At 40.4% G+C, this 288,358-nt stretch overlaps 1 protein-coding gene, 1 long non-coding RNA gene and 1 pseudogene across 4 annotated transcripts; 2 read left to right on the top strand and 1 right to left on the bottom strand.

The window, feature by feature from the left end:
* Positions 1-7,677: 7,677 nt before the first annotated feature.
* Positions 7,678-190,701, bottom strand: Kcnk2 (potassium two pore domain channel subfamily K member 2). 3 transcript variants are annotated; one of them, XM_087194234.1, is made up of 7 exons: positions 190,128-190,701; positions 130,858-131,168; positions 96,944-97,061; positions 57,070-57,230; positions 54,582-54,768; positions 43,050-43,189; positions 7,678-11,217 (listed from the first exon to the last, which is right to left on the bottom strand). In XM_087194234.1, the coding sequence occupies exons 1-7, from the start codon at positions 190,159-190,161 to the stop codon at positions 10,900-10,902; spliced, it is 1,269 nt and encodes a 422-aa protein (XP_087050360.1). In that variant the 5' UTR covers positions 190,162-190,701; the 3' UTR covers positions 7,678-10,899. The 3 variants fall into 3 exon arrangements, with proteins under 3 accessions (XP_087050360.1, XP_087050361.1, XP_004853624.2); XM_087194235.1 differs by lacking the exon at positions 190,128-190,701 and adding an exon at positions 134,079-134,256; XM_004853567.4 differs by lacking the exon at positions 190,128-190,701 and adding an exon at positions 133,927-134,114.
* On the top strand, positions 28,906-30,053 carry LOC106010066 (dnaJ homolog subfamily C member 28-like; annotated as a pseudogene).
* On the top strand, positions 134,068-170,347 carry LOC101721864 (uncharacterized). Its single transcript, XR_002397903.2, has 5 exons — positions 134,068-134,146; positions 145,969-146,134; positions 149,816-149,906; positions 167,079-167,268; positions 168,739-170,347. It is a non-coding gene; the product is annotated as an uncharacterized LOC101721864 (long non-coding RNA).
* Positions 190,702-288,358: the final 97,657 nt, after the last annotated feature.

Genomic DNA, 288,358 nt, shown 5'->3' on the forward strand with positions numbered 1-288,358 from the left:
CATTGTCTTTTCCTAGGATATTATCTAAAGTTTTTTGGAGTGCTGGTTTGGTATTCATGAAGTTCCTAAGGTGCTCTTTGTCATGAAAGTATCTTATTTCTCCATCAATTTTGAAAGACAGTTTTGCAGGGTACATCAATCTGGGTTGGAGGCTGTTTTACTTTAGGGCTTGGAATACATCACTCCAAGCTCTTCTTGCCTTGAGGGTTTGCATTGAGAAGTCTGCTGTGATTCTGATGGGCTTTCCTTTGTATGTGATTTGTTTCTTTTCTCTAACTGCTTGTAGAACTTTGTTCTTCTGTTGGGTTTCTGGACTTTTAACAATTATATGCCTGTGAGTAGTGGGGTTTTTTTGTTGTTCACAGCTAGTTGGAGTCTTATATGCCTCACTTATCTGTATGTCAAGTTCTTTTCCCCTGCTTGGGAAGTTTTCTGCCTTCACTTCTGTGAACAGTTTTTTTATGTCATGTGCACTCTGTCTTGCTTCTTTATTGACTCCAATCAGTCTTATGTTATTCTTCTTTGCATTGTCTAGCAGCTGCTGAATTGATTTCTCATGGTCCCCTACAATTTTTCTTTTCTTGGTCATTAATTGCAATCTTATCTTCTATATCTGAAATTCTGTCCTTACATTGGCTCATTCTGTTGTGTAGACTTTCAATGGAGTTTTTAATCTCCTGAACATCTGCTTGCATCTGTTTTATGGATTCCATTTGTTTCCTATGTTGGCATTCCATCATGTTCCTCAGCTCCTCTCTAGATTTATTAATCAAGTCTTGCACTGTGGGCACAATCTCTGCTCTTATCTGAGAAATTATTTCTGATTTCATTTTTTCCAGATCCTCTTTTTTTGCCAGTTCAGGGAGTCCAGGTTTTTAAGTATTAGAGTGTTCCATCTCATTTCCCTTTGGGGTTTCTTTAGGTGATCTGGAAGTCTGGTTTTGAGACTTGTTTACATGTCTTCTCATTTTGATGGGGGGGGTTGCTGTTGGTACCCATGTGGCTCACCTCCTCTGTGCTTAGGGAAGTGGTGGTATGGTGGCTTGGAAGTCTCCTTCTGGGTGCTGGGAGTGGCTCATGAGGTAAGTTTATTTCTAAGCCACTTACATCTCAAATTCAGCTTTAAGAATGTGAGCCTATGGCAAAAAAGCAAATGGAATTGCTTACTCCCTGACCACTTCCCTTTGTTATTATGGCTGCCCACAGATGGGGCAATATAAGAGTTTTGAACCATGGTGGCTCAAAAGTGGCTTTCATGCCAATACATCTAAACCCAATCAGGGGAGCTCTCTGTTCAGCACTTGGATTGATTCAGGTCATCTCAGCACAAACCACAGGCTGTTCTAATAGCTTCCCTGACTTTCATTTTTATTTTTCAGGTTTGGACACATTTTGGGTCTTAACCAAATCTCTACTGTATTCTGTAGTTTGTGAGTATATTAGTTTCTCCTTGCAGGGACAAATATCCAACACCCACAAGTGAAAGGAGGGCAGGTCTGTTTTGGCTCACAGTTTAGAGGTTTCAGTCCATAGTCAGCTGGCTCCAAGGCAGGGTGGCATGGTAGAAGAGAAGCAGCTCATGGCATGGTGGACAGGAATCAGAGAGAGATCAAGGGAGGAGGAGGGAGGTTTACCTTCTAGGCCATTCCCCAGTGACAACCTACTCTGATCAGGCTTCACCTCCCAACATCACATTTAGCTATGAACTCATCGGTGGGCTAATCCACTGGTGAGTATCACTCCACCATGATCCAATCACTTCCCCAAACCCCCATCTATGAGTGTATGAGGCTTTGGGAGGGCATCTAGCTATAAACCATAACATTCCACTCTTGACCCCCAAAAGACTCATGTGCATCCCTTTATAGAAAAATGAGAAAATGTATTTATTCCATCTGTAAGAGTTGCCAACATCCTAATAGTTTCATCATTGCTGAAGAGTACAAGTCCAAAGTCTCTCTGAGATTTAAGGCAAACACTTAGCTGCAAGCCCCTGTAAAAATGAAAAGAAAATTAAACACTGCAAACATGCAAGAGCACAGGATGAACATGCCCATTCCAAAAGGGAGAAATTGGGAGATAGAAAGGATTGGGAGCTAAGCAAGAAAGAAACCCAGCAGGGAAAACTTTAAATTCTATGTCCAGCACCTGGCCAAACTGAGGTGAAACAGCAGCTCCAAAAGTTCGGGTGGCTCTGCCCCATGGCACTGCTGGTGTCGTAGCCCTCATGGCCTCTCTCTTGGGCCAGCTTTGCTTACTCCTTGCAGCTTTCCTTATATGATCCATGTTCCTGGCTTTCCCAACATCCTGGGGTCTCCAATGCACTATCAGTTTCACTCTCATAGCTTTGCACACTGCCCTCTCAGAGACACACTGCACGGCCTCCCAGGGCTTCTTCTGAAATATGGGTGAAAGCTTCTCGGACCCCCAAACTCTTGCATTTTGCATGCACATAGACCCAGCACCCATGGATGACACCAAGTCCTTTTGCATCTTGCTGGTGGTTGCAGAGGCCTCTGAGTGACTGGATGGCTGAGTACAGAGAACTGAACCCTGGGGAATGAATTCCCATGCCCTAAGCTGGAGCCATTTTGGGGCACAGTGCCCTGGGGCTTTCTGCTCAGAGCAAAATATTTCACTTTTTTCTCCCTTGGGTTTGTGCAGGGTAGGAACAGATTCTACCATGGAAAGGCTTTGTTTCTGGGGGACATAGATATGGTGTCATCTTAACCAAGGAGAACAATGTCACACTCTGTGTGTCAAGAAACTAAGAGTCACATAACTGGCTCAGAGTCATCCCTTCTATATTTAAAAGGAAAAGAGTTGTATTCCTCTCACCATGGACATGATCTTCTGTTCCAAGAGATAATTTCTACAGGTGTCTTCAAAATAGAACCCAAGAGCCTGGAATGCAGACAAATGTGATATTTAGGGTGTGCACTAAGGAGAAAACAGGGAGAGGAAGTCACCAGGTGAGGGTGTGGTCTCAGCTTGGCCCTGTAGGATGATCGGGAGTGTTCACTTCACCACAAAGATGGTGCCACTTGAAGGCAAAATTGACTGTCTTTGGTCATTCTAGGCTGTCAATTATGGTCAATTATGGGCTGTGTGTTGCCCACAGTGCAGTGGGGGTGGGTCTGTGTAATCTCCCAGTGGGGTGGCTTCTGATCTGGTGGGTACTTTCTAGGAAAGGAGCAGCTCTGAACTGTTGGCATCAGAGAAGTTAGTGATGGGGCCACCAATCTACCAAGGGCAACCTGGCTTGAGCAGGAAGGGTTCACTAGTGTCACATATGTCTTCACTTGTCTTTTTCTAGTTCAATGAGTTAATTATAATTGTATTTATCAGGAAGAGAAGATGTCCTGGGACTGCGCGTGTTACGGTTTAGATCTAGATTGTTCCCCAAAGTCCCAGTGCTCAGTGATGGGGATTTTGGAAGGTGAATGGATTACGAGGGCACAGTACTCATCAGTGGATTCCAGAAGAGCATCCTGTGTGCTCGTGCAGGCCCATCAATGGGCAGCTTTGGGGCTGTGCCTGGCAAGACAAATGGGAGACGCTGCCTTGCCCATATCCAATCAGGTGTGCGGCCAGCTATAGTCAAAAGCCCATGCCCAGGAGCTTGTGTTTGAAGGCCTCCTTCTTAGGCATTTTTCTCCCCTTTGATTTAGTCATTTTCCACTCCTCACCCTCCCGGCTCCATGAAAAGTCAGAAGCCTTGAGTTCAAGCCTTGGGTTGGTCAACTTTCTGTGTCAGTGACAAAATATCTGAGATAAATAACTTTAAAGGAAGAAAGATTTATTTTGGCTCATGGTTTCAGATGTTTCAGTTCATGGTCACTCGGCCCTGATTCCTTTGGGGTTGTGGTAAAGTAGAACATCAGGACAGGGAGCAAGAGATAGAGTATAGCTGTTTCCCTCAGGGCAGCCAGGAGGTAAAGAGAGAGGAAGTCAGAGATCCCAGTATCTCCTTCAAAGCCACTCCCTCGGTGACCTCATTTCCTTCCAGTAGGTCCACCTCCCAGAGGCACCACAGGCTGGTGACTGAGCATTCAACACTTGAGATTTTGGGATGTATTCTAGACCCAAACCATAAAAGGCTGCTCAGCACTGAGACTGTTCCTCTCCCCCTGTGAGACAAATCCTCTGATTCTCATCCAGCACAATTCCATGAAGAAAATAGAAGCACGTGCCTTTCCTTTGTTTTTCCAGGAAGTGAAATAGGTTTAGTTCTTTAAAGTTTGGTTCTTTGTCCTAATTGATCACCTCAATGTATGGCAGCTGGGACCCTTCACCACCCAGCTCAGTAGATCTTTTTAGCCTCCTTTGCTTGTATTTATCTAATGTATCCTTATTAATTGAATCCTAGTTAGCAAACACTTATAGAGTTCTTGGAATGTTCCAGGGATTGCATTTAACATTTTACATGTATTTGTTCATTTGGATCTCAGAATAACACTAAGAATTGGAACTGTTGCTGTCTTTATTTTATATATAAGGAAAGCCAGGCAAACAGATATTGAAAAACAAAAGAAAAATTTCCTGGAGTGTAGCAGGGTAGAAGACTGACCTCAGGCCAGCCGACTGCACATCTTGTGTTCTCTGCCATTTTTGCGGTACCACCCCCCACTCACCTTGCTCTACTTAGCTCACACAAATAACACATTAGTGTTTAACCAAGCCATGACTTTGTTTGTTCAGATAGCTTAAATGCAATGAATTCTACATATATTTCAAGATTCAACTCAGACCAGAGTTCATCTGTAAAGGCTTTTCCAACCCTGATTGATAGCTTCTCCTTCAGGTCCCTCAGAGCATCCCTGCTACTTCTTTGTCTTCTTTGTAATACTTATCACCTTGTATTTTACTTATTTGTCTTCATTTATGTCTCATCCATGGCTTGTTACCTCCGCTCACTTGCCTTAGTACTTCTAGTGACTGACACACTAAAGGCTCTTGATAAATGTTAACTTAGTGAACCAGGAGCAAGGTAACTTGTGTTTGCATACACAGTGAAATCACTGCAGACACCCACATACTTGCCTAATTTGCTTGTATATTTCTAGACCATGGAATATTAGAGTAAACTTTCTCAGTGTATGTGTAAGCTCTGACGTGCTGCTCCCAGCTGACCAAAAAGCAAGATACATAAGTTAGATGTCTGGACAGTATCTTAATCCTGTCTTCCCAACTCTGAAATACTTGGTCAATGGCAAAATTTGAGTCTGGAAAATACATTATCACTTAGTGATGCTTTAAAAAAAAATTTTTAAATAAAACTCCAGAAACATACAGTCTAATGTTAATAATATTTGAAAGTGTCTAAAGTGTTCTTTAAACAGCATAGACAGTATGATGAAGTCTTCTATATTTTACTCTCTATTAACTGTATGGTACAAAAAGGGATATCACCTTCAAAATTCAGACATCAACTGCTGAAAAATAATATTTATTCTATGAGTTAATTTTTAAAATTATACCATGAAACTAATGTTCCCTCTTAAATACAGTTCAAATATGCAAAATAGTGATTTTTTTTCCCAGACTGCCTGTAGTTATTTAGGCATGAAAAAGGTGAATTATATTTGACAAGGATAATAAATGTGCATTTAGCTTTGTATTAATAGCAGGCACCCATTCATTAATATTGACAAATATGTTTTTAAATTAACTCCAAACAAATTGTCACGGTCAAGTTATAATTGAAAAGCTTTGAGAGTATCTACTGTAATTTGAAATTTGGAAATGAAGATAATAAAACCCTTGGTGATAAGGGTAACAGTGTATAAAAAACTGCAAGTCTCTCTAGCTAAAGAATTGGCTTTATATGTGCACAATCAGGAGTTTGTGAGTTCACAGGAGGAAAAAATGCTATTCGTGTCACATTGACTGGTACGTCACTAGAAGAGGGAAAACCAGTATTTGTGGAGTTGAGAAAATCTGGGATACTTTAAACAGTTACAATGGTTAAACCCCTGCTTTTAATCTTAATGTCTTTCTTACACATTTTTAAGCACCTACTATGTGTATTTTCTAGTATCTGGGAATAAAATAGTAAGCTAAAACAAATTACATTTTAGTGACACAAATAAAATCAAATAAAACAGTGATGAATACCTAATCATAAACTGAATGAAAGGAACAGAATTTTATAGAGAATATTACAAAGGTATATGTGGTGTCAGGAAAGGCTTATCAGAGAAAATAATACTTGGTCCAGGTTCTGAAAGATGGCTTAGAGTTTGTTAGATGAAAAAAGTTATGGATTAGAGGGCGACCATTCCAGGCAAGGAGAACAACAGCTACATAACTTCCACACAGAAAACAGTGATCCAGTGGAAATGACAGGGAGAGAACGATCCAAGATGACTTTGAAGAGGTTGGCATACATGATATCAAAAACAGAAAACAGGCTCTGTATGACTTGAATATTTTCCAGTTTTTTGACCCTTGCTTTATTGCCCAGAATATGGACTATGTTGGTCAGATATTCTCTATATACTAGAAAGAAATGTTTATTCTCCCACCACTGGATGGTGTGTTTCATAAATGTCAGTCAACCTCAAAAAGAAGAGAAAAAATGTAAACCGAAAAATGACCTCATGGGCCATTTGAAGGACTCAGGCCTTCCTTTTAAAATAATGAAAGACAAGTTACAGTTTTAAACTGGAGAATGGCACGATCAGATTTGTATATTAAACATAGCACCTTTAATGACAGGAAAGGATGATACAAAGGTTGTTAGTAGCAAGGGAAGGAAAGATGGTGGTGGTGTAGATCAAGGTAATGGCTGTGTACAAATTCAAGATTTATTTAGGATACAACTCAGTACAGCTTAGTGACAGGAAGGGGTGGAGATGAGGAAGAGAGAAACCCAAAAAGGATAATTTCTCAGAGCTGGTGGTGTATTCTCTGAGATACACAGCACCACATGGAGGCCCTGACCAGGGAAAGTCCAGGGGAGTCTCAGCTAAGTCAAGGTACCTAGTAGAAGTGGAGGGATCCCAGGAGAATTAGCTAGATGGATCTGGAACCCAGAAGGAAGTTCACGTAGAAGAGTTAAAAGTAAGCAGAATAAAGACTAGCTAGTGAGAGTTGGGTGAATGTACAGAACTACTTCAGAGAGAAATACCAAAGCAAAACAAAAAAATAGCTACAAATTGAACCATTCCCAGCAAAGTGGAAATAGTTTGTGAAGCTCATACTAGGGAAATAATAAATGGTTTTATGAATATTAAAATAGTAAAAACTGGGGCTTAGTGAATCAACAGCGTTGAGTCAAAACAAAAGACCAACATCAAAACTCCTGGTCTTAGGAAGAAATCCTCATCTTTGAGGAAGGAGTGGTTGAGTTAGTGGTGGGGAAAATAATGGAACAACAGAAATGTAAATCTCTGAGGTGGGGTGTGAATGAAGGAAGCAGATGGATCTTAGGGCACTTTCCCCTTACAAATTATCCTGGAGAGCTCCTATCGAAAGTAACTGGTCACTGTATGCTCCCTGGAACTGACATATGAGCATGTTCAAAGCCGGTAAGTTCCATTAATAAGAACATTTTAGGGGCCGGGGATGTAGCTCAGTGATTCCACTGCCTGCCTAACAAGCACAAGGTCCCAAGTTCGATCCCTGGTACCAAAAAAAAAGAACATTTTAGTAAAGTCACGCTAAAGCAAAACAAATCATATATTAATTTTAATAGTTAAGAGATTCAAATAGACAACTTTATACAACAACAAATTTATACTCACACTTTGATATGAAATGCAAATCACAAATAAGTTATGATTTTATGAGAACAGCAAAACTGTGAAGAAATAAGACACAAACAAAAGTTGATCTAGACCTTCAGCACTTGGGCATAAATAGAATCTCAAGTCTCCAGAATGTCTAAATTTGGTTTTTGTTTTCCACCTGAAGTTTCTTTTAATCTTTTAGAACTTTCTGACTCAAGAATCAAAGAATTATACTGATGTTTGACATATATAGGATTTGAGATCTCTTATATGTCACATATTACATGGAATTTGAGAAAGAAACAAAGCCCTACACAGTGCTTCTTTTTTTTTTCTTTATTCTTTTTTTTGGAAAGCCAAGATGCACACTATTCAATTCCCTTTGGCTTCAGAAATTTCTTTTTCCTTCATTGCAAAGGTGAAATATTACTGGGAAAAAAGTGTGTGGCATAAACTATGGAAGAAAGAATACAGATCTCTGCAAAAAAGAGAAGGAAATCTAAAAGAATCACTTTTACCTTTAGTAGTTTGAGGCTGGATAGAGAGCATTACCTAGAATCCATGTCTGAGAACAACAATCAGGGTATTACCGATTCTGTCTGGTTCTAATATTTAATTTTTCTTCAAGGCAAAACTACTTACTCTTACAATGGCTTACGAGAAAAGTAAACTGACTAGAAAATTCCAGGCTATGTCAAGATCACTACCAATATTCTTCCCATAAGAGTTAATAATTAAATCTTGACAATATAAAAGTGTTGTCAATTGATGCAATATATGGGTAAGGACAATGTCAGGGCCAGTTTTCAGATCTTTATTGAGCATCAAGAATGTGGTTTAAGAATGAATCAGCACATTTATGTGGGATGCTGATAACATAAATAGTTCATGTATTTGAGGTATAAGGTCTAGAAGACTAGCTGGCAACTGCCTACTTTAAGCTACAGTACTACCAGGATGCTTTATTATCTTTTTCTAACAACAACAAAACAATCAGTTGGTTATGTTCAGCATTCAGGCTACTTCAGTGACAACGATAAAATATGATATAAAAATATAATGTAATGGAAACGTTCTTGAGCTTATATGCTATTTCAAATATTGCATTTTACAAATGAATTTCGGCATCTTTACTTTTTATTAATAGCCTCCAAAAAAAGAATACTTTGTGAGTACTTGCTAAGGGTATTACTACTACATCAAAAATACTTCTTGAATATTTTGAATGAAAGAGCCACAAAAATTCAGTGTGAAAAGTGGCATCCTCTAGCTCTCCTTAGCTAGAATCAGATCTACGTTCTCAGCCGCAAGCAGGACACTCAGAAAATGCTGACTTTAATTACAAACTTTATTCATCAATACAATTCACAGTTTATACATGGTGCATTCCACCATATGAACCTTCAAAACAGTGACTGAGGAGATGAATGTAGCTTTCTTTCTAAAAGAGCCTGACTTTGTAAAATTTTGGTTAGAATTTTTTAGATTTATAAAAGTACCTTCAACAAGTGAACTGAGTATTTACATTTCTACCTTAAATTTAAATTTGGGAAAATAAGCATCTCTTGGTTTGTCTGTAAAGATTCTGGTTTATTTTCTTAAGACCCTCATCTGAGTGCCACTTGTTCAGATATTCCTACCCCAACTCTCAAGAAAAAGTAAAGGAACTCTGCTTTGCAATTATATTCAGGGAAATCATTTTCCTTCCTCAATTTAAAAATTATCAATGAACAGCAGATCTAAGTATGAAAATAAAGAGAAAGGGTAGCTTTATACTGGGTGCATTTACTGAATTTTTTCTGAATCTAGGGGACATTTAAAGAATTACAAGGTATAACATTAAACTAAAAAGGATTATCAGCCTTTCTATCTTAAAAAAGACTCTCAATATTTAAATTGTGCTATAACAGCATTTTCTCTAATGCCAGAGATGAATTAAGCCTGTAATCTGTATTTTTTCCATGTGCAAAATCACAGTGATCCCAGCTTCAGCTTGTGCCATCACAATGCAGTGACAAAGTGACCCCGGAAGGCTGGGCCTGTCCCTCCAACTCACTGAGCAGGGCCTCCTTTCATTTGGCAAAAGTCACTCAGGAACGAGAATCATAGCCTTTCAGACATCACAAAGCAAAAGAAGCTGGCAGTATAATGTTTATTAGCAAATACTTGTAACACATAGTTTTGCTATTTTCTTCTCATGAGGATGAATTTATACCAACTGTTTTAGATCCCTCTAGTAATACCTATTTTTAACAATTTTCTTCCATCAGATCATTTATATATATATATATATGAACTTTCTTCTGCTTTTAAAAAATGTATAGTTATTAATAAATGATAGATTCCAAATACTGCCAGGAAAAAAGGGACAGTTTGTGAGCAGCCAAGGCTAACAGCTTGGTAATAATTACACCATTACACCGAACACGTGTACCACTGGTACCTGAGTCAAATAAATACTCAGAGGGGCCCCCTCCGCACCTTTCTTGGCAGTGCCTGTATCGCTAATTTCTGAGTGCTGCTTCACTGTCCTAGTCTGGCATCTGTCCCTTCTTAAGGGATGAACGACTCAGTCCTCCGACACTGTGTCCAGCAAGGGGTGCGATTCCGCCTCAACCTCAGAGGTGAGCCTGGGGGGCGGGAAGGAGAAACCACACGCGTGTGAGCTAGAGAGGCTCTGTTTCTTCGTAAGATAAGGCACTGACAGAAAATTTCTTAGGTAAAAGGCTGCATAAGAATTTCTTGCCATTTACAAAAAGAAATGTTGTCATCCAGAAATGGTCCGTATCTAGGCTCAGTTAGGTGGACCCTGAAAAGGTAGAGACTGATCCTTCCAAGCTACATCATTACCAAAAACGGTTCCCATTCACTCCGAGGCCTTACGGCACATCAGGGGAAAGGGGAGGAAAACAGTCTGGGCACAGAAAGGCATCGGACAGCACTCGTCCTTCTGCTGGTCAAAGGGAGCAGAGCGTCCCACAAGCATCCTCAGAAAGAGAGCGCTGGCTCTGGGTTCCATTCTCGGTGGCAGGTGGCCATGATGGGTGTATCTACTGGCTTCCCTTGGGAGCTCATGCACAAGGTTTAAACTGCTACCAGCAACAGTCACAAAGCGCACACAGAAGTCCTCACCTAGGCTAGGGCTAAGGCTCTTCCAGACAGAGGGCTACTTAATGTTCTCGATCACAGCGATCTCTTCACCCGCACAGTGTGGCGTCAAGCCATTCAGATAGATGCTCTCAGTCTTCAGTAAGGGAGGCAGGACTTCCCTCTCGCTGGTCAGGTGGTTCACCGACAGGGTCCTCCTGCACGGGGTCAGCTCCTGGTTGTGGTTCCCCGCCAGCTCTGCAGACAGCTTCCTCTTAATGGAGGTGGCTCGCTGGAACTTGTCGTAGATCTCCACGCTCAGCCGCCTCCGTGTTTCTTTGAACTCGGCCGTGACATTGGCTGTCCACTCTGCAGCGTGGGCCCTGAACTCTCCCACCTGGAGCACAGAAGCCGAGAAGAGAGAAGGAAAGGTCAGCATGAAGGTCAGTGTTGTGTGTGCTTTCTCTTCTGGTCATTTTATTTTAGGGTTTAGAAAGAAGATTGGAAACCGCAAAGAGTGTTGCACACTGGCAATCTGAGCACTGTGAAAGGCTGAGGCAGGAGAATCCCACCCAGTCTGGGGCAACTTAATGACTTATAGAGACCCTGGGGACATAGCTCAGAATAGCTCAGTGCAAAGGCCCTGGGTTCAATCCACAGTACCACAAAAGAAGATAGAGAAGAGGAAGAAATGAAGTAACAGCCTTTCCTAATAGTGAAGATCTGACAGTTAATGTAATTAGGCAAGCTGAACAGAGCATGATTCTATGATTCTATTTTATACAGACATGACTCTAAACATTAATTATGGTCATAAGTGCTATAAATCAAATCATTTGTCAGAGGCACTTGTATTTTATACATGAATCCTGTCTTAGAAAATTGAGAAGATGTAAAGAGGAAATCTCCCCATTTTCTGGAAAACGCTTGCAGTATTTTACGCTTTTCATCTGTACGTAATGTCGAGAAGATTTGGATGTAGAAAAGGCAGCAAGACAGAGTCGAAGCCGGAGAGCAGGGGAAGAGTTGGAATATGCACCCCGCTGACCCAGGTGAGCTTTGTCTGCTCAGGACGGAAACCATGAGTGCAGGGACCTGTGCTGAACCTCAGACTGGGTCATTTAAAAATTCTCTGTTTCTGAAACATGCAATAAAATATTTTGCTTCTGCTCTCGGGGAAAGCAAAGAAATGAAGACAGGCAAGTCTGTTTTGAGGCCTGGAGAATAATGAAGGCCACGGCAAAGTTCCTCAAAGAAGGCTGTGGAGTCAGGGAAGTGACTCCCCGTCTGAGACCCCAGGTCCTCTCAGCAGGGCTGGGCTGGCGTCCTCCACACCCTGCAGGGCCCTGTGCATTTATTCTTATGTGGTTCTCCTTTAAGTGTTAAAGAAAAAAATTGGCCAAATCCCAGCCACATGCAGGTCAACAATCTGCTGCACAATCCTGAGCCACTCAGAGGTTTTGGAAGATGTGTCTAAACCTTTATGTCCTAAAAGAGAAAATGGACCAATCCTCTAAGAAAGCTTACAGTTCCCTCTTGCTAACCAGAATGTAACCATAGCAAATGCCCCTGCATTTCCGCCTCTGCCTGAGGACCCAGTGACCTCAGTGCTTCTGAGACACTGGCTGACTCTTCCCCGGCAAGAAAACAAATGCAGCTCTGTTGATTTTATTTTTTTTAGGTCTTTTGATCTTTGTTTTAAACTTTAATATGGAAAATATAACTGACGGCTTCTAATTTTTTATACTTACCTAAATGATAACAGGAGATAAATATGTATATGTATTACAGTATGATCCACACAAACACACACACACTGGTATAGCCATAGGTATAAGTGTGAACACACACACAAGGGGTGATCAAAATATAGGGCACGTTTAAATCTAAAAAATTATTACAGTAAAAGATATATCTCCGATAATCCCCCTCAAGGTGCTCCCCCCCACTTCCAACACACTTATCCCACCATTCCTGCCACTTTCTGAAGCAGTTCTAGAAGTCCTCTTTCCTGAGTGTCTTTGTGAGGTGTGATCAAAAACACAGTGACTGCTGCTGTCAAGGGCCAGCCAATGGACAAGCGACCTTGTGAAAACATCAGTGTGTGTCCTCACCCATCTTACTCACCAGATCGGGCACCATGTCACTTCTGGCTCCTCCTGAAAGTCAAAGTGACCATGAAAGATCAACATTTCGAATCTACTCAAGCATGGTGGCAGCCAGGACAGCTCAAGGACACTCATGAAAGAGGACTTCCAGAAGTGCTTCAGAAAATGATGAGAATGATCGGGTAAGTGTGTTTGGAGTGAGGGAGAGGATTTTGACAAGGATTAATGGTAATGTGTCTTTTACTGTAATAGATTTTTACATATTTTTAATATTGACTGTATTTTTCATCATACTTTGTAGACACAGAAGCAGAATAAGAACAAACATGCCTGGAGGAAGGGACGTGATATATCCACACTTTAGCCTCCATCCATGATCACATATACACACATTTTTGGTGACCTACTTTTAATTTCAACAGGTCTTTTAATTTCTGCATGCATTGTCCCAACAAGAGGTAATTGCTTGTTATCTGGTCTGGCTCTGAAAAAAGCAAAGCTTGGGAAATGAGAACTCTGCTGCCACATAATCAGTGCCATCAACATGTCCTGTGTCCTAACCACTCAGGTAGTTGAGAGGAAGCTCGCAGGGATAGAGTTGCTAATTCACAGCAATTTAGCCTGGACACACTGTTCCTGTAAGGTACCCTATCCACTATGCTTAGACACCAAATGGATCATGAAATCTTTACCTGCTTTGGGGGACTCTCAGGTTAGGAAGAATATTATCTATCAGTGGTATCCCCACAAAAACTAAGTACTTAGAAATCACCTCCCTCTCGTTTGTATTATTCTTCTATTTTTTAACAGCTCTCTTTCTGCTTAGTCTAAGAATTCTTGAGATCAGAGTCCACACCACATTCGGTGGCAGCCCGGGGAGGGTACTCAGGAGAAGTTGGTTGAACTGTATTTAATGCATGGACACTCTCAAGGTGTTCAGATAACTTTTATTACAAAAAGTGAAGTGATTCAGTTGTTTCTCTACCAGTTTTAACTTAATTTTGAAGACTTAGAAATTGCCACATGCTTGAAGATTGTACTTAAATAAAACAAGAAACCATTTATAGCATGATATTGAATAAAACAGGGACCCTGTTCTAACATGCTACTGAATTCTGCTATTTTACATTATAAGTCAATAATTCTGAGTAGTGTAGTTTGTGATTTATAATAAAACAATGATTATTAATAAAAAACTAAATAACACATTGGACCCCAACTTCTATTTTACCAATGATTTTATACAAAAAGAATGAATCTATTCTATTTCAGAAGTCATAATTTTTGAAATGTGAAAAGAACAAGTACTAATATACTGCTTTGTATGATGAGATTTCCCTAGGAAAGTTAATGTAATAAAGGAGACAAAATAATCTACATTTTTGTTTAAATAGCTGTCTGCAAAAAGCACGAGAATCAGAGAATCAATTTCTTTGTATATGGAGTGGTTGAGCACAAATAGTCACTTGCTTGGAGAATGTTCCTCTGAGTTACTAAGTCATGCTTCACACTTGGAGGTGAACTGATGGACGGAGAGAATGAGATCTGCTCCGTCAACTTTAATTTGGTTAGCAGCTTCTTCCCTCCCAACCCATCCTCTATGAGCAGAAAGGCTGCTGACCCTCCCAGAATCTGTCTCCCTTTTCTTTGATGATGGGCTCTTCTTTTTGCTTATCTTAAAAAACCTTTATTAATTATAAAAGTCACAGGCTTTGCTTATCAAAATTCAAATGTTAATCTGTTTCCTTGGTAGTTTTCTGTCTTCTGTAACTAGAATATAAGTTCCATACACAGCCTCAGTACTTCATACCTGGTACCTGGTATGTAGAAGACTTCCAGAAAACACGTGATAAATTAGTAAATATTTCACTGAAAATACATATCCTCTGTAATCATGCACCTCAAGGATGACAATTAGCCGTTGTATGGCTCACATACTGCCAACTGGTTTTTTTCCTCCATATACACTATTCTTACTATTATTAACATTTTTGGAAAAAATGGTCTTATATTAAACATGTTGCTTAGCAAAAGACTTTTATCCAATTTAGTCCTCATCATTGTTCCAGCTCATGGTTCAGACCCGCTGCCTGGTATTCCCAGGATGATGGCTATCCTTAATTTAATCATTTGTAACGTACAGACATTTGGGTGAATTGTTTTGTTTTGTTTTGTTTTTTTGGTACTGGGGTTCAAACTCGGGTCCTTGCGCTTGTGCAGCAGGCAGCGAAACCACTGAGCTAAATCCCTGGCCCATTTGGGTGAATTTTTTATACGTGTGCTATTAGAAATAACACTTCCGTGGAAATTCTTGTACCTCCATCTTGGCTAATGTACACCAATTACTACTATCACTGAGAACACTGGGTCAAAAGATAGGAAGATTTTCCAACTTTTCAGACCCTGAGATTTCTGTCTGATTTTCCCGGAGAGGCAGAAGAATGTGCTGGATCTTTGTATCTGAATCCTAGGTCTCCCACATCTTCACTGTGTGCCTGTATTGTTTAACCTTTCTAGCCTCAGTACTTCTGCAAAATGGGGGAAACAACAGAATCATCCTCATAGAGCTGTTATTACAAAGAAGTTAATATTTATAAAAGAGCAATGTCTAGCACATAGTAGGTACTACACAGACATAAAACTTTATGCAATCCCATGACATAAACCAATGCTAATGGTTAGTCTTCCTTATTACGAGTGCTTAATTGAGCAAAATTTTTGAATTGGGGGTTCCCAACAGCCTCAATATTTCTCTTCTGCATATGCAGATGTAAACTCTGCCTTTTCATGGCAAAAGCACCTGTTTATTGGTACCTACACAGAAAGTCAAATATTTTGGTCCACTTAAAACTGAAGTGGTCATGATAGATTGGACAAAGAAGGAAAGCATTCCTTAGCCATCATCTGAACTTTTTCAAGAGACAAAATTTCATGAACTCACCATGATCGGCCAGACTGCATTAATTATGCACAAAAACTCTCCCTAGAGTCTTGCATTAGCAAGGCCCGCTAATTAGGAAGAGGTGAATGCAAGAATAATTCAGATTTGTTGAAGCCTATAAACTTCTTTCTTGCAGAGGCAGGTATTTTGTCCCTGTTGAAGAGCACACTTTTCCTGATTTCTACAGCCTTCCCAAGGGTGCAGAAGTAGCTCTGGAAGTGAGGGGAGGTTCTAGTTCTATAATCATGTTCTACTTGGCCACCAGCAACCCATTTCACCTCTCTCCAGTTTCAGATTCATTAGCATAAAGGAAGGAGAATAAACTACTTCACAACAGAAATAAGTGAGATATGTGTACTTAAAATATAAAGGACTCCACAATTACTAATTATGACAAGGCTAGAGTTGATGGCATGGTTTCCCAAGGTATCTTCATTATTTATTAATTCTAAGGACTAACTCTTTTGGAAGACTGCAAAGCAAATTCACACCATACAGAAATCCATCATACAGTACGTCGCATTCAAGAAAGTATACACAGTTTTAATTTCCTACAGATGCTGAAAACAATGAATTGACTCCTGAAAGCATGCCCTTTGGCCACTCATATAAACCAATACTGATGTGGATTTCCTCTTTGTCCTGCTCTGTCTTTTTACTATTCTCCACAACACCAGGCTTAAGGAACTCAAAGTTTGAAAATAAGAATGAAAAAAAAATCCTCCAAAACCAAATCAGGTGAAGCACAAAAATGAAAAATCATGTATTACCATTATTTTGAAGAAAAACCAAGCTTTATACAAATGTCCATCATCACGTATTCATGAGTAGTCAAATAACATACAGTGCCCTACAGTACATTTAAGGACCCAAGATGCTTTGTTTTTAGAGAAATTCAAAACTAAGTTCCTGAGAATGTCATATTTACATAAGTGAAATTATTCTGGGTTGAATGTTAATGCTTGTGGCATTCTGGCAATGATGGAATGAATCCTTTGCATTAAAATATTTTTGTTTCATTACACTTTTATAAACATTTTCTTTTAAAACTTAAATCTTATGTCATCTCCCTACTACTAAGCAGTTTACCTCACTTGGGAACAAAACTGAGAACAAAAAAAGTGAACAAAACCAGCTCCCACTGGATCTCCACGGACGCTCCTGCAGCCGGGTCTTCTCCTTGGACCTCATGAATTCTTCACTTTCACTGAACTCTCCCACATGATCAGATTCACAAAATAAAAGCCGGGAAATGGAGGGCTACAGGCTACAGGCAGGCATTCACCCGATAAATTATCAGTACTGCTGGTCATGACGTTCACTAAATTTAGTGGACCATTCCCTGTCCTTAAACTGCCTGATCTGCCCAGCTCCAAAGGGCACTACGACTCTGCTCTGTCCTCCCAGTCAGCCTTTGTTCCAGTCTCCAAATCAGTGTGCGCACATTGGTTATTATCTTATTATTCAGGTCAGTTCTGCCCAAGTAACTTTGCATACTCATCTTCTTTTTTTTTCTTTTTGGTACCGGGGATCGAACTCGGGTCCTTGCACTTGCACAGCAGGCGGCGAAACCACTGAGCTAAATCTCTGGCCCACTCATCTTCTTTTACCCTCCCCTTAACTATGTGTTTATCCTCAGGGTTCTATTCTCATTTTCCCTGATGATCACATCCTTCCAAAGGCATCAGTTTCCATCTCTCTGCTGATAACTCCCCACTCCCTCCATCCAAGTCGAGTCTCCACTGAACTCTGTACCCATCTGTTTATTGAACCATTTGAGATGAATTCCCAGGCACCCCAAATTCAACATCTCCCCAAATGAAACCCTCAAACTTCTCAAACCTGTTTTCTGTTTACTCAGTATCTACCACAGCGCTGTTAAACACAGCGGGCACCGGTACCCATTCCACATGGCACACAGGGACCTCCCTGGCAGTCTCTCTTCACAACTTGTTGCAATTACTCATGTAATTCCTCATCTGGAGTTGTGACAGTAGAGGGGCTATGACTGCCACCTCCTAGTCAGTATTTGCCAGATCCCAGAAGAGAGCTGTTCATAGTAAAGGTACAAAGTACATTCCCCTGAAACTAACAGACTGGGTCATTTTAGAGACGTCTGACTACTGTAAGAAGCTTATGATGCTACTGATGCTACTACATCTCGTGCTCGGAGGGAACTGTCTCATTCCTGCTTCACAGATTCTGCAAAGCAGACTTCCCTTTTCTTCCTTCTTGTTAATGCTTCATCACGTTCATCTCTCCTACCACGCTACATGACAGTAATTAGGCTACCCCAGAACCTGAGCTTTACCACCTTTATGAAACACATTCTCTAAAGTTGAAGAAAGGTTAACGATTTTACTTTATAACTGCTAACATCTTCCTCACCAACTATGACCATTTCTTGTGCATCTGAATGCTTTTCAAAGTCACAAGTGTCATGATCCCCGAGGCCCAGTATCTGCCTCTCCAACACTGGTCTAAAGCCTACAGTCCTCAGGTTCTTGGTATTATCCTAAATAGCACCAAGAAGGCTCTTGTAATAGTAGCAACATAATTTAATAACAAGCACTTGCCATATTCCGACATTTTTGGTGGGGCAATTTTCCTACATCACATAAGCTTGATAGGATGAGGTAAGAAAGATGACACTTTACCCTTCTAGATGCTTGCAATTTCTCAATTTTACAGTAGGGTCATTCGTAGCTGTGAGGGTATTTATCATTCCATTGGCTCCCAGCCATTACTCTGCACATTCACGGGGGGTGCAGGTCACAGCTCCATTTCTTGGGGTGCTTTGTGGAGTTTCAGAGGGAGGGGGTTGTGGTTGGGGGGGCTGTTTGTTTTGCAGTACTGGACACTGAACCCAGGGCCTTCACACTACGCTGCACCTCAGCCCTTTTAAAGTATATATTTTTTTATTTTGAGAAAGGGCCTAGGTCAACTGGGCTGGGCTCAAACTTGTGAGCCTTCTGCTTCAGCCTCCCGGAGTGCTGAGATTACAGGTATGCACCACCATGCGTGGCGACACCAGGATCCATTCCTCCCCAGCACTGCACGCTGCAGCACCTTGGACAGGGCTCGAGGCTCATAACTGAAACATAGGCGTGCATCCCAACTAGACTGTCAGCTTTGCGACAGGACTATGCACTCTGCTTCTTTTCCTCATGAAAGTGTCCAACACGGCAATCTACACAAACTGGACCTCGGTGTATGTCCAGAACAGTGCCAGGGAGAAGTCTGCGAGCACTGACTGACACAGCCTCTCCCTGGGAACACTCAGGAGCCCCAAGTGCCACTGACACTCACACACATTCTGGGTCAGCGCCTGCCTGGACAGCCAGAAGAGGCAGCCGCCGCTCAGAAACCAATTTCAATAGCACTAAAGAGTTCATGTCCTTACACAAAATTGATAATGTATAGAAATTTATTCTGGTCAAGAACTTACATCAAAGGGAAAAAAGTAAGTATGCAAGAAGATAGCCTCTGAACCACATTTTAAATAAAATAACATGGAGATGACTAATAAATGTCATGTACAAAGTCAACATTAATGAGAAGTCCCATTAGTAGAAAATATTTCCTAATACAGTTGTGTTAAACAATACAGAAAATAAGCATATATCACATACATCTTATATGACTGATTACAACCAAATACAATACAGAATATATATATAAGCAAGATACTAAGTCTGTAAAATGAAAATTGTAGATTTCAAGAACTGATTATCCACTACATAAGATGGACAGTGTGTACTACATAAGATAATGGGCTTAGCACTGGGCTTGTCTTGCAGTGAGTGCTACTGATTGATTTATTATTGATCACTGTTCTGGGGATGGAATCCAGGGACTCACACGTGCTCAGCAAGTGCTGCCACACTAAGCCATATCCCCAGCATGAAAAGCTGCTTGAGCAGTTTTCTCTTCCCCTTTAGGGTCTCCTCTTACTAGGGTTGTGATACCTTCTGAGCAAATCAGTGCGCAGCCTTCACGGCTCCAAACGAACCCTGGAAGGCAGAGTTCTGTGGGAGCAGCCCGTTGGTCTAACACAAGCTAAATATCTGAACTGGACTAGCATTCCCCCAGAAGTCTTTCTTATTTAGATGTCAAGGTTAAAACATGCTTTAAAAGAATATTTAATTTTTAATATTATAAACAAAATAAAAAATGATACAGACTGTTGGAGTTTATATTTCTGAATGGTAACTCCACATTGTTTACTAAAATAGAATCATTATACTTGATTCTTCAGCCGAGTGTGATGAAGGGTAATTACTTGTCCAGATTTTCATGTCTGTTCAATGGTTTCACTTCTGAAAGCCTACTTGTCTCTCCACCAGAACAGTCATTTCTTTGCAACAAAAAGTCTAACATGATTTAAAGAGATTTTTTCAGTCTTTTCAGTGTGAAACTTTTAACCTGACATTGGTAAATGCTTGGTCTTTGGAAACTACATTTCTGAGATTATTTTTCTCCAAATAAATCTGCAAAGTGCCAGCTACACATTTTCCCAAGAAAGTAAAGCCAATTTTTGAGAAGCGCTAACTCTTTCTACCTCTTATCCTTCTGATCTGTTTCTCAGCCCTGCTCTGCCTCAGGAAGCATTATAATCCTACCCTGGCTTTTGATAAGAGAAGTCTCCTGGATGAATTTCATCAGAAAGTGCCTTCCCCACAGGATAGAAATCTGTCTCCCCACAAGCGGGACTCCCTGGAATTCCACTGTCGGGTATTAGCTAAAATGCTGAAGGCTCCCAAATTTTGAATAATGTTGTCATAAGCAAGTCCTGTTTTCTATAAAACTCAGCAAATAATCACCAAAAGCTTCATCCTTAGTTCATTTGTTAGATGATGTAGAGTTATTTTAAACAAACATTTATTTATCTCAATGTCTTTCACTCCAACCTTCAGTCCAAAACTTCGTCCTTCCGAACAGGTCTTTGGCCCTCTGAGCTTGTGAACTATGCTGGAAGCCTGGTCCTGTATGCTTCTGTTTATCACTCAGCAAGATCCTCCCCCTGTTAGCTTTGAAATTCCAAAATGCTTAATGGAAGTTTGGTTTCTGGTCATGAAGAGTAAAAAATTCTAAATTTGCTAATATTCTAAATGATCCATCTCCGAAAGATGCGTATCCCGAAGACATTATTGCAATTGTTTGCAGCCAGCCACTGTAGAATGGAAATCTGTGATGTCATTTGGAAACCAGAGAAAGCTACACTGCCCGGGCTGCTGCTCACAGAGCGACTCCCTCGCTGCTTCCCTCACATCACAGCCCCTTCCATGCCAATGCCAACCACCCACTGCCTTCCAGCCCCGCCTTTTGTACAAAGCCTTTTATTTCTTGTCTTCTGTTTTGTTTTGCAATCCTACAACCTTGTCCCACTCAATTCCTCCCTGCTGGGCTTTACTGCCTTACCAACATTTCCATCCTGATTGGCTTCACTGTCTCAAGTAATCCTCAAACATGAATACCACCATGTGGGAAAGCTGAGCTGGTGGTCCCTGTCTGGGATCATCAGGAGTAGGAGAATTTCCATCTGAAGCCTGGAGAGGCTTTCCCAGTTATTGACAGGGCACTCTAGAGTTGGTAATACCTGTAAGCTTTGATTTTCCTTTCTTTTTTTAAAAATTAAAGATCCTATATATGTTCAGCTATAATCCTGCGGTCAATGTGGACAGAGTAACATACAAAGAGCTTTCCTTACAGATGTCTTCAAAGGAATCTGAAGAAAGATGAGCATTTCAGATTTGGTGCTGACAATTTGGTAATCTTCTCCATCAGGAGTCAGGTTAAAGAGGTCTTCCTCGTCTCTGACCATACTTTTTCCTGTCCCTCCTGACAGCGGGATTTTAATTTACTTTTCCCAGTGCTCAGATGCTAATCTTCCTTAATGCTTTGAGGAAAGTTAAATATTAAAAGCAGCTGGCTGAATTGAAAGCATCCTTCTGGTTAAATCTGTAAAAATAATTTGAGACCTACTTTACATTCCATTTTCGGAAGCTGCCTAGACTGTAATTCCTAACAATTATCATTTGTTCATTTTCTGCAGTATTGACATTTCACTGTACCGCTGAACTGTACTGTTAAAAAGAACAAGTTTAATTATTCTCTTTACCAGCCAGGTTAAAAGCAAACCTAAAATAATTACTTGAGTGTCACATTGTCTTGAATTCGATAGTGTGTTATTTTTCTCTGGTTTTCAGAAAAGTGTATGTGATATTCATAGTCTCCTTGACCTAAACTGCTTTTTTAACTAGCAATTTCTTAGCTTCTTAATATCACACAATTGACATAATTATGTCAAGATTATGTACCAGACCATTTAATCTTTTTTAATAAAAACAATGCCAACAAAAACAATAATCCTAAAATCAATATTTTATAAAATATCTTTCTTCTAAAAATGTCAAGGTATGACATATGTTAACTGTTATAAAGAGATAGGAGAGTAAAACCAAACATCTACTTATTGTGGAGTACAGGCAACTTATTTTTGTCATTGTGTCATTGAATACCCTTAAATAAGATTCTCCCCAATGGCCTGGAATTGGGTTTCTTTAACAATTACTTTTATAAAGCCCACCCAACATATACAATATTTACTGTATTATAAACATGGCAGATTGAAGTTCATAAAATTTAAAAAAATAATTGGTGTACTTTTAATAAAATGCCATACAGTATTAAATGATTGAGTTTAGTAAGTGGGTATCTGTGTGACTGTCAGGACAATGTGGAAAGTCCACAAATAGTGGGCAGGTTGCAAAGGGGAGTGGTGACTATCCATTTATTGTTTAAGTTCTCGAAGTGTGTGAACAACATTGAATCCAAAGTGATAACTGAATGAAGGGACAGGTTAGGACCTTACTGGCATCGGTCAAAAATAATTCAGATATTTAACAAAATCAAAACATTTTATGATGCTTCAAAATTTGTTCAAGAAACAACGAATAACTATTCATTTCAAAAGGGAGTCTGACGTTCCTGACAGGGGTAGGAGACCAGTTCCCTAAAGCATGGTGCTACTTCCTTTCTGGTCCAGCTCAGACTCAACACAGTGGGTGGGCAGAACTGGGTGGAGATCAGTTCTCCCCAGGGGACACCAGGGCCCATCAGCCCCGGGGGAGAATCCACATGAGGGGGAGGGAGGACAGCCCAGCGCCAGTGTGGGGCTCGGTGTGCAGAGGGGGCCAGGGCACCCATGAGAGGGGCGCAATCAGATGGTTCGGGGACCACTCAGGGCAGGGAGGGCTTCCCTGTGGGTGGCAGACAGTGGCAGCAGAAGCAATTCAAGATGGGATACAACAAACAGACTGATCAAGTAACACAGAGAATCACAGGAATCCAGTTTTACTGCAGGTGAGAATCTAACAATCAGCAGAGAACCCAGATCCCTGTCTCTGATGCCGTTATCCCTCATCCACTCAGAACCACTATAGCTGCTTGGAGAAAGGGATGATTCCAGGGCTGGGGCAGCAGAAACAGACATTTAAAACATAGAACTGTGCCAAAGTGTCAAGAACACTTCAGAGAACACACCAAGGAGTCCGAGAAGATGGAGGGCTCAGAACAAATGACGACTGTAACAGATTATAACCCAAGAATAAGAGTAGACCTCTGTGAGTCTGTACTTTCATAAAGAAAGGATGGAGAACTTCACGATGGAAATTACTAGATACATATTATTTACATAGGGGAAAGAGCACTTCATGTAATCTAGTTAGTGTCCTAATTCATGACATAAATTGAAATCACATGCATCTGACAAGAGACAATGAGAAGAGCTTTTTCTTGTGTTAGGTAGACCTATACCGGGTTTTAATTTGTTGTGATATTTATATTTTATTGGTACATTAAGGAGAGGTTATCAGAGTTAAATGTCAATGCTTAAATTTCACTGATATTTATTATATCCTTTGCAACTACTTATGCAAAAAGGAGAATTTTGGCTTTCATATTAAAAATGCAAACAAACAGGCCTGTATTTTCAAAATACTATCAGGGAGTTCACAAGCAATGGATGTGAAGGTCATTGTTCTAGACCTTTATTGGGTGTCTGCAGACCTGGGAAGCAACGAGAAGTTTTTCTGCTGATCCACTCTGGCCTCCTTATTCAATGAAACAAACTGTGGGCTCATTTCTTTATTCTCTATTTCAAATTTCTTCTTCTTCTTCTCTGCCAGAGTTTCAGAAAGAAAGAAAATATAAATCTTCTGGCACCTTGGAATGTGCCTGACTTAGACGGACTACACAACCGTGAGCTTTGGAAGTGTACATGGACATCTCCCAACTGGATGTAGCTATTAGGATTTGTGGACTCTTTCTCCTGGGAGAGAGAGGATCAATTCTTGCAGTTTTTGAACCCCTGCCACACAAAGTAAATTTAACACTGACGTCCATTAGCGTAGTCTTCATTTCTAATGGGAAAACATGCCAAGCAACATATTTTACAAGTTTCATTCTGTTTCATCTGAACTGCCAAGCACATGACAGGCACTTTGTAGGTGCTTAATAAAATTTTGTCAAGTAAATGTCTAAGTTGCCAAGTGAACTTAGGGTTTCATAAGAGGACTGGCCGACTCACAAGTGCCCACCTAAAGAGGATGCTATTTATCAAATCACACTAGGAGAAGCTGGACATGCACTGACCTCCAAAACTGCAGCTTGACATCAGTGGAGATAAATATTTTCCAGCTCAACAAAACCATGTGAACATTTAGGGAATGATATTGAAGACTAAATATGACACGTAGCAGGCAAAAATCAAAGATGCACCTCTATCATTTGGATTTCAGCATCTACCTGTGCTATCTTTTTCAGACACAACAGACATCAAGAATTATAATTTTCTACAACAGAAGGTTAAATCTAAATTTTAAAAAATGAAGCGTACCTATCACATTGCTATTATTGTTTAGTGAGAACAAAATAGTTTTGTATTATAAATAAGTAGAATTAAAATATTTAAAGACGATTTCCCGATCATCTCTTAACATTTGTATTTTTGCACACATTTTAAATATATACTAACATTCTAGCATTGGAACAGAGGAGCTCATGTATGTGAATTATAAGTATATCTACATATATGCATATAATGGAGGCACGTGCTAAAATTTCTTACTAATGAGGATTTACAATAAAAACTTGAGACCACTGAAGAAAAGAAAAGGATTGATGAGAGGGGAGAGGGCAGCAGCATGACTGGTCCGGATGTTGCTGGAGTGGATCAGGAAGATGAAGTTGGCAGTCACGGGCACATACCAAGGTGACAGTATGGAGAGAGAGCCCAGGGGAAGCATCTGTGTGTGCTTTGGTCCTGGTGCCACCAGAACTCAGGATGCACAGGCCATGCAGGAGAGGAAGGAGAAAGTATCGAGGACAACTGAAAGGATTTGGGCCTGAGCTGCTGGAAGCACACTGGTGATATTTACCACAGGCTGCAGCTTCAGAGTAGGATATTACAGGTGCAGGATCAGGGTCCCGTGTGGGAGATGTTCGTGTGAGATGGGAGCTGGATGGTTGCTTTATGAGGTAGCCTGCTTCACAGTAGCTCCACTGTCATCTTGGTGACGACTCCATCTCCACAGGAGTCACTCATTAGCACTGCAGCCCCACCAAGCTCTCCCTCCAGTGTTCTCAGCAACATAACCCGGGCTGTAGGTCAACATCCACTTGCACACTAACACTGCAGACCTGACCTCTGATCAGTGCCTCTCGTCTCTTGAGCTGTCATCAGCCTACACTGACTGTAGGGAGTCCTAGCCATCCTTGGTTCACCAGTACCTTAGTCACATGGCCTTTCGGCGCCTCCTTCTGTACCCTAAGGTTCCCCATGAAGCGCCATCTCTGATCCCCCAATGCCCTCTGGAGTCCTCTCGACTCCAGTGTGTGGGGCACACAGACCTCTAACGAACAGTGTGCCATGGCTACTGGTTTATGTCCACTATGTCTCCTGTAGATTCCGGTCCGTGAAGGTGGAGACTGGGTCTTATCTACCTTTTTCTCTCCAGCACCCATCTCAAAGCCTGAAATATAAACTCGAGAGCTGCAAAAACTGAATTATGCAGATAAAATTAATGGCCTTTATGCAAATTAAAACTATCCCACATCTATAATAATATATAACTCAAACATGTTCAAAAATCCAGGTCAACAGATGAACTAAAGAGGATGATCTTAAAATCTGAAGCCACTAAATAGCTTGTACCCATTATACGTAAGTGTATTGGTAATTCTATTCCAAGCAGTGCTGGATGTTCTTTTTTTCTGTGAAAGTCAAGGGAAAATATTTATTTCTGCTTTCCTGACCACATCGGTCTCTGACCAAGTGCATTCCCAGAACAAGGTAAGTGTCAATTATAGATGAGCAGCTGGAGAGTTTAAGAGTGTGAAAAAGAAACAAGAAATGAATAATAAGTAAGAGACCAAGTCTTCATTTTGTTCTTTGTCATTGTTTTCAGAAGTTAATGCATTTATCTCTGAAAATAGGTTCCATTGGTGTAAAAATAGCTTTGTCATATATAAATCTTGCATGATGGAATGCCAGAAAAAAATATTCATATGGCCTAAACAGCTAAAGTAAAGTTATTTTTCTGACTTCGTTTTCAAAGGAGATATTGCTCACAGAAATTTCTCTTAAAAGTGAACTTTCCTGTGTATAACTGCATGGCTGCAGGTGAGTGACATGGGCGGAAATCCTCAATAGTCCAAGTGTGGCTGCTCACTTTGACCGCTGGATGAAACGTGGAGGTGGCAACAGAAATAGGAAGCCGAGAGATAGTCTTCAAAAGTTGCTTCTGATTAGGAAAAGTCAGTACTCTGAGGGTACATGCAATTCACTCTTTTAATTCTTCTCTTTCTAACTCCTTGACATGATGTTAATTAAGCACAATAAAATTTATAGGAGGGAAAACTGCAGCGGGTATCATTCACCCAGAAGGAGGAGCTTTGTTGCAAGGCAGCGATTCTGACCTGGAGCTGGCGATGCTGTCCACCCAGCCCCTTCCAACGCAGCCACCCGCAGGTCGGCTCTATGCTCAACACATGCTAGGCTCTGAGAATGCCCTATGAAAATGTGACACAGCCTACTCATTGTTTTTATATCATTCAATATTCGCACATAAAAATAACAGTTTAGGTACACTGTATTAAATAAAATACAATATTAAACTTAATTTCACCTGTTGTCCTTTTTAGCAAAAGCTACTAGAAAATTTAAAATACACATGTGGTTTGCAATTGTGCTTTGCACTGCATTTCTACTGCAAGTAAGATATTTAATATACTCTACTATGCGTAGTAATGCAAAATATTTGTAATATAGCTCTATGTTAAGTGTTATACACAGTGACATTAGGTATAATATGCTGTATATTATTACATCCTTATGTTATATAAAGTATTACATACAATTTATATTATAACATTTTATATGTGTTATTATATATATAATATAAATATATATTGTATACTTTTGATTATTTTATGAAACATCTGTCCACAGAGCACCTTTTCATTGCCATTTTTAATTTAATTACAACGAACCCCCAAAAACTTTCAGGAATAATCAGGAATACAAATAAAAAGTAAAAATGTTCATGTATCTTTGGAGAAGCAGAAACGTCCCGCCTCCTTTCCACAGCAAACGGAGCGGAGCGGAGAGGGTCCAACAACGCAGGGTGGGGTGCAGCTGAGTGAGGCTCACAGCTGCGCCTCCCAACCAAATACAGCAGCCGTGTCAGATCAGCTCTGCAGAAACTCGGCTCGCTCGGGTGGGGGTGCTGACGCGCACCGCTGTGTTGTAATTAACTCAGCTGAGCTGCAATGGGGCTGCCCAAGAAACCAAAAGGAAAAAACACAGAAAATAGAGCCAAAGGCCATGGACATAGAGTGGATGGGACAGACTCTCGCCCTGAAAGAGGGGGACCACCCACCCGAGCCTGGGGTGCGCAGGGACCTGTCTCTGAAGCCACACTGGGGGGTCTTGTGAGGTTCAAATTCAGGGGAAGCTTGAAGGGAACTTTCTATTATGAGCGAAAGGCAAACAGCTGCAGTATTATTGTTTCCACCCTTCATCCTTTAGAGGAAATGTTTCTAAACAGTTCTGAAGGCAGAGAGATGGGCACACACTGGCCTGCAGCCACCGGAGCTGTCAAAGCATCTACTCTCGGTGCATCACAAGAAAGGGACCCTGCTGAGATAGAAAATACACTGCCAGTCCCAGGGCAGGCTGACTTCTGCAGAGAGCACTTAGGCGACCACTCCATGCTTTAGAGAGCAGGGTTTGACCTATTTTTGCTTGTACCCAGGAAACCGAGAGAGAGCTGTGTCAATTACAACAGGCTCCTGTTCGAACTTGCTCTGGTTGTTTCATGAAGTCTATGTTACATCCAGCACTAAAGGAGCAAGGAATATTCAGGAAGGTGAGAGAACACAGGGAGAAAGAACAATAAATCCAGTACCTCTCCAGGACTTTGCTAGTGCTACCTGATATCACCTATCTGACACTGATGGAAACAGACCCGGCTTCATGATCTCTCTCATTAAGTCAATGCGTCGAGTGGGTGGAAGGAGATGCGCCTCGTGCTTGTGTCTGATTTTAACATCTTGGGGGATTAACAATGAAGCTCTCAAAGGCTCTGCCGACTTCTGAGTCACCCTCTCTCATCAGCCCTTCTTTCTCATCGTCCTTTCTTTCAAATGTGACGGCCGGTTGCTCATACAGTTTGCATAATACATGATGAAAAGTTCCAGGAAAAGGGAGAAGAAGAGAGGATTAACCAATTCATTTTTTCTCTAGTTTAAAAATCTCTTCAGAGAGCGAAGCATGGGGGCGGAAGCCGCTGAGCCCCTTTCCGGCATCAGTGAAGGTGAGCAGGGGCGGGAGGGGAGCGTTTCCCCCGTTGGCCGATGCTCACCTGTAACCACCGCCATGGATTTAACCACATCCATCCCAGCCAACTCTACAATCCATGGATTCCAACTGTTCATGCAAGATCATTACAAACACTGGGTTCAATAACGGACAATGTGTCCAGTGATAGCTCAGCTCTTAAGAACTCATCTGATAAATTCTTCACTGATTCTGGATCGAGTGAAAATGCTTTCCTGTCTTGGTGCCATTAGAAATAGAATGATACCGACCCATAAATCCAAAAAGAAGATCAGAGGATATTATAGGCTGGTGAATCTAGAAGAAGGATGCTCTGTAGAAGATGTCCAGGAATCTTTTCATAAGCTTGCCAAGCAATATCATCCAGACAGCAGCCCTAGTGCCACAGACTGCAACATTTATAAGGATGGAAGAAGCCTATAGGAATGTGCTTTCCCATGTGACAGAGCAAACAAATGCCAGACAGAATAAAGTGGAAGAAACAGAAGAAAAAGAAGAAAAAGAAGAAAAATTCAAATATAACGCACCCCAACACCGGCATTATTTAAGTTTTGAAGGTGGTGGTTTTGGGACTCCGAGTCAGAGAGAGAAGCAATACAGGCAACTCAGGGCAGACCGTGCAACAGAGCAAGTGATGGAATATCAAAAGCAGAAGCTGCAAAGGCAGCATTTTGCAAATAGTGTAACTGTTAAAGATGTAAGACAGAGCAGAGAACAAAAGATAACTCAAGCAATAGAACATGTAGTGGAGGACCTCATTCAGGAATCAATGGCAAAAGGACACTTTGACAATCTCACTGAGAAGGGAAAACCTCTAAAAAAGTTTTCTGGCTGTTCATATATTGATCCCCTGACCCACAACCTGAATAGAACATTGATAGATAATGGATACCAACCAGAATGGATCCTAATGCAAAAGGAAATAAATGATACTACTGAGTAACTCAGAGAGGCAATTTTAGAGTCTAGAAAAAAACTTGGGAATCCAATGATGCCAATAGAACAGAGGCAGTGGAACCAAGTTTGTGAACAGTTTGAAGAAAACATCAGAAAACTGAACAAGCGAATTAATTTCATTGTTCCCATCCTGACCAGGCAAAAAGTCCATTTTGATGCACAGAAAGAAATTATCAAGAGTCCAGAAAATATACGAGACTCTTATTAAAACAAAAGAAATCACAGATAAAAACTCAAATGACATTAATCAGGGCGAAGAGAAAACCCCTGGAGTCAAGATAGGTTTTTTAAAATGGATAAATCTCTGGAAATTCATTAAAATATGACTGCTGGAATATTTTCTATCACAGCACTGCCCAGATTCATTTTCAGATGACATCAGACATAAAGGCTGGGTTACTCACGTGCCTTTGTATTCATCACAAAACTACTCACACTCCAATGATGGGTGAGAAAGCTAAGAAACTGAGTCGGAGAAATTTTGATCAGCTCTGCTCATACGGATATAGCAAAAGAAAAGATCTCACGTCTAAAGGAAACAGTCCATTTCAGAGTGCAGGTGTCAGTAGTCAGGTGAAATGAGCTAGAACCGAGATCAGACTTGGGGATCATACAAGGTATTCAAAAAGCCTTAGTGTAGTTTTAGGCTCTAATAACTTAGAAGCAGTTACGATTTGCCATTGTCAAACACAGGTACTTCAACAACAAAAATCCTGAATATGTATTAGCAAAACACAAAACTGAAGTATGGTAAAATGTAACCAACTAAACCTCCAAATGACCTGTTCGTTTTACAAGTTTGCTGCAGTTCTACTTATTAAAACTCAAAACTGTTTTAAGACTTTTAGAAAATCTTCTATATGGGTGAAAAGGTTAAGATCAGGAAATTAGTTTGATTGCTGCACTCCTTATATTATAAGGCCTTCTCTCTGGGTACTGAATGAAAAAAAATACCAAACGTCTAGGTTGTACTTTTTCTTGCCTACTTTCATTATGCACTGGCTGCAGAAATAATCAGGCAAGTTAGTTGATTTAGAAATTCCTTAAGTGGGCTGGGGATTTAGCTCAGTGGTCCTGCCGTCTGCCTCGGAAGTGAAAGGTACCGAGTTCAATCCCCAGTACCATAAAAGAAAAGAAAAATGAAATTCCTTAAGTCTCTCCAGTTAAATCAGACTCCTCAGAGGCTTTTGAGTGATATGAAAATCCAATTTACTGTCTTGGACCTAACGTGCCTTAGGGACCCTTTCATAAATAAAGACAAGATACAGTATCTGAATTTTCTGCATTTGTATCTTCGACTAATGACAAGAGATTGAAATTCAAGAGATTATTTTGTCCTGTCCATTCCAGAAAATCTCATGTTTAGGCAGGTGTGGTAGTGCACATCTGTAGTCCCAGTACTTAGGAGGTCGAGGAAGGAGGAACACCATGAGTTTGAGGCCACCCTGAGCTCCATAATGAGTTCAAGGCCAGCTTGAACTACATAGTGAGACCCTGTCTTGGAAGGAAGAAAGAGAGGGAAAAGTCTAACTTTTAAAGTCTTGGATGATTGGTCTGCCACCAAATTGGGCACCTAGGAGGAAGTAGAAGGTGATGAAGAGCAATTGGTCTGTTTCTAGAATGCTTTGGCATAGATGTGACTCAGAAGCATGGCACCCAACACTCTGATTTTAAAAGACAAGTTATTTTATAAAGTGTGTGATAGTTAAATCAAAAAATAAACCTACATTGTCAAAAGGAAAAAAAAAATCTCTTCAAACTGCCATTTCCCCAACGGGGGACAATCCATACATATATGACTTCTTTGTGGAGACAAAATACCTGTGAATGTTAGCAAATGTAAGAAATAGGGCAGGGGATTTAGCTCAGTGGTGCCGCCACCTGCCTTGCAAGTGCAAGGTCCCGAATTCGATCTCTGGTATCAAAAAAAATGTAAGAAATAAAGCCATTTGTGGATGCCAAATCTGGACAAATGGAACATATTCGTGATATGAACATTTGTAATAATGTTCAAAGAAGCAATGGTATAGACATATAAAGTGAAAATTTACAAACCTAAAGTTTAAATTTGGCTCAATTAATAGTATACAAATAGGACACCATTGTCACAAACAGACAACAGGAGAAATGGACTACAAACAGTATATTTATCAAATATAAATTCTACAACATTAACATTCTCCAATAACTTTTGAAACAACACTTTTGAATAATGTGCTTTTGACATGTAACAGCTACACCTGTCATCATAAAACCTAGTGTGTATTTGGCAAAGTAAGGGACCTAGAAGCAACTTCACATTTATATTTCTTAAGTAGGTACTGTATCATGAGACCCAGCTTTAGCCAATTATACTTTAATAGCAGCCATCGTTTCTACCAATTTCATGGCTGAAATTAGTTGTAAACTTTTTGTAAGGCTTAATCCACTTATTTAAAATGAGGAGTGCTCTAATTTGGTAATTTTTAATTAGGTCCCCTTCAAAAAATCATTAGCGATGGCATCACACTCCCCACGACCCATGAAAAGCTGCGTGGAGCATGCGGGCAGACCCCCTAGCCAGGTGTCTACTGTCAAATAGCAATTACACAGCGTGTTTCCATTTTTTATGCCCTTTAAGCTGCATGATGTCTCCAAGCCATGAACACGTTTATTCCTACTGAGCAGAAGCATCCCAGTATGTTCCCTTCTCAAACTACAAAAGCCACACACTGTGTTCTACCAGTGGTGCTCGTTAATACCTAGATTGACATTTAAGTGTGAGAGATAGTCCCAGGGCTGCACGGGCCTTTCAGGGTGTGACACAGTGGGAAGAGGGGCTACTGTCCCAGGACAGCCTCTCCAAACTCCTCAACAGATCAATGCCACCGTGCCTCAGGGGCTCCATCCCCAAAGCAGACCACAGTATCAAAAATGCCAAGAGTCTTCCTGTCACGAAACTGTCACCTCAGGAATAAAAACTAACTATTCATCTAGCATCCAACTTGCTGTCTCCAACTCTGTTCTGGATTTTACGGTACTGACTCAGGTTTTTTAAATTGAAATGTGAATTGTTTTACCCTGTTTAAAATTTTAAATACCTCATGTGCCAAACTACTTAATGATGAAAATAAATCATGCCTTAAATATTAATCACAGCTTATTTGGATCTGTAAGTCATAGTGGAATAACTAAAATCACCCCAATAAACTTTGGTTTTATTGTAAAACAAAGTATAACAAAATTAAAACTTTATTTCTGATTTGACAGAGAAGGAAATTCATCCCTTTCTCCTTTATCACTGAGGTATAAGATATGCCAGCAATGAAAACAAGCACGAAAGCCCTCCCTGCATTATTTTCCATCAGTGATGTCAAACATTTTAGAACTTTCAAAAGTAACAAAGAACCCGGTGTACCACACGCACCACAGGTTCGGCACCACTGTTTCAGGTTGACTCAGATTTTCTGAATTGCAATTCTACCACTTCTGCTGAATCGAATCATTTCATGTCTGTACTTGTTTGTGCATTCGCCTCAACAAACATTTGAGCACCCATAACAGTCGACCTTTGAGTTACGACTGGCCTAACATATGGAAAACTTGGGTTACAATCAGAAGTTTAGTTTTAACTCATGACCAGAGTCTTGAGTTAAGACCCAAATGCCAGCCATTTGTGCTTCCAGATGGTCTCAGATACAGATTTAACCCTTGGAGAGTTCTGGAAGGAACATGACAGCATCTTTCCTGTGTGGGGTTGAGAAATCCTGGGCCAGTGTCTCTCTAAGGACACCGAGATCTGCCTGTGTACAGGAGAGAGACTTTGAAGGCTGTGTAGAGATGTAGCTCAGTAAAAGGAAAGTCTACATATAAAGCAAATTCTTTGTCCTTCGATGCAATCCTGAACAGATGTACAGAAATAGAGCCCTAGATACAGAAAAGCTGTGAGCAGAAACTGCCTTTTTATAGTAATAGGAACGTCTGGTCACACTATTTAAAGCCCATCCTTAGTGTCCTTAAAAAGCAGGTTGCTCTATTTTATTTCAAGTATTACTTTGATGCTTCTGTTGTAATAAAACCACTAGTAAATTTTAAATATATTAAATCCAGATAATACACTGAAGCCTATCAGAGATCTGGGAACTGGTAAAGACTTACCGACTATGAATGTGGCACCTACAGTTTAAATATCCCAAATTAGGATTATTATTTTAACTCTTTTGTTGGATTATACTATTAATAGAGTAGGACATATGAAATTTAAATCTCCTAAATTATTATTGTTTTCCTTGAATCAGGAAATCTGTGCTTATGGTCTCCCACTGAATTTGTGAGGACAGCGGATATTATAATGCAGGAGAAACACTCCTCCGTCTCAGTGGCTGGAGGTAGCAGAGGGTGATAGCTCCTGGGTGGCCACATGCCAGCAGGAGCTCTGCTCACTGATTACTCGGGGACCAGGGCTGACACAGAGCACAACGCCTCCCCCAGTGACCATGCCAGAGGCAAGTCAGACCTTGCAAGACCAGAAGCAACTGAACCTTCCTCCCATTTGCTCCCATCTATCCCACCCGTAGCTTGGTGCCCTGGTCTATTATGTGGCTCCCCAGCTGCCACGGGAAGCAGAAATGCCTTTGGAAGGGGAGGCAAATGACAACATTTCATGAGCGGTACTGATGCCTAATGCTTTTCCTGGAGGAAGGACAGGCACACTTCCCTGTTCTGAAATGAGAGAGCTTGATGTCGTGTGTGTGTGTGTGTGTGTGTGTGTGTGTGTGTGTGCATGTGTAAATGGACACACACACTAGCATGCACATAACCAAAAGGCATTCTTTTGGTTCAATCCAACCCTAAAACAGGAAGCATTAAGCTCCCTTATTACAACTACAATGCCACCCATGAGCACTAGGCAAATCATCACACTTCGGTGGAAAAGATGGCCCAATAATTCCGATTAAACTTCAAAGAGCCCTCCCTACTCTCAGTCCCAACCAGTCATAAACAACCCAGTATTTATTCAGGAACAGTCATGTACAAAGAGCAACTAAAAAATTCACTCGTCGGTCCATCTTTGAAAACACGTGCCTATGTTCTCAGAAAATGTAATTTGATTTTTTTCATAGAGTTGACTGGTTTTAGCTGGGGATTTAGATCAGTGGTTCTGCCACCTGCCTCAAAAGCGCAAGGACCCGAGGTCAATCCCCAGTACCAAAAAAAAAAGTTAACTAGTTTTAGCTCCGAATATAAGTAAGCACAATACTTTGACTTGACAAAGAAAATCCAAAAGCAATTTCAAAGGCAAAGTTCATGGTGGCCATTTTTCCTAATACAAAATCTCGGAACAGGCAATAGTTTCAAAACAACCAAAGGAGACAGAGAACATTAAATCTTGGTGCACTAAATCCCCATAATGTGATCTCTAACTACAAAAGTGCTTTGAGGCAAATGCTATTAGCTTATTTTCCTATTATGTACAAACGAATAGGAAAAACTACTCTGCATTTCTATTACCAGATGATATACTTTGAAATACTTGAAGCAAAAAGAATGCACAATTTATAAATAATGAGTTCAATCTAAAAAAGAAAAATAAGGAATCTCCTAAAGTTTTTTTAAGATAACAATTAAGTTACTTGGTTTAATAATGGGAGGAATTTGTATGCATTCTATGACAGTTGAGACCACAGGACAACAGAAAATCTGCATGTGTAATTCAAGAAAGGAATTAAGACAACAATATTCCATGTAGATTTAGGAAATATTTAATGTAGAAATTTGTTTTCAGGCTCATAGAAGATCTAGCAGATTTGAAATTCTATATTCATTTTTTCCAGAGGCTATTCTGCACTATGATTTTGTGACTGAATCATAGCAATAGGCATGCTCTCAATGTTTTCTTTTCTTTTTTATAGTTATTATTTCAGCCAGATAAAATGTTTAGACATATGAGCAGTCAGTGTTTTTATGCTTGATCTAGAACGATAGATGATATACAACAATTTTTATTGCAGGTAATCATTTGACACTAATCTCTTCAGAATCAAAGAGGAAAAGACCCAGGATTTAGTAAGCACTTAGCCATCACACACAACTTTCCCATGCACCCTTAGGCACTCATAGAGGAGATGCCACTACCCTCTTTTATAGCCGAAGGGGGACTCCAGAGAGAGGAGGTATCAGGGTGACGTATGCAGAGCTAGTAAATCATTGAGTTAGAACTAAATCTCAGCTCTATGGTCCCCAAAGCCTGTGCACTCTTCAGGATTCTCACAAATCATTTCCATTCACTTGAAAGAATGTTAAAGCTTTAGATTTCAAGATTCACTGATTTATTTTCTGATATTCTCTCCAATCTCTTTTTTCAGAGTGCTGAGGTCTTTGATTTCTCTTGTTAGATTGATTCCTAGGCATTTCGTTTTTTTGGATGCTATTGTGAAAGGAGTTGTTTCTCCAGTTCCTCTCTCAGTGAGTCTGTCCTTCATGTAGCGGAAAGCTATTGAGTTTTGTGTGTTGACCTTGTATCCAGCTACTTTACTGAATTTGGTTACTAAGTCTAGAAGACTTTTGGTGGAGTTCTTGGGGTCTTCTATATAGAGTATCATGTCATCTGCAAATAATGACAATTTGACTTCTTCATTTCCTATCTTTATTCCTTTTATTTCTTTCTCGTGTCTAACTGCCATGGCTAATGTTTCCAGAACTATATTGAGCAGAAGTGGTGATAGTGGACATTCTTGTCTTGTTCCTGATTTCAGTGTGCAGGCTTTCAGTTTCTGACCATTTGGTATGATGTTGTACCGTAGCATAATGAGTGAACAAAGTAAACTTTCTATGCCATTCTCTGCAGTTACACAGCAAGAAACAGGTCAGGTTAGGGCCTTTGTTTCTAAAGGAGGAGGGAGGGAGGGAGAGAAGGAGGGGTACTTGGAGACAGCACAGCACAGGGGGACAAGGCCGGGCCATCTGGGCTGGCCCCTGAGTCCACGCTAACCGGGGTTCAACCTTCAGCAACTCACCTCTCTATGCATCAGTCTGCCTTTTACTGTTGTTTGTCCTCTTCTTTTTATTCTCCTTTCCAGATGTTCATTTACCAGCTAAAGGGTAACCTACTGAGATGAGCACCGGACTGGCAAGAGAAGAGACTGTCTCTGACATGAGAACAACAGGCCAGCAGAGCCCCGGCGGGGTCTGACTGCTCTGACGTCCCCAAAGCACAGAGAGGGGCACCGATGCCCGCGGGTCACAGAGAAAGAGCCCTACTGAGTTCCTTAGTGTTAAGAGCCCACTGGGATACATTCTGCCTCTATTTTATTTTATTCTTACCCTATGGCCGAAATAGTTGTATGCATTAAAATATAAACCTGAGAAGTTTTATGATCACAGTATGCTATGTTTATAGTTCCACTTCAATTAGTCATTTTTAGCTACTTTAGTATCTCAATAAGTGAAAATGACAACAAAAAACAACATTAAAAAATCATTACTAAGCAGTGTTCCCCTTTCCTTTCAATGTTAGAAATAAAAGTCTTAGGCGATATATGTATATATTTGGTCTGAACATAAAAAGAAGGAAGAGAGGGAGGGAGGGACCAGGGCAGTATGAAAAGAAAGAAGAAAGGAAAAAAGTAATGTCAGTCTATGATAAAACTAATCTCTAATCAAACAGTAAATGCCTTCTTATTCCAAACTCTTTTTCCATTCCTCGAAGAAGAAAAGTCTCACAAACATTAAAATATCAGGAAGGAAAGTCGCTAGCGCCATAGAGTTGGCCTCGAACCGAAGACAGTATTCATCATATCGCAAGTGCCTGGTACACACTTTCTGAATGGATGCAATAAAGGATTCAGGAATGAATTAGACATCACAGAACTCTAATTCCCACCTGACCTCTTTGCCTCCGGTTTCTCCCTTCCCTGCCACTGACCTAGTGTTGTCCACAGCCTGCCACCCACCACGCACCATCCCCACTGACTGAGACACCACGTGTGTCTACCAGCACCTAGGGTTCAGGTGGCTGCTGCTCCACCCACGAGCATAGGTTGCTATTAGCTAGGCTCCATGGGCTCCCATTTCCATAAAACACTGCGAAGGTTACAGTGCTTTAGACTCATGCTTGATATGCCCAAAGACCCTCCTCAAAACATCATCTCCTTGCCCTTCCCACAAATCAATTTATTTAACTACATTCTTGCTAAGTGGTGCTTTATACAATAAGGCCAATCCATCGCCTTACACCAAGGTGCTACTTCACCTCTCCCTTCCAGCTCTTCCATAGACTGACTCTACAAGTCTTCATTAGGTGACTCATACACACTCCCAGCTTCCATTATCATCTGTGAAGCTATGACCTTCAACCGTCTCCGAGCTGCCATGTTTCCTACACTCTGGGCACCCCATGCACGGGGGTTTGCATTAGCTGCTTCCCATGTACTCAAATCCTCTCCTCTTCCTGCGTTCTTTCCTGTGTTGGGTGACCCTACCCAAGATTAGAATCACAGGTGGCATTCCTTCTCTTTTATGCCCTCAGATTAAGAATTACCAAATTCTGTTTTTTCTGTCCTGAAAATATTTTTACAATCCACGCTTTTACCTCCATCTCTCCCGACTGATTTCTCTGCATCCAGCTCTGTTTGCTTCTCATCTGTCTTTCCCAGGGTTTCCAAAAGCATTCCTTCTACTTGCTTTAAATCCTTCAATGGCTCCCTGAGGCTTTCAGAATAAAGTCTAAATTTTTTTTAAAAATATGATATAAACTTCTCATATCAAAAGCACTTCTATAAGAAATGATAAAGCACTCTACTGTAAAATTTTCAGGGCCCAGCCTGCACCTGTCCTTTAATTGCTTATTTCTGGCCAAAATAAGGAGTCTTCAAGTCCTGAAAAGGTGATTGCTGCCCTGAGTGAATCTCAGAAGAAACCAACACTGCCACCAGGAAATCCGATGAAGAAAATAATGTCCCTCTACATTCTTGGTCCCTTCAGAATAATAGAACTTGCCGGGGATTTAGCTCAGTGGTTTCGCTGCCTGCTGCGCAAACGCAAGGACCCGAGTTCGATCCCCGGTACCAAAAAAATAAAAAAAATAATAAAAATAATAAGACTTGTTCAGTGACAGGCCTTTCAAGGCTGTTTAGCACTAGATGAAAGGTCTTTTCTTCACATAAAGCCAACTTATTAAAGTGAGTGTCTCTAATTGCAAAAATATCTCTAGACTAAAGAAATACTATTGATGAGGAAGGGTGGCCTGGTCATCCATTCACTGTGGCCGGCCACCCTGCGGTGATGGGAGCCACTATGCTGGTGTTTATCTCCCAGAGACAGGGGGGATTTGGAATCTGTGGTGCATCGATATTAATCCCAGCAGCACAGACAGCACAGCTGCCATGCACAAGAAATGCGAACAGAAAGTAACAGCCCACATCTGCAGAAAGAGAATGCTCGCTTCCCTGTCAGGCCCCTCAGCCAGCACAGATCTCACCTTCTGAGTGCTGTGGTCACATCTTACTTCTATTACACCTGCCTCAGGACCAGCAATACTGTACTATGCATAGTACCTAAGTAAGCTTTTTTTATACAGGGAAACATCATTTCCTCAAGCAAGGAGAGGCTCATAGACAATTAGTCATGCAAGTCATGCAATCTTTACTATAGAACATATGCCTAGTATCCGCTACAGCTTAACAATGAAACACTTTTCAGACACAGGTATGTCTCCAGCGAAAAATAAGAGTTCATTATTGCCTTCCTGGAGGAATACTGATCAACTATAATTTTATCTGGCACTCCTGAAACAATGTAGGGTTGCTCCAACTAATTGTTTCCTCTTCAAAGATTTCAGAGTGATTAGCCACACCAATATGTTTTATTTCAGTGTGTGAATGGAAAACAGCATTTTTTCTTACTTCCAAACATCATAATTTCATTAAATTTTTCTTTGTTGGAAACAGCATATGTTTTATCATTAAAAAATGAAATAGGGCCATATATAATAAGCTCTATATGTTTATAACTTACCAATATGGTTGAAACAGATTTGTTTTTGAAAAAAAAAAGAATATGAGGCTGGGATTTATAATTAGGCAAAATCTATTCCTTCAGGTAATATATATGCTTAGTATAGGAATCTGATTCTGTATTTTATTCTGTATTTTTATAACCTATACTAGTTATGTTTTATGGAGAGGATTCTATCATTAAAGCTATTAAGCAATTTCATTCATGAAAACTAAAAGTTAGAAAGCAAACTTTGTAGCCTTGGGGTGCAAACCAGTGTTGGAGCATGTTCTTCGTATGAGCAAGGCCCTGGGTTCCATCCCTAGCCCCACAACAGAAGAGGGGGAGACAGGGAGGAAGGTCTTGTTGCTTCTGAAGATTCTGGAAGCTTTTAAAAGTTGGAGACTCTGGGATGCTGAGATGCAGAAGGTGAAGAATTCATATTGACTGGTCACCTCACCACTGCAGGCTCATCTGCTTGAAGATGACAACTAGAATATATTTAGTAGGTTTTAACTGAATTATAGATTCTACCGGCTTATTTAAAACACTACTATTCTCTTTCCATTGCTACAGAAATTTGAGTACTGTTTTATTTCTAAAAGCTTCATTCCTGAAATCTTCAGATAAATTATAAATTGCTTTTCTCTCTCTTTCTTCAAATTCTTTGTTGGATTTGTGACCTTACTCTGCATTTCCTTCAATTGCATTATAAATCAGAAAATATACATCTGCTTAAAGAGAGAATTCTTCTTTCACTGGCTCAGCTCTCCAGAGCAGTTGCAGCTTCAGAGGCTGCACATAAACTTGTGGTCGTGGCCTCTCCTCACATGTGCTTTCCACAGATCCAAGTGCCAGGAAGGACACATTCCTCAGCACACAAGGTGGAAGCAAAATGATTTGCTTTGCGGTGACGAAGAAAAAGGTTTCTCCTCTGTGTTTAATTAGCGTGAAATCACTCACACTTTTAATTGAAAGTCATGAAGATCCCTCGTAGATAGGCACACACCCTAATTTCTCATATACAATATACCAGTTATGCAGACAAATAAATTCACTTGAAAGAGTAATACCATGTTCTGAACTGAGTCCTCCTAATATATGTATTGTTGAAGCCGTAACCTCTGAAGTGCCATAGTTGAAGATAGGGCCTTTAAGAAGATGCCTGAATGAGGTCCTCCTGCAGTACCACTGGGGCTGTTAGAAGAATGCTAGGAGACACCACAGCCTTCGCTGGGCCACAGAGGGAAGGCTACATGGGCCAAGGTGACCAGGCGCCAGCTGCGAGCCAAGGAGGGAGGCCCCACCAGAACCCAACCCTGCTGGCACCGTCTTGGGCTTCACTGCTTCCAGAACTGTGGGAAGACAAACGTGTGGCTTAGACCTCAGACCTTGAGTGTGTGGCATTTGCTAACAGCCGAGCAGACTGTTCGCTGAGAGGGCTACCCCACCAGCACCCTAGAAAGAGCGCTAATGCTTTGTGCCAGTTTCTCTCACTATGAAAAGTAGTAGTTTTTCATAATACAAAAATTTTAAACGTCAATCAAATATTCTGTATCAATATCATAAAGATATCAAATCTCTCCTTGTAACATAGTGGTTTTCAAACTTTATGAGTGTGATCCACAGTAGTATTCATTTGCACATATGTATGTAAGGAGTATATTGAACATTCATAATTATGTATGTGCATACTCTTCCTAATGATCAGACTAATACTACTTTTCCTAATTAAGGAACTATATGAGATGTGTTCTGTCAAATCTGTGTGTGTGTGTGTGTGTGTGTGTGTTAAATCCATTTGAAAGCCAGTTTATGGCTAGACGTTTGAGCAGTTCTTTTTCTTACCTATGGTATCCAAAACATTTCTTAGCTGCAATTTCCTTTTTTCTCTTAGCATATCAAGATCCTTAAAAGTGCACATAAAGTTGAAAAAAAGCCTCTCTCTCTGTCTCTTTCTCACACACACACACACACACACACAGAAACACACACACACTCAGAGTCTAAGACTGAGGTGAATCTAATCCATTCAGATCCTGTTCAAAAGACTTTTCACACAATTTAAGATGGTGTATTACACATTAGGCATAGTGTTTTGTTGACGTGCATATAATACGAAGATGTGGTTTACATGGTGCAACTCAAATACAGATTCACACAAGTACAGTGACTGAGTATGTGAATTCCCAGTTGTGAATACCACATGCCCGGAAGGAAGGCGGGACCCCTGGCATTCCTGTGGGTCACTTTAGGCATCTTGGGCATCAATAAAAATTGTATCACTTGAGAAGATTCAAAGAAAATATTTGTAGAGAAAAGTGCATAGCTTATTCCATTTCTTTTCAGTATATGCTAAAGGATCTGCACTGGTAGCAATCAAAGGTTTAATAAAGATCTCTCTTGGCCTATGAACAGCAGGTAATGAAATGGAGAGGACAATTAAAACAAGACAGCGTGCATGCGTGTGGTGCAGAGTTTATAGATTTGTTGTTTTCTTAAATAATCAGCAAAACTAAGACCCAGAAGCAAAAAGTACAGAATTCATTAAAAAAAAAAAAAAAACAGCACTGTCACACTTGAGCTAATAGTACTTCTGCACATGCAACAGGAAATCAAAATTTAATTTTCCAAAGAGTGAAAATTCAAAATCAGTATTAAGCTTTTCAATTTTCTAAAATTTCATTTATCAAAATTCCATCATTTATTCTCTCTGTAGACTTGTACAAAAATAAGTAAAAGGACATCTTTCTGAGCAGCTATAATACGTGCACAGGAGCAAATGGTCATGATGTACATGGCCTTGGAGACTGTATGTCTGTGTATGTGTGCGTGTGTGTGTGTGTGTGTGTGTGTGCGCATGTGCGCAACCACACATTTACATGGACATAAAGAAGGGAACACTCAAACACACATAAAAATCCACATTAGATAAGACATTCACTATGTCAGACTACAATACTCTGATATAAATACTATTATTTTTACATGATAAAATTCACTTTGTTTTTTGAAGAAAAAAGAAAGAAAACAAAAAAAGAAATGATAATCATGAAAAAAACATTTTAAGTTATATCCTCTTTTTTAGTAAAGATTAACCTCAGTACCTGGCACCCAACTGAGCATCAGGCACCTACAAAAGTATTTAGTAAATATTTCCAAGTGAAAAAATTAGAACTCACGTAATATATTTTCCCATTGTGTCTGACAGTAAATTCATGCCAAATGCAAATATTAGACATTTCAAAACAATGTTTAATATTTGAAAATGTGAACATTTTTAAAAACATTTAAAAAATTTTACTGGATGAGCTAACCACAAATGTTTTTGTGCATCTCTTAGCTCTCACCTCTTCCTTTGTCTTCTTAGATATGACACGGAGCCAGTCCCCAATCATGCTCAGGACAGCGGCAAAGTAGGCCAGCCCCACAAGGATCCAAAACCACACGACAGGCTTGTAGAAGTCCAAATACTCAATATCTGATCCGCCTATGGGAGAAGACCAAAATAGAACTAAATAACTTCAAATTCCGAGAAGTAAACAATCTAGGTAACTGGCTAAAATTATCAACTGAATTTTGGCTTACATGATGTAGAAATCTTATATTCTTATCAATTGACCTATGCTTGTTCTTCATATTGAATTTTTCATTTTTTCTCATGGAACTCTTACCAATAATGATTTGCTTTGTTTTGTTTTTTTCTGGAACTGGAGCTGGAACCCAGGGCCTCATGCATGCTAAGGAAGTTCCTTCACCCCCAGCCTCTTACCAATCTTTTAAAAGCAAATGAAGCAAATGCTTCATAATGAGACCTTTCATTGCTTCTCCAGGTCCTAATGATTTTTTTCTTACTCCATGTCTGTTATTCATTTATAATCTGTCTCAACTAGTCTACTGCCTAATTTAACTATCTAATGTTTCTTGTTCCTCTTTCTACTTCTGTTGTGATAAGTGCAGGTACAGGTTACATTTTTTAGGGCATATATATAACTTGGCATCCTTACGTCAATGCTACCCAGTTGACTCAATGCCAAACTGAATAGAAAGTGGGCACCTCTGGTATCAGTTCTTATTGTAAAGTCATCAATACGTTGATAACAAATGCCAGAGACAATGCCGTGGGTCTAGTGAGAATAAACAGCAATTCCCAGGTAATAGTGACATTCCTTATTCTCCGGGTTTTCAGAGGAATCCCAAATTTCTCCCAAATTTTAATCCTTAGCTCTCATGAAAACATTGGCAGCAAGGCTCTTTTCCTTGGCTTTCATCCTTGAGGTACTCCATCCTCCTGGCACAGTAACTACACCTACAAGAACCTGCACACATTTCAACAAACTTTCTTCAGTGCACAGGAATGGGGGTCCTTACTAAGTTCAAGCCCCTCTCTTCAGAAATTAACAATTTAGCCCAAGAGAGGGTCATATAGACAATTCATCACAATGGATTAGGAGTGATAGCAAAAGAGAATATAAAAGTGCTGTGGGAGGACACAGAAGAAATCATTTTCACTTCTGGAAGGGAGAAGGTAAAAAGGGAGAAGTTGAGCCTTCAGGAATGAGCATGGAAATGTGAACTAGTTCAGTGTGTAAATGCATAGTATATTTAAAAGATTTGTTAGGAGATAAAGCTCCCTATGAAAGGAGGCCAGGTAGCAGACAGGTGTAAGACAGGAATCTGGAAAGGCAGGTTGTGCCAGATCAAAAGGACCTGATCCTAACTCACCCACTGGGAACAGGTACTCTAACTTCACATGCAGAAACGTGCAGTGGCAGAGAGGGAAGAAGTGACAGGGGAGCCCCAAGAGAAACTGCTCTAAACTAGCTGGGAAGTGACTGCATCTCAGGTGAGGCAGGCCCAGAAAGAGGCATTTAGAGGCAGAAGCATCAGGAGGTGGTAGCCAGTTAGCTGATGTGATAAGGGAAAAGAAGAACTCTCTGAGGGCTGCAGACCCTCATGGACACAGTCACTGAACAGGGCAGGGGACAGGGACAGGTCTGAAATGCTCAAGGGAGACACAGGTGAAGGTACCGGGAGGGACCCTTCCAAGCATGTGAACACTCGCAGGGCCGAGCAGGACACAAGGATTTCAGAATCAACAGCTCAGAGACAGGGATCCTGAAACAGGAGTCCTGCCTGGGTCTACCCAGTTCACTAGCCCAACCCACGCGTTCAGAAGAACAGCGAATAAATAGCAAGTATGCCTTAAACCCAAATATAAAATATTGAGGATGACATCACTCGAGATGAAGTAGACATTAGTTACCTACAGTGATGCTTTCAAATATTAAAGGGCAAAGGTTAAAAAGAAGACCCAATACTTCTCTGTCAGGTGAATCACATGAATAGACCCAGGCTTCACATTCTTTGGGGACGAATACTAATTTTAGGAATACACTATAATAATATTACCGTCACAGTATTGTTAAGATTTTTGCTTTGTATAGGATTTTATTTTAAAGATAAGATTTAGGAAGGACCATGGAGGCTAAATGCATTCTAAGGGTTCAAATCCAGCCTATGTGGGATGTAGCTCCACAATGCACTGAACTACAGAAACGTGGGCGGAAATCTGTTACCAGCAAATTCCATTTTTCAAATGTTTCCATTCCAAAGTAACCAAAATGACATTTTCTCCTAAGAACTTTCTTTCAAATCCAGAAAATCTTCATCCAAATAGTTGTGACTCACTTAACACATAAGTTCACCAAGACGTTGATTTTAGGACAGCTAGTTCATGCTCAAGATCACTTTTTATAAGTCTTTCTTATAAACAAAATGTTACAGTTTGAAAAGAACAAATTAGCTTAATCACCAAAAGGCTTATATTTGGGTAAAATGTTCAACACACAAGTTTCAGTGCAGTCTAAACTCTGGAAAAAATATTTTTCCTTTCTTTATTTCCAGCCTTAAAATAAAACACCGGCAATTAGATGATTTCGGAAAAACTAATATATAAAGGAGTATGGTCAAATGACTCAAATCCTATTCACTTTTCATTATCTCCAACTTATGAATTAACTTCCACATGAATGAATTTAATTGATCCAAAAATCTTATCCAAATTTCAAACATTAAGATAACCTGCTAAGAAGAGTTGCTAGTTTTATTTTTAAATTAGAAATTTAAAAAAATAATTCTTGACTGATACAAGCATTAATTCATCACACACATGTCTCTTACTTATGAAGAATGTAGAGTAGCTTCTGTGGCCTGGACTGAATTCCCACCCCCTCCCCTCCACCATCTCCATCACTCTACTTTGCTCTCTTTCTCTCCTTGTTTTCTGAAACACAGCCTGCAGGATGCTCTAACTTGCTTGCCGCTCCTGGGTCCCCAACCAACCGGGCACTAATAGTCACGCCACTGATTTTTTTTCTTTGTTGCCACAGCAAATAGGCACACAAGTTCTTTCTATTTTAAGAGCGTTCTGGCTCATCTTTATAAGAGATTATACAGATGGTAATAAATATAGCCAAGTTTACAAACTTGTCCAAGTAGGTAAAAAGAGTCTCTTACGTGACATGTGACAGACTCTTACGGGGCATTATCTCTCTCGATCTCTTCTCCTTGATGCTTACAAAAGGAACTCAGCCAGTGAAGGTTAAACTCTAAAAATATAGCTCAGAAAAGGTTTACCCTGGCATTATTTCCATAAGGGGCATTTCCTAAGCATTTGCTGTATCCACATAGCATCTGCTATACCCAGCTTTAAGAAAGTCTTCTCCTACCTGACATCCCAGAATACTTGGCTGGGGGACAGAAGAGCCCATGAGGCTTGGCAGGCACCTGCTGGGAAAGTTGTTTTTTCATTCTGGCCCTGACTGCCTTGTATCACACAATCAATATGCTCATTTCAGCTGATTTATAGAATATTCAAACTCCAGGAGACTTGCTGATTACCGGCATAAATGAACCATGCCATTCTAGAGGCCTGGAGGAGGTGCTGAGAGGTGAATTCCCACTACGCACATTCTTCTAACTCGGAGCAGGATATCAATGAGACCATTTGCCACAGATTAAAGCCCTATCCCCAGGTGCCCTGGACAGTAATAAAGCTGCGGATTTGATCACATCATGACCAGGCTGTGTGGAACTCAGGAGTGACAGAGGGGTCTGCCTGGTTCTCGAAACCCTAACAGTAAGTATCCCCACTTTACAATGAAGATGCCACAGCCTCGGTAGGAAAACAACATGGCAGCCTGTGAGGGACTTGGAGCAGCAGAGCCAGGCTGGGCTCCGAAACACAGCCCGTCTTCACGGGACCCAGGGGTCCCTATGCCTTGCAATCCCAGCTGCTGCCCTGCTTATGCTCCACACACGGTGTTAGTCTGCAGTTGCTGCTGTGACAAAATACTACAGGCTGGGTGATCTGTGTCCCACGATTCTGGAGGCTGGGAAGTCCAATATCAAAGTCAGCCATCTGCTGAGGGCCATGGCAGAAGGTGGAAGCATAAGAGACAGAAAGCGGGGTCCTAATGGCCCCTTTCATCTCACGGTGAGGGTGCAGCCCTCGTGACCCAACAACCTCTGGAAGGTCCTGGCTAGTCATACCATTAAAATAGCTACTGAATTTCAATGTCAGTTGTGGTGAGATAAATGTTCAAACCACAGCACCCAGAAACCCATTCTGTCCATACCACATCCTCAGCTAAGGCCAGAAACACTTAGTCAAGGCACTCTCTTCCCCTTAACAGTTCTCACCTGCAGACCAGTGGGTCTGAGAACAAGCACTGTTCATCAGGAGCCTCCTGAACCTGCCCTTTCTCCACTCTAATGGTACCCAGAAGCTGGCCCTATTCTGTTCTAAAGAAACATTCCCCTTCTTCCTTAAATTTAATTTTCTTTATCCGTGATTGTTTTCTAAATCACAAAATATTTATGAAGCAAAGATGAAAAGATATGTTCTAGTTTTAAGAGATAATCTAGTCACCCTGGACTTCCATCCCCCTCCTGTTTTTCTAAAATGACATGTGTACTGGAGGATACAGATAATAGGTAAAACTTCATTCTAAAGAAAACTGGTATATCAGTCAGACTCACACTGGTATAACAAGATACCTGAGACAATTAACATAAATAAAAAAGGTTTGTTGAGTTCACGATTCCAGAGGACCCAATCCAAGATGGAATTGTCCATTGCTGTGTGTTTCTGGTCAGAGTATCAGATGTAAATGGTGGGGGGAGTATGTCACAATACACCACTCGCAACATGAGCCAGAAAGCTGAGACAGAAGAGACCCAAGTCCCGAAAGAGCTACTGAGGGTGCATCACCAGTGACTTCAAGGACATCCACAAGGTCACACCTCTTAAAAGTCCACAGCACCCCCCAGTTATACACCATCCTAGGGGAAAGTTTCATATGGACCTTTGGGGTACATTAATCCAAACCACAACAATGGGGGGTGTTTCTTTCCACTTTATCTGGATTTTAGTTCAGATATTAAATACTGATTCAATTTTACTGGCTTTACTTTTATTAATTAAAGCTATCCTGCTCTATGATGGAAGAACGCTGTTTCTTTTTTTGTTACTTTATGGTAAGATGATTTAACTAAATAAGACATTCTTCATTACTTCAGGAACTGAATCTTTCAATGATATTGTACAAAATGTGATCAAAAATATGGAGAGTGTTTAATTTTTTAATTGACTATAGTAGGAGATATATTGCCATTAACCCCTCTTCAGATGAACACACTCATCCCATTGTTCTTGCCACTTTCTGAAGCAGTTCTGGAAGTCCTCTTTCATGAGTTTCTTTAGTTGCACCATCATGGCTACTTCAAGGTCCTGAATCAATTCAAAACATTTACCTTTCATGGTCACTTTGACTTAGGAAAAGAATCAGAAGTTACAGAGTGTCAGATCTGTGAATAGGATGGATGAGGACACACCATAATGCTTTTATGCACCTGCCTTTCCATTGGCTGGCATTCAGCAGCAGCATTCACTGTAATTGTATCACACCTCATGAAGACCCTCATGAAATAGGACTTCCAGAACTGCTGCAGAACATGGCAAGAATGATGGGATGAGTGTTTTTGAAGTGAGGGGGAGCATTTTGAGGGGGATCAACAGCAATATGTCTTTTATGTAATAATTTTTAAAATTTAAAAATTCTCCATTTATTTTTATCACACCTCATAAATCTGATGTTTTTTTCTATAAATGGAATGATTATATCTTCAGTATTAAGCAATACGTCACCTACTAAATCAAATTCTCATATACCACTGAGTCAGAAAAACATAAGGCCAAAAAGATAATTATACCTCTTTACCATGTGAACCTATACAGTACTTGGGGATTTTAAATTTCAGAACGCAAGCAGCTGTCCATTTTTCACTAGGCCTTGATATGAAATTTAAAAATAGCAATCTCCTGATCGTAAAGACAGATCAATGACACATTGCCTGAACCACTCATTCTTTGTAAAGATGGAAATCTACAGGATATAGGATTTCTACAATTGTTATCCCTACATATTACCTTGAAATCTCAATATAGCAATTCAGAGTTTTTAGCACTAAACTTACTATGATTTATGGGCTATTTCACAAAACCGTAACTATCAACCACTGAATGTTTTCCTTCTCACTTTTTTTCTACTGTTTCTACAATGCTGCTGTAGATCAATCCTGAATTTTATAAATTAAGTAATTTCTTGGTTGCCCATACTCTCTAGGACTTCTGGAATGTCTGGATCCAATTCCATTCATTAATTTTACAGATGGCTATCAATTCTTTTGTCTTTGGCTGAAATGATGGGTGATCAGATGCCTCACAGAGTTTTCCTGTATTATGAAACAGGAAGGGAAATAAGAAGACTCCCTATTTAGTTGTTGCTCCTGGATTTCCTATATTCACACATACACAGACACAAGAAACAGAGTGATTATTATCTATACGGGCTGAGCACAGTATATGACACAAGGTATGTGTTCTCATTAAACATCTGAATCAATGAATGAATATAGCCCGTCTCCTTCCTTTTCTGACCAAAGTATTTTTCTGAGCCACCCTTGTGGTGATTATTCCTCAGTAGATTTCACACGTTATCAAGTCTTTTCCTTAATATCTGTTGAATTCTTGGCAATGTTTAACTCGATGATCAGCTTAATAATATTGATTTTAATAACTGGCATTTAATGTATTTTCAAAACTCTAAAGAAACATCAGGAACTCTTTCCTAGAGGATCTACTAAGACCAAGCTGCTTTGAATTTCTTAAATTGCCATGGTTTTAAAACAGAGATTCAGACGTTTCATGGAAAACTTCCCTTCAATGAAACAAGCTGTCACTGAATCAATCATGGTTTTGGTTATACAGGAAAAGAATAGTTTGCTTATCAAATCTGTATTTCCATTAATGACTTTTAAAACATAGTTTCAAGGAAACTTAATTCTTAATATGAGACATACAAATTTGTTTTTCCAAATAAAAAGGTAATGACAAATGATTACAGAATTGTAAAAATATCACAAAATATTTGTAAAGGTCAGTGTGACAGAAGGAGAAAAAATCTAGCTGGACAATCCTAAATTACATTTTTTATAAAGTGCAAACTCAAAGCACTAAACATGAAGTCTGATTAACCCCATAAACCTTCCATAACTGTGCCTGTGACAAAAAAAATTCATTATTTAACCAAACGTGAAATTCCATTGATCAACATTACAGGACTATTTGAATGACTGAGTATGCACTGGTGGAATATATGTTTTCACAGTATTGACCATGAGGATTTCTTAGAATATATGAATTTTTTGCTAAAATTTTTGGGTTTTATTAGAAAGCCAAGTGATTTGAGGACACTGCCTTGTGAAACTATAAATCTCCAGCCAGCTTCCCCTTACTCATCTGACTTCTACCCAGCCTAGTAATATATACCAAAGTAGCCACCAGCTTTGGAAAGGGGCTGTGAATTATGCTAAGTTAGGCAATATTTTGACTTTTCTTCAATTTTGAAGAATTATATATTTTTGTTATTGTTCTTATAGTCATGGCCCAAGAAAACAAGTTTTAAAAGCAATGCTGAATAAATAGAAGACAATCTTTCACACTTTTCCATATAATTAACATTGCTTCTCAGATTTTAGTGAAGAAAATCTGATTTAGGTCTGTCTCTAAGGCAAGCAGGATTTAACAACATGTCAACCCAGATTTCTGGTCAACTGAAAAATATAATGCCAAAAGTAAAGAAATAACATAGAATCCCATGTTAATCCTCAATATAATGCTGCCATTAATTTTTAAAAACATCCTCAAATTTTATTATAAATTCATAAGTGCTTTTCAAATCAAGCAAGTGACACTGAAGCATTTTCTTTCTCCTCACTTTCAGGAAGAACCACTCCAGCAATGAGGCTCTGCTTATTCAGAAGTGAAATCAAACCCTGTGGCCTCCCAGGTCCTTTTTAGCCCCAGCACACAGAGCACTGTGAGAACACAAAAGAGCCATCAGGGAAGATCAGGTACCAAGGACTAAGGGGACCAACCAGCCCCTAAAACACATCGCTTACTGGGGCAGAACTACAAAACTGGAAACTGCTAGGCGAGCACTTCCTGCAGATGAAAGCCAGATTCCTGTACTCAATCACACGTGCAAGAGACCACGAAACCTGGCCTGTGTCCGTCCCAGCAGGCTGCAAATGCTTTTGGCTCAACATCGCCAGCACCGGGAAAGCACAAACATAAACGTACACTTATTGGTGAATTAGAAATACATTATGCTTCAGAATACTCTGACATGAGCATGTTTCACTCCATGAAACACATGGAGTGGAAGAATTGCTGCATTTTCCTTCCATGAAGGATGTCTCCCTGCGTGGGAATCAGTGAGTACCCGTCTGAACCACATCATCACCTGTGGTTATTGAGATGCCCCTAATAATTACACCAACATTAGAAATATGGGTATAGTATAATGGGTCTCTAAGACATTTATAAAGGACTTTGATAACAGCACAGTTTAAAAAGAGATACGTTCTTAAGTTGTCTTCAGGGAAACTGAAACCTGTGAGATTGAATCCTAATCCTACTTAGAGCAGATTTTGCAGGCTTTGAGAAGGACAAGGAGTGAGCACAGGATGAAAGGGCTTGGCTTTGATTTCTTTTGAGATTTACAGCCCAAAAGAAAAAAACAGAGAGGTTCAGTTACAGTGGTTCCTTCACTGTTGGTTAGCAGACGTAACCAAAGTTAAATGAGAACACCACCTCCACCTATTGTGATATCTACTATCAAGAGGGAAGTTTCTAAAAAAAAACACACCAATATTTCCCTGAATGGGAACTTGCCTTAGTTCAGTTGCTAATTTTATAGTCAGAAGGGTCTGCAGCTTCACAAAGATCAACGCGACCTCCTCATTGATCTCACCCAGCTTCTGCCACTTAAGTCATGTCACCTTCCACGTCAATTATTAGCAAGGTTTATTTCTACCATTTTCAATTATTTCCACTGAATAATAAAAATAAAATAAAAGCCATGATTGAATGAGGGGTATAATGTCATAAAATATCAGATTTGCCTTCAGGCCTAAGCCGCCTATTCTTCCATGAGGCTGTGCTGTAACTCTGCGTCCAGGGTCGCCATGGAGACACACAAGGTACTTCTGGTGAACTCCTCCTACTCTTGGGCAGTGGGAGTGGCCACCAAAGACCCACACAACCTCCCCAAATCCAGAGTGTTGACCTCCTAAAGTCAAATTTCAAAACATTTTTTCTTCATCTAAAAAACCGTAAAATAAAAATATGGGTTTTTTTCCTCCTCAGTCAGTTGATACAGTGGTCACAAATACAATATTATTTTAGGATTCCACCCACATTTTTTTATTTATACTTGTGTTTACAGAATCCCAGACAGCCAGGGCCACATACGGGACTGACACAGCCTCGCTGGCTGTTTCAAATGGACCATGCCGTATGAGGCTGTCAGCATGAAAATATGACTCATCCCACATACCTATATATCCTACAAATGCTGCAGGGCCTTGCTGATTATATTTATAGAGTTGTAACACAGTCTAAGATTAATGAATCACAAGTATACTTCGTATTGTCATCACTGTGTCTCACTCTCTCTGTATTAACATACTCTCTACTTCTTACACCAATTACTCACCTTTAAAAAGAGGTAGGAAAAATGGGTGTTTTAGGATGGAAGCTTGTCTTCCTACATGAAGCTGGAAGTGCCTGGACTCTCTCGGTCTTGCTAGTTATATCACTAAAGGTTCTCCACAGAGTGCCACACCCTCCTTCCCCAGCCTCGCTCAGGCACTCAGACGTGTGTCTCCCACTTCTGATCAAAAGCCAGCTTTGCTTATGAAACTTGTCTCCTGCCCCCGGGGTAAACCCTCAGTCACGAATCAACAGGACAGGGGATGCCCAGGCTCTCTGAGTCCACAGAGCTGCAGAACATGATCTTTTCTGAAGATATTTAAGTAGGATGTTTAGGTGAAGGAAGAACAGTACTCAGCCAGAAAGTCAAAAGCTCTCTTAAAACTAAATGAGGCAATGAGTTTATTCTGGAACATTAAATAATGCACTTCTACTATAATGTTGATCGTATTTTAACACTTTGAACTGGATTTTTTTTAAAAAAAAGAATGGTTTAGATTTGGGGAAGCTGGTCAAAATGACCCTTGATGGACCATTAGCACACTTACTTCCACTGCCAATAGTATAATTTATTTAAAATTGGAATTGTAACAATACTACTGGATAATTTACGAAAGGAAAAGAAATATGAAAGGAAGATCTAAGAGACAGAACAATAAAGTAAACGACAACTAAAATGATATATATGTATATAAGACAAATCAAAAACTGTCAGGAGAAATGTGGACAGTAAAGTAAAAATTACTGTGCTAAACTTGGCATGGTGGCATGGGCCTGTAATCTCAGCACTATGGGAGGATGAAGCAGGGAAGTCTCAAGTTCAAGCCCAATCATGACTATTTACCAACTTAGTGAAACCATACCACAAAAGAAGAACAAAGATAAAAATAGAGGGCTGGGTATGTTTCTTCATGCAAAGGTCCTGAGTTCAATCCCCAGTACAAAGGAAAGAACTGAAAATTAAATGAGTAAATACTATATAGAGAAAAGGTTTTACGTAGCCAAGAACATCTTACAAAGTTTGCAACTGCTTTTAAGATTAAGGCCAGAGAAGGTCTGACGAGAAGGGGTAAAGATAAGTGGAACATGAGTTCCTGTACCCCTGGAGAACAAAATGTAAGTATCTGGTTTCTGAAATTAGGATAGAAATGCAAAATTCTGAACAATCAGCAGTTTACTTTTTTTTTTCATAGAACAAAAAGAGTTCAACCCCACCCTTCTCACCTCCAATGTAGCAGAATGACTGCCACTGCCACTGTTCTGAGCTGAACTGCATGATCCTAAAGCTATGCTGAAGTCCCGGGTGCGGACCTCAGGCTGGGGCTGGATGGAAATGAGGCACTCACAGGTGTCCCGGTTAAGACGCGCTCTGTGTGGGTGGGCAGAGCCTTCACCCGGCGGGACTGCTGTCCTCATCCTCATCCTCGTAAGCAGAGGGGCTCTGGACACAGAGCCAGACACCAGGAGGACGCCAGGTGCCCCTGAGGGCAGAGATAGAGGGATGCACCCTTGGGATGCACCACGGGGGGCTAAGGGCAGAGCCTCTGGGACACATGGAAGAATCCTACCAGAGTCTCAGAGGAAGCCGGCCCACTGGACAGCTCCATCTCAGCTTCGGGGACAGGAATTCCTTTGTCTACAGCCGCCCAGTTGTGGTTCCTGGGTATGGCAGCCCTGGACCTCACAGAGCCCCATGTTCACGTAAGAAATCTGAGCAGCAGACGGGGCCAGGCAAGCAAAGGCAGTGCCAGGGTGATCTCACCTGCTACGTAGTCGCCAAACCCAATGGTCGTCAGGGTGATGACCACAAAATAAATGGCGTCCAGGGCGCTCCAGCCTTCTATGTGCTTGAATATGATCGCGGGTAGGGCCACGAAGAGGACACAGCCAAACAGGATGAAGATGATGGTGGAGATGATGCGGATCTTGGTCTGACTAACATTCCACTTCTGGAGAGGCAGAGACGGAAGCCTGTTATTGTCATGCCTGCAGGGCCACCTAACTCCACGCTATCAGAGCGTGAGAAGGTGATTTCCTTCCACCCTTTCTTAATCATCTTTATGAAAACTGGATGTAACATAAATAGCTCAAAACAACTGACATTAATAATGACATAGCTTCGCAGCAGGTAAAATATTTTTTGAAAGCACACTGCATTTTCTCTGGGAATATGACTTCAGATAGCATCCTTAATGTGTTAGGCGTATAGTTGTTGTGTACCAAATACAACTTAGAAATACTTCAGGTTAGAAAGAACTGAAACAGGAATTACATATTTAGAATTGAGAGTTGGTAAACATTAATTATGAAATGAATTAAATTACAGAATTAATTCTGTTTATTGGCATATAATACTCATAAAGTCTGCGGTCTGACTCTCACATGAACTGTGAGTGGCGAGTTGTTCCACTAAGGTGGGGAAAGTGTGTTATTTTACTACAGAAGCTTGTCTTTTTTTGCTCTTTGAGACGGGGTTTCACCAAGTCACCAAGTTGCTCGGGCTGGGCTTGATCCTGCCACCCTGCTGCCTCAGCCTTCCAGAGTGCTGAGATTACCGGTATGTGCCACCACGCATGGCTGAGGCTTGTGTTCTTACGTGGGGTTATAAATGTCTGAAACTGCCCCTCTGCTTTATGGTCCAAACTGTACAACCAGCAGAGCTACAGAATCTGTAGGCAAAGATAAACCTTCAACAATCCCAGCCATAGCTGCTGTAGACTGGCAGCGTTTTTAGTTCCTCTGACAACAGGCAATGTCCACAGCGTGAGGCATTACATGAAGCAGGCATACGTGCTCTCTACTCTTGGCCAGTTACCGTGTACCTTAAACCTCTGGCTGGACCTGTCTTGTGTACTCAAAAAAGTTCAGGTCACATCCTACACCACAGGAAAGTCACTAACTCCTACAGCTCGGAGAGGATTTGGACACAAATATCTGAATCCACAGAAAAGAAGGAGGCCGCGGGAGTCTTTAGTCTGCCATCCCCATGGTATATGTGAGAGTTAAATGAGCTTGTGATCAGCAAGTGTTTAGAATAGTGCTTGGTATCAAACACCGAATCGAGCTCACTGTCGTGGTACTACCACGAGGGCATTCTTTCAACGCAGCAGCATACAGGTCACATGAGAAATGTTATCAGCACAGTGTGGGGAGCCAAAACTGTGTTGCATGAATGAACAAACAAGTCAGCAAGACCAAGCCTGTGCCACTGATCTGCCCTGTGGACTACTACAAATACAAGACACTTTAATATCTATACAAGTAAGGTATCACACCTCCAAAAAGGAACAAAAGTCCTATTTTGGACTATGTCTTATTCTACTCAAACACTAAAAGTATTTGAGAGCTAATTTTGATGTTAAATATGATGTTAAACAGCTAATGATAAAACTGGAGCAGTAGTGAAAATTGAGAAACAATACTCAGTAGTTTTAATTCAGCAGAGGAATTAAATGTAAACATTTTGTAAATGTGAAAAGATAAAACACTGAATAATAAATAAAATTTATTAGCAATAGTGGTGTTAGTAGTAACAAATGATTTATAATCCTATGTTGTAATGCAGTTCCTTTTTCTATAATTTTCTTATAATCGCAGGCATATTGTTTTCCTTAAAACTACAGTAAAAACATTTTTATTTTATTAATTTTTTTCTATTGAGTACAATACTTGCTTTGCTTGTGCTGAATTATAGTCCTTAGACAAACTTCTATCAATGGCACTTCTGAGCTCAGTTACATGGTCACCATTTTTGTTGCTGCTATTTATTATTACATTCTCCTCATAGGGGCTATGTAAGTTTACAATGCCACAACCAATGAACAAAAGTGTCAGAGGAATTTTTTTAAATAACAAAAATATTGTCAGTCATTTGGTACCTATGTTCAGGTATAATTAAGGCTGCTGCCCACCCTGGAGTAGGTTCATGGTACTGTCATGCCAATTATGCAAGTAAGACTGATGTTGGAGGGAAAATAACTAGTTTAAGAGAACACAGGTAGATGACAGCTATGAAACTTGAACCTAAGACTGTTGATTACTTTTTTCTGTACATACTTTTGAGTTTTTCTCAAACCAGCAATAATTTACTCATTCAGATAAGCAGAAAATAATCAAAATGCCATGACTTACACAGAGAGGCATATAAACTGTTATATAAATCCCAATAACTGAATTTCTTAGCTCTATCAGAGGTATAATATTTTAAAATTAAAGAATAAATATATGTGTTAAAAGTCTATGGTACTCACAATAAATGTATCTTCCACTTTGGCAATTCCTTTTCCAAAAATGGTCCCTAATTGATCTCCAACTCCAGCCAACAGAAAACCAAAGAGAGGAATTCCCAGTAAGGCATAGATAATACAGAATATTTTTCCGCCTTCGGTACGTGGTGAGATGTTTCCAAATCCTAAAAAAAGAAAAAAATTCAGTCCTTTGTAAATGAGTAATCTAAATATCTAACTTCCGGATTGATCCAGAAATTCCCACATTATCGCAATTATTGATTTCAACTAGTTAAGAATCCCTTTATATTACCTAATCTTTTGATACATTTGATATGAAACACTCTTCCAAGCAAATGTTTCAATAATATACGAAGTATGGGTACTGTTCCAATTAAACTGCGATAAAACTGTGACATCTGAGGTGCCAACATATGCAATAAAGTCAATATTTTCATCCAATTAGCTTCTGTCTCTCTGGCACTGGCAATCTCATTGGTTAGTCCAGCTTTCATCAACATTTAGAACACACTGAAAAGAATGGATTTTCTTCATTTAAGAGTATTTAAACACATTTAAATTATTTAAATATTAAAGCTGTGTAGCAAGTTTTTAACTTTTCATTCAAGTAGACTCCAAAAGGCACTAACTTTAAACTTAAACTTCTTTTTAAAGTTCGGAAGCTTCAGATGCCTTTCCTGTTTTGTGCAAGGACATCTGTTTGTCAGCATCCTGGCAGTGGAACTTTGTTTGCTTTATAGTCACAGGAACACTCTGCGCACATGAGAGTAAAGACTGATCCCCTTCTAGAAACCCACAGAACGCCTCCTTGGTGGATAATTCTCTCACTGTCCTTCAGTTTAAATTCAGTGTAGAGGTCTTTTGCTTCCTTTGTTAGATTGATTCCTAGATATTTCATGTTTTTGGATGCTACTGTAAAAGGAATTGTTTTCCTAATTTCTCTCTCAGTGAGTCTGCTATTTGTGTATAAAAAGGCTATTGTTTTTTCAGTGTTGACCTTATATCCAGCTACTCTACTGAATCTTGCAATTAAGTCTAGAAGTCTTTGGCAGAGTTTTTTGGGTCTTCTATGTAAAGTATCACATCATCAGCAAATAATGACAATTTAACTTCTTCCTTTCCTATCTTTATTCCTTTTATTTCTTTCATTTTTCTAATTGCTGTGGCTAATATTTCCAGAACTATATTGAACAGGAGTGGTGATAGTGGGCATCCTTGTCTTGTTCCTGATTTTAGCGTGAAAGTTTTCAGTTTTTGACCATTTAGTATGATGTTGCCTGTTGGTTCTTCATAGATAGCCTTAATCAGGTTGAGATAAAGACCTTCCATTCCAATTTTCTGTAGGGTTATTATGAATGGGTGTTGGATTTTGTTGAATGCCTTTTCTGCATCTATTGAGATGATCACATGGTTTTTGTCCTTGACTCTGTTAATAAAGCATATTACATTTATTGATTTACGAATGTTGGTCCATCCTTGCATCCCTGGGATAAATCCGATTTGGTCAGGGTGTATGATCTTCTTGATGACCCTCTGTATTCTGTTTGCCAGAATCTTGTTGAGGGTTTTTGCATCTATGTTCATTTAGGGAGACTGGCCTGTAGTTCTCTTTTTGGGTTTTGTCTTTCCCTCGTTTCGGAATCAAAGTAACATTTGCTTCCAGGAATGAATTTGGAAGTATTGCTTCCCTTTCAATTTCATTGATGAGTTTGAAGAGTAATGGTGATAGTTCTTCTTTAAATGTCTTGTAGAATTCAGCAGTGAAGCCATCAGGACCTGGGCTTTTCTTTGTTGGTAAATTTTTTATTATATTTTCAATTTCACTCATTGTAATTGGGGTGTTTAGAATTTCTATATCTTCTTCACTTAACTTTGGCAATTCATATTTATCTAGGAATCTGTCCATTTCTTCTGTGTTTTCCATTATATTAGAGTACAGGTTCTCAAAGTAGGTACTGATGATCCTCTGGATTTCTGCTGGGTTTGTTGTGACTTTACCTTTTTCTTTATTAATTGCATGGATCTGAGCTTTTTCTTTCCTTTTTTTGATAAGCTTGGCTAAAGGTTTACCAATTTTATTTATTCTTTCAAAAAACCAACTTTTTGATTCATCGATTTTTTTGTATCATTCTCTTAGTCTCCATTGCATTGATTTCTGCTCTGATCTTTATAATTTCCTCTCTTATACGAGCTTTGGGTTTGTCATGCTCTTCTTTTTCTAGAAGCTTGAGGTTCTCCATTAGGTTATTTATTTGAGTTCTCTCTGTTTTCCTAATATGGGCATTGACTGCTATGAATTTCCCACATAGAACTGCTTTCATTATGTCACATAGATTCCTGTATGTTGTACTGGCATTATCATTTACTTGCAGAAACTGTCTAATTTCTTCTTTAATTTCCTCTGTCACCCATTGGTTGTTCAGGAGGGTGCTGTTCAATTTCCAGGTGTTTGTGGGAGTTTTGCGGTTTCTTATGTTATTGATCTCCAATTGTATTGCACTATGGTCTGATAATATACAGGGACTAACTTCAATTCTTTTACATTTACTTAGATATGTCCTATGAGCTAGCATGTGATCTATTTTGGAGAATGATCCATGTGCAGCTGAAAAGAATGTGTTTTCTGATTTTGTGGGGTGGAACACTCTGTAACCATCTATTAAGGCCATTTGTTCAATAGCTTGGTTCAGTTCTAGAATTGCGTTGTTAATTTTTTGTCTAGGTAATCTGTCTATTTGTGATAATGGGGTATTGAGGTCCTCCGCTACAACTGTATTAGTGCTTATTTGATTTTTCATGTCCATTAATATTTGTTTTGTATAGTTGGGGGCATTTGTATTTGGTGTATATATATTTAGGATTGTCATCTCTTTCTCTTAGATTGTTCCCTTCACAAGGATGTAGTGACCATCTTTGTCTCTCTTAGTTAGTTTTGGTTTGAAATCTACTTTGTCTGCAAATAAGGTTGCTACCCCTGCTTTTTTCTGGGTTCCTGTCGCATGGAGAACTGTTTTCCATCCTTTTATTTTCAGTCTATGAATTTCTTTTTGACTTAGGTGTGTTTCTTGTGTACAGCATATTGGTGGATTTTGCTTCTTAATCCATCCTGTCAGTTTATTTCTTTTGATAGGTGAATTGAGGCCATTAACATTGATGGTTATAATTGATAGATACTGACTCATCCTTGTCGTGATGTTTACTGTTGTTGGCTCTTTTATTTATTATTTTTTCCCTCTTTGCCTTTAGTGTCTTGCTTGCCTGGTGGCTTCCCTCTGTTGGGCCTCATGGAGTTGTGGCCTTCATTGTCTTCTTCTAGGATATTGTTTAGAATTGTTTGGAGTGCTGGTTTGGTGTTCATGAAATTTCTCAGGTGTTCTTTGTTGTGGAAGTATCTAATTTCCCCATCGATTTTGAAAGATAATTTTGCAGGACACAACAGTCTAGGTTGGAAGTTATTTTCTTTTAGGGCGTGAAATACTTCATTCCAGGCTCTCCTTGACTTGAGGGTTTGTGTGGAGAAATCTGTGGTGATTCTGATGGGCTTTCCTTTGGAGGTGATTTGTTTCTTTTCTCTAACTGCCTGTAAGATTTTGTTCTTCTTTTGGGTTTCTGGGATCTTGATTATTATCTGTCTAGGTGTAGATTTTTTTTTTAATCATGGCTAGTTGGAGTTCTATATATAATCAAAGTACACCCCAGGCTTTCTTAACTGGTTAACTCTGTCTTGTCCTAACAAAATCCAGCTCAGATATTTCTGCCTCACACAGGCAGTGCTAGCTGTTCACCAGATTCATGTTCTTCTCTTCTCAATGTCAGTTACTTATATTTCCCAGCCTCCTGGAATGGTAGGTGTAGTCCTAAGCATTAGTTCTAAGCATGTAATATAAGCAGAAGGGATATGACATTTGTTGAGTTGGCCCATCCACACTTGCTCCTCTTCTGTCAAGGAGAAACACCTGTTGGTGCTAAAAGCTCCATGATGAAGGTGGGACAGCCTCTGCCAGTCCAGGTCCTTGAAACACAAGGTGGAGAATCAGTCTTCTGGCCCATTCTCACCTACCCAGGTCTGCTCCCCCTTTCCGCTGTCACCATCACCACACTTCTGCTGTATGCCAGGTTGCTGGGTTTTGCAGGCCTCAGTCTCACTGTGGCCGTGGTTCTTACAATATCCTCCAAGCCGAGCTGAGCTGAGGCACTGCTGAGTCAGTGCTGCATCTTGGGGCCTGATGGAAGCTCCCCGAGCTGAGCCTGAACCTCAGAGAAGGTGTCACAGTCCATCTTTCACTAGTAGTTCTGCCAAGTGGAGGATGAGGCTAGTTCCGAGAGTGCAAGAAAAACTAGACTCCGTCAGTTTAAATTAATCAGAAACTTAATTCTAATTTTATTTTACTCAAACGTATGGACAGTCTTTTGAGATTGGCTTTTGGCTGTTGTTTTCTAACTTTCTGACTATTATAGTCAAAGATTATGGCCTGTAGGATTTTTGCCTTTTGGAATCTAGTGAGATTTTCTTTGTGGATCTGTTATGGCTACATTCTATAATTGTTTAATCATTGCTTGAAAAGAATATGGATGCTTCATTTGTTAAGATTCAGAAAAAGCATAATTATATTTGGCCATCTTGAACCCATACATTTTTTCCTTGTAACATTTCTACCTTTTCCTTCTTCTTAGTCAGTTTGGTTTACTGTTAGTCAATCCATCTTTTGAGGGATTACTTTAAATGTACCTAATTTTCAAGAACTTTGAGTTTTTTCTATGATCCAGTTCTATGTCATGATAGCAGCAGTGTCTTGCACTTCCCCTAAGGAGGTGAACTTTTTAAGCTGCTCAGCGCTCCTAGTCAGATTTCCATACTTGTAAGCACAATGCAATGCTGGCTTGGTTAGCACTTGCAGGTGAGAGACACTTTCTGGCCTCAGGGGGATCACAGCTGAGCTGCTCATACATGGCAGATTCTGGTCCAAGGCACTGGAACAGCTGTGCGGGTCTGTGGGAGTTGGGTAAATGTGCTCTTCACACAACCTCCACTCAAGGGACCAGGTTCTCCCGGTGCTTGGTGACAGTCACCAGCTCCCAGCAGCCTGACACTTCTCTGGTCCACTTCACCTGCTCTGGGGATGTCTGTACACATATCTCTGGGCTAAGCTTCTCTTCACGGCTTCATTCCGGAGGGAAAGACTGGAGGCTGCCATCACTGAACTTACAATTAGCTGTCCCACAGAACTTTATTTTACAGGCTGACTGCCCATGGCCCATTTCTGCTTCTAATTTTGGTGACTTTATGAGGTTAAGGAAAATGCTTCTTTTGGAATACTCTGTTTTGCTTCCATGCTGAATGTGGGCTCTTTAATTTCAAAAGATTTCACTGTCATTCTCAATCTACAACCTTCATATCCTACAAATCCTTTCCCAGTATGGTGCCTCCAAACAATGGAATTTTTTTTTTTTTTTACTTTTTTTGTATGCTTTCTGTCACCTCAGTGCAACATTTTGGGATGTAAGGTAAGTGCATGTGTTATGGCTTGTATTTAGATGTTGCCCTCAAAGCCTCACGAAGGCACAGGTGGGGCTTTGGGGAGGTGTCTAGATCTAGGGTACGTGATGCTGGGATTAAGGGTGCCCCACCCTGGATATAGGTTGCACCAATCAACAAGTTTTTAGACTAGATAGAATATAAAGGGACAGAAAGTAGGCAGGCCTGCTCTTGCCATTGCTGCTGTTGCTGTTGCTGCTGCTACTGCTACTGCTTGCTGCTTTGCCGGCTCCTACCTGCCCTGCCATGGACTGTTTCTCCTCTGCAATGGCCCTCTGCTATGCCACCCTGCCTTGGAGCCAGTCGACTATGAACTGAAACCTCTGCAACTGTGAGCTGATATAAACCTTTCATCCTTTAACTTTGAGTGTTGGGTATTTTGTCTCAGCAACGAGAAAAGTAACTAAGACAGCATGTTTACATCACACAAGGAATTAAATCTGTGAATTTACCAGATGTTCAATATTGATGATCTCATTAACAATACACACATTCATTATAAGATATGCAAACCATGGTTCTTAAAAGCATTTTACTTTAAAATCTAAAATTAACCAATAGAGAGAAACATCAGTCAGGGTAAAACCATAGTAAGAAATGCCAATACATTATTTCTGATTCTGTCACTCAGTTATTTGACCTTGGGAAAATTATTTCCCCATCTGTTAAAAGGGCATATTGTTATTAAGCACTTCCTTGAGTTGTAACTTAGTAAGGTACTACATGAAAGTGGCTTAGGAAAGTTTATTCTACTGTCTGTGTTCAATACCAGGTACCATAAGATCGTGATAATTACTATTATTAATATCAGTAGAAGCAAAGATTAGAGTCAAGGTATTTGCCCCTGACAGGCAGGCTAACAGCTTATGGTTACACAATGTTCTCTCCCATACTCTGTCTACTTGGGGGTGCCATCCTTGACAAAGGACACTGGCCAAATAGCATGAAAAGCATAAGGCAACTCTTCACATGCAATTGTTGTCAGGATTGAGGGTGTTTATTCTGAAAAAAAGAAGACAGAAAGCAGAAGGAGGTAGACCAGCTGATTCCAACTATTTGAATGATTAAAACATGAAAAGGAATCAGACTCACTCAAGATTCTTCACAGCAAAAAAGACAAAAGTAAAGGATGAAAGCTATACAGTGAGTTCCTGCTCAGGTAACTACAGCCACAATAAAGCAGGTGGCTGCACAAGGTAGATGGAAGTCAGATAATCACTTCCTGTGTTTAACACTTTGGACTGACGGTCCAATGTGTACATGAACATGTCATAGTAAAGACAAGATTCTCTAAGATCTGCTTGGGCTATAAATTGTAAGTACTTATTCATGTATTCAAACATTCAAAAATACGGGTTGAGCATTTATTTGACAGGCACCATCCTTAAAAACTAAGGATGCAAATGTTAGCTGAGGCATTTCATTATAGTAAAGTGACACTGACTAGTCCAGAAAAGAGCATACAGATGTGGGTTAGTTGACTTTGGCATGCCAGAGGAATACCAACAAAATCCACTGCATGTACCACGTATGAGTCTAAACCCAAGAGACAACTGGGCTGGAGATATAGACTAGGGGATAGACGAAATGCTCAGCAAGAATACAGAGGAGGAGAGAAAGCCAGGTCTGGTACAAGCCTGCAATCTCAGCATCCGGGAGAGTATGGCAGGAGGCTTGCAAGTTTGAGCCACATCTAGACACTTAGCAATTTCAGAAGACTCTGTCTCAGAATAAAAAATAAAACAAGAGCTGGGAAGCAGAGTCTTTACAAGGCATGACTAAAAAGTTGATGAATGCTGCCGCCAAGTACCATCCAACAGAAAGGCAGGCTCGTAAAGACGTTACAGTGTGTCCCCATCCACCTTATTCACCAGATCTGGCACCCGGTGACTTCCAGCTCTTCCCCAAAGCCAAAATGACCGTAAATTGTAAATGTTTTGAATGGATTCAGGACATCAAGGCAGCCACAACCACAACGGAGCAACTAAAGACACTCATGAAAGAGGACTCCAGAACTCCTTCAGAAAGTGCCAGGAATGATGGTGTAAGTGTGTTCAAAGCAAAGGGGAGTAGCTTTAAGGGATTAATGACAATGTGCGTTTTACTTCAATAAAATTTTCAAATTTCAATATTCATTGTAGTTTTTTTATCATATCCTGTATATGTTAACATTTTCCCACTTTGCCTTAACCCTCCCTCTATAAGTACATTCCTTTTTCTGAACCATTTTATAGTAAGCTATAGACTTATGCTATTTATTCCTAAATTCTCTACTGTGTATTTCAATTTTAAAGGCATTTTCTTAACTATAAAACAATTATCAAAATCAAGAACATTATCATTGATTCACAATTATCTAATTTAGACTCTACATTCAAATTTTGCCTACTCTCCTATTAGTGAACTTTATAATATTTTCCCCTGCTCCAGGATCTGATTGAAGATCACACATTGCATTTAATTGCCATATCTCTTTGGGCCCTTTGATTTACGGAGATAGATCCTGAACCTTCTTTCATCTTTTATGCTTTTTATGTTTTTCAAAGAATGGAGGCCAGGCATTTTGTGAAATGTACTTCAGTTTGAATTTTACTTCCTCACAAGTAAATTCACGTCACACATTTTGGATGGAACATCACACCCTACACAGTGCATGGCATCAGCAGGTCCCTTCTGTCAGTTTAACCTACAATGGTGACACTGACTGAGTATTCAGTTAAAGCCCACAAACTAGGTTTTTCCTTTGAAAAATTATTATTCTTTTCCTTTGTGATCAATAAGTCATTTATAGGGAGACACTGGAGAATATATAAATACTCGCTTCTGCAAACTTTCACCCACTAATTACAGAACTAGGCATAGACAAATATGCATATAAATAGTGCTAGAAGCAAAAACCTAAAGGCAGATAAAGCAATAACATAATAAATAATATAATCATTTAAAACATCTCCAAAGTATATTAAATAAAAACCAAGGACACTCTTTTAAAAATATATAATAATGTGAATAATGTGACTGTTCTATTTTATGTAGGCCCAGAAGAAACAGACTCCCTTCTGTTTCCAAGAAATCCCACGGAGAGGTAAAGAAATCACAGGAGGAGCAAGTAAAGTTCCAGTAGCTCCTCAGTGGGATGTAGTGTCAGAAACTTCCATAATGAGTCACTAAGAACCGGAAGTTCCCTTCTGCCTTGCTGGGGAAATGAGGAAGGGTTGGGAGCCCTGGAGGACAGGGGAGCCCTGTGGTCAGGAGAAAGGTTCTGCATGGCTGACCCCAGTGGGACTGTGGGTCTGATACACAGAGTCTCCCTCCATCTGCTCTCACTGATGCCATGGGATGGTCCACAGCATAGAGATACTTTCAGAGAAGCCACCCAGCCATGGAAGTTTGCATCAGGGAGATCTCAAAGACCAAAAGCCAAGAAACGGCTGAACTGACTGACTCAGGACAGCACCATTTCTATACAGTGTCCAAAAGGGAAAACGGCCCCTTCAGATCCACCTTCTGTTTTAACATGGAGACAACAAGCAACCAGAACACGAGGAGAGGCTTCCCATGTCTTGGGGCACATGCTCCGACATGGTCCTCTCACTATCCCAGAGTCCTGCCCAGGCGCGACACTGTCCTTTCTGCCTCTGCCAGATGAACACTGTTGTGGGCTAAGCCAGGACAGGCTCCTAGGTCCCCAGCCCACAGCATTCCCTCTTTGTCATAGAGGACAATATCTTTAGACTCATAGTTATAAGAAGTCACTGACCTGTAGGAAGGATGAGAGAAGAAAAATAAAAGATACAACATTTACTTTTCAATTTTTTATTCTGCCTAAGGACTCACTACAAAGAAGCTTCAGTGTTTAATAATAAAAGCTGAGCTGTTGAAAGGGCTCAGTTTGATCTACTGTCACGCAAGTTAAAAGGCCACAAGATAGACAGCCACAGGTTACCATCAATTAGCGGCTCTGATTTACCCCACAGGTGCCCATGGGACATCTTCACAAGAGCTGGCAGAAGACGGCAGGGACCCTGATAGAATTCTTCGGAGTGTTCTGGGTTGCCTCCTGAATATTCCTCTAGCTGCTGAGCTCAAAGGCTGACTCTGTTCCTCAGAGGAGGAAGCCTCTCTCCCAGAGGGACTACTCCCCAGTACACAAAAACGGGTGACTGGCAGCTTGCTGAAATGAAGGTATGGGTATGTCCCTGGACTTTGCCCTGGGCGACAAGGTCAAGCGGCTGGTTAGGGTAGGCTGCTCATGTCTTCTTCCTTCTCTTCCCCACGTAAAACAATCGCAGGCTTCCTACTACAGACAACTCTAAGTAAGCACTGTGGACTGGGATACTGTTAATAGAGGGCTCGGTACTGAAGGACTTGATACAGTTAATAGAGTTAAAAAGCCTCAGGTGAAAGATGCCCATTGACTAGATGCAGCATAGCAGACTAAGCTAAAATCCTGGCATTTATGGTTGCCTGGACTGGTTGGCGATCCTTTCCCTGGTCAATAATCAGCAGTATCTTTGTTGCTTCAAGGTAAAATGGCACTGTTAGAGCAAGAAGAGGAAATAAAAAGAACATATCAAGCCTTATTTTAACTCCTAAAAGATATTCACACTCAGAGCGCTTCCTTGGAGGAAAGTAAATGCTGTAGTTTGGGTCTAGATGTCCTCCAAAGGCTCCTGTGGTCACAGGCTTGATCTAGAGTGTGTGAAGCTGGAATTGATTCATGATGCAATGCTGGGCTCAAGGGCACTCGGATTAAAGGTGTGAGTGCTACTCCCCCACCAAGTGGTCTGAATAGGGTAAAAGGGACAGGGAGACACCGGCAATTCTCTTCTCTCTTGTTGCTGTTGCTGCCTTGTGTGTGCCATGTTGTTTCTCCTCTGTGATGCCTGTTGCCATCCCTGCCTTGGAGCCAGGTGATTATGGACTGAAACCTCCATGAACTGTAAGCCGAATAAACCCCTTCCCTTCCAATTTTTGGTGTCAGGAATTTTGTCTGAGCAACGAGAGAAAAGTAACTAACACAGTCAAGTTCTCAGTTTAGGGCATGGCATGCATCACAAGAGTGAAGGGAGGAACAGTGCCTTCTGCTCTCAAAGCACTGAGGGAACAGAGAAGATTGAAGCTGGTTGAGTCAAGACCTCGAAGGAAGTGGGCCAGGGTGGAGGTCAGAGGACTGAACCTGGGAAGGGGCAGGAGTAGGGCTCAGTGGTACGCGGCAGCTGGCTCAGGAGACAAATTGTGAAATTTTCAGGAATTTTGCAAGTCGAAGGACTTCACATTAGTAGCCTGAAATTAGCCATGGTGGAAATCCTTACACAGCAGCAATTGGCAGGCACTGTCATTTATTGTCTTTTTGTCTTTCTCAGTTAGTTAATATTGACCATCATACCACTGAATAAGATAGAATCAAATTTAAGGAACTCTAGGGAACCTGTGCCAGAGAGCCGGACGGAAGCCAAGCTAGGGCCAGTGCGCCGATCTCGGGCGTTTAAATGGCAACATCATACGGGAGAGAGGCTATCTCTTCTTCATACCTCTTTCAGGGAAGGATCCTCTAAGGGCAGCTACTGTATGTTCACTGTAAGGGGCCCATCTAGCAAGAGGCCTGTACATGCCACCTCTTTTAAACAGTCCCCATGCAGGCCATTTTTATTAGAATTTATAAATATCAAAAATAAATGAAATCCTCTTCAAGCACTACGCACACTTATAATTATGTAATTATTTCCAACAATCCATCTTATGCCTCTCTTTGTCATTTGAGTATTAGTTCTATTAAGTGAAGAGACTGAATTATTAGACAGACAGAGAGGCAGACAAGCAGGCAGGCAAATAGTTGGGTGGAGGAATGGATGGATGGATGGACGGACGGACAAACAGGCAGACAGACAGCAGACAGAGGAGTAAGGGGCGACTGTGACTTCAGAACCTTCCAGGAATACTAGCTTAACTAGTGTGTAACTGATAATCATTCATTATCTCTTGACTGACTAACAAATACAAATGCCTCAAAATACTTTAGAAAAGGGTAAAGAAAAAGAAAAAAAATGTATAGAAAAATGTAATGTTTCTCTGTGGGAACTTATAAAAAAATTAATTTCCTAAATAATAAATAGACTATTTTTGTAATCAAAATGACATTGTATTTAAAATTTTCATAACTTAATGATATGATTGTGAAATTCTAAAATTCATTAAAATACAGTAATATTTAAAAAGAAAAGAGTGCTAAAGATTGCTTCTAAATTAAAATGATGCTTTATATATATTTAATAAAGGTACTGTATGTGACAAGTTAATAAATGAAAATGATAGAAAGCATAAAAAGAATTATAACAGGCAAATGAATTTAATATTTAACAAATGCATTTCAAATCAATTTCAAAGGAGTTAATTAATTACTCACTAAATAATAACAGGGTAAGATGGCAGCTACTTAGAAATAAATTATGCCTTACCCTCAAATTATAAACTAAATATTATCAGAAGAATTAAATCACCAAATACTTTAAAATACAACTGTAAAATACTATGAAGAATGCAGCAGAATAATTATTTAAATAAAGCTACTAGGGAAGACCGGTTAAAAACTAAAGGATAAATATGACAATACCAAAAATGTAATGATGCTGCACATCAAATGAAGAGTCTAAACACTCCCACAGAAGCCAGATATTTTTGCCAGTGAAGAAAGAGTTCCCACCCTGGCCACTCCTGAACAAAAAGCAAAGTTCATGCTACATTCTCAGCAATGAAGGTGGCTGGAATCCATTCTATCTCCACTTGTGATTTGACATGTTCTCCCAATTCAGTCTTCACCACAGTTATTTACGTCTTGAAGCATTACTTAATATCATGACTAGTTACTGGGAAATGTCAAATACCATAAATCATGATAACTTAGTAAACCTCCCAATACATAACTAGTTATGTGTTCCTGCGATTTTGAAGGAAATCCTCTCAAATAGCCAACTTTGCAAAGGAGCTCCCCTCCACTGAAAGAAGTTGGGCTAAATTTGTAATGAGTGATATTCCTGAATAAAAGTAGCCTTCCCCCGCTCTGTGCATGACTTCCCAAAATTAGATAAGTGACTTAAATTGTTTGACTTGTTGGCTGCAGCTTGCATGTTCTGGATTTAACAGTTCTACTTGAGTTAACAGGCAGTCCATGAACATTTTGTGCCTCTTGGCCAGCCTCCAGTGTGGAGGCAGTATTTATAGACAATGGTAATGATAAATTGAGATTGCACTGACACAAACTTTTCTAAACATTTAAAACACTATCTAAGTAATTCTGACCAAAAATTTAGGAGATAAGATTGCATTACTCCAATCATAGGGAGAGATTTCAGATAAGAAAAAAAAATATCCTCTATTTATAATCTAAACATCCTAAAATACCATTAATTTAATTTGATTCAGTGAAAAACTTTTCAATGAATACTATCTGCCAATCACCATGGGAGATGCTGAGCACAAAGATGAAGAAAACACTATTTCCAAAATGTTCAAGTTATTAACGAGATTGACTCCAATGCCATCCTCCAACTCCTATTCAGAACATTAATAAAGACAAGCCAATGGACAAAGACTTCCTACACCAAAAACCATGATAACACTATGTACATGAGAAACAGTCCCATTAAAATACTTTTTGGAGAGCGAGCTTTGGAACCTATGTTTATTTTGACCTCTGAAATGCAAAAGCAAGCTCATTGGGACGTGAAGAAGAAATACATATTGCATTTTTCCACTGTTGATGGTGGTGCTCAAGTCTGACATTTCCTGGTAGTGTCCTTTGCCTCGCTTCCTCTGCTTCCATACCATGTAGCCCTGTGCTGGGGCTGTCCAAACGCTGCCACTACTCAGGTACCACAACTGTTACCAATGTGCCGCATTCAGGAACTGACCAGGGAACGGTCCCTACAGAGCCCTGAAATAACTCCACACTGGGATGACAATCTGACTGCACTCTATCAGGAAATTCTGCAAGACCCGGGGATAAATGCATTGTGGGGTGTAAATTAAGACTGAAAACAGAGTGGAACAAAAGGCTTCCTACTCAGAGTAAGCTTCTAAACACAGAGTGCACAAATCAGTCAAATGCTAAGCAACACAACTGTACATACCCAGCATAGAAGGAATTTACTCTAATAAAAATAATTGCATGGGACAGATGAATTAAATGGACCAGAGAAAGCACTATTTGACTAATATGTCTAGATTCTTAATCCCCAGGCCCAACATTCCTATGCCGCGAGAAATAACCAATTCACAAATGTAACAGAAGATCTCAAAAATAATAGCAATAAAGTTCTCTAAGAATAAATATAATAATTTATAAGTATTTTATGAAAAAATTACAAAAATGTTACAAATGACATAAATAACAGATATATACATATAAATGTAGATATATATGTAAATCTATGTAAACCTATATATATATCTAAATGCAAATCTATATATAGCGATATATACATATAAATATATATAAATGACATAAATGAAGAGATATATACAAGGGGTGACTGAAACATACAATGAATGTTTAAATTAAAAAATCCAAAACTTATCACAGTTAAAACCCCATTGCCAAGAATAACAGAATACGTGTGTTCAAAGCATGGGGGAATGTCCTAAGGGAATTAATAGCAGTCTGTCTTATTCTGTAATAAAAACTTTTATTTAAACATTCACTGCAATTTCAGATTGCTCCTCATTGATTAAACAATTATGACAATTTTTGTCAAATAGAAACATGATGGTGCCCTCATCCACCTTGCTCACTAGATCCTGCATGGTGCAACTGCTGATTCTCCCCCAAAGTCAAAATGATCACATAAGGCAAACATTTTAAATGGATTCAGGATGTTGGGGCAGCTACGACAGCACAAATGAAGACACCCATGAATGAGGACTTTCAGAACTGCTCCAGGAAGTGCCAGAAAGAAGAGTAAGTGTGTCTGAAATGAGGCAGAGTATTCTGAGGAGGGTTAATGACAATGTGTCTTTTATTGTAATACATTTTTAAGCTTAGACAACATATTTTGTGATCACATTGCACAGAAATTAATCTCTACCAAATTTATGTATAAAAATAAGGTGACTGCAATAAACATTTTGGAAGGATTTTCAGTGGACCTTGAAATTATGTAAACATCACACTAAAAAGCAGAAGATCAATAAAAGTTAAAACACTTGGAGTAAAAAAGAATGAGGTGGGGCGGGGATTTAGCTCAGTGGTTCTGCTGCCTGCCTCGCAAGCGCAAGGACCGGAGTTTGATCCCCAGTACCAAATAAGTAAGTAAGTAAGTAAGTAAGTAAGTAAATAAATAAATAAAAGAATGAGGTGGAAGGATATGCTCATGATATCAAGAACTACTTCAGCTATTAAGCAGCAATGCATATGATTTACACAATGGGGTATTAGACAAAATATTAGATAGAGACAGCAATCAAAAATAAGTGAGTTCAGAAACAGATCCAAATACATCTGGAAATATGAGTAGATGTCAGAGTTAGAAGACTGCATTGTCTGCTTTTTATCAGTATGACAAAATACATGGGAGAAGCAACTTAAGGAAAGGAAAAATTTGTTTTGGCTCATGGTTTTCTAGGTTTCAGTCCATGGTCAGCTAGCTCCACTGCTTTTAGGCTTGTGGTGAGACAGAAACATCATGGTAGAAGGGCAAAGTGGAAAACCTCTGCTCATGTCATGGCAGCCAGGAAAAACAGAGGGTGAGAGAGCCAGAGAAAATGCACAAAGGGTCAAAACATTCCCTTCAAAGCCATGCTGGAAGTTACCTGCAGCATCCAATTAGATCCACCTCCTAAGAAACCTACTGAACTATGAGCTCATCAATGGATTAATCTACCTGATTAAGTCCTCCTGCTTTGACCCCTTCCCAAAGCCCATCAGCTCTGAATAAGGCTGTGTTGGTGACACAAGAGCCTTGGGTGGCACTACAGATCCAAACCATAACAAAGATCAACTAGTCCATTAATCGGGTGTACAGGTAGCTATGCAATGAGATCAGGGAAGGACTTCAACCTTCTGTATTCTGTCTTATTGAACAACAAAAACAACATGAGTCAATGTTAACATTGTCAAAAGTGGATGTACAGCAGTATTCTCTTTAGATATTTCTACGTATTTGAAATATGGCATAATAACAAAAAGAGAGAAGAATAGATGCATTCATAGATCAAGATGATATTGAGCAATACTCTGTACTATTTCTTGAGAGCTTGTTTGGAGGTTCTAGCAGGGGAACACAGCTACTCCTACCCCCTTGACCGAGAGGAAATGGTCCTCCTCTATCACGGGTAGAGGTCCTCTTAGACAGGGCGGAGCATGCAGTTTCAGGAAGGATGTACATGGAGCAGGGAGGGAGGAAAGGGTCACTTGCCTAGACAGATGCCAGAGCAGCCAAATCAACCCCAGCAATCAATGGGCTGGCAGATGTCGCAGCCAGGTCACCCTCACATCCAAGAGTTATTTCTTATGATTTCCTAAAAGCTAGAAATGGAAAATTACTGTCCTATCATGCAAAGAGTATCTATCTCAAAACACTTAATATCATACTTAAGACACACGGGAAAAATTCACTTAAAATTAGGATATGGTGATATATCCATCTTACAAAAAAATAGTATTCTGAAAGTTCTTTTTGGCAGGTAAAACAGCAGCAAGAAATAAAAGGAAATTTTATTGCAAAGAGGAAGACAAATATATTAGTTGTGGGTGGAATTAAATATCTAGAAAAGAAAAGAATATCGAAAGTTGTTGAATAAAGGAAAACCCAGTAAAACACTGCATGCTTGATAAATATGCAGAAACCAACAGCATTATAATATTATAGCAGTATCTCAAACATGTGACATGAAATAGGAAAATTCCTATATACAGAAGCAAGAGAGACAAAATATCTAGAAGAAACCCTATCGAGACATGCAAGAACTGTAGAGATGAGCAGTGCTGGTGAGGAACAGGTTAGAACAAAACAGAAACGAGAAGAGTAAAGTCAGGAATAACACACACAAAGTTTTAAATGCATCATTAAAAGATACATCACAAGGAAGCTGGAAAGTGAACAACTATTCAACTAGTAATATCGAGGAAACTGGTATTCTGGGGGGGAAATCTCCCTGTATAGAAATAAGTATGAGGGAGTGGAGAGATACAAATCAGCCAACAAAGCTGAATTCCTCTCCTACTCATCTCCTCTTGGGTGTCTTCACTTACCTCAGATGCATGCCCTGCAACCCCACTGCTCCCCAGCAGGCTCCCATCTAAGCATCATCCAATACCTGTGTTTCGTCTCAACTCCCCAGGAAGCTGTCCTTGGATCCTCATTACACACTACCAAGACTGGATCTGGCCCTCTCCTGCATATATGTTTCCTACTTATCTTATTAGACTGCAACACTTGTGCTCATATTTATACGTTTTACAAGGCCCAGGGCACCGCTGTAACCGGTGTATCCGCGCTGGATAGCTAAAGGACATGTGCTCTCAGAGGCTACCTTCCTGTAGTCTCTGCCTCAGTGCAGCCTCACCATTCTTCTCCCGCTGTGCCTCATCCTAAGTGTGGAGGTTTCCAAGAGCACCTGATAGTTTCGGAGCTTGAACCTAAAATGCTTTCAAACAGCCATCCAGTTACGCTTTGCACAGAAATGGTGGACAAGGAAAAAAGAAGCCACATGAAGATATCCCATACTGACCCTTCAAATTCTGTTCTTTCTGCACTTAGGTTTTACCTGCACTTCCTACTAACTGATTTAACTTGTGATGGTGCCTTTCCTTTAAAACCAGTCAGCCTCGCTGATTTTATCTTCCCCCCTGTGGTAATTCAGGGTTTTATCCTTAGTGAGTACCTAAACTATAACTACTGTGACTCAATTTGTCTCGAGTTCCCTTTTAAGGTTCTTTTATTAAATGGCCAATGGAATGGATTGCATCACAAACACTTTGGTAAGTGGGGCACCTTTTCACAAAGACTTCTCCTTCTCCAGCCCCCACATTCCCACTGACATTTATGTTGTGGTGAATCCAAACTGTGTGTGCTCCAGACAATACCTGAATCATTTCAGGCCAGCTCTTTCAAGTCTCCCTCATCCTCAGACCCCGAAGCCACAAGCCTGTAAGGGTCAAATGGTAGAGCCCCTTCTACTACAAGCTGGTGACTCTCTTCCCCGATCCTCAGCCATTCCACTGCCCTGAAACAGTGCAACCAACCATGTTCTTTCCCCACCCGAATGCACTCATGGTAGCTAACCCTGCCTAAAGCACAGCTTCAGCGCTACTATTCTGTAGTCTTAAGTACCTCAAGACCTAAGTCACCATCTACGTCCCAGCACTCCCTGGTGGGCAATCACTGGACTTTCTAGCAACACCTGGTCATCATTATTCAGTGACAAAAATAAGCAGAACTTCTCTGATTTTTTACATCTTTTGTGCTCTTTGCCCCTTCCAATTGGCATGGTGTATCCCTTCCATTATTGCACCGAAATTCTGTCCACTCACTGCACACACCTCTACTTGTGATGCACAGCTCTGCCTAAGCATTCAGCCAGCTGGACTCTTGGCTTCTCTGAGCACACACAATGCCTTCTGCTTCCTTAGAGGAACTGTGTGTGACTCTACCATGAATTCCTCCACTTGGTCACTTGAGTTTGTCCCTCTTCTATAAAGCACACTGCTTGGAAACAGGAACTCTGTTGTGACCAGCTTTCTTTCCTTTACATCTTGCATGGGGATTTGTTCACAACGGATGTTCAAAAAAGACACCAAACTGAAAAGAACCATCTACATGTTTTTAAGTTCACTTATTTTACTTGTATAGAAATGCTCATATCTAGATAGTTCTACTGGCCTAAGTTTTTCTACTGCTTTTAATTTTGGTCAGGACTGACAAAAAACAGCAAATTCTTTGATGTACCCAAAGTTTAAAATCACCCTTAAAATTATTAATTAAAATACTATTTAATGCTAAGCCATATGTTATTTTAAATGCAGAACAATGTTACTACTGTAGGGTAAAAGAGTAAAATCTTGAAGGTGGGGTGAGAAGAATAGCATAAATTCAGGAGGTGCTCAATTGGCAGCAAAAGAAAAACAACCCTTTCGGAAATCCACATGAAGTGATAATCACACTTTCTCTTTTTAAGAAAGCTAGGCAAAGCCATAGCCATGCTGTATGAGGAAAGAACCTGGCCGAACACAGAAGGAAGAATATGGCTCCAGAAAAGTATGGTTCTAATTCAGAAACAACTAAATGATGACTCCATAGAAAGAATGCGCTCATTTCAAAATTTCCACACTTTGTACTCAACTCTTCTAGATCACTGTGTTAAACCAAGGATGCATATCAGAATCACATATGAAACTTAAAAATATCCACCCCACAACAGCTACATTATTGTTTTCCACTGGGAGAAGAGGGAATGTGCATATGTATTTTTAAATATCTACAGAAGCAATTCAGACTTACACTCCAATGACAGATGCTGTGTTAGTAGATACAAAGCTAAACAATATAAAGAGGAAAGTTCCTTAGGAAAAAGAATAAAATTTAGCATGCAAACCTTCTCAAAGGAGGAGTCCTCTGCTTAACCTAATTTAGTCTCAAGATAAATTTGCCTTTCCCTTTTATACTCAGAGTGCTCTTGATTAGTGTATCTCTTCTAGACTGGATATGGTATCACCACACTATTAGATCTTCATTATCAATAATAAAGTAATTTTCATTACCAATGACAAACATGATTTATTGAGCACTCATTTTCTCACCGCATGTCAGTTACAGTGCTAATTCCTTCATGCACATACTTAACTTTCAAGATAATCCTATCAGGTTTAAGAACAACTAATTATCCCTACTCTCTGAATGGGGAAATTGAGGTTTACTGAAGTGAAGTAATGTGTTAAACACTAAACAGTTGGGCTGAAATTTAAACTATTACCTCAATGGCTACAAAGAATCCTGGATGAAGGCTATAGATACTGTTCCTCAAACTTGAGAGTTTTTCCTCACATGTGTAACCAGAGTGTGGATCCATAAGTAGACATGACATTCTGCAAACATCTGGCTTTAACCTAGTCACACTGGGAAAGAATGTACAGGAGCACCAAAGATAATGTACCAATTAAAGTAACTAAATGAAGGGTTATTTTGACATTTTACGTTAACTTTAATATCACTCTACTTCAACTTGGCCAAGAAACCAAATGCCTGCAGTTCAAACAGTATTTCACAAGATGGCTCCCTTGCTATTTTTAGGTGTAATTTACATCATAAAATCCAACAATATAGTTTTGCATTTGCAAATCTATAGGAAGTTGCATCTTTTCTTAAGTTACTTTTTGAATGAGCTCCTATTGAATATTTTATGGTAGCAAGACATAGGCATACAACCTACAACTACAGCTAGAAGTTAAAGGGAAATTTCCTTGCCAAAGAACAATAACTGTATATCTGCATATATGTTCCCTTGCTTCTCTAAGAACTGCATGCTGGGCTCAAAGATCTTATCCCTCTCCACCTTTCTTCTACAGTGAGGGCATCTAGCTGTTCTACTTTGGTTCTAAGTGTTTAAAGACACACACTGTTGATAAAACATGGACACTGAATGTTGGCCAACTACAAACCAATAGAAAAATGGTTCAAGGTATAATAAAATTATTTCTATAAATATCTGTAAATTCTATTTAATGCCTGATACTATTTAAATGCCTGATAATGTGATTCTCCTCTTATCCCTTTTCCCAAGAGGTGAGAAAAATGATCCAATAGCATCATGGACATGGAGAACTATTTCTGAGCAAGAAATCTGAGTAACTTAAATTTTTCCATGTATTAAAAGGTTTATAAGTCAGGAATCTGAACTTCCATAGAATGCCTTTCCTGAAAATCAGAATTTAAAGATTATTTTTGAAAGACTTTTCCTATAGGAACTTAAGTATAATTTGGTGTTTTGGTGTTATGTTTCTGACCTTGATATCAAACAATAAACCAGATAGCAATAAAAAAAGTACTATGCTATCTATATACAGTAAAATGGTAGAATCATATAATTCTTCTGTCATCAACTTATCCCTGAAAGTAATAAGCTAGATATAATAAATCCAGAACTTTAATTTTTTTCATTTAAGAAATGTGAAGCCTGGTAGATATAATCAGAATTTCTAAGATAACAATGCTATTTTTAATTTACAATAATTTTCCTCAATTGCAAATACTTATTCAAATTTATTTTCAAGTATAGTGAAGTCAATAAAGCATAATGTTTAAAACTACAGGATCTAGAGACCAAAAGTTGGTTTTTAAGTCCTAGTTCTGTCACTTTGTCACTGAGAAAATTACTTTAAAAAATTCTCTCTATGCTGTGGCTTCCTCATCTTTAAAACAGCATTGGCAGTTATATAATATGCACGAAGGCTTAAGCACAGAGCATAGTACATGGGAAATAGTCAATGAATGCCAGCTGGTTAGGGTCACTTTCTTGGTCACAAAGCTGGACTCAGGCATAACCACCGAAGATTGGAATAAGTGCCTATGGTTGAGAAAAACAATGGTGGTAAGGATGGAGATGCTAATGGTGATGGTGTTTTTCTCCTGAAATATATTTAAAGTAAAGAGGCTTTGAGTCAATGTTCTCTCTTCATGCTCTGCAGTTTATGCAAAGGCCTGAAGACAGCTGCTGGGTAGCTAATCAAATAAGCTATAAAGTGAAGCTCTCTCGGTTCACCATTCAGTGTCACAGCCAAGCAGGATCAGCAGCTATCAGAGCACTCCACCTTCATGGGCCGGCAGGAAACATAGCAATTCTTCACCTGTTATTTTACAGGAGCTACTCTGACCCTTGTCAAAAGGTTGCAAGACAGCATCTTCTTTGAGATGGCCATTTATATTTTTACATTTGCAATATAAAGTACCACAAATTGAAGATGGAGGTGGGCCTGAGCTCCTGAATTACCTTAAACAAAATCATAGAATTTAAGAGTTGAAATGGGCAATAGGTTTCCAACCTCTTATTACAAATGGAGCAGTAATTCAAAACTCATTAGCTCCTATCAGTCTCAAACAGGAGAAGAGAGGATGACAGCCAGTCTACCTGAAAAGATGCTGGACTAAGTGATCCATCCGCATATTTAAGATCCATCTATGGTGCAGGATTAGACTCCCACATATTCTTTGATTTTGATAAATTAATATCTTTAAACTAATGTGCTTGGGTAACATATATGAGAAAAGATACACTATCAAAAGACTCACATTTCACGTATGTTTTCAGATTTAAACACTACATCCAGCAATTCCTGTAGCGACTGTTGGACAGCTGGCAATCATGAGCGGTACCCTCACTGCACCCTCAACATTAACAGGTGATGTCACTTGGCTCAGACACCAGTCTTCTCATACATGGCAAATGAAGACTTACATTCCACAGTGCAATATTTACAAATAAAAGGAGTGTTGGAGGGCACATCAGAGACATATTCCACTGCTTTTCAAATTGGTGTTTTGCAAATAACTTGTAGAAACTACTTTTCCAAAGGTGATAATTTTTAGTTGTAGAAACTATTTTCCTAAACTCACAGTGGCCTGACCCTTGTGAGAAAGGTGGAGTCTGAGAGCTGAGAGTCCAAACTATTCAGAAGAAGAGAAATCGATACCATCTCTTCATTCACAATTTATGGTAAAACATACACAACTTCAGTTCTTCAATATATGAGTCAATACAAGTCTGTTACATATGGCCACTAGCACCAGAAGTTGGAGGTCAGAGGTCACAAGCTTCGCCACTACAGCCTGCTCTGTGGCCTGAAAACCACATGCTCATTCTCCCTGCACGACGTAAACACACTGTTCAATCTCTCAGTGCCTCAGTTTGCTTATGGGTTTATGAGCTGGTGTATAAATTGAATCTTTTAATAAAACAGTTCCCTATATCCAAGGGGAATGCATTCCAAGACCCCCAGTGGGTGCCTGAAACCCCATCTACTACTGAGCCCTGTATACTCTGTTTTTTCCTATACATGCATGCCAATGGTAAAGTTTAATTTATAAATTAGGCACAACAAGAAATTAACAATAACTGATAAGAAAAATAGAACCCTTACAATAACATACATTAATAAATGCTATTTAAAACTTAGGGTTTGGGGGCTGGGGATTTAGCTCAGTGGTTCCACCGCCTGCCTCGCAAGTGCAAGGACCCGAGTTCGATCCCCAGTACCAAAAAATTTTTTTAAAAATTAAAAAATAAATAAATAAAACTTAGGATTTGTTCATGTCTGGAATTTTCCATTTGATATTTTAGATCAGTGATGGTGACCTTTTTAGAGCTTTCAGTGATACAAACAGCCCACTGTAGCACATGTGCCATAGGTTTGCCACCACTGTTTTAGACCATGATTGACCATAGATAACTAAGAAAACAATGAAACCACAGAGAAGGAGGGACTACTGTAAATATGAAGCACTTTAAGCAGTACCTGGAACATACCACATGCTATATAAGGGACCATACAAAAACAAGTCTCTTAAGCTGGTGCCATAATTTTCTGGATCTCTTAGTGTATTTTGGATTTTACAGGTTTTACCAATCTACACATCTTACTTATTTCTGTTAAGCAAAGAACCACCAAAACACACAAATCATAAATAATTCACATGCTAACTGTTGGTGATTGTTGGTGATCACATGCTGTTAATCTTTTTACTGATTGTATCCTGCCTAAGAGAGATCTTTGCACTACAGGAGGAATCCCCTTTGCTGCCCACAGCTTTTTTGCCACAGCTCCCTCCTGAGAGCAGAATGTGTGCCGCCAGCCCGGAGTTGGGAGAAGATGGTGGGACGGAGTTTCACCCCTCACTCTGCCTGGAGACATCTGACCTGAAAACATGTGGAGAAGAAACTCAAGGCTGAGAATCCATTCTGAACAAGAAACTGTGCTACGCACTTTGGATATATTTTCGCAGTTAATTCCCAAAGTCATGTGCTGGGGAAGGTGTTTTCCAGTGTACTTGCACTGAGGCACTAGGTGTCTAAAGGCAAACTGGAAATGGTACTGCCAGTGTTTAAAGGCAGCTTTGTGCAGCATCCAAATCCTGCCTGTGGAAACAGGAAGCTCCCAGTGAACACAGGCCATCCACATTCCTACTGACACACACACACCTCAGCACTAATAACTTCACTTACCCACGTCATACATGCGAGAAACTCCTAAGTTTTAATGTAAAGACAGGATTCTAGGGCGGTGAAAGGCTGGAAAGAAATATGAAAAAACTCCATACCACGCTGCATCCTCACACCATGATTCCTTACTTTCTCCTTTTACCTTGAATTATAAGCACAAATACATGACCATGAAAAGGCCTGCCCTACTCTTAATGGATTTTCCCTTTTCTGTAATTTCTTTCAGTGACAGATTATTCAGATTTAAATCCTTTACCCTATACTTAGTGTATTCAAAAACTCTAATCATAGAAATAAGGCCGTCAGCAAGAAATTAACAAGCCAACTCCCACAGAAGCTCAGAACATGAACCAGGAGAAAGGTATTCCCTTGTTTCCCTAACCATTTGGAGCCTGTACGAAAACAGGATGGAGGACTTTCCAAGCAGAGCAGGGTAGTGCACTGATCCATACCAACAGGGAACTAATTATACCTGCTACTTACCTCTGCTTCTCCACAGAGCTTGTTCACATCCATTGGACTAGAAAAGACTTCTGAGGCCTCTAACTTACTCCATGTCCACAGTTACAGACATCAATGTAAACAAGGAAGGCAGACAACTAGAAAATAAATATCATCTTTTGGACTCCATTAAAATTGTTCTTCTCACTCCCAGCCTAGGTTTTTAATGTAATTTTTCCCCACAGCTATATAATTAACACAACACATGATATATTATTTACTTCCTTATTGTTTCTCTCTGGATTTTGTTTATTAGTTTGACATACTCCCACCACCTAGAAACTGCTTCATGAAAGTTAGATAAATATTTATTGAATGAATAAATGAATGATTCAGAAGAGAATACCTCTAAAAAATGGCACACTACAGGACCCTGGGCATGCCTGGAAGTCACCATTAAGAAAAGTCATATGTCTATAAATCTGGAGATGGAAGCCAACAAAAAGTGAATTCACTAAGATTTAAAGACAAAATTAATTTTAAAAAGGGAGACAGGTAAGATAATAGAAGATGGCAAAAAACTGAATACATACAAGCAAAATTAAAATTGGCATTCAAGATTAAGGGCAGAATAGAAATGATAGACATTGTAATCAATGCCATGGCTTACAGAATACAAAATGTCTCCCAGAACTGCAGAACAAATAAAGGTAGGAAAAATTTTAAGAGGCAAATGATAGAACTGAGGATGAAGCAACATCATAAAAATTGCCAGAGGTGTTGAATGTGGAAAAACAGAATCATCAGAACAAAAAAAGCAAAAATACAATTAAAACTTTTTCTAAGAACAACTAACTAATTGAAACTGAGAAAGAGTAAAAGGAAATGTCTTTTAAGTGAAAAAGGTAGTTGTTTAGAAAATAAGTTACTAAGGGTGGAAAATCAAGTTACTGTCAAACTTCCCCTGGATACCAGTGAAGGGAAAAAAAACAACACAGAAATATTTACAAATGGGAAAACCTGTGATCACAGAATTTTATACCAAACTAAATTATTTCATGAAGGAAAGCAATCAAGAAAAAGCCATTTGCAAGTATGCAAATGATTATTAGATCCATGTACCTTCATTTGAAAAGGTATCTGAGGATAATATAAACTAACTGAGACAAATCTATGGGAAAACAAGATGGACATATGGTACACACCATTATTTTCCCACCATTTGAGGGACATATGATGGATCTTCTATGGGACGATACAACAATTTAGATAACAGAATTATCTTACCCATAGATTAAGTCAACAATACCTTTTGTAAAAGTAGGACAAGAACAGAGCTAGTAGGTATTATAAAGGGCAAGGAAATTAAACAATGGCTTTCTGTATCTTTGAAGTTCATATTGAAAGAGCAAAGTCATTGTTTTATTTTCATTTCAAAGATGAAATAGTCATTCAGTGATATCTTACACTAACAAGCTCACGTTTATCACACTCATGCATACTGGCATGTTAAATATCACTAGAAATCACTGATTATGGCAGACAGCAATGACGTTAGGCAGACATAGGAAAATCACTGTAAGCAAATATGGTCCTATTTTTCTTTTTTATAAATTTATATATTTTTAAATTTTATATGAATCATATTACAACATATATGAGAAAAAGTCAATCTATATGGGAAGTTTGATAAATAAAAGTCACAATCACGATTTTAAAAAACAAGCATAGGGAAAGAACTGTTAAAAAATGTTCCTGGAGAAAGGAAAATGGAATTATATATAGAATTAAAATATCCAAGGCAACCCCATTTGTAATGGCAGACAACAAATGGTCATCCATAGAGGATTAAAGAAATTATATGCTTAAAATGCAATACTGTGTAGTTGTTAAAATAAAAAGGAAATCTTCAGGAAAGATAAGAATATTTTCAAAACTTACTGTATGGCAATAGCAAGATTGAGAACAGATTTGGCATGTATAGTAAAAGAACTTGTCTAAGTTCCTACAAACACATCCATTGGCGCTCATGTACATGTGCACACAAATGATTTCTAGAGTGACAAGAAATGATCACAGAGACTGGAGGGGATGAGAGTCTAGAGTCCATGGCAGGAGGAAGACTTCCTGCCATTCTATACTCTGTATGCTGTTCATTGGTTCTCATCTGTTAATTACATGCATGTACTTCTTAATTTTTAAACTGAAACCATTTTTAAGTGAGCATACCATTAATTCCTCACTGTTTTCATGCTCAATTTTGCCAGGTAGAGAACAATTTTTTCCTGTGTTGCTAGAAGCATAGCATCTATCTCGAGCTGCCTGAATTCCTATATCCTTCCCAGAGTTTCTGTAAATCTTAAAGCCAGTTAGCAACATGCATATCTTCAAACTCTCAGCAAACATTTTAAAACATCAACCAGGCAACACTGTAAAAAGATGCAGAGTTAATGAAGTGTGATTTACAATCAGCTCCATGCTATTTCTTTCCTCTCCACCATTATCCATAGTAACAGTCTGTATCAAGACAACCTCTTTTTGTCATAAATTTGTGATTTCTATTCATGATTTAACTCCCCAAGAATAAACTGACTTCTTCTGCCACTTAGATTTCATTTCTTTCCAAAGTGTGATTTTTTTTTTTAAGCCCAGAATGGCATATAGGGAGACTGGTGGTGCTCTAGTTTTCTAAGATACAACATTTCTCACCGCGTGTACCTACAACATCTCAGAATCTACAGGAGCTGGGGAGAACTGAAAATATCTGATACTATACCACCGCTCACAGCTAAGCAGCAAAATCAGATTTTCTTATTTTTAGAAAAACATTCTCACATGGTCTCATTATGAGCACAGTACTCAGCCCTCAAGGCAGCCAGGGACTCTGCTAGCATCTACATCAGCACATGGCTACTGTGTTTGTAATATGGCCTTTTCTCTCAGTTTTTGAAGTGTTGCAAAAATCACATTTTTGGTAAATCTGAAAATGAATATTGAAATTATTCAAGTCAGCCGTTTCATGAATTATGGACATTTTTGAGAATCTAATATATGCTGTGGACCTTCTCTCCAAGAAACAAGATTATAGAGCCCTGACACATATCCAGGTTCTATGCCTTCCAGATGTTCACAGAAATTAAGCCACAGATCTTACTTCAACCTTTATTGAGCAATGAGGAAAGGAGAGATGAAGCATATTCTTTCAAATGATCGGTTTTATCTGCACAGTAGCTTATGAAAGATCATTAAGTACATTATCCTTTGCATTTCCATAAAATCGCATGAGATTTCAAGTGCAATTATTACTAACCATCTATTAAAAAGTCATTTAGACTATGCACACCAAGAACACAACTCAGAAAAGTTCAGCAATCAGGTCAAAACCACACAGTGAATGCATATTAGGATCAGGATTCAAAGCCAGGTCTTCTGTCTACAATAATCTCACTATTTCCCTGGCCCTCCCATTCTTTCCTTTAGTCCAGTGATCGATAGGCAAGTTACTTTCCATAAAGGGCCAGACAGTGAATATATTCAGCTCTGGAAGCCACACAGTCTTCCTTTATGGTCTCTGTAGGAACTACTTAACCACAGAGTGAAAGCTACCGAAGTCATTCAAAAACAAATGGTTGTGGCTGCGTCTTGATGATTAAAATAGAGGTGGCATGCTGGATTTTGCCTGTGGGCCATGTTTGCTGATCCTTACACTATTCTGCTTCTACACGATGCATGAACTAAGTGTCTTTTCTTCTTAGTATTTTGAAGGGTTTGGCCATAATGGTTTTGACCTTGGAAAGTGATCAGTGCTATAAAACTCTGTATGCTTGTGGAATCTCTACATAGTATCACCAACAACAGCAACATCTTTGCCAAAAAGCTATGATAAAGACCTTACACGTTCCTTTTAAATTTTTATTTTTAGACAGCTTCATTGATAAAAAAGAAAACCACTGTCTAGGAAGACCCTTGTGGAACATGATCGCCTGCATTATTGCTATACGAGTCAATATAATATGGGAAAAATATTTTTAAAATCCTCCCGCAGTAACAGAGTCAATGAGGCCTAGTTTGGAAAAGCAAATTAAAATACAAAATATACTTTCCTATAATGAGTTTGAGTGCTGAATAACATTAAAGAAGGTTATTCAATTAGTGGATTTGTTTTAGAAGAGACTGTGCCAGTCGTGGAGGCTGTGATCAGATACCCTGGTTCTTATGAGCACACAGTAGGATTGCATTTCCCCACACAGGCTCCTAAGCTGGCGTGGCCAATGTCGCGAGGGACAATAATCTGTGCCCTCACGTGAAGCTTGACTAATCCGAGTGTAACGTGCTCTGTTCTCCTCCCTAAGACACAGCAACCGTGATGGTGGAGGGACCCAGAGACAGGGAGCATTAAAGGCAAAGGGAGAGGCCCCACCTACCCACACCAGACGGTCAATGTGAGCCAGAAATACACTTTTGTTTTGTAAAATCACCAAAATGCAGGAGATGTTCAAAGAAAATACCACATCTTAGTATAGAGGCATAAACTTTAAAATTATACCGAAAATAGGTCTGTACTAATATTGACTTTTATCAGACTCAGGTGGCTGATAGCAATGCTTCCAGGTAACATTACACATTATTTTGATACTCAAATTTTGGATTATTTATATATTATTAAAACAATACATTGGTACATTTCATTAAGTCAAAATACGAAGTAATAAGTGAAAAAATTAGTCAAGTCTTACACAGCATTGTAGTTCAAGACTGAATCTTATATATCCAAAATACAATTAAAATAATTTAATTTTACATTATGTGAGGGGAAAACATCATATAATTATAAGAATTAAGATATATGGATTAAAGCTTTAATTCCATTTCTTCATTTATAAATATTAGTGATATAAACAAATGCATAAAAATATTGGCTTACTCTAATGCAATTATTTTCACTTAGCTAATCTTATTCAAACTTCACTACAGCCCTGATTATGAGAAATACTGGCTCCATTTAACAGATGAAAAATTTAAGGATAATACAGCTGTAATTTGTTCAAAAACAAAACCCCAGCTAGTGGCACAGTCTAAAATCTGAATACAGATTTTCTGAAATGAAATCTGATGATCTTTCTACTACTACTCTTTTTTAAAATACTTTAAACATTTTTATTTTGAGCCACATAAGCAGGAAAACTAGTCTGAGTGAATACGTTCAGCACATTTTGTCATAATGTAGTATTAACTGGGTCATGTTTACAATCTTCTTTTGGCATCAAGTAAAAGTAAAACATAGTTTTGTTAAATTACCCACAAGTACTACTGGAATTATCTATTAAACCATCCACTCGTTAAAAAGTAGCTACTTAAGTGATTATGAATTAGTTCACACCCCTCATAATACTGCGATTTTTAAGAAGAAATATATACTTCAGTCTTTCCCCCGGTTTAGTTGTTTTCTAAAGCCCTTGTAATTTCTCTAGCAATGGGGGTGGTAGGAGAAGCCTGTGTCTAATATTTGGCCTTTGACTTGGACACAGAGCTCCTCAGCCCTTGAAGTTCCAGGGTGAGAGGACCAACTCTAATGAAAGGGCTTTGGGGGGCTCCTAGATGGAAACTGGGTACCTCACAGACCAAACCATGGTTAGAAACTTGGAACTTTCAGCCCCACGCCCATCTTCTGTGCAGATAATAATCCATCACACCAACATGGTGAAGCGTCCATTAAAAAATCCCTGAACTCCAAGGACTGGGGAGCTCCGAGTGGCTTCCCCTAGTAGGTAGAAACTCCATGTCCCTCCTCATGTCATTGGCTCAGGATACCTCTTCAACCAACTGAAGCTCCATGTCTTTCATAATTTCCTTAGGGTAGACTGGTAAGGGTAAGCACATGGTGTCCCTGAGTTTTATGAGCAACTCCGCCAAATGATCATTCCCGAGGAGGTGTCATGGGAGCCTCAGTTACGGCTGGCAGGTCAGAGGTGCAGGAGGGGAGGTGGTCTGCAGCGAGACACTGTGTGGCTCTGAGTCCCTAAGCGATGGGATGTGTCACCAACTGCAGGCAGGCAGCCCCTGTGGGTCAGGTGAGAGGCTACCTGTCTGTGGCTACCGCAGAGCTGCTTAGTGTGTGCTCAGACTCCACACCGCTGGGGCTGGAAGTGTTCTGTGGAGAGTGGAGAGAGCGTGATGGAGAGAACAGTTACTTCATTCATTTCCTCTTTACCTTCTGTGCTTTTTGCTTCCCTTGAGCTTGCCTTTGATAATTGCATTCTTTGTTAACATCTTCCACAAGGGAAATCCAGTCCTAGACAGAACAAGAATGGCATAGCAACAACCTACCCACTTGTTGATTGTTTTTGTTTTTGTTTTTGTTTTTAAATAAAGATGAAAGAGGAAAAAGTTTAAGACGAGTAATTAATGTGCACTTTAGGGGATCTGTGACTTTTGTTTGTTCATGTAATCACTCTTCCTCCCAATGCTACACTGGATCAAGAGTGGGCTGCATGGAATCCCTTTCGCTGTAAAATTAATTGCTCAGATCTGCCACGTACTTTAGGTGCATGTCAGCCACGGTACTTAAACATGAGGCTCATCTGGCACAGGTTCTTTTTTTATAAACATCACGTAGTATTTACAGTACTACATAACAATGCCAGTCTTCCAAGAGTCGATTGCGCAAGTCCAAAAAAACCCAGGGGAAAAATGAATTGGGAAGAAAGTGAGTACGTACTTAATTACTAATTCGAAGTAGGTAGGCTGGCACAAATGTTATTACTACATTCCTTCCTTATCAAAAGAAATACTTTTGAGACACTTATAAAACATGTTTTTCTCAAAATCATCTCATCTAGTTTTAATCACATTCAGAACAATACCTGTACACCTGCTGGTCAGTCAGATGCTCTATAAGATCTATAATCTAGGAAAACTGGCTCTGCCTTCAGAGGCTAAGAGGGGATAAAGGGGAGGAAAAACATTATTTATTCAGGACATGACATTTTCTCACTTCCATTTTTTGGGTAATTTTAAGATCAGAACAGTTGACAGTGATTGCTCTGCAGAAGATCAAAAGTATGTTACTGCAAGCTTTTCAAAAATATGCAGAAATATAGGCAAGTGTGTTTTGTTTCAGAATATAAGCAGGTCCTGACTTGACGATGCCTGTGGTATGAGGACCATGATGATAATACCCAACAACCAGCTCTCTCTCCTCTTCTGGAGTTTCTGTTAGATCTCTGCTGCACTGTTGTGTATTTTCCTATTACAAAGGGGATACAAAGCTTTAACTTCTAGGAAAATTATATCCCCAACGTTCCCAAATGCCTTTCAACCAGGACAGGACTATGAGTTCTCGGTGCCTGATTTAAATCTCTTCTTGCCTGATGTAACACACAACTGCAACAAGAAGAGAAGATGACTAATCTATTTCATTATTGCTTAGGCATCTACAATACAATTTATGTAATAATTCAGCTTTATTGCCTATCCAGTACAAATCTGTACTCTACAAACTCAAGTACATTCATAACTACTATATTCATAGACATTATTCTCTGACAAATGAAAATAAATAAGCCTGCATGCAGATTTCGAATGGCAGGAACATATGTTACCATCTTGTGAGGTTTTATTTTCATTACTTTAAGTGTATGGGAAGAGTAACCGAGAATCAAAGACACAAAATAATTCAATTTCAACTTCTGTATTTAAATTACATGATACCAGAATTACGCATTTTTAAAAATAATCATCCTGTTGAATAAACTGTATAAAGGAAAATGCAAGTTAAATTATAGAACTGGAAGCCACCTTCCACAGGTATATTTAAGTTGCCTGAAAACAACTTAATTTTCATTGAAAATGGGCTTCTAACATTCAGTACACAGCTCTCTAAGAGACTAGTGAAATACCACCAACTTTGGAGTGTAGTAAATTAATAATAATTAGCACTCAACACCCAAAGCTGCAGGGATTCCTCTCCTGGGCAAATGGGCACTGTCAAATTCTACACCACCGCTTCAAACCCAATCCTTTCCAACTTAGACCACTTCTATGGTCGCAAAGCTGAAGAGAAATCACACAGAGTTTTTCTGCACCATTTTAAGTTATAGTTTTCTACCACATCCAACAGAAAAGATATTTATTCTTATTTTAAATTTTTACTTTTATTAGAGCATGTATGCAGTACATGAAGATCCCACTCATCATGGGGAGTAGGTACCTGTGCATAACACATGTCAGTTGTTTTTACTTCCTTTTCCCTTTTTAACCCCCACCACCTCTTCAGAAAAGCTATTTAGATTTCTTGCCAATAACAAGTGTAGGGCTTTAGAGTTTTCAGTGTATTCTGTATTTCCAAAATACAATGCCGTTTGTCTGGAATTACCTGTCAAAATTACTCCAAACTTTTAATGGTTTATTTCCCCCTAATCAATTAAACAGTAGTCCAAACGGTGAAATTCAAGTTTGCAGGAATTCTGCAATCATGATAACTGCGTTAGCAATTCGGTCTAGGTAAATGCAGATTGAAAGCCCCAGTAGCTGGTTCAAAATAAGGCAAGAAAAATTTTAAAAAACCAAAAAACCCCACACAGCTTAATTCAATCTCAACATACAAGTGGCAGAAAGAGTTCTCTGTGAGAAATGCTACCCCAAGGAAATACTTTCCATTCACAGGAATGTCCTACAGTCCTCATCACGTAGACCACAGCGGAACCTTGTTCCTTGTGTTCTGACACTTTAGAGGTTAGGACAAACGACCGACGCCCTGAGGAAAATCCTGACCCCAGCACCCGGCTACACATTCCACCGGGGAAAATTTTATTATTTTAATTAAAATTAAATCAACATATTAATCATGAGTATAGATGAATACATAATTATATTCAGATAATGCATACTTCTATTAATTATAACTCTCATGCCCTCGAGTAATAAAATCATCTTAATTTTATTCTCATCTTTAAACTGACCTCCACACCAAATACAGTTGTTCATTACATATAATTTTTGCCAACTGGATTTCTTAAAGTTGAATGATTTCTTATGAGCTTCAAAAATAACTTATTAACACCAATAAATAACTCAAACACCAACCTCACAAGGTCCTAATCTAAGAGCTAAGTGTATCTCCAACTGTAAACTTCTTTAAATCACTTCTTTGCCCACTGTTCACCCTCCTCACTCCCTGCTTCTTAATTCAAGTCCACATCTTCTCTCACAGGGATTATTAACACAATAGCGCCCTCATTAACTTTTCCCACCTAACTCCCAGACTCTAACACCAACTGAGTGCCGCACAATTCAGTCGGATTTTGTGGGAGCAAGGGACCTACAGGTGGGGGCTCAGCCCTGCCCCCGCCTGCCTCCAGGGCAGATACCAAGTCAGAGAGCAACTCAGGAGGCTGCCAACCACAAGTCCAGAGTTCTTGGAGGGTTGCGGGCTGCACAGTCCCCTAGGGGATGCACACAACTCAGGAAGGCGCTGTTCTTGCTGATCACTCGTCTATTACTTGGAAACAGCTAGAAGAGATGTATACTTAGGCACAGATGTATGGGCAAGGAGTGCTAGGAATCTTCCACTGCCTACACCCTCCCTGGGACTGACATGCCACCCTCCTATCACCTTGATGGATGCACCAAACCACAAGCTCTCTGAACCCTGATAGAGGTATTTCACAGAACACTCACTAAGTGTCCCTTATTAGATCAATGGCCGCTGTGGACTGAGCTCAGCGTCTGGCCACTCTTCCTTCCCTGGAGGCCTGGGAGTGGGGCTGGATGTTCCATCTCCAATCACAGAATTAGTTCCTGTTATGGTCTCTCTGTGGCTCCCAATGTTCACGTGTTGATCACTTAAGCCTCAGTGCATCCGTGGGACCATTAAGAGCCGATCAGGTCTCCCACCCATGGACAGATGTCATTATCACTGGGTTCCTGGTAACAGGATGGATTCACCTCCTTTCCCTTTGTTCTCGCTTTCCCTCCTCATGTCCTCTTGCCCTTCACCTTCTTCCATAAATAATGCAGCAGGAAGGTCTTCGCCAGATGCAGCTGCTCAATCCTGGACTCTGCAGCCACCAGACTCATATGCCAATAACGTTCTATTGTTTAGAAATTACCCAGTCTGTAGTGTGCTGTTATAGGAGGAAAAAAAATGACCAAGACCATTCTTCTGACCAGCATGCCCTTCTGAACCTACCTAAGGGTCTTCTAGGAATCACAAACTCAGGTAGGGCTGAAAGAGGCTCATTACGGATAATGAAAGACACTCCCAGCATGCAGAAAAGTCTAAGGATTTTAAGAATTCTGTGCCAAGAATCTTTGACAAAGATCACATGTCTTTTAATTGTACGTCTTCGTCCTTTTTGGGTTGCTAACAGAATACCGCTGATCAGGTGATTTATGAAGGGAGAAATCTACTTGGCTCTAAGTTCTGAAGGGTGGGAAGTCACACAGCATGGCACGGGTATCCCCTGGGAATCAGTGAGGGCTCTCACTGTGTCACCCATGAGCAGAAGATGGAAGGGCAAGAGGGCAAGAGAGAGAGAAGGGGAGAGAGAGAGAGAGAGAGAGAGAGAGAGAGAGAGAGAGAGAGAGAGAGAGAGAGAGAGAGAAGACAGCAGCCCAGCCCTCCTTCCATCCAGAAGCCCAGATTCCCCTCCTGCCCACCTTCACCTGGACCCACTTTCCCAACAACAGCATTATCCATGAGAGACGCCACAGCCTCGTGACCTAAGTGCTCCTCAATGGTCCGCCTCGACACAGCACACTGGGGATTCAAACCCGGGAAGTCCCACTTTACTCCTCCCTGGTCTTTCTGCTTCTGCTTTTGCCTCTGAATGGCAGCCTGGAGTCCCAGCCCTGCTGTTGCCTGCTTAGACCTCAGTGGCTTCCCACTGGATTTAGGATGTTACCATGTGTGACCTACTGAGCCCCACGGGCTCCCGCTCCTGCTCCATGTGCCCACCTCCCTTCCTCCCGGTCCCCTGCCTGCCTCCAGGGCCTGCCTCAGGCCTCCTCTGTGCCCCTGCATGAACAGAACAGTATGCCCCATCTACCCTGGCAGGTTCTGCCCCCTTGCTGTGCCCTCTCACTGAACTTGTCTTTCCACTTTTCTTCCTGCAGCTGATTTCTTGTCACCCTTCAGGTTTCAGATGAAATGTCACGTCCTCAGAGAGTTCTTGCCTCAGTCTCTTCAGAACACCTCCCACTCCCTGCCCTGGTTTCTCTCAGTTACTGCACAGGAGTTCCTTGGTGGTATTTACTGCCGTCACTCATGGTTTGTTTATTCACGTTCCCATTGGTCACCGGTCTTTTCTGGACCCTAGCACAAGCTCAAAAGAGGAATGTAACCATTTTGTATTCCTAGTCTTGCTGATTTTAAAGAATAAACAACCAAATAAACATGGAGGAACCAAAAATCTAATATGGAGCGTCCTAAAATGGCACAACATGTAACATCCTGGCTGTTGTTCCACAGGCTCGACTAGCACTCTATGAGTTACGAATGTGCTGCCTAAATATTCATTTCACTGTCAGTGTTTTGACCCTCTCTCTTTATTCTATTATTCTCCAAGGCTGCTTGATTCCTGCATCTCATTCTTTCAGCATTTTGTCTCACTCTCTTCCTTCCAACCAACTTCCATCTCACCTCCTGGATCAGCTGGGTCACCACTGAGCCCTCTCAGCTGAGCTCTTGGTTCCTGCATTTCCCCTTCCTGACAGACACATATTCTAACCTTTCACTTCACTTTCCCCTAAAAAACCATGTTCTGTTTTATTAGATACAAAATCTGCAAAAGCCAAATTCCTTTCAACCACATTTTCCCACCTAAATCAATCAATAACACTTCCCACGATTCCTTTAAACAATTCCTTTGGTTTACTTAAATGCTCTTCTATCCCCCCAAATAAATCAAGCTCATCACCCACTTTGTATTTTCACTCAGTCATTCCCCAGACTGGGAGGCTGTTTCCCTTCACCATTTTGCACAAACTGTTTCCTTAAAAGCACAGCTCAAATCCAATTCTCCACTATGGCCTCATCTCCCAGTCCCTGCTCTCGTGTTCTTTCCTTCTTTCCCAGTTCTTGTATCACTTAAAGCATTGTTCCGTGTAACATTTGACTGGACACACTTTCTTGTTCTTCAGTTATTTCATACGTGTAAACTGTGTTTGTGTGTGTGTGTGTGTGTGTGCAAGCACAGCACTGAGAATCGAAGCCAGGAGGGCTGAGCTATATCCCTACCCTTTTTTATTACTGTAAGGCAGGAGCCCTCAAAGTTACTGCCCTCTGACTTGTGCTCATGCTGTCTTGGCCTCTCAGGTCCAGCGGCTGTGATGTAAGTGTGCACCACCATGTCCAGTCACACACATAGACTTTATCCCCCAAATGAGACTGCAAGTGAGGATTATGTTTTTTCTTCCTTCTTCTCCAAAAGGTGCCAAAAGTAGCAAAGATCTAAGAGGAGTTATTTACACGGACACTGACATCATCCTGAGGATGGAGCTCATCAAATACAATTCCAGACAACCAACAATATTGTGGCTTTCCCCTGATCTTCTCCACATGAGCTCTAGAGGCCTGAAATACTCCCTTTCCACCCTGGTTCACTTGGCAGCTCTCTAATCTCTTTCCAATCTCAAGACAGCACTTACTAGGAAAGGAGCGCCCCTTGCCCCTTCCTCATAGGATGTCACCCATGTAAACTGCCACCCCACAGGCCCACTAACTGTGCTTAGCTCCCAGCTCCTGGTACACCATACTGTGAATGTCTGCACCCTGGTATCTCCTACCCATCTGTGCACCAGCGAAGATCAAGGGATTTATCTTTTATCTTTATAGCAGCAGAGCAACAGTTCTTTATTATGTATTAAATAAATTCATTAACAAATAAGCTGTTAAAGAAACTTGTTTAATGCGTAAAGAATTTAGTATCATAGGTATCGATTTAGTGTTAAGTAATGCTCAATACGCCACAGCTCATGTTCCTTAGAATGCCTATTTCTTTTTAATTTGAAACATAGTTACTGAGTATTTGCTATGGGTCAGGCATAGAGGATACACAAAAAGCTCAAATAGATAACCATAACCTAACCTTGTAGAACTTGCATCTTACTAGGGAGACAGTCCAGGGACAATGGCTTTTGCTCTGAGTGAGTTGGAAACTACAGAAGAGTTTTGAGCAGGTTTCTGCAATGATACTGACACAAGATGATGTAGCTCAGCCTGAAATGGTGAAGGTGCCCAGCAATGACACAGTGGATCTGCTTCAAAAGCACAGTCAGTGGGACTAGTGAATGGATGACAAGCAGGATGTGAGGAAAAGGAGATCAAAGGCAAACTGCAGTCAATGGGACCATGGAACAGAAGTTGTGAAAAAATTTGGAAGGACACAACTGTAAGCAGAATGTGTAGGTCTATGAAGAGATTTTCTGAAATTATGTCTTGAATTTTAATATGCTAACTTGTACAACTAAATTTCCTTGGGAATATTTCCAATGAATAGTAAGAGTCATGATTGCATGATTCTTAGATAAACTGATAAGATGGAATAGAAAACTTTGGACGACTGGGTCCAGTGTAGCTCCGGGAACCACACTCTACTCTAGGGACCCTACAAAAGCCACTACAATATATTTTCCAAAAGTCTCTCAAGTTTTACTTTTTAAATGATGAATGCAATGTAGCAACTACTACAGGTTACAATTTCTATGACTGCTAATACTGTATACACAACATTATTATCATCATCAGTATTAATAATTATACCTTAAATTATATGGAATCATAATTTGGATGTCAAATGCACACGAGGAAAGAGGCCAAAACTCTCACCCTGTCTTCATTCATAATCTAGTCCAAGGTCAAATGAGATAACCTTGACCTAACAGTAAAAAGACCATGAAGTAAAAGGTTCCCGTGTGAGACTCAGAATAACATAAGCCACCTAAGCCTAAATACTGAGATGGAACAGTAGGAGATGTAGCCAGCTACCTAAATATCCTAAATAATCAGCTATGGTACTTAATGGCTATAATTTGGGGTGAAGCTGGTAATAATCATTTATTTTTCATGCATTGAAGTATATGTCTATAAAACTTACTGAATTGGAGGATTCCTAAAATGAGACTGTTTATAAACATAAGATGCAACAGGAAGTCTGTATAATGACTGAGTCTCTTGCAAAATAATTTAGAGGAGGTCACATTGAGTTATAACTTGGCCTTCAGAGCTTCCATTGGGAAGCAGCAAACCATGCTCACTCAGTCTGTGAGGTTTTTTTCCTCTTTGCAAACCCTAAGTAGTTTACACAATAAATGGTTATTTCCAGGGTAGAAATGGCCAACATGTCTAAGCCTCAAACTGAACCTGTTATTATGGTTAGAAATCAAGGTTGCCTTTCTTCCAGATTTTCACAGCCACACATTTGACCCAGCTGATGGAAATGTACAAGTAAACACCGTTTCCTGACCTCCTAACAAAGGTAAAATCCAACAGGCTAAGGTATTCATTTTGCTGGCAAGTGATGCAATACAAAGAGATGCTACAGTGCATTCATGTAATTACAGGTCAATACACAAACCTATCAAAATTCTAAGCAAGAATTCATCCACAGATATTCCATTTCTCTCACTGAGGACTTTGATATAAAACAGATTTGAAAATTGTATCCTCTTCGTAATTTGTTGACAGCATTAAAGAATGAAATTGAACCTTTCGGAGTCTTAATTCACACTATAACCAGAGATCAGTCCCACCCCAGGAAATATCCTTGCCAGCGTATGTAGACCAGAAAAACTCCCCTCTGCACCTATATGTTCTCCCACCTGAAATTCACTCGTGACTGTGAATTTCTTCTCTTTCTTAAAATGCACCTCCTTGCATAAGCAGGAAAGCAATAGGTCTTCCCATACCTCACAGAATATGAGGTGTGTATCTGCAGCCTCTGGATGGCTCCTGGACACTACAGGATGAACGAGCCAGAGAGGACATGCACGAACTCTATCTGCGGCTCGGAGGTTCTGAGCATACAAATCCCCAAGCTCAAAAGTGAGACCGTGGTCTATCACGTGACCCTTTCACCGTAACAGACAAAGTGATTACGCGAAACATCAGAGGCCTGAACTGTCAAGCTTTCAGTAATCATCACATTTCAGCGTTAACTTTTCAGATGTTCTGCTATTGGCAAAATATAATATTTAAAAACAAACTTTGAAGTCAGTGTAATACACGGCCATATAACAACACACACAGTGTTGAAATGTAGAGTTAGTTAAAATTTACAAATTGGAAAATATGATCTCAAATAAGAACTTGATGAAAATAATGTTAAAATTATATTCAAATCCTCTTGAGCTACATTAAAGAAGCAAAGATGCAAATAAGTTAAAAACTATCCAGTCAAAGAAATCATCCACTGAATCCAGTCCTCGCACCTCTGGGCATCTGTCACGTGACCACTGTGTTGCTCAGACTTTCATACATTTTTAAAAGCTACTCAGTATTCTGAAATAACAACTAATTCATTTCTATGACTCCTCTGACCAAATTTTTAAACCTTATTTTCAAGATCAATTTATTATAATCTAATTTTCTTCCTTAAGTCGACCATTTTGACCAATTGCATAAAATTTTTCAAACAAATGAATGCTAAGTCACAAACTATACCAAAATCAAACACAAAATAAGTTGTCTCCTACCTATGGTTGTAATAACAGTGCCAGCAAAGAAGAAGGAGCTTCCCAAGTCCCAGTGACTGATTTGATTGGAGGTGTTTCCTAAGGGGATAATCCCTGCATTTATTGCTGCCACTATTTGCTGCAAGTTTAAAAAGAGATTTATCAGTATACAACAATCACACAGAGCCATCAAACACCATAAATCCCACCCAGCAATGACAAAGCAGACAAAGAGAAGCAATTCTAAGGTTTCGCTTTTCTAATTAAAATGTATAATAGAGAGTAAAACTTTATATTGTAGAAATTAATGGTGGTTAAGTAATAAAATATTTACATTCGATAGCAAGTAAATGGATCTGCATCAGTTTTCTAAAATTACACCAATGTGCACACATATCATCATCCATTAACATTACCATTAATGGATTAGTGACTTTTGGATTAACAACTAAAATGACAATATTTTCCTGTAAGCACCATAGACTGGTTACAGATTAAAATATCCGATTGGAAATTAAGGTTTTCATAAACAATATACGATACTTCAGAAAAAAATGCATTTCCCAAGTGCTAATCATTTCAAATGTTAAACATAGGCATCCAGGCCTGGGTGGCCTATAACTGTAGACAGCAAATAACAACAGGTCCCACAAAGCAGGGTAAATGGAAAGGAAAAAGGTACAGAAATTCACTGTTAAGTGTAAGTCAGTCCAGTTACATTAAGATTCCTTGAATTTCTACAGATCCTACAAGAACGAGAAGCATTCGCAGAGGCACCACTAGGATTTGGATGCTACCTAAGGAGCAATAAGGGATGGACAGGAAAATGACATTATAATCCCTTCTCCAATCTGCAGATCTTGGGCGGGTAAAGGAGAAGATGCAGAAGCACAAATGGGAAGAGAATATTTTAGAAGGAAACAGAGAGTAGAAGAGAAAGACACAGACGAAAGATGTTTGTGTTGGAAATGCAAGTTTTAGAGATCTTTATCACTGAATTTCCAGGTTTCAAAAATGGAAAGGGTATCATTTGATAGGTAAGGAAATTAAAGATCCAGAAAAGCCACATCGTTTACTAGCAAGTAGACAAATAAATAAGTGAACTCTGAAGATGGAGATACCACCCAAAGAAATGACCACCAGATGAAAAAGAGCAGGTAACCAAGAGCTGAAATGGAATTTCAAATCCCATTTCAAAGCTAATCCTCACCATAGCTATCTGACTTGTCTTAATATATAAATTACAACTTCAGTAGTTGTGTGTCAAGTCCATTGAATTGTATTCCTTTTATTTATAGTGATATATGTTCCTTATTTAAAACTTCTGAAAAAACCAAGAGGCATTAAAAATACAATAAAATGGGCTGGGGATTTAGCTCAGTGGTTCGGCCGCCTGCCTTGAAAGTGCAAGGTCCCAAGTTCAATCCCCAGCACAAAAAAAAAGTCCAATAAAATTATCCATAATTCCAGAGATAACCACTACCAACGTATTAAGATGTAGAATTCTAGTAGTTTGATATATTTTACATAGTTGGATTTATGAATATTTTATTTTCTACTGTTGTATTGTTCCGTTATATGAAATGTAGTATCCTCTTCTTGCTTAATAATATTTCAAGCTGGGTATGGTGACCCAAGCCTGTAATCCTAGCACTTGGGAGGCTGAGGCAAGAAGACTGCCATGAGTTCGAGGCCAGCCTAGGCTACATAGTGAGTTCAAGGCCAGTCTGAACTACATAGCAAGACCTTGTCTCAAAAAAACAAAAAAAAATTCCATATGCAGTTTTTCTTTGTCATTACGATATTTGCTTGATAATGGACCAAGATATAGAAATATATGTGGTTGTAAAACTTGTCTTACTATAAAACATGCTGCTGTAGATAATTTATGTATAAATACTTTCTCATTTCTGAGCATTTCCTCAGAAGAGATTGTTAGTAATAAATTTGCTACATTAAAGAATAGGAGTATTTATGGGTAAGAAAGGGAAAAAAATGAGAAAAGAAAGATAAAATAGAAACAAAACTTTTGTAAACAAGAAGGGGAAGAAGGGTTGAAGGGAGGGCAGGGGAATGGGAAAAAAAATAAAAAGATACATCATGTACAGGTACTAATTCCATATGATGAATGTGATCATCATGTGTATCTAAATTGTACCAATAAACAATTAAAAATAAAAAAATAAGAGTATTTTAAAGCACCTAATTGATGTATGATAGCAAATAGCTATCCAAGGTTTTCCATTTACAACTGTCTCCTAACAATTTATGAATGCTTAGCAATACCCCTAATATCAATCACATTTTATCATTACCAAACTGATTAGAAATGGTTTCATGCATGTATCTTTTATTGTAATATTGGACACTAGTGCTTCCTTTATCCTATGATAAATGCACATAGATACATATATGTATACATTTATGTGCACAGAATACAATATGGACAATTTTGAGATAGCTCTGTTTATCTGACTTCCTATTGTAAACTTTAATGAAAGATAAGACAGATGTTCACTATTCTTTAAAAGCCTGTTCTCGGCACTTCCCGCTCACTTATTCTTGAATAAACTTTATAATCACTCAGTTAAAATTTGCAGAAATTTCCATTGGTTTATCACATTTCCACTGAAATATGCTAAATATTTCAAATGCTGATATACTGAAAATATATGAATCTAGAAATTAATTAAAAGAAAGGAAAATTTTATATTAGTCAAACTTACCACTAAGAAATTCAGTAAGAATGTCAATTTACTGAGTACCTCACAATATAGAGTGATATTATATATTCCATATGTTTATTCTTAGCTTACTGTTTACTTTTTCCACTTATAATTATGTGTTTATTGCTGTTAAATACACAAACACATACATATATATATATATTGCTTACCTTTTGCATCGGTCCTTCTGAAATTTTTATCTGAAAACCATCTCAAAATTTACTGATGAAATCAAAGGGCTTTTATTTATTTGAATCAATAATATTTACTATATGTTTGTAATTTTAATTTTTAAAATGTTTTTATTTATTCATGTAAAAGTATTGTCTGGCTTACTAAAAGAGAGCTGTATTTTAATATATGTTTCTGCATTCAGTTTGTTAGGAAAGCACATCACATAGTTCCTGGTAAACTCCACTGTACAATCATGAAACAGAGTAGAAAAGACAAAAATACCTACACATTATTAAGAAAATAGCTTTGACCTCTCAAACCTCTTTGAGGACCTTGGGAACCATATCTTGAAAAGTGCTGCTCAATATTGAATTTATTTTTCTCTTTTGTTTGTTTGGGGTTTTTTTCCTGACTGGAAAACCAAAGTAAGCAAGCCTAACCCCTTACAAATAATGACATTTTATCTCCTTACCTTTCAATACCTGTTTTATTACTTTTCATCTCTTATTGTATTGGCCAGTACTTCCAGAGAAATGCTAAATAAGAGAGTTTCAGCAGATTCTTGGCTTTTTATCATATAAAATCCTCAGTATTTTCAGTGCTTTATTGTTGTATATATTTTAATTGTTGTCCAGAAAATGGCATTTAATTAAATACATTATGAATGTGCGTAAATAAAAAGGATAGACAAATAAAACTTTAAATGGTCTAAAACTCTAAAAATATCACAGGGAAGTATTTTAAGACAGCAGTAACCATACAAAGGATGTAGTAAGTGAAGACATAAATACGATTCCATTTTAGCATAAATCAAGTAAAAAGTTCTTGTTTCAGAGGCTTTAACTTGAGTGACTTCACGGGCTGTTTAGCTAAGAAAAAAACTGAGGCAACATAAAACTAAACAAAACCTGCTTAGGACAACCCTGCTGTCCCCGTAATGCTGTGGAAGGGACAGCTTCACAGTCAGAAGGTCTGGTAACATTACAATCATACACAGGTTCACAAGCATTGTAGGTCCAAGTACCAGCATCTCCCAGAAAAAACTAACACTTCCAGTGAGAATCAGAAAAGAAGAAAATCTAGATAGATTACAACTGCATACAAAATATACTTTTATATATTATAGACATTTCTTCAATACATTCATTTATTAAAAAATAGTTACCAGCACATGGTGCTAGGCAGAGGGGAAGTGACAATAAAGTAAATATCTGAATGATATAGATGAGAACAGACAAGGCAAGTTTTTAGACTTCGCTCAATTAAGGAAAATGAATTATTTTATTGACTGGAGCAAGCTTACATCTCTAATCGCTGATTTAATATAGCATTCATGGCAAGTACCATAATTTTGTCATATTCTTTTCCTCATCAATCATGAAGTACAATGTCACTCAGTCAGACACCTGGAAAAGGTCCACAAATTATTTAAATTCAAAAGAAGCAAATGCAAAGCTATAATCAGAAACTGTAGTGTCTGGCAGTGTGTGGGCTGTAAATAGCTATCGCAGAGCTGTGATTATTGAGACAGAGGCTTGAGATTGAACTAAAAATATGTCAGATCATTATGAGAGTGAGTCTACTATGAGGTCTTTTCTCCAAGGCTTGTAAATTTCCTTTATGTTTCCGTAAGCAGTGTCTTGCTCAACACCCACAGGAGACTGGATGTCCTTCCTTACACAAGGACACGGATCTAGGAGACCATGCAATGTCGTCATCTACTCAGGTCATCAGAGTATTTCAGAAACACCTTCATGAGAACTGTTTCTGGGTGTGCCATACTATGTGGTTAACACAATCACTTAATGGGTAATAAAAATTCACTTTTAAATTAAAATAAACTCTTGTAGAAAATCAACTTATGTTGACAACTTATAAGTGGGTTTCATTGTTTAGGTTAAGACAAAGAGAATGTGGAATGCAATGCACTGAATCCTCATGTATCATTACTTCAAGCACTGATGGAGAAAGGGTCTTCAAATTTAAGACTTACAAATTGTAAAAGATAACCTTTTTTGCCTTCACATTTGGTTTTCCTTTTCAGTTTATAGACAAGTATAGAATGTGATAAGGAAAATAGGTAGAACATATTGGTTCTGATTAAAAATATTGGTTTGATCTTAGGAACAGAGCTCTAAGAAGCATATATACATAGAGATGAGAAAGATAGTTACTCATAAAGGTAACTGCAGAAAACCTTGGTTTCCATGACAATGGTGACTTTAGAATCCAAGTGCACAGAGCTCAGTGAATCTGTGCATTCTTGAATTGTAAGACACTGGTGTCTCAGTCTCATCTGGCGGAACCATATTGAGCTCTGACCCCCGACACTGAGAAGATGCAGTTCTTTGTAGTTATGTGAAATGGGCCCAGACCTGGAGTTCAAGGAAATATCTGACAATCAGGAAAATGTACCCATGAGTCCAAAACCCAGGAATAACTTTTCATGTGTTATAAAGTACCAGAATAGCTATTTTTTGTTTTGTTTTTTGAGAGAGGGTCTCACTGTGTAGTTCAGGCTGGCCTTGAACTCACTATGTGTCCAGGCTGGGCTCACACTCATAGTGATCCTCCTGCCTCAGCCTCCCAAGGGCTGGGATTACAGGCCTGCACCATTATGCCCAGCTATTTTTTTTCATTAAAGGAAAAAATAATAGAAATTGAGCAAACTCGAGAAGACCTGAAGAACATACTATTGCCAGAGTAGTTTGTTGTAGATCTGAAAATACACGCGACACTGAAATTCTGATTTTTCTCTTTTTCTCCTACACTTAGATGCTATATTCCTTAATATGGAATATTCTGGATGCCTTCTATAAATTCCTCTTGTTAATATCATAATCAAGATTTCATTAAATATACAGTACTATAACTGTCATCCTATAAGTGGGGTCACATTAATAGTGTGCACCTTTTTAAGTAATATAACACATTCTGGACCACAGGCACAAGGTGCTAACACCTAATCAGGTTACACCAATGGTATCTGTGTTGGTTCAATGGCAACTTCTTCTAACTGAATACTTCAGAATGTCCTCATGTTTTCTCATTTAAAAAAAAGAAGAAAAATTTATTTCCAATAAATTACTTCAAAGGCCAAATTCAGTTATAATTATATTGATAGCTATAGAGTTATAGACTCCTTCTAAGCGTAATATGAGCAATCTCTTGCCAAATTTCTTTTATGTGTAACTGCAGATCTTTATTTGCGACTACTTTCTTGTGTCCAACCAGTGCCACTGTAAGAGGAGGCAAGTCTTTAGAAAAGAAATCAAATCACACATGTACAGCATTACATCTGACCACTTCTCCACGTAAGCAAGGCTATCGGGAAAAACCTGAAGCACGCATGGTGAGAAAAGCAAAATAATAAATGATGCGCTCATTGCCAAAGGACTTACTGAGAAGGTAATGGTAGGTATCACTGGGATTTACGGTTATAGCACAAAAATAACCATCACCCACCGGTAACACAGAGTTATGTGTGAGTACTGCTGCCAGGGGCTGCAGGATCCTCATGTGTCTCATTTGTAACCTCTGGCCATGTGTCAACATCATGATTACCCAATTCCAGATGATGAGAACTACTTTGAAAGGGTCTGCTAATAAAACCAGAGAGCATCTCAAGATAGGCCTCGATCTTCCAGGCTCAGAACTCACCCACAGCCCTGATGGAGCCCAGGCAACCTCAATGAGCATGCTTGAACTGCTGAGCACCCATGTTGGCTTGCCCATTTCCCAGGCTTTTTAAAACTCGGGGGACATATTTTCCTGAGTGTTATCTATGGGCATCCCCTACGCAAAGAGCAGCTCCTCTAATATCAGTGACAGGCAGTGGTCTTAATCACCAGGGCCACCTCTTGGGCCATGAGACATAACAAACTAGGTTCCACCAATGGGCAGCAGCCTGTGGCTTTACCTGAACTCACATACAAAACCCTGCCACAAGGCATCCTTCACACCAATGAGAACACACCCTGGGGTTCAGATTCATCTTCTCCTTTCAGTCTATCTAGATGCTCTGGGAACTAAAGCAAGGTAGCCCTGGGGTTCTTTGCATGAGATAGTATTTCTGCCAGAGTGCCACTTAGTTCTCCACTAACCCAGCAAGGGAGCAATGACTTCATGAAAACCACATTACATCAGCACTTGCTCTTTGAGAACATTTCGAGAGCAGCTCAAAGCTAATGATAATGCTGGTCAAACCACATAAAACTGCTACTATCTGAGCTTTTTAGCCTACAAAATGGCAATTTAATATCAGCATACAAAAGAATGGCACTTGCATCTCAATGAACAGTGTGTAATGACATACTAAACTTCACTGCAGTAATATTCATTACGGCAGAATTGAAGTTAATTTCCACATCCAGGAAGCTGTTAATAGAAAATCAATCTGTTATGATCTTGCTTACAATTCTTCAGTGAAGAATATGTATGTATTAGTTTTGGTTAAATTTCATATCACCGAGAATGTTAACTTCTCAAAATATGGACTGACTGCTGAATCCTTATTGGAAATTCAAATTGTGCTCAATTTTGGGCATATTTCTGAGAGCTCTAGAGGAACTCCGTATTTAACATGATTGCATTTTGCAGAAGTAAAATTGTATATTCATGACCCGACAGTAAACATTCTGCAGTAATGAATACACACTCTAGCCTCTAACTGGATAAATGAACCTGCAATTGCTCACCGGAAACTGTTTTACAGAAATTCTACAGACATGACACTTGTTTGTCCCCTACCCCCATGAAAAATAGAGGCATCTAAATAAATCCACAAAAGGAAACAGAATGTCAGAATTATATTCCACAATTAATTATTATAAGTACTGTATTGACAAACATTATATGTTCTAAATCTAGTATCGATCATCTTTTTCTTTCATAAAAAATAAAGTTCCGATTTAATGTAGAGTAGCTGGAATACTATTTTGCACTTTTATATAAAATATAGGTGGTTAAATCATTCTATATGTAGAGTCTGATAAAGAAGCACACTTTCCACTTTTCCACAGAGCATATTTTGTAAGCAAGAAAGGTAATATGCAATGTTTTCAATCTGTTGTTTTTGTGAGAAACAGAGTCAAAATATACTTCATGTTTTCTTTAAAAAAAGGCTTTCAAAGTCCTTGAATATGTTTCCAAGACGTGACCTACCTAAGTTTAACCATACATTAATTAGAAACTTCTCAGAAGAAGCATCTTTTTTTAAAAAAAGAAAACCTAATTGTTCTAACTTTTAAAAGGAGGGTATTTCCTACAGGAGGAGATGCCAGACTGCAGCAGTCATGGCTAAAACCTGCTTCTTCGACTCCTCACGTCTTCCCTCCTATTTAGGGCTCATGCAATTGCATGGCAAAGCTATTTTTATACAGGCTAATGAAGTGCACACCTTTTTATCTTGCTCTTTTGGAAGTGTAAATTTATTTCCTATTAGTGGAAACAAAAGTTTAAAATCCAAAGCAAGGAGTAAGAAAACTGGGGGCTCGATGACATCAAAGGATCAGATCATAAAACACACACACACACACACACACACTTCTGAGTATTGGAAATGTCTTTACTGGTCACAGAGAATTAATTATAAAGATAATAGACATGCAATTGGAGAGTTGGAAAAATGCTAAAAAGAAAGACCTTACAATAGTTTTTTGCAACATGCTTATCTTATTTTTTAACCATTGTTTTCATTAAATCTGCTTTCAGTTCTTTTCATGTAATAGCATATTCTAGGGCATGTGGGGAGCTTTAGAGCCATCATTTGTAGTGGGCATCATAGCTCACTGAAGACCTACATGTAATACAGTTTACACAGCCATTCCTTTGTCATTGAATAAATCTGCATATTGCGATACAAGTGCAAGGGACCAGGTCCAGAGCTGTCACAGGGAAGGTTTCATACATCAGAGCAGGACTGAACTAGAGCCCTGAACTCTTTCATTCCTGAGCCTGAAATAGTAGGAGCACGGTGTATATAAAAAAGATAAAACAGCCAAAACCTCGGAGTCCCTTCAAACCTGCAGGAGCCAGGAAACCCACGTGAGCCTACATGTCCCCAGCTATGCACTTCCCCCGAGTCTGCCGAGATTCTCTATTTGTGTAGGGAATAATAATATTTTACGGAGACATTCGTCTTGCTATAAGCTCTAGTCACTCTCCCTGTGTGGGAATTCCCTTTAATCGAGATGATCTTAAAAACGGGATTTGAGTAGGCAAAAGACCAAAACCCGGCAGACAGTGCCTAAGACAACATTTTTATAGTATTTTGCCTAAGGCAGTGGTGGTGAATTTTAAGGGATGAGTGTCACTGTGCTTTTCTTTTAAGATGAAAGATGTTAATGCATGAGTTGTTTTTTTAAAAACTAAAACCTCAGTATTCAGGTTTAATTGCAGGGTTGGCACTTTGTGATAAATAAGTGGGTCTGGGGTTTCAGTTTGGTTCTCGGTCTCTAAAAGGCTCTGTATACCTGGCCTGAGGATTGCTGTAATAACCAGTGCATGCTCACTCATTATGCTTTTTAAGGCCTGAATTTCTATACTGACGAGAAGAAATAAACTACACTGCTACAAAGAACGATTTTCTCTGTCAATGAACCTGCACCCCTACGGTTATCAAATTTGGAAAATCAGGTTGGTTTTTTCCAATACACCTCTATTCATTTGATTTTCTAATATCCTTAAGTCTATATTTCCATAATAGATACAACTTTAAACAGCAACAGCAAAAATGTTGTGTCTGTAATATAGAAGTAATTATGGAGGAAATGGGGAAATCATTCAAGTTTCCACAGAATGCGATATTTTCTAAATATAAGCTTTAACAAGTGAATTTTTCCCTCTGTTTTCTGAATATACAACTAAAAAATCACAGCAAAGGTTAAAAATCTCAGGTTTTGTGTCCACACACATACATAAATGATGAAGTGACCAGTTAACAAAACCTACAGCTCAATCAACAAACTTCTAGTCTTCAATAAAAGCCAAGCGCTACCACGCTAAAACATTCCAATAATATTGTGATAGATCTTGTTTTAGGCCACATAAAATTTATGTATTTTTCACTTAATTGAGTTGACTCACTGCCATTAAAAAGCCTACGTGAAATGCCTGTGCCTTCAGAACCCAGGTAAATTTCTTAATATACTCAAAGGGAGGTTTTCTGATGACTTCCTACCATTATGCACAGAAAAGAAAGTCTTGCAAAACCACTTAAGATGTTTATATTCCCTAGCTCAGTGTCAAAAATAATATTTATGAGTAACTTCTCAAAATGTAGTCATTCCTACGCAACCTGTCTTATGTGTCTTAGCTTTTCCCCAAATTCCCCACCTTTCTCGGTCACACGTACGCTCACTAGTGATAGCAAACACTAAGCTGGTTGAAATCGGGATAGAATTCTTGCACTTTTTTCCAAGCCAACTTGAACAGCAGAGCTATCCCTTGACACCTGTTCAGCAGTTACTACACAAAAATGCAATTAAACCTTCCCCTCAGGCACCTCTCAGGCTGACCTGAGATTGTCACATCATGGCCATCAGCACTGCCAATGAGCGTGGTACAGCTCCTCCGGATCTCTGCATGGGTCACTCGCTGAGGCTGTGCTACCCATCTTGATTCACACAAGGGCAGCAAGTTCAAGAGCATCTGAGAGCACAGCGGCCAATGAAAGAGAAGACGCCCCGGTATCTACATGACTCCTCCACCAGCAGGAGACAGGTCTGATGCCTGGAAAGGCGAAGCTGGATTGCACATCCCCGGGGACCTTCACGCCTCCTGTCCCCTGACTCCCTTAATGCAAGAATGTGCTTATGCTGGTGAAACAAGCAGGAAACCAGGCAGGGAGCGAGAGGTAAAAACAGTCACAATAAAGCAACATCTAGTCTACTGAGGACCCAGAAGAGGCCTGCAAGGGAAGAGACTGGCATTAGGAGGTGACTAAGTACACCCGCGCCTCACTGCAGGGCTCCTTTCTAACCACCCGCTCCACGTCTGCTGGTGCTGGGGTTGTCTGGGCAGCTACCTCGCTTTAGAGGCGCTATCTGAAGCAGCAGAGCAGGAGCTGGGGAACTTCACCAGCAACCTTTCGAGCACTACCTCAATGATGTCACTTGGCAGGATCAGAAACACATTATTTACCTTTCCCAAAAGCTAAGACATACAGCAGTTAGGTGGATCGCTGGGTCAACATCACCAAAAATCAGAATGAAATAACTCGGCCCGCCAGCGTCAAGCCTTGGCAGTAGAATTTGAGGCGCCTGACAGCGCACCTCTTCCCTCTTCCCTCCGCTCTTGAGACACCTGACTCTCCCTTCCTCCCTCACTAGCTTTCCCACATCTGAGCCCAGACCTCCGTTCCTCTCCACCTCTGCTTAGAAGCAGGTGATTTCTTTCAAACGCAAGGCTTTCAATGTCACCAGTAGGTGGCGAACTCCAAAATCCACACATCCTTCCCTGTTCCTGGGCTCAGAGGTCTGAAAGGCAACTCCAACCTCTCACGATCAAGCTCCTCCTTGAGTCTTGCTCCACCTGAGTTGATCCCATCTCATTAAGAGGCAACTTTATTTTTCCAGTTCTTGCAGCAGAAATCTAGCATTCACATTTGACTGCTCTCTCAAACAAGTCAGAGCAAACGCTGTTAATCAGGCCTTCATAAGGTCCCAAATTTGGACTACTTCACATCACATCTCTACCCAGGCCACCACGACCTCCCTCCTTGACCAGTTAGCCAGTGACTGGTTCAGCAGCAGACTCCCACCTCTGTGTCTTTATAGTCAGCTCTCCAAGGACATCCATGGTGATCCCTTCAAGGCCAAAGGCAAGTCATGTCCCCAACTCTGCATAAAGTCTCTCAGGATCGTTCATTCCACTCTGAATGAAATCTAAGATCTTTTACAGTGATCTACAAGTCCTACAGCAATGGGGCCCCAGTTTCCTCTCTGGCTTGACTGCATACAAATTCTCCTTCACCTATTCCCCTCGCCACCTGACCTCTGCCAGGACTGTGCCTGCCTCTGACCTTTGCACTTACTCTTTTCTCTACCTGTGATGATTTGCCATCTTCCCCATGAATGGAGTTGTCACTATATTTATAGGTTTGTGTACAGCTAACTATTTACTGTCTTTCATGTATCTGTGCTAAAACACTTGCATTTCTTGATCACCAATTTAATTAGCATCCCATATGATTTTTTCAAGACACTTAAAATTATTTGAAATTGCCTTCTGTATAAGGGGTGATTGAAAAATAGAATGAGTGCTTCAATTTTTTTAAAAAAACTTACAGGAAAGACACATTGCCAAGGACAATGGGATAAGTGTGTTCTCTGTGAGGACTATTTTCAGAGATTAGTGGCAATGTGTCTTTTACTGTAATAATTTTTTAAATTTAAACATCATATTTTTGATCACAGGATTGATCTCACATTTACAGCAATTTCTGTCAAATAAAAACATCATGCTGTGTCCTCATCCTCTTTATTCATCAGATGTGGAACCAGGCAACTTCTGGGTCTTCCCCAAAGTCAAAATGATCTTGAAAGGTGTTAGGGTTTATATCTGATTGTACCCCCAGAGCTGCATGGGCTCAAAGGTGGAAGTTCATGGAAGGCGACCGACTAGCTTAGGGTTTCAGGGCAGCTGGCTTGGTGAAGGGAGGCAGGGTCTGGTTCCAAGAGGTAATCACTGACCCAAGAATGCACTTCCCTCCATGTCTCCACCCTCGGCACTCGGCTTCCAGGCTACCGGTGACATGATCAGCTTTCCACCGCCCAAGCCCTTCCTCCATGCTGTTCTTGTGTTTAAGCCTGCTGAACCTGGACTGAAACTTCTGAAACGTAAGCCAAATTAAAACCTTCCCCCTCTTAAATTGCAGGCGTATGGTATTGTGTCCCAGAAATGAGGAAAGAGATTAAAACAAAAGGTAAACGTTTTGCATCAGCTCAGGACATGGAGGCAGCCACAAGACCACAACTAAAGACATTCAGGAAAGAAGACTCCAGAGCTGCTTCAGGAAAATACCAAGAGCAATGGGATAAGAGAGTGCAAAGCAAGAGGAGTATTCTGAGGGGGATGAATGGCAATGTGTCTTTTCCTGTAATACATTTTTTAATTTTAGCATTCACTGTATTTTTATCCTATCTCATACATTACTTTACTTATTTACTGCTTTTATAATTATAAAAAATCCACCTGAATTGCTCGTGGCTTTACATTCAGAGCCTCAAGGCAGGGGACACCAGCAGGATGGTGCAATCAGAAGCTTCAATCTCTTCCCCTCTCCCAAGAGATACAGACTCAACAATACACAGCTCAGTTTCTTTTGTGAGAAATACAGAAACGAGTTAAGAACCTCCTGCACCCAGGCAAATGTGAAATCAAATGAATCAAAACCAGCAGAAGAATGCATTAATTCCCTTCCACACACCCCCTTCCTGGAGAAAAAATCCCAGCTTCTCCCTGAGAAAGGAAAGAAAAGACTGAAACTCGCATGTCCAAAATGCAACCTTTTCATGGTGCTGCCCAAGGGACTACTTTCTGTCTTACCCAATTCAGACTCAGAGCACTGAGAGAATCTAACATACTCCAAAAATGTTAGTGTCACTCAGAATAGACAAGGGGTCTCGGAGAACTTGTAGTGCCACATACAGACACTAGAGGGAGCAACAAAGTGGAAAAAATAAACATGCACAATTATCCAGTTGGTAACTCACACGAACCAGGGTACATGCATTCACTACAAAAGTTTCAGACATCCCCAGAATCTTTAGCCAGGTTGACTGGAGAACATCTTCCCCTGTAAGAATCAAGCCCTTAGAGATTACGAAAGGTGGCTATTTTTTCAAATATATAGAGTCTGCTATGAAGGTTGTGAAATATGTAAAGAAAAAGGGTAACATGGTCCAGTCAAAGGAAAAAAATAAATCTCCTGAAACTTATCCAAAGAACCAGATGTGTATGAGTTGCCTGATAAAGTTTCAAAATAATCAGCATAAAGATACTTAAGGAACTCAGAAAATTAATTCATGAACAAAACGAGACTATCAACCAACAGAAGATAAAAAATATAAACAGGAACCAAACAGAAATTTTAGAGCTAAAGAATACAGTGATTGACTGCAACACTTCATTAGAGAGATTACACATTGCCCTTGATTGAGCACAAGAAAGACTTAGTGAATATAAACAGGTCAATTAATATCCAGTCAGAGAAAGAAAAAGAAATGAAGAGCAAAAACCTAGTCACTTAAGAGACATCAGTATGTAGATATATGCAACATATGAAGGTCAGTTTTGAAAGCTAGTAACTAACATCATACTCAACAGTAAAAAAACTGAAAGCTTTCTCTCCAAGATCAGAAACAAGGCAAGGAGGTCCAATCAGACCACTTCTGTTCACATACTACTAGAAGCCCTGGCTATATCAACTAGGGAAGAAAACAAAAACAGCTAAATCAGAAAAGAAGTAGTGAAATTATCTCTGCTCTTCAGTGACATGATCTTATATGTGGAAAACCCTAAAGAGTTTTTGAAGACTTTTAAAAGTCTTTAAAGTGCCTGCCTTGCAAGTGCAAGGTCCCGAGTTCAATCCCCAGTTCCAAAAAAAGACAAAAAACAGTCTTTAAAGACCTAAAAAAGTACTGTCAGAATCAATACATGAATTTCTAAAGTTGCAGGATACAAAACCATCATATAAAAGTCTGCTTTGTTCCTACACACTGACAATGAACAACCCACAAATGACATTAAGAAAACAATCCTGCTTACAATAATAACATTCAAAGGATAAAATGTGTAGGAATAAACTTAACTAAGGAGGCAAACACACAATAAAAACCATGAAATATTACTGAGAGAAATTAAGGATGGCACAGATAAATGTGCATCTCATTTCAGTTCATGAACATCTCATGTTCATGAATTGAAAGACTTAATATTATTAAGATGTCCAGACTACCTAGAATGAGCTACAGATTCAACACAATATCTATAAATTCCCTAGTGACCATTAGCAAAGAGGAAGGGTATGGGGAGAGGGGAGAAGGAGGTCAGAAGAGGAAATGACCTGAGCATGTCATATGCATGCATAAATATGCCAGAATGAGTCCCATTAGTCTGTGTAGTTACTGTGCATCAGTGAAAAATCCCAAAGGCATTTTTGCCAAAATAGAAAAAAAATCCTAAAATTCATAAGGAACCACAAAGGCCCACAAATGATCATAACAATCTTTTAAAAGCAGAAAAAGAAACCCTAGAAACTTCATATTTCTTATCTTTAAAACAAATTATAAAGCCACAGTAATCAAAACAGTATATAGATAATCATATGGAAAGATGTTTCACTGCATATGTCATCAGGGAAACGCATTATTACAATAGTCAGATACCACTGTACACCTGTTAGAAAAACTAAAATCCAGACCACCGACAACACCACAAGCTCAAAATGATTTTGAGGAACAGCAACTGTCATCTGATGCTAGTAGAAGTACAACATGCTACACCTGCTGTGAAAATGTTTGGCAATTTCTCATAAATCGCACATACTATTAGATGACTCCTTGCATCCATGCTCCTTGTATTTACCAAAGGGAGTGAAAACGTGTCATCACAAACCTCTGCACACAGATGCTCACAGCAGCTCTATTCATAATTGCCAAGAATTAAAAGCAACCAAGAAGTACAATGTATGAGTGGGTAAAGAAAACATGGTACTTCAGACAATGCAGCATTGCTCAGTGCTATAAAAGAAAAGAGCTATCAAGGCATGAGAAGATATGGAGGAAACTTAATTCAGACCCCTAAGTGACAGGATCCAACCTGAAAAGGCTACATACTGTATGACTCCAACTGGATGATATGGTGAAAAAGGACTATGAAGACAGTAGAAGGTTCAGTGGTTACCAGGGGTTGGGGTTAGTGAGGGCTGGGTAGGAACAGAGGAGTTTCAGGGCAGTGAGACACTCTGCACAGTACCAGAGTGGGGGATGTACATCAGCGTACATTTCCCCAGACCCCAGAACGTGCCAAGCGAGAGTGAACCCTAATGCAACTATGGACTTCGGGTGCCAATGACATGCCAACATGGCTCATCAGTTACAGCAAGTACCCTTCCCGTGTTACATCAGGAAGCTAAACCTGTGTGCGGCAGGGCTACTAAGGAACTCTCTGTACCTTCTACACAGTTTTACTGTGAACCTAAATGTACTCTAAAAATAATATCCATTAAAAAGATTTTTAAAAGAAAAGAATTTGGGGATAACAAAATAAACTTTTGCTAAAACATAACAAAACACACCATATGGTACTGGCATAATGACAGACTATGGAACAGAATCAAAACTACATATACATATTCAATGCTCATTGGCAGGGATGGCAAAACTATACAGTGAAGACAGGACAGTCTCTTCAACAAGTGGTGTTGAGAAAAGTGTATATGCACATGCAAAAAATATGAAAATGGACTTTATTTTGCACTGAAGACAAAGATCAACTCAAAATGGACTACTGACTTAAATGTTAGAGCTGAAACCATGGAACTCCTAGAAGAAAACATACGGTACAGCTTCATAACACTGATCTTGACAAGATTTTCTTGTCTATGTCCCCAAGAGCCTAGGAAACGAAAACAAAAACTGACAAGTGGAACAACATGGAACTAAAAGCTTCTGTGCAGCAAAGGAACAATCAACTTAATTAAAAGGCAACCAACAGAGTGGGAGAAAATATTTGCAAATCATTTATCTGATAAGGGATTAGTATCCAACATACATAAGGAATTCACAGAACTCAATAGCAAGAAACAACCTCTTTTTTTGAAGTGAGCAAAGGAGTTAACTAGATCTTTCTCCAAAGATGACTAACAATGAACAATAGGTTCCTGAGCAGATGTTCAGCATCACTAATTATCAGGAAAATGCAAGTCAAAACCACAGTAAGCTACTACTTCACATACAGCCCTTAGGAAGGCTCTTGTTAAAACAACAGAAAATAACAAGGGCTAGAGAGGATATGGAGAAACTGGAACTCCTGTGTATTGTTGGCAGAAAAGTAAATGGTGCAGCTGCTATGCAAGAGTTTAAAGACCCCTCAAAAGTTACAAACAGAATTACCATATGAAAGAGCAACCCCACATGTGTACATTCATCCCCAAGACTTGAAAACAGAATTTCACAGTAATACATGCTGTCTTATGTTCATTACGGCACAAGCCACACTCACCAAGAGGTGGGAATAACTGTCCATGGATGGATGAAGGGAGAATGTACATGGAAATATTATCCATCACCAGGAAGTCTGTCACACGCCACCATCCGAATGAACTCTGAGGGATTATACTGAGCGAGTCAGTCCTCCCAGGACAAATACTGCACGTTTCCAATTATTGAGCAACTGTACCTAAAATAATGAAACTCAGAAGCAGAGAAAGGACGTTGTCAAGGGCTATGGGGAAGGAAATAGAGAAACTGCTGTCTAGTCAGTAGAGAAGTTCAGCTACGCAAAGTGAGAATTTTCTAGAGGTCCCCTATACAATGATGTGCATATAGTCAATAGTATTGTACCCTCACTTACAAATTTGTGAACAGGGTATATCTTTTGTTTTGTTTTTTACCACAATTTTGAAAAATATTAAGTTCCTAACATGAAAAATAGTTTTAAAAAATTAATACACCTCCACCTAAGGGCATACCACCAAAGCCATTAAAAGAATCTATAAATCATGTTATTAAATGATATACAATAAAATATAATTTGGAGAAGGATAAAAAATAATCTCATAGTCTCACACAGTACCAGACAATAAATATTTCACAAAGATTTTTGAATTCCTGGGATTTTCATTCATTTATTAGACAATACAAAGCAACCTAAGGATGTCTCACTTCTCTTTACTAATGCACGGTGGGTTTATCTCTTTTTAATTTGTGAAGTCCTTTTTAAAAATCTATTCATAACTTCACTTGGGACTGGGGTGGCTGAGAAGCTTCATAACCACACTGCCCACTCTTATTTTCCCAGGATTTAGGAAGAGTCTCACATTATTCTAAAAGTCTGAGATTTTCACTCATTCAGCAGTACACAGAAGACAGCAAGTAACCAGGCAAGAAAACAGAGATAATAAAAGCAAATCAGGGAGTCACATGTACATGGAGTTGGGGGCAGACTGCCTCACTGAAGCGCAAAGACTAAAATACAGAAATTACTTACTGCAAAGAAATAAGAAGTGCTAGGCTAGCTAGCTCTTACACTAGAAGATGATTCTATTTATAAAAGAAAGAAGAAAAAAGGAAAAGAAAACAGGAGGAACTGGACGGGCAGTGTCTGGGAACCCCGAGGTCATGGACCTCATGTCCCTCCTGTTACTATCTGGAAGAATTCTCTGGGGAAACACAATTGAATGCTTATCTCCTTAGTTCTAAAATGAAAGGCTTTGACGAGGCAGTATCTACTATAGATCCTAAGCTCCAAATTCATCTCCAAGTTCCAAAAGTATTCCTCAGAATGTCATATCCAATTAAATCAAATTATGACAAAACTTTTGCTAACACCTTCCTAAAACGACCTTTCAGCTATAATTGCCCTTTTGTTTGCTTCTTCTTTTAATAAACTTAATGACATACATCACTATTTGGCTTATGCATAAAAACAAGTTATTTTTCCTTCTTCAAAAAGAAAGGAATTCTACCTAAAAAGTAAATAGGAATCGATTTAACCAGGAAAGAATCATGGTGAAAAAGATGGACACAGGCTCACACAAAAACAGACTAGCTGTTACAGGTCAGGAAATAATAACGGCTATGACGTGCTGCATGGAGAATACCACAACAATTCTAGTTCTTTCCAACAATACTGATTTGCATAATAGCACAGTACAGCTTCCAAGAAAAATGTGCCTCAGGAATGATTTCATTGCTACAAAACAACATCATTTATCATTTTAATTAAACCAAATTATTATTTAAAATTACCCTCATGAAATAGGTTTTTAGGCTGCTCAGATCAAGAGGGAAATGTCAAACCTGATGAAAACATCTTCCAGAAAATGAGAAAGCTGGTGTGAAGCTTCAGAACTTGCTAACCAGAGAGAAATCAAGAAAATGATACTACTAATTTTAACAGTGAAATATACATCCTTCATTCTCTATTTATTTTGAGAAAATAGAAACAACAGAAAGGCCTCTGCCACACAGATCTCATGCAAAAGAATCATCTAGTAATTATGCTCATAAAATTTATCTTGTTTTTTTTCTCATTAAGTTTATTGGTACATTTTAGGTATATAATACGATGACATTCATTATTGGGATCTTGTACCTTTACGTGACGTATCTTGGTTCTTATTTTTCCCCCTTCCCCTGACCTCCCTTCAACCCCTCCATCCCTCCCTATTTACAAAGGCTTTGTTTCCATTTTTTCCTTTTCTCATATTTTTTCCTCTCCGTTCTTTCCTTTCCCCTACCCCTCCCACTTCCCCTTCTCCTTTGGGCCTTTTCTTCCTATTTCACATTATCTATTATACCATTTGAACCTTATTTACACTTTCAGTTTCTCACATCAGAGAAACTATTCGGTATTCACATGTGTGTCGTATTTATTTCACTTCAGAGCATGGCCTCAATGTGCATCCATTTAGCTATAAACGTCTCTAGTTTTTCATTCTTTATGGCTGAGTAGTACTCCATTTTATATTTTTAAAAAAACACATCTTCTTTATCCCAAAGTTTATCTTGTTTTTAAGGAATCTCAGACACTCTGAATTCAGCATCTGGCACCAGCTTTGCACTCCTTCATCAGCCATTTCCCTCCTCCCTGTATCTCCTGTACACACATCGCCCCTAGTGCCTCTTCTAGAAAGTTCTCTCATCTCCTATTACCCCAAGCCCTCTCTTCCCTTTCAACCTCCTTTTGTAAAATTCTTTACATAATCAACTTTCATTAAAATTTCTCTAACCCTTCTATTTTATCCCATCTAAGCCCCCAACAGGCCGCCATATTATCTGCTTAGCACAATCACAATGGAGTTGTGTATCTGTTTCTCTCTGAAATTCCAGGACTGAATGTCAAGGTCAACAAGGCGATATGGCTCCTCCCTCACTGCCTTCTCCACTGCCCTATTCACAGTAGCGGTCTGACCATACTGGGATCTGTCCAGGCTCTGGAACACAGCAAGAAGGCTTTCACGGCTATCTTTGGAAACTTTCCCACCAAGATTTCCCCCATCCAGGTCTCACCTCAAATGTCACCACCTCAGATGGAACTTTTCAGAACTCATCCCATCTGGAGGAAGCCATGTCCCATCATTTTACCTCACTAGGTTGATGTTTATCCTCCAGACTTATCACTGCCTGAAATAATCTTGTTCCAGTGCTTACCTGTTAATCTGCAATGGCTACCAGTAGCAGAGCAGCTTCATGGGAAGCTCAGGCCTTCAGAAAGCATAGAAACTCAGAACAAAGGAATGAATAAGCACTTCAGAAGAGTAGATCTGCACACCAAGTATCTCACCCCAGGTCTCTACAACAGCTAACATACTACTGGAATATGTCGCATGCCTGCAAATGTTTTTCTGAGCTCAGCATGTTCACTGTATGTCCAAATGTTGAAAAGATTCAGAATCACAAAACCAGGCTGCAAATCAATTTGTTTTTACCTTTTCTTATATGAGTATTGTTTTGGCCAATGATTAAACGTAACTCTCACAAAACTTAGCAATAGCAGTAACTGGGAATTATTATCTCCATTTCTGTTATGCATTTATGGCTTGTTCTTGGTCTGGGACACAGAAACAGCAGCCACTGGCCTCTTCTGAGAAGGAGAAGTTAAACAGGTATTCTGGGAAGCCACCATCGAGCCTTAGTGGACAGGAAATTGGAATCAATACCCAGCAATCTTCATATTTCATTATAAACTGTTAGGCAAGTTTCAGGCTTCCTCTTTGATGAAGAAACACTGAGGTCCAGGATGTCTGAAAGGCTGATGCGTAAAAAGATTCTGCCCATTAGAGAGCATAATTTGTAAGCCTCCCCATGGCTAACTGAAGGAAATTAAGGCCTCCTTTTATTGTCAATAAAAAATAATGTCAGACTTCTAGATCCATCTAATAATTACCGTGTGCTCCTCCTTCTTTGTCCATTTGAGCTTCCCTGCTTGGAAATATGGGTGGGCATCCTGAGCCCACTCAGACCCTGCTGGGAACACAGCCCAGCCCCCTGGCTTGGAGAGTCCTTGGAGAGGGCAGAAGCTCCCAAGGTTCCCGTCCCCAAATCCCCAGGGAGCAAGGCACCGCTGCTCCCTGAGTGGTCACCAAGATGTCGAAGTAGACACACACCACTTCCTGGAATAATGCCTCTTCGCTCATCCATCTCAGAATCCACTCCCCTCGCACTGCTAACACCACGCAGGTGCAGAAACCACACAACATCCAAGGAAAGGCAAGTTCTTTTTCTCGTATCTGTCACTGAAACCAAGAGTTTTCCAATCACCCATTACATGAACGATCCAAACAGGAATGAGGAACTTTGCATCTGCCCTACAGTAGTATGGTCTAGTTTAGCAATTAGGAGTCTTGAATTCTCTCCATCCTCTAAATGAGTCTTAACAAAATAATAAGAACAGATGTATATCTCTAGAAGAGGATCTATACAAACGGAAAATGTAAGAATTAAAGAGATTTCTTTTCTCCCAAAACACGTCTCAGTGTAATCCATGTGATCACGTGACAGTGTCTGCTGAGGTCCGCCCCTTTTTCCTCCATCTAGATCCTCATTTCCTGACTTCCTTAAGCTTCCCTTCACCACCAGCTCACCAGAAAACACATTACACACTGTACTTCTGTGAGCTTCTGGTAAATTCTGACTCCTTAGGTATCCCTGAAAAGACAGTAAGCGTTTTCCCTTAGTGGAGCATGCGTGTTGTTGACTGAAATAACACAGACGAAGGATACTCTGACAAGAGCTCTCTCACTCAACTATAACAGTAAATTATAAAGAAATCTGAGTTTCCTGAGAAAATCTGAAAGCAAAGGAGAATGGAATCACACAAGAACAACATTTCTGAACACATGGCCAAGTCCGACTAACCACAGGGAGAAATAAAACAGTTCTGCCCATCCAACAGTTAATAAGAAAGGCTAAACTAGAACTGAGAGAAAAATCAATTTGCAAAAAATAAGTAGTCATAAAAGGAAGAGCATTTGCTAACAGCTGATAAAAGTAGATTCCTGTGTTAATGAGTATATTTGGGAAAAGATCTGTAAGAAAGAGTAATAATAGCTTTTAAAATGTGTTTATGAAAACTATATATTTGAGGCAATAAGTGGAAAGCTAGGTATCTTTTCTGTGATGTTTTAATTTACTACTGGAAAGGGAAACATCACAGTCTAGAAATACCACTGTGATCTTTAAGACTGTGAAATGCCCAATACTCAATTAAATTTTTAAAGTCTCAGAAGCCAGGGGGAAGAGAAAGATAAATGAGAGCTGAGGTTCATCCTGGTCATGCAGAAACTGAGGGAAGAGAAAACAGGCCAGCCGGCCCTTTTCAAATAGCGGTCTTCATGACCTAGAGGGAGACCCTAGCATCAATATGAGTGCCAAGGACATCATCCAACAACACCAACACAGAGGACACTTGGTGACACTAGTGAGAGAGAAATAAGGAGAAGAAAGAAAGAAAACAGAAAGCCAGTCTTGTGCTAACATGGGATTCCTGCCTTTTTGGAATCCTGCCCACCATACCAATTGGCACCTACCAAACTTTTCACCGAGCAGAATGTAGTTCTGAACAAGACAACTAAATAATAAAGGGACACTAACTGCCAAGGAAGAGGCTAAAAACAAGACTGAGAGAAAGATCTGAGACACAGATGATCAAGGATTGCAAAAACATAAGATGTTGAAAAAGAATGAATTCTAGTAGGAGATAAAGATAAAAAAAAAAAAAAAGACTGTCATTTTTATGACACCGGGGATTGAACCAAAGGTCTTTGCATTGAACTATATCCTTAGACTTTTTAAAAAAATTTTATTATTTTGAGACAGGGTCTTATTAAGCCACTAAGTTTCCCAGGCTGGGCTCCAACTTGCAAACTTCATAGAACAGTCTCCTAGAATGCTGGAATTACAGGCACGGGTCACCACTATCTGACTCAGTGTCCCTGTCTTTGGGAGGAAATAACATATGACTTTAGTCACAAAACTCACTAGGCAAATGGCTTGAAACTTAGAAGATATAATTTGTCAAACATCAAATAAAATGGAAAATTTTACTGAACAGAATGTGAAACACTTATCTCCAGAGAAGGTATGGGCTGAAACGTAGTTAAATTTAAAACACATAGGTAAATTAAGTCTACGAATATCAGATCCTTGAGGGATTTTTCATAATCTCACGATGCTCTGGGTAGAGTCCTTCTTTTTAACACTGTAGAACTGTTTTCAATCTCCCTTGGTACTATTGTTAGAACAGAAATGCCAACCTAGATGAACTCCTGTTTTTGACACAACTGTGTTATTCAAGTGTTCAGAAAATGAAAGGCAGAAAGCAGATAAAGGAGATGGAAAATATTATCTCATCTGCTTTCCAAAGGGACATTACCTATCATATGGGGATAATCAATGATAAAACAGGAGTTAATGGGGTGCGTGTGAATCAGTTTTCCACCACGATAGCAAACACCGAAGATGATAAACTTACCAAGCAAAAAGAGTTTATTTGGGCTCTCAGTTTTGGAAGCTCCAGTCTGTGATCAGTGAGCCCCAGTGCTTTTGAGATTGTGGCATGACTGCGCCTCATGGCAGGCAGTAAATGGAGGAGCAAAACTGTTCATGCCATTGCTAGGAACAAGAGAGAAAGAGGAAGAAAGCAGGGTCCCACGATCCCTTTTGGGCAGCCCGGTGAGTCACAGACCTCACCAGAGCTAACCTCTTGAAGGTTCCTCCACCTCCAAGTAGCACTACCCTAGGGACTAAGCTATTAACCCCTGGCCTTTGGGGAATATTTAGGATCCACACCATAGCAGGGCCACCGAGCAGAAGACCTGAGCTGAACGACTGAAAGGAGCTGCAGTTCCTTTCCCAGAAGTCCTAGTTCCCAGGGCCATAGTTTCGTTCCTCTCATCATTGCTCACCCTGAGAATGGCCACTGAGACCAAAGAACCACAAGGAAATTCCTGTTTATTTTACCTGTCCTCAAATTCTAACATTCACTTTAAAAGAATCATGCAATAATCTTCACAATTGTAGCCAAACATCACAAAGGAACTGGTATCATCTAGAGAACTTTTCTTAAAGCACACCTGCTACCATCCACTGCAGACCGCTGTCAGAAACGAACACGAACACGAGAGCCATGTTGGCCTTAAATCCATCTGGTAACAAAATACAGGAATAAACTCAACAAGGTAGCAGAGAGCAGGAAAATTGTGTAATTTCAGAGCTGCCAAAAAAACTCTTTTCTTAATTAACATTCACCCTAAAAGGAAAGAGATAGCCAATAATACAGGAGATGTTTTTAAAGTTTTAAATGAAAAGAAAAGACAAAAGAAGGAGAGGAGGAAGGGAGAAAGAAGAGTCCTAGCCTGAGGAGAAAGCCACGGCCATCAGTTTTAAACTTGTCAAGAATGCTCACCTGACTTTCTAGCCCATTTCTCTCAGGGCATTCATGTTTGCCATCTACTTGTTTGTCATCTAAGTGGTCTGTCATCTAATTGGTCAAACTTCATCATGATCCACAAGCTAACTATCCTTAGTGATGGCAGACACAGGGTTTTAATTATCTTATTTTTATCCATACGTGTCTGCAGTACCTAAGGATCACATTCCTGATGGGGAGCTGGGACATGTACAGAACGCAGCTTAGTTCTTTTTACGGGGTCTCCTGTTCTCTCCCTCCCTCCTCTCTCCATCCCAGGTCCCCTTCCCTTTTGCAAAAGATCTGTCTTTCTCTCCGATTTATGTGAACACGTCTCTAGGTGACAGCCTGTTCCTTCTCAGTTGATCTATTAATTATTCTGCTTGCTCTTTGAGGAAAGCAGAGCTCAAGATAGAGCTCACTCACCCAGACCCTGACTTTTCTATCCTGGCGTTAATCCTGCTAAGGATGCAAGCTCCACCCTCAGGAGACCAGAAGGCAAAGCAGTAGCTTCATGAGGGAACTCTACAGATGGAAAGTGGTGGGAGGAGGAGCAGAGAGAGCCTATCAGGACGACTGTGACGTGCTCACCTGTACAGAAGATGAGGAATAAGGACTCTCAACATCACGAATCCCACAGGGAAGCTTCCTATTTGAAGGAACGCTCTGGTCCACACACTGGTTTGTCTTTATGCCCAAACGTTTCCTTACAAATGTGTCACAACAGTTTGTGACTGTGTTGCCTATCGATCCCTACAGATTCAAACAACCCTGTGTTGGGAGGACTCTTAGAACCACTCTACCTAAGACAGCTCCATGTGTGTGAGATTCCACCCACCACCTGGCTCAGACCTCCAGGGCCCCCAGGACCCCCAGGACAAGTGGGTATGCAAGGTGTCCCCATCTGTTTCCAGTCCTGTGTCAAAACCCGTGAAGACCATATCTGAAAACAAGACTGAGGGTTCAGCTCAGTGGCAGTGTGTGTGCTTAGCAAGCATGAAGGTTCAATCCTGGCATTGACATAAATCAATAAAAAGAAGACAGGCTGTTCCTGAATCAACTGCTACCTAACGTTCAAGGGAAAGTGGAGACACCAAAACAGCGTGAGTTTGGGACCTCATATACGTAAGATGATGTGTGAAAAGGTGTACGTGTGTACACACACCCTCCTCAGTATGCTCACGTGTGTTTACGTGCCTAAGAGAGCCCAGCTGTGGAGGAATTTCCAATATTTCCTTTCTTCTTTAGGCCTTCTTGTACTCTCTGAAGTTTGCACAAGAAACTCTTACTACTTTGTGAATATTAGAAAAGGCAAAGAGGGTTACAAGTGCTACCCCCCGACAAGTAGGGTGCTAACCTGTGTGCCCGCAACTGCTTCGCTCTGCCTTCCTTGCTCCTTCCCTCTCCTCCTCTCCAGGCCAGACTGTCTCAGGGTGAGCGCCTCCTCCGACCTGGCACCCAACACTCAAGCCCTAGCAGGATATTTTAGCTGCCCTTTCGCGCACAGCCTTTTTACAGTGCCCCAGGGTTGTGTAGGTGTGTGTTTTGCCTACACACACACACACACACACACACACACACACACACGCACACCCTGCTGTCTCTTCTGCTGCTGATCTCTGCTAAGATGGCAAGGGGCACAAAGTCTCCACGCACAGCGGTTTCTGGGTTTATAATCCACCAGCATTTTAAAAGTAAGAGAGCAGAGTTAGGTAAAAGAGGAGCCCAGTGCGGGAAAACTTAAAGAGATAATGGGCTATAATTTCCAAAGCCACCATTCGGGGCAGAAATAAGCATTCTGGTCACCTGGCTGGCAGTTCTCCAATCTTAACACCTGCTGTGCCATTTGTAACATCTCAAGCTGAAAGGGTTGAGAGGTCATAGGAAAAACACTGTGTGCCTCAGTTTATTCATGTCACAAAGGACAATAAAAAAACAAACTTTCTGCTGCCTCGCCAAAAAGCCAAAGACAACATATACTCACTCTCTTCCCTACAGATGCAGACTCAGACGCGTTATTGGGTACTGCTGTCCCCCGAACATGATTTGTCCTCCAAAGACCCATGGAGTAGGGGCTGGGTCCTAGGTGCTGAGAGAGAACCTTTCAGGGTGGGTCCTTGGGTATGTATGTACCTGTCCTTGAGAGGGATTAGTGTGGCTGACATGGAGCCTTGCTAGCTCTTGAGAGAGGGCTGTCCCTGCTTCCTGAGCCTGGCTCCACCCAACACTCTGGCTTCCTGTTTAGGATGGGACCACTTCACGCACTCGCTGGGGCCACTGCTCCTTGCTATTATTTCTGTCACACAGCTGCAAGGACCTGGCCAGAACTGAGACACGGTCAGTGCCATGTGCTTAAGCCTCCAAATCTGTGAGCTAAATCAACCTTCTTTTCATGAGTGCCTGCATGAGGCATTTCACTACATCAATGAAAAGCTGACTGATGCAGGTGTCCACGGCAGCAGGTACTGCATGGCACTTTCCTGAATAACTAGGAGGAAAGTGGAAAAGCTCAGGAGACAGAGTCACAAGGAGGAACCTGACCCAGGTACTGCTGGGTATCTTTCTGAACAGCAAGGCACTTTGCCTCAGTTTCTTTATTGTACAGTTGTGAATAGCAATATGCATTTCTAAGGAGATGAGAATTAAGTAATATAATAAGAAATGTACTTTAAAATATAAAATGATATGTGAATATGTAATAAAAAGCAAACAAAAAGTTTTACAGCCATTTTTGTAATCACTAACAGTACACTAATCAGACTTCATTCCAATATTGTCTATCTGCTTGAGCTATTCCATTCATCAATGACTTCCTAGCTATTACTGTAAAATAATATTCCTTTTTAATCACATCAGTTTCAGTTAAAATTTATTGACACATAACACTCATATTGAGCTTTTTTTTTTTTTTGGTACTGGGGATCGAACTCAGGTCCTTGTGCTTGAGAGGCAGGTGGTGGAACCACTGAGCTAAATCCCCTACCCTCATATTGAGCTTTTATAAATTATTTACTAGTATTACCTAGCTAACTTTCATGTACTTTTTAAACCGTTTTTATGACAAACTATTTTGATGTTTCATAATAAAAACCTTGCCTCGCCTTCACTCATGCTCCGGGACAGTTCTTACAGCTTCTGGGTGCGAAATACTGTCTAGATTATAATAACTTCCAAACATGTACCTTCAGATTGGCTCCTCTCCCAAATCCAAGCTCACCTTTGCAGCTTCCTACGCAACGTCTTTACTTTGATACCCTAATAAGCACCCCAGGCGGAACACAGCTGTGCTGGCCTAGAATCAGCCTGGCTGTTTTGCTAAAACCCCTCCCAACACTGACCGCTGGCAGGAGCTTGAGGCACTCACCCAGGGCCCTGCTATGGAAGCAAGGCCTGCACAGATTCAGACAGGCAGGCTCCTCCTTGTGGATATGCATATCGCCAGTAGTGCGGTGAGGCCTGGGGATGTCTGCCACTGGAGCGGGTCATGGAGAAGCGGACGCCTAAGTGAGCACCAGTGTATGAGACAGCTCATGCATACCCACGGCCCGGGACGAAGGCACAGCACACCTGGGAAAGGCTCGCAGAGAGGACCAGCACAGCTGGCGCCTGCCTCTCCAGACCAGCCCTCATGCAACCCTTTGTCCATGACCCCTGTGATCACAGGGTGATCTGTGGCATCATTTTCTTGCAATAAACTACAGGGTCTGTCAGCACTGTCCTCTGGTCTCCTATAAACCTCCTCCATAACCAGTCTGTCTGACACTAGCAGCACCACAAGCCTTATCCAAAATAAGGCTCCTGACATTACCGCCCAGACTAGCTCTTCCTACAGCCTTCCCCACTGTAGGAGAACAGGGACCTTAATCTCTTTCCTTAGAAGAACACTCAAGAGGTCATCTTTGATTCCTCTCTCCTGCACTGCACATCTGGCCCATCAGGAAGCCCCACTGGCTCTCCTTTCAAAATACATCCAGAGTCTGATTGTTCTCCCCCTGCCTTTCTACCACCGTGGTTCCAGAGGCCTCATCTTTCAGGTTATCACAACAGCCTCCCAGCTCTTCCTGCTACTTGTACAGCATCAAGTCCATGCCCTCACCACATCCTTGTGGCCCTCTCCCTGCCAGAACACCCCACCTCTGTCTGCAAGGGACCTTGTACCTGCTCTGGCTCCGCCTAGGTGTCATTCCCCAGGTGTTGCTCCCTTCCTCTCTTTACAGAAAAGCCATCTTCTCAGAAAAGCTTCTCTAGTGACCTTTTCTGAAATGAATCATCAGCGCCCCACACCCTGTCCCTCGCCCCTGCTTTCTTTATTCTGCTGAAATTTATCACAGCTAACACGCTATCTTCCCCCAGCAGAACACAAGTTCACTGAGGGCAAGAATCTTCATCTTTCATTCTCTACTGTACTGCAAGGCTTGCAACAATCTGCATAGTAGGCACTCTGTAAATACTTTTAGTGACTAGAAAATGGACATGAAATGATGGCTAGTTACTTAGACTCTCATATTACTGACATTCGAGGAAGGCGTGTTTATGTACAAGAACTTCTCCAGTAGCTCTAGGTGTCCTCAGGTACACAACCACACACTCACAAAGGTGCGCCCACTCCAGGGCTTGTGGGGGAGAAAGAGCAGGGCTAGAGACACCTCCTTGGTGCAGCACAAGGGGCCTGGGTCTGCTCCGTTAGATCTCCTCATGGTCCCACCCTCACCCTGGATCGCTCAGATACCAGAGTGAGGCGGTACCAGCCCCGTACCAACACATTTGTTCTTCCCCCAGCACTCTTAGGGGCAGAAACTGGGGGATCACCCTTGATCCCACCCCTCCCTCGTGCCATACATCTGGTCACTGAAAGTAAGCCCCACCAAAGTTCCTCCGGGATCCGACTGTGTCTCCCAATGCCACTCTGGCATCTTGGCTCCAGGACCTCCTCTCTGCAGGATATTGCCACAGCCTCCCCCTACTCCTGCTGGGCCCACAGCAGCCAGCGCCCTTACAATCCAGCCTCCCTTTCACCTCTGCTCTGCATCTTCCTGAATCATTTAATGCTCCGCTTCATCCTCCCCAGTGGCCCTGTCTGTAGCGCTCCCAGCTCTGAACTGCAAGCACTTGGTTGTGATGCTGTTGACAGCAGTCTCTGCTGACTGTGGCGCCTTGAGAGAAATCGTGCTCCTTCCGTCCCTGTATTTGGCCCCTGTACCCAGCAAGGAGGTCAACACATTGGAGGTCCTCAGTAAATGCCACTGAATGCACCAAAATACAAAGAAACAGTGCAAAAAATATGATCCTCAGCCAAAAGACTCCACAGATGCAGACCCAAGGCCACCAGGTGCCTGCCTAAACATGTCCGTTTCTTTACCAGAAACAGACAGAATGGTTCACAGGGAGGTATTTTTATTACCGATGCATGGGTCGTGGATTTTTTTTCCTGTCTTTTAAATCCCCAAATTGATTCTGCAAACATGGAAATAACTAGATTGAAGACCGGGTGCATCTTAACACCACGGGGCCTCAGCTGGATCACCACATCCAAACAGAGCTCTGGTAATAATCCTGTTGCCCAGGAAGAATATTGAAACCCAAGTCTCACCTCTCGGTGTTGGAAAGAGCGATATGTCCTGTACCTCACTGTGTATGGAGGACTGTAATTTAACATTCATTATGCTCTAATACATGGCATAACAGGGAATTCACTGCAAGTCCTCAGTAAGTCTTTTCACAGGCAGTAAATATGGGAGCTAAGTGCATAACCTCTAGAGTCTGTCCACCTAGGTTTGAATAACAGCTCTACTATTGTGCCCTCTTGGAAAAAGAGGTTCTCTCTGCCTCAGTTCCCACATATATTAAGTGCAGAAAACAAAACCCTGTCTCATAGGCTTGTTTAAGAGAATTAAATAATAAACATACGGGGCTAGAGCAACATGTCACACATAGTAAGTGTTCATGATAGTTTGGCTGCTGTTAATAGTATCTATGAGTCTTGGAACTGCTTCTGAGCATGTTTCTGTCCTGGCATCACACTGCACATTAAGAGCAATGGGAGTCAAACATTACATCGCTCCAAATCATCAGCCAGCAAAGGAATCTCTGTCTTGACATCCTAGGTGGCCTTGACTGTTAGATTTCCCTTGCCTTAAAATGGCTGCTACATAAAATGGCATCCTTCTCCTTCCCATAATACCCTGCTTCCCACTTAAAAATACGGCTTCACTCGCCAAAAGACAACCTTCTTCTTCCCAACATGCCCCTCTTCCCGCCAAAAGAATAACCTGATACTGCTACCTCCTAGCAACTAGTGATGTCACAGGCTCCTCCAATCCCTAGCCACTACATCACTCAATCCCACCCCAGCTCCTATAGGAAGCGCTCCCTGTCCCGGCCATATTGCTCTCTCTCCTTTGTTTGGAGATTGCCCAGCAGATCGTCCCTACAATAAAGGCTTGTTGTGGTTCGGGTCTGGTCTCGGTTTTTGGCTCTTTTATCTGACATCGACCTTGTCTTAGAGGATTGTGGTCAAAGACAGCACAAAGCAGTGAAGACACAGGTGCTGTCCTTGGCCAGAGGACAATCTCTCACCTCCCCAAGTCACAGCCTGAGCATGGGATCCGGTGCTTATGGTCATTCAGAGGTGTAAAAACAACCTGGCCCCTAGGACGAGACAAGGTGCACCTGCACTTGGCCTCCCTCTCCACCTCCTTCCCCAAAGGCTCCACAAGACCAGAAGCCAGAGTTCCCTCTCCACTGACAGTGGGACCCAGTGGCTGGCCACTCCTTCGATTTCCCCCAGCACTGAAACAAGGTGAACTCAGAAAGAGCAGAAGCTCTGAAGACTGATGCCAGACCAAGGTTCTGAAGCCAAGAGCTCTGGACCCACCAAAGCTGTTAGGGTAAATGGCTCAGACTTTCTGAGTCTTAGTTTCCTGACCCTTAATGCTTGATACACCTGCCTGATACACCCAACTCAAGTGGAAGGGATGATTAAATGGGAAAATGAGTTAAGTGGAGAAAAAAATTGGAAAGTCATGAAAATCATGCACAAAATGTAACTCTAATAAGTGATTACTGGCTTTTAAACACCAACCTTCACCCTTGAGGTCATGCTATTATAAAGATTTCTTCTATCAGAAAAAGTATTTTTGAGGAGAAAGAAAATAATTGATTTAAACCATCTGGTGATAAAGATGAATGATATGACAATAAATTATAGGCAACTTCTGCATTAAAAATTATTGAGCACAAAATAAATATTTAAGAAACAAAATTATTCAACTAGCAGTGAATATTAATAAAGTTTAAAATGGATTGTCCATGAAAAACAGAAAGAAAAACATTAGGTCATATTTTGAGATCTGTTTGCGTCCATTCCAAAAACAATGTAGTAAAAAATGAACAGTATTAACCACTCTATTGCCCCTACCTGCCCTGACCTTCGACATATCTTCAGAGTTCTGAATAAATCTGGGTAGAAATGTACAGTGAGATAGTTTTCAAATTCATACAGTTTCCTCTAACACTCTCTAAAATTTCACTTTTTTTCCTGCTCAAGAACAAACACTTCACTCCAGATGCTAAGGGTGGAGCTACCTGAATCAGATGCTACAATCCAGCAAAAAGGTCAGGAGGGGACACCTAACAGCCAGCAGCTATAAACAAATCTTAGCCCTTCTGAGGACCTCCATGCTTTACTCAAACAATCCTGCTCGATAAATACCCCTTCCTCTTTCCCGATAGATCATTTAAAGCTTAAAGTGGAAAATCACCTGTTTGAGACAACACCTCCAGCAAAGCACTTAAACAGAGTTAAAAACATATCCTATGGTATCCCAAAATGTAAGCTTTGCCACTGCTCCACGAGGCCTCCACTAAGACAAACAAGAGCTCTTCTACAACCCGGGGCAAGTGGAGATTCTTTAAAGATTTCTAGGATCTCTTGAGATTATGTGGCACAAAGGCAGAGGGAAGTGAAAATGATCTTATGCAGTATCAAAGAAGGGGAGAGCAGGGGCAATCAGAGTAGTTGACAATTTTCAGTCTCAATACTGCAAACATCACCATTATCCAAAAATAGCAGAAATTTCAGTATATAAGTATGTGAAGAGCATTTGCAAAATTGAAGTCCATGTGTAAGTTAGAAAGTAAAATACTGAAATAAAAATTTTAAGTCCAATGGATGAGATGCCAAAATGTCTGAATGTGGTAGGAACTGAAGAAGGATCGGACAGCACTATCTCTGATTAGCTCCCAATAAAGCTCAAATAAAAATCTGTCAGTAGAAGCAAGAAACGGAGAGAGTATTAAGGGCAGAGGTAATGTTTTGGGGAACCAGAGTAAGACAAAATTAAAGGACTAAGGACTTTTTAAATGGGATTAAGATCGATAACAATTCTCCTCAATCTACTACCCCAACTCATGCAAATGCCAACATATCAAGTATAAAATGAGAATATGCTGACTCAGAAAGAGTTTTTGTTCAATTTAAATTCGACCAGGTAAGAAGAGCCAAGGCCTGAGGGAAAATAAATGTGTGTACACTTACAATGTTTTCTCTAACCAGTCACTTCTCTTCTTATAAAAAAAATTCTAGGGCTTTCTTCTTGACTACAATTTTTAGTTTGACCAATGAATTGTTTCATACAAGAGAAATCTACAACAGAAACACAACCATGCCCAAGAAGCCTCACTGAAATTTATAAATCACTTTGAGATTAAATTTAGAGTAAATGTTATTTCATAACCATATTGTCCTGCTACTATGAATTAAAACTACGTTTTTATTCAAAAAAGCTGTGTTCTGTGTACTAGTAAATTGATTTGGTTGGAGTTTAGAACAACAGTGATTAATCACTTCTACCTACACAGTTAAAAGAGACAATTAACAGCATTATACCCTGGCTAGATGAAGGAAGAGACAACTTGCCAATCATGGGGGTACCCAGCTCAACAGAATCCCCCAAAAATCCATCTTTTCAGTCTTAGGCTGGTCACTGCCAAGGTTAAGTTCTTTGCTTTCCTCTCATCTGCCAAGGAAGACTTCTCAGTGGCAATGATCATCCTAGCAATGAGGGTCTCCGCCGGGTAACCCATAACCTTTCTAAGAGAAATGCGAAAGAACATGGGAAGAAAAGAGGGAAGAAATACAGACAAGTAGGAGCAGAGTGATGAGAAGGAACAGCAGGAGGAGGAGTAAAAGAGGAAGTGGAGATAAGGCAGTAGAAGTGAGAAAGGATGAAAGATGAGCAGAAAGAGGACCAGGAAACGGGGAAAGAGGCACATGCGGAGCAGGATCAGGGCCAAGAGGGCTCCTACCAGTCCATCAGGACCAAGAACTGCGCTGTCTCTTCCTGCCCTCACTGTCGTCCCTGGGGGGAAATGGAGTCACAACTCCTGTGGAGCCATTACCTGGATGAGCTCGTCCAGCTCAGTGGAGTTGACACAGGAGTGCTGGGATATGAACGTTTGCTTCTGGATCACAATGGTGGTCCTCTGGGAAATCTCCTGAGGCTGCTCCAGTGCTTTGAACACAGTGGCTCCGATGATTAGGTAGAGGACAACCACCAGGAAAATCGTGGAGACCGTCTTCCATTTCATAACATTAATGGCTGTGTCACTCTCCACTCGGGAAGCAAGCACTGTGGGTTTCGTGGAAAATGAGAGCCTCGGTTTGGAGTTCTGAGCAGCAGATTTTGGATCCAGCAAGTCGGGTGCCGCCACTGACAACAACAGAGAAAGGGGATTAGATGGAGGAGACTGGAGGGGAATGGGCTGGGCTGCTTCTCTGAGGGCTGGTGGGATCCTTCGTGTCCTCCTGTTGGACACTCTGGAACCTGACCCAGGAGGGCTCGAACTGGAGAATTCAGGACCCTATATAAGGTCAAGGAAAGGGGGCTGGGTTTTCGCTCTTGGCTGCGATTGGAGTTCCAGGGGGAAAGAAAAAAACAGGAGTCATACCAAGAAGCTTAAAAAACTTAAGCAATGCCCAAGGGCTTCCTCATTAATTTCTAATTTCATATCATCCACCACACCATGCCCAAGAGTTAGTGGAACTAAAGGAGAATTTTGAATGTTGCGGAAGAAAGTTTCTGGCTTATTCCTGTTTTCAAGAACCTTATACTGGAAGAAATCAATAGGAAGAACGCTTTCTATTTTAAAATTTATAATAATAAAAGACATATTGTAATTGCAGTATAAGAGAATTTGTGAGCCAAATCTGACAGCTCAAAAGAAATCATAATTTTTTCTGATAAAACACAGTGTAAATAAACCATTCAGTCCAATCATCTATGTGTGTGCTTCTCTTCCTAAGTGACCTTATGAAGCATGAGGTCATTTTCTGGCATGTTTAAAAATTATAAGTCATTTCTAACCCTTGTGGCACAGTCGTAGGTACAGTTAAGAAAAGATGAGTCCTTCCCTTTCAACAGTGAACACCAAGAAAACAAAAAGAAAATTAAAACTTTGACTCACACCTTAGACCCTCCATGTGCTGCATAGACCTAATTGCTCCATTAGAGTGGATTTATGGGTTCCCTCACACGTTCCCACGTACTCTGAGGTGACTCTACCTTCATTTATTATTTATCTCAGCTGGTCAAAAATATCATTAATGGATCTTCTTTCAGAAAATGCAAGAGCTACTAGACTTCCAATTGCTAAAGGGAAAATAAGCCATCTACTACAGGACACTTGATTGCAAAAACAGCACTGAACTACAAAGAGTTAATAGCATGGCCAGAAGATATGGGACCTTAAGAAAAAACTCCAACTTAAATAGAATAATCAATTCAAAGTCTATCATTGCTAAATATGAGTAAACTTGCTGTCACATCTAATATAGGCTTTGTAAAAGTATATCCTAAATCTGAAACACACTTTTAGGTAAGAATACAAGAAATCCCCATGGAATGGCACCTAAATACCCAACAGCCACCTGAAACCACTTGAGGATAAGGTGCTCAAGGCCAGTGTCCACATGGCTACTGCCCCACTGTTCTGTCTAGCCCACACAGGCTGCCAGAGTTTGAGTTCATAAAGGGCATCTTCCACTGGCCACCTAAAAGCTTTCCACACAAAGCCATCCTCCACCAGCACAGCTCAGAATAGTTCTTTGAAGGGATGAAATTAGATGAGGACACAGCACTGGGGGTCTAATGAGAGGTTCCTCACCCAGTATCCCATGCCAGCAGGGCCCTAGGAGTCAGCCTTCTGGACCCAGGTATGTAGCTGGCTCCCTCCCATACACTGACTTATTCTGAAGACAGCCACAAACGGGGGGACCCCTTTAAGACATTTAGGAAGGAAACTTCATTCAAAATTAGCACTACGCCTGTGCTCATACTGTTTTAATTTTTACAAGACATACTTTTTAAATAGCAGTGTTCCTAATAGCTAAAAATTACTGTCATCTCCAGACTGGCCAGCCCCATTCCCCAAGCTGGTTAGGGTGTCTGGGTGAAAAATTAAAGTCATGATCTAGAGCTTAGCCATTTTGGAAATAAAAATAACAGAAAATCACAAAGAAGCTTCACGTTATCTCCCTAAAGAAAGCTTTCCCGGTCTCTGCTCTCCACGTCTCTGTGCTCCGTGCCTCTGCTTTTTCACCTCAGTGGTTTCTAGTCTGAAGAACTGGAAAGAAAGCACCGCTGTTTACCTTGAAGCTACCAAATCCTAATCCAAGACGCCACTAAAATACTGTCATCATAAGCTTTGGGGGAAAAGAGGCCAGATTTTTTTTTTTCAAGATTGTGTGTGTGTGTGTGTGTGTGTGTGTGTGCGCACGCCCGCGAGCGTGTGTGCGGCAAACCAATACATTTTCTCAAGGAGTTTAATTCATTTAAACTGTTGTCTTTTTTAATTGGCAGCAATACATATAATGCACATTTGGCAGACAGAATGGGCAGAAACTGGTGAAACAAATAAATAAATGGCAGCCTTTTCTCTGGATCTAACATGGGGAACCTCTGGCTTTGCGCCCCGCGCTTTCAGGGGACCTGGGAGCAGGGCAGAGCCTTCCGCAGGCTCCCGGCATCTTCAGGACCCCTCCCCTCGCCCAGCACAGCGCACCGCGGTCCTAACCCAACCGCGTCTCCGTGCTGCAGCAACTGACCCCCGCACGCACCGCAGGAAAAACGAGGTTTTTTTTTCTTCAGCACCACTGCGTGTCCCACCATGCAATGGGCAACAAGTGTGACCAGGTCACCATGCGACCTGCCGGTGGTCCACTCTCAGGACCGACCAACCCTCTGCCTGCACCGCGACCTCGCCCCAGTGTCCCCCACCCAGGCACCCCCGGCAGATGCAACCCCAGGCGCCAGCGGGAGAGGGGGCAGAAGCGGCCGGGAGAGGACCCGGGATGGGTTCGCCTCCGCGTCCGGATTGTGACCCAGCACTTCGGACGGGAATGCAGAGGGGACGCGTCTGCTGGCGCCGAGGGGACCGAGCAGCCTCGCGGCTGGGGGGGCCGGGTCTCACCTCCTGCAGTGTAGCCGGGTCTCTCCCGCGAGGCGCTGGGAAGCATGGGGCATGCAGCATTCAAAATGCTTTTTGGGAAAAGACGGACTTGAAGCTTTTTTTTTTCTTTTTTTTTTCTTTTTTTTTTTTTACCAACACGCCATTGTACTCACTTATTCCGAGACGGGCTGCGCGCTCCCAGCAGCACGGGCAGGCATTTTCCCCGGCTTTGTTTTACAAGGTGGGCAGCGAGCGGGCCTGGACGCGGGGGGGCGTGGGGCGCGCGGGAGGAACGGGATCGCGGGAGGAGGGGAGGGACGCCGCGGGCTGGGCAGAGGGCGAGGCCCAGGCCAAGTTGGGCTCGGGCGCCGCCGCCCCCGAGCGCGCCTGCGGCCGGCCCGGGTCACCGGGAGCGCGGAGCCCGGGTCCGGGTCCCCGCCGCCGCCGCAGCCCCGCCGCCGCCGCCGCCGCCCCGAAGCCGCACGCTGGGCCCGGGCTCCGCGCTGGCCCGGCCGGGGGGCGGGCGGAGCAGCCGAGCGCCCCGGCGTCTTTGTGCGCGCGCCTCGCATGTCTTTGTGCGTCCCCGCCGCGGGGGTGTGGCGCGCTCGGGCGCCCCGGCCCTGCCGCCCCCAGGCCCGGGGGCTCCTCCGCCCGCCCCGCCCTGCGTGCACCCCCGGGTCGGGCTCGGGGGCTGCCGGGCTCACCTGCCGCTCCCTCCCGCGCCCGCCCTGTCGGCCACGCACGTCTCCGGGGCGCGTCCTAGCCCTTCCAGGGCGAGGCGCGGGGTCCCCAGCCTCTCGCCCGTGGGCGTCTTCCTCCCCCTCACGCGCCCCCTCATCCCAGGGTTACCCGGGGACGCGTCCCCTCGGACGCCGAGACCCCCGGGACTGTGGTGGTGTGAGGGTGCCAACAGCCTCCTCCCCAGTCTACACCCGCGAAAGGCTGTGGAGTCCCCAGCAGTCAGCCCCGGGGGTGCAGGACTTGGCCCCTGAGCTCTGATCCCGGACCCCAGAGGATGCAGATGCAGCCCGCAGTGCCGGGGTGAAGACGTCCGGCGATGGAGGGGAAGCGAGAAGACCCGGTTAGGTTCTCCGGGCGAGACCGCTCTGCTGGAGGCGGAGGGTGCTAGGTGCAGGGGTGGGGGACCTCGGGCCTCGGCCTGGGGTGGGCGCCCCTCCCCCTCCCCCTCCCCCTCCCCCAGGGTCCAGGTGGCCAGGTGCAGGCCCCGCCCAGGCCGAGGAGGCGCGGACCGCTGAACTCGAGGCGACCCGGGACCCGGGAACCGCCGGAAGAGCAGCCTGGAGATTAGATGCCATGCCGGCCTTGTGATAGGCGAATCCTCAGGGCGCTAGATGTAGCGGAACTTCAAGCATCTGTAAACTTTCTTTCTTCCCACTTCCGCGGGAGTCCTGGCTGGCCTCCGCCCTCCCACCCGACTGCTGTGGGCCAGGGTTAGCTGGGCACCGCTGCGCAGCCCGGCTGGGGCCTCTACCCAGTTGCGTGGTCTCCTAGTGAAAGCCATGGACAGGACTGTAAACAGGCCCTCTACACCTTTGCGAGACCGACCCCACCATCGACGAGGAAAATGTCGAGCTAGTCTTTTTAGATTCCAGGATAGACTCAGCACCTCTTCGCCCTATTAAAAAAAAAAAGAGTAATATAAATTCTGCTCGAATTTGAAGAAGTTTTTCTTCGCTTCTGCTCTCCGTAGTAAAAGTCCTTTCTAAAATATGAATCTAATCTTCTCACTTCCAGATTTAAAATCCTTCCAGGGTCCAGGTGACATGTAACTGCTTGACGATCTGGAGCCGGCTGGTGGCATTGTGAGGTCAAGCCTGTCTAGTATCGCTAGGGCAGCAGGTTGGGAACTCAGTAGAGGTCCAGGCCCAAGACAGAATTTCTCCTTTCCCAGAAGGCTCCATATTTGCTCTTAGTGGTTACACGAGGCCCACCTACATTCTGTAGAGTAATCTCCCTTCTTTGAGTTCAACCGATTGCGGATCTTACCCCATCTCCAAAATACCTTCGTGGCAGCACGGAGACTACATTGGTACTTGCGTAAAGACTGCTTACTACGGGTTAGGCAAGGTGATGCGTAAAACTAGCATGGCAGGCATCTCCCTTCAGAGCTCCACACTGCCGCAAGCTCCCCTAGGGCCCGGCTTGTTGGTGTCATGGCCTTTGTGTCCCAGGTCAACTTGTACTCCTGGCTTCTCACCAAGCACTTTGTGCAGGCCTTCCTTAGACCGCATCGTAAACTCCCAAGGGCATGTCTGTTCACTGCAGTACGAAGGTCAAGGTGCTAAGCGTAGGATGAACGTCTAAATGACCTAGTGATCTCCACTATATAGTTGACATTGGCATTCATCTGGTCTCCCTCTGAGCATCTGGAACCAGGACATCCTAAATATATATAGGAAAAGACATGAATTTCCTATGCTAGAAATAATTTTCTACCTAGACAGGCTCTTTAGTCTCCAAATAAAATGATCTCTCCCTTTGTACATTTTTTTCCATTTTGTTCAATAACAGCTGTTCTCCATGCCCTCTCCACCTCCCTGGTTTTTCTGCAGTCTAACTACACCTAGCCTACTAGCACTGGTCCTCGGTCCAGTGGGCTAATTCATACTGTGAGGGAGTTACTTGCAGTTTAAATACCCCCTATGTATGTATATATGCTTGTGCAGTGCTCCCCTTTTCCCACCAACCCCAAATGCTGGATTGCCATTTTCCCTATCAATGCCTAAAAGGAGCTGTCCTCCATCAGACATCGGGGTGTGGGTGGCTGAGGACATACCCTATAAAGAGGTTAGAACAAGGAAAGGAAAGTTTAAAAAAGAAGAGCACGGAAGACTCCACACTAGCAGTAGGAATTGCCCCCACAAAGTGAAGTGAAAAGCAAGACCCCAGTGAACCCCCGCGCGGTCTGGAGTCCCGCTCTCCCACCCCTGCTCCAGTACTCTGGCCCATCTAGAGCCTTCTTATTTAGTCCAAACACAGACTTGCAGTGTTCGAAATAAGAGGGAAAAGGGAAGTAAACCTGTTTGTGTATCGCTGAAACCAGAGAAACAAGGAAATGGGATGACTTGTCCTGTTTAATTCTGTGCCCACATTACTCAAGGCCTGTAAATCCCAGCAGAGCAGGAGAGAAAGGGTAGATGAGCACCATTTCACCCAGGCTGCGGGACTACGCAGTGTTCCTTAACTTGATTTCAATGGGTAGGAGAGCCGAAATATATAATGAAATATTTAGCTCCCTGAATTCTATCTTGCCCCCATTTTGGTGCTTCAGATTTATTTTTCTGACCCACCGAGCAGTATGAAGTCAATAGGACTTCACTTTCATTTTTATTTTGCTTTTTTTTGCCTTCACCTACTCAAAATGTCATAAAAGAAAAAAAGCTGTGTTTAATGAGTGTGCTAGTGGTTTTTTCCCCATAATTCCAATCCTTCCTGGGACCTCAGAGTCAGACTTCTGTGGTTCTCCTTCCTCTAATATTTCTGAACATGTGAGTCTGAGGGAATTACTTTGTCTTTCCGACTATCAGTTTCCTAATCTACAGAATAGGGGTGATTTCCTCAGGTTACATGAGATCTTTGTAAGAATCTAAGTGAGTTATCATATGTAGGAGCTTTCCATTACTATAACAAAATATTTGAGACAATTTAACTTATAACTATGGTGCATTTAAAATAAAAATATTTATTAAAGTAAAAAAACAAAGCCACACTGCCATTAACTGCCCTGACAATCCTTCCCTTCAGTTCAAACACACTTATCCCATAGTTCTTACCACTTTCTGAGCAGTTCCGGAAGTCCTTTCCTGAGGGTCTTTAGTTCTGCTAAAATTGCAAGTCATGGCATGGCAGCCCCAGTGTCCTCAACTGATTTGAAACATTTACTTTTGATGGTTATTTTAGAGGTAGGGAAGAGCCAGAGGTTGTGTAGTGCCAGATCCAGTGAATAGGGTGGAAGAAAACATACAGTAATGTTTTTACAAGCCTGCCTTTCTATGGGCAACAATGTTCACTGTATTTTTTATTGCTCCTCATAAAGACATTCACAAAACAGCACTTCCAGAACTGCTTCAGAATTGGGGAGAATGATGGAATAAATGTGCCTAAAGCAAAGAGGGGTGTTTTGAGGAGGATTCAAGGCGATGTGTCTTTTTAAAATTTAAACATTCACCATATATGTTAAGCACTCCTTGTAAAGAGAAAAGCCTCAGTTGGCTCACGGTTCTGGAAGTCCTTGTTCAAAATAATGTGGCCCTGTTCAAGGGTGGCACATCACAGAGTCAGCATGCAGCAGAGGGAACCGACTCATACACAGAGTCAGGAAGCAAAAGAACAACTGGATGGACCAGGGTCTGGCCCTCCCCTTTGGGGACACACCTCCGCTAATCTAAACCTCTCCACCAGTCCATGCCTCCTCAAACACTGCCACCCCAGAGGCCAAGTTGGCCTTTGGGAGACATTCGACATTCAAACAATAGCAGCACATACTTGTTCCTTATAGATTCCCCATAGAACTTCATTTCCTCCTGTGCCTAGCCTCACCCCACGAACCAGGGAGTTCCTGACCGAGAAAGACCACCAACAAATTCCAGTTTTCCAATGCATTTTTCCATTCATTTATCTTCTGAGTAGCTCCACCGCACAACATGAGATAAGGAAGGATAGATCACATTCATCAAATTTTTTCTGAGTGCCTGCTACATTTGAGGATGTAGCAAGAGCAATGCCGTCAGAAACTGTATGGTCTAGAGAGGGTAGGGAATGAACAAGTTAAAAAGATTCTGAAAGTGTCATGAAAGGACATTACTCAGGTCTATGGGAATATTAAAAGTTGGAAGCTCATAAAAGGCCTGTCTACAGCAGTGACAATAAACTTGGGTCCTGAAGAGGAGTACCCTATTGAGCACTATGCATTAGGGAGAAGCATAATGTGAGCTCAGTGAATGAGCTTGCAAAATGACCGAAGGAGGCAGCTAGGAGAATCTGGGGAACTCAGAGAGTGAGGATTTCGGTGGACAGGGATCAAGCCAGAGAGGCAGGCAGAGAACAAGCCCAGCAGCATCTGAATTTTAATTAATGGGACTTCGACTCTCGTAACAGCCTCTCTGGTAATGAAAATCCATCAAAGTGAGATGTCACATGTACTAGGGTAGCATTACTGTCACAAAATGTCTGAGGTAATTAACTTGTAAAAAGAAAAGCTTTATTTTGACTGACAGTTCTGGAGGTTCCAGTTCAGAATCTCATCTCATCAGGCATATTTTTAAAAAATTACTCTGGTTGCTATATGCAGAGCAGACAGAAGGTGGACAAAAAATGTGAGCGTATGTGTTTAGACATGGTTGCTTCAGCCCAGGTGAGAGATCCATGGTGACTTGGATGGTGGCGGTACCAGCTTAGCAGGGTCCCATGGTATCCCTTAGGTGTGAGGAATGGGAGTGGTAACATTTTCCTAGGGGTTCTAGTGGACTGCAGACTCAGTGAGAGAGGACAGTACCAGCAGCACGCAGGTGAAATCCCCTTATGACACGATCACCCTCGGGCATTCGCCCTCTGCTTTCCCAGCCCTTGGGCTGCTTGTGAGACTCATCCACAATTGTGGGCAGAGTGTGTGTTTCAGGTCTCAACTCACACAGTTAGGTTCCCCAGCCTTTTTCTTGGCTCCTGAGTGGGTGTTTGGCCCACTCAGCCAAATGGACTTGTGCCAGGATTTCTCAGAAAAGAGACTTTTCTCCACTACTGACTTTGAACCTGAGAGCCCTGGAGGTTCCTAGGCTAGCAGGAAAGGAGGAGGAAGGTACCTGAGGATAGCACTGATACAGAGCAAACAGAACAGCGATGACCAGGAGACTACCTGTCACCAACCCTGATGTCAGACCACACCTGAGCTACACAGGTTTCCTTGGTGTATTCACCAGTTTGTGTTGAGATTTCTGATGCTTCTCATCAAAAGCCCTCATTGAAACACTGCAATGTGGGGAGGAAGAAAAAGCTCTGTGATGTTCTCTAAGTTGACCCCCCATCGACTCCCACCACCTACGATCCATGCCCTTGGACTAGATTTGCTGACACGCTTCTAAAGAGCAGAATGCTGCACAGTGATGCGATGTTCTTTCCATGATTCGGTCATAAAAGGACTGCTGTCCCTCTTATGGCTCTCTTCCTCTAGTGGAAGCCAGCAGCCTGGTCCTAAGGCAAGCCTGTGGGATGGAACACATGGATAAGCCAGGAAGAGATCTCCTGGGGTCTTCCAGCAGCCATGAAAGCAGATACTTCTCCAATCTCTAGCCATAAACAATACTTTGAGTCCAGCCTCTTGAGATACCCTGAGCCCAAATCACCAAATTGCTCAGATTCCTGGTCCTCAAAATCTGTGCCATCATAAGTGTTTCTTGTTTCCAGTAGCTTTGATTTGGAGTAATTTGCTATGCAGTAAGAGATAACATATATGACCTTTAAGAGTCAAATTCCAAGCAAACCTATAAAATATCAGTCAGGCCTGAGATGGATGGATGGATGGATGGATGGATGGATGGATGAATGGATGGATGGATGGATAGATGGATGGAGGGACAGATAGGTGGATATGAAGACAATTCTTCAGAGGCCAAATTTGTTCATTTCAAAGTATTCATATTCTGACAATAAGTATGTATTAATCAGAAGGGAAAGTGGAAGTAACTGGAAGAATGGGAAAAGGAGCAAAGAGGTAGATGTTATTAGTGTCCCTGCCAGCATCGTGTACCCCACAGGGTCCCGAACCAGAACAGCATCAGAATCACCTGAACACCAACTGCAGAACACAGCCCCAAAGTTTCTGATGCATTATGTCCCAGGCAGGGCCTGATAATCAGCATAAACAAGTCCCCAGGGCATGCTGACCCTCCTCCTCCTCCTCCTGGAACCACACTCTAAGAGGCAGGATCCAGGCCCTCTGCTCTGACAGCACTGTCACAGAAGCAGCACTGGGCTGGATGGCGACACAGTTGGCAAATCATGCCAGGGCTTGCCACGTGTGTCAGCTGCCACTTGCTAACTCAAAGGCATGAAGTTCAAAGGTTTTGCTTTTGCAACCTCACCTATGTGTTTTGTGTCATTGATGATAAATAAATGTTCATTCACATATTCAACTAGTATTCACTATGTGCCTACTGTATACCAGAAAGGCGTTTTCCAACCTTTGGGGATATGTACTAGTGAAGATGACCATCAAATTCTTGTCATTAAGTTAGGATGCTTGGAAGAGGACGCTAATATAACTACATCCATATCTACCTGATCAGACACCATAGAGTTACTGAGAGGGTTTCAAATGACAATAAAAATGTCATTTTACCAGAATGCTTTGCAAAGTTCATCAAAACTAGCTGGTTAATTTTACAAAAATAAAAGTCACCTCTGCCTTGCAAGCACAAGGTCCTGAGTTCGATCCCCGATACCAAAAAAATAAAATAAAATAAAATAAAATAAAAGTCGCCTTAAAATATATAACACTCAACAATATATTTCAATGGCTTTTTGTACTGACTTTACAAGAAATACATATATACAAAAATATGAAGTTTTAAAAATGGAAACAAGAGTTTCTTTTTTATAATGGTAGTTTTTAACCAAATACAATTTCTTTTTAGTTTCAAAAATCTTTGTAATTCAAAACACCAATTTTTGCAACAAAGAGCAATGCTTTAAACAGTGTATACCAATGAATTTGCTTATTGAAAATAAGCTAATATTTTCAATGTTAAATAATTGACTTCTTAATATATAATTTGCCCAACAGGAATTGTAAAAGAAAGAATCCCTTATGAAGCGATACTCTGTTAGAATATATTCAAACAACATTAGCCTTTTCTGACATAAGAGAGAAAATTCAGCTCCAGTGTTTCCTTACCCCTTTCAAAGCTGAGTGTCATAATAAACTATCACTAAGAAGTCACTGTTTATTTAATACACATCTAGATTTCCACATTTTCTACCACTGGCTTCACAGGTGAAACCTCCAGTCTTAGTGAATTCAGAAGGCGATGTTTACACCTGCCATATTAAACCAGCCAATTATATTAAACGTGGTGCTTTTGGGGAGGGACACTGGGGATTGAACACAGGACCTTGTGCTTGTGAGGCAGGTGGCAGAACCACTGCGCTAAATCCCCCGCTCGGGTACATTTTTTTAATAATCATACATCCAGAGAGAATTTGAGCATTTTCAGTGTTTCTTGAGGGCTTTCACTATCTAATGAATTTTGGTGCATCCAGTGCTTTATGTAAAACTTACATTTGCTGTGAACATTTGCCAGTCTAGCATCTGCCTCCACCTGAGACCTCGAATTCTGGTAGGACTGAATGTGGCTTTGTGAACAGCACAACAGCCCCGCTTCTCTTCTAAAATGAACCCACAGAGCATAAAGGCGATGAAAAAGCAACCCGAGAAGGTGAGCATTTGGAATCTCCAAAAGACACTTTTTAATGCACTCAGTAACTAAAGATGTTGACTGCACAATATATATAGGATTTAATTTCCCCTTATACCTTTTTGTGTCTATAATTGATCTCAAGAGGCTTGCTGGAGGCAGCTTGCTAAATTCATGGAAGATTTGAGATTAAAGATCCATATATTTCCTCAGGATGTATTTGTTCGATAAGAAAACTCTAAAATGAAGAAAATGCCTTTTTGTGGAATTCCGAAATTTGCTAAGATAGTCATGGGAGGTTTACAAATTCAACAGTGACCGAGGCAAGGCTGCCATCATCACACACTTGGGGACCTCTCCCCGGGGACTTTTTCCAGGCCTCTTCCCCCGGGTCCTCTAGTCCACTTCCCACACTGCAGCCTCGTGGAGCTTTGAAAAGTAAAATCTGATTGTCCCAAACCTTGACTCAGATCATGCCCTAGTTTGCCGTTGCCTTCAGTATTAGGGCCACAATGCTAGGGGCATCTCAGGGCCCTGAATATGCTTGCCCTATCCATAAGAAGAACGAGTCCTAACCCTAAGGTAGCATCTGCGAAGGGCTTGCTATGAGCCAGCCATGCTATCAAGACCATTTTGTTTACTACTTCACTTAATCCTCATAAGAACTCTGTGTTGTCCACACTGTTCCTATACTCAGAGAAGTTAAGCCATGTGCCCCAATCACACAGCTGAGTGAGCCAATACATCCTGCTCTGCAGGACCCCCTCACCAGGCTCCTCAATTTTTAGCCACCCGCTGAGCTCCAGGTTCCTGAATATGCCTCACTCTTCCTCCTCCCTGGAGCTGCACTATACTGGTCCTGCTATGCGGGACAACGCCTGTTTCCTTCATCACTGGAATACAGCTTCTGCTCACACCTTCAGAACTCAGCTAAACACACCTCTCCCTGCACTTCCAGCACTCTCTGTCCTTTCATGAGCCTGTCATCATCCCTGGGAAGTACTTATTCCAGTTGCTGTTTAGTGTGTTCCTTCCCCTCGGCTGCTGTAACAGTGCAACAAAAACGTGGGTGACCAAAGACAACAGAAATCCACTTTCTGGGTCCTGGAGAACAGAGGTGGGAATCAAGAGAATTCTTGGGGGCAAATCCTTTCTTGCTTCTTCTGGCTCCTGGTTGCTGGCAACCCTGCTGTTCTTGGCTTGTAGATTGCTCGCTCCAGTGCCATGCCTGTCTCCCCTGGTTGTAGCTTCACATTATTTTCTTCCTGGATGATCTGGCTCTATTTCTAAACCACCTCTTTTTCATACGTGCCAGTCGTATTGGATTAGGGTCCACATTAATGACCTCATTGTGCCTTCATTACCTTTGTAAAGACTCTGTTTCCCAACATGGTCACATTCTGAGATATCAGGGTTAAGATTTCAGTTTATTAAAACTTGATTGTGGGGGAGATACACTTCAACTCATAACATTGCCTATAAGACTAAGACGAATTCCTGGAAAAGTGGGGGCTTGTCATCTTATACCTCAGCATAATGCCCTGCACAGAGCAGGTACAGGTCGCTATTTATCAAATGAGTAAAAGCCCATACTTAAGAGTTGTTGCTGCCACGAACCTTGCCATTAATCAGGGCTCAGAATGTGGATGCCTAAGGCTCCAAGCAAGTAAGATACATTGACAATGTGGGTGCCGGGAACTGGAAACAGTCCATTCAGCTTCAGTTGCTCCCCATTATGAGGGTAGTGTTAAAACTTTCAATTTTCAAGGGAAGCCACATAACTACATTGTTTTAGAAGAAATGTCTAATGTTCAAATGGGAGCAACTAGATCAATTTTCAAAATTGAACGATGTTCATGGCAAAAATAATGTGACTGAACATAGTCCTGAAGTCACATGATAGCAGCCTCTGTATCAAAATAATATCAGATGCCATGTGAGGTCACATCCACAGTAAAATGCACTGATTCTATTCCCTGGGCTGTAGTAGGATGGGTCAAAACAGCTTATTTTGATTGCAGTTATGCAGCGTCAGGGCTAAGGAGGTTCTCCCCTCTGGCACAAAATTTAAGAAGGGTAAAAAAACCAGAATAATCAAAATAAATAATATTTTAATATAATACTTTGAAAAACTAACATTAATGCCAAAAAGTCCATGGCAGAGACAAGACCCTATCCTGCCCTTTCACTGATCTCCCTCCCGCACTTGGCCTTAGACCTGACCCTGGAGTCAACCTATAAAGACAACAGGTTTATTTTGGCTCACAGTTTTGGAAGTTTTAGTCCATGACCTGTTAGCCCTGTTGCTTTGGGTATAGCATATTTTGGCAGGGAGGATGTAGCAGGACAGAGCCATTCACCTCTCAGCTGGGATCCAAAAGAGAAACAGGAGAGGGCTGGAGCCTCACCATCCCTTCTGGAGCACACTGCCTACACCCAAAGCCTCCCATGAGGCCTCCTTTCAGTGGTACCAAGCTGGCAACCGGACTTAACACATGGCCTTTGGAGGAGATTTTTCAGACCCAAACTATACCTTCACCACCGGTGAGATCAACCTTCTGTTGCATCAGTTTCCCCTCTCTGGAGCTCCAGCTACTGTGTACTGCATATGGAAGAAGAAATCCACTCCCACCCCAACCCTGCCAACTTCTGTGCCCATAAGACAACAAGTGACTTCCACTTCCGGCAGATTCTCCCGCTCATCTCCCTTCTCAGAGGAGCAAATCATGGCTTCTCCTAGGACAGTGCTACTTACCCACTTCTGATGGAATTGCCTTAATCATACTTTGTCCCAAGCTTTCCTCAATGCCTGCTCACTTCTACCACACTGCCAGAGGCTGCAGATGGGGCTCTGTCACTAGCCCAGCAATAGCCTCTCTCTGCAGCCGACAGATGTAGGTTAGTTACCACGGAAGGCTCTTCCGTTGATTCAGCTCTCAGCTTGGAAATCACATCTGAAGTGTTTTACAGCTTGATAATACAGAGGGTACTTCTGACCTTTCCTAAGCAGCCACTCAAGATTCAAACATTCTCATCCATCATTACTACAGCCTGCCTTCGTGCACGAGGTAATGTACATGATTTGGTAATAACTGAGGGTACAATGTTGATTCAGCATCGTGACAAGCTTTCCTCAGACCCTGGGAATCACAAGACATGTCAACATCACAGCAAAACCAATACAGCCCATTATGCAAATGCATATGTGTGCCAAAATCCCCATCAGCAAAATAATTAGACCCAGCACAAAATCCTGGTGACTTGTTTTTAAATAAGAACAAGATATGATGAGAAACATTTGGCCTGACCCATGTTCCTATGAAATCTGCTTCTCCATACTTAAGAAAAAGAAAAATATAATTTAAAAATTTAATTAGATTCCTAATTAGATTAGTTTCCTCGAGACAGGTGCCTGGTCACATATTCTGAGTGTACTCCTCTGTGAGCTCCTCCCTGTCCTTTGCCTCTGGAAGTGTGATCACAAGACCCTGTGTGCTGATGTACACTCATAGCACCTTGTACACTCGTGTGTACTTTGTACATCTGGCTTCCTCCATTGGACTAAAAGTTTAGTGGGACAGCTGAGGGAAGGCATCTTTTCTGAGTTCTTTTTTATTTCTCTCCCATTTGGTAGGTATTCAAATATTTGTTGAATGGATGAGGAAAATCCCACCCCTTCCCCAACACACGCAGAGAATCAGCTGTTGGAGAGCTCCAAAGGATTTCATCACAACCATGCTATTAACCATGAAAATCCATTTACTTCCCGTCAAGGTACTTGTGGTGCATCAGAAATCGTGGTATGTCTTCCATGCTCTTCATTATCCCAAGCAGTTCTATTAACACAGATTCACTCCAAAGTCAGCACAATTTGCTCATGAAGATTAGGAGCTGTCTAGATTTGAATCTGGCCAGAGAGTATTGTTAGTTGTGTGTCTTAGTTTCCTCACCTGTGAAATAGGGGTGAAATTTATATCAACCTCACCTCGTTAATGAGACTAAAAAATGATTAGAATACTGCTTGAAATTCGTCAGAACTCAGTAAGCCTTAGTCACTGTTCATACTGCTATTGCCCCTGACAGTGCTGAACGGTGGAAACAGGGAAGGAAAATGGGTCCCAGATGAGAAAGGGCCTGGAGAAGAGAACTGTGTCCCACAGCTTGGTCCAGCAACCACGTGGAAGCTGGCTCTGCTCTGATCCCACCTTCTTCACCGTGTTCTTCCTCAGATTTCTTTAGGCTGTGGTCCGACATCTTGGACTTTTGCCCTTTGGAAACGTGCTTTAAATTGTCTTGATCTTATTTTCTAGCTTCTTAGCAATCAAGCTTACTGTCCATGCTTCTGGATTTGCTTGGCTTTCTTTTCCTTTCATTGTTATCAGTGTTGTTTCCCGGACATGTATAAAACTCTTGTTTCCTACAAACAGATTTTTGGTTAAAGTAAAACTTATAACCCCACATTGCTGGTTGCTAAGAGGACCAATGTATGCAAATACAGCAGAAACACAATAAGGGGCCTAGATAAGGTTGTGTTCCTAAGCCAACAGGTGTAAGTAATATGTGCTTACTGCAGTGACTCGTGTATTTTACCTGCTCTTTCCTTGCAGGTTTATCAGGAATCTCTTTTCTATCACCCCAGTATCGCATTATACTCATTTTAATTAAAACTGAGTTGTCAAATATTTGCGATTCTATTTTTAACAATTGTTAGTGACAATCTATCGGCCACCAAGCATAGTTATTAATAGACTAGACAATCTTTTCTTCCTGTTTTTGTATCTACCCCAACTGTGGAATGCTAAATTTTATGGTGGTCTTTCTCTGGATGAAAGTTGGATGGAAAGAACAGATCTTGTTTCGTGTTTCCATTGATATTTTCTCAGGAAGGAGAGCCAGTAGTGCCTTGTTCAGATTCCAAATGCTGTGCCAATCTCCCTGGAAGCTAACTGTAGTTTTTCTTTCCCTCGAAGTGACAGATGTCACCTGCAATTTCATTTGTGGCATTATCATCTTTGTAGGTTGCATCTGCAAATTTCCGCAAGTAGATTGAACTCCAAGCATCTTGAATATTGAGTTTGGGATTAAGAAGCCCATAACATACAGTAGGCATTCAAAAAAGAATTGAAACATATTTATTGCTTATATAGAACTATACTAAAATCTCCAAAAAGTAAATGACAAATATATGGAAACCAGGCAGGCTTCTCCACAAACAGGTGATTATATAGCTGGAAAGACAGCATTTCCATGAACAGAAACCAAAAGGAAACATAGAGGCAGACTTGAAGGGACTACATAAGAAACATCTTCCAAAGTACATAATAGATATTTATCCAAATAAATTGCAAGGGAGCATTTATGTCTCTGTGAGAATGCCTTGTTTGCAATTAGTTGAAATATTAACTGCAAAATTAAGTTATTTTTAATTCAGCAAGGGTGAATGTTTTTATCATTAATCTATCCTGTATTTCCCTAAAGTTTTCTAGGAAGGAATCATTACGTTATGATGTCATGTAACCTGATTGTGATAATATATTGAGGGCATCTATTATTTATATCCCTCTTTCGTTCTGGACAGTGAGTGGCTTTGGGCAAATTCCCCATCAGTCACACTTGTGTTTGTGTCCAAAATGTCTAACACACAGTCCATCCTCAATAAGGGTTTGTTGAAATAAACAACTATTTCAATAGGCCCAGAGGTTTGATGAATGGAGGAAGACAATATAGTCTACAGACACAATGGAATATTATTCAGCCATAAAAAATAACAAAAATTTGTCATTTGCAGAAATATGGATGGAACTGTAGAACACTATGTTAATTTTGCAAATACTACATTATTAACTATTTCAAAAATATATAAAAGATCTGGAACGAGCACAAACCTGGATTTTAAAAGTACTAACTTTGGCCAGATTTGCTTCAGATGTATTTTCTTTTCTTTTGAGGAAAAAGAGACAACACACAGTCCCAATGCAGCCCAATGCCCACCTGCTCCTTTCTTTCTTCCCACAACTCAGTCGGAGGTGGTGTTTGTCCCTCGTACAGATCTAAATGTATTTTTCTGGTGTATGTATGTAGGTATAAGATACAAAGACTTTTAAAATTTACATCAATTGTATCACAAGAATTATTTTCAGCTTGCTGTTTTCCTTCAGCGTTTATGTTGTCAAGATTTATCCACATTGAGACACGCAGACCTCTTGGAACGGTCCATTTTCCCTGATCAGATCTGGAGTAAAGCTCCAGATTACCCTCTACAGTTTATTTGCCCTTAAATTATAAAACTAAGCATAGATTCTGCCAATATAAGGCTAAGAGAGGGACAGAGTCTCTTTCGTGCTTTTCGACACTCAGACCACCTGTGTCAGGTCTCTCCACTGACCAATGTCAAAGCATAAAAGCAGAGTTCAGGCCCAGGGCTCAGGAAGGACAGGTGGGGGCTGAACTGGGAGCCCCCGAGAGTCACAGCAAGACCTGCCCAGCACTCAACAGATCCATGTTCAGTTTTTTAAATTAATTTTATCCGTACATTTTAGGTATGCAATATGATGACATTCATCATTGGACATTTGCACCTTTACATACATAATCTCTCCTGGTTCTTATTTTTCCCCCTTCCCCTGCCCTCCCTTCAACCCCTCCATCCCTCCCTATTTACAAAGACTTTGTTTCCAATTTTTCATTTTCTAGTATTAATTTTATTCCCTTCTTTCCTTTCCCCTACCCTTCTACTTCCCCTTCCATGTTCAGTTTTGAGCACCGGCGAGGAAAGGAGATGGGAATTTCACTTTTGAAAATTCAAAAGTGCTATCTTTCTTTTCTTTCCTCCTTATTTTTTTTCCACAGATATGGAACCTGTTAATACTCAGACCAGAGCAGGGCAGAGCATGTATCCAAGAGGTCCTCATGCCGGCATCAAATAAAGATATACAGCATTAGCAAAAAACAAAACAAAACAAAACAAAACAAAAAAACAGTGACTTAAAAAGAGACACTTGCTAGCTAATTATCTTAGTTCCTATTACCTTTTGCCTACACAGCTTCCCTGATACCATTTGGCTCCAGGGAAGCTAATTCCCCTTTATGTGAGACAGAAACATAAAGAAGGAATCATTTACCTCTAGTCAGTAACCAGCTGATCACTATTAGGGAAAGAACTTTCTTTATTTGTACAGGTTTGCAGTACACAATGCTTCCGTTCCCTGGGTGGAGTTGGAGCCTGTAAGTAACACATCTTAATTTATTTTTTCATCCCCTTCCTCCACCTCCTGATCCCCTTCCCACGTGAGAAAGATCTGTCTCCCTACTTCCTATTATCTGTTTTTTTATTTTCTTCTTCATTTATAATTTGGGTTTCTCATACTGGAGAAACCATATGATATTTAAGCTCGTGTGACTGATTTATTTCACTTAACATTGTGGTTGCAAGGTGCATCCATTTCCTACAAATGACTCAAGTTTATTTTTCTTTATTGCAGAGTTGTACTCCATGCTTCATCACAGCTAAATCTTGGAAGCAGCCAATACATCCATCAGTGGAACTTTGGTCTTGAGGCCCCTAATGCTGAGGTAAATGTATTTCATGTTTCTGAACTCAGGAATTTGATGCTTCTATCCATTTCTTGTTTTTCATGTTTTTCCACTGAAAATTTGGCTAATACTAAAGACCAATAATGAGCTCTTTGGAGAAATTTAAAGAGCATGTAGGCTTTCTGCAACTTCTGACTCACGGGCCTATGTACTCGAAGGTAACCATGTACAAAATGTAGATAAAATAGACCAGATGGCAGTTTTTGGCTTTGAAAGCAGATTCACCTCAGGGCTTCTACAAGTTACAATAGCCTCCAAAAGCCTTGTTATAGTCTCAAAATTGTCTTTAGGTAAACCAGGTGTGGTGGCACATGTGTGTAACCCAGCACCCTGGAAGGCTGAGGCAGGAGGGTCGAAAGTTGAACCACAGCCTGGGCAACTAAGTAATTTAGAGAGACCCTGTCTCAAAATAAAAAAGGGATGAGAACATAGCCCAGTGTGAAGGTCCTAGGTTTAATCCCAAGCACCACACTCACAAAAAAATTGTGTAAGTATTTATATAAATCTGTGTGGGTAAGAAAGAAAAGCATTGATTTTATAATGTCTAATTTCCCAATTTGAAACTACTTTAAATAAGTAGGACATTGGAATCTGTAAAAATTAATTTTATGCCATCTTTCCTTTCCAAGAATTCCTCAAATCAAATAATCTAATCTATTTGACAAAAGACAGCTAACTTATAAAAGCTTCGCCCTAATGCTGCAATATCCTACAGAAACAAGACATACAGAGGGTGTAATGGGGGGAAGGAATTGGCAAGAAGTGGAAATTAGATTCTGCTTAAAACTGGAAAGGAATTTAAGTACATATAATAGCATTACCAGAGCTAGGCTTCAGCCCGGACGCGTGAATATTGAACAACCCTGTCCACGGTGGCGTGTGGTCTTGGTGTGGAAGGAAACAGAGTGGCCCTGTCCCACCCCGCAAGGACGATGCTCTCAGGTAGCACTGTCTTCTCCTTCCTAACCCAGGTCCTAGCTCTACGTAAAGGAAGCCACAGATTTCCGCATTACCTGCCTCCCTGGTGGGCAGCTCTGTGCGTGGGCGGTGAGCTCCCTGGGAAACACTGAGCAAGCGCAGGTCTGCTGGGATCACCCGGGGAAGCTAACAGCATTGCCGACCCTGGATTCTGCAGCCTCATAGCTACAGCGATCCATCCAAGCACCCTGTGTGCAGAACCTGGGCGGTTTGTGCATTTTCTGACCTGTGTGAGATCCAGTTGCTTATTTCCTTTGGTGCGATCCACATTAAACACACACCACACACACACACACACGAACACAGACACACACAAAAGAGAGACAGTTATCCAGAGCAGAAAGATCTTAAAAATGCAAAATGGGACAGTCTTATCCCCCCTATCAAGTTAATTGTCAGTTGTGTTAGGTAAATGTGGTAATTTAGCTTGATTCACTCAGAATCCCATCTCTCTAAGTCTCTCTGCATGACCACATGCAAATCTACACAGCTACACACCTTTTGGCCAGGCAGGGTGGTGCACACCTGTCATCCCAGCACTTCAGAGGCAAGAGGATCACCTTGAGTTTGAGACCAGCCTGGGCTCCATAGTGAGTTCAAGGCCAGCCTGAACAACATTGCAAGGCCCTGTGTCAAACAGGTAAATAAATATGTAGATACCAGACAGACAAATAGCAACGACTCCAGCTGCTCAGCGTTGTCACACACCCCACATACACAGATAATACTTTTCACTCTTTAGAATTCTACTCCTGCAAATTCGTCTGTAAAATTTCACACTCTCCATCCTTCCTGCCCATGACCACCCTTCCACTCTGACTCTTACACATCTAATCAGCTGTTAATTTGGGTTTTCTTTGAAATTAGTATGAAAGGAGACTTTTCTTCTAGTGGCTCTATTTCTTCTCATTCTTTCTCCATGCCCACTCAGCCTCCCATCCCTCAGGTCTAAGGCAGCCCAGGTCCCTGTTAGGATGCTCCACTAAGGACACGAGGGTGAGCGACTGCAGCATAGAACTCCTCTCTTCTCCCACCCAGAGTGGCCTGGTATGCACACCAGTCCTGCAGAGAATCAGGCCGAGAGACGACTGGCCAAACCTTATGTTACTGGCGAAGGGTTCTTCTTTCAGACAACAAGGTGCACTTACAGCAGCCTCCTTCACCAAATTTGGTGGTATTAGCATTAATTAACACAATCCCTCTCTGGAGAGGCAGGGGAAAGTAGCTCTCACGTTCTTGTGGCATGGCAAGTAGCAAATCAAAACTCCAGGTGAGCATGGGGACTGGTCAAGCAAGATGACCTGCGTCGATTACTGATGCAGTCCAGGAGCTGGCAGCCCTGCCTCTGCCATATCTATTTCTAACCATTTCTCCCTGCTACAGGCCTGACGACAGCACAACTTGCCAACCAGCCAGTGGCTCCTCACAACCTTCAGGGTGGGGTTCAAGCTTCTGGTGAGAAATTGAAGCCTCCTTGATTGCATCTGCTTCAGCCTCATATTCTGCCTTGCTACTCCAAGACTCTTGTCCCAAGCCTCATTATTACTATTCCCTCAGACAGGACAAGCTCTCCCATACTTCCATTCCTTGCCTAAATTCCTCTTGCTTCTTGATCCAAATCGATCTGGCTAACTTCCATGTAGCCTTCAGAATTCCTTCCAAGACTGAGCATTCATTGCCTTCCCTCCTTCTTCTCTCACAGGAGCTAGAAGGGCTCCTTCTACCCCAAATGCATCTTCTTTGCAGTCTTATCTCTCTGTATTACATACATGCATTGGTTTTCTGGGATATTCATTCTTCTCTACAATCAGGGTCTGTATGTTTCACTTCTTGCATCTCCAAATTTCTGACGAGCACGTAGCCCATTATGGGTGTTGTAAATATTTGGAAAGGGAATAAATGAATTAAGGATCAAATATTGCTTTAAAAAAACAAAAGATTTTAAAAGCAGGCTTTGATCTATGATTATACTTGTACCATGGCCTATGTTTCTCTTAATACTGATTAAATAATTAGTCCCTCATGATCAAATTATCATGAATATTGGTCTAATGATTTCATTTATATTTCAAGGTTAGAGTTCTTAGTGTCTTTCTCCCCTCGAGGTAGGCTTTTGGAAGGCTGACGCCATGTTTATTTTCCCAGCATGCTCCACCCGCCTGTCAGTATCCAGTGTTGCTCAAGGTATGGCCCAAGGCAGGAGCCACGTGATTGGCGGGTTTGGCCAGGAGCTGACCACGTGCCTCGCTCCTATCATAGGGCGGTTAAATTGATCCAAAACTGTACCCTTTAAAGAAAATGTTGTAGCTATTCAAAGCAACACCGACTGTCTTTGTTTCCTGCCGACACTCATCTTTTCTCTCTAAATTAAAGCCCAGACTCTTATCTGTGTCTTTGGTTTCCAGCATAATGTTTTTATTCCCTGAGAGTAATTTCTGGCCTTTCGAACAGTCTTAGACAATTACCTCTGTCAGAGAACTGTGTACATTTAATGAAAGCCATGTACCGGCTAGAGCAGAAAGGGAGAGTGTTACCATGATAATCATAATATTGTGTTGAAGATTGTTAGCATCTATTATTATATTGTAAAATTACTTCAAACTGTGTTATATAATTTATTAATAATTTTTGGAGTGTAAAGTCATTGTTTAATTAAAGCGTCTATAACTCCACTTCTAAAAGTGAAACAAATGGTATCCACTAATAATTCCTTCTTTATCCCACTTTCGCTTTGACTGTTTCCTCAATAATTTGCTTCTGAGGAAACGGCCCAAGCCACAGTATTCCAACTCCCATTTGGCAGTTAAAACCAGTTTCAAGAGCAGCTACTTTTTATTAGAGAAAACGAATACCTCTGGAATATTTTTAAAGGAATTCACTTCTTTTTTAAATCCACTCAACTATTCACACTAACTCTTAAAATATTTTTACATGAAGGCTTCAAGTGTTAGTGCTAGTGAATTGGCTTTTAATCCAGAAGACTATTTGGATGCAGTATAGACTATCATAAGCTTTCTTCTTAAAATTGCATGAACGTTTTTTGAGCCACAAAAATCCCACACCAATAAAGCAGTTAAAATACTTGTTCTTTCTTTGAAGAGCTTTTTGTTTTATTTCCAAAATAGAGAAACATATGATGGTCTTATTTTTGAACAACAACAACAACAGTTTAAAAAATTAAAACTTTTTAACAGGTACACTTAAACTCAGTTTGGAAAAATGAGCTATATAAATAACGGAAAGACTTATGCTTCTAGCAAAATTTAAATTATGCCAAATCTCATTATTTTGACATAGAAGCTGAAAGCAAATGCTTCAAAACATTGGGGAAATTAGCAAAGGCCATATTATTTGAAGGTGATAATGGGTGATAATGATGAATCTACTAAACTTTCATTCTGTTCTAAGCTAGTTCACACCTTACCACTTCTTGACTTACTGGGCAATATACACAAAATTTTGTGTATTAGGAATCTTTCTAACTGAAAAAAGTGTTCATTAAGTTTATGCCCATCCTTAGAACAACTGTTAAAAAATCATAATGCATATGTATGATTTTATATTGTACATACGTGGAAGCTATTTTGAAAAGTATCTATTTTCATTAACATATAGTGGATGACTCTAATATTAACATCCCCTATAATGAGAAATTTAAGATATATATGTTTAGTCTTTCTGGTGTAAAATCAAATATTCTTAAACCTAATAGCTTAAGTAGCTAAGTGTGTTCCTACATTTAGTCTTTAGTATTTTTATATCCACACAAATAGTTCTAAACTTAAGAAATCACATGTTGTACTAGTATTATTTTTTATTTTTATTATTTTTAAATTATATTTTCTAGAGAAGATAATTTGTATTCAATGAACATTCAAGGCATAGGAATAAAGAATGTGTTTCAGCACAACATGTAGACTAGGTCACAAAAGTAATTCACACCACACCTAGGTATGTGATTGAATACAGTTTGATACTTTACAACTACTCTGATCTTCAGAGCTCTCACTTGGTACATGTCACGGGAAAATATTTAGAAAGAAACTGGGCCAAATAAGTTTAAAAGTCCATCCTGAGCCAGTCACCCAGGTAACTAGGTGCTGCCTGTTCCTTGGGGACTATTTGCATTGCCCTCTACGGTCTCCTTGCCCTTTTCAAAGATGGTGTCGAGGGCATGGGAAAATGGCCATGTAGACTCCTGGTTCTGAGAGGAAGGAGGTGCTTAAGGAGGTAGGTCTTGCTACTTCTTTGTTGAGCATTAGCTGATGCCCCTGAAATCCCATCAGCCTGGTCACTTCTGGAGAACTCTGTTAGCAGCAAATCTTTTTTTTTTTTAATGATACTGGGGATCGAACCCAAGGCCTTTGCACTGAGTTATGTCTTCTTATTTTGAAACAGGGTCTCGCTAAGTCGTTCAGCTGCCTGAGCTGGGCTCAAACTTTTGGTCTTCCTGCCTCAGGCTCCCAGAGTGCTGGGACGACAGGTTGCACCCCTCACCTGGCACTAGCACCAACTCCTGAGCTCTCCCACCACTGTACCCAGAGTCTTCTTCTCTGCTGTGTTGTGGCCCCTGCCTTGCTCGTTCTTTCTGCCTCCTCTTAGTTCTGCTGGGCAGTGCTACGGACGCAAGCTGTCCTGGCCCAGTCTGTGGGCCCTGACTCAGAACCAGTGCCACAGGGAGGCTGAGGAGGCTCTTTGCTGCAGCAGCCAACAGTGGGGCTGGCTATGCCCCAGGTGCCCTGCTGCCTGAGTAGAGGGAAGAGGGATGCACTTCTGACTCGCTGCCTTGCCTCTCTCCTTTTCCATCTCCTTCCTCTTGTCTACGGCTAAAATTCATGGGCTTTTCTTTTATTTCTTGTCTGTCACAGATCTCCCATAAATAAAATTCTGTGCTCTGGTTTGGCCAAGCCTGGCATTTTGAACTGAGCAATGGAAGCTGTAGAAATTTTGAAAATCCTTTTTCTTTCAACAGTCTTTCTGCCTCTTTTTAAAGCCATTGACTTACTCCATACTTCTGTTTTGAAAATCATAATACAAACTATATATTTTTCTTTGTCAGACAGTCTTAATCCCAACTTTACCTTAAGGCAAATGGATAAGCTGGCTTAGGAGAACTGTTTGTTCATTGAGTTGCTGTTGTTGTTGTTGTTGTTGTTGTTTTTAAAGAATCATATTTTTTTCTAACTTTCTTAATTGTCTAAGTTTTATGTTATTTTTATTACTATTGACTTAAATCTTACTCATTATTAAAGTAGGGAAACATTGGGAGGATTTTCAGAGTTATTTCATTATTATCTGTAAAAAATTCAAGTGTTAGCAAATATTCAGAATGAAGAGGTTGAATCATTAATTCAGCAGCATCACTGAAATATTATCACTGAGAAATAGCATCACTAAATTCATATTATCTGCTGGACACAGATCTTGACCTCAGTAATACTAATAGTGCAGTTAGGGTTCAGAACCACTCCCTCTTCAATCACCTGAACCTGGGAAATGCCCCAGGAGCAACCCCCCAAATAGCCCTGACCTTTGTCCTAAGACCTATTACCCTAGAGGCAGAGAAAAGAAAACAAAGATTCCTGAGCCCACTCAGGAAAAGTCCAAAATCCCAACCCAGGAATGAATGTGCCAGGCTTGGTGGAATAACCTAAAATAACCTTTTTTCACTTGGAGCTCACTGAAGACTAATGCACATGGATTACATCTCATACACCCAATTAGAACAGAGTGCATCATGGGAAGGGCCATGCGGATAGACAGCTGACATGACTCAGCACCCTGTCAATTACATTGGCAATCTTGTTCTGGAAGACCCAAAGGGAGCCACTGCAGACCTGGAGCAACATTTTGCATTTCTAAACTCAAGGCCTTCAGCACTCATGCGATTTTCCTTTCCAGTGCGCCAGCCAGCCAGCTCACTCTGAGTGTCCTAGCACCTAAATTAAACTTTGATGCTTTTTCCTTAACATCCCATGTCACATCTAACTCTTCCTTCATCATGCACAAGAAACTAGAAACTCCTCTGGGACCCCATCACCCACAGAAACACTAGGGAAAGAATTTCTGAACAATGTAGGCAAGGCCTCTGCTGTCTCTTGTGTGACTAAATTCTAGGACAGGGCATTTACATGTACACTTCCATATACCCACATTTATGGGCCAGAAAAGCAGAAGTAAGAAGTGCATGTGCAAAGAAACAAAAGAGTGCATTGTCATTGAAGAGATTGAGTGACTTTTCTATGGAGTGCTGATCTGAAGCTCCCCACAGAGTGAGTTTTAAGCTAGAACTCATTCAAGACAAGAGACAAGAAGAAGCCTGGCATATAAGATAAAAAAGAAAAGTAACAGCTATTCAAAATGCCCTGAAGGGGAAAAGACAAAACTTGCAATTCAAGAAAAAGGGAGGAAAATAAACATCTTCACTGTGGCTCCAGGGTAAATTGAAGGAGAAGAGTAGAATGAAACTGGAAAAGTCAATGAGAAGAAGCAATTATGTAGGGCTTTGTGAACAAGGAGAAAGATTTGGATTTATACACAGCGCAGCGGAAAGGCGCAGGAGAGGGCTAATGTGGAGAAGGGGATGATTGCATCTTTGGAGAAAGACTGGGGCAAAAACAGAAGCGAAAGTCATTACAGACATGTGGGCGGAAGTAAGAGTAGTAGAAATGGAAAGCAGGTGGATGCGATGCGTGATTTGGAGGTGAATTAGCAGGACACACTGAAAGGTAAGGGGAGGAGGAATAGGGAGCATTCTTTGTTTTCAACAGTTTCTGGAAGGCTGCATGGAGTAAGACAGGCACATACCCATTTCCAACCCAATTAATAACCATCCTAAAAAAATATAAATAACCATCCTAAATCCCATCTTCAATTAAATTTCACCTCCTGCAACCAAAAGACATAAGCATAAGGTGAACTTTTATCTCTCCTAGATGGGAAAGAGGGAAAATGTCACCAACTAGAGGAGTCGGTCAGAACTGAGGCCAGCTAGTGACTAGGTAAACGCCAAGCCAGTGTCTCTCTCTCTCTCTCTCTCTCTCTCTCTCTCTCTCTCTCTCTCTCTTTCTCTCTCCCCTTAGCTGTTTTTATTCTTCGCATTCTACTTTCCCACTCCCATTCCCTGGGCTGCTTCTTCCATCTTTTTATTTTTCCTGTTCCTTAAATCCTTTCATTTTCCTCACCATCATCATGTCTTGGGCGTAACTACCATGTTCGCCCTCCTTGCCACTCCTATTGCAGTAGAATAGAACAAACTAAGGTAGAAAGAATAATCATCAGTTTTAAATTATACTTTTTAAAAACTGCAGCTTCAGGGCACAAAGCTACCCAAGGTTGTATTTCTTCCCCTTCTAAATGCCTGTCTTTAAAAATACAGTAGATTGGCCCGAGTCTCTCTCCTATAAAATGGTCCTCTCTCGCCTGCACAATGGGCCATTGCCTTTCACCTCCATAAGTTCACAAAGTCCACAGATTCCACATGCAAAGCACATGGGTGTGCCCAGACCATGGCACCCCTCACCCCTCCAAAGCCCAGTGAGTGTGAACTCCTAATTCTGCTTAATAAACCCACCTATGCCTTTGGCTGACGCATCCTGCTGCTTTCTGTCACGGCCAGGAGCCTACACCCTGGGAAGGGGTGAGTTGGGGTCCCCATCATCTCTTTGGGGAGACTTCCTTAGACCCCCGGTGACACTATGCATCGAGGACTAACCTGGCATGTATTTCTCACCTGAGTAATTTCTCCCCCTTCCTATGAGGAAGCTATGATGAAGTGGATCCACAGAGCTCTGGGCAGGGTGAGAGGGAGCCACTTGGCCATGTTAGCAGGCTGCAAAGGATCAGAGCCAGGAAGGGAAAACGGCTTTGTCTCAGGAAGCCCAGGTCTCAGGTCTCCTCTGTCCCCCGGCCCTCTCTCCAGCCCTCCTGCTCACTCCCCTTTCTCTCCTTGCCTTCCCCTCTTTCTTCTCCAGCCTTCCCTCCAGCTGCCTTTCTCCCTCCCTATATCTCCTTGCCTCCTCTACTTGCATCCCACAGCTCCTGTCTGCTCCCTCACACCCCTCTTGCCTGACTCATCTGAAATGTGCTATCATCACACATGGGGAGAAGAAACCTTAGATCTAACAAGCTGAAGGACCTTGAGCAGCAGAGGCAGAGTGGCTTCCACTGCACAGAATCGTCAGTGTTAGGTGTAAACCCTGACGCCGGCAGGAGCCACACCTTTCGTGGTCACTCTGCAGGCCCTGGACTCACCCCAGATCTGGGAGACTTCTCCTTCTGCCCTGACTCCAGCCCAGCCCCTTTGCATCGCAGCCCTTTGTGATATGCCTGTGGGGTTACAGCGCTTAAAGATCATCTGGTGTCTTCCCACATCTCCTGCCAGGTATGATTCAAATGCAACAGGTGCTTAAATATGCAAATATTAATTTCATTTTTTAAAAACGTATGCACCTCTAGTTTGCTATTTCCTCATGCACAGGCTTAACCTGACCACTGGGCCATCCAACTGCATACAGAGCAGAGCTGGAAAAGAGCTAGCAGCCTACTTAGAAATGGAGCAGCAAGCCAGCTACAAACTTCAAAAAGAGTGACACAGTTAGGTAACAAACTTACACCATGATCACTGTGCCCTAGATGCTGTTCAGCCAGTTACACATAGTCCTCACAACAAATATTTTAGATAACTGTGCATATTATTCCTATTCTAATAAGGAGATGGTGAAGTATTCAGGACATAAACAAATTTCCAGGAATTGGATCTGGTGCTGTTGCCATCTTCTCAGCCTCAGTGAGCATTTGTCTCTTGTATATCGTGCCTTAAAACATGGGGTGCATATTACTTTCTACAAATGTTTTCTATGTTAAAACACAGAGGTAACTCTGATATGGCCTTAACCCATTTCTCCTTTTCTAAACAAACTTTCAGAACATCATTTCACCAGAACTTTGTTGTTATTCAGCACTTCTGATAACACGGGTCATAAGTATCATTGCTACCAAAAATGCCAGTCTAGATGCCCTCACACCCTTGGCTTTCTATATATACTCTACTGCTTTTATAAGCCACTCCTTCAGGTACTGCAACATATTTCTAAAATGGACACAGAGTAAATTGTCTTTGAGGTGGTATTAGACTCTAAATAACTGCTTTAGGATGCACAACCCACTTCCTATTGTACATAAAACAGGTGTCTCTTGTCTTGTGCTGGGCCACCAGGCAGGAGTCCTCAAAGAAATGCAATATGTGGTCCCTGAGTGTAAATGTCCATGGGTGTTGGTTGTAGCCATTCCTCAAGCAGATCAGAGTTCTAGGGCAGGTGACATCAGCTCCACCATCAGCTCAATGGACATTTCAACCAGGTAGAGAAATCCAAACAAGAGGAAAAGAGTTTCAAGTCAGGTGAATGGGAGGCTGGGAGGTAAATATGGAAAGCAGAAGGTGCAGAATCTGCCTCTCTTTATTCAAGTGGGGAGCAGTCAGACCCAAAATCATATAAGATCCTGGAAAGGACATCCAGGAACCTCATTTTACCTCCTCACTTTAAAAGGAAAGGCCTTCAACCAGGACCTTCAAAGAATGAGTCCTTTTCCTCTGGACCCTCATGAGCTGCTAAGAATACAGGTGACCCTACACCAGCAGATCTTCGAGAATGCCTTATTACATCTCATTCAAAGCCAACAAGCAGAGCAATGTTCCTCCACTAGTTCTTTCTCAGAGCTTGCTTTGCGCTCATGCGGAAATAAGTGTGTCACCATCTCTGAAATAGAAACACATTCTGAGCATACAGAGAGGATTTCTCATCACTGACAGTGATCGGGAAATTTCAGACACTTGTGTGAAGGTGGCTTAAACACACTCCCACACTGATAACTCTTGGGTCTTGCTCTGCCATGTACTCAGGAATATCAGTAAAACTTTGTAAGAGGCAAAGTGTGATCGATGCTTTTAAAACAACATGAACTGATTACTCAAGGTAAAAACTTGCACCAATCTTAGCTCAGGAGTGGTGCCACGCACCTGTAGTCCTGCACCTAGGACACTGAGAAAGAGGATCCCAAGTTTGAGCCCAGCCTGGGCAATTCAGCAATTCAGCAAGACCCTGTCTCAAAACTTAAAACATACAGTACATGAATAGGGCTGGGGCTACAGCTCAGCACAAAGGGCCTGGATTTAATTCCCACTACCGGAAATAAAGTAAAACACAAAACAAAAAAAACAAACAAACAAAAAAACTTACACAATTCTCAAGTATTTTAGATTTTGTGATAAATGATGTGCATATCATATTCTCAAGCAAGCAATTCATTTGATCTGGTTACTGTAGAATTTTAGTTCTATACTCATTATTCAAATTAGTGATCTCACACATGAATTGATGCTCCACTTTCAAATTAGTGATTGAAAGATGTGGTTTCGTGGGCATTTGACTTCCTTATAATATTTGGTATTTGGTTAAGACAAGCTGCAACAGAGCTCATGTGAAGAACATACTGTATTAGGAGAAAAAAAAAACTTATACTCTACGTGCACTGCGATTAGTCTTTCTGAATAAGCCATGGCTGGTTCTTGTGGAAAAAGGCCCCAAAGCCCTCCCTAACAACCAGAAAAATGTCCCTGGTCAGGTGATAATTTTTATGTTTCCACATATTTTTATGTTTGCGTTGTCGCTTGCTCTTTATAGGAAGACAGGTGCTGCCTCCACAGAGGACTCTCTGCATTCTCCTGCTGCCCTCTTGCTCCCGCTTGGGGCCTCCCTGTCCCTGGTAGACCTAGGGACACTGGTGGTCAAACACTGTAGCTTTCAGGCCAACCAACCATTCCCAGCGTGTCCTTGGCATTTGTCTTGGGCAATGAGTTTCACCCAAGCGAGCGTAGCACCTCCTCTAAGGCTGCGATGAATTACGCGCTCCTGGTGCAGGGCTGGTGGGGGACAAAGCAGCCCTGAGGCTGCTGGCTGCGGCTCCCTTGGCCCAGGGTCCTGCAGTCAGAGCTCAGAGTGAGCAGAGAGCAGCTTGGAGAAGGGGGCTCCAAAATGCCTTGGACAGCCTCCTAACTACCCAGTTTCTGTCCCCCAAGGCATGCGACATGGAGAACTCTGAAGGAAGGTCAGTCTCACAACTGTAGACCTCTTGCATCATGAGATGAATACTTACAGAAAGCACCAAGCTCAAAAAATACATTTGCAACTCAAAAAAGCAGACTTGTCTCCTACAGTGTCCTCATGGAAGGTGGATGAATGGACCAAAGTCAGCTTTGCAAAGGCAGCTCTGAAGCAGCTGTCTAGGAGCGCTGGGCAGAGTGGAGAGGGCGGTCAGCATGGACAGGCAGGCAGCAGGAAGGGTGACTTCTAGCACTCTGCTGCACAGTGGGACAGCAACGACTGGCAGCAATTAATTACTTCTTTGAACATAGCTCGCAGAGAGGGTGCTGAATGTTTGCAACACAAAGCAGTGAAAGGCATACCAGTAACCCTGACCCGACCCCTGCACATTATATTCAACATCAAGCTGGGCCCCATAAACATGTACAATGATATGTGCCAATTTTTAAAAAATTTAAATATATAAAACTTTCATCCTACCTTTGTAAGCTAAGAACACGATGCAAAAGAGAAAAAGCATTTTTTCCATTATCTAGAATTTCCTATCTGAAACTGTGATTTGAGTTCCAGCATAACCATATCACTTTTTCAGATAAATTTTTTTAAAGTTTTAAAAATATTTTAATACTTCTACACTTAACATCTTTCATGATTTGTTTTGATTTTCCATCCCATTTTACTCCTCACATACCTTTTTTTCATTGACTCATTCACAGCTCATTCGCACATTTTCCAGTGTTTACACTGAGGCCCTCATCCACGTTAGGGCCTCAAATGTTTGTTGATTGAGTAATCAATTTCTCAAACCTTTCTATTTACCTAGCTAAAGTCCTATAGCTCTCAAAACTGATACAAAATGCCACAATGGGCACATGGTAAGTATTCAATAAGGTTTGATTTTTTTTTTATGATATTGTTTAAGTCACTATTATTAAGTGAATTGCCGGTAATATTTCTGTCCATTTTCTGTGAAAAAGTGTTCTCCAAGGGCAAAGTTAAATTTTGATTAATTTTTTTGCAGCAGACTCAGGCAATAGTTTCCTGTCATGATATTGAAGTTTCCACTTTAATTGTAACAAGGAACTATATTCTTAATGTTTTTCAAACTTTTCCAGGTTCAAAAAGTTTTGAAATTATGTTCAACTTTATCATCTTAGAAACTTTCCAGAAAATTTAATCCCTAAAACAGAGGGTGTGTAAGTCATCACTCTACTTTCACAGATACTTATTTCTTTTTGCAAAAAGCTTAACCTGAAAGTGACCTACACTCTGCCTAAACTTCAATACCTCCTTGCATCAAAAGCTGCTATAAGCGAAGCCAATGCTCAGATTTATATCACATGGTAAATCCAAAAACATACTTTTGATGTAAATTTTTTACAATTGCTTTAATTTTTAAGTCAGGTTGTTTAGATATTTCTGAATTTTAAAATATAAAAGAAGGATATCACATTTGATTTTCATAAAATGATTTAAGTTTTTAAAAGGTGAGAAATCTGTTATGCACATAGAAATATGGTAATCATTCAAGGAAACCAGTATCTGTTATTCTAATGACAGCTTTCTCCTGACTGTGCTGGATAGAGTCTTTGGGTGTGAGATTTCAATGTTGAAAGGACAAGCATCAGATGACTATTTTATATGAGAAAATTAAGTCTCCCCTAGTGCCATATTCTTTTATATAAGGGTCAAATTTGACCTTAGTCAAATACAGTTCCAAACCATATCCACCACACCTGGAAAATATTAAAATGATACAGCATTGAAAATTAAAATTCATGACTATACAGTATATACATTTCATCCTTTAAGGATTTTTTTTCTAGATATATACATTTTTATGCCAAAGGCCATCTCTAGAAAATGTAGAGCTATCTATTTCCCAAACAGTATTTTCTAAATCAAAACCATTTGTTGACATAGATTTCCATTCACCCCACAGGACACTTCCATTAGCTCTACCTTCCTAACTCCTACCTAGAATTTACAAGTCTGGTATAGCTTAATATTTTCGAATCACTCCTGGATTTTGATCAATTCTTGGTAAAGCAGATTTTTCTATAATTACTTGAACTATTATTGTGTATATTTCTGTCCCACAAAACGCTGTAGAGTTCTGCTTCTGTGCAGTTGCTTTCACAATGTAATGGATGTCTATGTTTTGCCAGTGGTGAGTCTTTCAGCAGAGTAATTACTACAAATCGCACCCTTATCAGCATCAGGAGCTGTATTCACAGCACACACACCAGCACTCCTGCAGAAGTCGCACATTCGTTGGCATGGCAAAAACCAAAGGCAACAGAGTGGAAAATTTCCTTTCTAGATGACAGCTCAAAAACCCTATTACAAACACATAGATTACATTGGACAACTACCCAAGGACTTTGTTTTATTTTCAAAAATTATTCAAGGCCCAACTATACATAGACTGAAGAAGAAGGCTTTCAGATAATATTCCAAGGACAGAATTTTCAGATGCTGTCTGTCAAATCCAGCAAAGATTACATGCATGTTTTGAGTTGTTTCAACATGCATTTAGGAAAAAAACAAGAAATGTATAATCTTTTTAAAAAGTTCTTATCTCACTGTTACTCACAAGGTCATCTTTTGATGAACAACAAGCAGCAAGATTATATTCTCTTTGAATTTTAGTTTGCAAAGGAAAATTATCACATTCAGAGAAGAGATCAGAACCCTTAAGGGCATAATTAATGTCACAGAGACCCATAAAATTACTCCCCTAGTCTAATATTAGGTTTCATCTGAGAACAGTAAGGGCTATTTTACTGATAGGAATAGTTACTGCTTCATAGTTCAGCTAATCTCAAATATGTCTTTAACTTTGTTGATTTTTTTAAAAAAGGAATACCTGCTAACCATTAAAATATACACAAATACACATGCATAAATACAGAAACACCAGATATCAAGTTATAGGATCTTGCCATGTCCAGTCAAGATCCCCAATTATTGTCCAATTTGCACATCTCTTGATCAAATTGCATATGTATGTAGTCCTGCTCTTTCAGGATTTTACTTTTTCCTGCATGATTATGACAGTACATGGTAAAATGAACAGGCCCTTAATTAAATCAACTAGTGGGTACTTGGCCAAGCACCCACAATTTATAATATTCAGCCTAATAATAATATCTGTACCATTTTATAACTAAGAAAATTGAGAAATTTAGAGAACTGGCATTAAAACCCAGGTTTCCTAAGAAAACCCATTTACTTTCAATTATGTCATGCTATCCAAAGTTTGTTATAGGATATTATGAGATAATTTGTGCAAATATATCAGGAAAGTTCTGTATGAAATAAAGATTAATGGAGTTCTTTGCCATATGAACTACCAGATATAATGTGTTGTACAAGCCACCCAGAGGAATATAATGTCTATACTATTGCCAGGGAAAATACTCTCTCTGGGTAAGCCATGCTTACAAATGCAACAAAATGATTTGTTCAATATTTGTTCCCTTAACCTTATGTTCTGTGACTTTCTGCATAAATATTGTCTGTGAGACTGAACCCTACAGAGAAAAGACCATTTGCTTATTCTTCTCTCGTGGTTTTGATCTTAAATGTCCCCTAAAGGCCCATCTTCTAATGGAATGGTCACCAGCCCGGGGCCCTGTTGAAAGGTAGTGGAACTTTAAGAGGTGAGGCCTCACGGGAGGATATTAGGCCAGGTGGGAGTGTGTCCTCGGAGGGGACAGTGAACCCTGGCCCTTTCTTTGTTTCTTGGCTGTGAAGTGAGCAGCTCCTGCACCACATATTTCCCCTATGATGTACGGCATCACCACAGGCCCAAAGCAATGGATGAGGCCAAGTGACCATGGACTGAACCCTCTGAACACTGCAGGCAAAATAAATCTTCTTTTTTTAAGTTGACTTCTTCAGGTGTCTTTGCCACATTGACAAAAGCCAACCACAGCCTCTTATAGCCATTAATGTGATGCTCTACAACAAAACAGAAGTCAGCAGACTGTACTTCTCCCTGAGGCTATACACCTTAAGATGTAATTCATCTGAAGATTGATTCATCTAAAGATCATCAAGGATGAGAATGAGGTCATAATTCTGTGCATATCTACAGACACATCGAAATTAAAGAATTTAACACATTTTAAAAACAAGTATTTGTATATAAACCCAAATTTTTCTGAGTAGTAAAATCTGACTACATACAGTTTTCTTGAGTGGTCCCATTAATGATAGATGAAGACAGAAAAAAAAGTTGCCCTTTCTTATCACTTTGCATTATAATTTTAAGAAAAAGCTTAAAATATTTGATTTTCATCTGATTTTAAACCACTGCAATCTTCTTGTTAGCTATAGCTTAGCACATTCTATGAGCCAGGCACACTGTCAGGAACTCCTGCACACAGATCTTGCTTCAATTCCTACTGCAACTTCTGGAAGTAGCTTTTATCATCCTTAGTTTCTAGACAAGAGAACTGAAGCTTACTTAAAACAAATCTCTAAGAAGTAGCAGAGCCACTTAAACCCCAAACATATAACAAAATGGAAAATTACTGTTTTGAGGTACAATCCTCTGAGTATTTGGTTCCTAACACATTGACTGACACATTGAAATCTAAGGTTTTTCTTTACTCTGACAAGTAGATGAGGTGGAGATGAGTGAAATATAAGGATATAAAAGTTTGAAACTGGGTCTGAAGCTTGTGGTTTGGCCCAAAGGACTTATCCAGCCTTTCTTTCCTTGGAGGAGTCTCTGTCTAGAGTTTTATTTTAGCCCCAAGCAGCCTGTAGAGGTGATGTGTCTGGTGGATGTTAATACCTGGTGTAATGCTGGTAGGCAGTACTAGTTCTTAGCTGGATGAATCCCACTTAGAGAAGAGAAAACTAGTTTGCCTAAGTCCTCATAGCAAACAAAGGGCCACACTGTGTCTAAATCCCCACACACATTCCTACCATGTCATGTTGACTCTTAGACGTAGTCTTAACTTCTTAGTAGTCTTGACTTCTAGGGAAGCCACTCCCTCCTTCCTAAGCAGATCTTTCCAGTAAGTAAGTCAGTCTCTTTGTTTATATTTCTCCCCAGGTCCTCATTAGTCATACAGTTAGAAAATGAAGATGTGAAGGATTATCTTTCTTAACATCACACAATTACTCAGGAGCAGAACCACGTCTGGTTTAATCCTGAAGAGCAATGTGTATAAAGTCAAACAGGCCCAGGTTCAGATTCCATCTTGTCACTGAATGAGAAATGCGACCTTGAGGAAACTGTGTTTGTAAGCTCTCTCTGTTTTATTTTTAAAATGGAACTAATAATAGTACTTTTCTTATAAGCAATCTTAAGAATGAAAGTAATCATAAATATTATATGGGACTCATTCTGTGCCTTACCATAAGCCACCAAGGTGGATAGGTTATTATTTTCTTCATAGATAGGAGCATAAGTCAGAGATGGATTGAGTAGCTTGCTTAACATCCCATCACAGTAAACGGGGAGTTCAGATTCAATAGCAAACTGCCTGGTTCAAAAGCCTCTGACCACTAGAGTATTGCAATGGAAAGTACTGAGCACAGGACGTGAAATATACTACATCCTCCACCCAGGGCTCCGTTTTACCATGATCACCCTTTCCCACTCCATACCCTTCTACAGAGTGGCACAGCCAGATTGCTCAGTCCCCAGCAAGCTGCAACTCACTGTAGAAAAGCGCTCTCCTGGCAGGCAATGAGCCATGAGAGAGCCGCCCTTCACTCACTCATCTGCCATCAAAAGCTCCCAGATTTCAGGATGCTCAACGTAGATGACTTCTACAGAGGGTAAACAAAAAATTATTGAAAAGCAAATTGTATATGATGGCAAAGATCCAAGTACTGAGCAACCTACAATCCAAAAATGAAAAATACTTGTAAAAAGAGAACTTGGGGCAAACAATAGAAACACTCCAATAAAACGAAATGTTTATTTTCTCACCATAATTGTCTGAGATCCTAAGTATTTCCCTACTCTGCCCATTTTTCAGGTTAAATTTTGTGATTATTATTATATTTAAATTGAGTACCTCTATCAATTAATACAATCAATTAGCTTCACATTGCTTCTCTTCAATATCCAATACCATATTATTTGACAGTGATTCATTTCTAGTTTGGAAGGTAATGGAAATGTAACAACTTTGGATGGGGTTATAGGAAAACTCGAAAAAACAGTGTCCTCTGTGAAGGCTCAGGAAATGTAGCTCCTGTGATAAATGGCTGATTAAGCAATGCTTCATCTTTCAAATTATTTCGTTTTTACATGAGAAGGTTTAGTAACAGGTAGAATTCTCATTCCTTCCCGAAAGAACTGCAGTCTAACTTATTGGCTAGCTTGTCAAAACTGGAGTACATTCAGGGTTTCGAGTCAAAATAACTTTTTTTTCCCCCATTAAGTTTATTGGTACATTTTAGGTATACAATATAGCTACATTCATCATCGGGATCTTGTACCTTTACATGATGTATCTTGGTTCTTATTTTTTCCCCATTCCTCTGCCCTCCTTTCACCCCCTCCATGTCAAAATAACTTTAATTTTGAGGTCAAATGTAGTTGAGAAAAATTAAACACCAATCAGAGCACAGAATGACTCTTGTTAGCTTTGATGTGTAAGCAAAAATCACACAAATTGACCTAAATTTGATTTGACATTCTTATAGATATTCATAAAACAAAATGACTAATTATTGATTTGTATCTTGTTTTTCTTCAGGTACAAATAGAGGCATCTTTGCATTTCTTCGACATTATCTGCCCAACCTAATTTCTACCCTAACCGAAATCTTAATTCTCTTCTTTTGATAGCATAATTGTTTCCATGGAAACAACAAAAGATGTGCCAGTAGTCTACTGCAGGTGAAAATAATCATAACATATTTTCATGTAAACGACTTTATGAGAAGAGAGACTGAAAAGGGAAATGAAGCAAAGTGGCATTCAGAGAGCAGAAGTGTTTGGATTAAAGTATTTTCCAGTGGTTTCAGTGATGTTTAGAGGAGAATCAGAGAGAGAACTTCAGCCAATCATACCTCTTGATTAGCCTTTGTTTACAAGGGACACTTTAGAATTTACTGAGAACAAAGGAAGGGGGTTCCTGCTTTGGGAAATATAACCAATTGATTCCATTTCTATATCACTTTGCAAATTCTTTGGGGACAGAATGAAAAATGTGGAAATAAAAATAAAAACCGATCCCAGAGCCTATCTGTAATCCCACAAATTGTGTGCCTCTTTAAAGTGGTCCAGACAATGGTCACAAATTTAAAGAATAAAATTTGGACCCTGAAATGGAAAGGTCCACTCCCTTCACACATTCACATCCATTTCCACTGCAGCCCTCCATTTCCTGGCACCCAGCCCCTGTGGGACAGGAGGAAGATCTGCCCAGGGGGTACAAGCAGGAGTTGCCCTGAGTCTCTCCTATTTCAGGTCTGACCAAAGCTCCGAGGACAACACTGACAAGTCATGGTGCAAGGAACTGAAGGAGGAGGACTCGAGAGAAGAGTTAAGAGCAGATAACAGACTGACTCAGTTCCCTCCTGCTCCAGGACTAGGAGAATGCAGGGAGACTGAGGAGCTAGAAGCACCTTCTTGCATCTTGGAGGAATAATGGGGATCCACATCACTGAGCACATCCTGCTGCCTTCTACCACCTTACATACCGATAAGAAACAGAGAGAAGTGCTGCGATCAGGAATGATGGAGATCACTGCAGATTCTACAAACATTAAAAAGATAATAAGAGCATATTTTTAAAAGTGATGTCAATAAATTTGATATTATATGAAACTGACAAATTGCCTGAATAAGACAAAACTAACAGGTAAATATAGACTATCTCCATATTAATTCTATTAATGCAGTCATCATATTAATATCCTAATTTCCCATAAAAATTTTAATCTCAAGTAATTCTGTTGATGAAGTCTACCAAACATTTAAATTAAAAGTATTTTAAAATTCTTTCAGAAAATAATGAAAAAGGGAGTATATTTGACATATTTTATGAAGTCAATCACCCTTATCTCAAAACCTAGTAATGGCATGGAAAAAAAGAAGAGGAAGAAGAAATAAAACTACAAACCAGTATACTGTACCTCATCAGCTTTGACCTAGAAATCTTTAACAAATACTAATGATTTAAATGCATAAATATATAAAAGGGGGCCAGGGATTTAGCTCAGTGGCACCGTGCCTGCCTTGCAAGCACAACGTTCTGAGTTTGATCCCCGGTACCAAAAAAATAGATAAATAAATAAAATAAATAAATAAATAAAAGGTTAATCTATCACAACATATTAGAGTTTATCTCAAAAACATAATAAAGGACAAAATAAAAACCATATGATCATTGTAGTAGATACAGAATTATAACTTAACAAACTTAGATACTCATTTAGAAAAATGAAAATCTCTCAATAACCTTATGAACCAGATAAAAGGTGACTACCAAAAACAAAAATAAGAAACTGATAGTGTAAACAAGGGTTAAAATGATTAAAATGAATAATTGATAATTTGAAATAGGAAAAAAAGTCCAAAGATGAAGGGGTGAAGGGAGGGGAAGGGGAAAGGAAAGGAGGGAAAGGAAAAACTATTAGAAAAGAAAAAAAATGGAAATGAAATCTATGTAAATAGGGAAGGGTGGAGGGGGTGAAGGGTGCACAGGTAATGGGGAAAAAATAAGAACAAAGATGCATCATGTACAGGTACAAGCACCCAATGATAAATATAAATGTATTGCATACCTAAAATGTACCAATAAAAGAACTAAAAAAAAAAAATAAGAAACACCAGAACTCTATGGCTAATAGCATATGTAATGGTGAAACAGTGAACATTAATTCCATTGCCTTCCTAAGATCAAGATATTCATTCTTACTACTTCGATATTGAGCAGGAGTCTTAGCAGAGGCAATAAGGCAAGAAAGAGAATAAAAGGAATTAGGAAGAAAAGAAAGCAAAAAAAACCTCTCCATTATAAATGTTATCTCAGAAAGTTTTAAGACATTCATAAAGCAAGTAGTAGAGCCAATAAGTGAATTCATCAAGGTTGTTGGATAAAAGGTTAATACTCAAAATCAGTCAAGTTCATATATATTAGAAACTACTGGAAAATAAAATTAAGGAAATAATACCACATACAATAACACCAAAAACATGGAATGCCAAGGGATACATTTAATGAATATTTGCAACATCTGTACATTGAATACTACAAAATATTGTTGATATTCATTAAAGAAAACTTAAGTAAATAGAGGATTATAATGCTTTCAAGAATTAAAAGTCTCAGTCCTGTTAACATAAAATACTCCCCAAATTGACCTACAGATTTAAGACAATCCAGCTCAAATTTTAAGTGATAAACAGACAAGCTCATTCTAAAATTTATTTTGAAAATACAAAGTACATAGAATAGTTAAAACAATGTTAAAAAGAAAAAATGTAAGACTGCATTAAAGCTTTAATACTCTCTGCAAAGCTTTGTTATTAAGACAATGTGATTATTGATGTAATGATAGAAAAATGGAACAATGGAATAAAATAAATAGTCCAGATGTGGACTTACACATATGTAGACAACTGGTTTTCAACAAAGGCACGAAAACATTTCAGTGGGGGAAAGGAATGTCTTCCCAACAAATGGTGCTAGACTCACTGGGTGTCCATATGGAGAACAAATGAATCAATGATGTTTATCTCGCCATACATCAAAACCAACTTGAGAAGGATGGCGGGCTTAAAAGTAGAGCTACAGTGATCAATTTTTTAGAAAAAGAAAACACGGAAGAGTATCTTCACAGACTTGAAATAGGTGAAGATTGCTTACACCATACTCAAATAGCACCAACCATTAAAAATTAATAAATTAAAATTCATGAAAATTAAAACCTTCCAATTGCCAAAAGATATTGCTAGGAAAATGAATAGACAAGAATGGACTAGGGCAAAGATTTTGCTGTATACATACCTAACAAAGGACAAGTGTCCAGGATATATAAAGAACTAAAAACCAATAAAACAACTACTATGCCAAATACCGATGAGGATGCAGAGCAATAAAATCACTCATTCATTACTGCTGGAAATGCAAATACCCAGCCACTCTGACTCTTTTTTAAAAATCAAATTAATAATAATAAGTTACATACTTATCACAAAAAAACAGTGCAATCCCAATTCTAAGTATTTACAAAACTGAATTAAAACTTTATTGTCACATCCAAACTTATGCACCATTGTTTCTAGCAGCTTTATTCATTATCACTAAAAACTAGAAACAACCAGGAAGCCATTCCACAGGCAAATGAATAAGCAAATTGTGGTTCATTTAGAATCATCTGAATCCCAAACTAAGGGATGGCTACTCAACTAACTTATGTGACAACACAGGCGAACCTTATGTTCATATTGCTAGGTGAAAGAAGCCAAACCAAACAGCTGCATATGTAAGATTTCAATCATATGACATTATGAAAAAGGCAATCTATAGGAAAAGAGGATAAACGAGTGGATTCCAGGACTTGGAAATATCATCACCACATTTATTCTATATTGATTCAGGAAGTCTAATGAAAACAATGACATAAGTACATTAAATAGCTGGTATAAATATTGGAAATGAAACTCTATTTCCTAGACATGATTGTACTCGTAGAATCAAAGACACTCAAAAAGGGAGAATCTGTTAGCATTGATAAAAATATTAGATGGAAAGGCTAGATACAAAGTAAGTGCATAGATGAAAATTCAATATTTAATTAGCATGAAACTCAATTTGGGAAAGAAAATAAGATGATCTATAGAAGGAAATTTTTCTTCAAACCAGGCACACGTTCTGAAACAGTTAAAGTACTAATCCTATCTGACCATGTCAGATATGAAAATATCAGATGGATCAAAATGTTAAGTATAAAATATCACATCACTATTTTACTACGATTTCTGGGAAAGGCCTAGACAGGGCTAAAAACAATAACTGTTGTATGGCAGAAGATACTATAAACAAAGATACTAAACAAATGGTAGATTTAGAAAACATGTTTGGGATTCAGATGACAGATAAGTGTTTAAAAACTATAATTACATGAAAAGTGCTTTACAAATTGGCAAGGAACAGACAACAACCTAATAGAAAAATGAGCAACAAATATAGCAATTCACAGACAAGCAAATTCAAACAGCAGGCAGATATGGGAAAATACTGTTTAAATTCACTAACAGAAAAATGGAAACTGAACCAACAAAAAACTGCGACTTGAAATCTATTAGACTGAAAAAGTTCTTTAACAGTGACAATAATAGCACTGTCAGTAGAGATATATGGGGAAAGTATTTTAAATGCTACTAGTGGAAAAGTAAATTTGTACAGCTTCTTTAGTATGCAACCTGGAAATATTTATTAAAATTAAGAGATACATAAAGCTTTTGACCCAGCAATCCATCTCCTGGATATATATCTCACAGAATAACACCCAAAAGTAACTAAGGATATATGAACCAAGATCTTTATCGCACCACTCTTTGCAGTGGCAAAAATACAGACACAAAGGGATAAATCATGGTAATCTACAGAACACAATATTATTAAGCCATGCCTATTGCCCTGGAGGGATTCCCAAAATTTATTACTTTGAAGAAGTAAGATGCAAAGGAAAATAGTCCATCATACGGTTTCACTTTTAGAGTAGAAACAATGACAAAACACACACATACGTGTGTGTGTGTGCACACACACGTATGTGTGCCTATGTGTATATAGTGTTTATAAATATGACATTTGCATATAAATGAGATATGGGTATGGAATCACTGGGAACAATACAGAAGAATATATAGAAGACTACATTAGTTTACACTTGTGAACCATAATATTTCTTAAAGTAGTTAAGGGAGCAGAGAGAAAGCAGGGAGTAAGGAGCAATGGAGGAAACCCAAAAGCAAAGAAAACATTCCACCAAAGAGAAAGCATGATGATAATCTCACATAAAGCGTAAACGTTTGTGTGTGAATGCATATCTCCTGACCTGTATGAGCAAAGCAGAGCTACACTTATTATTGAGTGTGCTCTTGCAAGCACATGATATGTACTCATTTATTTAACCTTCACCACAACCCTGTGAGGTTCAAACTATTATGATCTTCCTTTAATAAAGAGGAACTATGAAGTAAAGTAACTTCCTCAGCTTTACCCAGTGTGTGAGCTTTAGGGCTTGGATTTGAACCCAGGAAGCATAACCCTGAAACACCAGCCCATAACCACCAGATACCTTGGCTCTTAACCTATTTATGTCCCAGACATGTCATTAAACTTAATACACAAGTTCCAATGTATGTTTGTTTGAGCAAGAAGAAGATGCTTTAGTCTGCAGTCATTTAAATTTGGTAGCTTTGGAGGATAGGGATGGATATACAAGCTATGGAGGGGACTTTGCTTTGTTTTTATGCATCACTAAAACATGTTGCATAAGCAGCCCACAGAGTCTCTTACATTGCACCCAAAACAATGAACAACTGAGTTTTTTGTTTTGTTTTGTTTTTCTCAGTTCGGGCTCTTTGATATTTAAGCAACATTTGTTCCACAAGAATTTCAGACATGAAACACTTTATGAAGGAGATAGCATTTAGTACATGGGTGAGCTTTGGAGAAGTCCGAGAAACAACATGAGAACAAGCTTAAGGCAGACAACTGCAAGGCAGCTTTCAGCATATTGCTTTAGAAACCTGGGAGTGCACATGTTTGCGCATGAAAGCAGTATTGTAGAGTTGGAAGATTGCATAGACTTACAGCTTTGAATGTCAGAATTGGGCAAGTGTTATTCATTATCCAAAGGGACTGGGCTTCTGCCACACTAGGCCTCTTAAAATTGGTTGGTCCCACTCTGAGAGCACATTGCTCCTTGCCACTGCCCTTTCCTTAGCTGGAGCCTGAAAGTTCTCAACATCTATGTGGATCCAGCAAGTCCACAGTGTGTCAGGCCAGGAGTGGGCCTGGAAGATGGACAGAACCCATGCAGGTCTCCACACCTGCTCAGGTCCCTCACCCCACCTCTACCTGAGCAAAGTCAATGCCCCCATCCAAAGGTGCCTGCTCCCCTCTGTGGCTTGTTTCTCAGCAGCAGATTTATTCTACACTCAGCTGTGGTTTTCTAATCCTGGTTAGGAAAATCCCCAGAGCAGAGGATGCAGATTTCACTCTTCTCCTTTGTGTCCTCAAGACAAGAACACAAAGACATAAGAACACTACTCAGTGGAGGAGAGATGAAACAAAACAAGCAAAATTGGGGCCAGGGATTTAGCTCAGTGGTTCAACTGCCTGCCTCACAAGTGCAAGGTCCCGAGTTTGATCCCTGGCACCAAAAAACAAACAAACAAAAAACAAGCCAAATAGAGTATAATGTAAAATGTAGGGTGGAGAGATCTAAGATTCCAGCCACATCTAAGCCAACATAGCTTTGAACTACCTCTCCTGCAAGTTTTTTTTTCATGGGGAAAACAAAGTGTTTTACCCACAAAAAAATTATTTTTAAAATTTTACAATTGTTCTGCATCATGCCCATTGTTGGTGAAAATAAATGTCAGCGTCTATTATGTGCTTATGAGGAGATACTCCCTGGTTGACGGATTTGAGTTATAATAGTTATATTAGAAAGCAAAACTGTTCATAGCACGGCCAGACCCTCTATCTGGGGCACTCAGAGACTGGCAGTGATTGTTACGGAGTCATTTAATGTAAATGCTCTTAACTCCTTGCATTGTCTGACTGCATCAGTGTAGCTCAGTTCAAACTAGAAAGTAATATTGGAGTGACACATATATAACTGGGGGACAGACTTTTAAAAGCTGGTTCATGAAGGGGTCACTGGACTAGCATGTTCAGTCCCATGCCACTGGGAAACAGAGCAGAATTCTCTTTGTCAGAAGAGTGCACAGGAAGGTACCGCCTGGAGCACAAAGGGCTTATGTATTTCCAAGAATAAATTTCTCTCCCTATCTAATCACATAGCAAAAAAAATGCAACAAAAAACCAACTAAGCTTTCGAGAGAGCTCCTAAAATGCAAGAAGAGATTTTGGAAGGGATTCACACAGCTGTTTCACAGTAGCAATCGCTCTGTTGAAATGGAAAGCTCACATTTTCAGCCACCTCCTTCGATTCCCAAATCTGTAGGCTGTGCAAATCCACGTGGTGACAGCCATACTCTTCATGCTTGACTATTGCACTAGTCAGCTATTTCTCTTTTCATTTCTAGGAATTCATTTTTACTCAGTGACTCATCACCACTCATCAAGCCACTGACTGGCTCTCAGCCCCCAGGAAGGAAAGAAGAAAGAAGTAAATCACAGACTTTAGAGCTTCAAAAGTCAAAGTCCTTAAATAGATACTAAGGTTGAAGGAATAATGATACGTGAAACCCAAAGCTTTTTCTTCTCCTTTCCATTCAGAAAGCATAAGTATTATTTGGGCTGATAAAAGACAGAAAATCAGGCGGAGACAGATTAGATACTCTTGCATCCTGGGAAGGTGTCCTGTACCTTTCCCCAACCCTAGACCAAGTCCCACAGTAAAAAGATTGCACATCCCTGGCAGATTTGAGAATTGAGAGGAGCTTATGGCTGAAACTTGCTAAGGCAGATCTCAGCAAAGGAATACATTACTTAAAATATCCTATATCCTGCTCGGCAAGGTAGTGTTGGCTAAGGTATTGGTTAACCCATTGGTGAAGTTACTGCCTTTGCAATTCAGTCCCAAGAGTCTCTTACTCCAGTCATGTTGACTATCAAGGTTAAGTGGCACAAGTCTATCCCTTGTCAAAATGACACCTAATTACATCTCCTTAAGCCATACTTACTCTCCAAATAAAGGTAAACACAAGGTCATAATTCTCCCTAACATAATGTGACTGTCCCACATGCAACTCAAACCACATAAATTCCTCCCTCAAAGTCTCTACATTCCATCTTTGTTCAAAAGTCCCAGTCAATGTATCCTCTGAGACTCAAGGCAAACACTTAAGCTGTGAATCCCTGTAAAAGTTAAAAAGCAATTTACATGTTCCCAAGATTCAATGGCACAGGATAAACATTCCAATTTCAAAAGGGAGAAATAGGGGAATAGGTGAGAATCAAGTGAAAGAAAGACTAAAACCCAGGAGGGCAAACATTAAGTCTTGTAGCTCTATGTCCAGCATCCAGGGTGGACAGTGGTGGAATGTGAGATCCAGAGAGCTTGGGGAGCCCTGCCCCTATAGCCTTGCTGGTTGCAGCCTATATGGCACCGCTCTGAGGCTGGTCCCACTCTCAGGCTACAGCTTTCCTTGACAGACATTCCACACTCCTAGCACCTTTAATTTCCTGAGGTTTCCAAAGGAACTTCAGCCTCTCTTGCACTGCTCCCCACATTGTCATCTCAGAGGTTACCAGCAGAAACTTTGATGTTGTCACACATTGACCCTCCTAGTCCTTTCTCTGAAATCTAGGTAGACACCTCAGGAACTCCATAATGCTAAGTTGCTCAGTTACTCAACCTGAGCTCAAACTTCCAATCTTACTGCCTCCACCTCCACCTGCCAAAGAGTTGTTTTCTTTGTAATCGTGCTAATCTCTTTAACAACCACACTTCTTTTGGATCCAACTTCACATGTGCCTGTTTTCTGGCCAAACTAAAAAATCTCTGCTTTTTGCTCCTGATTCTCCCTATAAATCCAGCTAAAAGCATTCAGTAGTAACCATGCCACAGACTGAATGTTGGGCAGTTTAAAGTTTTCTTTGCCGAGAATCAACAACTGGAATATCATCTTATTAAAAAGCTTCTGCACTGCAAGAGAAACCACCAATAGAGCTGAGAGACAACCTACAATCTGGGAAAAAAAATTTAGCAGCTGTACCTCAGACAAAGGACTACTATCTGGAATATATAAAGAATTGAAAAAAATCAGACCCCCCAAATTCAAAGACCCAATTCAAAAATGGGCATCTGAAATGAACAGACATTTCTCATAAAAAGAAGTGAAAGCAGCAAATAAATATATGAAAAAACGTTCAACATCACTGGTCATTTGAGAGATGCAGATGAAAAACAACATTGAGATTCCACCTCATCCCAGAAAGAATGGCTGCTATCAAGAAATCAACCAATAACAAATGCTGGCGGGGTTGTGGAGAGAAAGGAACCCTTCTCCATTGTTGGTGGGAGTGTAGACTGGTGCAGCCACTGTGCAAATCAGTATGGAGATACCTCAAAGAACTAGGGCTAGAGGTCCCATTTGACCTAGCTATTCCCCTGCTGGGAATATTCCCCAAAGACTTAAAAGACTCATACTACAGTGATAGATGTGGACCTATGTTTATAGCGGCACAGTTTGTAATAGCTAAAGCTTGGAAACAGCCCGAGCACCCACCAACTGGAAACTGGATAAAGAAGATGTGGTTTTTTTTACAAAATCGAGTACTACTCAACCATAAAGAACAAGAAACTAGACACATTTATAGTTAAATGGATGCACATTGAGGCCATACTCTTAAGTGAAATAAATAGGACACACGTGTAAATACCAAATAGTTTCTCTAGTGTGAGAAACTGAAAGTGTAAATAAGGATTAAAATGATTAAATTTAATAATTGATAATTTGAAATAGGAAGAAAAGGTCCAAAGGGGTAGGGGTGGTTGGAGGGGAAGGGGAAAGGAAAAATTATGAGAAAAGAAAAAAAAATGGAAACAAAATCTATGTAAATAGGGAAGGGTGGAGGGGGTGAAGGGTGCACAGGTAATGGGGAAAAAATAAAAACTAAGATACATCATGTACAGGTACAAGCACCCAATGATAAATGTAAACGTATTGTATACCTAAAATGTACCAATAAAAGAAAGTTTTCTTTGCCAGGTCAATTAATCTGTCACCTTTAAACTCAACCTCACACAAAGTTTTAAAATATGGGGAAAATAAAGACAAATTCTTTGACAGAATGTTGACATGCATGGCCTCTAGACCAATTTCCAATAGAGTCTTGTTCCCATCTGGGACCTCATGAGCAGAATTTTTACTGTCTGCATTCTTATCAGCATTACCCATCAAGATCTGCTTATGACATCTGAGACTTTGTCTAGCCTATTTCTCCAAATTTTCCAAACTCTTCCTTTAAATCAATTCCATGGGCTTCTGATTTACATCATCAGGTACAGCCACAGCAAGAACCTCCCTTCTCTGGTACCAATTTTCCATATGAACTAACAGTCTGTGAAGTCAGTGTCCTCACAAACCAATCAGCTCTCCAAAAATCTCTTAATCCAGTCAGTTTGACAGGTAAGATTAGCTGGCACAGATGGCAATGGTGATATAAGCTATCCAGCAATAGAGGGCTAAGGCAGACGGTGTCAGGAGATTCCCTGTGAGCCCAGAATGCTACAGCACAGCCACTCCTTTCATTCCTTGCATGAGAGAGACTTAGAAACTGCCAAGTAAACTTGAAAAGTCCTGGTTTGTATGGCAAGAGACAGTCAGAACGTGTGAGGACTCAGTCACCACAAATGTTCTATCCTGGTCCTCGGGGGACTGGGATGTACCCACCCACAGGAGGTGAAGGTTCACTGATTCAAATGCCAGTCTCTCCCCAAAATCCCTTCATCAACATATCCAGAAATAGTGTTCTGTTTTTTTTGGTACCGGAGATCGAACTCGGGTCATTGCAGAAATAGTGTTTTACCAGCTAAGTATTCCATGAGCTGCTCAAAGAAAGGCCTAAGATTAAATTTTTAGCAGGCTAAATGTGGAGTCACAAATAAAATTCAAGTTCTTTTATCAGAAAATCAAATCATATTTCTTAAACATTTGAGTTTTTAAACTGAGAATCATAAGTATTTCACATGATCACCTGAAGCAAAATTTTTTCACTAGCCAATGATATATGAAAGTTATTAGGGCCGGGGATTTAGCGCAGTGGCACCGTGCCGACCTCGCAAATGCAAGGTCCTGAGTTTGATCCCCAGCACCAAAAAAATAAAAAGTTATTGTACAGCTAAAGATATGTACTTAATTTCCTATAGCCAACTATCAACCATGACACACAGTTAATTTTTAAAAATTGAGTCATTTGAAATTATAGAAACAATTTTCTTATCAATATCGCAAAGTGTTTGATTATACTAGAAAATAAGAGTTAACCAGACAAGGAGACCTATAAAATGAAATTAAGAGGTAATATCTAATGTATGATATTATAATTAGAGGTCCTTTAATCCCATTGATTTGTTTGAGAATATGTGGCAGAAACACAGCATAAAGTAGAAAGCAAGCTTTCTACAATTCATACATCTTACTGAGGACCATAGTTCAAAAAGCACATGAAAGAACCACTGAGTTCTAGAAGTACTGATGTTAAAAATATTTTTGGAATCCCCCTTTTGAAATTAGTTTAGCGACAGTTTATCAGCCCCATGAGAAAATAAGTGCTATCACTAGGTTTTACCCAATTTATAAGCCACTCAAGAAAAGCAATTTCAATGACTTTGTAGTCAGACTTTGTCTTTGATTATTAGTAATTTTTCTGAGTTTAATATATTTATACAATATATTTGGTCCTAAACATTATCAACAAAGTTTACAGCACAAAGCAATCCTTAAAAAATACTTCCATCGAAAATATCCATCATGTTTTGGAATGGTACATAGCAAGCTACCAAAAGGTTGGCAAAACAGTAGTAAAACCAACCCCATTTAAATAAGGGAGAAAGGATGGTAACATGAACTTTGATTAACAGTGCTATGGTGACTCATGATGAATGAAATTCTCCTACATTATTTTTTCCCAAATATAGCATGCTTAAAAATTTATGATCATCTTTGTAAAGAAAAAAACAACAATAATAAAAAAAGAAAGGATAGAAGCCTAAGAGAGATAGTTCAGCTTGTGTGTTCTATAGATACTAACCAAACATACTGAAAACCAGAATGGAGGGACAATCCAGACATGTGCAGACAGGCTCTTCCCTCATTCCTCCAGAAAGTGTTGTGGGTGAGTGCGTCTCAATATTGTGTATCCCCAACCCTTATTCCAACCTGGAGAAGGAGAATTAATTGAAATGTGTTCCAAATGAGAATGGCAAATACAGGATAAATTTAAAATATTTAACAAACATTATCACATTGGCACTGATCAATTGGAACAGACTCGACAATAAATGGCCATCAATCACGAACTTGATGATGTCCAACTGCAGATCTCAGCTGAGTACTGGCCCTGCCCAGGGTATTTCTCAAGAGGAAAAATAACCCCTTTTTATATGTAAAAGGTAAGAAAGTCTCTATTGCAAACCATTTCTTAAAGGTTTCTGTTTCAGAAAAGCTAAAAGGAAAATATAAATGTAAGTAATTTTATTCAGAAGACTAAAAACAAAATTATATTACTATACTGAAAGGATAATCTATGAAAAGGCAAAGCAGCACATCATGAAAGAAGTCCAGAGCAAAGCAAAGCCACCCAACTAATGGCCAGAAATCCAAAGAGAGCAAGCGGCTGGGATCCCACCACCTCCTCTGAGAGGATCCTCCAGGGACCTGAGAACTTCCCACTAGGCCCCATGTCTTAAAGATTTCACCACCTCACCACAGGATTAGGTTGGGGACCATACCATTAACACAAAGGCATTTGAAGGACACTCCAGGTCGAAACTACGGTAGACACTAGAAGCATCATAGTTTAGCCTCGAGTACCTTAAACATGCTCAGAACACTCACATTAGCCCAAGTCAGGCAAAATCATCTGACACAGTCTTGCTCCAACAAAGTGCAGACTGTCTCACGTTCCTTCCTGAATAGGATACAACACAGTGAGTATTGGCCTGTTATTCTCTTGACTACTTGGCTAACCAGGAGCTGCAGCTACTGTCCCTGCCTGGTGTTGCTGCTAGCCTGGGAAAAGGTCCAAGTCCAAACTGTGAGGTACAGTTTTCTACCAAATACTCATCACCTTCGCAACATGATGAAGTCAAAAAATCATAGGTTGAACAATTATTAAGTATAGAACCATCTGTATTCTGAATATATTTCTTGCTATCTGGAATGGACACCCCTTCTGTTCCATGTATTCAGAAGTTTGGAGCTTTGTCATCCACAGCCATTTTCCTAGCACCCCAGGCAGGCACTCTTAAGAAGTGAAGAGGAGCAGGAGTGAGCTTGGCAGGCAGGGAAGGTCGCCCTGACCAGCATGTCTAAACAGACAGTGGAAGACAACAGTCAAACCACCGTTATAACTGTGTGGCCTGAGTCCTAGTTCTCTTGCAAGTTCTGATGTTATTTCAGGCCCTAGAACAACAGCCCCAAGGTATAGCTTTTCCACTAGTAGCAGACAGAGCTAGTCCCACTACTCTAGACTGGTCAGTGCTTCATCAAGATACTTGTTTCAAGAAGCTTGACTATATTGTCCCCTTTTGTGTCTACAAGCTCCAACCACCCATGATGTGATTTATGTTGTATGAGTTTAATCTCCCACTTTATGACTCCCCACCATCAACATAAAAATTGAGCTACATTTTCTTCGAACTAAAATATAAACTTTTATACCCCCATTTCATTCTACCACTTACTTCACTCAACACACTTACCACCAACACTCCTTTGAAATTATTCCCTTAAGTACCAGTGCCAAAGACTGTATCTCTCTCATTCTTCATCGTGATGACCCTTTTTTTAATTCAAACACCGTTTTCCCCCTAGCTTCTCATGCATGGCTCTGCTCAGTCTCAGCTTCCAGGCTGGATATTCTTTCGCTCCCGAATTGTGAACCCCAGACCTCTTCCCAACATGCCTCCTCACACATGGCTCAGGTACAACTAAAGACCTGGCTGATCGTTCTGAACATTAACATCCAATCCTAGACTCTTATTCCCAATGACCTACGGCCATCGTCCATCTCCTACCTACCTGAAAGTTTAAACTCAATATATTCTGCATCTCAATTTCTTCTTCTCAGTATAGTCTCCAAATTCACTTAATAAGTATGTATTAAGTGTGCCTGTACTAGGCATTTTTCTAGGTACAACAGTGAAATCAACAGAAAAAAAGTTCTTATATTCTCGATGCATTCAATCTCTTTAAAGTTACATCCTAATGAGGATCTTAAGTTATAGTGCGTTAAGGTAATTTACATAAATACATATTGACCAGCTGTACAACAATGCATGTACCACAATTTCTTTCACCAGGCCCATCCATGTATCCATCTGTACATCTATAGAATTAACTAGAAGTGTTAGATCTGAGATTGTGTATGTCTGTGATAGTTTTAGAATTACTTTCCAAACATGTCTCACCAATTTTAACTGCACTAGTAAAGTATGAGAGTATGTGTTTCCTCACAACTTTGATAACACAAATATCAAAAATTTTTCTTATCTGATTTCTCAAGTATTTACACAGAAATTAGCTACCAGTCTACTTAAAATTTCTTCGGAAGTAATCCGTTTTTTCCTCTGCCTGATTTTAAGGTGTTCTATTTGTCTTTGAGGTTTCACAGTTTTACTATAAAATTTGAAGGTGCGATTTCCTTTTTATTAGCTTGCTTAACATTGTATGTATCTGTGGATGTATGACTTTCATTATTTCTGGGAAATTCCTAGTCATTACATGTTTGAATAGTGTCATTTCATCAGTCTCTCAAACATTTAGCCTGTGTTTGCCGTTTGATACATGCTCTTTTTTCCCATCACTTTTCCCCAGAATATTCCAAAGATATTTTTCACTCTTCATGTCACATCTATTGGGCACTACTTTTTATTTAAATTGACAAGTTAAAACTGTCCCTATTTCAGGGGCAACATGAATTTTTCATGTGTGTATACATCATGGAAGGGTGAAATTAAGCTGATTAACATATACATCGCTTCACATCTTTTTGGTAATGAGGATATTTCAATCTCTTCTCTCCGTAACTTACTGGTCACCATAGTCCTTATGATGCACTGAACTTAATTCTCCCAAGGAAAATCCTGTACCCTCTCACCGTCATTCTCAGTCCTCTCAATCCCAGCCCCTGGTAACCATGGTCCTATTTTCCCCTTCTATAAGTTTGACTTCTTTGGATTCCACATGGAAGGGAGATTGTGCAGTATTGGCCTATCTGGGCCTTGAATATTTAACTAAACATGATGTCCTTCAGGCTTACCTATATTGTCACAAATAACACGCCTTCTCTATTTTTTAATTGAATAGCATTCAGTTGCATATATGAAGGTGTGATCACAAAATACAGTGAACATTTAAATTAAAATTTTATTACAGTAAAAGACACTTTCCCATTAATCATGGTCAGGATATTCCCCTTCAGTTAGGACATATTTATCCCATCACTCTTGCCAATTTTGGAAGCTGCCATGGAAATCCTATTTTATGAATGTCTTTTCATGGCTGCCTCAATGTCCTCAATCCAGTCAAAAAGTGAATACCAATTTCAGTCAGATAAAGATATTACAGTGTGTCCTTATCCACCTTATTCACCAGATCTGGCCCTGTGAGACTTCTGGCTCTTCCTCAAAGTCAAAATGACCACGAAAGGTAAGTGTTTTGAATTGATTCACAACATCCAGGCAGCCAGTTCAGCACAACGAAAGGTATGCAAGAGGACTGCCAGAACTGCTTCAGAAAGTGACAAGAATGATGGCATAGATGTGTTCAAAGTCAGGGAGGTATTTTAAGGGGCATTAAAGGATTATACTGTGATAACTTTTTAAAAAACCATTCATCACACTGTTCATCCACACCTCAGAATATATCACATCTTCTTTCTCTATCTGCCCTTTTTTAATTGGTTTGTTTTCTTGTTATTGAATTGCTTGAGTTCCTCACGTAGCTTGGGCACTACTCCTTATAAAATGTACAGTTTGCAAACATTTTCTCCTCTTCTTTACATTGTCTCTTCTACTGTGCTGTGCAGAATCTTTATAGTTAGCCTCAAGTAGCTGCTTTTGCTTTTGCTGTCTGTACTTCGGGGTTCATATAAAAAAATAATTGCCCAGGCCAATGTGATAAAGTTCTTTCCCTGTCCCTGTTTTCTTCCAGGAGTTTTACAGTTTCAGGTCTCACATTTAAGACTTTCGTACATTCTGAATTGCTATTTTTATATAGTGTTACGTGAGAGTTTAATTCTTCTGCATCAACAGGGATATTTTAAATGAAGAATTTGTTCTGCATCTTGATTATGGCGGTGTTTGCAAGACTTTATATATTTAATTCACATAACCACATGCACAATCTTGTTGATGCAAAATTTTAGAAGAATTTAATATATATTGCATACATACACAAAATGAAAACAAAACAAAAATCTGCCGCACCCTGATGTATTATGTACATGCACCAACTCTACACTAGGAATGCAAACATTGTATATTGGAAACCTGTCCCAAAAAGGGGAGGAGATCAAGAAATGGATGGAGGGGGAGGGAAGGGAAGGGAAAGGGGATAAAAAACTGAATTGTGTTCTGTACATGTACCAATTCCCCACAAGGAATGTAAACATTATGTACTGCAAATATATACTAATGCATAGCAAGTATAAAACCTTCTAAAGTCTTTATCACTTGGATGGAATGGAAACTTGTACCTTTCTCAAAAATAAAAGAAACCTTTTTAAATGAAGGAAAAAGAACTCTCTTTTAAGCTTTGCTCTACTCCAGATGGAAAGGCCAGGTAGGGGAAGCTGCTGGCTGCTTTCACACTTTACTATTCAGTTCACCTTGACCTGTTCACTAGGGCTTCAGAAGACCACAAACAGCCTCATGGAAACCGGACACTCTGGATTTGTGCTGCTTAGTGCCTCAGAACCACACTGTGCCTCAGCTGACCTGAGAGTGTTTCTCATAGAGTAAGAAATCACAGGACAGAGCAGCCTGAAATACCTTGAGGAGCTGGGATCCCTTCCATGACACGTAAAACCACCTGAGCCATCCATTTCATGATTTCCTCTTTATGCTACATTTTCATGAAATGTCACCAACCAAAAGCATTTTGTGCAGAAGATGAACTGTTAGGCTTCTAAATGGAAAAAACCAGGAACTGAGCTAAAAGCATGTCGAACATACAAAGTTATTGATAAGAAAAAGTAAACATCTTTCATTTCTGAATCACTTAGTGGGTGACTTGTGTGAGATATCTGGTGTCCACTGCTTTAGAGTTTTCTGTTTTGCCCTTGCACATGTAACTGTAGTTACTGCAGGTTAAAGCTTTCAGTTGTGTCAAGGAACACATCTGATGACTACACTGAAATCATCAGGTATAACCAGGCCACGAGCCTTGAGGTATAGTAAGAGATATTTTATCAGCCTTTGACCAGCTATGGAGCAGAAGTTTAGCTGACTTTGTCCTGTTAATTTGACATACACACAACACACATACACACACACACAATGCAGTTGTTCAAATGGATGTCATGTCAGCAACCAGGGAAGATAGCCAAGGGTACATCTGTAGCCTTAACTACATTGTAAAACAAAACACCTACATGAATAAATATGAGCCTCTTCATGGCCCTGAAGTGTCTCAGATAGAATGCCAGTAGAGAAGACAATAAATTCCAGACATTAAGCTTTTCTGTACACTGCACTGAGGCTGAACCCAGTCATATTATATCTTTTTTGTGCCTGATTGGTTAGGCCACTATGGGTGCATTAATACCAGTAAGTGTTGATTAGTGCTCAGGTTTAAGACCCCTATTAATCCAAGAGAGAACCAGTTGAATCATGTATTGCTGGATCAAAATCAGAGATGACCATAAAACCATTAAACTAAATAAATTATACTACATGCAAAGTTTCATTTCTTCATACCCAAATGTCTCATTAGACAATTCTGTTCATTTTCTCGGTTCAGTATTCTAATCATGCAGCAAATGGAGTGAATGTAGCTTCCTTTCCCTGATCAAGGGTGAAAAAATGAAATAATACACATGGAAATTCCTGAAAAGAAAAATGGCACTACGTAGATGAAAGGGATATTTTCAAATAGTCACTGTTGACATATTCCCAAACACCAGTGATTTTTCAGACAGCAAATCTAGCAACTAGACCATTTCATATCTGTGCTATGTAAACACTGCTTGAATCAGTTTAAATAGTAGTATAAGAATGATGACTCAATCACAGTGCTGTGCATGTGTCCATAGAAAACATGGACATAATAAATGAGATAATCAAAATAAACTACCACATAAAACTTTGATTTTGCAGCCATCATACAGAGATGTCACAGGAAACATTTTGAAGGTGAGCTTTATTTTAAACATTAAACTTCCAAAAATATCACTTCTACTGAAAATTACTTTGCTTTGCTGGCTACAGTAGATTTCCTAAAATTATTAAACACAGGTTATACATAAAAAGTGAACAGAGAAATTAATTAGCAAGCACTGTTGAATACCCAACTGAATGGATTTTTACCATCTAGTACATGTAAACCGTCTAAAACAAACAAACAAATGAAAACCTCTTCACTATTTTCAAATCATGCATTCTGCTGGCCTTAACTCATTCTTTCACTGAACTTGTAACTTGGATTTACAATTTTCTTGTCTTAAGAAGCCAATAAGTGCAGAACAGATATATCAAGGAATTTAGGTTAAATAGCTAGAATTATTAGGACCTCAAAGTTAGATCCCTAAAGCCCAGAAAGTTTAATCACCTTATCATACACTTACTGTATGCCAGGCAGTTGACATAAATTATCTCATTTAATTTTTGTAACAATTCAAAGAAGGAAGACTTATTCACTCATTTTACGGATGGGAAATTAGAGGCTTGGCACTGAGAGTTTGTCCAAGTTCACACGGTTGGTAAGTGACGGCTACAGAATTCCAGCGCACAGTTGTCTAACTCAAAACATTGGTTTTTCCCTTCTTGCTGAACTTTTTCATCAACAAGCTGCCCCTGGCAGTAGGAGACTCATCCCTCCTGATGCAACACATCTTTGGGAAGCTCTGGCTATAGATCTTTGGATGTCAAATAAGTAACTAAAAAATAAGAATAATATACCATGAAAATTCACATTATCATTTATTATCAATAACTACATCTGATGCTGTCCTGCTCTGGGGTCTAAACCAACGTGTTTCTTTTGAAGATAATCCTCAAAATTATAGTCATTCTACCACAAATTGCTTGACTTTCATGCAATAACCAAAAGACTTCTCTTTCCTTAAAAAAAATTTAAATGCCTGAGAACTTCTAAAATATTGCATCATTTCTTGATTGAAATCCCAGAATTCTGCATAATACATCTAGATGATTTTAGCCTGGAAAAGTATCCATGCAGATGATATCCACAAATCTCCTGATTCTTAAAATAACTTCCAAGTGAATTCTTTAGCCCGTCTTATTCTAATTAGAACTACCTTCTGATGGACATTCCTGAAAAAACACTATCTATAAAATGCACTGTGAAGTGGGAGACTGAACTCAACTGCTAACAGGATAATTTGCTTATCCGTTTTTATATGTGATGTTATATATGATACAATTAAGTCTATCCAAAAGGTATATGCAATTATCCAAACACATTTCACTTGAATGATAATTGTTGCTTAGATACAGCTTCTGTTACTTCCTCCCCAAAGGACCCAGCAACACTTCTAATTAGGCACAATAAAATCACATGTACAGCATCCTTGTTTCCTACTTGCGGTGGCAGAAGGACCTGAGTTCAGTGTAATAAATGTCTATACAATGCAGTCTAGAAAAGACTTAGAACACGAGAGCCCCGTTATCTTCCATTGCAAAGACGGAGATAGCACTGGTGAAGAGTTTCCCTAACCTGTCCAACTGCTGTCCACTCACTTCCTTTCCTTCATCCCTCTAGAGACACTCAGCTTGGGTCCAACAGCTTTTTCATTCACTCACATCTCAATTTATTTTCATGTCCAGACATCTGAAAGATGACCTCCCTCGTGGAGGACCGGGCCAGTGTCTTGGCCTGCCCATCAGACCTCCGCCAGGTGGCTCCTAAACTACAAGCTCCACCGCCACAAACCAACAACAGAACCTTACATACTAATAGGAAACAGGCTGCTACCTGGTTATTTTATGTGCTGCATTGCTCTAAAAGCTGTGTGACAGTCTTTCAAATGAACAGTAAGTTGAGCAAACTCTTATATTTCAAAAGGAAAACAATCAAAAATAGCAATGAATTAAAATTTTGACTTTTAAAGCAATCCCTTGTTGAAGAACACAGAACAATGTGACCCGATTGTTATATAATTCCTTGTTAAACACAATTCAGTCGCATGCATGGAAAATTCAAAAAGTAAAATCCTGATATAAAATGATTATTGTACAATCCTGGTATTTGTCTTGATACTCAACTCCAGGATTTATTCAGAATTCAAACAATATCTGCTAGGTATGTACTACATGCTAAAAATGGACTTACTATATTTAATATTTACACAGGGTTACAGTTTTAATAAGCGTGATTCTCATTCCTAAGACCAAAAAATATTTCTGTAATGTGAGAAGTCTTAGATAGAGATACTTAAATAATTTTCAAAGAAGACTTCTTACCAAATAAACTATGAAAATGTAAAAGGAACCAAGTAGCTAGTTCCCAGGATTTGGTTTAAGCCTTCATACATTCTCTTCTCCCATTTCCCAGATTCTAAGCCATCTTTTCTCATTCATTCAAATAAGACTTCCACGGGAAATAGCTAATAGTTTCTCTACAAATGGTATGTGTGAATCTATATATGAGCATCTTGATTATAGGACTAACCTCATATGAAATCAAAGCAAATTAGCAGAATCCAAATGCAGTGGAATTTATAGATATATATGTTGATCAATTTTGCATTCCCAGAAGCAATACATCACACAATACAAGCCTGATATATCATGCCGATCACATAAAACATTCCCAAAATAACATGCAATTTATTTCAGTGTTGCAAGGTCATGGAAAAAATTCTAGTAACTAACTCTCTGTTGGAACCACTCAATGAGTTTAATTACAGACTTGTCTATAATGAAGACTCTCTACATCAAATACTCGCTTGGAAATCTGCTCAGCATACTATAGCAATTTTGAAAACAAAAAAAGATAGTTGATTATTACAAAGATACTTACAGTAGAAATTCCTTTTGGCGCGTGGGTTCATCATTTGGTGATGTTTTCATCAGGAGTCATCATGCTTTTGATCTTTAATGCCGTTCTTCCTCCTAGGTTTCTTGCCCGTAATTTCCAAAACAGAGTCACTTGGACTAACAAGCCATCGTCCCATACTGTTTCCTTTTTTATGTGAATGTTACCCTGTAGATCAATTTCCTGTCCAAAAACACTCAAAATGAACAAATACTGCTATATGCAAGTGAAATGTGCTACTCAAATCCTCTATTTTTGCAGTTTGGTTCAGGAAGAAATCCCCTGATTAAAGTGAGGAATCATATCTCAGTTGTTTCAGAGAACTTAAAAGGCAGAAGTTTCTTCCTTGTGAATGAGTATATCAAAGTTGCCAGGGTCATTTGCTTTCACGAGTTTGTGGCTCGAGCCCTGTTCACACACGAAGCATCCATGTACTGTGTGCAGGATAAAGACCCTCCCAATCGCCACAGTAACAAAATCCCAACTATATTTTCAAATCAGGCGTAGTGTGCTTTGAAGTACATAATGCTTTCCATTCCTGAAAGGACAAAGAGATCTACATTGTCAAAGTTTATTTTCAAGCTTATGTGCTTGCTAAGTCCAGTGGCAAACAGACTTGCTGTGCCTGTAGTGCCATTGCTGGAACCTATTAATGTAAACAGATGAATCACTGGCCAAGAGCCACTTGGGCTTGTATTTCTTTTTTTCACCTTATCTAAATTCCATTGATTATAATTTTTTTAAATGGGACTGTTATCAATTTTCTGAACTTGTTTGTTTTAATTTTATCGTTATAGAAGCAATGTAAGAAAGGCAAATAAGAGGAAGATTTCAAGTAGCTTTTGTGAGATTAAAAAAAAGTAATTTAAGTAGATTCTGTTTCTGGAAGGTTGAGGGACATTTGGATTCAGTGAAAATGACAACAAATTTAAATAAAGCAGTGAAAGATAAAGAACAAAAGAGAAGAAAGGAGAAAAGGAACGAAAGAACAAAAAGAGAGAGAGAGAAAGAGAGGGGAGATGCCTTGACTATCCTCAATAATTCTTAACATATTTTCTTACTGTTGGGAAAGCAAATTGCTCTGGTTTGTATAACCCCCTACCAGTCTGCTCAACCCACCAAAATTAGTCCACATGTCATCTAATACCAGACTAAGACTTGTGGAAACATATTATTGCTCTATTAAAGCCATAACAAAATACAGCTGAGCAGAGAGCATTAGGTGGTAGGGTGACCCTGAGGTAATACAATCTGCATTGTGGAATTTCGAGCCCAAATTTTAAACATCTGGTTTTGATATGGTAATAAATGTGATAATATACATTAAATACCAGTGCTCAAGTAACATAATCCTTCCATCTGGCTGAAAAAATGCATGCTTCTCAAATTATAAAAAAGATGGGTAGACAGATAAGCAGACAGACACTTATCTTGAGCACAGACAAAAATGGCTCTCTTGTGTGCAACCACACACATGCACACACACTCAGCGATAGCACGTGCACTGCCAACTGACTTTTCTAGAAATAAGAGTGGTTTTTCACCACGTTACTCCTGTGCTCTTTTTTTTTTGACACACTTTCACTTGAGTGCACTAGTTTGCAGGAGATTTGGCTGAGGTGGAGGGGAATGGAAAAGGAATGTGAAAAATAATCACTTTAATTGGACCAGACAGAGATTTGAACCCTTGACCTTGGCTTCATTAATGCCACCTCATGCTTTAATCTGATGAAGTACTCAGCTACCAGCAACCTGAAAAATAAAATCAATCAGATTAACTTTATCCTGTTAAGACTTCATGGGGAAGAGTCCCCATACTTCAATTTCAAATATTACTGTAATATCAGCCATCCAGTAACTCAGGGCTGCATGTAGTACTAGAATACAGAAGTAAGATGCCTCTCAATTAGCACTTTAGAATTAGACCAGCTGGTGGAAAAGTACTGACCCCATGCTCTTTTATATTTGAAAATGGAAGGCTGACAAAGTGACCTGTAGGAGAGAGGAAGCCTGCAGAAGCTGCTGGGAAAAGTCACCCTGGGAATGGCAAATGACGATTAATAGGAGTTCGAGAAAGTGGAATGAGTTTGATGTTGGTTGAGGGCTTATGTAGTGCAGAAAGGAAAAAGTTTTCATAGTGCTGTGCTGTGTGATCCATTTCCATTTATCAAGTGTTTACAGTGCCCTAGGCCCTGTGCTAAGAATGTAATTTTCTCTTTTGCGTGCAATCATATAAACATGTACAAAGTGAAGAAGTAGTAGAGGTGAGGGGGCCGTTTATTATGTTTAGCAAGATTAAGGTTGAGGTTACTGTCACCTAGAAAATGTCTATTACTATACTGCAATGTTATTGGCTTGCACTATGTGGGTATTCTATGTAAGATAGATATAAAATACATATATTGCATATGGCAAACTTAGAAGTTTTTAGAGCAGTAACATCTGAAGTGTCTAATGCATTAGCCGTTTCATAAGGCAATAAATAACCCTAAAAAGTGGGAACCTTTTTGCGTGGCCCTTAGGCTTACAATGTGCACTGAATAGTTTTGTATAAGAATCCAAAGTGGACACTAACTGGTCTTTGAAATATGCATGTACTTTATATTTTCTATATTTGTAACTTTGCATGTACTTGTTTTGTTGTATAAGAAGTTTGTGTTTATTATCTGAAATTAAACTGAGCTAAAATGAAAAAAAAAGAGATTAAGGTTGAGGTCTGAACTGGGTTTGGAGAGAACTGGAGTTGGTGCAGCAGACAGCAGGTGCCGGGAAGTTCTGGGCAGTGGGACCAGCATTTACCAGGAGGAGAGGAGCGAGATGACAGGGTTCTGAAAAAGATAGGGAAACAGGCATTTACTGAACTCTAGAATTTCAGCAGAATTTTGGAAAAAGCAGAAAAATGTGGTCCTGGCTTGTCTCCCTTGGGCAGCACTGAGAACTATCTAAGGGAGAAACCAAGTCTGGCTCCATGGTATCGCCTAGAGTACTCGGACATAATGAGGATAAACAAGCCCTGCTCTCTCTGACCCTCAGCAAGGGGGGCAGGAGTACATCTTGCTCCAGCAGTATTCTGTTCTTTCCCCCAGCGAGGAGTCCTGCTAGGAGCATGTTTGAACATCAAGAGTATTCAAGATTTATTCCTTCCTTGTTTCCTCCTGATGTTCAAAGCTTCATGAGTCAGGTGAATGGTATTTGAAAAAGCTGGCACAAAATAAAAACCCCAAGCGCTCTTTCCTGGGCTGAGCCAAACCCAAACCTTTTCAAAGGCGTGAAAACACGCAGCCACATTGGTTCAGTTTTCCTTTCCTGAGCCCCTCTCCTTCCTGGTGCTGGCCAGCACCACATAGAAGTCTTGCGACATGAACCATTTCCTCGGAATTTTAAGTTCTGCCAAAAACAAGAGGGATTGGAAATTTCGTGAGAATGGTTATTCTTAGGAGATTTCCATCCCAGATTTCTAACTCCTGTGGCTCAGATAAGCATTTAAAATGCACTGCCAAGCCTTCTGAGGTCCTCTAATGCACTTATTTCCACTCATATTTCTGTAGACAGACCTCAAAGTAACAGTAAATGTAATGGCTTGTCGAAAATATCTTCTGCCTGCCAGCCCGAGACCTCTTTACCTATGTGGACATGGGTTTGGAATGCCGCTTACAACACAAACATTGGGCTGGAGAGTCCCCAGAACATGGTCAATTTTTAGATGAGACATATTTCCATTCTCCCAAATCAAAACAATCCACCCCAAAGCAACCCTTCAATTATATTCTTCTGGGCAACTTCAAAATGCAGTAAGAAAAATTTCTTGGCGTAGTGTTAAGTGAGTAACTACTTGAGCTCTTCTTACAGACTCATTTTTCATGAGAAAGATATATCATGTCTACAACCAAAATCTCAGTAATACAAAAACTGTGTCAATTAGCCAGTCCTATGTAACATACCTACTGCAAAACTCAAAGGCCTAAACAGTAAGTATTGATTAAGTATATTATTTTATTTATTAAGTATATAGTATTCTGTGGGTTGATTTGACAATTCTGGTCTCCTCTGGGCTCACCCAAGAAGTCAGCTGTGTTGGGTAGGTGAAAGATGATCTTGGCTGGACTCTTTAGCTTGAGGATCAGGTGACTCCAGGCTGGTACCAAAAGCCTTGAGAGTGACAATTACATTGTCTTCTTGTGTCTCTCATGTGTACCTTGTCTTTCATAGTCCTTCAGCAAGCAATCCCATGTATGGTCTCAGCCGAGCAAGAATGATTTCAAAATAATCAGAGGTAGCAAAGTAGAAATGCACAAGCATAGTTTAAAGCCTCAGTTTGAGTCCACTTGTACAGGTCACATTAGTCCAAGCAAGATACAAGGTCAAGCTCAGAGTCATTGTGGGAAGATACTCACCTCCAAAGGAGGACAGGCATGGAAAATCGGAGCTGTCCAATCTGCCACAGGCACATTAAGAGTAAGACACTGGTCACGGTCAATTACTCAGATGAGCCTCAAACAATATCGGGGCCTCAGCCTGTGGAGTTAGCTTCCAGCACCCAGACAGAAGAACAAAGCCAAGCCCCAAATTGGAGTGGGTGGGAAATGTCCTAGGAAAGCACAGGCAAAACACCAAAATATGGCACTGTGTTCAAGACTGAGTGGGAGACATGGTCAGAGACAGAAATAAGGAACACATAAATGGGAGTCAAATAAAGCTACCAACTATGGTGGAAGCAAAGTTGACAAAGGCTAAAAGGAATTTAAAAGATGAAGGGTTGGTGGAGTAATTTTAATGATGGTTGTTGGTAAGGTAGGACCACAATCACAAAATCAATAGTTACAGGAGATAAGCTTGAGTGAAAGCCTTTGATTTGATAACTAAACATGGTAAGAAGGAGGTAACAGGAGAGCTCCACAGGGTTTGGGTTAGGGTTGGGGTTAGGGTTAGGGCTCAGGGATGCATTGGCTGCTCATCTCCAGCCAATAGTTTCCTTGAAGCACTGAGTGCCTAGTATGTCAAGGTCTCAACATTTTAGAAAGAAACCTGAAATTTTAGGTAATATTTAGTGATGTTTAAAACACTTTGAAAAACATCTGCAGGTGTGATTTACCCACCAGTCGCCTATCTGCTACTGCAAGTGTAAATTACATTTCCATGAGACCACCTCTGCCTGTCCTAAACAGACTCCAAATTCGTGTGCTTAGGACTTACATCAACAAATTAAAACAAATGAATCACAATCAGTACATAACCAATTAGCACAGAAATAATTGGACCATCCCAGATTACCAAACACACAATTAAAGGGCTTCTGAAATGGTTGTTTACCAGAGTTTTATCTCCCCTAGAATTCTTCCACTCTCCATATGCAACACTTGAGGATACTTCCAGAACCTCACTTCAAAGTTAATTGCCTTATTCTTAAAATCAACTAACTCCTGAGATTTTATTACATAATGATTTTCTGTTTACAAGTATATTGGCTTAGCAATTTTATTTTGAGCCTGTTCATTGTGAATTTTTAGAATGCAATCTTTTTTTTCCTATGGATCCCTTCCCCTGGTTTCTAGACAATTTATTATGATTTAGTATTTGTAATAGTCTCATTCTGGATTCAAGTTACTGATTCATCTCCTCCCTCTACTTACATTGTGGGTTCCATGTCTCACTTTGTTTACTCCGTAGGGAACCTGGAGGGAAGCTCTCTGAAACCCAAGCGTGTATTTTTTCTGTCTCGGAAGGCCTCTCTTCCTGGGCATCTTCTTCTAGACAATTTTTGGAATCTCAACCTGTTGATTTCCAGAAAAGTATGATTTTACCACCTTGATTTTAATCCAAGGGCACAAAAAGGTGTAATGATAGCTTTCTTTAGCTTCCTACCTCAGGTCTTCTAAGTGCATCTTTATTACTCTGTTTTAAGACTTTTAGCTGGTTCTCTGTGTATACGGTCATTCCAAATCTCAACATATTTTATGATCTATTTTATACATGCTTCTACTTACTTCTTTTCTTTCTTTGATGCAGAGTTGGAGGGTGTGTTATATATCATTATGTTATTGGTGTGTCTGGAAACTCACATTTGTGTTGCACCTGACACATCTTCTGGTCCTATTTAAATTCTCTTGCCCTCACCTATTTCTCAGACCCTCAACAACCTTCTCCATTTCAGCCGCTGACCCTGAGATCCACCTGTGGATCTTTGTTTCATATGTGAGACCAAGCAAGCAACATTTCTGGAATCCCTGTTGTCTCCCACCATTTCCAAACTTAGATTTGAGAAGCATACACTACATACAATGTGATTTCACTTCCCTAAAGCTACCAAGGGACCAGGAGATACAAACTCTGGAGTATGAAGAATCGAGTTCAAAGGACCAACTTTGGCACAGAGGAGGCTGAAGACAGAAGAGAGCTGGCTAAAAATTGTCATCGCTTTTCTTCCCCAGCTGGGCTGCTTAGTGGCAGAGCAGGGTCCAGACGATGCTGCATGGGCCCGGCAGGGCAGGGTTGATGAAGCTGCAGTGGCTCTTTGTGAAGCAGGAGTCAGAGGGGCAGTGGCAGCCCTGGCTCTGCTTCCCACTTCTCGCTCACTCCAGTCATCACGGACTCTTCCTACCAAGGCATCGGCAATTACACTGCATCCCAAGCTCAGTGTTCAAGGGCATTCAGAGGAAGGCATCTGTGTGTGTGTGTGTGTGTGTGTGTGTGTGTGTGTGTGATTTTATACATAGGGCTACACCTATATACTCTTAGAGATAGAGACATAGTTACATGTAGTTACATATAGAGTTGCAGTATGTGTATATATTACACAGTATATGTACGATGATTACTTTCCCTTTGCTTTTTTATACAAAATACTGTACTATACTATGAGGACACTATAAAGTAAGACATTAATACAAAGAATTCACAAACTACAGAAACCTCTGCATTTTGCTTTCATTTTTATGATTTTTTTCTTTGCTAGTGAAAGAAAGAAAAAAGGTTTACACAAAGTGATAAATATGAACTTTGTGAAATATCAACCTTCAATTTATCAGTAAAACATTGAACCATTAGAAAAGTAGGATTGCAGACTCTCAAAGTTATATATAATTGAAATGAGTACTTTCAGCTTAAAATATTTTTACTTTTTAGTATAGTAAGCCCTGAAATAAAACTTCTGCTTTGTTTGTTGAACTGACAGGACATGGTTTTAAAATAAATTTTTTAAATAAGTATCCACTGACAATGCTTTATATTTGTGCTATTTTATGTACTATTGGGTAGAAAACACGGTGAACTTCTAATGCACTTGTAGTGTATTTTTATAATATAGTTAGACAGTACTTTTTTAGTTATTTTTTCATCCTTCTAATTTCCTATTTCTTAAAAAGGGTATAAATATTGCTTTGTGGGCCGATAGCTTGGAGGGTTTTTTTTTTTCTAAATCACTATCATTTATTTAAATTTTACAGTATAATTTATGGAGCATTTTCCAAAATCAGACCATTTGTCCTTAGTCATTTTCTGCCTGCAAATGAAGACTCATTTAATATCCACTCAGGACACTTCAAAGCCTTGAGGGTGACCCATGACCCACTCAGCCTTGAGATAAATCCTAGATGCAACCTAATTTCAACCACAGCCTTTCAGCACTTACCAAGCCACAAGATTAGGGAACGCAGCCAACAAGACCATCGTTCTGATGAGATGTCTTTGTAGGATTTGTTGGTCCTCAGTTGTCCAGCTAGGAAAGAGGTAAAGTGTCAAATGAAGGCTGAGGCAGTGCCATTCCTGAGGTGCAGGATAAAGGTCCTGGGCCAAAGAGAAAGCAGCCACTCCTAGGGCAGAGAAGGTTGAGCTGGTCCTAGAACCCAGAAGGAAGCTCCCTGCCTCCATCCCAGGCTCCTAGGGCAGAGAAGCTCAGCTGGTCCCAGCACCCAGAAGGAAGCTCCCCTGCTGCCATCCCAAGCTCCTAGGGCACAGAGGATGACCCGTGTGGGCACCAGAAGCACCCCCCTCCCACCGTGGAAATGAGAAGACACATAAACAAGCCTGAAAAACAGACTTTCAGATCACCCACAGCAACTCCAAAGGGAAACGAGATGGAACAATCTGATACTCAACGACCTGGACTCTCTGAACTGGCAAAAAAGAGGATCTGGGAAAAATGAAATCAGAAATAATTACTCAGATAACAGCAAAGATTTTGCCCATGGTGCAAGACATGATTAATAAATCTAGAGAGGACACAGATAAAAAAAAATAGAAGATCTGAGGAACATGATGGAATCCCAACATAGGAAACAAATGGAATCCATAAAACAGATACAAACAGATTTCCATGAGATTAAAAACTCCATCGAAAGTCTGCACAGCAGAATGAACCAATGTGAGGATAGACTTTCACATATAGAAGATAAGATTGCAATTAGTAAGGAGGAAAAGAAAAATTGCTTTAAAATTGTAAGGGAACACGAGAAATCAATCCAGCAGCTGCTAGACAATGCAAAGAAGAATAACATAAGACTGATTGGAGTCAATGAAGAAACAGGAGAGAGTGCAGATGACATAAAAAAAAATGTTCATAGAAGTGATGGCAGAAAATTTCCCAAGGAAGGGAAAAGAACTTGACATACAGATAAGTGAGGCATATAGGACTCCAGCTAGCCTTAATCAAAAGAACTCTACACATAGGCATATAATAGTTAGGATTCCAGAAGTCCAACAGAAGAACAAAATTCTACAAGCAGTTAGAGAAAAGAAATAAATCACATACAAAGGAAGCCCCATCAGAATCACAGCAGACTTCTCAATGCAAACCCTCAAAGCAAGAAGAGCTTGGAGTGATGTATTTCAAGCCCTAAAGGAAAACAGCCTCCAACACAGATTGATGTACCCTGCAAAATTATCTTTCAAAACTGATGGAGAAATAAGATACTTTCATGAAAAAGAGCACCTCAGGAACTTCATGAATACCAAACCAGCACTCCAAAAAATTTTAGACAATACCCTAGGAAAAGACAATGAGGATCACAACCCCAGGAAACCCAGCAGGATGAATCCATTGGGTGTGACAAATTAAATGCAAAGGGGGAGAATCCAACAAAAAGAAAAAGTCATGACAAGGCTTTTAAAACTTTTAACTTCATCTCCCTAATGAGTGTATAATTCAATCTTATTATTGTACTTATTAGTATTTTTCTGATACTAGAGTTGCACACCATTCCCTGTGCTATACTTGTTATTTATCATCTTCTTATGTCTACTTTTTAATTCGGTTGTCTATTAATGAGCTCTAAGAAGTCTTTACATATTCTGGTCATAGGTTATATGCCTTGTAAATATGGTCTGTTTAAGGACTACTTTTCATTTTAATGATGTCATTTAAAGTTCTAAATTTTGATGGAATCTCATTTATCAATTTTTTTTCTTTTATACATCATGTCTTTTGTATCCTAGGTAGTTCTTGCCTACCCTGAATTCATAAATATTTTGCCTACCCTGAATTCATAAATATTTTCCCTTATTCATAAATATTTTCCCTTAAAGTTTTATATTTTTAGGCTTTCTTATTTAAGTTCATGGATCTCTTCAAGTTATTTTCATGTATGGAAAAAAAGAGTTGAGGTTAATTTTTTATATACAGATACCAGGTGTTCTAGTGCCATTTGCTGAAAACACTATCTCTTCCTCGGCTCTTGAATTGAGTTTATATTCTATAATATGCTAATGTTAAATAATCTTTCAAAACTCAGTGGGCCATATATGTGTGGTTCTATTTCTAGATTCTCTGTTTTCTTCCAATGATCTATATGTCTTTCCTTACACCAACACTGCCTTGATTACTGTAGCTTTAGAAGAAGTCTTAAAATTAGGTACTAAACGTCTTCCAACACTGTTTTTTTTTTTAACTTTTCTAGGTCCTTTGTACTCCTACATAACTTTGAAATTTCAATATCCAATTCTTCATTTATAGCAAGTACACACAGACCTGAATTTTTATATATACCTTGTGTTTTCTAATCCTGCTAAATTCAAGTACAAGTTCTAGGGGCTCCTAGAGATTTCTTAGTATTTTCTCTGCAGATGATCATTTCATCTACATATAAAGATTTTGCTTCTTCTCTGCCAATCCTATCCTAATTTTGTCATTTTATTGCCAGACTATTTTGGTGGGGCCTAGGTTTCAAAGTTTAATGGACAGATAAAGAGTAAGCATATGTGCCCTTGTTCCCCACCTTAAGGAGAAAGCATTGTATCTTCTCCATTCATATAAGGCATTCTTGCTGGAAGTATGGAGTACATGTCTTTAATCTGTTGAGAAGGTTCTGTTCTACTTCTAGTCTCCTGACTCCTTTTCCTATGAACAGCTGTAGAATTTAGTCTAATACTTTTGCTCCAACTAGTGACAGGATCATATGCCTTTTTCCTTTCCTCTGTTAAAATAATGACTTTTGGGGGTGGATCTTCCAATGCTGAACCAACACTGCCATCCCTATAACAAAACCACTTTCTACATCCTGCCAGATCTGACTTCTAATAGTTTGTTTTGTTAAACAAATTTCTATCTATGTTCATACTTTTTTCTTCTATTATCTTTATCCAGTTTTAGGATTAGCACAATGTTGAGTCCCTAAAATGAGGGGAGAAGTGTTCCTTCTTTTTTCTGCTTGAATTGTTTGATATAATTTATCAGTTAAAATGTTTTTGAGGCTGCTGTTGTCATATAGGTAGGTTTTCAAGCTAGGAATATACTTTCTTTAATAGGTGCTATTCAAATTTTATATTTCCTCCAGAGTTAGTTTCATTAATTTGTCTTCCAAGGTACTTCTTAGAAGTCATCAAATCTATTTCAAAAAAGATTTTTGTAATATGCTTTCTATATCCTTTTAAATTCTGTAAAATCTGTGGTAATGTCTCCTAGATCTTAATATTATAATTTTAAAAATGTATAACTGATATTGTGTAACGGGAAGAAAAGGCCTAAAAGAGCAGGGGAATTGGGAGGGGTAGGGAAAGGGAAAAATACAAGAAGAGGAAAAAAATGGAAACAAAGTCTTTGCAAATAGGGAAGGGTGGAGGGGGTGAAGGGAGGCCAAGGGAAGGGGAAAAAAATAAGAACCAAGAGACTCATGTAATAGTACAAGATCCCAATGATGAATGTAACTGTATTGTATACCTAAAATGTACCAATAAACTTAATGGGGAAAAAAAAAGAAAGCAGCCAAAGTGTCCCCAGGCCCAGGCCTGCTAGGGCTGGGTCTGCTGGAGCCTAGCATGGCCCCCTGTTCAGAACCAGGCTCTGCAGCAGCCCAGTAGACAGGAGTTCTGGTGTTGGGCAGCTGAGCACAGGCAGGATGAGCAGCACATTCCTGCTGCCAGCCCAGGGTCCCAGCAGACATTCCAAGAAGGTAGAACTGAGTGGGAAAACCACTGTGAGCTCTGTGTGACACTGGGAAAGTTGCTTGGCACATCCTCGCCGTAGTTTCTCCATCTGTACAGTGGCAAATAATAATTCTTTCACTCAGAGTAATTTCAAGGTTGAAATGCAATAATAATATGACTTAATGAATTCTAAGTATGAAACAAATCCAGGAATGAAAAGGGAGGAAGCTACGTCCATAGTCCTTCTTTGAAGTATGCACAGATTTCACCTCTGCCGTCTGCTGGCTTCTCTCCAAAAGCAGATCCGAAGACAAGAACTTGGATGTTGATAGTCAGTCAGAGGAGTGATTCCAAGGGGCAGGAGAGAGGGAATAGGAAGAATTAAAGAAAAGGGGAAAGCTAATTTTCAAGGTTGCTGCTATGGACTATGGGGGCTTGGTCTTGCCAGAGGCTTTATGGGAAGTATATTAATGCCTCTTAGAATTGTCTGCCTGGGAACAGCTGCAGCTCATGGACCCCTATCTTTGTATAGCCCATTATGCATAGCCCAGTGATGGGTAAGAGAGCAGACTTTTACAGTGGCTGTGGGAAGAAATAGGCACATCAGAGAAGATGCTATCGTCATGAGGTACACTGAAATACACATCCAGGTGAGGCTGAGGGAGTTTGAATAGAGTTGTGAGGGACACCAGGAACCATTTCAGTCACTAAGAAAGCAGGCCCAAGTTCTCTTTGGCACTTTCCTACATAGTATAGCATACAGTGTAAATGCTGTATGACTCACGGTTGCTTGACCCACTTACCCCACAGAAATGTTTCTGAACTTAACCTTAAATCCAGTGCCATACTGTTGTAAGAGTTCAAAGACCCCAGCTTTGATCAGTGTGGGTTCTGGTAGCCTGACAACTTAGAGTATCATAAGAAGGACACGCGTCACCTTACCATCCTGCCACCCATCCCCACTTCGTTCTCCATACCCGGTGCCTTCCCCACTGCAGAGAAATGCGCGACAAAGAGTCCCATCCATACTTTGGCCTAGGAAGTTTGGCTTTTCCTAACAACATTGTGTTTCTATCTCCAAGGTCTTTTCTTCTAAGCTGCCATAAAATGTTTTTCTCCCTATCATGAAATAAGAACATATAATTTTTTTGCTATGAGACTCAGTAAAACTATTTTTGAATGAAAAAAAATGCAGTCATAAACATTTTCTTTCCTAAATTATCCCTTGCACAAAATATAATACCCGGGGGTAAACTAGCAGACTTTCCCCTTTTGAAATGCTACATAGCTCAAAGCACTTCTCCTTTCTGAGATTATTACATTCATAATTTTTCCCTTTTTGAAAAAAAAAAAGTTTTGATTAATGTATCTCTCCTCCCACTGGACTGTAAACTCCAAGAAAATAACAAGCCAATCTGGTCCTGTTTGACTCTGAATTAGTGGCACCCATTTCATAGCATGGTACAAAAGTAGATGATCAGGTCATAATTGTTTAGTGAATGAACGAAAGAATGAATGAAATTATAACTACAAATTAACTAACTTCATTTGGTACTTATGGAAGCAAAGAATTATAGAAAAAAACCCCAGCAAAACCGAACATCAGGACCCCAAAAGTGACATGTCCTGCCCAGTGTCACACAGCTAAGTTATAGCGGAGATTTTAATGAGTTTGCCATGCATATGCCCGCAGCCCACTTTCAGCCCTTACGTTTAAACTGTAATTCATGTGATATCGCCTAACAGAGTTACTATTATTAATCCAGTGCTTTCTCTCAGAGCCATATGCTTAAAGGAAGAAACACAAAGAAACTTAGTGCCAGCCATCCCTGATTCTTACTTTCCTGTTGAACGACACCGCATTCATTTACACCTTACATTGAAAAATGGCACTTTGGGCCTATGCTTCTCTTTGGAGCTCACTGCTTTAAAATGTTTCCCTTATTTCCCCAGGAATTTAAGACAGGGGTCATTCCATGCATACACCAAAATCAGCAAGGGTTCAGTTTCCACTTCTCAAGAGCACAGGAGCACAATGCTTGCAGTGGATAAGCACTCACAACTTCCTGTGAAAATAGCAAAATAGAGTGTTGGTGTCCTCAGCAATTCCAAGGGGAGGTCAGGGATTAGGGATGGGCAAATCAGACAACCAAGGGAGGCCAGAGTCATAAAAGCACAGAGGACATGTGCCCAACACGGACCCAAAAGGCTCCTGAGCTCTGTACACAGATCCAATCCAAAAACGATATTTTCAATTCCTCATTTGATTCTGGCCCTGTTTGAAGGACCAATCTGGAAAGAATACCCACAGGACCATCCAGCCAGTAGCAAAAGGGCCCAGTAATTCATGAACAAATAAACAGAGAAAAGAAAATCTGACTTGATTTTCACCTACCCCAAGGAAGTCACAGCAAAATGTGCAGCTGCACTTGGAGATGTTCATGGGTGCATTTCATTGTTTCTTCTCATTTTCTTTTCAATTTGCCTATCTTTTTCCTGTCTGAAGCTGCCAGTGGGAATTGCTTAGGAGGTCAAGACCATAAACCTGCAGTTTCAGGACTCATATCAAATATTTTCTGAAAGAAAAATGAAAAGGAAATAAAAGATTTTTTTGCCTGAGGGTGTGGAATTCAAATCTATAGCGATACTCAAGTATTGAGCAATTTGTTTTAAAATATAGACTCAAAATAGGAAAGCAATCTCACATTTGTTCCCCCTTAACATGCATCCGAAAGATATTTACAGATGGTGACATTAACATTCATGAAGAGCAATAAAATGTCCTTCCTATTCCATACAACACAAGATGCAACCATGCTCCTGTGAGAAGTACAGAGATCATATTTGATTAAACATGCTAACAGTACTCCCTGAAAACTTGCTTACACCGTTTGACTGGTAAATCTTCTATCAGGTAACAAACCTCAACAGAGGCTGTGTAGCATAAATCCCAAATTAGTGTGCCCAAAGTCAATGCCTTTACTATGAATAGACTTGCACAAAACCTCTCCTGCAAGTGACCTCTGCCTGTAGCAAGTGCAGCCAGTATTCATATGCAAAGCCACAGCGAGCCCGGAGGGTGGCTTCCATTCCCAGGAGTACACAGGGAACAAACTCGCAAGTTTTCATAAGAAAACGATGAGAGTAGCCTCTGCCTGCTTCTAGAGAGCAGAGGATCCTTTCTCTCTTTTCCTCATTTTCCCTTCTTTTACACTGAACCCTGGTTCTTGAAGTCAATGGTAGTTTAAAAAGAAAAAAATTTATCATAGCCCAGCATTGTAACTTGTTCCATATGTTTAACATGCTTCACAAAATAATTGCACATTAGTTTCTCCAGCCTCATGTTTGGGTGGTGACATCTGTTTTTGCCTGTGTTTTCATGATTTATTTTGCTGTCCATGTGAACTTTGCTCTGCAACCAATACAAGGAATTGGCTCAGATTCCCTTTTTCTGGAACATCTCCTGGTGCCTGCAGACCCATCAGACTTTGTATCCACATTATTGAAGCCGTCTGAAAACTGTACAAATGATCACACGTATGCAGTGCTCTTATCAGTCCCTGGCCCATAGTAAGTGTTGGTTGCTCTAATTCTTAGAGTCAAAGCACAGAGGAAAGTTCCTCCTATAATCCTACATCTTGGTGAGCCTTCATTCACTCATTCATTCATCCACAGGACCAACCAGAGCAATACTGCAACAGATACATGAAAATCAGTACAAGGATGCTATCTTTATTTAAAAGTTGGTATGTGGTTCATTGCTACTTTTTTGCGTTCATTTTGATTCTTTGAAAGTATTTCATTAAAATACGGTGCATCATTTATTGTAATACTAGGACTTTCAGCTTCCCTACTCCAAGCTGCCACCCATGTCATTTAAATATTGGGTCCCAAGCAAGTGTTTCACCTTCTGACGGAGTTCTGGTCTTAGACAATTAAGAGCAAATCAGATCCAGCTCCAGTTCTCCCACAGGCCAATCAAGTTGGAGGGTGTTATGGCCCTGTCTAGTGTACCCCCAAAGCCTCATGGTCATGGGTGGGGCTTTTTCAGAAGTTCTGGGTCTAGAGTGTGATGCTGGGATTGATTCATGGTGCAGTGCTAGGCTCAAGGGCACTAGGATTAAGGGTGTGAGCGCTGCCCGCCATAAGTGGCCTCCTAAGTGCCTAGGCCTAAGTGCCAGCCTCCCTAAGTAGCCTGGATAAGATACAAGAGATAGAAAGAGCTGTGGTCGCCCCTTGCTTGTTTTTTGCTACCTTCTGCCCACCATGAACTGTTTTTCCTCTGTGATGCCACCCTACCTTGGAGCTAGATTATGGACTGAAACCTCTACAATCTGTGAGCTAAATAAACTTAATTCCTTTAACTTTGGGTGTCGGGTATTTTGTCTCAGCAATGAGAAAAGTAAGTCAGAGGAACAAGCTTTGATAAAGTTGTTATGAAAATACCTAAATTCTTCTCTCTGTCACAGTACCACTTAGGCCTGTGGATGAGTGTCAAGACTTTTTCTGACAGTAAGAGTTCTAGTTTTTCATTTTCATTGTTTGCTAAATATGTATAAAACTTTTTTTTGGTACTAGGGATCAAACTCGGGACCTTGTGCTTGCAAGGCAGGGAGTGGAACCACTGAGCTAAATCCCCAACCCCTGTATAAAACTTTTACCATGTGCTGCATGGTAACATTTACCATTGCTTCAGCTGCTAAAAGGGCAAAGGGACATATAATTTTCACTTTCATGGAATTTATATTCTAGTGTGGAAGAGAGACAATAAACAACACAAATAAATTAAATAGACCACATGTGTAATGCTGCTAGATTATATGAAAAGAAAAATAAATGGAAAGGAGAGTGGGATACAAGGAAGACAATTAAAAGGTTATATAAGGGGCTAAGGGAAGGGTGACCTTTGAGTGATGGCTTGGGGGAGCTGAGGAAGGGAGCAGTGTGAATAGAGGACAGGGAAGAGTCCAGAAGAGGGTGACAGGAAGCAGGCCAAGGTAGGAACATGAATGGAGCATGCACAGAGCTGGCAAAGGGACCATGCGGCAAGAACAGAGTGACTAGGAATTTAGATCAAAGAGGTAATGAGAGAAGGTCAGGAAGGCCTTTTTACATCATCCTGAAAGCTCATCTTGCACTCTGAGTACAAGAGAAAGTTGCCCACCCATGGGATTTGCACAGAAGTGAGGAGATCCAGCTGAAGCCAGCAGGGCCAGCCCTATGCTGCCCTGAAAATGAACTCTCAGGGCCAAGACAAGAAGTAGGACCAGTCAGGGGGATGACTGTGTTCCCCAGGCAGGACACCATGGTGCCTTAGACTAAGGTGGTGGTACTGGGTGGGAGGCTGAGTGGTCAGACTGTGGATGGATTGTGAAAGTTGAGCCAACAGGGCTCAGTGACCCCTTGGATGAAGCATGAGAGAGAAAAAGCAGCTGAGATGAACTCAAGATTTCAGGCCTGTGTATCGAAAGGATGAGGTCACATGGACTGAAACAGGTAAGACTGTATTAGCCAGCTTTCTACCACTATGACAAAATACCTGAGAATAACATTTACAGAAGGAAAAATTTATTCTGGCTCACAGTTTTAGAGGGTTCCTCCATGGTCAATTGGCTCTATTGCTCTAGGCCTGTAGTGAGGCAGGAACATCATGGTGGAAGGGTATGGCAGAGGAAGGCTGCTTGTTTCCTGGAAGCCAGGAAGTAGAAAGGGAAAGACAGACAGACAGACACAGAGACACAGAGGCCCAAAGGTAGGGAAGAAGGGGAGAAGGACAAGGTCTACCCTTTAAAGGCACACCCTCAGTGATCTACTTCCTCCAACAGGGCTCTAACTCCAAATAGTCCATTCAGCTGTGAACTCACCAATAGATTAATCCATGAGGTCAGCACCTTCCAGATCCACTCACCTCTCTAGGTCCCACCTCTGAGCACTGCTGCACTGAGGATCAAGCCCTCAATCCGAGACTTTAGAGGGATGCTTTGTATTTGAGCCACAGAAGTCTGCAAAGGAGGAGGTCTGGGAGGGATGAGCAGGAGCTCAGCTTGGACAAGTTAATCCCAAAGCACCTATCAATCATCATGGATACAGCAAGTAGACATTTGGGTCCAGGTCAGGGCTCCAGAGTTCAGGGTACCAGTGAGTCTAGAAATAGGAGTTTGAGAGTCATTGCATGCAGATGGTATTTAAAGCCATGGTACTGGATAAGATCATCTAGGAATGGGCATAAGAAGGTTAGGGGCGTGTTTAGGGTTTTAATGTATGAGAAGTTACTGGCAAAGGAGACTGAGCTGGAGCAAAATCAAGAGAGAATGCTCACCTGAGTCAAGAGAAGAAGGCTCTTGAAGAAGGGTATGTGACAGACAAGCTGCCAACAGCAACCACAAGCCAGGATGATGGGTGAGCACCAGTAGTGGAGTTGGAAGGCAAAGTGACCCGAGCGAGCAGTTTTAGTAGAGAGGCTCGGTTCAGAGGGTTCAAAAGAAAGGCAAAGGAGGATTTTTTTGGAGGAATGATTGCATTATAAAAGGAAAATGAGAAGTGGGGCAGTGACTAGAAGGGAAAGAAAGTTCAAGTAAGAGTTGTCAAAAGTTTTGTTTTGTGTTTTAAGATAGGGAAATATTACTTTGCACAAGACGCAGAGGACGATGGGAAATGTCCATAAGAAGGTGCTCTGGGTCGTCGGTCTGCGATGAGGAGGAGGCGGAGGAGTGTGTCATGCACACATGTGTGAGTGTGTGTGTGTGTGTGTGTGTGTGTGTGGAAGAAGGGAGGAGAACCCCTATGAGAGGCAATGGGGATGAAGGACAACGCACCCCACACCTGCCACCCCGTGAGAAACCCCCGAGTTTCTGCTCCAGCACTTTGGCGCCCCCTCTGCTGCTTACATTTCTCACCAGTGACCCGGTGACGCTGAAGCCACCCTCCCAGGGAGACCCAGTCTATGAGTTAATCCTTTCTCCAAACACTGCCCATAGAGCAGAGCCCTCGAGCTACTGGCTTTTAAAATTTTGAAATCAACTAAATAAAAAGTCCATGTACAATTAACTCCAATTTTCATTGACTTTTTTGAGACAGTGCTTAAAAATTTATCTCTAAAAACATTTCTATTTATTTTTCCATTTTCTTATATACTATATATAATAATACTCTGATAGTACATTTTTCATACTAAGAGAAGAAATCTATGCCCTATAGTCCTAATATTTTCAGTTTCTTGCTCATTTTATCTATTCCCTTTAATGTACTCCATTCATCTTGAAAATATTTTACTTGGAGCCTATTTATTTATCTATTAACTTTTCAACAGATACTTAAGGTGTACCTACTAAGTCTCAGACACCATGCTAACCTTTGAGGTACAGCCGCAAACAGAAGCTTTTGAGTTTTGGAAGGATACGTTTCCATTTGAAGAGAAAAGGACAATGAATAAATACACAAGCAAATCCATCCATTACTTCCAGTAGCAATGATTTTAGGAAGGTTAAAACAAAGCAAGAAACCCAGAGATGGGATGCAATAAAAAATTGGGATGAGTGGTCAGCAAGAACAGGAAGGAGACTGGCAGTAACACACACAGAAAAAGACCACTCCAGACAGGAAATTTAAAATTCAGAACTCGGGCCAGGATTTAGCTCAATGGTGCCGCTGCCTGCCTTGCAAGTGCAAGGTCCTGAGTTCGATCCACAGTACCAAAAAAATAAAAAGCTCAGAACCTGGGATTTACTTCCCTGTCCTATGGGAAGAAAGCAAGCTGTCCACAGGAGTGGTGTGGATGAGGATAGAGGAGTAGACAAAATGAGAGAGGCGACAGAGAAGGTTGGGTCAGGGGTCATGAAGCGGTGCTGGCCATTGAATGGTGCTGGTTTTCTCTGGGTGAATCAAGAAGCCGCCTGAGGGGTTTAAGTGAGGGAGTGACATGATGGGTGTGCTGAGGACAGGATCCCTCTGCCTGTTGTCTTGTGAACAGACTGGAGGAAGCCAAGGGCAGAAGCAGGTGACCTTGAGGAGGAAGCTGCTGTGACCCCTGGGGTGGGAATGATGGGTCGGACAGTGACATCAGGGGGATCTTAGAAGCAATGGATCCTGGAAAGGTTTGGAGGTTACAGCAAATATTTGCTGCAGGAACAAATATGGATGAAAGGGCTTGGGGTGGCTGAAATTTCAAAGCCTCTCTGAACAAAGATGCCATTCACTGAGAAGTCCTGGAGTCGAGAGTTGGAAGTGTCAGCAGGGTGCTGCCTGGATGCCACCTGAAGGAACACCCCAGAGATGAGGTGGGAATTGGGGAGCATTGTGGGATGAAGGTGTTGGTTTTTATTTGTCTGTGTGAAGATAATATTAAAAGTCTCTAGGTTAAATGAAATCAGCCATGAAGGAAATATAAAGCGATCAGAACAGACAGAAGAAGCAATCTAAGGATGGATCCCGGGTGCCCAGCATTTGGAGGATGGGGTGACAAGAAGGAACCAGCAAAGGAGACTGAGCAAGAGTGGTCAAAAGGCAGGAGGACAAGCTGGCAACCACGGTTCTCTTGAAGCCAAGGCAAATTGTCCTTGAAGGAGGAGGAAGTGACAGCTAGCCTGCACCCATCTGGGACATTTGCTTTTTCTATACGTGACACAGAACTTTTTTTCCTGGGATGCAGAATAAAATACACCATTACATGATGATTGAAGTTCAAAAAGACAATCATTTAAAATGCAGGATTGCATTATTGTATGGTAAATGAGAAACAGCCTGCATCAATTAGCATGTTGGGCACTTTCCCGTGCACACGAGAGTTAGGGTAGATAAAGGGCAATTGATTCGGTGTGCTACTGATGGAACACAGGCCAGGAAGCCCCTAAAAATCAAGAAACAGTGACTTCCTCACCATTCCTCCTCCTCACATCAAGAGAAGAAATAGATTCTGCTCACATTCACAGTTGGGGATCCAAGAGCCAATCTCTAATTTTGTGGTCCTGGAATTATATTTTCTTTTCCCTGAGTCCCTGAGTTAGTTCCACTGATTTCTGATTTCCATTTCTTTAGTTCTTCAGTTATTTTAACTGTTTGTTTTGTCTAAGGAACATTCCCAGAAAAGTCTCCAGGATATAAACTTCCTGAGCACCTGTGTGTCCTGAAAGAAGATTTGATTATTACTTTGTCATACTTTATTTCCCATTTTAGAGGTAATTTTAAATTTCAAACAGCTCTTCAGAACCTAGAGACCTGTAGCTGCTGTTAAGAGGGATGATGGTCTCTTTTGCTTGTCTGAAGTTGTATTTTAGTTTCCCATCTAGGGGTCTCGTCACTTCTCTTCTTGTTAATGTGCCTTTGACTCTACATGGCTTTTACCAGTTCCCTTTCAATTTCAAATTCATGCCATTCTTGAGTGTGTCCTGAGAAACTGTCTTCTGTTATTCCTTTGATCATTTTCTCCCTCTGCTTTCCTCTGTTCCATTTTTCTCCAATTTCCATAAATTAAATATTGAAGCTCAATACTGATTCTTTGTACATCCCCTCTTTTCCTCTCTCTCTATTTTTCTTCTCTGTGTCTTTTACTTTCTGGGTGATTTTTATGCTTTTTAAACAAACAGGGTCAATATGGTATTCTGGGTAGGTTACCCTTAACAAGAGACATGTGATTGCAATGGATTATGACAAACTGTCAATCACAAATGATAAAGGAATTTATTTCTCTGTGACCCATAAGGTATATATATTTGGTGAACTCCTTTGGAATAAACATGTCTATACACACTTAGTGTTGTTTTCAGGTTTTGCCATTACTTTTATCTCATATCTCATCAAATCAATGAAATACATATCTTTGTTAGAAAGATTTACCTACAGCTAAATGATGGCAAACAATTGACTCTCACCTTGAAAGGCCTGGGGAAAAAAAGAAACAACATGCATATTGAATAGGTGGTTGCCAAGAATACACTTTAACAAATTCTAATTAGGCCCCAAATCTTGGCACCCATTTCTCCTTGAGGGAACCTAGGAAAACTCCATCTCTATTCGTACAGCTCCCAGAAATGTATGTTTTTGCAAAGAGAACCTGACATGCCTACATGTTGTTCAAAATCCTGTCCTCAAACACCTGCAAGAATCTTAACGAGTATAAAAAAGAAATACCAAGCATAGATTATGCACACATGCACATGTGCGCAAATCTGCATGCATGCTCTGCTTACACACATGCACTCAGGTACACATCCATCTCTGTACACACATACACACACACACACACATACACAACCAATTTTTCCTACTCTGTTGCTCTCCCAAAGTTTCAGCAGAGTTTACTGTCCTGCAAAATTTTCTACATGACTATATCGTGGTGCTTTTTTTTTTTGGTAATTACTTGAAAATTATTTGTAGAATCAGAGTTTTTACACCAGCAAAATTCAGATACAGAAACAACTGTCTCACTTGTGAACACAGCCGTTCTTCCCAGTGGTCCTCAGCTTCCTGTATTTGGGACTCTGTAGACCTCAAGAAAAGCCACTCTAAAGGAAAGAAGGGAATGGAATTAATATGAGAAAATGAGAAAATGGAAACAAAGTCTTTGTAAATAGGGAGGGATGGAGGGGTTGAAGGGAGCTCAGGGGAAGGGAGAAAAAATAAGAACCAAGAGAGTATGTAAAGGTGCATATCTCCAATGATGAATGTCATTATATTGTACACCTAAAATGTGCCAATAAAAGGATATACAAAAAAAAAGAAAGAAAAGCCACTCATCTCCAGAGTGTGGCACAGCCATGTCACCAGCCTTCCAAAGTCCCACAACTGATAGCACCATGTGACTGATGGTTTGCTTTGTCACAACTATTTGTTTTAATCAGCTCTAGTCCTAATGAGCTAGAGTAAAAAGTTCTGTCTTCTCCCCTTTGTAAGTTAGAGAAGAGAGCTGAAATCAGGGCCTCGGGGCCTGCACATTCTGGTTATGTACAGTGAGGAATGGATCCTCACCTGGGAGGAGAAACACCACAGCTCACTTTCCAAACACTTGTTAGTGAGACTCTGGAAGGCGGGACCATCCCTCTTTGGCACCAAAAACTATTTGTGGGAGCAAAGGCATCCTATTTTTGTTTTTTAATGACACTGTCTTTAGAGAGAACTGGGCTCAACTTACCTGTTTGCAGGGCTGAACATTATGTCAAGGGTATTCTCTGTGCCTCAGTTTCCCACCTGGCAGATGGGAAACCAAGCTCACAGGCTCATTCTAAAAAGCTGTCAGTGAAGTATGATTGATTATTCCCACACTGCGGATGAGAAAACTAATATTTCAGGGTGTAAAAAAAGCTTTGTATGCCAAAAAGGGCTCTACAAATTTCAGTTTTTGACAACTGTATTTATGTAAAACTACTGAGCACATCCCTTCTCCTCATATACTTCCCTTCTCCTTTTGTGCTAAAACTATATAGATTTGGAAATCATGGCCTGATCATGACACAGAAAGGCACGGGGATAAAGATGTTTCAATACTTTAAGTGAAAAATTATTTCCAAGGGAAGAAATAGCCAATGCTCCCACTTTGATGGGAGGATGATGGGAGAATTGATTTTATGGCTCTACCTCTGATTCCTCCTGATGAAGCAGTTAAGGGTGTTTTCGTAAAAGGCTAGCATGCCACCCTAGGAAGAATGGCACTCCAAGATTCAGATGAGGGAGAAATGATTGTGCTGAGAACAAAGAGATTCTCAGAAAACAGAAGACACTATTACTAGAGTCTCCAACTTGAGGGTGCAACAGAATCCCTGGGAGACCTTGGTAAAAGTATGCATTTCCAAGTCCCAACGCCAGAGATTCTGACTCAGTAGGTCTGGGAGGACCAGGGAATTTGCATTTCTAGCAAGTGTCTCTGTGAGTTAGCTGGTGCTGGCCAGAGGTCCACACTTAGAAAACCACTATACTAGAACATTGGGTCCTGCAGGACCAGTGAAAATCTAGGGAGGAAAGAGGGCCTATATGGCCCCAAATTTCCCTCCATGATCACTAGATTGCCACCAGAAAGACCAGGCCAGTTCAGGAAAGAGGGAGAGCAAAGAAGGAAAGGAGAAAGGAGAAATAAAGAGAACAGGATGGGTCAAACCAGGAGACACCCTCCCCCCATGGAGAGTGTTAATGTGAGGGTCCGTGTATGGGTTTGCTGGGTCTGCCAGAACCAAACTGCACAGACTGGGGCATACACAACTGGCCCTATTGGTTCTCAGTTCTGGAGGCAAAAGTCTGAAATCAAGGTACCAGCAGGGTGCCCTCTCTTCTTGTCTGGGAGGCCAGCATCTTGGGTTTTTGTGTGATCTTCCCCTGCGTGTGTCTGTGTCCTAATCGCCTCTTTTATGCGATCACCAGGCATACTGGATGAGGGCCCACACATCTGACTTCATTTTAACTTAATTAGTTCTTTGGCGACCTTGTCTACAACTGTAGTCACATAAGGTACTAGGGGTGAGGACTCTAGCACATGAATTTGGAGGGGTGGAGGCAAAATTCAGCCCTCAACAGCCAGAAAGCTGAGATTAGAACAAGCTCTGCCAACAGGGTGAGCCAGGAGCCAGGGGGCAGATCCACAGGAGCAGGCCGCAACAGCAAAGGGTGTCTGGGGCCCCGGGTTGCAGGAGGAGCTATGCTAGAGGGCTGGGGGGACACTGAGAAGAGAGCACAGGCTGTAGATCTGGGGAGGCTGTGGTTCTTTGGATCACTACAGCATAGCAGTGGCAGAACATAGAAAACTAGGTCATACTTTAGCCCCATTTTGTTAGATTACAGTCTCAATGCATTGTACATGGCATCCACTGGTCAGCTGGTGGGCTTATGTGTAGGTGGTGATTGGAGCAAGACAAGGCAGCCAGCCTCCTGGAAATTAAACCCAGAAGCTTCCACACAGGGCTGGAACATTCATACAGGGTCTCTCATGGTGGGGACGGTCCTAGGCATCTAACTACAGGTGACTGGAGACTCACCCCTGGCTGTGACAACCCAAAATGCCTCTACACATTGCCACAAGCCTACTTCGGGAAGGGGTACACGATTGCTCCAGCTGAGAAACACCACACTGCACGTGACCTCCGATCTCCACAATTCTGTCAAAATGAGTATCTTCCCTGACTTACTGATAAAGAATTATGACTTCTATGTCTCAGAAATTCACTTTTTCAACAAATTCAGATAATGACAGCATCTCAGGTTCCAGGCGTACAGAAGATGGTGTTGTAGTGAAAATGAGGCTAATTCTCACTGCCTGCTGCACGTCGGGGAGCAGCCTTGGGCTCCCCAGGTCCATTTCTCCTCGCTGCAGCCTGACAGACAGCTGTAAAGCGGAAGCTTCAACCTGGCAGGGTGTGGAAAATACACCCAGCCCTCTGCGATCACACACACAGCTTGTTAGCCTGTCAATTACCATCACCATGGTGCCAGACCAATTTCAGCTGCCTTATCACACACATGAAATACTTTGTATCTGCAGGGAAACCCTTTGGGGAATCAAAGTCCTGTGGCTTTGCATTTCCCTGTTATCCCTGTTTTGAACGCTTCTTGTAAAGGAGTAAACAAACTGTCTAAAGAAAACTCAAGGAAACAGACTAAAAGCCTGTTTGGCCAAGCAAAAAGGACACTCATTTACTCATTCATGTCACAACTTTTGAAGAATACCTAATTGTTGTCCTGTCTTGGACCAGGCACTGCTGATTCCTCCATGCACATGACATCCTCCATGCCCTCAAAGTTGTCACCAGCAAGCTGCAACATGACATTTACTCAATTAACCGCACTATGCGAGGCTCAGGTGCTCAATATAAGGAAAAAGGCTGAGAAGCCATATCTGGAACAGAAAGGATGGGGGAATAAAAATTCTGTGATGCCGTACTTAATTGAATCATTATCTGAGGAAGTCTATCTGCTGGTAATCTAAAGCCAATGAAAGCCACTGGAATGGAATTCATCATTGCATTTGGTTCTTCCCTGACCAATCCCTGGGGGCCCATGGCTTTTGCCTTGTTCAATCGAGACAAGACAACTGTTTGAATCACCACCCAATATTTATGTACTGTTCTCTTTTCAATATTTCTTTGCAATTTGTCTTATCTAAAGACTGATCACTTACCCTGAGTGATCTCTACACATACACATGTGCGCGCACACACACAACACACACACACACATTTTATTTTCATGTTTTGTGTTTACAGAATGTGTTCACTTTCTTCCTGGCTTTTGTTGTTTTTATTGCAACTATTAAATGTCCCACTCTGGTGTAGAATCCTCTGCATTTCTCTCTTAGATTTTCTGGGATGAGTCTGCATTCTCTCAGCCAAGAAACACTGAGAACTAAACAGAGCCAGACACATTATTTCTTTTTCTTTTCCATTAAGTTTATTGGTACATTTTAGGTATACAGTACAGTTACATTCATCATTGGGATCTTGTACCTTTACATGATGTATCTTGGTTCTTATTTTTCCCCATTCCCCTGCTATCCTTTCCCTATTTACAAAGACTTTGTTTCCATTTTTTCCTTTTCTCATATTTTTTCTCTTCCCTTCTTTTCTTTCCCCTAGCCCTCCCACTTCCCCCTCCTCCTTTAGACCTTTTCTTCCTATTTCACAACATCAGTTATACATTTTAATCCTTATTTACACTTTTAGTTTTTCACACCAGAGAAACTATTTAGTATTTACCCATGTGAGACACTTTATTTCTGATCCTGCTAATTTTGCTTTATTGTGGTTCCAACAGCAGCTCAGGTGAGATTTCAACAAGGACTTGTTTAAAATCTGTCTAAACTAAAGAGACCTGCAAGTGCTGGCTTATTTTATCCGTTCAACATAAGATGCTATATTCACTTTGAAGTTGCAGCTCTTTGAGCACAATTGATTTTGAGTCTAAACTGATTGGAAAGGAACAGATTAGAAGCCAACAGTAGGACTGAGCAGTTGGATCAGCCAGGGAAGTTTATTTTGCCACAAATTAATGCCAAGACAAAATTGCAGCAAATAAAGCAAAGAACTTAGAAGCTGGTGTTTTCTGAGAGGAAGGTGAAACATATGAGCTCTGCTTATTAATAGCTTTTTACATGGAAAGAACTTAAATTGATGCCCTGACATGTCCTGAGGACCTTGAGATGTAGAGGAGTCATTCCCCCCCGGCTGTACCAGACAAGGAAAGGGAAGTCTCCTTGCTAGCTCAGCTCCCAGCTGGTCCAGCGCATACACTGCACACACAGAATCAGCCTGGACAATTCGAGTCCTCAACACATGTGATGAGAGTTTGAGAAAAGAACAAAAGTCCATTCCTCTCGTTCATTTTTTCATCTGATTTTTTTTTCTCTCCCTTTATAGGAAACAAAACTGGGAGTGTTCCTCAGTCATTTTCACCCACTCAACAGCAATGGGTAACCTCCAAAAAAGAAACATCAAAATGACTACTTCCTTCATGACACATCTGCTCCCACCAAAGTGGTAAAGTCTATCAGTTTTGGAGCACTTACAACGGGCCAAACACTGTTCTTTGTGCTTTGTCTCCATGTGTCTAATTTCTACTCTTATAATCATTATGCAAACACATGAAGTAGGTTTTATGTCTTCATTTTACAGATCAGGAAACTGAGGCTCAGAGAATGTAACAAACCAATCCAAGGTTATATAGCCATAAAGCAATCAAACTGAGCTCCAAGTCAGCCTCAGCTGACTACGGTGCCCTGTGCGTTCATCTCTGCTGGGACCCGCCATATGCACTCATTCAGGAAGGCCGTTCATACTCATTCCCACTCATCTAATCTTCCCATCCTCTCCAGCCTCATTCCCCTCTCTTTCACAGTCAAATGCTCCCTAATCCTGTGATGCTTCTTTCCTTGGCATTTAACAGGTGCAATATTCTGTCGCTCATCTGTTCTGCAGCAGGGGTTAGAAGCCAGCATAAGCTGGTTACCCACTGTCTATTCAGACATTTGGAGCTGTAATCTTTCCTGCTAAGATACATGATGACAGATACTGAGACTGTTTCATCAACCACTATGCCCCTGAGGCTAGCACAGTAACCGACAGGCAGTGGCACACAGTGTACTTCTATTGAATAAATAGATATATAAAAGATAGTTGAAGTGAGATTCCAGGAAACCTCAAAGATAAAGAAGCACCTTATGACAGTAGTTTATTTTTTTTAATTTTTTTTTGTTCTCAACTTCTGCACCTTTAATTTTACAAACTTTTGCATAACATTTAGACAAAGCTTAGACACACCACATATTTAGTCCTCAGATGAATACACATATACAGGGTGCCAGATTCACTATAACCTGGAAGAAGAGTTGTTTATTAACCAGTGAACTGATGATTTAAAAGACTTTACAGCAAACAATTTAAAAATCTCTGGCTCTACTGAGACCCAGTTCCTTAAGTGATCAAACCCCTGACAAATGCAAAATCCTTGTTTTCTAAGCCAGTACTATACTTTGTATGTTTGTTTGTTTTGTTTTGTTGAGACAGAGTCTCAGTATGTAGTTCAGGGAGGACTTGAACTCACTATGTAGCCCAGGCTGGCCTTGAACTTGTGTTGATCCTCCTGCCTCAGCCTCCCGAGTGCTGGGATTACAGGCATGTGCCATCACACCTGGCTTAGTACCCTGTAAATGTTATCAAATGGAGATCAGTATTTTAAGAAAACCTTGGTGTATTAAACATAGAGGATTGGATTTTGGTCTTGTATTATTGCACTAAAGTTTTACCTTAGAAAACCCCTTTAAAATAAAATTTAAATTGCAGTCACCGTTACCATACATACAAATTATTTTTCTCTGCGACCTGCCCAGACACAATACAATTTGTAGATCCTTAGTTTCTATTACCTTTTCCTTTTCTTCCCCATTTTGGAATATTCCAGTAATTTCAGACAAAAATCTTACAATACAAAATCTTCTTTTATTGTAAACAATTCTCTCTCCTTTAACCTTCCTTATGAAAAATAGCCCTATAACATTTTTTTACATTTTATTTGATTTACTAGGGGTTTTTTTCCTCTTTCTTTCTTTTTTTCTCTTTTTTTTTGCTTCACATTTTGTTGTTGTAGTTGTTGTTGTTGTTGTTTTTGATGGTACAGGGGATTGAACCCAGGGCCTAGTCGTTTATTTTTAACAAAGATTAATCCAAGCCTGGTGGAAAACGTTAAGTGCCAACTGAAATATGCTGTTCCAACTGTCCCCCATCACATTCCCATCCAATAACTCTAGCAGAGCTTAGCCCAAGTCCTGGGACTTAGAGTTTATAAAGTAAATAAATAGAAGTACTGCCTCAGTAAGGTCTCTGTAAAAATGGAGGCTACAAATGCTTCTTTTTAGCACAGGCCATAAGTGATGGAAACAAGTGGTCACCAAAAGCATTTTGCTGCCTTGAATGGGGACCATGAAAAAGAGGGACCCGTGAGCCATGAGAAGGGAGAAAACCACAGGAGGCTGACGCTGACGGGAAGCCAGTCTGACTGGACCTACGGCACACAGGACAGGGGAGGGCAACTGTACAGACAGACCACTGTCGGTGAGAGAGAGACACCCGCGAAGATCCAAAATCAGGAGAGGGCACAGGTCAGGCTCTCGGGGGGGCAGCATGACACTCCTGAACTCTGCTTCATAGGTGACAGGCAAAGTCTATGTGGGTTATCAGAGAGACACTCCCTCAGGGCTTCCTGAACTAGTGAGAAGCTTGAGGTAACAATGGTGTGTCAATCTAGAAAAGCTACAGTAGATACTGGTGGTTTGGATATCAGTTTTTTACCACTGTTGGAAACTTCTTCCGTATGTATCCTGGGAACACCCTGGTCCTATCAACATGAGCCCTGATTTCTATACAAGACTATAATCCTCTAGAGGCTGAGACATACATCCATTTTGGTGTCTCCTCAAACCTTCTCCATTAGACCTCATAAATAAATACATCACAAAGATGACAAGAGTGACAAAAATCTTGGGACTGCTGAAAGTCATCTGAGTGTTTTTCTATGGAGTTATTAAAGCTGAATTGTTTGGGGTTTGGCTTCTGCTTTACGATGTTTCAATAGTCGTATATTCGTTCTGAAAACTGCACCTTAACCAAGCAAGGGCCCGCAAAATCCTTTTTATTTTTTAAAGAATCTTCAGTACAAATTCTATTGCCTCAGAGAAGGACACTGAGGAATTCAGGGTCAAGCAAAATTACCAAAACTCACATAAACACAGTACCCTAGACATCACAAAACAAAGTAGAGGGCTCAACCTTTTCTAAAAGAAAACAGACAAAACATGCAAACAATCTGGCCACTGCAGGGGCTCACTTGTCCCCCAGTTGAATGTCAGGTGCACCTAGAGCAGCAAGAGTCCACTGGACTCGGAGTTGCCAGGAAACAGATTCTCTGTTCTGCACCCTAAGACCATCGTCATTCCCCTAAGCAAGCTGATATTCAGACCCAGTGCGAGTGGCCACTCTCCTTTCAATTATTTATTTTTAAATTGACAAAGGAAGTATATGTATTTTTCACAATGACCTTGAAGTTTTGAAGTATATATACATTGCGGAATAGTTAACCTAGCTCCTTAATATGTACGTTCACATAGTTGGTGAGGATGCTGAGAAAGAGAACCCTTATACCATGTTGGTGGGGAACTAAACTGGTACAGCTACTGTAGATAACAGTATGGGCTCCTTTAAAAAATTAAGAAAGAGCTATCACATGATCCAGCATTCCCAGGACTGGGATGTATCCAAAGGAAGTGAAACCAGTATGTCAAAGAGATACCACATTCCCATGTTCATTGCAGCACTATTCATCATGTCAGGATAGAGAGTCAACCAAGAGGCCCAGCGATGGATGAATGGATAAAGAAAATGTGGTGTGTGCACACAGTGGAGGACTACTCAACCACACAAAAGAAGATGACCTACAGTGCCCCTCTACTTCTAGAGGCTGAAAGAGTGGTGTTCTAATCCAGGCTATTTTTGAAATGATTGGCCACTCCTGAAACAATATTTATTGATGTTAGTGGAATGTGAAAATGTGTTTGCTCTCACTAGAGCCTCCTTACAATAACAAGAGGTCGTTTTTACTACCCTGTGGATCTAAGTCATTAAACTCACTAGACCAGCTCCTGCTGCAAGTGACAGAAATCCAACTTGACGGTACATGGCCAGAGGTTAGCTGTGGGCAATACCAAGCTGCAGTTAGACTTGGAGAAAGTGGGGTGGCATCTAGAACATTACCAGGATGCACTGCAGGCTTCCAGGTCCTCGTCTTTCCTGAGTTCTAACTTCCTCTCAGACTACCCTTGTTTAGAGAGTCAGAGCCATGGCACTTCTGTCTCGTACTTCACTGAGCACCCCGGTCCTCTTACTCCGCATTGTAGAGACCCTGGAATAGACTAACAGCTTGGGCCCCAGGCCTAGTCCTGTACCTAGCTGAGTACGTTAGTGTGATGTGAGACTTCTGCTAGCAGCATGGGGACAAATGTTGACTGGAGAAGTTTGCAAAAGGAAGGAGAAGCTATTCTAAGGCTAGATACTGAAGGGGAAGTATCTTGGACACCTCACTCAGACTGTCTTGTTCTATATGTGTGGAGAAGTGTCTCAGCCTCTAGTGGTGGGAGTAAAGATCAAATTTGTGTTTCCAAAGAAGACCTAATGCAGACAGTATGGACTGGGTGAAGTGGGGAGAATGGTGATAATATTAACATTCTAGGCTAGAGATGATTAAGTCACGAACTAAAGTAATAGTCCTTAATGCGGGTCAGAATGGCTGGACAAATATTTGGAGATAGAACTGAGTTTCTGGATTCAAGTAGAGATGAGGGAGTAATGTGAGATGAAACCACTTGGACATGTGCAAAAGACTCTGGACAATTCCTTGAGGGTTGTTACAGCGGCATTTTCCTTGTGATTGGCAGTGTGACTAGTAGAAGCCCACATGCTCAGCATCCTTTTGCAATGCCAAATATCTCTTCCCAATACCTGCACTGAGATCCACATGGCACAAGTATTTCACAAAGCACTACTATACTTGTTAATTTTATAACTTACATAATTATTCCCTTTCATATGCTTTAAATGTCAGGGTTCCTGAAGTGATAGCAGAGCAGCAAATTAACTAACTTTTGCTGAACTTATGATGTCTTAAAATACTTAGGCAAATTTTCAAAATCAGCTGCTCTTACAAAATATTATGAATCCCTGGATCTTCCCCCAAAAGGATGCTTCTAACAAAGTATATTTATTTATTTAAATTGGAAAACAACAGGCAAGCACTGCCTGAATGTTGTTCCCTTCCCACCCACTCTGAAGAAGTGAGCCTCCTCCAGTTGGGCTGGGAGCCCAGAGGCAGTTTTGGCCTAAGAGGAAGTTTCATAAAGAAACTACTAGAGCCAGGCAGAGTGGTGCACACCTGTAATCACAGGACTCTGGGAGGCTGAGGCAAGAGGACTACAAGTCTGAGCCATTTAGAGAATTAGTGAGATGCTGTCTCCAAATAAAAAATAAAAAGGGCTGGGGATATAGCTCAGCACAAAGATTCTGGGTTCAACACCTTCACACGCACACACACACACACGCACACACACGAAACAGCAGGAGAAAGAGATTTAAGAATGGCAGATCCACAAATAAGATGGAAAGATGGAGATGTAGGTGTTGTCAGCTTGATTCTGTCCTCTACCCCACATGAGTCTAGATGCAAATGTGAGCTAGGGAAGAAAAGATTTTGGAGAGGGAACAGATGTAAACCACTAGTGTGAATCATTCAGGAGAGAGGCACAGAGGCTGTGCCCCAGTCCCTACGTCCCTCAGGTTCAGCCTCCGTGAGGAGCCAGAAACATCTTCAGCCTTTTAACAAAGTATTTAGATTCAGAGTTGAAAAGACCGGGGCACCAGTTTTCAGGTGATGCCTTTGGAATGCAGTTGGCTATGCCAGTGGGGTGGGGTCACCACAGAACAAAAAAGGAAGGAGCTGTGGGTGTCCCGGGAGGTTCCTTCACCCTCAGAAGCAGTGGGAGAGCATCCAAGGGTTCCTGGAGTCCCCCAGACTGGGCCTAGCAGTTGGGCAGAAGACAGTGGCTTGGTGGACCACAGGGAACTTCAGCAAGCGAGCTGGTGCGGGAACTAAAATGCTGTTAAAATGCCAACAATGCACCATGATGGCGGGGGAAAGCCCGAGGGACACAAGAGCAGGTTAGAGACATCAGGAAGCACACCTCTCCCCACCAGGGCCATGGCGCCTGAGCACAACATTAACTTTGGGGAAACGAAGGCACAGCTGAAAAACCTCCAACGTGAACTGATGGACAGCAAACGTGAACTTGACCCAGTTTCCCTGGTAAGGACTCACTTTAAATGTCTGCTTCCAAAATAGTGGAACTTGAGAGAGAGACTTTTTATGGCCAAATGAAGAATATACTTATGTGCTCTCCTCGGTAAAAGTCACTATGAAATTTGCACCTAAATTCACAATGCAGAAGTCAAGGTTAAGCTCTAGTGCATGACAGATCTTTAGAGGCAGCTCTGCCGCTTATTAGCAATGTGGCCATGAGCGAATAACAGGCTTCCAAGTTTCCTCAAATGATGTCCTCACCCGACTCAGATTTCTGATGTTTACTGGTTGACCACACTTAATTCCTTTTTATGTATCCAATGGGGTTTGCCAAACAAGATTCCACCCTGTACTTCTGATCTCTTTTGTTGGTCTATTTCTGCTTCATTCAAGATCTTTATTTTCTAATTTCAAATTCCAATTTCCAATTGCTCTTTTTCTAGGCCTTCCTTCATGCCCTCACAGTAAGTGATGAGGCAGGATGGGCCAGCCAAGGTCTATCTCTAAAGCACCCAACCCTTGATATGATTGTTAGAGTGCCCTTCTGCCACACAGTGGACTTTCAATTCAGTTGACTCTGCCCTAGTCCTGAGTATATAGTCAACCAAGGTTTTAAGAGGAGAAAATAAGGAAATTGAAGTCGTGATCAGATTAGATGACCTTATCAAGCATTTGGTGTTAAGAACTTTAGATGTCAAAGCTGTTAATAGAACCCTTGTATGTACAACAAGTTCCCAGAAAATGAAATAATGACAGAAAATATTCATACCAGAAAGAACATTAGCATTATCAGAAGGTACAAGCTGAAGCTCACAGAACCAAGCACAAGCGACACACGCAGAAGTCAACTGTGTGTCAGAGTCCCCCTCACCTTGGGATTTGTCCCACAAGTCCTGTAAGACAGTCTTGACATCAACTCTCCCAGGACTGGGTAGAGTGGAGATAACATCACTTCGTCTGAGCCTACCCTTCGCCGATTTCCTTATGCCCATTCAAAACATGACCAAGCTCGGTTAAGTCCTCTGGATTTTTCCCTCCCAGGCTCCTTTTCCTTTCCCTCAGGAAGAATCAACATCATTGATTTGCTCTTTTTCCCTGGCCTGCATTTTCCTGTCCTTTACCTCCATGAGCATATATTCCTAAACAGTATATATACCTTTATTTTATAAGTGCTTAACTATGTATATTTCTTTAATTGTTTCTTTCCTGACTCTTTCCACAAAGGACTTGAGATGATTTGTAATGAGACCGGGAACCACAAAATCATATTAAATTGTAAATCTGAATTTTAAAACATAGTCACAGGAAAGTCTAAATAAGACCAGAAAATTAAAGCTCAGGGAAAAAGAGAAATAAACAGAGGAATTATTATGAATAATGAATTATTTTTTTAAAAAACATTAATTTCTACTAGAATATTATAATTTTCCTTATCAGGTTATTTGGATTTTAGTTTAAACCATGAAGGGTTTTTTCATAACATAGCTGATGTGAAATTGCTGATGCTTTCTCACAGACTGGTGAGAATCTTTGCTCTCCCTGATTCTCCCTTCCAGTGGCCCATGGCTGGCCTTCATCTGTAGATGTGTGACCACAGTGACACAGAATATTGTCCCAGTAGAGTGCAGGGCTCACAACCATGACCAGCGTCACCAAGATCCACTGGATACTTCCCATGAAGCAGGTGCTGCCTGAGCCCTACACACATAATCATTAATATAAACTTCAAATCACTCTAGGAACTGCACATTTCTCAGAAGAGGAAAATGAGGCTTATAAAGCTTAACCATTTGCCTAAAATGAAACGGTAGGTGGCCACCCTGAATCTCAAGGTTTATTGGGTTTGCTAGGTGGACTGACATCACAGTATGTATGTTATGCTGCTGTACTACCCTGCCTGGAATCCCTGCATTCCCTCTTGCCCCATCAAAGCTCCATGGTTGTCTGCCCTAGAATATCATGTCAAAATATTTCAATGTATTTTGCAGTGTTGGGAATTGAATCCAGAACCTTGTGTATGCTAGGCAAGTGTACTACCACTGAGCTACATCCTCAGCCCTCATTAATATTTTCTAACTCCAAGCTTTTCCAATTTCTGAATAGAACCAGATATCTCATAAAAGGTGACAAAGTGCACTCAAGCTTCCCTAAACCAGCAGGCGCCAAAGCCCTGGTAATCTGCTGCTTTCCTCAGAGACCTGAGACAAACTTCTCAAACAGGAGCTTGACATGGATCCCAGAACCCAAATGCTTGTCCCTATGAACAAAACGCACCCTTTGTTTTTGTGCTGGGGTTGGAACCCAGGGCCTCCTGCCTGCTAAGCACATAACTTGCTACTGAGCCATCCATCCACCCCCAGTTCCAAAATGTGTTCTTTTAAAACCCTGTGGAGCTTTTGCTGCTTTTGATTTAAAGGTTGAAAATATTAAAAACCTATCCATCTTACTAGAAAATATTTAACATTGAAACTACCTCAAGAGGCACATCTGCAAAATCCAAAAATAGACGTTTTACATTTTATATTCAGCCCATTTTCCTATACTTAATTGATTCCATTATTCATGTTTCCACTCCCAAAACTTACTGGTTTTTCCTAGCTCTTATGTATTTTAAGAATGCATAGTTATTAATTATAGGATTCATCTTCTCCACTTAGCCAAGCCATCCATGTTAAAAATCTTTCACCTTCCCTCACAAATCAGTTCTTCCAATTTCTTCCTTATTTTCATTATTCGTGTCTCTAAATTCTTCTCAAATTATCTGAAATGTTTCAAATTTGCTTTGTTGGAAATCCCACAGGAAGGGACACCTCGCTTCTCAAATAATGCAAGTATGAGTCTCTGATGAAAGTTAAATTGACATGGGCTTTTTTTGTTTGTTTTCTATTGCTCAATTTCCATTTAACTTGCTACTTTTTGATTTGACAGCTTTTCTGATTTGGTTTCTGCATTAAGCATCCATTTGTGGTTACTCATCTGAATTGGGGTGAGACTCTAACAAAGCAATTCCAGCTGAGCATGCAAGAGCTGTAGAGAGCAAGAGGTCTGAAGCATTGACTAAACTTACTGAACTCCACCGGAACACCCAGAGAAGCAGCTCTGGGACTTCCCAACCCCTGCCTCCAGAGCACGAACAGACAAACAATTCACAAGGTTGTTTCCAGCCTGCGTTGATTCAGGCACCTTTGCACAGCTGCATTCTTTGTCCCCAGTCATTTCCACAACATCTAGGCCCAAATGGCTTTTACTCTATTAGGGGGAATGTTGGCAGAGGTATTTTTATACAAATGGCTGGTAGAATATACTGGCCAAAATTCAGCTTGTCACACCAAAATGTGCAGTCATACATTGCTTAACACTGGGATGTACCTAAGCAATGCATCTTTAGTGTTTCATCGTTACGCAAACGTCACAGGGCAGATTCACACATACCTACGTCACGTAGGTCTGTCATTTGATGTGGCCTCTTGGTGCTGCCAAGAAATACAGTAAATACAAGATGTATCCCACTGTGTGACATAGAAAATGCAAACTGCACACTGTCTTATAGTAACATTTTTTTCTTGTATTTTCAGAGGGAGTTCACAGTAAAATAAAAATAAAAAGTATAATGCAGTTCATATCTAAACCACCAATTTAGTCTTTCATGATTATTATTACATAATCTATACTTTAGATCCTTGCATATGCTACAGTTTTATATGACTAGCGGTGTAATAGTTTTGTTCACACCAACATTATCACAAACATACAAGTAGCGCATTGCCCTGTGATGTCAAAATACCTACAATGTCTCTGGGTGATGACAGGGAATTTTTAGCTCAGTGGAATCTCCTAAACAGTCATGCCCATGGTCCCTCACTGTACTGTCGTCATGCAGCACATGACTGTAGTTGTTGGTTAGTCGGGCACTTTTTAGACACTGACTGTTTAATGCTTTTGCATCCCTGGTCATTTTCCCTTCCTCTCCTTCTTCGACTGGCCTGACATATACATCACTGCCTCTCTCAAAGGACAGGGATGAGAAATGGAAGGTAGGAAAGCAGGAAAAGAAACCATGCTTTCTCAAGCATTGTCTGGGATTTGAGTCCTGTGCCAACACATAATAACACTTATAACCAGCTCTGGTCCTCAGGTATTGGAGCCTGCTTTCTGTGTTCTTAGATTGGGTACAGGCTAAGAAAATTCCCTGAGTGATAGCCAACCAAAATATAGTTTGATGTCAGATGTGGATTTTATCTACCAAGGTTAGCATTGAAGTGATTGGCTATGGACAATCAAGAGTCAACTGTGAGTGAGTCTCTCTTATGAGGATCAGCCAGCTACACTTGGCAGGATAAAGAATTCTTTATCATTGTAGGAGACACAGTTGAAGCACAAAAGATGCATTTCACTGATGCTTCATACACAACCTAACTGCTACTGGTAAGGCAGAACTTTTGTCTCTTGTTAGTTAATTTGCCAATCCATTGGAAAGTATCATAGACACACCCCAAGGAAATGCTGCCATCTCAGGAAATCCAAGATTTGGGACTGTAGTTTAGGTATAAATTGACTCTCCATAGAACTTCTGAATTAGAAATGATAATGTAGCAATGCTTCAATGATCACAGGGACAAAACTTTGTCATTTTGTAGTGACCTTCTTCTTCCTCCCCTGCATTTTAACCATAGGTTTCTTTCAATTATAAACAAACCATTAATATTCTGATTTAAATCAGAAAGATACATTTGAGACACAACTAAAGCTAAAGCTGAAGCTAAAATTCCTAATGGAATCTTGGGTGTAATTAGCTGAGATCTTGAGAGTACTCTGATTAGAACCCACTGGAAGTTTTCAATTATGGCCTTTAAAATTAATTATCAAAGAATCAGTATCCACATCTGGCAACTAAACTCCTAAACAAAGTAGTGGTTCCTCATACTGGTTGATTATCTATTTAATAAAAATCTGATTAAGTGAAAGTTCAAGAATTTAAGAGATTTTTTTTTAAGAGATTTTGATCATCAGATTCTTCTGGGCCGATCAGACATGAGACATAATAATATAATATTTTTTGAATGTTAGGAGTGTAGACAGGTTCAGAATCAATATGTAAAATATTCACTGTTGACCATAGTAAAATAGCATATGTGCAATTGAGATCATTCTGCATACAAGCCCTTGATGAAAGCTGCAAAATTTCCTTTTCATTTCACCTGATAAGAAAATCATTGTCTAATTGCTTTCATTGGTCTTATTCTGCAAACGCATAGGATTAAAAACAAACTAGTTAACTAACAAGTCTTGTTAGATTTTAACCAGGCAGGGCCAGGGATTTAGCTCAGTGGTTCCACCACCTGCCTCTCAAGTGCAAGGTCCCAAGTTCAATCCCCAGTACAAAAAAAAAGATTTTAACCAGGAATATTGCTGAATCGAATCATTCCCAAGGTGCAAGGTGAGAAGGAAAGTCACACTGCCCACTTGCCTGCTACATGTCTGCTGAGTGCCAATCATTATTTCATGCAGTCCTGCAAGATAGACAACAACATCCTCATTTTTGAGATAAGAAAACTGAGGCTCAGCAACATGAATTAACCCCAAGTCCCTAGAACTTATAAGAAGCAGAGTTAGGAATCCAATCCAGTTGTGCAGCCTGTCGACTTCGTACTCCATGCTGTCTCCTCAAGGGAAGAGGGGACCAGCACAAAGGAGAAAACAAGTGCGTACCTCCTGCAGCTAACTGGGCTCAGTCTCAGCTTGTGAAAAAGTGTCAGACGCCCAAATGAAGTTTGCTTCCTGCATGGATGCAGACTTCTGGTCAAGGAAGGTGCATGGGAAGAAATACAAGCTCCTCAGAGCAGTGATTCCAGAGGCAACTGGGTAGTGGAGATAAGCAGACAGAGAACAGAGGATTTTGAGGGCAGTGAAACTATTTTGCATAATACAATAGATGTGGATATAGTCGCCACACATTTGTCCAAAGCAATAGGAAGCAAAGCATCAAGAGTGCACACCAATAGAAACGACGGAGCCTGGGTGATAGGGCTGAGTCGCCATAAGGTAGAGTCAACACCGCATCACCGCGGAGCTGGATGTGGAGAACGGAAGAGGTTGTATATGGGTCGGGCAGGAAGTGCGTAAGAACTCTCTGTACTTTCTGCTTGATTTTACTGTGGACCTAAAACTGCTCTCAGGGCCGGGGATTTAGCTCAGTGGTTTCACCGCCTGCTGCGCAAGTGCAAGGACCCGAGTTCGATCCCTGGTACAAAAAAAAAAAACTGATCTAAAAAGTAAAAATAAAGCCTATTTTTAAAAGTCAAGTTACTCTCTTCAAGAACCTCTTATCTCTACTCTAAAGAAAGCCTCTCCTGAACATGACCTCAAATATGAACTAACTACTAGTATCCACCCTCACAGATGAGTAAGCTGAGGTAAGTAGGTATAGTCATCCTGGCGCTGATCATAGAGCTGGGGAGTGAGCACGTTTGGGGAGAAGAAATCAGTCTTATGGCTCTAAAAGTCATATTGCCTCTCATTTTTATAACTCTTTCTCTGAAACTGGGTTGTATAACTTTCTTTCATACTTTCTTGTTCCTTGTAGTGTTGAGGAATTTTGGAAGACTTTAAAAGAAAAATTAAAGGATCACTCTATACATAAAGTTTCAATGGCTATGATCAAAAAACCTCAACCCGAAACAGCATTATAATAAAATAATGCCATACAGTTTGTAATAGCTAAAACTTGGAAACAGCCTAATTGCCCATCAACTGGAGACTGGATAAAGAAAATGTGGTTTTTTAATAAAATGGAGTACTACTCAGCCATAAAGAATGAGAAACTAGAGCCATTTATAGCTAAGTGGATGCACATTGAGGCCATACTCTTAAGAGAAATAAACAGGATACACATGCATAAATACCGAATAGTTTCTCTGGTGTGAAAAAACTAAAAACGTAAATAAGGAACAAAATGTATAACTGATATTGTGAAATAGGAAGAAAACATCTAAAGGAGTAAGGGAAGTGGGAGGGGTGGGGAAAGGAAAGAAGGGAAAAGAAAAAATAAGAGAAAAGGAAACAAATGGAAATAAAGTCCCTGTAAATAAGGAAGGGTGGAGGGGGTGAAAGGAGGGCAGGGGAGTGGGGAAAAAATAAGAACCAAGAGACTCATGTAAAGGTACCAGATCCCAACGATGAATGTAACTGTGTTGGATATCTAAAATGTGCCAATAAGCTTAATGGAAAAAATTAAAAATAAAATAAAATAAAATAATGCCATAGTTCATTGCCAATGTTTTGTAACTTGAGAACTTTTGTAAGTGCTGTCTATTTCCATGGAGGGACTGGTAGGTTTCCCCAACCTGCTGCCTCTTTCTTTTCAGAGAAGAACATTTATACTGCTGGGCAAACTTTGCCTGCACTTCCCTTGCAAATGAGTGGTATGGAGTTGATTCTCAGCATTAAGTCATCTCAAATCCCTAAACAAAGTCAATGTCTACGGCATATTTCACCCTTCTCACCTTTCTGGAGCAATTTTACACAAAGCTCCTAACCTCAGCCATTTCAGCCCCAGATTCAAGGCTAGCTGGAAATCTCCTTAACCCTGCCTTAATCTAAACCTATCAGCCCATCTCTCATTTGCCAACCCCACTGGACCTATGTAGGCTGGAATGTAACATCTGTTGAGTTTCATATCACCTGAGGTTTTTTAGATTTATACAACAGAAGCTGCTATGACAGCTGGAAGGTATTGCATAGCTCCCAGAATCAATGGGATGCCTGAGAGCTATGTCCAGGAACAATGCCCCATGTGATGAGGAGAAGGCTGCTGTCCTCATCGAGCTGTGGCCACTCCTGCCATTCTAGGCCTAAACTTAAGCTTAACAGTCATGGCTACCATTCACACTTCAGAAAGGTCAGAGAGAAGACCAACACTGTGTCACTAGTCGCAGAACTGAAAATCAGAGTGAGTGAATCAGACTGCAGACCACTTGTCACATGCCTGAGCCCTAGGATAGAAGTCCTGTCCAGCTCCAAAGGAAAAAGAGGTCTTAGGCATCCTGCAAAAATCACAGGTAAAGAATTTCCCTAACATCTTAAAAAAATAAGTGATGTTGCATTTCCAAAACAAACAGCAAATGTCCCTTTCTTGGTATAGCAGAGGAGAAATAACATCCTTGTTTCTGAGTTGTGAAAACAGAGCATATAGGAACTTCTCTGAATTCATAAGGACCAAGCCAGGGTGGAAACCCTGGTGTTTCTGATACACAGCCCAGGTGCCTGACACCAAGTGCAGTTGCTACACATTAAAATAAGAATCATTTGAGTTCCACAATATTCTAAACAACACAGTGACAGTTCATATTCAAAAATGTCAGGTACACTGAGAAAATTAAAATAGCCTAAGCTGTTTCAGACGGATGAGAAGCACCTGACTCTCCCCTTTCCCTGTGACAACCGAAGTGGGATGCGGTTTGCCGGACAGCCGGTCGCCCCTCACTCTTACTTCTCTTTCCTCTGCCACGGTCCTTTGAGGAGAGGCTGGGAAGGCTCGTTTTGTGGCCACTTCCCATGCTGCTCTGACAAGGGATGTGGTCAGGAGGTCATCTGTGGCACCCCTGAGGCTGCTCTGAAGAAGCAGTTGGGAAACTGCCCAAAACCCCAGTAAGCTCTGGTTAACACAGATAGCCCTAGTGAAGATTCCAGGTTTTGTTTCTTGAATATTTCAAGGAGATGTGACAGCTGTCAATCAAATAGCTCTCCTCTCAGATTTTTTTGCCGAATTAACACCATGACAGCTGCAACTGTCCGGGACTTCCTGTAGCCCCTCTGAAAGGTGTCTACTCTGACCGCAATGGGCCTGAATTTAGTAGAATTGAATTGGAGGCAATCAGTAGGCTCAAATCAGAAGGTTTGAGATTAGATCAATTTGGACCAATAAACAGGCTTGGGTTTGGACAAGCTCAAATTTGAGCCTATCAGCAGGCTTGACTGTGGACCAATCAGAGACTTACCTTTACAATATAAGCAGTGTTCCTCTTATTCATCTGTGAGTGGTTTAGGAGTGCTTCTTTTTGTGTGTTAACCTTCTATTGGTGCAGCATAGGTCATGTTCAAATAAAGCCTTGGTCTGGTAGTGATCTAAGTCTGCTTGGGTTAACATGGGCTCAGAAGATACTATTAACCTAATCTAGATTATTATCTGAGGTACAGTAGTGTGAACAAAGCAGTTGCTTTTTTAAAAAAACATACTGTAAACACTAGAAGCTATTAGCCATGAAGAGCTCCAGAAACCAGCAGCCAAGGAAGTTGAGTGGCAGCAGCAACTAGCAGTGTCGATTGATGACATCCAGCACTAGCCAGCATCATCAGCTAGTGATGTCTGGCAGCAGCAGAGATCAGCAACCAGCAGTGTTTACCCATGGCATCTGGTGTGAATGGATGTCACCCAGCAGCATCAGGATGCAGAGGTGTAACACTACAGGCTGAGGCTCATTGGTGCTCAAAGCCCAGAGGCAATAGCTGTGCTACACTTCATGATTTCTATCTGAATGGAGCAAAAGAACCCGCAACTGATTGGCAACATGTTGATCACATTTATTCAATAAAGTCTTGATAATTTCAATAAAATAATGACTAACAACCCAAACCAAACAAGCTACCTACTTTTCCGCTATGGGCTAAGTATAGAGGAAACATTAAGTCAAAATGGGATAATTTGGGACTGCTATTCATTTATCTCTTTTCTTACAGAACATTACTAAATGAGCCACAAAAGTAGTTTATTATATAAGGCTGCCTTGATGTAGAGTTTTAAATCTGTACAGATAAAAATACATACTTGTGAAGCTGCTCATCAGGGGAAGGTATGGTTCTAAACACCAAGGAAGATACAGTGAATCTTCAGTGAAGAAGTTTGAAGTCTAGAAAACAAGTAGAAAAAGAAAAACATCAGTGCAGGTATGCAGTGAGTGCCGTGTTTGAAGGCTTCCTGGAGGAGATCTCAAGTCTGTAAGGGAGGCTCCAAACATGTCCCTTCATCTTCAACAACCTTCAGGTTATGTAGGCTTTGCAGAGTTGGATGTTTAGAACACAAAATAAATATGGTCCCTGCTGGTATGGAACTTAGAGCCTAGAGATGAAGACAAAAAATAAACAAATAATCTTGGTAACACTTTATTAAATATAATTGCAATAGGTGCTGTAAAGAATACATAGTGTTTTGTAAGGGTTTGTAACAAGGTAAACTATCATAATCTAGACAGGGTAGAGGGAAGGTGCTGGAAAACCACTCTCCATGACTCTGTCATGCGTGCACAATCCTAGCTCAGCTTCTATTCTATACTTTCTTTCTAAGGATGTTTGTGTAAATAAAAGCCTTGGAAAATGGAGGTAATGCTTCCCTCTGAGGGAGAGGAAGTTGTTTCCTGATCAGTACAATATAGACAATGTCTTCCTCCAGGGCAAAGTTTGGGCAGGTTTGTTGGCAGTCCTCTTTGAAAGATGGCTGTTGCCTAAGCTTATGGCTTTTCACCAGTGCAAACCCACTGTACATAGTCCTAACCATCCCTGTGCCACATCACTCCAGTGGGATTCCATGGGCAAAGAGCACCAATAAGAATTTATATTCTAGTGCTTTCTCTGCTGTGAGCCATAGTTTCTTGTCTTTGACCCAGGAGTTTCTGCATTCTGGTAGAATTTATGAAACTTGCTGGATAACTTGTAAGTTAAATCACGAACAAAATCTCAAACCATTTAAGGCATTGAGAGGATGAGAGAAAGTGAAGTTAAAGTCACTCTAAAGAGCTGAAGTTTAAACTGAGACTTGAATAAAGTGTTGAGGATAGAGGGTTGATCATCTCTAAAGAAAGAGACCAATAGGGCAGAACTCTGAAGGAAAGGAGCATGACACAACTGAGGCGATGTCTAGGGACCCAAATGCCAGTACAGCAAGTGCAGTTGGAAGGATCTCCAAACAAGGCTGCAGAGGCAAGGATGGTTCAATCCTATAAATATGTGAAGGATGGAATATATATGGGGACAATTCTCCATAGACTTCTCATTTTTTTACACATCTAGCAAGCTGACTGCCTTTGGTTTAGCCTTGGCTGTTTGTCTAGAAAACAGTTTTGGAAGATAGAAATTTTATCTCCTGGGAAACAAAGGGCATGCATGGTTATTGCTTATTGTAAAAGATTTGAATAATCTTTGATTCAGGGTCCCTTCCTTTAATGCAGCATACTACCTCGCCCTCCTATAACAGCCTTCAGAAATTGAAGCTCAGAGAAATAGCATGCAAAATGATGGTCCTGCTACTGAATGAAGGAATCTATGTCTTCTACCAGCCTCCATGAGCTAAGCTGGATAAAGTTTAGCTGGGTAAAGTCTCAAGCCCATTTTGTTTTGTTTTGTTTTGTTTTGTTTTGTTTTGACAAATGTTTATTCATATCATTAGCCCGTTTCTTAAATTGGGTTATTTGGGGTTTTTTGCTCTTGAATTGAGTTCCTTATATATTTTGGATATTAACCCCTTGTCCTATGCATAGGTTGCAAAGATTTTTTTTCCTGTTCTCTATGTTGTCTCTGTACCCTGTTTATTGTTTCCTTTGGTGTACATAATCTCTTTCTTTTTATGTAGTCTCTGTCAATATTCATTTTTCTTACCTGTATATTAAAAAAGTGCACAAAAATGTTCTCAGTTTTTGATAGCCCTTTATTCTATGCATAAGATAATAGACAGTAGAATTTTATAGTTTCATATTTTAGCTTTTGTTTAGGACAGTAACTGTACATTGCTGCAGAGTAGTGTCATAAATTAAGAATACAAACCATCCACCCCAGAATATCTGGCACAACAAGACACATAAATGCTAAAAATAATCTTTATTTTCAAGGAACCTAGACTATTCTTGGCACAACTATAGTGTGGTATGATGAAAATCATGTGGAACTGATGTCTTCAAATCTGCGTTCTGCCCTTACCAGCTGTCTGAGACTGTAGAAGCCACCTAATCTCATTTATTTTTAATTCATCATTAACCAAACAAGAATAAGCATGAGCTATATAAGTTCACATGAGAAGGAAATGAAATAACAGCATTTTAACAATACCAACAAATTTCTTTACCAAGCCCCTCTTTAAATCAGCTAACAGTATTTGTTTTGGGGGAATCTTAGCTTCTGAGAGGCACTTAGAAAACATTTCAAGATGAATTTGTTCTTGATTTGAAAATTTTTATCGTTGGATCGTTGACAGCCATCTAACTGTGATAATCTTGGTTGCTGCTTTCTCTGAAAGAGCTCACAAACTAAGGGAACACAGTGCAGCCAAAAGCATTAGATGTTTGAAAATGTGACACATTTCCCAATGTCGGGAAGTGGTTTTCTCTCATACAACTGATAACCTCAAGGACTCCATCCTACTGCTGGTCAATACATGAAAACTGATTGCAGTAAATCCACAGTGACTGAATACATCTCCAGATAACCCCTAGAGGCACAGCTGCGGAAATGCCAAAAACGAAGCCATATGTCAATTCCCAAAAACACGATGAATGCCAGTTTCTTAAAATGCAAATCAGGTAAGGTTTTTGCTTCTGCTTCTAAAAAGCAGTGTGGCATTAGCATCTTAAAATGATGAAGCCAAAGTACACAGTAAATCTAGTTCTCAGCTTCCTGTGTATGACTTTCAGTCTCATACATGTTCCGAGCACAAAAATTTGCTTTTCTGTTCTACTATGATGATGATGAATTGAAAAAATCTGATTAAAGCCTCAAGTTGAAGATAAGCAAACATGTTGGGTGATTATTTCTTTGCCATTTTGTGGATGAGAATGGTAAACCCAACAGAGCACAAGGAAACCTGTTATGGGAGGCAGGTCTGGATGAGCCCTGGGATTGATTTAGGAGACTTTCAATATTCATCCAAATGCCATTTCAACTGTCACTTCTGACTTTACTTCCTTTTGCCCCCATTTTATCCTCTAGGTATTTGTGCCATGGCCTCTGTATCATCTGATGCATTTACCGGGCTTATCTATTAGCTTCCTCCTCTGAAAAGAGAGGACTGCGTTTTATTTAACTATTTACCCTCAGTAATTAACTGAGAAGTTGCTTCACAAGTGTTTTTGTTTTTAAACTGAATGAATTAGTGAAAGAAAGATAATAGCTACACTGACACATCAGAGTTCAGAGCACATGCTGGGGGATTCTCAAGAGAAGGTCATGGGATGGAGGCAGACTGAGACCAGAAACTGAGGTGTTGAGGCAATATTGCAACAAGCAGTAAGTTGGGTTTGCATTTCAAAGCTTTAATTACAGTTCCTTTCATTGGCTCCTTAAGGAGAGAAGTTGGCCCCAAGGCTATTTAGGGGAGCAGAGAACAAAAAGCTCAAACTTTTTCCTTCTTCCACATTTAATTACTAAGTGCTGAAAAATGACTTTAGAATTGTGAAAGGCTCAGAGTCCTGCAGGGCAGCAGGACACATCACAGCACAGCAGTTTCTGGACTCCAGACAGACTGAGCTGGAAGACTTGCTCCTCCTGTGTGGAGCAGACCATGGAGCTGCGCCATGAGCGCCCACCCTGGACTCCAGGTCCAGCAGTCAGAGCCTATGAGCTGAGCTGAGCTGTACCCAACTTTCAATCCTCCAGAGCCCCTGTCTTTGAAGGGGTTCTTACCGTTAAAAAATGAGGCCCTTGCCATCTCCCAGTTTCAACATTTTCAGCTAGCCTTCTTCTTCTCCATCATCTTATATGGTTCTAAGAGGTAAACTTAGAAAATATATTATCTGAGCAACACAACTTCCAACTTTATGATTTTCACACACAGCAACCATGGCTAATACCATGGTTGATCCAAAAGTACAGTGTGGATTTCTACAACTCCACCACTATGGTCTGAAGGACTATCGAACCTCCAACTTCATGTGTTGAAATTGTCATCCCCAAGGCAATGATATTAGCAGGCGGATTCTCTGGGAAGGTATTAGGTCATAAAAAGTAGAAGTCTCATGAGTGGGATTAGCACCCAAGAGACACAAGAAAGGCCCTTGTTCCTTCTGCCTTGCGAGGTTAGAGTGACAAGATGGATGTCTATAAGGTGTGATCCAAACACACATTGAGTGTTTAAAGTAAAAGATCATTTAGGGTATTAAAAATGAGCTGCCATTAATCTCACGCATTTCAGACACACTCATCCCATCATTGTTTACCACCTTCCGAAGCAGTCCTGCAAGTGCTCTGGCTTGAGTGTCTTTACTTGCTCTATTGTGGCTACACTGGTATCCTGAGTCAATTCAAAGTGTTTACATTGTGTGGTCCTTTTGACTCCAGGGAAGAACCAGAAGTCCCACTGTGCCAGAGCAAGTGAATAAAGTGGATGGGGACACAGAGTCAGATTTTCACAAGCCTGCCTTTCCGTTGGATGACACTCAGCAGCAGCATTCAAGGTATTTTTTATCACCCCTCATGAAGACACCAAAAAGGACTTCTAGAACTGCTTTCAGAAAGTGGCAAGAATGATGGAGTAAGTCTGTTCAAAGCACATTACTGGAGATATGTTTTTTACTGTAATAAATTTTTTGATTTGGGCATTCACCATATAGTTTGATCACCCAGTGTATGAGCAAGTGGCTTTTGCCAAACATCAAATCGGCCAGCAACTTTACCTTGGACTTCTCAGCCTTCAGAACTGTGAGAAATAAATTTCTATTCTTTGTAAGCCATGTAGCCTACGGAATTTTAAAAATAACAACCTAAATGAGCTAAGACAGACTCTGAACCAGAACTAGCATCATTACAAACTGAGTATAGAAGAGGGAAGGACTCTGATGAGTGAAATATCATCCCCTAAGTCCCTCATTAACAAACAAGGGCAGAAAAAAAGACCATTTTACAAGTTAGTGGGAATGAATAGGGGATCCGGGGGCTTTTCTAACAGACAGCAGGCCCATCGGGGGGACCTTGTGGGACGCTATGACCAGTTCCAGGAACAGGTTCAAAGGAGAGAGAAGGCAAAAGCTCTGGGACAAACTATGGCCCATAGAACTGAAGAACTAGACAAGTATTAAGACCATCACAAGCAAGGGTTTGGACACAAGCCATGGGGAAGGGCCTCGATTAATTGAACAGCACACAGGTGAGAGCAGATTCTCTCCCCTGAAACAGGAAACGTTGGCTTTAACACTGAAGTTGAATTCAATCTGCAGGTGAGTGTTAGGAAAGTCCAGCAGGGGATGCTAGAGCTCTTGCCAAGACAGAATGTCCCAAGGCACTGCAGCCTCCCATGTGCTATAGGTGGAGAAATACAAATGGACAGCTTGCTGAGAGACACCTCCCTCGGTCCTGACTTCAGAAGGAAGGGCACTCAAAATGTGTGCTGCCATCTTGCCAGGGTTAACATCACAGGCCAACCAAGAACATATAACCATCTGTTTTAGCCAAGGTAAGTTGCTACAACAAAACACCCAAGGCTGGGTGGTTTATAAAGAACAGAATTTGTATCTCACAGGTCTGGAGGCTGGAATATGTAGACACACAAGGAATTGGCAGATTCCATGTTTGGTGAAGGCTGCTCTCTGCTTCCAAGAGGATGCCATGGCCCCGCACCCTCACATGGCAGACGATGGAAAGACCAAAGGGCCTAGCTGGTTCCCCTGAGCCCCTCCACCAGAGGACCGATTCCATGGATGAGAGCAGAACACCCATGACTTCATCGCCTCCTGAAGGCCCTGCCTCTTAACACTGTCACACTGGGGCTCACGTTCCAACATGTGAATGTGGAGGGGACCCCTGCATTCAGATCAGAGCAACCTCTGTTCACAAACCCACTTCCCTCCACAGCCCACGTGCTTCTGCACAGAGCCACTCCCGCCTTGACCCTCGACTTCTCCTTGGAGCTTTGGCATCTTTTCCTCTCTCTCCGACCTCCCTTCAGCCTGTCAGCACTCAGTGTATAAGAAATGGACTATCTACTTAACCACCAGGGAAATTTTCTCCTCACTCTGACATTCTGTGCCACATGAGGTCTTTTTAGAAACTCCCTGAAATTGTGAGGCAGGACAAATGAGAATGTTGTCCACGGTCCCTGATGGAATCAGAGGAAATGTTTCTCTTTTGCATTTCCAAAAAAGCAGCCGATCTTGAAAACAGAGAATATTCACCTCTAGATCTAAGCAGGTAAGAGCTCATAATTCGAAAGTAATAATTTATTTAGAGACCTCCGTTCAATTCATTTGGATATTCGTGTAGATGGTTCAGTTTCTTCAGGAATATAAGATATACCCAGCCAACGACTGTCTCTTTCTTACCTATTGATGCAAGCCAGTGCCTGCAGAGGTTCCTCACACAATACACACTCAACAAACTGGTTCAATTCATTAAGGTATTATCTTCCTTTATTAACTTTGATCTGGATTTTGCATCTTTAAAGTTGGAAAAATGCTCTACAACTAATGAAAATCTGTAGTGTAAAGTCATCTGTGATTTATCGATGCTGGAGCCGGTGAACAAGTCTTCTTCCCGTGTAGTGCTCTGTGTATCCCTCTCTTTTCTCTCACTGTTGGGTAAGCAAACCCAGACTTTCAGCATCTCCCTGAGTCTTGGAATCTTGCATTCCTGGAGGAGAAACCCCAGGCCCACCCAGATCATTCCCACATACATCCCCACTTCACCCCACATGCTTCTCATCATTTTCACTTTCTATGTCCCTCTCCATAGTCCTCACGGTATAATCGCTGCATTCGTGTGTGTTTCCAACTGCTCAATGAAAACTTAATTATTAATAAGACAATAATAAAGCAGCAATGGATATATTTCCTGCATGGCTCCTAAAGAAAGATGAGGCTATTTATGAGACTTGCAGATTGCATAAAAAACATACTTTGTTATAAATAGACACTTATGTGTTATAAATAGAACCTAAAAATAAAATCTGCCAGAAATAATGACAAATAGATGTGATTAATATTTTGATTTATTCCATTTCCATGAGGCTGTCAAGATCATTTCTTTTGCTTACTAATAAAATTATATGCACAGCTCAAATGATAGCGCATGGAAATAATTTCCATCATTTCATTGTCATCATGATTATCATCAACAAAATTATTAGATTGGTCATTTTCCTCTCTGCAGAGGAAAATTTTTTATAATGTGGAAAAAAGTTTTATGCCCATTGAAATTCTTTCCTACCCCAGTACCTTATACACCAACTGGCACTGTCATTTCCTGGCATTTTCCACAGAGAGGAGAAACAAGTGGCAAAGGACAGTAGGGTGCAAAGTAACTGGTACTCCCCTCCAGGGAATGAGGTAAAACAGAAAACTGAGTGGTCGGGGCTCTGCTTCCTCATTCTGCCCTCTTACAAGCCTTAGCACCACCAGGAAAAAAAATGAGGTGGATGTGGTAGTAAGTATCCTGCAGTGGACTTTGGTGACTAGAAATCTCTGGCAGCCTTTTGGTATTTTTTTACTTTACTCTTTTGATATTCCCCTTCCATTAGTCATAAGCAATACAAGTCACTAAGAGCATACAAACATACTCAAACACTTTTCCCCATTTCTTATATTTATTTATTGTTCAGTGCTGGGGACTGAACCCAAAATCTTGCACATGCTAAGCACAAACTCTACCATTGAACTTCAACCCCAGCCCTTATTTTAAGCTGAGAATTGTCACAGTTACAGTTAGAGCTTGGGTTTTAAAGACAATCATTTGTGTCTTGTACTCCTGTCACCACTATGATGGCCTAGTGACCTTCCGCACCTGAAATGTTTCCTCTTGCACCATCAGTCCCTGTTTGAGGCAGGTCACTAGTTTTAGAAAGTGCCCAGCACTTTCCTGGAAGAGTATAGGAGCAGTAGAATACTGCTTAAAATAGTAGTCTATATGATTTTCTTTATATATAATCTCATAGTCAACCATACTCAAGAAAAATTTTATAGGGTGGAGACAAAGAAAGGAAGCCGAAGTATTCAATTATTTACAATTCAAAACTAGACTCTCGAAGCCCAAAGAAGCAAGACATAGAGTGTTAGGGAATGAATTACATCTCCCCACAAGCAAATTCACACATCCAAGTCCTGGCCCCCAGTACATCAGTATGTGCTTGTATGGGGAGGTGGAATGTTTAAAGAAATAATCAAGGTTAAACAAGGTCACAACCAATGTGACTGGTGCCCTTCTAAGAAAGACATCCAGGACACAGACACACATGGCAGGAAGACCCTGTGGGTAGGCAAGGAGATGATCACCTGAAGCCAGGAAGACAGGTCTCAGAAGAGGCCCACTCTTGAAAGCTTGATCTCAGACTTCAAGCTGCCCAAATTAAGAGAAAATAAATTTCTTGTGTGTAAGCCACCTCTCCACGGTAGTTTCTTATCGTAGCCCTAATGAACTAATACAGAGACTTTACACTGAAATAACACAGTAGAAAGAGCGGAGAAAGGCCCAGATTCCTCTGTCCCCACAGGGAAAAGCCTGAGGCTCCCTCACTCAGGCAGATTCACTGAGGCAGGGGCTGTGCTGCGGTTTATATCTCCATGTCGTCCAAGAGTCTGAGGCATTCAGAGGCGGGGATGGTGGGAGGTGATTGGATTATATGGGCTACAGCTGACCTGCTGTTAGGAGGTGGGGCCTGACCTGGAAGGATGTACAATAGGTCTCTCCATCCCAGCTCCTCAATTCTCCCCCTGCTTCCTGACCGCCACAAGGTGAGTGCCTCTCCTCCACCCAGAACCTTCCGCCATGCCGTCTCTGTGTTGAAGTCATGAACTGAAAATTCTGAACTATGAGCCAAAATAAAGTACTCCTCCATTAAGTTGCCAGTGTCCACATCAACAAATGTTTGGATAAAGGAAATGTGACATCTCTATATAATGGAATACTATTCTGTTATAAAGAATGACAGATTTGAGACATTTGTAGGAAAATGAGTGCACCTGGAAAATATAATATTGAGTGAAATAAATCAGACACACAAGCTTAAATACCATATGGTATCTCTCATTTGAGTGAGACAAAGTACAAATAAAGAGAATAACAAAGGATGAATAGAAGAGGACAAGGAGATGGATTTCTTGCAATAGGGAAGTGATCCAAGGGAAAAAGCATAGGGATGAGGAAGATGGGAAGGAGAAATAAATAGAATAAAGATAAGCCATGTACAGGAACCTAATAATATCAATTAATGTAAACACTATATGCTATAACATGTACTAAGATTAATAATATCAACAATGAAAAATGAGATGAGGAATTGGAGGGGCAAGAGGGAAGGGAAAGGGATTTTAAAACAGGAAACAAGCTGTGGTATGTACATGTACCCACTCCACAAGATGACTGTAAACTTCATGAATTGCAAATGTGTACTAATAATTTTTTTAAAATTTTTTAAACAGGAAAAAAAAGTTGCAATGTCGAGTATTGTGTCCCAGCAATAAGAAAAGTGACTGGGATGGGTGGGGGGTGAGGGAGAGGATGGTAGATCGGGAAGCCACAGGGAGGGAGCCCCTTTGCAGAGATACTCAACAGAAGGTGACCCCACAGCCTCTGCCCATCATGGAACCACCACAGGCATTCAGAGCAAGCGAAGGACAATTTCAGTCTAGACAATCTGTAGCAGACCTGTCATTATTTGATTTTTACCATAATTGTCAAAAAAGACTTTTCCATTCAAATTCGAAACAATTAATAATCTAAAGAGGAAGAAAGAGGCACTGCCTAGGCAGATGAATTATGTAATTAAGACAGTTCTGGAAGGAAGTGGAAACTTCATTTAATGGCTGAGAAGAATAATTCCTAAGGAAAGGCAATGTGATTAGAGCTGGTTTGGGTTTTTTTTGGGTTTTTATTTTCCATTAAGTTTATTGGTACATTTTAGGTATAAAATACAGTTACATTCATCATTGGGATCTTGTGCCTTTACATGATGCATCTTGGTTCTTTTTTTTTTCTCCTTCCCCTGCCCTCCCTTCACCCCCTCCACCCTTCCCTATTTGCAAAGACTTTGTTTCCGTTTTTTTCCTTTTCTCATCTTTTACCTTCTTTCCTTTCCCCTACTCCTCCCACTTCCCTTGCTCCTTTAGACCTTTTCTTCCTATTACACAATATCAATTACACATTTTTAAAATTACAATATCAAGATCTAGGAGACATTACCACAGATTTTACAGAATTTAAAAGGATATAGAAAGCATATTACAAAAATCTTTTTTGAAATAAATTTGACAACTTCTGAGAAGTACCTTGGAAGACAAATTAATGAAACTAACTCTGGAGGAAATATAAAATTTGAATAGCACCTATTAAAGAAAGTATATTCCTAGCTTGAAAACCTGCCTATATGACAATAGTAGGCTGATATACATTTTAACTGTTAAATTACATCAAGCAATTACAGCAGAAAAAAGAAGAAACACTTCTCCCCTCATTTCAGGAAATCAACATTGTGCTAATTCTAAAACTGGATAAAGATAATAGAAGAAAAAAGTATGAACATAGAAATTTGTTTAATAAAACAAACTATTAGAAGTCAGATCTGGCAGTATGTAGAAAGCGGTTTTGTTATAGGGATGGCAGTGTTGGTTCAGCATTGGAAGATCCACCCCCAAAAGTCATCATTTTAACAGAGGAAAGGAAAAAGCCATCTGATCCTGTCACTAGTTGGAGAAAAAGTATTGGACTAAATTCTACAGCTGTTCATGGTAAAAGCTATCAGGAGACTAGAAGTAGAATAGAACCTTCTCAACAGATTAAAGACATGTACTCCAACTTCCAGTGAGAATGCCTTATATAAATGGAGAAGATACAATGCTTTCTCCTTAAGGTGGGGAACAGGGGCAGATATGCTTACTTTTTATCTGTTGACTAAACTTTAAAACCTAGGCAAACTGAAATAGGCAATAAAATGAGACAATTAGGATAGGATTGGCAAGATAGAAGCAAAATCTTTATAGGTAGATGAAATGATCATCTAGAGAGAAAATACCAAGAAATCAGAGCTGGTTTGTTGAAATACCCAGCCAGTGGGAAGTAAGCTGCTGTTCAAATATGGAAGATTCAATAGACTTTCTGGAAGAAAATCCTGAGAGAAGGTCTGGTAGAGAAACAAAATCTCTGGGCATTTAAGGCTATTGAATTAACAGAATAGAAATTGTAGACACAGTTGAAATTCAGATGAGAGCTTCAACTCTATGACTCAGCAAATCAAGAGTTCCTTGATTGGTTTGGAAATCAGGAAACTCAATAAGTGCTTCTTCATGCTGAATAAATCACATCAGATGGGTTACATTTTTAAATGTTTTAATGGAATTCTGTTCTAACTCATCCAGACTAAAATTACCACTTTAATGATTTTTCAGATATTTTTCATATTGATCACAACCAGACTATAAGGACGTAAGCTGTTTTCTAGTTTTACCTTTCTATAGAATACAGGAAACAACTGAGGATAGAACTTGTGAATAGTGTAGTTAATAAAAATGATTTCATTTTTAAATTCCATTTTCATTTTACTTACACTACTTTTATCTAGCACATATAATGCGCATCAATGACACAAGGTTAATTTTTTTTTTTAAAGTTGGAAGAGGCTTCTGGGTCAATGTGCCACAGCTCCCAGTGCAGAGGAGGAGGCTTCTGGGTCACCTTACCACCACACCCAACACCCAGGAGTTGAGTCCCACAGGGGCCAGCAGCACCCCCAACCCCCCATGTCAAAGTGAAAAGACACATAAACAAGCCTCAAAACTAGACTTCCAGATCACCTGGAGCAACCCCAAAGGGAAATGAGATGGAACACTCTGATACTTAACCATCTGGACTCCCTGAACTGGCAACAAAAGAGGATCTGGAAAAACTGAAATCACAAATAATTTCTCAGATAGAAGCAGAGATTGTGCCCATAGTGCAAGACATGATTAATAAATCTAGAGGAGGGCCAGGGATTTAGCTCAGTGGTTCTGCCACCTGCCTCACAAGTGCAAGGTCCCGAGTTTGATGCCTGGTACCAAAAAAAACAAATCCACAAGAGCTGAGGAACATGATGAAATCACAACATGGAAAACAAATGGAATCCATAAAACAGATGCAAACAGATTTCCAGGAGATTTAAAAACTTCGCTACAAGTATACACAGCAGAATGAGCCAATGTGAGGACAGAATTTCAGATATAGAAGATAAGATTGCAATTAGTGAGGAGGAAAAGAAAAATTCCTTTACAATTGCAGGCAACCATGAGAAATCAATCCAGCAGCTGCTAGATGATGCAAAGAAGAATAACATAAGACTGGTTGGAGTCAATGAAGAAACAGGAGAGAGTGCAGATGACATAAAAGAGCTGTTCACAGAAGTAATGGCAGAAAACTTCCCAAGCAGGGGGAAAGAACTTGACATACAGATAAGTGAGGCACACAGGACTCCAACTAGCCTTGATCAAAAAAAATCTACACATAGGCATATAATAGTTAAGATTCCAGAAATGCAACAGAAGAACAAAGTTCTACAAACAGTTAGAGAAAAGAAACAAATCACATACAAAACAAAACCCATCAGAATCACAGCAGACTCCTCAACACAAATCCTCAAGACAAGAAGAGCTTGGTGTGATGCATTCCAACCCCTAAAGGAAAACAGCCTCCAACCCAGATTGATGTACACTGCAAAACTATCTTTCAAAATTGATGGAGAAATAAAATACTTTCATGACAAAGAGCACCTTAGGAACTTCGTGAATACCAAACCAGCACTCAAAAAAAATTTAGAAAATATCCTAGGAAAAGACAATGAGGATCACAACCCCAAGAAGTCCAGCAGAATGAATCCACTGGGCACGACAAGAAATTAAACGCAAAGGGGGAGAATCCAACAAAAAGAAAAAGTCATGACAAGGATAAGTCAATATGTATCAGTTATAACTATCAATGTTAATGGTCTCAATTCACCAATCAAAAGAAATAGACTGGCAGAATGGGTCAAGAAGCAAGATCCAACAATATGCTGAATACAAGAAACACACTTAATTCAAAAAGAAACTCATAGACTGAAAGTTAAAGGGTGGAAAACAATACTCCATGTGACAGGAACCTGAAAAAAAGCAGATCAAGTGGATTTCAAACCAACACTGATTAAGAGAGACAATGAAGGACACTACATCCTTGTAAAGGGAACAATCCAACAGGAAGAGATGACAAACATAAATATCTATGCAACAAACACTAGTGCGCCCAACTATATAAAACAAATACTAACAGACATGAAAAATCATATAAGCACTAATACAATAGTAGTGGGGGACCTCAATACCCCTCTGTCACAAATAGATCAACTAGACAAAAAATAAGCAATGAAATACAAGAACTCAATCAAACTCTTGAACAAATGAACTTAACAGATGTTTACAGAGTCTTCCACCCCAGAAAATCAGTATACACATTCTTTTCAGCTGCACACAGGTCATTCTCCAAAATAGACCACATACTTGCACATAGAACATATTTAAGTAAGTGCAAAGGAATTGAAGTTATCCCCTATATATTATCAGATCATAGTGCAATGAAATTGGAGATCAATAGCAAAAGAAACCATAAAACTTTCATAAACACATGGAAATTGAACAGCACACTTGTGAATAACCAATGGGTCAAAGAGGGAATTAAAGAAGAAATCAGGAAGTTCCTTCAATTAAATGACAATGACAATACAACATATCAGAATCTATGGGACACAATGAAAGGAGTCTTACAAGGGAAGTTTATAGCAGTGAATGCTTATATTAGGAAAACAGAGCGAGCCCAATTAAAGAAGCTGATGCTGAACCTCAAGCTTCTAGAAAAAGAAGGACAGGACAAAGCCAAAGCTCATAAAAGGGAGGAAACTATAAAGATCAGAGCAGAAATCAATCCAATGGAGACTAAGAGAATGATACAAAAAATCAATGAAGCCAAGAGTTGGTTCTTTGAAAAAATAAACAAAATTGACAAAACTTTAGCCAACCTTATCAGAAAAAGGAAAGAAAAGGCCCAAATCCATGCAATTAGGAATGAAAAGGGTGAAATTACAACGAACCCAGCAGAAATCCAGAGGATCATCAATATATACTTCGAGCATCTATATGCCAATAAGATGGAAAACAGAAGAAATGGACAGATTCCTAGATATGTATGAATTACCAAAGTTGAACAAAGAAGACCTAAAAATTCTAAACAACCCAATATCAAGAAATGAAATTGAAAATGTAATTAAAAACCAACTAAGAAAAGCCCGGGTCCTGATGGTTTCGCCACTGAATTCTACAAGACATTCAGAGAGGAACTACTGCCACTACTGTTTAACCTCTTAAATGAAATTGAAAGGGAAGCAGTACTCCCAAATTCATTCCTGGAAGCAAGCATCACCTTGATCCCCAAAGCAGAGAAACACCCAATGGAAAAAGAGAACTATAGGCCAATCTCACTAATGAACATAGATGCAAAAATTCTTAATAAGATACTGGCAAATAGAATGCAGAAGATCATCAAGAAGATCATACACCCTGATCAAGTGGGATTCATCCCAGGGATGCAGGATACTTCAACATATGTAAATCAATCAATGTAATACACTATATCAATAGAGCCAAGGACAAAACCATATGATTAACTCCATAGATGCAGAAAAAGCATTTGACAAAATCCAACACGCATTCATGATATAAACCCTACAAAAAACTGGAATAGATGGTCTCTACCTCAATCTGATAAAAGCCATCTATGAAAAACCAACAGCCAATATCATATTAAATGGTCAAAAACTGAAATCCTTCACACTAAAATCAGGAACAAGACAAGGATGTCCACTATCACCACTCTTGTTCAATATAGTTTTAGAAACATTAGTCATAGCAATTAGACAAGAGAAAGACATAAAAAGAATAAAGATAGGGATTGAAAAAATCCAATTGTCATTATTTGCAGATGACATGATACTCTATATAGAAGACCACAAGAACTCCACCAAAAGTCTTCTAGACTTAATAACCAAATTCAGTCAAGTAGCTGGTTACAAGGTCAACACATAAAAATCAATAGCTTGCCTCTACACCAATGACAGACTCACTGAGAGAGAAATAGGGCAAATAATTCCTTTCACAATAGCATCCAAAAAACTGAATTACCTAGGAATCAACCTAATGAAAGAAATCAAAGACCTCTTCTCTGAAAACTATAGCACTCTGAAAAGAGAGATTGAAGATGATATCAGAAAATGAACAGACATCCCCTGCTCCTGGGTAGGAAGGATCAATATAGTGAAAATGGCCATACTTCCAAAACTGCTATATAGATTCAATGCAATTCCACTTGAGATCCCAGAAGCATACTTCATGGATCTTGAGAAAACAATCCAAAAATTCATTTGGAACAAGAAGAGATCCAGAATAGCAAAAGCAATTCTAGGTAACAGAGACATGGCAGGGGGTATCACAATCCCCAACTTGCAACTCTACTACAAAGCTACTGTGATAAAAACAGCACAGTACTGGCAAAGAAACAGACCTGAGGACCAGTGGAACAGATTAGAAGATGCAGAAACAACTCCAGACACACTCAGTCACCTCATCTTCAACAAAGGAGCCAAACACCCTCACTGGAAGAAAGATAGCTTCTTTAATAAATGGTGCTGGAAAAACTGGGTTTCGACTCACCAAAGATTAAAACTAGACCTATATCTCTCACCATGCACTAAACTAAAATCAAAATGGATTAAAGATCTAAATATTAAAATAGAAACACTGAACCGGCTGAAGAGTGGTTAGGTGGAACTCTTGAACACATTGGTGGAGGAAAAGATTTTATGAACAAAACCTCACTTGCCCATGAACTAGCACAATCAACAAGTGGGATCTCCTCTTACTAAAAAGTTTCTGCACAGCAAGAGAAACCACCAACAGAGTGAAGAGACAATCCACATGTGGGAAAAAATTTTTCACCTGCTGTTCCTCAGGCAAAGGTCTACTATCTAGAATCTATAAAGAACTTTAAAAAATCAAATCTCTCAAATTTAAAGGCGCAATCTAAAAATGGGCATCTGAAATGTACAGACATTTCTCAGACAAAGAAGTATAAATAGCAAATAAACATGAAAAAATGTTCAACATCACTGGTCATTTGAGAGATTCAAATGAAAACAATGCTGAGATTCCATCTCACCCCAGAAAAAATGGCTGCTGTCATGAAATCAACCAATAACAAATGCAGGCGGGGCTGTGGGGAAAGAGGAACCCTGTTCCACTGCTGGTGGGAGTGTAGACTGGTGCAACCACTGTGGAAATCAGTGTGGAGATACCTCAAAGAACTAGGGCTGGAAGTCCTATTTGATCCAGCTATTCCCCTGCTGGGTATCTTCCCCAAAGAATTAAAAGAATCATACCACAGTGATATATATGCACCCATGTTAACAGCAGTGCAGATTGTAATGGTTAAAACTTGGAAACAGCCCAAACATCCATCAACTGGAGAGTGGATAAAGAAAATGTGGGGGTTTTAAAAATAAAATAGAGTACTACTCAGCCATTAAAAATGAAAAATTAGAGACATTTATAGCTAAATGGATGCACATTGAGGCGATACTCTTAAGTGAAATAAATAGGACACACATGTGTAAATACCAAATAGTTTCTCTAGTGTGAGAAACTGAAAGTGTAAATGAGGACTAAAAGGTATAATAGATAATGTGAAATAGGAAGAAAGAGGACAAAGGGGAAGGGGAAGTGGGAGAGGTAGGGGAAAGGAAAGAAGGGAATGGAATTAATATGAGAAAATGAAAAAATGGAAACAAAGTCTTTGTAAATAGGGAGGGATGGAGGGGTTGAAGGGAGGGCAGGGGAATGGGGAAAAAAGAAAAACCAAGAGAGATTATGTAAAGGTGCAGATTTCCAATGATGAATGTCATTATATTGCATACCTAAAATGTACCAATAAAATATGAAAATGATTTTTTAAAAGGTTGGAAATAAGATGTGATTTCAGAGAAAAATTCAAGTAAGGAAATTTTTAGAAAGGAAAATAAAAAGACAATTCCTGAACAAATTGAATATCACTTTGGAGAGGGGGCGGCGAGGCTGGCACCGAGAAGTGAGTTCAGGAATCCAGGACCTTGATGCTAAGCTGCATCCCCAGGCCATTTTTTACCTCTTATTTTGAGACAAGGTCTCACTAAATTGCTGAGTTGCCCAGGCTGGGCTCAAACTTGTGATGTAATCCTCGTGCTTCTGCCTCCCAGAGTTCTGGTATTACTGGCATGTATTGCCCCACCCAGCTACCACTTGTGATATGCAAAAGTAATACAGTTTATTTCCATGTCCTCCCCTTTTTTTTTTTTGAAGTACCTGGGATGGAACTCAGGACCTTGCGCTTGCAAGGCAGGCAGCGGAACCACTGAGCTAAATCTCGGGCCCCCAGATCCTTCTTTTTAAATCATCTTTACAAACTTCTGAAAGTGGAAGTTTGCCTTAGCATCAATAAGCACTTCCTCCCTCAGAAAGAAAAGGAAATTTATCAAAGAAAAGAAATTTCTTTCTAAATTTGACATATTTCTGAGTGTAGAAGTTGAAATGGTTGCAAAGTAGGAGAAGTCAGAAGCTGTGGTCTTGTGTTTGTTTACTGCAAATAACTTTCAGAATTCAAACTCAAATAACTTTCAGGACCTTATTTTCAGTGACAAAGATTCAACCCAGGGCCTTGTGCATGCTAAGGAAGGGTTCCACTGAGGACCTCCATCCTCAGCCTGTCTTCATTTTGAAAGAAACATCATGGTAATAGTGTATCTTGGTCCACTAGAGTGCTATATCAGAACCTGCTAGTCTCGGTGACTTATAAACAGCAGAAATGTATTTTCACTGCTATGGAGGTGAGAAGTCCAGGACGGAGGTGCCATCCTGTGGTATGGGGTGAAGGCATGAAGGCTCCTGGTTCCCATTATGTCCCTAAGCAATGGAAGAGGGCAGGGAGCTCTCTCCGAGTCTCTTCTGTGAGACACTAATCTCATTCACAGTGCTCCCTCACCTCTAACCGCCTTCCAAAGTCCCAGCCTCCTAACACTTGCACACAGTGGGGATATGGATCCTAACCTATGAATTCAGGGGTGACGTGCAGGGTCCCAAGCAACAGTCCTGGGTGAAGCCTCTTCAGAGATTTCCTCCTCTTCGTCTAGGAAAGCACTTTTGTTCGTACTGATCAAGTCTCTTAGTCCTGTGCAACAGAAACTAATGCACATGGTGGGAGGCTTGTCACTTTCAGGCTACAGAGATGCTCACCGGACCCCTGGTTCCAGATCCTCTTCCAGGAAAAACATCCAAAGTCATTCTGCACAACTGTTTTGTTGACACTGCCATTGGGGTCACCTTGCGCTAAATGACAGTTTGCCACTCTTGATCCAAAACTCCATGTTACCACCACCCCTTCTAGCAGCAGCACCATTGCCTGTCTGTAGCAAGAACCAGGTCTCGTGGCCTCTGCTATCTCCAGGGCCACTGGAGAGAGGACCCATCGGGTCCCTTCCACGTCACCTGCTCCAGACCCCACGCCTGGCTTCGGCACCACTGCACGGAGACGGTGGACCAAAAGCTTCTTTGTCCACACATTGTTACACAAAGTAGCTCCACGGGGCTCTTATAAGGCAATGAGTTTTGTTTCTGCAGGGAATGACAATTTCTCTCTCTGAAATGTAAAGTTAGCCCATTTATATTTATCATGATGATCGGCATATGCAGATCTGTTTTTATATCATGTGTCAAGTTATTTCTGGTTTTGTTTGGTGTTTTTCCTCCCTCTCTCTTCTTGACCGCTTTTCAATTGAATGAGATTTTTACATTCTTTTTCCCCCTCTGTAACTTGCAAGGTATGTACTATATTTCTATTCTTTTAGCTGTACCTCAGGACTGAATATCCACACATTTCAATAAAGTATACATAGTAGGACTCTTTGAATATTTGGGGGGGGGGGTACCGGGGATTGAACTCAGGATCCTGCACTTTTGAGGCAGGTGGCGGAACCACTGAGCTAAATCCCTGGCCCTGAATTATTTTTATATTGTGCACAACTTCAATACAATCATTTCTATAGTCCAAGAAATTAAACACTATTGTTTTAAATTTTCAATATTTATTTAGAATTTCCTGTAGGGTTACCAATTTTTTTTTTTTTTTTGGTAACACATTCTTTCTTGTATCTCAGACCTCCTGGAACATCTTTCTTCTACCCAAGGTACATCCTTCAGAATTTCCTTCAGTGAGGGTTGGCTAGAAGCAAATTGCCAGCTTTTGTTTAATTAAAGCTTTCTTTGTGTGCCATTTATTCTTGAAAGATTCAGTAGGTTCAATTTAACAATTATTCTCACTTTTTACATTTAACTATTAAAAAATTAGATGTCAGTTTAATTGTATTCTATTGGTAAATTTTCTTCGCTTTCTTCAGCTCTAAAAATCCATGTCTTGCTCATGCTCAACCCTTTCTTTACAATCGCACTTAATGTGCCTCGCCCTAAATTTCTTTCAAATCACCACATCTGGGATTTATCAAACTTTCTGAATGTAAGGATTGGTATGTTCTATCAGTTCTGGAAAATTCTCAATGATTACCATTTAATATATGCTACTCTTCCCCATTATCATTCTGTTTTCAACTTAATAGAATTCTAATTTGATGTATGTCAATTTCTTTAGGCTTTTAAAATCTTAAGTGTAGTTTGGCATTTTTTTAAATTTTCCTCAATCCTAGGGGAGTATATTTGGTGTATGTCCCACTACTGTAAGTTTCTCTTTAAATGTCTCAAATCTACTTCTTAATTCATTTATATGGAGGTAAATTTTGATATTGTTTTCCTTTTGTAGATATTCTATTTTCTACTAAGTAAATTTTAACATCTTTTGTTCATTACATTTTCAATTCTTCTTTAATTTCTATAAACATGTTTATTCTATATTCTCTGTCGGCAGTGGAATTCTCTGTAGGTATCTTTTGTTTTTCTTCTTTCTCACTGACTCTAACTTACAGCATCTTGTGTGCCTGTGTGTTTTGCAACTTTTATGTACTTGTGTGACTTCACTTTGATCTGTGAGAAGTTGCAGGCCCAAGAAGAAACTTCTCTTGAGAAAATAGGTGCTTGCTTCTGCCAGGCAGACCTGGGGCGTTACAACCCCAGGAGATTTTCACTGAAATCTCACATTGAGGTGTTTGTCTTTACTCAGAGAGAGTGAACCAGGAGTACAAAACTGTATGATGATTGGATTACACTTACACATTTTCATAATATTATTTCCCCCTCTACTCAGTTGCAAGGTTAAGGTAGCCAAGATCCCTTTCTGTTGCTTTTTGAGGAATGTCTCTATTTCAATACCTACACTAAGTGTGTAAAACCATTGAGGTCCATATATATATTTTTTTCTATTACAGACTTTGGGATTTTTCATGAGGCCTATTTTAGACCCAGCCTTGGTCAGTGTGTCCTGCATCTTGTAAGCTCAAGATCGCCACAGTTTGTATGCTATCAAGAGTTGAGCGGCTTCAGTGTACACTTAGCTCATCAATCCTCCTGGACACCCACTCACTGGAGGAAGGGAGTCTTCTCGCAGTGACTGTGGGCAGCAGATTGCCTCATCCTCTTGAGTTTCTGCTGATCTACTTCCCAAGGTCCTTCCAGCACTAAGGCTTTCCTGCTGTCTTTCTTACACAAGGGTGCTTGTCAGGATTTCAAGGAAGCTTTTGAAATGTAGCCGGGATCACCTTCAGAAATCCTAATTCTGGGTAAGGATCCAGATAGACCCAAAGGAAGAAGAAACCCTGCAGGACAGTTAAATGGGATGTCTGTCAATAACAGCAGTGAAATTCCCTGGAACGGCAAACAGTTTGGATAGTATACGTGTCAGAAGCCCTCTTAGCAACAACATTCACTGCACTTGAAAGGAGAACATTGGTAAGTCACTTGAATGACAGCCAAGGTTCACTTAAGACGGTCTTCCTGCCACACAGATGTCACCCACCCTTTGGTGTTTTCCAGGAGAATGAAGGGTCTCTTCGATAAGGATACCGATCTCATTCACAGTAGCCCAGGATCTCACCACCTCCCAGAGGCCCACCTCCTGGCCAGTGAGGATTCCAACACAGGAATAGGAAGGACAGAAACATTCAGTTCCCAGTGCTGTTAAGAAAGCATTAAATTTATTATTCAAAAACCTTAGTTTAATCATTACTTTATGCATCTTCCCCCCACCCAGGAGCAACCTCCTTCAGTTTCTTGATTTCTGTTTAATTATGCATTATTGTTCTTCTCCTTCCTTGATATCCATCACGTTTTATTGATTTCAGGCCTTGGGAATTAAGTTAGCTACATGGAAAATGTATGGGAGGGCTTCGTAGGAACCAGTACTTTCCCAAGTTCATCAAGTGATGTCTGTACAGATCCTGTGACAGAACCTAGACGGAAGCCGAGCAGGGTCTGTCTCTCAGAACTGGCATGTGTATTTGTGACTGAAAGGATTCATTTCCCTTTAAGTCTCAAGCCATGGGATTCAAGCTTTGAACTTCAGGGACCATCTTCTCTTCCACATGCAGGAAGCCATCCAGAAGGTATGCCTAGGCCTCACAGGGCAGGTGGGTGCAGAGACACTGCAACATGGGCCCCATCATGTGTATGAGTTCCCAGTCCCCGCCATGCAAAGAGTCAGAACTATCTTTGAAATTCCCAAAGATATGAGTTTAATGAGTCAGTAAGGTCCCTTTCTTTGTTTAAACCATCTTGACTTGAATGACTGTCATTTGAAACAAAGAGTTCTGAAATAGAAAATACCAGTCTGTTATGATATACCAATATTATCCATCAAACATCAAACATCAGGGGATGCAGTCACCATTCTGGAGTGTCTTTCAGGAAGCAAATTTATTTTCATTTTCAGTCTGTTTCTGAGCCCCAAGCATTGAGAGGAAGTACAGTGAACCCATGACTTAAGAGCTCAATTTGTTCCCCAGGGCTGGCTCTACCTCAAGGTGGTCAATTGAAGGCTCAGGCTCCTCTACACAGCCTTCACAGTCTCTGTCCTGTACACAGGCAGATCTCAGTGTCCTTAGAGAGACACTGGCCCAGGATTTCTCAATGAACCCCACATAGGAAAGGACACTGTAATGTTCCTTTCAAAACTCCTTAAGGGTTAAATCTGTATCTGAGACCATTTGGAAGCACAAGCGGCCAGCATTCGGGCCATAACTCAAGATTTTGGTTGTAAATTAAAACTCAAATTCTGATCATAACCCAAGTTGTGCGTATGTCAGGCTGGTCACAACTGGAGGGTCCACTGCCATCCATAGGCAGATGGATACACGCCCCATCTCACTGTCAGGACGATCTCTTGATGTTTTTCATGCCACACTGCTTTCTCTCTTTGTTCTTATCTAAATATCGCCCAAGCTCAAGATTTCCAATTATCTAACAAACAGGCTCCAGTTGTTTCTCCTGTTGTGCAAAATTCAATAGAAGGAGAAAAATCAATTAGCATGTACCTGAATACATTTAGAAAAGATTTTCAAGTGGATTTTTGCTAGGAAAATCTGAGCATCCTTACAAAAATAAATCAACAAGCTTTAGAAATCTGATGAGGTCAGAAAAAAGAGGCTGTCATTTCCACCTCTGGGAGGTTGAAGCAGAAGGATCAAAAGTTTGAACCCAGCCTAAGTAATATGCCATCTCAAAACAAAAAAAATAGAAAGGGACTATAGATCCAGTTCAGTGCAAAGACCCTGGGTTCAATCCTCAATACTGCAAAAGAAAAAAGTCCATTTGCTTTTCAGAGAAAATTCAGCAAAGCTAAGCTGTTGCATAACACACAGATTTACAGGAACAGCTACACGCAACTTGTTCTCCCACCAAGCTCAATTTGGAAGCCCTCTAGCGTCTGTCTCCAACGTTCCTCTTCCCTTATCCCCCTTCCCTTCTCAGAAATAATCTGAGAATCTCTACATAATACTCTGCTTCTTAAAATTATTTATCTCCAGTGTGTCCTTGGATTATATTTTGTATCTGATTTATTGACCAACTAAATTGCAGCTTCTTGGGAGTTGGATCACTTTAAAATTACTATTACAAAGCACTTAATGTAGAATTCTATATCGACTATGAGCTTGATAATCAGTTGTAGTTGAAGCAATTCATGTTAAGTCAAAACTGACTTTTTCCTAAAGTATGGTGTCCAAGTAGTTGTCTCAATTCTTTCAGAAAAAAGACAATCATGACCATGATTATGATCATGATGCTGATAAATAATGGTAAACAGAAAAGAAAGAAAAAGAGAAGTTGAGTCCCAGATAGTTTGGTAGACAGTAAAATCCCAAAAGAACTTTGATAATTCACTTAATTCTCTTGCAAATATCCACTACCAATGTCTGTATAGTGACCTTAGTATATTTATTCCTGACTGATGCAAACATATTTGGCTTCTTCAAAGCTCTTACGAGAAAATCTCCTGGTACAATAATAAGATGATATATTCAAAGGATTCCATGCTCAGCAGAAAACCAAGACACCTGCACATTAATTTTATTGCATATTTAGAATAGTAATGGCAAGAAGTATGACAATAAAGAATTCAACAGCAATTTTTAAAAGCAATCTCTTTAATTGTCTAACAGCTGAACACTTAAACTCAGAGAAACACCAATGCTATTTTCTGTCCCCTTATTAGAGACGATGCAGTGGTGAAAAACACGATCTTTGGAGTTAGACACTCTGGCTCAGGCCCAGGCTTGCTGTCTGGGAAGGCTCAGGTAGAACATTTTGTTCCTGTGAGATGATCATCAAAGTCCCAAATTCACAGAGCTGAGCTGAGGGTTCGATGACATCTAAGTACTTAGAACGGCAAATTGTATATAAAAAGCACTCAGAGACTGTTAGACACTATTTTGAAGTCACTTTATCACCAATATTTGTATCTCCTGAACATTGTCCAGTCATTAGGAAACGTTTAAATCCTAATTGTAACACAGAACGTAGAGGCGTGAGTTAAAATGTTGCCTTCTTGGTAATGTTCTCAAAATGACCTCTTAGTCTTGTGTTTCCCTGTAAGCATTTCTGAGAGGGAAATGCCAATGAAAATTATTTATTTTTGATGTAATTATTCCATTTTGAATTCATATTGATGTATGTTGTTATTTGTCTCATCAGGTCTTTTATTAGATACTCTTTTTTTTTTTTGGTACCGGGGATCGAACTAGGGACCTTGTGCTTGCAAGGCAGGTGGCGGAACCACTGAGCTAAATCCCCAGCCCTCATCAGGTCTTTTGTCAACATGATGATTACAGTCAATGTCCTTCTATTAGCACCCTGACATAATGCACTCAAGGCAGGCATGACCATTCGTTTCGGTACTTCTGGGCAAGGAGCTAATAAAATGAACCATAAAAGAAAAACCACATGGATTCTAAAAATCTGTGATGGAAAAACAGTACTGTATCTTTCATTTTTCTGATGGGCTATATTTGCAATTTAATGCATCCCTCCTGAGATTCTTCATGAGGTTTGATTTGCATATTAATTGTTGCATCTCAAAGAATTAATTGGTTACTTCAAATAAGTTTGGTGGATTTTCTAAGGAATTGTCCTAAATGATGAGGAAAACCCACAGTAATGAAAATGAGCTGCAGCCCACACAAGAAATTTTCTAAAAGAACTCTTGCATGCTTAATTGAAATTAATCCGTGGCTTTAAAAGAAATGAGCCTTTTTCAGGAGCAGACGCCTGATGCAATCTCAGGATACTTAATGCTTCTCTGTGTCACCTCAGATGTGGAGGGAATTCTCAAAGGCTGACAGGGCCTCACAAAAGGTCTGGATCAAGCTGTTAGACAACTCAGATCTTGACCTCAGCTGTCATCTGGCTAAACAGATTTGTAATTTGGATTGCAGCCAAGCACAAGGCTATATTCCAAGACCATGCAAAAGATTGCTAACATAGATCCTTCTCTCTACAAGGTCCGTGTGTCTTGACAAATCAACATTTTCCTCCTTGAAAGCCCTAACTTTGTCTCTGTTTTTTATTGCATAGATTACCCACAAAGTTCCTATGCATCTTCCTTTAACAAAGGAAGTCTGCCCAGGCTTCTTCATCCAAACCGGCATGGGTTTTCACAAATGTCAAATCCCCTTGTGTTAATGAAACAAACAAGCATACATTTGAATTTAGTATCTTTATAATTTTGTTAACTCATAGGGAGTACTTATTTTCTTTCTTCTTAATCAAGGAACCAAATATACTTGCTTTTGGTGCAATTATCAATGTGCCAAGTTTCCAAGCTTTTCGACAAATAATTCTATAAAGTACGAATTGCTTTTGCCATAATAATGAGTAACATGGACACTTGGTTATGATAATAACCTCTGCATTTCGGAATTTCCTTGTTCCTTCCTTGAAAAAAAAGAAAATAAAAGTTTTCCTAGTTTCATCCTTCCAGAAATGTGGAATCCCTGGGTGAACAGATTTTTGCTCTAAAACACCTGCAAAAATAATTATACTCATGGTCTCCTTCCAAAGAATTTTCATCCTTTGCAGCACTGTTTAGCATTTAACACATCAAAGTCATGTCAAATTTTCCAATCTTCTAATCTTCCTTTTACCAGAGAGGTAGGTGGAATATTGAGCTGCATTATTACAATTCTTTCCTAAATGGGAGATAATAAGATCCACTAATGTCATACCTGTGTAACAACTGCTTCTTCTCCATCCTTGTCTTTTACAAAAACCTAAAGTCACATCTGCACAGGCTAGAAAACTAAGTATTGAAAAGAAAAAACTGTTTTTTAATCTGCATATGTAGTGCAGTTTGCACGGTCTTTGAAATCAGACCAACCTGGATCCTTTGTCAAGTCATAGTTTAACTCTTTGAGCCTCTAACTCTTTATGAAATGGCAGACAATGACCTGAAATTGTTATATTTAGCTTTCAGAACCACTTGAAAATTAAAGCCAAAGAAGATTGGTCCCACATAGACTTTCAATAAGTCTGTTTTAATTAAATTGGTTCATGGAGAGAATTCACTGGTTCCTTTAAGGACATTTAATTTGGCCTGTAGAGATAAAAACAGAAGCTCAAGTGACAAAAATAAAATAATCTTAGTTTGGGCCCAACCAGATCTCACACAAAACAGGAAAGCACTATTCAAAGGAAGGAAATAGAGAGTTAGGCAGATTACCCTCAGAACTGAGTCCTACTGAGAGTCATTTGGCTAATTACTTGTTTCATCAGACATCAGAAAATCAGTAGATCCACTTAGCTACTTTCCTTTTTTCACCTCTTCCTAGATTTTCCAACTTCATAGGTATGTTTATATGAAAGCCAATAATCACTGCAGGAAATATTTCCTGATATTATGTCACTTACTTTGAGTTAGGATAATTTGAAATCAAATAAAAAGGGCGTGGTTTACAACCCCCACTGAAAATCACACTTCCATGCTGTAGGTTTTAGACTTGATTTTTGTGTCTCAATTTCTCAGATGGCTTCTTGTATTAGTTTGTTTCCTTGTCCTATTTTATTTTTTATTTCTCTGGTGTTTATTTTCTTTCCTCAGCTCTGTAGTAATAATGGCTTTTATTCCATTATTTTCTAAATATTTCCTTTTTTTTTCCTAATCTTTCCTAGCTTTTCTTATCTCCCTGAAAGCAGTTATTAGAACTGTTGGTATTTTAGTGACATCATTTTCTAGTCCTATGGAGCTTTATTTTAACAGAATTATCATATTTTCTGCACCTGAATTGGAAAGATATCGTTTGGTAGGGCTCAGGATGTGCTACTGCAAACTATGGCACCTTGACTACTTCAAGGGGAAGGAATTAGAGAAAAGACAAAAGCAGGAGGGTCTCTCTGACCTTACGCTGCTCTTCTCCCCTTACGCGTCCTCTTCTTGTGGACACAGAGTGGAATCCCAACAAGCAGGCCTTGCCCAGTCTACCCCATGAGGAGCCTCGTACCACACTATTCTGCCCTCCCCATCCAACCTGTGATGAAAAACACTCAGGTTTGACACTTTCTAGGTTTCCAATTGCTTATGAACTCTCTTGTGCCATACAAACTCACTCTGAGTATGTGCCTCTCTTATCTCTCTTCTGTTGGAGACTCTCAGTCAATTAGGTAAGACAGGGAAAAGCAAAAGATACGTTTTTTTTTTTCTTCCCTTACAATATCATGTTCTTAAATGACCTTGCTTTTCTCTTCTGACAAATTACACAGGCCTAGAACCTAACTCTGTTAACTCTTTAAAATTAAGCCAATATGATAAAAATCTACATATATGTTTCCTGAGCTAATCAGGCAAGGAGTGGTAAAGTGAAGACTGAATGCTGAAGTGTCCAAATTACAGCACCTACCCCAGCCAGTGCCAAAACATTTGTTCAAATACTTAATTAGGAAATAGCTACTTCCTAACTGATTGCAAAATAGATAAGCTAGATAAAATTGATGACAATCTCGACTCAGCCTGTTCTGGTTATTATAAACTCAGCATTGTTATGTGAGGACCTCAAAGCTCCTAGGATCCCTGAAGGCCGCACAGCCTGGGGCAACCACAAGGGTCTGCAGCCATCTGAGGTCAGCTGAGGACCACTGGTGTGTGTGCTCAGGAGGCTACACCAAAGGACACCGGCTCCCTCTAGTAAACATCGAGTAGCACTGACCACTGTGGTCCCTCTCACAGCCAGGTTCAAGCTACTGAACCTCAAACATCGTGTTCGACAGAGATTGAGGGATCTAATTTCCCCCTAATGCGAACCAAACTGGAAACAAGCATGGAAAACAGTCTCCTCAAGCTTCAAAGCTGCCTCCCAGCTGTGCTGCTCTGGTTTTAATAGATACTGAATATCCCTGTACAGACGCCCCACGACTAATGACGGGGTGTGTCCCCAGAAGACCGTCGCAAACTGAAAACATCATGTTAAAAACACATTTAATGCACATAATCTAACAAGCATCCTAGCTTAGCCTAACCTACCTTAAATGAATGTTCTTGCATTAGCCTACAGACAAAACCATCTAACTCAACCCTATTTTTAAATAAAGTGCTGCATATCTCATGCAATCTACTGAATACTGTGTTGAAAGTGAAAAACAGAATGGTTGGGCACTTTTGAAGCATCCTAAAGTGAAAAACTGGTTAAGCTGAAGGTGGGAACCTTACAATGTTGCTCACTCCTCTTGCACAACCAAGAGAGCCTGATGTTCTGGAAGCTTCTAGGGAGCATTTCAAAGAGGGAAGACAGCTCTTGGCAAAGCTCACAGGAAATAAAGCAGGATAAGAACAGGGATGTATTCATTGAATTTTTACTTGTTTTTCTATTCACTTAGTGATGTTACCTTTATCTTAGTTGTGGTTAGATTATAAACATTTTGAGGGAAAATTCAATGTCCAATATGATTTCTGCATTATCCATAAAGCTTATCAGAGGACTCATTCAATAAATGCTTAGATACATAGAACCAGAGCTATGATAGAGGTCTTAGAAGTTGCCTGCTCAAATCTCCTTGATTCTAAAAAGAAGGAAACACACCAAAGAGTGGCTAAACAATTTTTCAGTCATCTGCTAATCGATGTCTACTTACTAAGACATGGAGTTAGAATCCACACTATCAATTTGCAATCTAGTGTGTTTTTATATCTCACTATAAATTTCCTTTGCAAGGACGGAAAATGGAGAGAAGAGGGCAAACAATTTTCTTTCCTATAGCCAAGCTCACTTCAAAGTTTTGTGTCTAAATTGAAAGGACTATGAAGGAAAAAAAAAAGTTGAAAATAGCTGTCTCTGTATTGAATCTGTGTAGAGATACACACCTTTCCCTATAACAAATTATGGACAACTCATGACAACGATTGAGAGAAGGAAGATGTGTCAGTTACTTTTCTTTCATTGCTGAGACAAAATACCCAACACTCAAAGTTAAAAGGGAAGGGGTTTATTTGGCTTACAGTTCATAGAGGTTTCAGCCCATGGCTCCAAGGCAGGGATGGCAAACAGACATCGAAGAGGAGAAACAACATGGCGCACACAAGGCAGCAAAGGTAACAAGGGACCTTAACAGCATCTCCCTGCCCATTTTATCTCATTCAGATCATTTGGGGGGGGGTAGCTCTCACACCCTTAATCCGAGTGCCCTTGAGCCCAGCATTGCATCATGAATCAGTTCCAGCTTCACACGCTCTAGATCAAGCCTGTGACCACAGGAGGCTTTGGGGGGACATCTAGACCCAGACCATAACAGGAGAGATGGAGAAGGAGGGAAGGAGAGGGAGAGGGAGAAGAAAGAGAAAGTTCTACCCATCAGAATATCTAGTACATTAAACTATTTACTTACACACAACTCAGTTTAAGAAGCACCTAAAGCTGAAGCCTTCAGCAAGGAAATTTAACACCCTATCTCAGTGCGGTTTCAGACATCCCTGTTACCGGTCATGAGTGATACCAAAGACATTGCTGACAAGTCAAGGCGAGACAAATGTGAAGTACATCCCACATTTGGTAATTTGTGATATCAGCTTTATATATAAAACTGTATTTCATTGTGTTTTGCCAATATTTCAATCACTGGTCTAAAACAATAAAGTAATTGAGAGCAAGTACAATATTTCTTACAATCTTAATTTTTTGTCTCTTCTACTCCCCCTACTGTGCAATCTAATGCCAGATTTCTTTTTTTTTTTGTACCAGGGATCTAACTTGGGATAATGCCAGATTTCTGTAGATAGGGTAGCGGGTAAAATTTAGTATTCACTATAAATATTGAATAAGTCTTTAATGAATCCAACAAATTCTTAGATTGTTTCTTAATGAGGTTTTTGAGGTAATTCTTCTACCTGATTTTCTTTTATCTTGCATGTTTTCATTCTTAAGACATTATGGAAAAATATGTACTATAACTATTTGGATTATGAAATTTACTATAAAATCTATATCAGTCTTAAAGCTTTCTTAATAGGTAGAAATTAACTAACAAAAATGCTAAAGCTTGCCACTCTCTGCTGTTGGGAGCTAAAAGACAGGTGGTCCTAGAGTAACTATTATGATCTCTTTAGTTAGACACATTTTTAAATTGTGCAAACAGAACCAAGAAGATAGATTAATCAAAATGGAAATTAGCAATACATAAATGCAGAATACCACAAGGATATTTTTAAGAAATTTGAATTTTCATGTCTAGCTAAATTTGTTTTCTAGCCAGTGAACATTTCCTGAACATGATTTTGTTAATTATTTCTTGAAAAACCTCCACTCTGAGACAGACACCTGATTCATACTTTTGAAAGCTGTTCTAGTTGATTTTGTTGTCCCCAAAGAGTTGACAATCCAGCCAGAATTAGATGGTACCTGTCTTTTAGCCACCAAAGATGAAATTACTAAAATAATATCTCAAAGATGGAAAACAACATAGTGAAATATATGGTGAATGCTTAAATATTTTTTAATTATTACAGTAAAGGGCTGCTGAAATCCCCCTCTCAAAATCCTCCCCTTCCCTTCAAAAACACTTACCCCATCGTTCTTGCTGCTTTCTGAAGCAATCCTGAAAGTCCTCTTTTCTGAGTGTCTTTACAAGTCATGGTCAAAAATACAGTGAATGTTGCTGGTGAGAGCCACCCAACACAATGGCAAGCTCACAAAAACAGTACAGCATGTCCTCATCCACCATAATCACCAGACATCAAAGCAGCCACAACAGCACAACTAAAGACACTCATGAAGGAATACTTCCAGAACTGCTTCAGAAATTGGCAAGAACAATGGGGTACATGTGTTTGAAAGGAGTGGTAACATTTGGAGAGAGATTAATGGCAATGTATCTTTTACTGTAATAAATTTTCTTTAATTTAAACACACCCACAACCTTTCAAGCACATCTCTTAGATAGAAAAATTTAAAACATAATTTCCCCAGGCAATGGTGGCTACTCCTTGCCAGTTCCAATCTTGAAAGAGAACTTATCTCTGGAGAATAAGCTCCCTTCTAATAGCCCCCCTTGGAGGATTGATTGGTATTACTGCATTTCAGCATTCTCAGTTGTAAAAGGTGAATTATTGTTTTGCTCTTCACTGACTCTATGACAAACTGAGCTGAAAATGTTTCTTTCAATGGTTCTAGAGTTGCATATGATGGTTTGAGTGTTGCCATCACAAGCTGGGAAGAATGGTCCACTTGTCCCTCCCTGTCACTCCAATTCCTGGTACTGGACATACAGTATAACAGAGTTTGAGACCATCACTATATTGGGCTAGCTCCATCATGTGAAGGAAAAGCCAAGGATGCATCAACAGTAGCTAGTAGTAACATGAAGAGAACAGCATCTCTCTCTCTCTCTCTCTCTCTCTCTCTCTCTCTCTCTCTCTCTACCTTTAGATTATCTTCAGGATTTAGATTATCTACATAGAAAAATGAAGCTATACTTCCTTCCATTTCCCCCAAATATGCACAGAGACCTCCAAAAGAGAACCCTATCCCTCCAGCAGATGCTGAAGGACCATGCCATGGATCCAACATGCAAGGTGGTTTCACAGTACATTGTATTTGGCTATAATCAACAAAACCATAAGTTCAAGTGCTATGAAACAACTCTAGGGTAGGCTTAGTCATGTTCTCACTAGACTAATGGTCTTGATGTTGAAATTTAAATATCTTAACCATGACAGACATGAGATCTTTTCAACAGCTGAGTTTTCACTGTGTTTTTCATTCTTAGGTGGAAAACACATACAACCTGAGAAGTCAGATACTGTTTCTACTGCAGACCTCCACCAGGTTGGGCATATTCTCAATATCTAGGATAAAATTCATTGCATTTCTTCATTCCAAATGGGACTTTGTAGGTTCACTAAGAGAACTGAAGCAGAAAACATAGCTGAAATGTTTGCTACAGTGCCTAATACATAATAGGTACTCAAGGGAGTTAGCAGTAGAGGTGAAGAAAAACATAGTTTGCACTCCATGGGAAACTAAAATTAGGAGTGCAGTGTGTCTCTGCTCTGTGTTCTCTCTTTTGTGGGATTCCCTATAAATTAAGAACTGGAAAAATGGGTGAGTGGCACAAAATCCTTCAGAGTGCTCAGAACAGCCAGGATATGAGAGTAGAGGTACAACTTGACATTCAGGACTAGATTCAGATTTTACCAGGAGTTCATAAGATGTTTGTTACCATCCAACTCTCTGTTTATCAAATTACATTTCACCTTCATGGTCAGAAAATGTAGAAATTAAGGTTAAAAAAACAAAAAGGAATATTTCATTTCTATTATAGTCTTAGTTAAAAAAAAAATTTTGTACCCCCAAATCCACATTTATTTTCCATGATTATGGATGTAAACATCCAAGTGTCATGCACAGAAGATAGCATTTTATAAAAGCCAAAGCTGAAGCACAGCAGCCCACCGTATGGATAACAATAAGAGTGTTTTAAATATGAAATATAGTAAGCACACACGTTGCTGTGGTTTGGATCCTAAGTGTTTCCCAATGGCCCATGTGCTGAAGGCTAGGTCACTAGTCTGTGACATTACTGGGAGGGCGTGGAGCCTTTAGTGGGTGTGGCCAAATGGGAATAAGTTTAGTAATTGAGGGCTTGGCCTGGAAGGAGATCTTGGGATGCTAGCTCCTTTCTCTCTCTCTCTTTGCTTCCCCCTACAATAAGGTGAGTGACCTCTTCCACCACACTCTCCGCCATGATGGATTGTGCCACCACAGGTCTAAAGCAATGGGCCAAATGTGTGGACTGAAACTACAGGCCAAAGTTAACCTTTCCTCACTGTTTATCTCAGATATTTCACCACAGTAATGAAAAGCTGAACTAACACATATATACGCTTTGCAAATTCATGTTATATATGGGTAATTAAACCATTTAAAACTTTGTTTTAGGGGAAACAGGAAAGCTTTCCCTTTCTTTGTCCTTCTAAAGTTTCTTGGAACAAGGTGAAGAAGACAGATTAATTGGAGAAAAGATTTACAGATTTGCTTGGTGAATGGAGGAGCTCATGTGATTACACACTGACCCTTCATAATTCCGAAACTTGGATTTTCTCTTTCTACAAGAGATGGGGAATGCAGACAATTTTGAGAGATAATGAATGATTATTGGGGAAGTGAATGGTCCAAGAAACAGAAATGAGTTTATAAAATGATTCGTTTTGGAATCTGAATGAGCCAACACCATGTTCAGTTAGAGTCCATCCAGGTGTGGTTCCATTCTGCCTTCTTTTGAGACAGATAATGAGATCTCAGAGTGAGGGTGAAAGATAATTATCATCTCAGGCAGGTCTAGTTGAATGCCAATAAGGGTTGCTAGCTACAGTAAATCCTCTTCCAGCATCTGCTGAGTTTCAAGGGCCTTTAATGTAAAATAATCAACATATTATACTGTCATATATTGGGGGTAAAATTTCCTGAGCCTCTTCATTGATAGGATTAGAAGAAACTTCAGAAAAAATGAATATAGCCTAATTTGTCATAGAAAGAAGATTAAAGTTAAATAATGTGATTTTTCAAAAACTTCTATAGTTGGTTATAATGTTGTTTAGATGATATTTTAAACCATACACATACTACATCTAGTGAAATTTTTTAAACTAGCTATTTGACTGGATAGTTGGTAATTATTTTTGTCATACAAGTAAAAAATTGATAACTAATCTCATTCTCCAAAGAATTCCTCTGTAATAATTTACAAAGTCCCATTTACAACTAATTTTCAAATAGCTAAAAATACCTATTACTAGGATTCCTAATAGCAGACAAATGATTGCTTATTAAATGTTACAAAGATTCAATTTAAAGTAATAAAATAAAACTAAGCCAATTAGAATGGTTATTTTTTTCTAAAATTGAGCCTACAAATACACAAACTCTCATCAGCTTCTAGCAATGTTAAGTTATATAAGTTCCAAACTAGAAAATTTATTGAGCACTAAAACCGTATTTATATTAAAAAGCTATTTTTGTTTTTTATGTAACTATTTTTATTGTGAATTTTGTAATATGGGTTAGATTTTTATAAATATTCATTGGTAGCTTTATAAGTATTAATTGATAACATTTAATACACATTAAATGTATTCGAGAAGTTATTTGTTTCACTATTAAAATTTACTGAGCTTTTTCTATGCACTTACACGCATTTATAAGAATAAAGTGAAGAACACCTTCGCCATTAACAATTACAGTTAAATACCAACCCCGTACAGAAAAATAAAAAGTGGTTGGCCACAGAGGAAGTGGGTGAGTGGAAAAGTCCTTTCTTCTGATGGGTAAGGTGTGTGGTACTGAGCAGCTACCTAACAGTTACCCAGAGACTGTCACATGACTCACAACAGCTCTGCTGGACAGATTTTGGCTACAGTAAGTATTCAGTGTAGAAAATTACACAGGTAAATCTAGAAACAAAAATTATTCTCTTCCAAGTTTTTGCCTATTTTGGGAAAAGTATTTCAGACCTGGATTATTCTGAGATGCCCTAATTTCCATTTCACTTTGCCTCGTGATATAAGATTCCAAGCTAAGACTCTTTGTCTTGATTTTTCTCCAAGATTGATGATGATGATGATGATGATGATGATCATATTGTGACTATTATGTAAGAGATTATCTAAATCCAATATATTTTAACAGCTACTTTCATCCATATGGTGGGTCGTACAGTATATTTGTTGGGACAACCAAAAGTGGAACAGATAATATTTTATAGGAAAAGCACTTGGGATATTAGAATGTTTGGGTGTTTGGCTATTTTCAAGTATATTATGCATCAAAGTGAAGACCAGCTATGAGAAAGTCTCTAAAATTCTGAAAAGTTTTATCAAGGGCAACCCCGAACTTTGCCTTGCTTGTTGTCCTTGTTGAAAGCATTCCTTAATGTTGATCTGTTTGTTCTTTTAGAATGTTGAGAGGAGAGGAAAAAACTCAAGCTGATTAATAATGTTTTTCTTTGAGTTTGTTTTTTTGAGTCCCGCAGCTCAGTATTTACATAAATGGAATCCCTGCTGCTGCTAAATCCCTCTATGTTTGGCTAGAAACTGTTTTCTATAAAGTTTTTAGCCCATACATTCTGCAAGGATTTTTCTCCCTCTTAAAAATAGAAATGAAATTCTCCTTTCCACTATCATCAATGAGTAGTCTAGAATTGATTTCTTACAGTCTCCTTATGAAGGAGGAAAATGAGTAATAATAAGGACCAATAAAGCATAATCTCTGGCCGGGGATTTAGCTCAGTGGTTTTGCCACCTGCCGCACAAGAACAAGGACCCGAGTTCAAGCCCCAGTACAAGAAAAAAAACCAACACGTAATCTCTACAGTTAGTTTATTGTCGGGTTCTAAGTCATCTTCATTTTCCTGAAGCTTCATCTGCTTATAATTATAGAAGAAAAAAGAAACCCTCAGTAACCTGATGACAAAAATAAAAATACATGGCCATTATACTGAATTGAGACCAAGTTGTAAATAGTATCCTTTTTTACCAAGTATCATAGATGCATCAATTTTATTTTTTTTTAGTTTTGGGAAATATGAGGCAGGTATTTTGGGGGGTTTTTTTGTTTTGTTTTGTTTTGTTTTGGTACTGGGGATCGAACTCAGGTCCTTGTGCTTGCACAGCAGGCAGTGAAGGCAGGTATTTTTTTTAAAAAAATCTTTTAAAATCCATGAACATAAATTTGTAGGACTGAAGCCCAAAGTATTGAATTCAATCGTGAAACAGTCATGGTGTAGTCTCTCCAGTCTGGCCAAAGAAAGGGTAAAACATACGCACTTGTGAGAGATATAGTAAATTATTGTGCCTTTTTCAGGTCATCAATAATAGTGTGTCCCAAATAAAACCCCAACAGAGTGAACCTTGCAATAATAAGAAAGAAGCTTGGCTTTTGCCCATGGAGAAAATCTTAAGACAGGTATTTACAGATTTTATAGATCCACACTACTAATATTGTCAATGGCTGGGAAGAACCCACTCATGGTTTAAATGACTTCAGTTCTCTTTTCTACCCTTTCAATTCATTATCCTTTAAGTTATTTGATTTCAAAACAAGCTGTGTTTTTGTTCAATAATTTTCCACCCTGAGTTTGGATGATGGGAACAGACCTCTATTTTGCCAGGCAGCAGTCCCTGAGGACCCTGCCTATTCACCACTTTTCTTTTCAAAGGAGATAAACATGTTCTTGTCATCCACAGCTGTTCCTCCAGATGTTCCTGAACCAGGACCAAAATCAGCTCATCTGTGCTTTAAACGTGGTCTCCTTGGGAATTCGTGGGAGTGCTGCTATCTTCTCTAGGTAAGCTCTTTCACAGCTCTAGTACACAGCAGGACAGAGCCCTTGCCTTCTTACAGACATCTGCCTAGCAGAGTAGGACCAGGCGGTTTGGCCATCTCGACTAGGGAAAAGCCACCCACAATCCAGTAGACCACCCGGAAAAGCAGGGACCAAGCTACCAGCTAGGACCAAGTAAAGAAACCACAGTGAGAAGGCCTATCATGGAGGAAATTGAAGAGTTTGTTTGCTGTTGAATTCAGAATTCACTTCTAGAGGATGTTGTGTGGGCTGTGTGGTTTCTTACAAGATTTAGCTTTACCAAGTCTTATTCTGTGATGTGGTAATATTGTCATCACTTGCAGTATCAGAAAATCTTATTTCATAAGGATTCTTTGGGTGAAATTGCCAGACTTTCAGCTCAGACTGGTTTACATAGAACAGACTTTAACTGGTTCACACACGTGGAGAGTCTTTGAGGCTCCCTCCAGTCCCGGCTGAGACCACAGTTTTAGAAGCTTCATGTTTCTATGAGTTCATGTTCATTTGTCAGCTGTCTCCCACCTACTTGGCTTTACTCTCAGATGGGAGATGGGCTCTCCATGTGCAATAGAGATAACCACCAGAATTCCAAGCTAACTTCACCCTTAATAGCTGGCAGTGCTGGCAGGAGGAAAGGCGCCTTTCCCTGGTACATGCAGAAAGATGTCCTGAGGATTGGTTTGGCTTGGACCATATACCCATACCTGAACCAATCACTCAAATGGGCTTCTCTGGCCAGGCCTGGTCATGAGCCTACCCTTGTGGGGAGAAAGTGTGGTCAGACACTGCAAACTCACATGAGAAGAGCTCCCTACTGAAGAGAAGAGCTCAGTACCAATAGGAAGTGGGGAAACACACTTGACAAGAAAATCCTATTGGAGCCACACTCCCATGAAGGGGAGTAGAAACCCATGCTGGGATTCATATGGCCAAGAGTAACTCCAATCCCACATACTCTCACCCTAGAGAAGAGAGAAAACACTACCAAACCTACTAGAGAGGAACAGTATATCTACATGACAACTCCGAAATGCTCTGGGAGGAAATTAAATGCTGGATTTGGTTGGCCTAGGGCTTTGATACATTCTACCACACTCAATTCAAGATCCACTTGAGAAGGTCTTTGTGAATGATGGAATTTTTACTTAGGGCTTGGCCTCAAATCATAAAAAAATTTTCCCTCTCTATATAACTTGTAATCAAACCATTTTGAAATATATTTAATGTTCTTAACATTTTGAAGACAGCATTCATATGGAATAGAAGGACAATAGCAACATAAATTTCAGCCTGGATAATGCACAACAGTGTACTCACCCCCAAGGGTCTCTCCCAAGGCTGCTAGAACCATTTGCCCAAATCTTAAATTTACATTTTCATTGTCATCCTTAGGTATTTTTATACTACCTCCCTTACTTTTCAAGACCATATAAAAACTAAAATAAAATACTACTGCGAGTTGGATAAAAGAGTTAACATCCTCCACTCCTCCCTGCGCCCCATGAGCTCTTATATCTCATTTGCTGCTTCAGAAGGAAGTAAGCTCTAGTATCAGATCAACAGTCACCTTTAAAATAACTCTAAGTGTGTTAAATGAATATTTCTAGGAATGGCTTCTTTGTTAATGAATTTATAAATGAATTTGTTGCTGAGGATGGTTTTATGATATGGCTGAGTAATTAAGAAATAACATTACTAAGGAAAAAACACTTGATCAGTAACTACATATGCAAGGAAAAACAAAATATCAGCTTCTTTACATGAAGCAAGTTTTACAAAATATTGAGGGCAAGAGATATAAATAGAAATCACGGTGGAGTGGAAGAGCTGTGTGTCCCTCCTACTCCCACAGTGGAAAAGTGGTAGAGATTATTTTACTGAAGCTAGGGATTTGGGCTTAGACAGATTCAGGTTGAATTCAAAGACTATCTGTTATGTATGTGTAGCCAAGTTCCTTAGTTTCTCCAAGCTTCAGTGTACTTACTAATAAAGCACGAATAGTAATAACTTCTTCAGAAGGTATTTATGAGAAGTCTGTAACGTAATATTTTGAAATGCTAGTCACAGTGGTTGGAAAATGATGTTTAAATTATTATTGTTGTTGTTGTTGTGTTATTACTGTTGCTTTGATCCAGTAGAACTTGATGGACATAGAATGAACTGGGTCTTAATAATGTGGCAACAAAAGCAAAACAGTGTCAGTGGCTAAAAATATCCTGAGATGCAGGATTTTAACCTTCACTCTTCCTTTACTATCCCCTAAGTCTTTTGGAAAAGAAATAGAAAAAAAATGGAGAATTTTAGATCTTCAATTTAAAAAACAAAATTTATAAATGCATATTATTCATTTATATTTGGGTAAAATTTATAAATGCATAGAACTCACTTACACTTAGTATATAATTTTAGTTTGTATGGGAATGGACAGATGATAAGTTAACATAATAGAGTCTTATAAGTAAAGTACAACTTCAAGTCAATGAGTTCCATGCAAACCAGTGTAAAAGGTCAGTCATCACCTGTACTGACCTGCCAGGACTATGCGCAGAAATGTAGCAGTTCTTTGCATCAGATGCTAAGAGAAAGACCTCAGCTGTTGGCCTATATGGCTCTTAGTTCCATGATGAAGATGAATGCCCTTTCTCTGGTTCATCAGGAGCCAGTACACAATAGCAATGTGAATTGGCAAAACCTTGACATTAATCCTGAATTTCCATCTTAAGTGTTCATTGTTAAGGGTAACTCCAGCATCTCCCTGCCATGAAAGTATAGGAACAGAAGATTGGTGTCAAATTTACAGTTGGCTAAGATTGGTCACTTTAAGCACCCACCCAAAGTTGATTTTCATGGAAATTAAAGGAAGAACAGTTCCTTCACTGGAGGATGAGTCCTGGGAAATCAGTGAGCCAGTTAATCCTTACTCTCACCATAAAGGTAAAACATACTGATGTGCAATCAATACTGCCCTTGAAAAGTCTCTTGAATTTACCTAACATACAGTATGCGCAGATAATATGTATAAGTGTGCACAGTAATTGTATGCACACTGAAATAGAAAACAACTCAGCTGGATTAAAGGGAGGAAAAATAAGAGGAAAGTCATATAGGCAAATATCAGAGCATTCCAACCATTTGGCTTTTAAAACCACACTGACAAAGAGAAAGAAATCAGGAAAACAATTCCACTTGAAATAGCTTCAAACATAAAAAATGAAATACCTAGGAATAAACCAGAACTGCGGCTATGAAAGATATGTACAATAAAAACTAAAGAACATGGAAGATGGAAAGCACCACCATGTTCATGAATCAACAGAATTAGCATTGTTAAAATGGTCATATTACTGACAGTGCTCTACACCTTCCATGAAATCCTCACCAAAGCACCCACGACATTCTGCAAAGAACTAGAAAAAAATAATCCTAAACTTAAGCTAAAATTCAGATGAAAACACAGAGATCCAGAATAGCCAAAGCAATCCTGAGCAAAATACCCAATTTCCATATACAGAACAGTCACAGTAACAAAAATGGCATGGTATAAAACAGCAATGTAGACCAATAGAATAGAATGGAGGACACAGAAACAAACCCATGCAGTTACAGCCATCTAATTCTTGACAAAGGGTATATATTAGAGAAAAGATAACCTCTTTAACAAATGGTGCTGGAAAAATTACATATCCATATCTAGAAAGTTGACACTAGATCCCTATCTCTCACCCTGTACTAAAATCAAATCAAAATGGACAAAGACATAGATGTAAGACCTGAAACTCTGAAACTGCTAGAAAAAAAGGAGAGGAAGCACTTCAAGATATAAGTATATACAAGAACTTTCTGAATGGAACTTCAATAGCATGGGAAGTAATAACAAGTATCAACAACTGGGATTGTATCAGATTTAAAGACTACACAAAAAAGTAAACAACAGAGTAAAGACACCCTACAGACTAGGACAAAATCCTTGCCAGATACTCTTCTAATATATCTAGAATAAAAGAAGAACTCAAAAGCTTGAAACCAAAAAAAAATTAATAAATTGGCAAGTAAATTGACACATACTTGACAGAAAAAGTAGTACAAATGGCCAATAAGAATATGAAAAAAATGTGCAACATCTTTAGCTATCAAGTAAATGCAAGTCAAAACTATACTGACATTCCATCTCACCCCACACAGAATGGCTACTATCATAAACACCAAAAACATTAAATTAAATAACAGCAAATGCTCGTGAGGGTGTGGGGTAAAAGGAACCCTTAGACAATCGGCAGGAATGTAAATTAACACAGTCACTATAGAAATCAATATGGAAGTTCCTCAAACAACTAAAACTAGAGCTACCACATTTTTAGTCTGATCTCCGCTGACTCCAAGGAAGGAAGAAATGGGGGAAGGGTCTGGGCAGAAGCAAGCTGCTCACCTCATTACAGCCAGGAAGTAGAGACAGAAGGGAGGAGTCAAGGAGGTATATACACTCTTCCGTGCCAGAACCCCAGTAACCCACCTCTTCCAACCACGCCCCACCTGCTAACAGCACATTTAGCAATAAATTCTAGTTCACTGATGAGTATCAAGCCTCTGTGTGTATCAACCACCTCCCCCAGACCCCGACAATGAGCACATGAGGCTCTAGGGGGACATCTAGATATAAACCATAACATCTGGTTTTCACAGAGCCGTTCATTCAAGAGATTTCCCTTTCCCTGTTGCATGTTTCTGGCACCTTCGTTGAAAATCAATTGGCCATAGATGTATGAGCTTGTTTCTGGCATCTCTAAATCTATTCCACTAACCAATAGATATGTTTTTATGCTGATACTATGTTGTTTTTATTACAATAGCTGTATTAGTCAGCTCTGCAATACACAATGAAATATGTGTGACAACTCATAAAAAGAAAAGGTTGTTTGGCTCACAGTCTTGGAGTTTCAAGGGCATTACACCTGCATGGGCTCAGTTGTGGTGAGATGGTGGGTGACAGTGGCAGCAGAAATATGAGCAAGTGCTCCTTTGTGAAGCCAGGAGGCAGAGACAGGGACTAGAGTGCCACAGTCATTATCAAGGGCTTGCCCCCAATGACCTAAGACCTCCAACTACACCCTGCCTCTTAAAGGTCCACAGACCTTCCCAATACTGCTGCCCTAAGGACCAAGCCTTTCCATGGGGACCTTTGGTCATTCACCCAAACCATAACCAGAGCTTTGCAATATATTTTGAAATCTAAACAAAGCTTGAAGCTTTGTTCTTTTTGGTCAAGATGCTTTGACTATTTGGAGTCTTGTGATTTCTCATTAATTTTAGGATGGCTTTTTTGTATTTCTATGAAGAGTGGCATGAAAATTTTGATAGAGACTGCATTCAATCTATAGATCACTTTAGGTAGTATGGACATTGGCCATTATGGCAATATCAGGTTGAAGAAAAGATGCTTGTATTCTCATGGTAACTTTAGCATCATTCATAAAAATCAAAATATGAAAACAACCACAGTATTCCTCAATAGATGGATTTTTAAACTGTATGTATATAAAAATGGAGGACTAGTTAGGGTTAATAAAGCAGGAATTTCTGTCATTTGTAACAACATAGATGAAGCTAGAGTAAAACAAGTTAGGCAAAGAAAGACACATGTTGAATGATATCATTTGCATATGGAATCTAAAAATGTTGAATTCGTAAAGTAGAGAGTAGAGTGTTGGTTACCAGAGGCTGGGGAAGGGAAGTTGGTGGGGGAAATGGAGACACAGGTCCAACACTACAAAGTTTCATTGATGAGGAACGGGCTCTGGTGATCTATTGCCCGATGTGATGACTAGTTAATAATAACATGCACTTCAAAATCTCTACAAGTGCATTTTACTAGTCCTCACCATGAAGAAATTATAAATACAGGAGGTAATGGATATATTCTGTAGCCTGATGGGATCTTTCTACAATGTACTCATCACTGAAACATCACATCATACCCGCGATATATAAAATTATTACATTCCAATTAAATGTAAAACAAAAATAAATAAACAGTAAGACATGAATGTTAATATGTCAATCACAGCACTTTTCTTCTGTTGCTTTATTAAAGGAAAACTGAACCAAAAACATTTCTCTCCATTCTGATTTAATTATTAGAATACTTCTGTGACACAAACGCTAGGTTTTTAGATGAGAAAACTGAGGGTGAAAGAAATAAAGGGACTTGTCTTACTTCTCCTAGCTTGGGAATGAAAATAGCAATAGCAAATCTGCACTTTTGAATCCTGGGGTCTCTGTCATTCTCTTGACACTATAATATACCTTAAAAAATAATCTGCTATGTAGGCACCCTAATGATACTTTAAATGCAATGTAGAAATTCACTTGCCTCTTCGGCTAAATACACTTGCTAAAAATAGGCATGAAATCATCCCATCAGTTACTTAGCTAATGTTTATATCTATGCATGGCAAAACATGGGCATCACCTGGTTATAGATATTGTTAAAAATATCATGGCCTCATTTGCCCATAGATATTTTTAGAAATATAATTTTGAAACTTCTCTGACTATTTATTCAGATGCTTTCAAAATTACAATTATTTAAATTTAACTCAAATAGTTTCCTCGCCAAGTGGTTCCATTCTTAGTTTTCCTTCTTAACAGCTCTGGAAATAACCTCTCTCTGTTAGTTGCTATAACAGCTTCAAGCATTTTAATTCCTTTTAATTATTGTTTAGATAATCATACAATATTATACCAAAGGCTGACATTTTAACGTAAGAAACTATAATGTAACAGTTGATGATTAGTAATATCATTTACTTCATACTGAATACTCTAAAATGATGAAGATATTTATTGAGTTCCTTTTACATTCATGGCACTTTCCAGTGTGGAAGACACAATAATGAACAAAGCACACAAGATCCCTGCCTTTCTGAATCACTCCCTTAAAAGGAGGTGACAAATAGTAAGAAATGAACAAAAATAATAAACAAAACATGCAGGTTGCAGATTGCAGTGTACGCCTTGAAGGATGCGGAAGTGACGAGAAGCACCGCGGGTGGTTTGGAGGTAGGAGGACAGGGGAACTTCTCCAGCAGAGAGCCAGAGAAACTTCCCAACACATACTTGAACGAATACCTGAGAGTGAGAAAGGGCGCATCGAGTGCACAGCAGACAGAGGCCCTCCGTCACAGGAAGCAGCCCAGGCAGGAGACAGTGAGGCCGATGGAGCAGCAGAAAGTCATCCACCGAAGGAGACAGCAGATTGGGTAAACGTGGGGGCAAGCAGGGCCGGGCGGGGACAGGTGCTTGCGGGCTGCAGTGAGGAGGCGGCTGTCACTCCAGGCCCGGAGAGCAGCAAGGAAGGGTGGAATTGCACCATGTTTATCCTGGCTGCTGGTGAGGAGCCTCGCTTTGAGCCAGACGTTGCCAGGGACTGCTCCTCCTTACCCCATGGAGCGGTCCTCATCGCTACAGTCACGTGAAAGAAGAGCCACAAAGAGTTAGTTGTTCAGCATCGCTCACCGGACAGGTTTGAAACTCACACATGCGACTCCTGGGAGTGGTCAAGGGCTTTAGCACCACGCCTGACCCTAGTAATTACGAGAGGGCCTAATCGATGCCACGTTTTACACTGATGATATCTTCAGCATTTGATTCTCTGTTTCTTGAGACAGACTGGGATCCAAACCGGATTACTGATGCCTTGAGAGCTACCATCATGACAGGTTAAAAATAAGACAGTGCTGGGATAAAAGTCTTAGTCAAACAATGAAGTAATCGGAGCTCAAAAATATGAAAAGATGTGAGGCCAGTGCTGAGTAGGGTCCTTTACTTTCCTAGGGAACCATTCAAGAAAGGAGGGATGACATTGAGAAAAAGCACTGAAGAAAGCATCACATGGAACACTGCTCGCTGCTTAGTGCAGCACGAGGACAGACGGCTGTTACTGTGCAAACGGACAGAGATCTGGCTCTTGCCTGGATGACTGAGGATGATCTAATTGAACGCAGGTGCTGTGGTTTCCCAGGGCATTTCCAGTCTCAGAATCTCGTCCTGATTCTGATCACATTCAGCCTCCTCCGGTATCTTCCACATGCTAGGATTCTCTAGCACAAAAGTAGGGTAGTTCTAGGTCTTGATCCTTTCTTGGCTCTTCAACTATATTATTTTTCTCATTCTTCATACTGTTCTTTTCCAAAACTGTTTGTCACGTCCTTGTTATGTATGCTCTCTTTTCAACAATAGGATACTAAAAGAAGTGGCACACCTCTGTAATCCCAGCATTCTGGGAGGCTGAGGCAGGAGGATCATATGTTCAAGACTGGCCTAGCAATTTTGTGACTTTGTGAGAACCTGTCTCAAAATAAAAAAGAGCTGGGGAGCTCAGTGCTAAGACCCTAGGTTCAATCCCCAGTACTGAAAAAAAAATCAAAGACTTACATTAAAGGTATTAAGGTTTTAAAAAGCAATGTATAAGTTGCATGAACCTCCTAAGGTGTTAGGAAGAGAAATTTAATGGTATTTTAGTTACAAATAATATTAGTGGAAAACACATATTGCTTATAAATGCATAAAATATGCTTCGCGCATGTTAACTCATTTAACCCTATCAGGTTGCATCTCTCACTTCTTCCATTTTACAAATGAGAACCCAAAAGCAAACACAGAGTAAGTAACTTGCCCAGGAAAGTAAGTGGTGGAGCTTGGGTTGGACTCCACCGATCTGACCCCAAGGATGTGTATTTAAACATTTTATTCCTTGCTGCTCTGGTGGCAAGATCTAGAAAATGTCTGAATTTATGAAGCTCCTGGCCTTTTAATTAATGTCTAAAATGTAACAGTCCTTCAGCACCATTAAGTCAGAGGTATTAATAGCTCTAAGAGGAGGGAGAATTTCCTACCAGCTTGAAATGGTTCTGAGACATACAAAATAGATGTTTTAATACAAGGGCATTGAGAAAAACAGGGGTTAGCTCTTTTACAGGGTTTCTGGAATAAAAAAACATAAATTGAAATTGAGTGCACACCTGCTGAAGCTGTAGAAGTCGGTGGTACTCTATCCCAGAGTCAACTTGTAACAGTTGAATTATTTCTACAGCTTCCTTTTCTCATTGCCACCAAGACTGGCCCCCTAGCAGATAGTGTGAAGATTTTATTTCCATCTAGGTGCTCACTTTCTCAGTGTGGTTCAAAGGTTTGCATCTCTGCATGCTGGGCTTGATCTTGGAGTGTTATCATAATGCCCTGGAGGATAAGCACAATGTAACAACAGCTAAACTAATACCTCATCTTATGGTGCTTGCCTGCTGTAAGGGAATTGTAGTAGCATGTGTCACTGTAACAAAATGCATGAGGCTACCAACTTAACAAGGGAAAGGTCTACTTTGGCTCATGGTTGCAGATGTTTCAGTCCGTGGTTCGGTACTGCAGCAAGGCAGTACATCGTGGTGGCAGGGTCACATAGTAGAAGGGGCTGCTCCCTTTGTGGTGACCAGGAAATGAAAGAGAAAGTGAGGAAAGGGCTGGGGTCCCCAAATCCCCTAATGACCCAATTTCCTCTAAGTAGGTGCCACCTACTAACATCTCTCCCACCTCCCAGCAGCACCAAGCTGGCAGCCAACATGAAACTTTGGGGCTATTTGAGATCCAAACTACAGGGCAACTAAGCTTTAAGATTGCTCTTGGAGGTCAGTGCTGTTTGGGGAGGGAAATTCTCCTGCCTCCTGCCTCCTGCTTCCTGCCTCCCTCTCCATATCTTTCTATCTCTTACAGGGGATCCTTAGTTACCATTTTGGTTATTTTCCTTTTTGCATAAATGTCTTGGTTGGAAATTCCCATGGGGAATTGGAATGAACTGCAGATTACCAAACCTACCCTTTCCCCAAGCCTCTAACAGTAAATTATTTTCCCATCTTTAGGATACAAATGAAGAACCCAATGTTTAATTGGGCCAGGTAAAGCACGTAGTTAAATAGAAGTGTTCCTTGGTGTAAGAACTACTTTATCAAAAAAATTTTTCAGCAGAAGAAATGTAAGACTCTTGGTTCCATTGCAGAACAAAGCTAGAGCCCAGAGTGTGCCCTTCCAAAATGGGGGTGAAGGGAGAGAGGAATTTGAGATTCTGAAGATCTGTTTTGGTTGATAGGGCCATGCTGGTCTGGAAAAGGCAGAGAACCAGAACTGCAAGGAGGTGGTTCCAGTCCAGCTGTTTACCACTGAACCTCTCTAGTCAGGCTTCTTTTGCTATGGAAGGAAAACACTGACCTACATGATCTCCCGCTCCCTTTTGGAGAGAATCAAACAAGATGATAGATGTGAACCACATGCTCTGGAAGTGTATTATTAGGTGGAAACAATAGCTGAAGAATTCCAAGAATCCTAAGACAAAAGAACCCAGGGATTTCCCACTTTGGCCCCTTCTGGGGGCCCAAGGAAGAGCCCTAGCACATCCTCCTAAGCAATGTCTCTGTCTTTGTTTCCTGCCTGAAGCCTGTCTCTTCCCCAGCTGCAGTTCCTCTGAATTGACTATCCTGGAAGAACTCCCATTGTCACAGAGAGAATTGCACCCGCAGCCTATGGAGAGGCAAATGGAGCTCACCGGGGCGGGCAGAGAGACAGACAGATTTTGCTTAAATGAGAGAAGCAGGAAGCAGCTAAGTATCAACTTGAAATTACACTTTATCATAGCTGTTAAAATAGAGGCCTATGAAACAGGCTCTGTCCGTAGAGAAACGGGCAGCATTTGTGAGCAGGAAAAAGGTGTGTGGTAGTGGCAGCAGGAGAGGAGGCATGGCGTTTTTAATGCGCAGACATCACATCATAGCGTATTACAGAAGGGTCTATTTGTACCTACATTAAGCTAAGACAACTTAGCAAAACGGGCTTGGAATCCTCACTTCACAGAAGAAAAAAGGAAGGTCTAAGCGAGCAGCTCTCTCCCAGTGCTACGGCCAAAGACTATCTGGAACCTGCAAGTCTCCTCTCCCTTCCAGACTGCTCATCTGAAGTCTGCTTTGACTGCAGTGAGAAGACCAGGCTGAGAGAGGAATCCCTTTGGATGCAGGCTAAAGGCAACTCCCAACTGCTAGATGTCAGATGTGCTGGGTCAGTGTCCCCTGGATATTGAAGAATGAATTCCAAAGGACAGCAGAGGTTAAGACTAGGAAAGCTTTATTGAGAGATAAGAGGGGTCCGCCAAGGCCCTTTGAGGTAATTTATACAGCAAAGTCATAATGTGGGTACAACGTGGGTCAGACTATAATCAACCTATAGAATTACAAGTAGAGCTGCTTGGCTAGTATTGATCCAATAGGGAAACGAGTCACACAGCAAGGGAACATGAAAGGAACAAAGGCATTTTGGGGAAGGGATGGGACAGATGCTCTGCTCACCCACCTGGGTGACTGAGGCCTAGCTGGACTTTCCTGGACCAGGTGGTACTGATTACAGTATAATCTCAAGTTACTGTTTGTCCCTTAGGGAGGCGTGCGGACCTGGCCTTTGCATCTTTATCTTGAGGCCTGGGCTTCTTCAGATGTGCCTCCAACCCCTATTCTGACGTCTTTGCTTTTGTGCTGACTTCCTTGAGGCCCCAGTCCCTCTCTGACTGGAGATTAATTTTTATCTAACTTAGCTGCCTCTCATACTGCTGCATATGAGTGAGTGGTCACCTGTGTGTGTGTGTAACTTGACGATGGTGTCAAGTGAGTCACATGGAAATGTGTGCTCACGGGAGCTGCTGCTCTGTGTGATGGAAAGGGGTCACGCCGTGGATGGTAAGTGGGGATGCTTAGTTTCACTGTCTAGGGGGAAGCCACACGCCATGGTTTTTCTGGGTTTTTCTGGGGTTGGGGTTTTTTGTTTGTTCATTTTGTTTTCAGTATTTGGGATTGAACCCAGGGCCTTCACTGCTACTTCTCCAGCCCATTTTTATTCTTTATTTTGAGATAGGGTCTTCACTAAGTCACTATGTTACCCAGGCTGGACTCAGAGCTGCTATCCTCCTGACTCAGCCTCCCAGAGAGCTACAGTTACAGGCGTGTGCCATCATACCTGGCCAAGGTAAATTTTTAAATACAGTTTTCCCCAGTTCTACTTCCATGAATATCTCTCTCTCCCTCCCTCCCTCCCTTACTCCTTTCCTTCCTCCCTCTTCTCTGTATTTCCACAGAGACCTCATGTTTAGAAAGATTTTTATCTACCAAACTTCACTTAAGTAAATTAATTCATTTGACAAGTTTTATTCATCAAAGACATAACTGTCGATCAAAGCTTCTAATCAGCCTGTGATAACTAATATTTCCACAGTGTGCTAATTATAATTCCAGGCTAAAGCAAAGAAACTTAACACTATAATTAACATGGGCAGTTTTTCTATCTTAAATGAGTCACTTATATTGGCTTTTTGCAAATACTGAGAATAATTTATAATTGTTCTCTTGATCCAGGGACCCACAGTTCAGAAACAAGGAGTTCCCTGCCCTCTAAAATGGGGTCAAGAGCATTTTCACAGAATCTTCTAAGACTTTCTGCTGTTGCCTTCCACAGTGCATTGTAGCTGCCACTTTATATAGGCATAACTAGAGTTCCATTACTTCACTACAGTCCCGAACACCAGGAGCACATCTACAACATCTTCCAAACATGTGCTTCCCCAGGAAGAGTTCCAGTGCATGTTCTTTTCTCCCACTCGGGTCCCCATTATTTATTTTGTTACTCATCTTTTCAAACATTTTGGTGCATAAACAAAGACATGTTCAAAGAAATGAAAAATCCCTTTCTCCTGACTCCCAACTTGAATTAGCAGAAACAGGAAGTTTATGTGTCAGGTGCCTAAAGAAGAAAAAGGTGAGAGTCTCGCGGGAAGAGGAAAAGAAGAGGAGGTGGACATCCACGCTCAGTGTTGCTCATTGGCTGAACCTGATTAGAGTTTAGTGACTGAGGAACACATGGAAAGGGATGGTAGTGCGGGCGCCAACTGAGTGTTCATGATAAGAAGTTATCTTTTGTGAAGACGTAGTTGCGTGTGAGAAAGCACAGGGACTCTGAATGAGGGTAGGGTGTCCATGTGTAACTCAGTCATCAGCAGCTTTGACCCTGCTGAGTGACACAGTGGCAAGGCCTTGGAGTCCCCCCAGCCCCTGCCAAATCTCTACATCTCTACTGCTTCCTCAGGTTAGAGGGAGAACAATGCATGGCCCAAACACATGAACAATTGCTGAACTGGAGACAGTTAAGAAGCAGATGCAGAAAGCTCTCTGCCCTCCCTCCACTTGCCTAAAGCAGGACTTGGATTTACAAAGCTGAACGGCATCTTGCATCCTGCTTCTACTTGGAGAAAAAAGGAGCCTTGGTTTGGATATGGGTGGATTGTGTCCCCAGTTTGTGTGTGAAGAGCATGGTCCTCCATGTGGGACACTGAGAGGCAGTAAGACCTGGAGGGGTGAGGCCTAGCAGGAGTTCCTTAGATCTGCAGGGCACTGTCATCGGAAAAAGTTAAGATGGTTTCCATAGGATCCTAGAGTCACCCCAATCACCCTCAAATCAAAATGGCCATGAAAGGTAAACGTTTTGAATCAATTCAGGGCATGGACGCAGCCGGGGCAGTGCAATTAAAGACACTCATGAAGGAGGACTTCGGAGCTGCTTCAGGACCTGGCAAGCACAATGGGATAAATGTGTTTGAAGCAAGGGAGAATATTTTAAGTGGAATTAATGGCAGTGTGTTTTTTATTATGATAACTTTTTTTAAACATCCACTTTTTTTTTAAATCATACGTTGTAAATCAACTGTTAAATCCTTTGAACGGTAGATCCTTAAATGTGAAACAGTAATTAGAGGAATTACTTCAGTTAAGATTATGTAAGGATGCAAAAAGAATTGGTGGAGAAAGACTACATTTTTTAGAATTCATTAAGTTTATTGGTACATTTTAGGTATATAATATGCTGTCATTCATCATTGGAAATTTGCACCTTTACATAATCTCTCTTGGTTCTTAATTGTTTTCCCCCTTCCCCTGCCCTCCCTTCAACCCCTCTACCCGTCCCTATTTATAAGACTTTGTTGCCATTTTTTCCTTTTCTCATATTAATTCCATTCCCTTCTTTCCTTTCCTCTACCCCTCCCACTTCCCCATCCCCTTTCGACCTTTTCTTTCTATTTCACATTATCTATTATATATTTTGATCCTTATTTACACTTTCAGTTTCTCATACCAGAGAAACTATTCAGGTTTGTTTTCATTTTTGTTTGTTTGTTTGTTTGTTTGTTGTTTTGTACCAGGAATCAAACTCAGAACCTTGCATTTGAAAGGCAGGAGGTGCCACCACTGAGCTAAATCCCTGGCCCTCAGTATTTACACATGTGTGTCCTATGTATTTCACTTAAGAGTATGGCCTCAATGTGCATCCATTTAGCTATAAATTTCTCTAGTTTCTCATTCTTTATAGCTGAGTAGAACTCCATTTTGTTTAAAAAAACACATTTTCTTTGTCCAGTCTCCAGTTGATGGGCAATTGGGCTGTTTCCAAGCTTTACCTATTACAAACTGGGCCACTATGAACATGGGTGCACATATATCACTGTGTTATGATTCTTTTAATTCTTTGAGGAAGACACCCAGCAGGGGAATAGCTGGGTCAAATGAGACCTCTAGCCCTAGTTCTTTGAGGTATCTCCACACTGATTTCCACAGTGGTTGCTCCACTCTGCATTCTGACCAACAATGGAGAAGGGTTCCTTTCTCCCCTCACCACCACCAGCATTGTTTTTGGTTGATTTTTTGATAGCAGCCATTCTTTCTGGGGTGAGGTGGAATCTCACTGTTGTTTTCATCTGCATCTCTCAAATGGCCAGTGATGTTGAACAATTTTTCATATGTTTATTTGCTGCTTTTACTTCTTTGTCTGAGGTATGCAGGGATGGTTCAACATAAGCAAATCAATAAATTTAATACACTATTAACAGAGCCCAGGACAAAAACCGTATGATCACCTCAATAGATGCAGAAAAAGCATTCAACAAAATCCAACACCCATTCATAATAAAAACGCCACAGAAAATTGGAATAGATGGTCTCTGTCTCAACCTGCTAAAAGCAATCTATGAAAAACCAACAGCCAATATCACACTAAATGGTCAAAAACTGAAATCCTTCACACTAAAATCAGGAACAAGACAAGAGTGTCCGCTATCACCACTCCTATTCAATATAGTTTTGGAAACATTAGCCACAGCAATTAGACAAGAGAAAGAAATAAAAGGAATTGAGATAGGAAGTAAAGAAGTCAAATTGTCATTATTTGCAGATGACATGATACTCTATATAAAAGAGCCCAAGAATTCCACCAAAAGTCTTCTAGACTTAATCATCAAATTCAGTAGAAAAGCTGGATATAAGGTCCACACATAAAAATCAATAGCCTTCCTGTACAAGAACAACAGACTACTGAGAGAGGAACTGGAGAAGCAACTCCTTTCACAATAGCATCCAAGAAAGACTACATTATCATAATAACAACAGATAACATCTCTCCCCCGAGCTAACATCCTTCAGGGAGCTTTGCATGTGCAATGTACTAAGCAGCCCTCTTGCCAGCCGTGCTTTACGGCTGAAGACGCCATGGCTGAGAGAGGTGCCTTTCACTCCCAAAATATGAAAAGGTATTTTTAGCAACTGGAAGGATAAATATGTTCACTTTACTATGCAATGGATTCTGGCAAACGGTTCCCCATTTCTCCTCCCTCGAGGGAGGACGATGAGTTTTGAGATATCCCCAAGGTGCCTCCTGCTCGCTCTCACCTCATGTGCTCTAATCAACATTAAGATGCTGGCTTTTGGCTTTAAGTCCTCCTTACGAATCCTCAGTCTTAATCTGTACTTAGGTATTTAACCAGATCTCCATGTTTCCCAGTTACCTGCCTCTTCTCTAATGTGCTTCATACACACAAACTCGGTCTCTCTCTCATCTTCAAGTAATTTCTCTTGAAAGCATTTCTTTTTCCAGCGGCTGTCTCTTCCTTGTAGCAAAATTCATCCGTAAAAGTATCTATACCTTTTGCCCCCAAACTCTCTCCCGCTATTTTCTCCTAGACTTTTGCTGCCATCACTGCATGGAAACAGCTGCCCCAGGCTCTTAGCAGCATGCTGACAAGGGCAGCGGTCAGCTCTCCCCGTGCACAGTGGCACTGGGTACATCGGATGACCGGCATCAGGACCCCATGTCCCTTCCTCCTCCAGAACTGCCAGGACGCTCCTCTTCCCTGGGTCTCCTGCCATTCACTGGTGCCTGCTTCTCAGCCTCCCCTGCCAGTCCCCTGTCCCTTGGGTCCCTTTGTGTTGGAGCAGATCCCGAGCCCAGATCTCCATCCCTCCACTTTCCCCTCTCCATCCAGCCCTTTGGTGAACCTCAAAGCCTGAGCCCGTGTCCTGGCTTTAAACACCATTTATATTCCCACAACTCCCAAAGGTGTACATCCAGGCTGAGATCTCTCCCCAGACTCCATCTTCATATACCCCCAAGCCAGCGAGACTTCTCCATTTGGTTATTTAAAGGACATTGCCCACCTAGCCTGTCCAAAAGTCTATTCCCGATCTTTCTTCCCAAGACTGCTCTACCCACAAACTTCTTATGTTAGCCCATGGTCCCTCTACCCCTCCATGTCTCAGGGCATCACCTCGGGGTCATCCCTGACTTTCTTCTTTCTCTCCCAAAGGACAGCCAATCCAACAAGCGGATCCTGTGAGCTCCCTCTTTAACATACATCCACAGTCTCCCCACCTGTCCTGTAAATGCCTCCTGCTCAGTGAGACTCACCCAGTACCCTGTTTAAAATCACAGCCCCTCTCCCAGGACTCCTGTTCCAGCCTTGTGGTGGTTGCTTATGGCAATTAGCCTTTGACTATGCTACCGAGTGTCCCTTCCTAATTATGTTTCTCCCTCACCGAAACACAAACTCCAGGTGGAGAGGAACGTGGCCTGCTGTTCTCGCTGGTCCATGCCGAGTCCCTAGGACAGAGCCTGGCTCCTCACACGTGCCTGGGGCGGGTCTGTTGGATACAGAGTGAGATGCTGGAGCGAGGTGCTTTTCAGTCCCTTGCTCTATGTCCTTTTGACTTCAAGAGATGACGGTGCCTCTGTGCCTTCTGCCAAAGAAAGGGTGGCCTGTTGGTTTTTGTTTTTGTTTTTGTTTCCTCAGTTCCAGGGATCGAACTCAGACCTTGTGCTTGCCAGGCGGGTGTGGCACCACAGAGCTACCTCCCTGGCCCTGGGCTTTTGTTTTACTGTGACATATATAAAAGTAATCACATTAAAATGACCAATTTGGTTACATTTAGCATATTCACAATGCTCTTAAATCACACCTCTATCTATTCCAAAATATTCTAATCACTCAAAAGATAGCAGGTACTCATTCAGCACACCTCCTAGTTCCTATTTCCCCAGTCCCGGGAGGCCCTCTGGCTTCCTTCCCCATGGATATACCTACTCAGGATGCATTCATATAAGTGGCATTATGCTGATGGAAACTGTTATTGTTTAGGGCCTTTCACTTAGCATAAACTTGTCAAGATTCACCTACTATGTGATCTGTATGAGCACCACGTCTTTCTCATAGCTAAATAATATTAATTCACACATACCACACATATACATTCATATATATATAAATTTATTTACCCATGGACATTTGCACTGTCTCTACCTTTTAGCTGTTTTGAAAAGTAGAGCTGCTGCCAACATGCAGACGCATTTAGTACCTGCTTTCAATTCTCTTGGGTATAAACTTAAAAATAGATTTGATGAGTTAGCAGCGTTTATCTTTTTGAGAAACTGCCAAACTGTTTTCCATAGCCACTGAACCATTTTACTTTCCCACCAGCAGGGCACCAGAGTTCTCACTTTCCAATTTTCCACACATTCATTATTTTCCCTATGAGTGTACATGCGTGTGTGTGTATTTTTCATTATATCTTCAAAATAAGTGCAAAATGCCATTCCACTGGAGTCTTGATTTCCATTTCCCTAACGGCTATGGATGTTATGCACCTTTCCATGAATTTATTCACTATTCAAATGTCTTTTTTGGAAAAATGTCTACTCAAGTTCTTTGTTCATTTTTTTTTTTTTTTTTTTGGTACCGGGGATCGAACTCAGGTCCTTGTTCATGCAAGGCAGGCAGTGGAACCACTGAGCTAAATCCCTGGCCCATCTTTGTTCATTTTTAACTGGGTTTTGTCTTTCTATTGTTGAGTTGTGAGTTCTTTATAGATTCTGAATGCCAGAGCTTTATTAGACATATGATTTGCAAGTATTTTCCCATTCTGTAGGTTGTCATTTTTACTTTCTTGATAGCATCTTTGAATAGATAAAAGGTTTAATTTTGATGAAATCATTTATCTACTTTCTTCTTCCATTGCCCAGGCATTGGGTGGAGTGGGGGTTATACGGCCATGTAAGTAGGAAGAGCTCCTTCTTACTTAGAGTCCAAACATTAATTGAATGTCAAATGTGAAGAGTGCCCCATTCTTCTGATCTGCATTTTTGGTTGCAAGCACACTGCTGTCACATGCAAGGAGAGTGAACAAAGTAGAGGAGTGTTTGACAACTGAACAGGAACAAGGCTTTGGACGTCCATAATCCCAGACTACACGTGGCCACAGCCATTACTGAAGCCTCAGAGCTCTGTGTCTTCCCTCAAGGTCAAGCTCCCAGTCCCAATGGTAGGGCTGATGTTGTGTGCATATGGTCTGGCTTCTAGACAGGCAGTCAGGGAATAACTGGCTTCTTTCCATTCCCATGGTGAAAATTTGGGATCTGGTTCCCAACCAGAGCCACATTATTAGATCAGTCAACAAGGAAACAGGCTAAGCATTTTGCTGCCTGCCCACTCAAAGAGTATATGTGCCTAGTGTTACCATCCTGTTACTTCATGCAACTCAATTTATGCTCGCCTTACTTTGCTGCTTCACATTTTATAAGGAATACTTAGCCTGACTTTTTCACTTTTGATCTTACAGCTATATAGTGCCGTTTGAAAGCCACAAGCACTCTGCCTCCTGTCAGATGGAGAACTGAATTTCCCTGTAAGACAAAGTGCTCCTGGATTTTCTGGGAAATACTCACCTCTGTTAAACAGCACAGCATCCATCTTGGGTCCAGATGTTTCTAGTAGAGCTATGTCTCTCAAGCTTAGTTGGCTTGTTGAGATAAATGTGTCTTGCTTCTTAAAAGATAGAAACTGCC

This window comes from Heterocephalus glaber, unplaced genomic scaffold (assembly GCF_053883595.1).
Source record: "Heterocephalus glaber isolate CG9 unplaced genomic scaffold, H.glaber_assembly_v1.0 deba00001600, whole genome shotgun sequence".
Lineage (NCBI taxonomy): Eukaryota > Metazoa > Chordata > Mammalia > Rodentia > Bathyergidae > Heterocephalus > Heterocephalus glaber.

Bases quoted from the DNA above. Each gene is read 5' to 3' on its own strand.
- Kcnk2 (XM_004853567.4), bottom strand. From the start codon at position 133,972: ATGCTTCCCAGCGCCTCGCGGGAGAGACCCGGCTACACTGCAGGAG. The intron at 131,169-133,926 runs GTGAGACCCGGC...TGTTGTTGTCAG, and splicing joins ACCCGGCTACACTGCAGGAG to TGGCGGCACCCGACTTGCTG. The intron at 57,231-96,943 runs GTAGGAGACAAC...TTCTTTTTTTAG, and splicing joins CACTGTTATTACAACCATAG to GATTTGGAAACATCTCACCA.